The sequence below is a fragment of the Struthio camelus genome, chromosome Z (assembly GCF_040807025.1).
Source record: "Struthio camelus isolate bStrCam1 chromosome Z, bStrCam1.hap1, whole genome shotgun sequence".
NCBI lineage: Eukaryota > Metazoa > Chordata > Aves > Struthioniformes > Struthionidae > Struthio > Struthio camelus.
Window position 1 is genome coordinate 79189292 of NC_090982.1, and position 275847 is coordinate 79465138.

At 51.3% G+C, this 275847-nt stretch overlaps 18 protein-coding genes and 2 non-coding genes across 20 annotated transcripts; 4 read left to right on the top strand and 16 right to left on the bottom strand.

Annotated features, from left to right (window-relative positions):
- Nucleotides 1-899: 899 nt before the first annotated feature.
- On the top strand, nucleotides 900-113505 carry LOC138064673 (ubiquitin-associated protein 2-like). Its single transcript, XM_068928342.1, has 18 exons — nucleotides 900-1107; nucleotides 3341-3554; nucleotides 5041-5315; nucleotides 5841-6013; nucleotides 6970-7180; nucleotides 8419-8458; nucleotides 11376-11559; nucleotides 14049-14115; nucleotides 15443-15638; nucleotides 16917-17008; nucleotides 17898-17945; nucleotides 105506-105584; nucleotides 106999-107213; nucleotides 107952-108051; nucleotides 108135-108242; nucleotides 109763-109830; nucleotides 110932-111123; nucleotides 112303-113505. Exons 3-18 carry the CDS (start codon nucleotides 5208-5210, stop codon nucleotides 112396-112398), a joined length of 1977 nt encoding a protein of 658 aa, XP_068784443.1. The 5' UTR covers nucleotides 900-1107; nucleotides 3341-3554; nucleotides 5041-5207; the 3' UTR covers nucleotides 112399-113505.
- Nucleotides 1419-1502, top strand: LOC138064872 (small nucleolar RNA SNORD121A). Its single transcript, XR_011138129.1, has one exon. It is a non-coding gene; the product is annotated as a small nucleolar RNA SNORD121A (small nucleolar RNA).
- Nucleotides 5442-5527, top strand: LOC138064874 (small nucleolar RNA SNORD121A). The gene has a single exon (XR_011138131.1). It is a non-coding gene; the product is annotated as a small nucleolar RNA SNORD121A (small nucleolar RNA).
- Nucleotides 36162-37570, bottom strand: LOC138064791 (interferon-like). The gene has a single exon (XM_068928724.1). The coding sequence runs from the start codon at nucleotides 36838-36840 to the stop codon at nucleotides 36262-36264; it is 579 nt and encodes a 192-aa protein (XP_068784825.1). The 5' UTR covers nucleotides 36841-37570; the 3' UTR covers nucleotides 36162-36261.
- LOC138064495 (interferon-like) lies at nucleotides 48491-49865 on the bottom strand. Its single transcript, XM_068927354.1, has one exon. The coding sequence runs from the start codon at nucleotides 49143-49145 to the stop codon at nucleotides 48567-48569; it is 579 nt and encodes a 192-aa protein (XP_068783455.1). The 5' UTR covers nucleotides 49146-49865; the 3' UTR covers nucleotides 48491-48566.
- On the bottom strand, nucleotides 52580-53959 carry LOC138064503 (interferon-like). The gene has a single exon (XM_068927377.1). It carries the CDS (start codon nucleotides 53231-53233, stop codon nucleotides 52655-52657), a length of 579 nt encoding a protein of 192 aa, XP_068783478.1. The 5' UTR covers nucleotides 53234-53959; the 3' UTR covers nucleotides 52580-52654.
- On the bottom strand, nucleotides 56670-58068 carry LOC138064789 (interferon-like). The gene has a single exon (XM_068928719.1). It carries the CDS (start codon nucleotides 57340-57342, stop codon nucleotides 56764-56766), a length of 579 nt encoding a protein of 192 aa, XP_068784820.1. The 5' UTR covers nucleotides 57343-58068; the 3' UTR covers nucleotides 56670-56763.
- On the bottom strand, nucleotides 60791-62087 carry LOC138064788 (interferon-like). The gene has a single exon (XM_068928716.1). The coding sequence runs from the start codon at nucleotides 61457-61459 to the stop codon at nucleotides 60881-60883; it is 579 nt and encodes a 192-aa protein (XP_068784817.1). The 5' UTR covers nucleotides 61460-62087; the 3' UTR covers nucleotides 60791-60880.
- On the bottom strand, nucleotides 64904-66298 carry LOC138064786 (interferon-like). The gene has a single exon (XM_068928714.1). The coding sequence runs from the start codon at nucleotides 65576-65578 to the stop codon at nucleotides 65000-65002; it is 579 nt and encodes a 192-aa protein (XP_068784815.1). The 5' UTR covers nucleotides 65579-66298; the 3' UTR covers nucleotides 64904-64999.
- Nucleotides 69012-70308, bottom strand: LOC138064501 (interferon-like). Its single transcript, XM_068927376.1, has one exon. It carries the CDS (start codon nucleotides 69679-69681, stop codon nucleotides 69103-69105), a length of 579 nt encoding a protein of 192 aa, XP_068783477.1. The 5' UTR covers nucleotides 69682-70308; the 3' UTR covers nucleotides 69012-69102.
- LOC138064527 (interferon-like) lies at nucleotides 73122-74402 on the bottom strand. The gene has a single exon (XM_068927477.1). It carries the CDS (start codon nucleotides 73773-73775, stop codon nucleotides 73197-73199), a length of 579 nt encoding a protein of 192 aa, XP_068783578.1. The 5' UTR covers nucleotides 73776-74402; the 3' UTR covers nucleotides 73122-73196.
- On the bottom strand, nucleotides 77030-78511 carry LOC138064510 (interferon-like). Its single transcript, XM_068927393.1, has one exon. The coding sequence runs from the start codon at nucleotides 77882-77884 to the stop codon at nucleotides 77306-77308; it is 579 nt and encodes a 192-aa protein (XP_068783494.1). The 5' UTR covers nucleotides 77885-78511; the 3' UTR covers nucleotides 77030-77305.
- On the bottom strand, nucleotides 81319-82623 carry LOC138064493 (interferon-like). The gene has a single exon (XM_068927344.1). It carries the CDS (start codon nucleotides 81994-81996, stop codon nucleotides 81418-81420), a length of 579 nt encoding a protein of 192 aa, XP_068783445.1. The 5' UTR covers nucleotides 81997-82623; the 3' UTR covers nucleotides 81319-81417.
- LOC138064787 (interferon-like) lies at nucleotides 85435-86736 on the bottom strand. The gene has a single exon (XM_068928715.1). The coding sequence runs from the start codon at nucleotides 86106-86108 to the stop codon at nucleotides 85530-85532; it is 579 nt and encodes a 192-aa protein (XP_068784816.1). The 5' UTR covers nucleotides 86109-86736; the 3' UTR covers nucleotides 85435-85529.
- On the bottom strand, nucleotides 89556-90950 carry LOC138064475 (interferon-like). The gene has a single exon (XM_068927289.1). It carries the CDS (start codon nucleotides 90223-90225, stop codon nucleotides 89647-89649), a length of 579 nt encoding a protein of 192 aa, XP_068783390.1. The 5' UTR covers nucleotides 90226-90950; the 3' UTR covers nucleotides 89556-89646.
- On the bottom strand, nucleotides 92962-94934 carry LOC138064473 (interferon-like). Its single transcript, XM_068927286.1, has one exon. The coding sequence runs from the start codon at nucleotides 94343-94345 to the stop codon at nucleotides 93767-93769; it is 579 nt and encodes a 192-aa protein (XP_068783387.1). The 5' UTR covers nucleotides 94346-94934; the 3' UTR covers nucleotides 92962-93766.
- Nucleotides 97771-98451, bottom strand: LOC104151996 (interferon-like). Its single transcript, XM_068928560.1, has one exon. The coding sequence runs from the start codon at nucleotides 98445-98447 to the stop codon at nucleotides 97869-97871; it is 579 nt and encodes a 192-aa protein (XP_068784661.1). The 5' UTR covers nucleotides 98448-98451; the 3' UTR covers nucleotides 97771-97868.
- LOC138064740 (interferon-like) lies at nucleotides 101212-102772 on the bottom strand. Its single transcript, XM_068928559.1, has one exon. The coding sequence runs from the start codon at nucleotides 101950-101952 to the stop codon at nucleotides 101212-101214; it is 741 nt and encodes a 246-aa protein (XP_068784660.1). The 5' UTR covers nucleotides 101953-102772.
- A 5684-nt stretch (nucleotides 113506-119189) lies between the features above and the next one.
- On the bottom strand, nucleotides 119190-171083 carry LOC104151993 (ubiquitin-conjugating enzyme E2 R2). The gene is made up of 5 exons (XM_068928352.1): nucleotides 170858-171083; nucleotides 131213-131299; nucleotides 126275-126372; nucleotides 121646-121780; nucleotides 119190-120131 (listed from the first exon to the last, which is right to left on the bottom strand). Exons 1-5 carry the CDS (start codon nucleotides 171032-171034, stop codon nucleotides 119912-119914), a joined length of 717 nt encoding a protein of 238 aa, XP_068784453.1. The 5' UTR covers nucleotides 171035-171083; the 3' UTR covers nucleotides 119190-119911.
- Nucleotides 171084-198330: 27247 nt separating this feature from the next.
- On the top strand, nucleotides 198331-238190 carry LOC104152009 (nucleolar protein 6). Its single transcript, XM_068928288.1, has 26 exons — nucleotides 198331-198337; nucleotides 198481-198693; nucleotides 199308-199424; nucleotides 199713-199892; nucleotides 200533-200701; nucleotides 201521-201655; nucleotides 201799-201962; nucleotides 202336-202456; nucleotides 203328-203386; nucleotides 203569-203670; nucleotides 204759-204874; nucleotides 205320-205497; nucleotides 205928-206050; nucleotides 206629-206777; nucleotides 207580-207655; nucleotides 208926-209066; nucleotides 209382-209499; nucleotides 209722-209876; nucleotides 210139-210302; nucleotides 210782-210934; nucleotides 212347-212444; nucleotides 215794-215918; nucleotides 216084-216173; nucleotides 225210-225407; nucleotides 234682-234783; nucleotides 236056-238190. The coding sequence occupies exons 1-26, from the start codon at nucleotides 198332-198334 to the stop codon at nucleotides 236203-236205; spliced, it is 3402 nt and encodes a 1133-aa protein (XP_068784389.1). The 5' UTR covers nucleotide 198331; the 3' UTR covers nucleotides 236206-238190.
- The last annotated feature ends 37657 nt before the right edge of the window (nucleotides 238191-275847 follow it).

A 275847-nucleotide genomic window follows, 5' to 3' on the forward strand; every position in this document is an offset into this window, starting at 1 on the left:
GTTTATAAATTCAATATCTGCTTATTGGATTCCACCCCCCCCCCTTTCCTAAAAGAAACCTTTTGGATGTTTGCTTCAGTAGCTGATCAATATCTCTAGTACATTTTATCCATAGTAATAAAAGTGTTAAAAGCACCTCTTCAGCCCAAGCTTGCAGTGTATTTAGGATAAACATCAGTCAGAATTTTTTGAGTAATTTCTTTTATTATGTGAGCGCTTTGTTTTATCTTGGATAAACCTCTGCTAAACATATTGGGGGTAATAAGCCATGCTAAAAATATGAAAATAGATGTTTCTTATCCTGTTTAGGTATATGTGGAAGAGCAATTTCAGATGTATGCTTGTTATCTGAGATACTTAGCTTTTATTTCTGCTGCTCTTGCAGCTTCTGTGTGATCAGGCAATCACTGAATTGCATGTGTGACTTCATCTACTACCATCCTCATGCCCACCTTATGCAGGGGGTAGGCCTTTGATCCCTTACTCTTTGTAGAGGGGTTGTGTGATATACAGGGGATGTGAATTATTGATACATATAATGGGTTGGTAGGTAGAATTCACTGAAACATGACATCTCTTTTATCACTTGTCTCCAGTTACATGCTTATATTAATATAGATTACTTATATGATGCATGATGTGGTAGGAGTTGATAATATTTGAGGACAAGTGCAAAAAACACTTAGATTCTAATTGCAGTGGGAAGTCTCAGCTAGCAAAATTTCCCTTTCTAGTAGAAACCTCTGTTCCACCTCTTCATATAGAGAGTTCTTGTGTGGTAGGTAGAGAAGTAAGATTCACAAAGACTTTCTGCTTTTGTGGGTATGGTAGCTTCATCTGTGTGCTGTTAGTGCTTTCTTCCATTTCAACACGGCGTAGTCATATTTACTCTAGCTAAACTTTGCTTTTTATTGCAGCATTGATTTGGTAACACTACTTCAAAAGCCTGTGACTTCCACCCAAGAAACAGAAGGCAACTCATTTGAGGCTCCCCAGCAACAGACCTTTGGCCAAGCCCTAGTCTTCACAAATTCTCAGCACAGTACCCAGATAGCATCAGGAACTGGCAGCTCCAGTGCTGTAAACTCCTATTCTCCTCAGAGTCTGGTAAAATTGTCTTATGGTTTCTAAATGCTCTACATCTTGAAGAGTAAATGTTTCAGGTCGAACAGCTCTTTCAGTAATGGCTGTTTCATGAGATGTTTTGATGTTTGTAAAATTCAGGGTGCAGATGTTGAAGAAACTGGATTAGGAATAGCTTCACAAAAATGTAAAATATGTGACTTTTTTCTCGTTTTTGCTAGGTGCTTCTTTCCTGGTCTACATGAAGTACTTGTATTAATTTTTGAGTAGAGAACAGATGAGTTTAATGCATCCTGATTTGAGATGAAATTGTTTGTTTATAAAGTGAAGTTCTATGCCAGAAAACTATGATGTGGTATTTCCAAGCACATATCTGACTGTTGTTTGTGGAAAACTGACTATTTCTGAGTTTTCTGGAGTGAAGAAAAGTGGCTTCCCTTCTTTAGTAATTTTGAGGGTTTGAACTTGGACACTTGAAAAGCTTCTCAAAAAATGAATACAACTATTAGTAAATTTTAGGTTGGGAGGCCAAATCCACTAGCCCAATGGAGCAGTGCTGCTGTACCTCCATGACCCCAGATCCAACCAGTAACAAGGCTAAGAATATATTCCTGTACGAACACATGTATACAACACGTATATGCAGCTTGCCATACGTATCAACACAGACAGATGCACACCATCCGCAAACAGCACCAACAGCCTTGGTCTTTTCCCCTCTGGCTGATCAGGAAGAAGGTCTGTTAGGGGGACATAGGTATACCTATGTACACAGTGTGGATACCTACAGCAGCTGGGCTTAGATACTCAGCCCATCCAGTAGCTGGCCCTGGATCCCCAGCCTGCCCAGTTGCTGGCACCTGGACGTGTGAGCCCCCAAGGCCGGCAGCCACACTCAAATTGCTGGTACAGACCCCCTCCCTATCCCCATCCCCATGCACACGCGTGCACGCACACATGATGCACACACTAGACGCACACATGCAGATGGGTCTCAGTTGACCCCACAGTGTCTCTGGCAGTTGGCTGAGACTCCGCTGATCTCCCCAGTAGCCAGCTACCCCTGTGGCTTTGCCCTTAGAGAGACGTGCACACCCAAGCGGGTGTCCCAGTTGACCCCTAGATCCTGCGGTCTCCCTGGCAGTCACCTGGAACTCGTCTGATCCGTCTGTTAGCCAGCAACCCTGTGGTCTTGCCCTTAGAGAGAGGGAGGATGCCCCCCACCCCAGGTCAACTAGCCCATTTGTCTGGCTTGACGTTGTTAATGATTGCACATTCGCTTGCATACCCTCGTTCACCCCAGTCGCTGGCACCATAGACGCATGGGTCCTCTGACCCATGATCCCCCTCCAGCTGCTGGCACTTACTTCACTTACTTTGGTCTCTCCAGTTGCCGGCACCACAGACACGCGGGCCCTTACTACCTGTGGTCTGACTGCAGTTGCTGGCACTTAGACATGCTCCCCAGTGCACACGCATGCACACAGACTAGTGTGTCCCTCACTCAGGAAAATAGAAAGGAATTTCATAAGAAGATAGGACAAACTGCACTAATCAGGCACAGGACATGGCCAGACAAGTGTACAGCCGCCTCTTTACATGCAACGGGTCCTCTTTTTCCACTTATCCCCTTAGTTTCCGAGGTTTGTTCCTCTCCAAATAGCCTGGATGCCTCCTTTTCTCCCCTAAACATCCCATAATAAGTCTCGCACGATCCCCGAATGCTCTTCCCCTGCATCCTATAATGTGTAATACTGCCCTTAGGCAGTAACCCTTCTCATTCTGGAAGGTGCTCTGGAGAACTGCTCCTGTTGACTCATCTTGCAGGATTTCACACTTGGACAATAAGGCTGCTGCTCTCCTGAGACAGCTCTGGGAGGAGCCTGGACGGTTCCTCTAAGTAGGTGATTTGGGTTCCCCCACGTTCCATGGTGCTTCTTTGCTGCTTAGTGTGTGTGGAGCTGTGCTTTTTATCACATAAGGTAACAGTAAACACATGCTATTTTGAGATGCGAAGATTCAAGTAAGTCAGCATTATTCTAGGCACAGCGGTGGAAGTACACTTAGTGGATAGGCAGAGGATCTGGCCTTACACTGCAACAGCTGAATTTTTAGTTGTCATTTATTAGTAATCCAGGGCTGAAAAGGGTTGAACTGTTGCCAAATAGCAGCTGTAGGCCTTGATCATAAGGGTATGTTCAAATTATTTACTACATACTTATCTCTCCCCTTTTTTTGTGTGTGTGTGTTTTGCTAGTCTGCAGTTCTCTGTTCTGGCTTTGGAGAACTTGGATCTTCTAAATTGGCAAACTCTACTGGACCCCAAATCTTGGATCAGTTGAAATCTCCAGGTTTGGGTCAGTTTACCTCTCAACAAAACAATAGTAGCTCTACTACCACTACCACGACTACCACATCATCCTGGGATCTAAAGCCCCCCATTTCTCAATCCTCTGTCCTTAGTCAGTTTGGTAAGTGCTTTGACATAGTTTTCTCTCTCTCTCTGTCCTAGTCAATGAGATTTCTCAGCACAAACAACAGTTTAAAATGGACATGATGAATGGCTTTTTTTGTGAAATGTACTCATAATAATATGATTGGATAGGACATTTAAAGTTCCGCTTGTTTGCTGATAGAGGATGTTATGAATATATCACAAAATAAGTTTTAAGAGGCTTAAGCCTATCAACAGAAGCAGTGCATCTTGTTGAGCTTTCATGTAATGATTTCTTTGAATTAATTTACTTAAAATTTAAATGGAAATTTAATGTGGCTTTGCTTCTCAGCAAATCCTGAAAAATATTCGTTTTGGTCATTCTGTCTGTGCTGCTTTTAGCTGAGTATAAAAGTGTACTGTATTTTGTCTTTCTCTTTTTTCAATTTTTTTTTTTTTCTCCTAACCATTGCATGAATTTGCAATGAGTATTTTTCTTCATAGTGTGCATCCCATCCCGGTGTTTTTTCCTCATGTACAAGTCTACACCTGCTGAGAATGATGCAGATTATGTTTTTATCTTTTCATAACCATATGGATTTTTCATTTAATTGATTAAATTAGGATAAGTGGGTAAAAATGACAGGAACTTTTTTTTTGCAGCGTAGCTTGTAGCAGTGCTCTCACTGTCAGGAAAGATAGGTCTTGTATCTACCTTGTGTTTGTATGTGTCTGTGTATGTTTCTAAATAGATAAGCAGCCAATTTGGTAGTAGCTATAATCTTTTGCACCCAGTAATACTGCTAAAATGTTTATGTACATTTTAAGTCACTTTCTTATGCAGTTTACCAACTGAATATACCAATCTTGTACGTTGTGAGTGCTGTGGATCTCTTTATTAGCCACTGCTCTGAGCCATTGCCTGACTTTCAGTATCTGAAAACCGTGAAAGGGAACACTTGGAAAAAAAAACTACCCATGTCTAGTATGTCTCGACTTTCAGCCAGATTAGAATGATAGATGACTTCCTGCTTGTGCTGAAAATCTCCTTTTTAGGGTCAGGAAATCCTAATTCATGATACCTCTAAATTGCAACTCCAGACACTTTGAAAGTAACCACAATTTAGAGGAACAGTTAACTACAGTGAAAATTGCAGTATTTGACTAAAATAACCTGTGATGGTTTTTTGAGGCCTAATATGTGATAATACCTATTATGACAGTCACATAGTATCTGTTTTCATATTTTTAAAGAAAGATAAATAATAGTAGCTCAAAACTGTGTTTAATGTGAGGAAAGTCAGGTATTGGCTTTTATTACGGCAATGGTGGTGTTCAATGTGGAACTCGTGATGATATCTGAAAGAGATGGTATACACTATGGCTGTAAAATGTGTCAAGTGTGTCATAGCTGTAAACTGTGTCAAGCCCCCTCCCCCAAATTCTTAACATGAAGAGTAGAAGCCCGGAGAGGTGATTTTAATGCTTTAATTTTGATATTCCTTTTTCCAAATGCTGGCTAGACTTTAAATCCCAGCCTGAACCATCCCCAGTTCTGAGCCAGCTGACTCAACGACAGCAGCAGCAAACGCAGGCGGTCCCTGTTCCTCCTCCTGGGTTGGAGTCCTTCTCCTCCCAGGTAAAGCTCCGAGAGCCATCGCCAGTAGACACCTCTACAGCTGTAAGCAAAATGTTGCAGCTCCCCAGCATATCTATGGATAACCAGACAGTGACAGCCCATCAAACCCAGCAAAAACAGATGAAACCACAAAAGCGGAGGATAGCTCCAGCATCCAAGGTAGGTAATTCTGTGGGAGCTCGTCCTCTGTAAACACATAATGTGAGTTACTAGGGAAAAGGAGAGCAAGTGTGTGGTGTATTTCTTGTCTGTAAAGCAGGAAATTCAAAGCTGTATAGTCTTACAGTCCAAAATACAGTGATGTTGTCTTTCCCAAGCACATATCTGATTGCTCTGTGTGGAAAATGACTGTTCTGAGTGATTTTTTGGATTGACTTAGTGATATCTACAAGATGTATGTTGGATAAAGGGGGATGGACATGGATGATACCTTCGTATTACAGAATGGCATGGCTTGCTCTTTCAGCCCCAAATCAGGACATAGAATCAATAAATGAATTTCAGGTTACAAGAATATAGTTTATATGGTGTAAACTGGAGGGTTGTGGCAGATATAGTTAGCAGCAAATGTTGTTGTGATAATTGAATAAGCCTGTAGTTAAAGGAGGGGAAGTTGTTTGTTAGATATACCTTTAATATAGCTAGTGTATATGAAGGAATGGTGACTTTTTCTTTTTCTTTAAGATTCCTGCCTCTGCAGTGGAGATGCCTGGATCAGCTGATGTGACAGGGCTAAATGTTCAGTTTGGAGCTCTGGAGTTTGGGTCAGAGCCTGCCCTCCCAGAGTTTGGATCAACTTCAAGCAATGAGAATACCAGCCAGGCGACCAACAATAGCTTGTACTCGAAATCTGTAAAGTACGTGCACGTTCCCTTTGTGCATTCTTGCATGTCCTCTTTAAGGGTCAAGTTTATACCAAAAATGTGAAGGCAAAGTTACCATGTAACAGAACAGGGAAATATGATGAATTGTAAGGCTCTGTGTTTTCTGTGGGTCACAATTTGAAGCAGGGATCTCTCCTCTAATGGCAGTGAAAATCTCTTTGGATGCATTAGTTTGAAATGTAGATGAGATGCATGTAAATAACCATATAATAAGCTGCCCTTTATAGCATTACTTTCTCATATTTAATTGTCCTGTCTTTCAAATCTTTTTGAGGATTTAACTCCTCAGAGCCCTAATTCTTCTCCTTTTGATCCAGGAGAGATGAACGTTGTACGTTATATATCTGTGTCAGTAGACTGGCACCAGATTACAGATCTGAAGCTCCTATAGGATGATAAGAGAGTATGCGGAAGCTCTTACTTAAATGCTAAAATTACCAATGGTTTAAATACAACCATACTATAACACTTACTTCTTTATGCATTAAAAATTTTGCTTCAGTAAAAATACCGTACATTTTTTCAGAAATACTGTAAAAATGAACTTTTACGTTGACTTGTAGTTTGTAAATGATTTAAGCTGTTTAGAAAGCAATAGTCTTGTATATTTTTAGAGTATTTTTTCCTCTTTGAGTAGTTCATTCTTAGGCTGTCATTGTAGTGTTAGAATTCTATTATGAAAAGAGATTAGGTCTATCTCATCTCATACCAGACTTCTGTGGACCTAGTTGTTTAAAAAGAGTGGGATTATGATGTTTGATTCTCCCAAAGTAAAATTATAGGTTTTTCATGATTAGGTTTTCTAATATAAATAATGTGAATTGGAACCTATTTTGCATGGTTCTGAATAGCTGTATAGGAGCTGATGTTTTCATGAAGGTATCGACATGACATTTACCAAGATGATAAATAACTCTTACTTTTTTCAGTGATCCTTTGAATACCTCTTTGCCAATATCCAATACAGTACAGGAGTCCACCTACACCACCTCTGCCATCACCTCTTCCAGTCTGACCTGCTCATCCCAGAGCACTAGCCCAGTAACAGCAACAACCTCCTATGATCAGAGTTCTGTGCATAGTAGGATAGCATACCAAAGCTCCATGACTCCGTCTGAATCAACTCCTGTTGCAGTTACGGTGAGTGAATTTCAGAAATAAGACCTTGAGAAGAGTTTAATTATTCACGTTATCCACATTAGACTTGTATTACCCTGCTATTTTAATACTTTTAACCAAACCAAGTGGTATCTGTGATTCCCAAGCCATTCTGTTCTCTGTTCTTACTTTTCATGTAGCCATTTTCTTGCCATGCTGTATTTGGGATACAGTACCCTCTGATCTTATGAGCTTCAACATCTTAAAATTGCTGTCTGACCTTTCTTATTAGTAATACTTATCATTCGAGTTGAGTTCCCTTCCCTAAAGCATAGCTTTTAAGAAAGGAACTCTCTATATAAGTATTAGCCATGATATTTTGCCATATCTTGACAGTTTCTGTCCAAAGGTAATACCATTTATTAAGTTTATATGGCACCTAGCAAATGGATCCAAAACTGTTTGTGGCCCCTGCAGCAGCATTACTCTTTTGTTAGTTAGATTTAAGCGGCAGTGGGAATTAGTTTCATGTTTTATTTTAAAAAGCGTATGGGAGATCTAATCTAGGACGGAGAGGATCTCTCTCTGGAGGCGTTCAAAAGCACCTACTCCCTTCATATAGGGAATGTAGGTTTGTTTTAAGAGAACTTAATTTATTAAATGCTTAAGGAACTTGTGAGAATTTAAAGGGTTTTTTGTTTGTTTTTTTGTTTTTTTTTTTTTTTACATCTGGCCTTTGATATGTAATGGCTCAGTCACACTTGTCTTCTGCACTAGCTCGTATGTACTGGTGAGGATCAAGCGTAGACTATCCACTTCTGTACTCCAGCGTTATCCAAAAAACAACTGGTGCTTCTCAAGTCTTATCTTTCAATGGAAAAAAATGGCGTTTTGGCGTCTCTGTGTAACTTGGATAGTTAAAATTGTGAGTTGCATTAGATCAAAAGCACAACCATTTCCTATATGTTAACGCAATTCTCTTTCTTGCATATCAGTGTAAACCTGAAGTTTATGTTGTATACCGTACATGGGAAGGTCCCCTTCAGATGGGTGTAGTTTGGGCAGCGTATGGGGTTCTGTATGTTCAGGACACCTTGCACTTGAGACAACTTTAATATGTGGTTTTGTTAAAGGCAGTAACGAGTTAATTTCCTACCTTTATTGTCTTTAAGTTTAGAATGAACATAGAATTTTGCATGAAGCATGTTGTATGTGTGAATCACTCTGTAAATTTAACATACCTCTGTAAGGTGACTTATTCATTTCTCCTTTGTTTACAGAATGGGCACAGTGGTGTTCGAACACAGCCAACTCTTGACAGTAAGTTTTTAACAAAGCTCCGTTATACACAGGACCATTTTTCTGACCTTTCCTTACTACTTGGTATGCACACAATAGTAGCAGTGATACCTGGTTTAAGGTTTTATACAGTTCTCACTGTTTATCTTTGTCTGACCAATATGAGTTTGTTTTGTACTTGCAAAGAACGTACAGCTTGCTAATTGGCTAATACCGATATATGAAATTAGCCCTATTTTTATATAAATAAATATATATATATATGTGTATACACACACACACACACACACACACACACACACACACATATATATACACACACATATATATATATATATCTCGAAATGTGCAATCCTGGGCAGACTTAGAGTTTGAAACGCTGCCATCCCATCCCTCCCACCCCCCCCCCCCCCATTCTAATTCCTGTGCCCCAAGTTATTGTGTGTGTGTGTATATACATATTAAAATTGTTATATATATATTTTATATATAATATATATATATTTTTTAACCAATTTTTCCAGTTCCCGTTTGGGAAGCTGTGATTAGCCTTTAGTGGTAGTGAAGCAAAGCCACATACTTTTAAAGTATATCTTAGTGAGTGTAGTGCTGCTTATGCCCTGTTGCAACCCTGTGAGCAATACGGGTGACTGCTCTGCTCCCTCTGCTGGGTGGCTTGCCGTCTTGTGGTAGAGTAAAAATACTAGAGTGTTGTCTCCGATTTAGGCATTATTGTTTTCTTTGTACTGGCTTGTTTTTCGTGTGCTATTTTACTTGTACTGCCCTTATAGCTCTCTTCCTGGAGTTAAAATAATTAAAATACAATTTTTGCTCTTTTGGCCTTTATGTGCAGCTTTATGGAAGTTTTTAGGGCAGCAGCGTGAATTAATATCATTTGTAATTCCCACACTTCAACTTTAAGTCTGTCCTCCTCGTAAACATCTCCTCAGTTGTGTCAGTAGTGGGGTAGCTTTTTTTTTTTTATTATTTATACTTATAAACAGAAAGGACTTGAGTATTCAAACCGGTAAATGCTGTTTTTTCTTAGCACCAACTTGTGTTGAAGTTACCTCTTAAAAGAAATTGTAATATATAAGACAGTTTTTCAAATGGAAAACTTTCTTACCCTCAAGTACAGAATTAATGAACAAGGTGTTGAAATTCACTACAAGACTTACCTTTTTGCTATGGAAAAAAAAATTGCAAGAATTCCTAATATTTTTGTAGTTACTTTTTAAGAGCTTCATCACTGGTCCCTTTTTCTATGCCAGTTCTCTTTTGACTTTTGTTTTTTTTCTATGTTGCGAGCCTGTAAGCTGGAATCCCCTTTCTTCCATGTGTCTATTTCACACATCGAAACTATTTTGAAACCTTTCTCTTTTTTCTTACCATTTAAAAGTACTGATCTTTATCCTTCTGTATGTGCTGCTAATAGCTTAGTTAGTAATATTTTTCATCTCTCATCTTTGCTGCTGTTATTCTTTAATATCCAGATCTCATCCTCTCTAAAACTTAAGTCATTCAAAACATGACTGTTGCTGTTCTACTTCTGACCATCCTATTTCTCGCCTAGTGTGGTGGCTTTTTTTTTTTTGGTACATCTTATAAAGGCTCTTAATGAAGATGACGATTTGCTCCCCTCAGGAGGGGACATCTACTTTGACTTCAAGAAGTGAACCAATCAGCCCTGTTACAAATACATTGAGAGTTGTAAATGTCATTTATGTATTTATTTTTAAATTAATGTTGCCAGGAGGTATGGGGTAATACAGCTGCCTTCTTCATAACTATACTTTCATTTTTGACACTTTTTATTTCCTTCTCTGTTCTGTTACCCTCATGCCTATTACTAAGGCTGAGACCTCTTCGTTTCTTTTTGTGTAGCACCCAATCCAACAACCTGACTTGGGACTTGAGGGAGAAAACTCAAACAGTAATGTGAACAGTGATGCTTAACTTCCAAGCACATATTTGGCTTTTGGTGAGGATTTTAAGTTGACTACTTTTATCCTCACAAGCATAAAAGTTAATGGTTGAACCCTTGGGTAAGGATCTTTGGTAGGGACCATGAAAGCATGGTCCAGCAGAAGGCAAGGCTAAACTCACTTCTTGAGTTTTATTGGTGAGCGAGCGTCTTTAATTCTGTGCTCTTCAGAGGACAAAAGAAAATAGTGTAGGAACAGCAGGGAAATTATCCTGGGCAGTTGAGTGTTCCAGTGTCTTATTAAAAGATAGCGATCTTCTGGAAAGGTACGTTTATGGTAAATAGATTCTACTGTGTACAGGCCAAAAATGTGATTTTAATGTTAAGCATTGCTTGTTATCCAAGTCAAGTAAAGTAAGGCAGTATTTGACAACTCTTTGGCCATTAAAAGTACTTAATGCTGTATTTGATGTAGCCTTTTATTATAGCTTGTTTTATTCTACACTTCTGACTCAGTGCTCCAAACGGGTAAGTTGCATGTGCCCTTTGTGCTCCAGTGAACCAAATTTCAGACTTGAGAAGTGCTGTGTAAGCGGAAGAGAAGAAGCAGAGGTACAGGCAAAAGTGGATTTGTGCAGTGCCCTGAAGACTGCAAATAATTTTCCTTTGTGGAAGGGGACTGGAATCAAATGCAAGGAATTTAAAACGTGGATGGAATTGTTGGCAAAAGCTAGTAATCAACTAGTGAGAGGTGAAGTGCAGAAGACTCTAGTTTGCTACATATGTACCAGTGAAGATCATAAGTCTGTTGTAGGTGACAAGCTTAAAGAGAAAAATTGTTAGTTCTGTTGCCATCTGAATTTTCTTTAATAGCCAAGCTGCTTGATACTGTTGCTGATTATCAACCGTCAGGTTTTTGTAAACCAAGTGGAGAATACTATCTTCCTGAATCCAGCTTGGGATGTTATGTATCCTGGAATTCATCTCTGAATGCCTTTTTCTAACTTATTGCAGCTACTTCATCAGCTCCAACATCTAAGACAGAGCCCTCTCCCTCATTACCTTCTGGGGGTTCTCTGCCTAGCGTGGTGTCCACTACTGCTTCGCTTCTGCCTTCAGCATCGCAGCACTCGGCAACGTTGTCCAGCTTGCCTCAGTCCAGTGACTTGGCCAGCAGCTCACTTTCCCAGTTAAGCAGGTACAGTAGGAGTTGTGGTAAACTGAAAGGAGTTGATTTTTGGGGAAAGGGCAAATGTATGGGGGCTGTCAGACAGTAGGGTCCCCTTTTCTGTCATTAACTTAAATTAGGAGAGATATTTAAAGACACCAGGATATTTCGGGCTGTGAAGCGTAAGCCCTGGGCTGCCTCTTAATGATAGAGCAGCTGCTGCCCTCAAATTTTCATGGTGTATAAACAGCTTTCTGTTGCAAGGACCTCCTGCTTCAGTTTTATGCCAGTTAGTTAACTGATCCCCCAGTTTTTGTTGTTGTTTTTTTCCCTACTTTAACTGCAGTCCTGCTGTTTGTTAAGTACTTCAGATTTGAAATCGCTCCTTAAGAGTTTACTTCCTGGCTAATTGTAAGCATTGTAGTTTTATTCATGTTTATGTTTCTTAAAATTAAAAAAGTGAAATGCTTCCATAGGGACAACGTATGGATTTTTCTTTTTCTAAGACATTTCCTTAAGATACTTCCGAATATCAAATTGTTGCTCTTGGAAGTGCATTCAACACAGCTTAGCTCATTTGCATTATCTGTCTGTTTTTCAGTGCCTGTTACTTGAGCTCTGTCCTCAGGCATGTGACATTCTGAGGCTATCCTGGTCCGTTAAGTTTTTAACACTGACCTTTGTGCTATATTTGGGTGTAATCCCAGAAATGAATAGCGTATCACAGGTTTTCTCTGTTTCTTAGCTGGGGTATGATTGATCCCCTTTTATACCATGAATGTTTTCTGTTGAATGGAGTTGCAAATGTGTCAAATAATTCCATTCCCATTAGAAACGTCACTTCTCTGCATTTCCATTTTTTTGGAAAAGCTTTGTATGTTGGTAGAAATTTTGTTTGGAGGGTTGATGCTGTGGGGCAGATGCTGACTGTCATGAAAAGATGATGCCTGAATTCCAAGCTTGTCCGCCTATTGTGCTGGCAGCTCTTGTCTGAGTCTCTACTCCAGGTCAGAAAATGAATTAAGGCCTCTTAGAAGAGGATTGTGTGGATGAGGGAGTGTTTTAGAACTACCTGCTGGACTAAACCATTTCTTTCCTTGCTACCTGAAGTGGTGTCATCCTGATTCCTGCAGATGAGGATCAGTTTTAATTACTCAAAGTGAAATGAATCTGTGAAAGTGCCAAGATTTGCACTGGTCCCTCACCTTGAGCAGCTGTCAGAAGTGTCCGCCCTTAAATTAGGTCATATTGTTTAGTCTGAAGCTTTATTATAAGCACTGCTGTGTGTGTGGGTTTTTTTTATGGCTATTTCCATGGAAATTACTAAATATTTGTTGAATTCAAGATCTCTCTTGCTCCTGATTCACATGAGGAGGGGCTTGTTGAACACCAAACCATAGATATTATGAAGTGAACATGCAAATACATGAATGATTACAGTCCAGTTCTAAGTCATTGTGTGATGGCTGGCTTTATTCAATGTTCTTTTTTTATATTCCATATTGTACTATGACTGTTCTGTTCTTGACCTTGAAGGTAAGGTATAATTTTCGTCAACATAAATATTTAAGAATCAATTTCAGTCATCTTTCAAGGAGACATTTAGCAGTCTTTGGATTATAGATGAACGTTGGTGCTGCTGTTACTGCCTCAAGTTTACGGGCCTGCTCAGCTAGGGAAAAAGGTGGTGCTAAGACTAGATGTGCTTCCTAAAACCAAGTTGTCTGAGTATGTCTTTCCTCAGTGGGTTCCCTATTTTGACATCTTACGGTGTACGTATAAAACTGAACTGGTTGTTCTGATTCATGTTTTAAATGAGGGAATGGCTTTTGAGGGGTGTGGAGGTACTAACTGGGCTTGATTAAATTGCCAGATTCTGTAGTAGTCTAATTTTCCTGCTTTCACAGCTGATCTTTATTTGCTGTTTTTTAATCTTTGTCTTTGGAGAGAATGTTAGGGCTGTTGGCAGGCTTATGGGGCAAATGCCCTATAGTTTTAAATAGCTGAACAAATATTATGCAGATCAAATTGTCAGAAACACCATAGGGAATCAAACCAAAGCACTGCCTCACCTGGTACTGTCTCCAGTGGCAGCTGACAGTTGCTCAGGGAAAGAATGAGAAACAAGCTGTGCAGTGTGAACCTTCTTCTGGTGTACTCTTCCGGTTTTGTACAGTAAGTGTCTTGGAGTCTTTGCTATGTAATTCCTGAAGCAACTGTTGACTTTCTAAAAAATGCAGTAACTGATAAATAGGAATGAATAGTGTTTTAGATGTTTGTCACAACGTTTTTTGCAATGTTGTCAGAGTAGCATATGGCAGAACATACTCATTTCATGTTGTTATTAATGGTTTACTATGTACTTCTAATTTTTTTTTTTTTACTAAGTAGTAGGTAGTAAGAAATTAGTTAAAGGACTATATGGGCTATATATTGTCTATATAGCTATATATGTATTTAAGATATAAGCTGATTCTAGGATAAATTAATTGTATTAATTTTTCATAATTTCTTTCTAGCTCCCTTTCCAATCATCAGAGCAGCCTCTCCCCTGCCTCAGTGTTGTCTTCAAGCACATCACATGCAGTAAGTCCTGTTTGCGTTTCAACAGATGTTTGGCATGTAGTTAGTTTAGCTGATGGTTAATGTTCCCCCTCTCTTAATGTTTGTTGTGTCCCAGTACACCAAGAACTGAGACAAGAGCTTTATCTCAAGGGAGAAGGAGGACTGCCAGCCCTCTAGTGGCAAAAAGATTGTCTTTGCTACTTGTGATTTGTACTCCTTGGAGAATAACTATTACAGAGAGCTGCCTGTTGCACAGCTGCAGAGGAAATTTCCATTCTAGACAGAGGGAGGGAGTAAGGAAAAATTTCTTGTAATAAGCATATTAAAAATAATCTTTAAAATTGACTCTCTGAAACCGCTCCAAAATGTGGAGCGTTAGCCGTCTTCACTGAAGATGTTAGCTGGCGAACATCTGTAATGTAATGACGAACGCCTCTTAACAGATGATTTTGAAATTTACCATGGGACTGCTGTCACCTGTGTATTTCATGCATTTGAGATAACAAGACAAGAATAGGGTACTCTAGATGAGATTGCACAGATATTTATATAAATGAGATACACGCTGCCTGGTTGTTCTGTGATGGGATACCTCTGTACAGTCCTGGTTGAAGCGTGCAGATAAGTTACTGTGAGCATGGCTTTTCCTTATATCTGTATTTCAGTTTAATGCTCCATCCCTACTGAGTATAGATCTTGAAAATTCACTTATCCAAATGTCTGTCTTTCCTGTGGTCAGAGTTGTTTTGGCTCCTGTATGTTGATGATACTGCTGTTGCAAGTGTGATCAGCTTACAGTTAAGGCACAGTGTTGTCCTAGGTTCAATCCAGGAACTCCTTTATGCTCATGTTCCTGTAATATATCTGGTCTGTGTTTCAGTTCACTACATTGATCCTGTTATGAGGCATTGCAGTTTTAATCTTTTAATTTCTACAAATGTCCTGAGGAAATTGTGATAGTGGTGTTTTGTTTTCTTCCTGAAACAAATACTGTCCTTTGGAAGAACATAGGAGTTTATTTTAAATAACAAGTACTAGCTTAAAAGAATATGCAATCAAAAGGTAAGAAATAATGCAATAGAGGGACATTTGAGTTACTGTGATATAATTTTGTGATAGATATAGCTGTTTGAATTTAACTCTCAGAAATAGGTTTTTTTGAACATTTAAAGAGAAAAAATTGCAAGCATGCAACTTAGTTGCTTGCTTGGTATGTAGATAATGCATATAATATTGCACATTCTCTTGCATGTGCTGCTGTTATTTAAAAGGTTGGTTGTTTTTTCCCAGCATCTTCCACCGTGGTTTATTTGTTCTGTGATCCTCGTTCTTTTTGTCTCCTTTCTAGCACACTAGTGTTGAGAACACAACTTCGCTCCAGCCCTCAACAACCTTTTCAGCTGCTTCAACCTCAGCCACTAGCACCACCTCCTCGGTTGTCAGCATGGCAAGCAGTATGAACACTACAAACAGCCTTGGCCTGAGTGTTACCAGTGTGTCTATACCAGCTGCTACTACACGGGCAGCTCCCTTAGTGTCTTCAGGTTCGCAATATTAACAGATCACGTGGATAGGGGATTCCAATCTGCAGGGCTGTCAGTTGAGCATCTCACAAGCAGTAACTTTGCTAAGAAATCCAGGCTTGACTAGCATTTTCAGCATGCTTTATTTGCTGGCTTATAAAATAAAGTTGCCTACTTTTGTGCATTTGAAGTATTTGTTAGGGTGTTATGTACCGTTTATATAGCACAATCCGTCTCTAAAGAGCCTTATAAATAGACAGCAGAGCAACTCTGACTTTGTAAGTTTGAGACTAGTAGATTTGTCCAGTTTGTATTCTAGGTTGTCATCAGCTCTTGGTGTGAGTTCACATCACCTTTAATTTCAAGTCTTCTCTGTGACTTGAATTCATCTGGCAGTGTCAAAATACACTGCAGTGTCCTCATTATCATTGTCACGTCCTTAGTGCCACATTTACAGAAGTGGAAAAGGTATCTGATGTCTGGGTCAAGCCACAGCAAATACCACTTTTGAAAAGGATATCCACAGAGAAAGAAGGTGGTGAAGCTTCTTGCGCTGAACTGGAAACAATGCTAAATTTCCCTATTGTTTCTCTCATCAACTTAAACTGCTAAAAGAAAATCCTGTAGGGGAAAGTAAATGATATAAATATTAAGATCAAACTTATATGCACAAGGATTTCCTCTTTTCCCCTTCCCACATTTTGTAAATGAAGCATCTGATGACTGGCCAGACAAAGTGCACTGCTTCGTGGACGCAATTGAAACTGTCTTTATTTTCTTTGTTTTTCCTGGCTGCAATAAATCATCCGCAGAAAGTATGCTGACAACATTTAGTGCTTTCTAGTGCTGGGGACCAGGGAGGAATGTTTGCACAGAGCAGAAAATGAGAGCAGAGAGTTTGCTGTCGTAGATTGAGAACAGTATCTAAATTTTACCTTCAAGAGAGGACCAAGGAAAGGAGAAGTTCCTGTAATTCTTGTAATCCTCTCAGATGAAGTAAACTACAAAATCAGACTATTCTCTGATAGGACTGTTATGTTCAGTCTAAAGTAATCGGTGCTTTCACTTACTTCAGGTATGGTTAAACTCCTCAGGCTGTTTTGAGCGTTTTCATTAATTAGCACTAAATTCTTTTATGCGCCTCTGCTCTTTAGAAGCTATGATAAATCATGCAGCTGTCAGGGCCCATGAGCTCTGTTGTCTCAAGGCTGAAGCCTTTTTTTTCTTTCTTTTTTTTTTTCTTTCTTTTTCCCTCTTCCCTTAAAGGCTTCTTAAAGCGTCTATGTTTTGGTTCTACAGGCAAAGCTCCCCCAAACCTGCCCCAAGGTGTACCGCCGTTGTTGCATAACCAGTATATTGTGGGACCTGGAGGACTTCTACCTGCCTACCCAGTAAGCAATTTAATTGTACTTGTCCTCAATTACTTAACCCTTGCGGGAAGTAGGCCCTCCAGACCTGCTGCTCTCTGTGCCAAGGTGTTTATGTTGGCACATGTTGCATCTGGAATCTGTGTTCCAGGTGCTGAAGAGTATGTGTGCCATGCTCAGTGGGGGTTTACAGTTGACAGAAAATTTCAAAACAGACCTGATTTGGCTGCTGTTGAAGTTGAACGTATGTTTTGCTATGGTTTTCAACGGAATCAGATTTTAGGCCCTTTCAGTCAAATTAGAATCGTTCAGGTTTGTCTTACTGGAATAGATTTATTGTAGTAGTGCTTGAAACATGCTGTGTATCTTGTCTGTCTATTTTGAAATACTGCATGGTTTCTTGATGTCTGACCAGGTTCAATATCTTTTTATTCTCCTGTTTTCTGAATCAGAAGCTTTATTCTAATGTTTTTCTTTATGTATCACACTTAATGTGAGAGATAACTGTGGACTGCTTTGTGGCCTTCTTACTAAATCTTAAATCATTATGTTCTTGGAAGCACTGATTGCATTAGAGTGTTGTTGCATTGACTCCCAGATCTGAATGCCCTGTACGTTTTTCACTAGTTGGTGAATGACACATCTGTGAAAACAATATTGAAGACTGGACAGTTAAACGCTGTTCAAAGGACTGCTGTCACTGAAAAACGGAATTAGGGTGACAAGCCATTTTAAGCTTAGCTATACTAGCCTTAAAATGCTATATGCTGCACCATGATAGTACAATGTGACATACAGCTTTGCATCTTCAAAATAGGCTGGACCTAGATCAAGCTCAGTTTAAAGCCCCAAATTAGTCATTGTTAAAGAAAAGTGTTATAATGATGTTGTATTTTTATCTGTCTTTAAGCAGATTTATGGTTATGATGATCTCCAGATGCTTCAATCCAGGCTGCCAATGGTAAGTAAATGATTTGGCTTTTTCATTTTAAACAAGATATCTTCAGAGTTGGCCCTCTGTGCAGCACAAATTTGACAATGACTGTATATTCTGTTTGGCTGAATATCCACAGGGTTTCTCTAGGTGGTGTAAATTTAAGAAGAATGATTGTTGCCACCTGCATTTTTCCATCCTGCAAATTCTGTAAACAGAAGTAAAAACGCACTTTCCGCTGTTGAGTGGAGAAATTTTTATCTGGATTGTCGCAGCAATATGAAATCTTTTCAAACCTCTCTGAAATCTGAGTGTGGGCTCTTCCTCTTTGCAAGGAGTAGGGTTGAACAGCAAGGCCTAGTATGCAAATTGGCAGCCAGCAAGTGCATCTGACAGGTTTTGGAGATTACCTTTCCATATGCATCATGACAAAAATGCATCAGTAGATGAGCTACAGGGGAAGAGTGTACTAAGTTTTCTTCCTTGCCTGAATCCCGAATATGAATTGCATGTGAGAGAAGCTGAGCTCCTAAGTAGATTCAGAAAGAGTCTCAGCCTAGTTACCAGAAAGGTAAGGATTTTGTTTCCAGAAAACTGGAGTAAGGAACTTGGAAAGTTTGGTGGTGTATACCTGAGAAAAGTAGGAGGACTGTGCGTTGCCCTATGTTGACAGGGGCAGAAGTGGAACTATAAGGCGGCAATCTGGAGAGAGGTAGCACTGAATGGATGTTGCAGTCAAAGACTCAAGTCAGTAGCAGGTCATCCATGTGGAATCTGAAGGGCAGCCAAAGATTCAGAGTCAAATGGAATAGAGGGATGTCCCAGATAAAATCCTATCTCATCCTGGGGAAGAGGAGGAAAAAAGGATTGGGGGTGAGAGGGAAGAGAGAGCACATCTGTGAAGATTTTAACCTGCTGAGGCATAATTATTGGAAGAATTATCTACTAGAATGAATGGAATTGTCTTTCAGAGAGGTTGATAAGTAATAACATAGTGGTAGCTCTTCCGGGGCCAGGAGAGATGATGCAGCTTTCAGGGTGGACAGGCTTCTGAAGGCGGTGAACAGATAACTCCTGGTGGACATGGTGTGGTACCACAGCATAGCACCACAAGGGACAGATGGGTTCAGACAACTTAGGAGGGGAATGTTTTCTAGGGCATCCTGCATGACCCAGAGATGCAGAAGATTTGGGAAGTGTGCCACTGGCTAAAGGGTTTAAGGCTAGAGTGAGATGTGAAGTGTTGGAGTGTCCTTGGGAAGGCAGGTTTATGGTTACGTTGGTAGGAGATGAAGCGTATTCTGGCAGGGCTGCTCAGCTTTTATCAGGGTACGTTTTGCATCTGTTATTTGAATTCTGGGCAGGAGAGCTTTGTACCTCTAGCTGTCCCATGGGACCATGCCAGCAGATCATGCTACTTGGGTGGGGAAGTTTGATTCTAAGGGTGCAGGAGTTGGTAGTTATGGAGGTTATTTGCAGGTGATGACAATAAATGGAGTAAAAAACAAATGGGTAACTCTTAATCTGAATTTAATATGGCAAAGCACATAGGCAATTAACAAATTTATTTTTTCTAGCCGCTCAGGCCCAAGAGTTAAGAGTAAACAAGATAAAATGGAAGGATTCATATTTAAACACGTGTATGATATTCCTAAAACTTGCTAAGGAGATTTACTTTCTTGGAATATTAAATTCACTATAGTCAATTAATAAAATAATAAAAAGAAGAGCAGGTACATGGAAATGGTAGCCTGTAGTCTTATAATTGGCTTTACTTATTCTAAACTCTCTGGGAGCTCAAATTTGAATGATTGTGGAAAAATAATAAAGCAGCATTCAATGAAGCAGAGTATGCCATTCTTGATTTTATTTATCTACAGGATGCTAAATTGTACAAGCGTTCTAGTAGTGTTCCTTGACTCTTCCCTCTAAGATGCACCGTTATTGCTGCATCGTTATTGAGAAATACCAAGTCAGTCAGTCAGGCTGCAGTTATCATACATCAATGCTGAATCTTGCTGGAATTGAAAAATATTATAATAGTTTCTGAATTCAGATGTGATAGGCACCAAGTAGGAATTCTCTGTTTAACCTCGTCTGAAAGAGAGGAATTATTCTGTGGACTAAAAATCAAAGGACGAATAGGCAAAAATAATGATGTAGGTAAGGTTAAAACTCATCAAGTTAAAAGAAATGATCAAATTAGAAGAAATGATGTATCTCAGGTCAACTCTTAAAGTTAAAAGAAAAAGTTAAAATTAAAAATGTAGTTGATAACTGATAATGAATTAATGTTAAACTGAAATCTTTTTCTGATCCAAAGTGGAAACAGCTGTTGAAATGCATTTAAAAAGAAAAGAAAGTTGAGAAATACTGTTAATAGTGGACATAATTCAGAAGCTAGAAATCACAGAAAACAGCTGAAGAAAATAACAGGGCAAGCATTTACGGCCAGAAGAAGTAAAAACTGAGACTAAAAATGCAAGCGTTAGGTAATGATAAAAAGAGGAAATATTTCATGCAATGGGAAAAACCAAGCTGTGAAAGAAATAATGTTTTACTTCAGAAGAAGAAGCTTCATGTCTATATTACAAGATAAAAATGAAAAACTAGCCATTCTGTTTTTCTCGGTATATTTGGTAGATGATCTTAAATCGGGGTCCCGTATGACTGGGATGCAAAGACTTGGAAATAAGTGATGAAAAAGCATTACTGAAAACTTCTTGGGGGTGTCTTTTTTCCTAGCAAAAGTTCTGAAACCTGGAAAAGTTCCAGAGAGAGCAGATTACTCCATGTTGAAATAAAAGGAAAGACCTGGCTAAATGAAGACATGGCAACTTGATATCAGTTCCGGAAAAGTAATGGATGGCGGAAAAAATACATCAGAGTTAGATAAATTGAGACGAAATTATTAAAAACAAATAAGAGATTCCATGATGAATTAGGGAAATGAGAATATTGGTATTAAAGTTGGCATCCCCCCCCCCACCTACAACTTAAACGCATGGAAAAAATGTCTACCTTGATGAACATGTGGTAGGGAAACAGGAAACGGAAAGCAAACAGAACAAAGTACATACTTGGGTTAAGATTAAACAACACACAAACTACAAACGATAACAATTATGATGCGCCAATATTCCAAAAAAATATTAGGAGTAGATTCTTGGTTCTACACCAGACTTTTTCTCCACAAAACCAGAGAAGTGATGATATCTTTACTGAAAAGAGGAATATATGAAACATGTTAGGAAGAATTTGTTAGACAAGGGGATGAGCCTTGGACCATGGGGAAGGGTTGCCTCCTCAGCAAGTGGAGGTAGAAGAGGTAAAATGTGGGAGCAAAGATATGAGCTGTGGCCTGAGGTCTGCAGCCTGTGGAGTGTATGTGAGCACGAGGGGCTGGAGGTGTGAGAGCTGTGGCCTTTACTGTGCTGCAGTCAGGGTGGGTGGGTGCCTGGTGCCGCATTCCTTGGGGGAGGCTTAAAAGTTGGGTGTACCTCCTGCTTGGTACATCTTGGCATCTGGCTGGAGCTGTTGGCAGCCAGGAGCATGTTTATGATCACCTGCTTGGCCCCCACTCTTCTGTGGAGGTTGTTAGAAGGGTTTGTGCCAAGGAGGTGGTTGTAGGTTTTGCGCATTATTTACACTGAAAGAGGGCAGTTGAGGAGATGAAGTGGGAATCTGGGTGCTGTTGGTTTTAGATCCTGCCAGGAAGGAAAGGACTTCTGGAAATACAAAAGCAATGAAGAAGAGAGGCTGGTTGATGGGACAGTATACCTCCAAAGTGAATTTATGAAAGTTCAGGCAGGCCAAGTACAAGCTTTCTGTGTTCAGGAAGAGAATGTAATCATGTCTTTGTCAACATCTGGTGTTTCTCCTGCCTATATCTCACAAGAAGAATTGAGCTACCTGTGCTACGGTGTCTGTGGGAGACAGACTAGTTCCAGTCTGTGGGCTGTCTAATGTTCCAGGAGTGTGTGCCAGGAGCCCCCGGATGGTCTCTTGCAACGTGCAGCAGCTGGAGGAGGCGTGGCAGGCGGGCAGGCAGCATGGGTGAACGTGGGGCTGGTGCCCAAGGAAGAGGGGAGAGCGGCGAAGGTGGTGGGAGGGAGAGGAGAAGAGAGGGAGAGGCTGCTTGGGAGGGGGAATGGAGAGTCAGGGTGGGTGTGAAGGGCTGGAGTCGGGCAAGGCAGAGGTGAGGTGGGGCTGGAAGGAGAAAGGTTTCTGTAAGTCCCCGGGAGGCTAAGGAGAGTGTGGGCGAGTGTCTGCCTGGGTCCGGGGGGGTAGCGAGGAGGGATTGGGAAGAGGCTGAGGTACCGGGTGCCTGTTGTGTGCCAGTTGTTGTTGGTAAGGCTTGTCCTCGGGGCCTCGCAGGTGCGTGAGGCCGTTTGGAGAGCGTGTGGGAGCAAAGGTGTGTCCACGGTAGGAGAAGAAAGAGGGTAGGGGTCCCTTAAGGCCCGTGGGCATGCGGGAGTGCCTGTGAGCGCATGGGATGCGCCCGCGGGTGTTGCAGGAGGCGTTTTGGCGTTTTTGGGTAGCCGCTGTGCCTCGCTGTTGCAAGGTGCTGTGCATCAGGGGAGGTTGCTGCTGAGTGGCAAAAGGGCGGGGTCGCCACTGTGTTGGAGAAGGGCAAGAGGGAGGACGCAGGGAAGTGGAGGCCGGTGAGACTGAGGCCAGTGGCTGGGCTGTTTCTGGAGGAGGTTTGTCTGGGCAGGTGTTTCTGAAGAGCTGAGTGCCGTGGAGGTGAGCGGGAGGAGGGAGCCTGCGTTTTCCACGGGCAGATGCTGCGTGAGTGGGGTGGTAGCTGGGCATGAGGAGGTGAGTGGTGGGCGGTGTTGAGCAGGGTAGAGCAGTGGACGTTGCATGCGGCGATTTTTGGAAAGGCCTTTGTCAGAGGCTGGCCTCTTTTGGCTAGCGGCAGCTCGGCTCGGTGCGCTCTGCCTAGGTTAGGGCGGAGAGGGGTGTGACGAGAAGGGGAACGCGGCTCTCCGGAGAGCTGCGGTCAGGGGTGCAGCGTGCTGTTGGCAGGCAGTAACTGGTGGGGGGGCCGGGTGGGTGGGTGTTGGCGCCAGAGCTGTTTGATGCGTGCGTTGCCGCCGTGGTTGATGGGAAGACTGCGCTCCGAGGACAGTTGTGGCTGCCGGAGAGGTGTCGGAGTGGAGCGGTCATTGGGCCGGAGGGCAGGGCTGCTCCTGATGGGGGGGGGGTTGGGGGGGGGGGGGAGCGGACCTGGAGAGGCGGGAGAAGTAACCCGTGTGGCGGGAAGCTGCTGAAGTTGCAGAAGGGCCAGTGCAAGGTCTTGCGCGTGGGATGGCCTGAGCGGCTGCCCCCGTACAGAAGATGTCCGAGACTCGTCTGGACACGGTGGTGAGCTCCCCGATGTCCTGAAGAGCCGCCTGGAGGCGGGAGTTGGGCTCGGTGAGGCCTGGAGGTGGCTTCCAACTGGAACGATCGTGCTATGATTCTTTGAGGCCCACGACACCCAAGTTTTTACAAAAGGTCTTTATTTGCCTTGAATAAATAGGGGAATAAATAGAGCAATACAATTGTCATAATAAATAGAATAAGTTAAATAGGTGTATTTTGGGGGGTTGGGGGGTGGCGGGGGCAGCGTGAGGGCGTCGGCAAGTTGCTGGCAGCAGCTGGTTGCCTCGGAGAGAGAGGGGAGTCGGCAGTGCAGCAGGCGAGATGCGTTGGTGGGCACGAAGTAGTGGGGTGGCTCGCGTTGTCCCTGGGTCTGTGCGTGGGGTCTCTGCGTTCCCCGTTGGTGGGTGCCTTTGGGGAGCAGCCGTGGGTGTGGGGCGCGCAGGGGCACGTTGGTGCGTGGGGTGCCGAAGCGTGGCCGTTGCCACGGTCGTGGTGCTGCTGGGCTCTGCGTGGTGCTGGAGGAGGTGGCGGAGGTGGCTTGGTGCGGGTGTTGTGGGGGGAGGGGGGGCAGGCGAGGCGGGTGTTGTGGGAGTGAGGGTCCCTGGGTGAGGGTGCGGGTATTGGGTGAGGGGGGCGTGGATGCGCGGTTGCGGTGAGGAGGCGTTGTGGCTAATCTGCCAGGGTGCGGGTGAGGTTGTGGATGCGCTGGAAGGAGGCGCGAGCTTCGAGGCCGACTTTGTCCCAGGCGCAGGGGCTGTGGTGGTTTGTGCGGAGGAAGTCCTGGATGCGCCGGAAGTACCCGTTGATGGTGAGCCAGGCGTTGCGGGGCCCTTGGCTTTTGACATCCGCGTCGGCGCGAGGGAGGCATTGCTGGAGGAGTTGGATTTGGTCGTGGAGCTGGTTGAGGAGCTGTTGGTGGGCTTGGCTGTCCCAGTGCGCGGGGGTGTTTTCGTTGCTGAGAGTGGTGAAGAGGTGCTGGAGGACGCGGAGGATGGCGGCGGTGGCTTGTTGTGGGGACTGGATTGCCAGGAGGGTGTCGGGGAAGGGGAAAGGTGGGTCGTGTTGGGCGCAGGGCTGAGGCGGGCTGGGAGCCATGGCGTGGAGGAGCTGGAGGCTGTCCCAGTTGAAGGTGCTCTGTTGGGTGCGAAGGTTGGCGCATCTGAGGGCCGCGCTGAGAGCGGGCAGGAGGAGCAGGAGGACCGGGGTGCTGTGCCGCAGGCAGGGGTGTCGGGTTGCGGGCGCAGCCATGGTGGTGTGTCCGGTTGTCCGGTGGTGGTGCCGCCGTGCGGGAGGATCGTGAGCGTGGGTCGTGTTGGCGAGTGCTGTGCTTGCGGCTGTGCTGTGCGTCCGGCTTTATGTGGTGCCGCATCTTTCCCTTTGGCGTTTTCTAGTTGCGAAGAATTTCCTGCTCTCGTTTTCCGTTTTGGTTTGTGGCTGTGGTGGCTTTTGCGGTGTTTGTGGGAGTGCGCTTGTGGGTCTGTCGTGGTGGTGCTGTTGATGTTTTGGGGGCAGCCCGTTTGGGGGAGGCTGTGTGTTGTCTTGTTGTGTTTCCGTGGGGGATATGAAAGTGCCTGTGGCCGCGGCCTTTGGGGCAGCTGTGCTGAGGGTGTGTTTGAGGGTTTTCCTTTTGCCTTGCCGTTGTGGTCCCGTGCCCGCTTTGCGCGTTTGAATTTCTCCACCTCCCAAACTCGTGTTTTCCTGATGCCGCGTCCTGGTCTTGGTTGAGTTGCTTTTGCTTTGAGGATGCCTGTTGTTTTTGTTTTCCTGGGAGTGCGTCGGTGGTCTTGGTGCTCTGGAAGCGTTGTCGCGTGCTGTATTTTGGGAGAACGTTGGGAGGTGCGTGGTGCGGCCTGGTGCAGAGGACAGGTTGCGTTAGAGGAGGTGGCTCACGGCCTCGCGCGCTTGAGCTTTGAGCGTGTGCGTGGATGAAGATGCCACGGTCTCTGTGCTCCGTTTTGGTGTGCTTGAGTCCCACGACGGTTGCGGGTGGTGGTGGGGATGGGGAGGTGTGTGTGCGCGTGTGGTTTGTGCTGCTTGGGGAAGAATATGTGGCGTTGCCCCTTGTGCCTTTGCGTGTGGTGGTGCGTGTGTGTTGCCGAGTGAGCGGGGTCCGTGCAGAGGTGGAGAGGTGTGACGTGGTTGGGCTCACGGAGAGGTGGTAGGGCGGGCTGGCGGATTGGCGAGGGGTAGCGGAGGGCGGGAGGCTGCGAAGGCAGGATGGCGTGGTCCGGGGTGGAGGCGGGGTAGCGCTGTGTGTGAAGGAGAGTCTTGAATGGGTGGAGGTGTGGGCAGGTGGGGCAGGAGGGAGGATTTTGTGGGGTGAGGCTGAGAGGAGAGAAGAGAGGCGGTGGAGGAGCGGGTGCGTGCTGCAGGCGGGCTGCTGAAGGAGAGGGAGGGGCGGATGCTGTTGCGCGTGGGGAGGAGGAGAGAGCCGGCGAGTGAGAGGCGCTGGTCGTCCCGGTCGGCTTGGAGGAGCCGAGTAGGTGCCGGAAGGGCGATAGGGGTGCGCGCCAGGCGTCGTGGGGGTTGCTGGCACGTGTTGAGGAGAGTCTGGTCCTGGCGGTGACTGTTGAAGCGCCATGGGGAGCTAGTGTGTGGGAGCCTTCGGCCTGACTAGCGGCTGAAAGGGGTGTTGGCTGATGCAGAGGGGTGGGGAAGCGCCCTGGCAGGGCGCGGGGCCGCGGAGAGCTGTCTAATGTTCCAGGAGTGTGTGCCGGGAGCCCCCGGATGGTCTCTTGCAACGTGCGGCAGCTGGAGGAGGCGTGGCAGGCGGGCAGGCAGCATGGGTGAACGTGGGGCTGGTGCCCAAGGAAGAGGGGAGAGCGGCGAAGGTGGTGGGAGGGAGAGGAGAAGAGAGGAGAGGCTGCTTGGGAGGGGGAATGGAGAGCCAGGGTGGGTGTGAAGGGCTGGAGTCGGGCAAGGCAGAGGTGAGGTGGGGCTGGAAGGAGAAAGGTTTCTGTAAGTCCCCGGGAGGCTAAGGAGAGTGTGGGCGAGTGTCTGCCTGGGTCCGGGGGGGTAGCGAGGAGGGATTGGGAAGAGGCTGAGGTACCGGGTGCCTGTTGTGTGCCAGTTGTTGTTGGTAAGGCTTGTCCTCGGGGCCTCGCAGGTGCGTGAGGCCGTTTGGAGAGCGTGTGGGAGCAAAGGTGTGTCCACGGTAGGAGAAGAAAGAGGGTAGGGGTCCCTTAAGGCCCGTGGGCATGCGGGAGTGCCTGTGAGCGCATGGGATGCGCCCGCGGGTGTTGCAGGAGGCGTTTTGGCGTTTTTGGGTAGCCGCTGTGCCTCGCTGTTGCAAGGTGCTGTGCATCAGGGGAGGTTGCTGCTGAGTGGCAAAAGGGCGGGGTCGCCACTGTGTTGGAGAAGGGCAAGAGGGAGGACGCAGGGAAGTGGAGGCCGGTGAGACTGAGGCCAGTGGCTGGGCTGTTTCTGGAGGAGGTTTGTCTGGGCAGGTGTTTCTGAAGAGCTGAGTGCCGTGGAGGTGAGCGGGAGGAGGGAGCCTGCGTTTTCCACGGGCAGATGCTGCGTGAGTGGGGTGGTAGCTGGGCATGAGGAGGTGAGTGGTGGGCGGTGTTGAGCAGGGTAGAGCAGTGGACGTTGCACGCGGCGATTTTTGGAAAGGCCTTTGTCAGAGGCTGGCCTCTTTTGGCTAGCGGCAGCTCGGCTCGGTGCGCTCTGCCTAGGTTAGGGCAGAGAGGGGTGTGACGAGAAGGGGAACGCGGCTCTCCGGAGAGCTGCGGTCAGGGGTGCAGCGTGCTGTTGGCAGGCAGTAACTGGTGGGGGGGCCGGGTGGGGGGGTGGGTGGGTGTTGGCGCCAGAGCTGTTTGATGCGTGCGTTGCCGCCGTGGTTGATGGGAAGGCTGCGCTCCGAGGACAGTTGTGGCTGCCGGAGAGGTGTCGGAGTGGAGTGGTCATTGGGCCGGAGGGCAGGGCTGCTCCTGATGGGGGGGGGGTTGGGGGGGGGGGGGGAGCGGACCTGGAGAGGCGGGAGAAGTAACCCGTGTGGCGGGAAGCTGCTGAAGTTGCAGAAGGGCCAGCGCAAGGTCTTGCGCGTGGGATGGCCTGAGCGGCTGCCCCCGTACAGAAGATGTCCGAGACTCGTCTGGACACGGCGGTGAGCTCCCCGATGTTCTGAAGAGCCGCCTGGAGGCGGGAGTTGGGCTCGGTGAGGCCTGGAGGTGGCTTCCAACTGGAACGATCGCGCTATGATTCTTTGAGGCCCACGACACCCAAGTTTTTACAAAAGGTCTTTATTTGCCTTGAATAAATAGGGGAATAAATAGAGCAATACAATTGTCATAATAAATAGAATAAGTTAAATAAATAGGTGTATTTTGGGGGGTTGGGGGGTGGCGGGGGCAGCGTGAGGGCGTCGGCAAGTTGCTGGCAGCAGCTGGTTGCCTCGGAGAGAGAGGGGAGTCGGCAGTGCAGCAGGCGAGATGCGTTGGTGGGCACGAAGTAGTGGGGTGGCTCGCGTTGTCCCTGGGTCTGTGCGTGGGGTCTCTGCGTTCCCCGTTGGTGGGTGCCTTTGGGGAGCAGCCGTGGGTGTGGGGCGCGCAGGGGCACGTTGGTGCGTGGGGTGCCGAAGCGTGGCCGTTGCCACGGTCGTGGTGCTGCTGGGCTCTGCGTGGTGCTGGAGGAGGTGGCGGAGGTGGCTTGGTGCGGGTGTTGTGGGGGGAGGGGGGGCAGGCGAGGCGGGTGTTGTGGGAGTGAGGGTCCCTGGGTGAGGGTGCGGGTATTGGGTGAGGGGGGCGTGGATGCGCGGTTGCGGTGAGGAGGCGTTGTGGCTAATCTGCCAGGGTGCGGGTGAGGTTGTGGATGCGCTGGAAGGAGGCGCGAGCTTCGAGGCCGACTTTGTCCCAGGCGCAGGGGCTGTGGTGGTTTGTGCGGAGGAAGTCCTGGATGCGCCGGAAGTACCCGTTGATGGTGAGCCAGGCGTTGCGGGGCCCTTGGCTTTTGACATCCGCGTCGGCGCGAGGGAGGCATTGCTGGAGGAGTTGGATTTGGTCGTGGAGCTGGTTGAGGAGCTGTTGGTGGGCTTGGCTGTCCCAGTGCGCGGGGGTGTTTTCGTTGCTGAGAGTGGTGAAGAGGTGCTGGAGGACGCGGAGGATGGCGGCGGTGGCTTGTTGTGGGGACTGGATTGCCAGGAGGGTGTCGGGGAAGGGGAAAGGTGGGTCGTGTTGGGCGCAGGGCTGAGGCGGGCTGGGAGCCATGGCGTGGAGGAGCTGGAGGCTGTCCCAGTTGAAGGTGCTCTGTTGGGTGCGAAGGTTGGCGCATCTGAGGGCCGCGCTGAGAGCGGGCAGGAGGAGCAGGAGGACCGGGGTGCTGTGCCGCAGGCAGGGGTGTCGGGTTGCGGGCGCAGCCATGGTGGTGTGTCCGGTTGTCCGGTGGTGGTGCCGCCGTGCGGGAGGATCGTGAGCGTGGGTCGTGTTGGCGAGTGCTGTGCTTGCGGCTGTGCTGTGCGTCCGGCTTTATGTGGTGCCGCATCTTTCCCTTTGGCGTTTTCTAGTTGCGAAGAATTTCCTGCTCTCGTTTTCCGTTTTGGTTTGTGGCTGTGGTGGCTTTTGCGGTGTTTGTGGGAGTGCGCTTGTGGGTCTGTCGTGGTGGTGCTGTTGATGTTTTGGGGGCAGCCCGTTTGGGGGAGGCTGTGTGTTGTCTTGTTGTGTTTCCGTGGGGGATATGAAAGTGCCTGTGGCCGCGGCCTTTGGGGCAGCTGTGCTGAGGGTGTGTTTGAGGGTTTTCCTTTTGCCTTGCCGTTGTGGTCCCGTGCCCGCTTTGCGCGTTTGAATTTCTCCACCTCCCAAACTCGTGTTTTCCTGATGCCGCGTCCTGGTCTTGGTTGAGTTGCTTTTGCTTTGAGGATGCCTGTTGTTTTTGTTTTCCTGGGAGTGCGTCGGTGGTCTTGGTGCTCTGGAAGCGTTGTCGCGTGCTGTATTTTGGGAGAACGTTGGGAGGTGCGTGGTGCGGCCTGGTGCAGAGGACAGGTTGCGTTAGAGGAGGTGGCTCACGGCCTCGCGCGCTTGAGCTTTGAGCGTGTGCGTGGATGAAGATGCCACGGTCTCTGTGCTCCGTTTTGGTGTGCTTGAGTCCCACGACGGTTGCGGGTGGTGGTGGGGATGGGGAGGTGTGTGTGCGCGTGTGGTTTGTGCTGCTTGGGGAAGAATATGTGGCGTTGCCCCTTGTGCCTTTGCGTGTGGTGGTGCGTGTGTGTTGCCGAGTGAGCGGGGTCCGTGCAGAGGTGGAGAGGTGTGACGTGGTTGGGCTCACGGAGAGGTGGTAGGGCGGGCTGGCGGATTGGCGAGGGGTAGCGGAGGGCGGGAGGCTGCGAAGGCAGGATGGCGTGGTCCGGGGTGGAGGCGGGGTAGCGCTGTGTGTGAAGGAGAGTCTTGAATGGGTGGAGGTGTGGGCAGGTGGGGCAGGAGGGAGGATTTTGTGGGGTGAGGCTGAGAGGAGAGAAGAGAGGCGGTGGAGGAGCGGGTGCGTGCTGCAGGCGGGCTGCTGAAGGAGAGGGAGGGGCGGATGCTGTTGCGCGTGGGGAGGAGGAGAGAGCCGGCGAGTGAGAGGCGCTGGTCGTCCCGGTCGGCTTGGAGGAGCCGAGTAGGTGCCGGAAGGGCGATAGGGGTGCGCGCCAGGCGTCGTGGGGGTTGCTGGCACGTGTTGAGGAGAGTCTGGTCCTGGCGGTGACTGTTGAAGCGCCATGGGGAGCTAGTGTGTGGGAGCCTTCGGCCTGACTAGCGGCTGAAAGGGGTGTTGGCTGATGCAGAGGGGTGGGGAAGCGCCCTGGCAGGGCGCGGGGCCGCGGAGAGCTGTCTAATGTTCCAGGAGTGTGTGCCGGGAGCCCCCGGATGGTCTCTTGCAACGTGCAGCAGCTGGAGGAGGCGTGGCAGGCGGGCAGGCAGCATGGGTGAACGTGGGGCTGGTGCCCAAGGAAGAGGGGAGAGCGGCGAAGGTGGTGGGAGGGAGAGGAGAAGAGAGGAGAGGCTGCTTGGGAGGGGGAATGGAGAGCCAGGGTGGGTGTGAAGGGCTGGAGTCGGGCAAGGCAGAGGTGAGGTGGGGCTGGAAGGAGAAAGGTTTCTGTAAGTCCCCGGGAGGCTAAGGAGAGTGTGGGCGAGTGTCTGCCTGGGTCCGGGGGGGTAGCGAGGAGGGATTGGGAAGAGGCTGAGGTACCGGGTGCCTGTTGTGTGCCAGTTGTTGTTGGTAAGGCTTGTCCTCGGGGCCTCGCAGGTGCGTGAGGCCGTTTGGAGAGCGTGTGGGAGCAAAGGTGTGTCCACGGTAGGAGAAGAAAGAGGGTAGGGGTCCCTTAAGGCCCGTGGGCATGCGGGAGTGCCTGTGAGCGCATGGGATGCGCCCGCGGGTGTTGCAGGAGGCGTTTTGGCGTTTTTGGGTAGCCGCTGTGCCTCGCTGTTGCAAGGTGCTGTGCATCAGGGGAGGTTGCTGCTGAGTGGCAAAAGGGCGGGGTCGCCACTGTGTTGGAGAAGGGCAAGAGGGAGGACGCAGGGAAGTGGAGGCCGGTGAGACTGAGGCCAGTGGCTGGGCTGTTTCTGGAGGAGGTTTGTCTGGGCAGGTGTTTCTGAAGAGCTGAGTGCCGTGGAGGTGAGCGGGAGGAGGGAGCCTGCGTTTTCCACGGGCAGATGCTGCGTGAGTGGGGTGGTAGCTGGGCATGAGGAGGTGAGTGGTGGGCGGTGTTGAGCAGGGTAGAGCAGTGGACGTTGCACGCGGCGATTTTTGGAAAGGCCTTTGTCAGAGGCTGGCCTCTTTTGGCTAGCGGCAGCTCGGCTCGGTGCGCTCTGCCTAGGTTAGGGCAGAGAGGGGTGTGACGAGAAGGGGAACGCGGCTCTCCGGAGAGCTGCGGTCAGGGGTGCAGCGTGCTGTTGGCAGGCAGTAACTGGTGGGGGGGCCGGGTGGGGGGGTGGGTGGGTGTTGGCGCCAGAGCTGTTTGATGCGTGCGTTGCCGCCGTGGTTGATGGGAAGGCTGCGCTCCGAGGACAGTTGTGGCTGCCGGAGAGGTGTCGGAGTGGAGCGGTCATTGGGCCGGAGGGCAGGGCTGCTCCTGATGGGGGGGGGGGACGGACCTGGAGAGGCGGGAGAAGTAACCCGTGTGGCGGGAAGCTGCTGAAGTTGCAGAAGGGCCAGTGCAAGGTCTTGCGCGTGGGATGGCCTGAGCGGCTGCCCCCGTACAGAAGATGTCCGAGACTCGTCTGGACACGGCGGTGAGCTCCCCGATGTCCTGAAGAGCCGCCTGGAGGCGGGAGTTGGGCTCGGTGAGGCCTGGAGGTGGCTTCCAACTGGAACGATCGCGCTATGATTCTTTGAGGCCCACGACACCCAAGTTTTTACAAAAGGTCTTTATTTGCCTTGAATAAATAGGGGAATAAATAGAGCAATACAATTGTCATAATAAATAGAATAAGTTAAATAAATAGGTGTATTTTGGGGGGTTGGGGGGTGGCGGGGGCAGCGTGAGGGCGTCGGCAAGTTGCTGGCAGCAGCTGGTTGCCTCGGAGAGAGAGGGGAGTCGGCAGTGCAGCAGGCGAGATGCGTTGGTGGGCACGAAGTAGTGGGGTGGCTCGCGTTGTCCCTGGGTCTGTGCGTGGGGTCTCTGCGTTCCCCGTTGGTGGGTGCCTTTGGGGAGCAGCCGTGGGTGTGGGGCGCGCAGGGGCACGTTGGTGCGTGGGGTGCCGAAGCGTGGCCGTTGCCACGGTCGTGGTGCTGCTGGGCTCTGCGTGGTGCTGGAGGAGGTGGCGGAGGTGGCTTGGTGCGGGTGTTGTGGGGGGAGGGGGGGCAGGCGAGGCGGGTGTTGTGGGAGTGAGGGTCCCTGGGTGAGGGTGCGGGTATTGGGTGAGGGGGGCGTGGATGCGCGGTTGCGGTGAGGAGGCGTTGTGGCTAATCTGCCAGGGTGCGGGTGAGGTTGTGGATGCGCTGGAAGGAGGCGCGAGCTTCGAGGCCGACTTTGTCCCAGGCGCAGGGGCTGTGGTGGTTTGTGCGGAGGAAGTCCTGGATGCGCCGGAAGTACCCGTTGATGGTGAGCCAGGCGTTGCGGGGCCCTTGGCTTTTGACATCCGCGTCGGCGCGAGGGAGGCATTGCTGGAGGAGTTGGATTTGGTCGTGGAGCTGGTTGAGGAGCTGTTGGTGGGCTTGGCTGTCCCAGTGCGCGGGGGTGTTTTCGTTGCTGAGAGTGGTGAAGAGGTGCTGGAGGACGCGGAGGATGGCGGCGGTGGCTTGTTGTGGGGACTGGATTGCCAGGAGGGTGTCGGGGAAGGGGAAAGGTGGGTCGTGTTGGGCGCAGGGCTGAGGCGGGCTGGGAGCCATGGCGTGGAGGAGCTGGAGGCTGTCCCAGTTGAAGGTGCTCTGTTGGGTGCGAAGGTTGGCGCATCTGAGGGCCGCGCTGAGAGCGGGCAGGAGGAGCAGGAGGACCGGGGTGCTGTGCCGCAGGCAGGGGTGTCGGGTTGCGGGCGCAGCCATGGTGGTGTGTCCGGTTGTCCGGTGGTGGTGCCGCCGTGCGGGAGGATCGTGAGCGTGGGTCGTGTTGGCGAGTGCTGTGCTTGCGGCTGTGCTGTGCGTCCGGCTTTATGTGGTGCCGCATCTTTCCCTTTGGCGTTTTCTAGTTGCGAAGAATTTCCTGCTCTCGTTTTCCGTTTTGGTTTGTGGCTGTGGTGGCTTTTGCGGTGTTTGTGGGAGTGCGCTTGTGGGTCTGTCGTGGTGGTGCTGTTGATGTTTTGGGGGCAGCCCGTTTGGGGGAGGCTGTGTGTTGTCTTGTTGTGTTTCCGTGGGGGATATGAAAGTGCCTGTGGCCGCGGCCTTTGGGGCAGCTGTGCTGAGGGTGTGTTTGAGGGTTTTCCTTTTGCCTTGCCGTTGTGGTCCCGTGCCCGCTTTGCGCGTTTGAATTTCTCCACCTCCCAAACTCGTGTTTTCCTGATGCTGCGTCCTGGTCTTGGTTGAGTTGCTTTTGCTTTGAGGATGCCTGTTGTTTTTGTTTTCCTGGGAGTGCGTCGGTGGTCTTGGTGCTCTGGAAGCGTTGTCGCGTGCTGTATTTTGGGAGAATGTTGGGAGGTGCGTGGTGCGGCCTGGTGCAGAGGACAGGTTGCGTTAGAGGAGGTGGCTCACGGCCTCGCACGCTTGAGCTTTGAGCGTGTGCGTGGATGAAGATGCCACGGTCTCTGTGCTCCGTTTTGGTGTGCTTGAGTCCCACGACGGTTGCGGGTGGTGGTGGGGATGGGGAGGTGTGTGTGCGCGTGTGGTTTGTGCTGCTTGGGGAAGAATATGTGGCGTTGCCCCTTGTGCCTTTGCGTGTGGTGGTGCGTGTGTGTTGCCGAGTGAGCGGGGTCCGTGCAGAGGTGGAGAGGTGTGACGTGGTTGGGCTCACGGAGAGGTGGTAGGGCGGGCTGGCAGATTGGCGAGGGGTAGCGGAGGGCGGGAGGCTGCGAAGGCAGGATGGCGTGGTCCGGGGTGGAGGCGGGGTAGCGCTGTGTGTGAAGGAGAGTCTTGAATGGGTGGAGGTGTGGGCAGGTGGGGCAGGAGGGAGGATTTTGTGGGGTGAGGCTGAGAGGAGAGAAGAGAGGCGGTGGAGGAGCGGGTGCGTGCTGCAGGCGGGCTGCTGAAGGAGAGGGAGGGGCGGATGCTGTTGCGCGTGGGGAGGAGGAGAGAGCCGGCGAGTGAGAGGCGCTGGTCGTCCCGGTCGGCTTGGAGGAGCCGAGTAGGTGCCGGAAGGGCGATAGGGGTGCGCGCCAGGCGTCGTGGGGGTTGCTGGCACGTGTTGAGGAGAGTCTGGTCCTGGCGGTGACTGTTGAAGCGCCATGGGGAGCTAGTGTGTGGGAGCCTTCGGCCTGACTAGCGGCTGAAAGGGGTGTTGGCTGATGCAGAGGGGTGGGGAAGCGCCCTGGCAGGGCGCGGGGCCGCGGAGAGCTGTCTAATGTTCCAGGAGTGTGTGCCGGGAGCCCCCGGATGGTCTCTTGCAACGTGCGGCAGCTGGAGGAGGCGTGGCAGGCGGGCAGGCAGCATGGGTGAACGTGGGGCTGGTGCCCAAGGAAGAGGGGAGAGCGGCGAAGGTGGTGGGAGGGAGAGGAGAAGAGAGGAGAGGCTGCTTGGGAGGGGGAATGGAGAGCCAGGGTGGGTGTGAAGGGCTGGAGTCGGGCAAGGCAGAGGTGAGGTGGGGCTGGAAGGAGAAAGGTTTCTGTAAGTCCCCGGGAGGCTAAGGAGAGTGTGGGCGAGTGTCTGCCTGGGTCCGGGGGGGTAGCGAGGAGGGATTGGGAAGAGGCTGAGGTACCGGGTGCCTGTTGTGTGCCAGTTGTTGTTGGTAAGGCTTGTCCTCGGGGCCTCGCAGGTGCGTGAGGCCGTTTGGAGAGCGTGTGGGAGCAAAGGTGTGTCCACGGTAGGAGAAGAAAGAGGGTAGGGGTCCCTTAAGGCCCGTGGGCATGCGGGAGTGCCTGTGAGCGCATGGGATGCGCCCGCGGGTGTTGCAGGAGGCGTTTTGGCGTTTTTGGGTAGCCGCTGTGCCTCGCTGTTGCAAGGTGCTGTGCATCAGGGGAGGTTGCTGCTGAGTGGCAAAAGGGCGGGGTCGCCACTGTGTTGGAGAAGGGCAAGAGGGAGGACGCAGGGAAGTGGAGGCCGGTGAGACTGAGGCCAGTGGCTGGGCTGTTTCTGGAGGAGGTTTGTCTGGGCAGGTGTTTCTGAAGAGCTGAGTGCCGTGGAGGTGAGCGGGAGGAGGGAGCCTGCGTTTTCCACGGGCAGATGCTGCGTGAGTGGGGTGGTAGCTGGGCATGAGGAGGTGAGTGGTGGGCGGTGTTGAGCAGGGTAGAGCAGTGGACGTTGCACGCGGCGATTTTTGGAAAGGCCTTTGTCAGAGGCTGGCCTCTTTTGGCTAGCGGCAGCTCGGCTCGGTGCGCTCTGCCTAGGTTAGGGCAGAGAGGGGTGTGACGAGAAGGGGAACGCGGCTCTCCGGAGAGCTGCGGTCAGGGGTGCAGCGTGCTGTTGGCAGGCAGTAACTGGTGGGGGGGCCGGGTGGGGGGGTGGGTGGGTGTTGGCGCCAGAGCTGTTTGATGCGTGCGTTGCCGCCGTGGTTGATGGGAAGGCTGCGCTCCGAGGACAGTTGTGGCTGCCGGAGAGGTGTCGGAGTGGAGCGGTCATTGGGCCGGAGGGCAGGGCTGCTCCTGATGGGGGGGGGGGACGGACCTGGAGAGGCGGGAGAAGTAACCCGTGTGGCGGGAAGCTGCTGAAGTTGCAGAAGGGCCAGCGCAAGGTCTTGCGCGTGGGATGGCCTGAGCGGCTGCCCCCGTACAGAAGATGTCCGAGACTCGTCTGGACACGGCGGTGAGCTCCCCGATGTCCTGAAGAGCCGCCTGGAGGCGGGAGTTGGGCTCGGTGAGGCCTGGAGGTGGCTTCCAACTGGAACGATCGCGCTATGATTCTTTGAGGCCCACGACACCCAAGTTTTTACAAAAGGTCTTTATTTGCCTTGAATAAATAGGGGAATAAATAGAGCAATACAATTGTCATAATAAATAGAATAAGTTAAATAAATAGGTGTATTTTGGGGGGTTGGGGGGTGGCGGGGGCAGCGTGAGGGCGTCGGCAAGTTGCTGGCAGCAGCTGGTTGCCTCGGAGAGAGAGGGGAGTCGGCAGTGCAGCAGGCGAGATGCGTTGGTGGGCACGAAGTAGTGGGGTGGCTCGCGTTGTCCCTGGGTCTGTGCGTGGGGTCTCTGCGTTCCCCGTTGGTGGGTGCCTTTGGGGAGCAGCCGTGGGTGTGGGGCGCGCAGGGGCACGTTGGTGCGTGGGGTGCCGAAGCGTGGCCGTTGCCACGGTCGTGGTGCTGCTGGGCTCTGCGTGGTGCTGGAGGAGGTGGCGGAGGTGGCTTGGTGCGGGTGTTGTGGGGGGAGGGGGGGCAGGCGAGGCGGGTGTTGTGGGAGTGAGGGTCCCTGGGTGAGGGTGCGGGTATTGGGTGAGGGGGGCGTGGATGCGCGGTTGCGGTGAGGAGGCGTTGTGGCTAATCTGCCAGGGTGCGGGTGAGGTTGTGGATGCGCTGGAAGGAGGCGCGAGCTTCGAGGCCGACTTTGTCCCAGGCGCAGGGGCTGTGGTGGTTTGTGCGGAGGAAGTCCTGGATGCGCCGGAAGTACCCGTTGATGGTGAGCCAGGCGTTGCGGGGCCCTTGGCTTTTGACATCCGCGTCGGCGCGAGGGAGGCATTGCTGGAGGAGTTGGATTTGGTCGTGGAGCTGGTTGAGGAGCTGTTGGTGGGCTTGGCTGTCCCAGTGCGCGGGGGTGTTTTCGTTGCTGAGAGTGGTGAAGAGGTGCTGGAGGACGCGGAGGATGGCGGCGGTGGCTTGTTGTGGGGACTGGATTGCCAGGAGGGTGTCGGGGAAGGGGAAAGGTGGGTCGTGTTGGGCGCAGGGCTGAGGCGGGCTGGGAGCCATGGCGTGGAGGAGCTGGAGGCTGTCCCAGTTGAAGGTGCTCTGTTGGGTGCGAAGGTTGGCGCATCTGAGGGCCGCGCTGAGAGTGGGCAGGAGGAGCAGGAGGACCGGGGTGCTGTGCCGCAGGCAGGGGTGTCGGGTTGCGGGCGCAGCCATGGTGGTGTGTCCGGTTGTCCGGTGGTGGTGCCGCCGTGCGGGAGGATCGTGAGCGTGGGTCGTGTTGGCGAGTGCTGTGCTTGCGGCTGTGCTGTGCGTCCGGCTTTATGTGGTGCCGCATCTTTCCCTTTGGCGTTTTCTAGTTGCGAAGAATTTCCTGCTCTCGTTTTCCGTTTTGGTTTGTGGCTGTGGTGGCTTTTGCGGTGTTTGTGGGAGTGCGCTTGTGGGTCTGTCGTGGTGGTGCTGTTGATGTTTTGGGGGCAGCCCGTTTGGGGGAGGCTGTGTGTTGTCTTGTTGTGTTTCCGTGGGGGATATGAAAGTGCCTGTGGCCGCGGCCTTTGGGGCAGCTGTGCTGAGGGTGTGTTTGAGGGTTTTCCTTTTGCCTTGCCGTTGTGGTCCCGTGCCCGCTTTGCGCGTTTGAATTTCTCCACCTCCCAAACTCGTGTTTTCCTGATGCCGCGTCCTGGTCTTGGTTGAGTTGCTTTTGCTTTGAGGATGCCTGTTGTTTTTGTTTTCCTGGGAGTGCGTCGGTGGTCTTGGTGCTCTGGAAGCGTTGTCGCGTGCTGTATTTTGGGAGAACGTTGGGAGGTGCGTGGTGCGGCCTGGTGCAGAGGACAGGTTGCGTTAGAGGAGGTGGCTCACGGCCTCGCGCGCTTGAGCTTTGAGCGTGTGCGTGGATGAAGATGCCACGGTCTCTGTGCTCCGTTTTGGTGTGCTTGAGTCCCACGACGGTTGCGGGTGGTGGTGGGGATGGGGAGGTGTGTGTGCGCGTGTGGTTTGTGCTGCTTGGGGAAGAATATGTGGCGTTGCCCCTTGTGCCTTTGCGTGTGGTGGTGCGTGTGTGTTGCCGAGTGAGCGGGGTCCGTGCAGAGGTGGAGAGGTGTGACGTGGTTGGGCTCACGGAGAGGTGGTAGGGCGGGCTGGCGGATTGGCGAGGGGTAGCGGAGGGCGGGAGGCTGCGAAGGCAGGATGGCGTGGTCCGGGGTGGAGGCGGGGTAGCGCTGTGTGTGAAGGAGAGTCTTGAATGGGTGGAGGTGTGGGCAGGTGGGGCAGGAGGGAGGATTTTGTGGGGTGAGGCTGAGAGGAGAGAAGAGAGGCGGTGGAGGAGCGGGTGCGTGCTGCAGGCGGGCTGCTGAAGGAGAGGGAGGGGCGGATGCTGTTGCGCGTGGGGAGGAGGAGAGAGCCGGCGAGTGAGAGGCGCTGGTCGTCCCGGTCGGCTTGGAGGAGCCGAGTAGGTGCCGGAAGGGCGATAGGGGTGCGCGCCAGGCGTCGTGGGGGTTGCTGGCACGTGTTGAGGAGAGTCTGGTCCTGGCGGTGACTGTTGAAGCGCCATGGGGAGCTAGTGTGTGGGAGCCTTCGGCCTGACTAGCGGCTGAAAGGGGTGTTGGCTGATGCAGAGGGGTGGGGAAGCGCCCTGGCAGGGCGCGGGGCCGCGGAGAGCTGTCTAATGTTCCAGGAGTGTGTGCCGGGAGCCCCCGGATGGTCTCTTGCAACGTGCGGCAGCTGGAGGAGGCGTGGCAGGCGGGCAGGCAGCATGGGTGAACGTGGGGCTGGTGCCCAAGGAAGAGGGGAGAGCGGCGAAGGTGGTGGGAGGGAGAGGAGAAGAGAGGAGAGGCTGCTTGGGAGGGGGAATGGAGAGCCAGGGTGGGTGTGAAGGGCTGGAGTCGGGCAAGGCAGAGGTGAGGTGGGGCTGGAAGGAGAAAGGTTTCTGTAAGTCCCCGGGAGGCTAAGGAGAGTGTGGGCGAGTGTCTGCCTGGGTCCGGGGGGGTAGCGAGGAGGGATTGGGAAGAGGCTGAGGTACCGGGTGCCTGTTGTGTGCCAGTTGTTGTTGGTAAGGCTTGTCCTCGGGGCCTCGCAGGTGCGTGAGGCCGTTTGGAGAGCGTGTGGGAGCAAAGGTGTGTCCACGGTAGGAGAAGAAAGAGGGTAGGGGTCCCTTAAGGCCCGTGGGCATGCGGGAGTGCCTGTGAGCGCATGGGATGCGCCCGCGGGTGTTGCAGGAGGCGTTTTGGCGTTTTTGGGTAGCCGCTGTGCCTCGCTGTTGCAAGGTGCTGTGCATCAGGGGAGGTTGCTGCTGAGTGGCAAAAGGGCGGGGTCGCCACTGTGTTGGAGAAGGGCAAGAGGGAGGACGCAGGGAAGTGGAGGCCGGTGAGACTGAGGCCAGTGGCTGGGCTGTTTCTGGAGGAGGTTTGTCTGGGCAGGTGTTTCTGAAGAGCTGAGTGCCGTGGAGGTGAGCGGGAGGAGGGAGCCTGCGTTTTCCACGGGCAGATGCTGCGTGAGTGGGGTGGTAGCTGGGCATGAGGAGGTGAGTGGTGGGCGGTGTTGAGCAGGGTAGAGCAGTGGACGTTGCACGCGGCGATTTTTGGAAAGGCCTTTGTCAGAGGCTGGCCTCTTTTGGCTAGCGGCAGCTCGGCTCGGTGCGCTCTGCCTAGGTTAGGGCAGAGAGGGGTGTGACGAGAAGGGGAACGCGGCTCTCCGGAGAGCTGCGGTCAGGGGTGCAGCGTGCTGTTGGCAGGCAGTAACTGGTGGGGGGGCCGGGTGGGGGGGTGGGTGGGTGTTGGCGCCAGAGCTGTTTGATGCGTGCGTTGCCGCCGTGGTTGATGGGAAGGCTGCGCTCCGAGGACAGTTGTGGCTGCCGGAGAGGTGTCGGAGTGGAGCGGTCATTGGGCCGGAGGGCAGGGCTGCTCCTGATGGGGGGGGGGGACGGACCTGGAGAGGCGGGAGAAGTAACCCGTGTGGCGGGAAGCTGCTGAAGTTGCAGAAGGGCCAGCGCAAGGTCTTGCGCGTGGGATGGCCTGAGCGGCTGCCCCCGTACAGAAGATGTCCGAGACTCGTCTGGACACGGCGGTGAGCTCCCCGATGTCCTGAAGAGCCGCCTGGAGGCGGGAGTTGGGCTCGGTGAGGCCTGGAGGTGGCTTCCAACTGGAACGATCGCGCTATGATTCTTTGAGGCCCACGACACCCAAGTTTTTACAAAAGGTCTTTATTTGCCTTGAATAAATAGGGGAATAAATAGAGCAATACAATTGTCATAATAAATAGAATAAGTTAAATAAATAGGTGTATTTTGGGGGGTTGGGGGGTGGCGGGGGCAGCGTGAGGGCGTCGGCAAGTTGCTGGCAGCAGCTGGTTGCCTCGGAGAGAGAGGGGAGTCGGCAGTGCAGCAGGCGAGATGCGTTGGTGGGCACGAAGTAGTGGGGTGGCTCGCGTTGTCCCTGGGTCTGTGCGTGGGGTCTCTGCGTTCCCCGTTGGTGGGTGCCTTTGGGGAGCAGCCGTGGGTGTGGGGCGCGCAGGGGCACGTTGGTGCGTGGGGTGCCGAAGCGTGGCCGTTGCCACGGTCGTGGTGCTGCTGGGCTCTGCGTGGTGCTGGAGGAGGTGGCGGAGGTGGCTTGGTGCGGGTGTTGTGGGGGGAGGGGGGGCAGGCGAGGCGGGTGTTGTGGGAGTGAGGGTCCCTGGGTGAGGGTGCGGGTATTGGGTGAGGGGGGCGTGGATGCGCGGTTGCGGTGAGGAGGCGTTGTGGCTAATCTGCCAGGGTGCGGGTGAGGTTGTGGATGCGCTGGAAGGAGGCGCGAGCTTCGAGGCCGACTTTGTCCCAGGCGCAGGGGCTGTGGTGGTTTGTGCGGAGGAAGTCCTGGATGCGCCGGAAGTACCCGTTGATGGTGAGCCAGGCGTTGCGGGGCCCTTGGCTTTTGACATCCGCGTCGGCGCGAGGGAGGCATTGCTGGAGGAGTTGGATTTGGTCGTGGAGCTGGTTGAGGAGCTGTTGGTGGGCTTGGCTGTCCCAGTGCGCGGGGGTGTTTTCGTTGCTGAGAGTGGTGAAGAGGTGCTGGAGGACGCGGAGGATGGCGGCGGTGGCTTGTTGTGGGGACTGGATTGCCAGGAGGGTGTCGGGGAAGGGGAAAGGTGGGTCGTGTTGGGCGCAGGGCTGAGGCGGGCTGGGAGCCATGGCGTGGAGGAGCTGGAGGCTGTCCCAGTTGAAGGTGCTCTGTTGGGTGCGAAGGTTGGCGCATCTGAGGGCCGCGCTGAGAGTGGGCAGGAGGAGCAGGAGGACCGGGGTGCTGTGCCGCAGGCAGGGGTGTCGGGTTGCGGGCGCAGCCATGGTGGTGTGTCCGGTTGTCCGGTGGTGGTGCCGCCGTGCGGGAGGATCGTGAGCGTGGGTCGTGTTGGCGAGTGCTGTGCTTGCGGCTGTGCTGTGCGTCCGGCTTTATGTGGTGCCGCATCTTTCCCTTTGGCGTTTTCTAGTTGCGAAGAATTTCCTGCTCTCGTTTTCCGTTTTGGTTTGTGGCTGTGGTGGCTTTTGCGGTGTTTGTGGGAGTGCGCTTGTGGGTCTGTCGTGGTGGTGCTGTTGATGTTTTGGGGGCAGCCCGTTTGGGGGAGGCTGTGTGTTGTCTTGTTGTGTTTCCGTGGGGGATATGAAAGTGCCTGTGGCCGCGGCCTTTGGGGCAGCTGTGCTGAGGGTGTGTTTGAGGGTTTTCCTTTTGCCTTGCCGTTGTGGTCCCGTGCCCGCTTTGCGCGTTTGAATTTCTCCACCTCCCAAACTCGTGTTTTCCTGATGCCGCGTCCTGGTCTTGGTTGAGTTGCTTTTGCTTTGAGGATGCCTGTTGTTTTTGTTTTCCTGGGAGTGCGTCGGTGGTCTTGGTGCTCTGGAAGCGTTGTCGCGTGCTGTATTTTGGGAGAACGTTGGGAGGTGCGTGGTGCGGCCTGGTGCAGAGGACAGGTTGCGTTAGAGGAGGTGGCTCACGGCCTCGCGCGCTTGAGCTTTGAGCGTGTGCGTGGATGAAGATGCCACGGTCTCTGTGCTCCGTTTTGGTGTGCTTGAGTCCCACGACGGTTGCGGGTGGTGGTGGGGATGGGGAGGTGTGTGTGCGCGTGTGGTTTGTGCTGCTTGGGGAAGAATATGTGGCGTTGCCCCTTGTGCCTTTGCGTGTGGTGGTGCGTGTGTGTTGCCGAGTGAGCGGGGTCCGTGCAGAGGTGGAGAGGTGTGACGTGGTTGGGCTCACGGAGAGGTGGTAGGGCGGGCTGGCGGATTGGCGAGGGGTAGCGGAGGGCGGGAGGCTGCGAAGGCAGGATGGCGTGGTCCGGGGTGGAGGCGGGGTAGCGCTGTGTGTGAAGGAGAGTCTTGAATGGGTGGAGGTGTGGGCAGGTGGGGCAGGAGGGAGGATTTTGTGGGGTGAGGCTGAGAGGAGAGAAGAGAGGCGGTGGAGGAGCGGGTGCGTGCTGCAGGCGGGCTGCTGAAGGAGAGGGAGGGGCGGATGCTGTTGCGCGTGGGGAGGAGGAGAGAGCCGGCGAGTGAGAGGCGCTGGTCGTCCCGGTCGGCTTGGAGGAGCCGAGTAGGTGCCGGAAGGGCGATAGGGGTGCGCGCCAGGCGTCGTGGGGGTTGCTGGCACGTGTTGAGGAGAGTCTGGTCCTGGCGGTGACTGTTGAAGCGCCATGGGGAGCTAGTGTGTGGGAGCCTTCGGCCTGACTAGCGGCTGAAAGGGGTGTTGGCTGATGCAGAGGGGTGGGGAAGCGCCCTGGCAGGGCGCGGGGCCGCGGAGAGCTGTCTAATGTTCCAGGAGTGTGTGCCGGGAGCCCCCGGATGGTCTCTTGCAACGTGCGGCAGCTGGAGGAGGCGTGGCAGGCGGGCAGGCAGCATGGGTGAACGTGGGGCTGGTGCCCAAGGAAGAGGGGAGAGCGGCGAAGGTGGTGGGAGGGAGAGGAGAAGAGAGGAGAGGCTGCTTGGGAGGGGGAATGGAGAGCCAGGGTGGGTGTGAAGGGCTGGAGTCGGGCAAGGCAGAGGTGAGGTGGGGCTGGAAGGAGAAAGGTTTCTGTAAGTCCCCGGGAGGCTAAGGAGAGTGTGGGCGAGTGTCTGCCTGGGTCCGGGGGGGTAGCGAGGAGGGATTGGGAAGAGGCTGAGGTACCGGGTGCCTGTTGTGTGCCAGTTGTTGTTGGTAAGGCTTGTCCTCGGGGCCTCGCAGGTGCGTGAGGCCGTTTGGAGAGCGTGTGGGAGCAAAGGTGTGTCCACGGTAGGAGAAGAAAGAGGGTAGGGGTCCCTTAAGGCCCGTGGGCATGCGGGAGTGCCTGTGAGCGCATGGGATGCGCCCGCGGGTGTTGCAGGAGGCGTTTTGGCGTTTTTGGGTAGCCGCTGTGCCTCGCTGTTGCAAGGTGCTGTGCATCAGGGGAGGTTGCTGCTGAGTGGCAAAAGGGCGGGGTCGCCACTGTGTTGGAGAAGGGCAAGAGGGAGGACGCAGGGAAGTGGAGGCCGGTGAGACTGAGGCCAGTGGCTGGGCTGTTTCTGGAGGAGGTTTGTCTGGGCAGGTGTTTCTGAAGAGCTGAGTGCCGTGGAGGTGAGCGGGAGGAGGGAGCCTGCGTTTTCCACGGGCAGATGCTGCGTGAGTGGGGTGGTAGCTGGGCATGAGGAGGTGAGTGGTGGGCGGTGTTGAGCAGGGTAGAGCAGTGGACGTTGCACGCGGCGATTTTTGGAAAGGCCTTTGTCAGAGGCTGGCCTCTTTTGGCTAGCGGCAGCTCGGCTCGGTGCGCTCTGCCTAGGTTAGGGCAGAGAGGGGTGTGACGAGAAGGGGAACGCGGCTCTCCGGAGAGCTGCGGTCAGGGGTGCAGCGTGCTGTTGGCAGGCAGTAACTGGTGGGGGGGCCGGGTGGGGGGGTGGGTGGGTGTTGGCGCCAGAGCTGTTTGATGCGTGCGTTGCCGCCGTGGTTGATGGGAAGGCTGCGCTCCGAGGACAGTTGTGGCTGCCGGAGAGGTGTCGGAGTGGAGCGGTCATTGGGCCGGAGGGCAGGGCTGCTCCTGATGGGGGGGGGGGACGGACCTGGAGAGGCGGGAGAAGTAACCCGTGTGGCGGGAAGCTGCTGAAGTTGCAGAAGGGCCAGCGCAAGGTCTTGCGCGTGGGATGGCCTGAGCGGCTGCCCCCGTACAGAAGATGTCCGAGACTCGTCTGGACACGGCGGTGAGCTCCCCGATGTCCTGAAGAGCCGCCTGGAGGCGGGAGTTGGGCTCGGTGAGGCCTGGAGGTGGCTTCCAACTGGAACGATCGCGCTATGATTCTTTGAGGCCCACGACACCCAAGTTTTTACAAAAGGTCTTTATTTGCCTTGAATAAATAGGGGAATAAATAGAGCAATACAATTGTCATAATAAATAGAATAAGTTAAATAAATAGGTGTATTTTGGGGGGTTGGGGGGTGGCGGGGGCAGCGTGAGGGCGTCGGCAAGTTGCTGGCAGCAGCTGGTTGCCTCGGAGAGAGAGGGGAGTCGGCAGTGCAGCAGGCGAGATGCGTTGGTGGGCACGAAGTAGTGGGGTGGCTCGCGTTGTCCCTGGGTCTGTGCGTGGGGTCTCTGCGTTCCCCGTTGGTGGGTGCCTTTGGGGAGCAGCCGTGGGTGTGGGGCGCGCAGGGGCACGTTGGTGCGTGGGGTGCCGAAGCGTGGCCGTTGCCACGGTCGTGGTGCTGCTGGGCTCTGCGTGGTGCTGGAGGAGGTGGCGGAGGTGGCTTGGTGCGGGTGTTGTGGGGGGAGGGGGGGCAGGCGAGGCGGGTGTTGTGGGAGTGAGGGTCCCTGGGTGAGGGTGCGGGTATTGGGTGAGGGGGGCGTGGATGCGCGGTTGCGGTGAGGAGGCGTTGTGGCTAATCTGCCAGGGTGCGGGTGAGGTTGTGGATGCGCTGGAAGGAGGCGCGAGCTTCGAGGCCGACTTTGTCCCAGGCGCAGGGGCTGTGGTGGTTTGTGCGGAGGAAGTCCTGGATGCGCCGGAAGTACCCGTTGATGGTGAGCCAGGCGTTGCGGGGCCCTTGGCTTTTGACATCCGCGTCGGCGCGAGGGAGGCATTGCTGGAGGAGTTGGATTTGGTCGTGGAGCTGGTTGAGGAGCTGTTGGTGGGCTTGGCTGTCCCAGTGCGCGGGGGTGTTTTCGTTGCTGAGAGTGGTGAAGAGGTGCTGGAGGACGCGGAGGATGGCGGCGGTGGCTTGTTGTGGGGACTGGATTGCCAGGAGGGTGTCGGGGAAGGGGAAAGGTGGGTCGTGTTGGGCGCAGGGCTGAGGCGGGCTGGGAGCCATGGCGTGGAGGAGCTGGAGGCTGTCCCAGTTGAAGGTGCTCTGTTGGGTGCGAAGGTTGGCGCATCTGAGGGCCGCGCTGAGAGTGGGCAGGAGGAGCAGGAGGACCGGGGTGCTGTGCCGCAGGCAGGGGTGTCGGGTTGCGGGCGCAGCCATGGTGGTGTGTCCGGTTGTCCGGTGGTGGTGCCGCCGTGCGGGAGGATCGTGAGCGTGGGTCGTGTTGGCGAGTGCTGTGCTTGCGGCTGTGCTGTGCGTCCGGCTTTATGTGGTGCCGCATCTTTCCCTTTGGCGTTTTCTAGTTGCGAAGAATTTCCTGCTCTCGTTTTCCGTTTTGGTTTGTGGCTGTGGTGGCTTTTGCGGTGTTTGTGGGAGTGCGCTTGTGGGTCTGTCGTGGTGGTGCTGTTGATGTTTTGGGGGCAGCCCGTTTGGGGGAGGCTGTGTGTTGTCTTGTTGTGTTTCCGTGGGGGATATGAAAGTGCCTGTGGCCGCGGCCTTTGGGGCAGCTGTGCTGAGGGTGTGTTTGAGGGTTTTCCTTTTGCCTTGCCGTTGTGGTCCCGTGCCCGCTTTGCGCGTTTGAATTTCTCCACCTCCCAAACTCGTGTTTTCCTGATGCCGCGTCCTGGTCTTGGTTGAGTTGCTTTTGCTTTGAGGATGCCTGTTGTTTTTGTTTTCCTGGGAGTGCGTCGGTGGTCTTGGTGCTCTGGAAGCGTTGTCGCGTGCTGTATTTTGGGAGAACGTTGGGAGGTGCGTGGTGCGGCCTGGTGCAGAGGACAGGTTGCGTTAGAGGAGGTGGCTCACGGCCTCGCGCGCTTGAGCTTTGAGCGTGTGCGTGGATGAAGATGCCACGGTCTCTGTGCTCCGTTTTGGTGTGCTTGAGTCCCACGACGGTTGCGGGTGGTGGTGGGGATGGGGAGGTGTGTGTGCGCGTGTGGTTTGTGCTGCTTGGGGAAGAATATGTGGCGTTGCCCCTTGTGCCTTTGCGTGTGGTGGTGCGTGTGTGTTGCCGAGTGAGCGGGGTCCGTGCAGAGGTGGAGAGGTGTGACGTGGTTGGGCTCACGGAGAGGTGGTAGGGCGGGCTGGCGGATTGGCGAGGGGTAGCGGAGGGCGGGAGGCTGCGAAGGCAGGATGGCGTGGTCCGGGGTGGAGGCGGGGTAGCGCTGTGTGTGAAGGAGAGTCTTGAATGGGTGGAGGTGTGGGCAGGTGGGGCAGGAGGGAGGAGTTTGTGGGGTGAGGCTGAGAGGAGAGAAGAGAGGCGGTGGAGGAGCGGGTGCGTGCTGCAGGCGGGCTGCTGAAGGAGAGGGAGGGGCGGATGCTGTTGCGCGTGGGGAGGAGGAGAGAGCCGGCGAGTGAGAGGCGCTGGTCGTCCCGGTCAGCTTGGAGGAGCCGAGTAGGTGCCGGAAGGGCGATAGGGGTGCGCGCCAGGCGTCGTGGGGGTTGCTGGCACGTGTTGAGGAGAGTCTGGTCCTGGCGGTGACTGTTGAAGCGCCATGGGGAGCTAGTGTGTGGGAGCCTTCGGCCTGACTAGCGGCTGAAAGGGGTGTTGGCTGATGCAGAGGGGTGGGGAAGCGCCCTGGCAGGGCGCGGGGCCGCGGAGAGCTGTCTAATGTTCCAGGAGTGTGTGCCGGGAGCCCCCGGATGGTCTCTTGCAACGTGCGGCAGCTGGAGGAGGCGTGGCAGGCGGGCAGGCAGCATGGGTGAACGTGGGGCTGGTGCCCAAGGAAGAGGGGAGAGCGGCGAAGGTGGTGGGAGGGAGAGGAGAAGAGAGGAGAGGCTGCTTGGGAGGGGGAATGGAGAGCCAGGGTGGGTGTGAAGGGCTGGAGTCGGGCAAGGCAGAGGTGAGGTGGGGCTGGAAGGAGAAAGGTTTCTGTAAGTCCCCGGGAGGCTAAGGAGAGTGTGGGCGAGTGTCTGCCTGGGTCCGGGGGGGTAGCGAGGAGGGATTGGGAAGAGGCTGAGGTACCGGGTGCCTGTTGTGTGCCAGTTGTTGTTGGTAAGGCTTGTCCTCGGGGCCTCGCAGGTGCGTGAGGCCGTTTGGAGAGCGTGTGGGAGCAAAGGTGTGTCCACGGTAGGAGAAGAAAGAGGGTAGGGGTCCCTTAAGGCCCGTGGGCATGCGGGAGTGCCTGTGAGCGCATGGGATGCGCCCGCGGGTGTTGCAGGAGGCGTTTTGGCGTTTTTGGGTAGCCGCTGTGCCTCGCTGTTGCAAGGTGCTGTGCATCAGGGGAGGTTGCTGCTGAGTGGCAAAAGGGCGGGGTCGCCACTGTGTTGGAGAAGGGCAAGAGGGAGGACGCAGGGAAGTGGAGGCCGGTGAGACTGAGGCCAGTGGCTGGGCTGTTTCTGGAGGAGGTTTGTCTGGGCAGGTGTTTCTGAAGAGCTGAGTGCCGTGGAGGTGAGCGGGAGGAGGGAGCCTGCGTTTTCCACGGGCAGATGCTGCGTGAGTGGGGTGGTAGCTGGGTATGAGGAGGTGAGTGGTGGGCGGTGTTGAGCAGGGTAGAGCAGTGGACGTTGCACGCGGCGATTTTTGGAAAGGCCTTTGTCAGAGGCTGGCCTCTTTTGGCTAGCGGCAGCTCGGCTCGGTGCGCTCTGCCTAGGTTAGGGCGGAGAGGGGTGTGACGAGAAGGGGAACGCGGCTCTCCGGAGAGCTGCGGTCAGGGGTGCAGCGTGCTGTTGGCAGGCAGTAACTGGTGGGGGGGCCGGGTGGGGGGGTGGGTGGGTGTTGGCGCCAGAGCTGTTTGATGCGTGCGTTGCCGCCGTGGTTGATGGGAAGGCTGCGCTCCGAGGACAGTTGTGGCTGCCGGAGAGGTGTCGGAGTGGAGCGGTCATTGGGCCGGAGGGCAGGGCTGCTCCTGATGGGGGGGGGGTTGGGGGGGGGGGGACGGACGGACCTGGAGAGGCGGGAGAAGTAACCCGTGTGGCGGGAAGCTGCTGAAGTTGCAGAAGGGCCAGTGCAAGGTCTTGCGCGTGGGATGGCCTGAGCGGCTGCCCCCGTACAGAAGATGTCCGAGACTCGTCTGGACACGGCGGTGAGCTCCCCGATGTCCTGAAGAGCCGCCTGGAGGCGGGAGTTGGGCTCGGTGAGGCCTGGAGGTGGCTTCCAACTGGAACGATCGCGCTATGATTCTTTGAGGCCCACGACACCCAAGTTTTTACAAAAGGTCTTTATTTGCCTTGAATAAATAGGGGAATAAATAGAGCAATACAATTGTCATAATAAATAGAATAAGTTAAATAAATAGGTGTATTTTGGGGGGTTGGGGAGTGGCGGGGGCAGCGTGAGGGCGTCGGCAAGTTGCTGGCAGCAGCTGGTTGCCTCGGAGAGAGAGGGGAGTCGGCAGTGCAGCAGGCGAGATGCGTTGGTGGGCACGAAGTAGTGGGGTGGCTCGCGTTGTCCCTGGGTCTGTGCGTGGGGTCTCTGCGTTCCCCGTTGGTGGGTGCCTTTGGGGAGCAGCCGTGGGTGTGGGGCGCGCAGGGGCACGTTGGTGCGTGGGGTGCTGAAGCGTGGCCGTTGCCACGGTCGTGGTGCTGCTGGGCTCTGCGTGGTGCTGGAGGAGGTGGCGGAGGTGGCTTGGTGCGGGTGTTGTGGGGGGAGGGGGGGCAGGCGAGGCGGGTGTTGTGGGAGTGAGGGTCCCTGGGTGAGGGTGCGGGTATTGGGTGAGGGGGGCGTGGATGCGCGGTTGCGGTGAGGAGGCGTTGTGGCTAATCTGCCAGGGTGCGGGTGAGGTTGTGGATGCGCTGGAAGGAGGCGCGAGCTTCGAGGCCGACTTTGTCCCAGGCGCAGGGGCTGTGGTGGTTTGTGCGGAGGAAGTCCTGGATGCGCCGGAAGTACCCGTTGATGGTGAGCCAGGCGTTGCGGGGCCCTTGGCTTTTGACATCCGCGTCGGCGCGAGGGAGGCATTGCTGGAGGAGTTGGATTTGGTCGTGGAGCTGGTTGAGGAGCTGTTGGTGGGCTTGGCTGTCCCAGTGCGCGGGGGTGTTTTCGTTGCTGAGAGTGGTGAAGAGGTGCTGGAGGACGCGGAGGATGGCGGCGGTGGCTTGTTGTGGGGACTGGATTGCCAGGAGGGTGTCGGGGAAGGGGAAAGGTGGGTCGTGTTGGGCGCAGGGCTGAGGCGGGCTGGGAGCCATGGCGTGGAGGAGCTGGAGGCTGTCCCAGTTGAAGGTGCTCTGTTGGGTGCGAAGGTTGGCGCATCTGAGGGCCGCGCTGAGAGCGGGCAGGAGGAGCAGGAGGACCGGGGTGCTGTGCCGCAGGCAGGGGTGTCGGGTTGCGGGCGCAGCCATGGTGGTGTGTCCGGTTGTCCGGTGGTGGTGCCGCCGTGCGGGAGGATCGTGAGCGTGGGTCGTGTTGGCGAGTGCTGTGCTTGCGGCTGTGCTGTGCGTCCGGCTTTATGTGGTGCCGCATCTTTCCCTTTGGCGTTTTCTAGTTGCGAAGAATTTCCTGCTCTCGTTTTCCGTTTTGGTTTGTGGCTGTGGTGGCTTTTGCGGTGTTTGTGGGAGTGCGCTTGTGGGTCTGTCGTGGTGGTGCTGTTGATGTTTTGGGGGCAGCCCGTTTGGGGGAGGCTGTGTGTTGTCTTGTTGTGTTTCCGTGGGGGATATGAAAGTGCCTGTGGCCGCGGCCTTTGGGGCAGCTGTGCTGAGGGTGTGTTTGAGGGTTTTCCTTTTGCCTTGCCGTTGTGGTCCCGTGCCCGCTTTGCGCGTTTGAATTTCTCCACCTCCCAAACTCGTGTTTTCCTGATGCCGCGTCCTGGTCTTGGTTGAGTTGCTTTTGCTTTGAGGATGCCTGTTGTTTTTGTTTTCCTGGGAGTGCGTCGGTGGTCTTGGTGCTCTGGAAGCGTTGTCGCGTGCTGTATTTTGGGAGAACGTTGGGAGGTGCGTGGTGCGGCCTGGTGCAGAGGACAGGTTGCGTTAGAGGAGGTGGCTCACGGCCTCGCGCGCTTGAGCTTTGAGCGTGTGCGTGGATGAAGATGCCACGGTCTCTGTGCTCCGTTTTGGTGTGCTTGAGTCCCACGACGGTTGCGGGTGGTGGTGGGGATGGGGAGGTGTGTGTGCGCGTGTGGTTTGTGCTGCTTGGGGAAGAATATGTGGCGTTGCCCCTTGTGCCTTTGCGTGTGGTGGTGCGTGTGTGTTGCCGAGTGAGCGGGGTCCGTGCAGAGGTGGAGAGGTGTGACGTGGTTGGGCTCACGGAGAGGTGGTAGGGCGGGCTGGCGGATTGGCGAGGGGTAGCGGAGGGCGGGAGGCTGCGAAGGCAGGATGGCGTGGTCCGGGGTGGAGGCGGGGTAGCGCTGTGTGTGAAGGAGAGTCTTGAATGGGTGGAGGTGTGGGCAGGTGGGGCAGGAGGGAGGAGTTTGTGGGGTGAGGCTGAGAGGAGAGAAGAGAGGCGGTGGAGGAGCGGGTGCGTGCTGCAGGCGGGCTGCTGAAGGAGAGGGAGGGGCGGATGCTGTTGCGCGTGGGGAGGAGGAGAGAGCCGGCGAGTGAGAGGCGCTGGTCGTCCCGGTCGGCTTGGAGGAGCCGAGTAGGTGCCGGAAGGGCGATAGGGGTGCGCGCCAGGCGTCGTGGGGGTTGCTGGCACGTGTTGAGGAGAGTCTGGTCCTGGCGGTGACTGTTGAAGCGCCATGGGGAGCTAGTGTGTGGGAGCCTTCGGCCTGACTAGCGGCTGAAAGGGGTGTTGGCTGATGCAGAGGGGTGGGGAAGCGCCCTGGCAGGGCGCGGGGCCGCGGAGAGCTGTCTAATGTTCCAGGAGTGTGTGCTGGGAGCCCCCGGATGGTCTCTTGCAACGTGCGGCAGCTGGAGGAGGCGTGGCAGGCGGGCAGGCAGCATGGGTGAACGTGGGGCTGGTGCCCAAGGAAGAGGGGAGAGCGGCGAAGGTGGTGGGAGGGAGAGGAGAAGAGAGGAGAGGCTGCTTGGGAGGGGGAATGGAGAGCCAGGGTGGGTGTGAAGGGCTGGAGTCGGGCAAGGCAGAGGTGAGGTGGGGCTGGAAGGAGAAAGGTTTCTGTAAGTCCCCGGGAGGCTAAGGAGAGTGTGGGCGAGTGTCTGCCTGGGTCCGGGGGGGTAGCGAGGAGGGATTGGGAAGAGGCTGAGGTACCGGGTGCCTGTTGTGTGCCAGTTGTTGTTGGTAAGGCTTGTCCTCGGGGCCTCGCAGGTGCGTGAGGCCGTTTGGAGAGCGTGTGGGAGCAAAGGTGTGTCCACGGTAGGAGAAGAAAGAGGGTAGGGGTCCCTTAAGGCCCGTGGGCATGCGGGAGTGCCTGTGAGCGCATGGGATGCGCCCGCGGGTGTTGCAGGAGGCGTTTTGGCGTTTTTGGGTAGCCGCTGTGCCTCGCTGTTGCAAGGTGCTGTGCATCAGGGGAGGTTGCTGCTGAGTGGCAAAAGGGCGGCCTCGCCACTGTGTTGGAGAAGGGCAAGAGGGAGGACGCAGGGAAGTGGAGGCCGGTGAGGGTGAGACTGAGGCCAGTGGCTGGGCTGTTTCTGGAGGAGGTTTGTCTGGGCAGGTGTTTCTGAAGAGCTGAGTGCCGTGGAGGTGAGCGGGAGGAGGGAGCCTGCGTTTTCCACGGGCAGATGCTGCGTGAGTGGGGTGGTAGCTGGGCATGAGGAGGTGAGTGGTGGGCGGTGTTGAGCAGGGTAGAGCAGTGGACGTTGCACGCGGCGATTTTTGGAAAGGCCTTTGTCAGAGGCTGGCCTCTTTTGGCTAGCGGCAGCTCGGCTCGGTGCGCTCTGCCTAGGTTAGGGCAGAGAGGGGTGTGACGAGAAGGGGAACGCGGCTCTCCGGAGAGCTGCGGTCAGGGGTGCAGCGTGCTGTTGGCAGGCAGTAACTGGTGGGGGGGTGGGTGGGTGTTGGCGCCAGAGCTGTTTGATGCGTGCGTTGCCGCCGTGGTTGATGGGAAGGCTGCGCTCCGAGGACAGTTGTGGCTGCCGGAGAGGTGTCGGAGTGGAGTGGTCATTGGGCCGGAGGGCAGGGCTGCTCCTGATGGGGGGGGGGACGGACCTGGAGAGGCGGGAGAAGTAACCCGTGTGGCGGGAAGCTGCTGAAGTTGCAGAAGGGCCAGCGCAAGGTCTTGCGCGTGGGATGGCCTGAGCGGCTGCCCCCGTACAGAAGATGTCCGAGACTCGTCTGGACACGGCGGTGAGCTCCCCGATGTCCTGAAGAGCCGCCTGGAGGCGGGAGTTGGGCTCGGTGAGGCCTGGAGGTGGCTTCCAACTGGAACGATCGCGCTATGATTCTTTGAGGCCCACGACACCCAAGTTTTTACAAAAGGTCTTTATTTGCCTTGAATAAATAGGGGAATAAATAGAGCAATACAATTGTCATAATAAATAGAATAAGTTAAATAAATAGGTGTATTTTGGGGGGTTGGGGGGTGGCGGGGGCAGCGTGAGGGCGTCGGCAAGTTGCTGGCAGCAGCTGGTTGCCTCGGAGAGAGAGGGGAGTCGGCAGTGCAGCAGGCGAGATGCGTTGGTGGGCACGAAGTAGTGGGGTGGCTCGCGTTGTCCCTGGGTCTGTGCGTGGGGTCTCTGCGTTCCCCGTTGGTGGGTGCCTTTGGGGAGCAGCCGTGGGTGTGGGGCGCGCAGGGGCACGTTGGTGCATGGGGTGCCGAAGCGTGGCCGTTGCCACGGTCGTGGTGCTGCTGGGCTCTGCGTGGTGCTGGAGGAGGTGGCGGAGGTGGCTTGGTGCGGGTGTTGTGGGGGGAGGGGGGGCAGGCGAGGCGGGTGTTGTGGGAGTGAGGGTCCCTGGGTGAGGGTGCGGGTATTGGGTGAGGGGGGCGTGGATGCGCGGTTGCGGTGAGGAGGCGTTGTGGCTAATCTGCCAGGGTGCGGGTGAGGTTGTGGATGCGCTGGAAGGAGGCGCGAGCTTCGAGGCCGACTTTGTCCCAGGCGCAGGGGCTGTGGTGGTTTGTGCGGAGGAAGTCCTGGATGCGCCGGAAGTACCCGTTGATGGTGAGCCAGGCGTTGCGGGGCCCTTGGCTTTTGACATCCGCGTCGGCGCGAGGGAGGCATTGCTGGAGGAGTTGGATTTGGCCGTGGAGCTGGTTGAGGAGCTGTTGGTGGGCTTGGCTGTCCCAGTGCGCGGGGGTGTTTTCGTTGCTGAGAGTGGTGAAGAGGTGCTGGAGGACGCGGAGGATGGCGGCGGTGGCTTGTTGTGGGGACTGGATTGCCAGGAGGGTGTCGGGGAAGGGGAAAGGTGGGTCGTGTTGGGCGCAGGGCTGAGGCGGGCTGGGAGCCATGGCGTGGAGGAGCTGGAGGCTGTCCCAGTTGAAGGTGCTCTGTTGGGTGCGAAGGTTGGCGCATCTGAGGGCCGCGCTGAGAGCGGGCAGGAGGAGCAGGAGGACCGGGGTGCTGTGCCGCAGGCAGGGGTGTCGGGTTGCGGGCGCAGCCATGGTGGTGTGTCCGGTTGTCCGGTGGTGGTGCCGCCGTGCGGGAGGATCGTGAGCGTGGGTCGTGTTGGCGAGTGCTGTGCTTGCGGCTGTGCTGTGCGTCCGGCTTTATGTGGTGCCGCATCTTTCCCTTTGGCGTTTTCTAGTTGCGAAGAATTTCCTGCTCTCGTTTTCCGTTTTGGTTTGTGGCTGTGGTGGCTTTTGCGGTGTTTGTGGGAGTGCGCTTGTGGGTCTGTCGTGGTGGTGCTGTTGATGTTTTGGGGGCAGCCCGTTTGGGGGAGGCTGTGTGTTGTCTTGTTGTGTTTCCGTGGGGGATATGAAAGTGCCTGTGGCCGCGGCCTTTGGGGCAGCTGTGCTGAGGGTGTGTTTGAGGGTTTTCCTTTTGCCTTGCCGTTGTGGTCCCGTGCCCGCTTTGCGCGTTTGAATTTCTCCACCTCCCAAACTCGTGTTTTCCTGATGCCGCGTCCTGGTCTTGGTTGAGTTGCTTTTGCTTTGAGGATGCCTGTTGTTTTTGTTTTCCTGGGAGTGCGTCGGTGGTCTTGGTGCTCTGGAAGCGTTGTCGCGTGCTGTATTTTGGGAGAACGTTGGGAGGTGCGTGGTGCGGCCTGGTGCAGAGGACAGGTTGCGTTAGAGGAGGTGGCTCACGGCCTCGCGCGCTTGAGCTTTGAGCGTGTGCGTGGATGAAGATGCCACGGTCTCTGTGCTCCGTTTTGGTGTGCTTGAGTCCCACGACGGTTGCGGGTGGTGGTGGGGATGGGGAGGTGTGTGTGCGCGTGTGGTTTGTGCTGCTTGGGGAAGAATATGTGGCGTTGCCCCTTGTGCCTTTGCGTGTGGTGGTGCGTGTGTGTTGCCGAGTGAGCGGGGTCCGTGCAGAGGTGGAGAGGTGTGACGTGGTTGGGCTCACGGAGAGGTGGTAGGGCGGGCTGGCGGATTGGCGAGGGGTAGCGGAGGGCGGGAGGCTGCGAAGGCAGGATGGCGTGGTCCGGGGTGGAGGCGGGGTAGCGCTGTGTGTGAAGGAGAGTCTTGAATGGGTGGAGGTGTGGGCAGGTGGGGCAGGAGGGAGGAGTTTGTGGGGTGAGGCTGAGAGGAGAGAAGAGAGGCGGTGGAGGAGCGGGTGCGTGCTGCAGGCGGGCTGCTGAAGGAGAGGGAGGGGCGGATGCTGTTGCGCGTGGGGAGGAGGAGAGAGCCGGCGAGTGAGAGGCGCTGGTCGTCCCGGTCGGCTTGGAGGAGCCGAGTAGGTGCCGGAAGGGCGATAGGGGTGCGCGCCAGGCGTCGTGGGGGTTGCTGGCACGTGTTGAGGAGAGTCTGGTCCTGGCGGTGACTGTTGAAGCGCCATGGGGAGCTAGTGTGTGGGAGCCTTCGGCCTGACTAGCGGCTGAAAGGGGTGTTGGCTGATGCAGAGGGGTGGGGAAGCGCCCTGGCAGGGCGCGGGGCCGCGGAGAGCTGTCTAATGTTCCAGGAGTGTGTGCCGGGAGCCCCCGGATGGTCTCTTGCAACGTGCGGCAGCTGGAGGAGGCGTGGCAGGCGGGCAGGCAGCATGGGTGAACGTGGGGCTGGTGCCCAAGGAAGAGGGGAGAGCGGCGAAGGTGGTGGGAGGGAGAGGAGAGAGGAGAGGCTGCTTGGGAGGGGGAATGGAGAGCCAGGGTGGGTGTGAAGGGCTGGAGTCGGGCAAGGCAGAGGTGAGGTGGGGCTGGAAGGAGAAAGGTTTCTGTAAGTCCCCGGGAGGCTAAGGAGAGTGTGGGCGAGTGTCTGCCTGGGTCCGGGGGGGTAGCGAGGAGGGATTGGGAAGAGGCTGAGGTACCGGGTGCCTGTTGTGTGCCAGTTGTTGTTGGTAAGGCTTGTCCTCGGGGCCTCGCAGGTGCGTGAGGCCGTTTGGAGAGCGTGTGGGAGCAAAGGTGTGTCCACGGTAGGAGAAGAAAGAGGGTAGGGGTCCCTTAAGGCCCGTGGGCATGCGGGAGTGCCTGTGAGCGCATGGGATGCGCCCGCGGGTGTTGCAGGAGGCGTTTTGGCGTTTTTGGGTAGCCGCTGTGCCTCGCTGTTGCAAGGTGCTGTGCATCAGGGGAGGTTGCTGCTGAGTGGCAAAAGGGCGGCCTCGCCACTGTGTTGGAGAAGGGCAAGAGGGAGGACGCAGGGAAGTGGAGGCCGGTGAGGGTGAGACTGAGGCCAGTGGCTGGGCTGTTTCTGGAGGAGGTTTGTCTGGGCAGGTGTTTCTGAAGAGCTGAGTGCCGTGGAGGTGAGCGGGAGGAGGGAGCCTGCGTTTTCCACGGGCAGATGCTGCGTGAGTGGGGTGGTAGCTGGGCATGAGGAGGTGAGTGGTGGGCGGTGTTGAGCAGGGTAGAGCAGTGGACGTTGCACGCGGCGATTTTTGGAAAGGCCTTTGTCAGAGGCTGGCCTCTTTTGGCTAGCGGCAGCTCGGCTCGGTGCGCTCTGCCTAGGTTAGGGCGGAGAGGGGTGTGACGAGAAGGGGAACGCGGCTCTCCGGAGAGCTGCGGTCAGGGGTGCAGCGTGCTGTTGGCAGGCAGTAACTGGTGGGGGGGCCGGGTGGGTGGGTGGGTGGGTGTTGGCGCCAGAGCTGTTTGATGCGTGCGTTGCCGCCGTGGTTGATGGGAAGGCTGCGCTCCGAGGACAGTTGTGGCTGCCGGAGAGGTGTCGGAGTGGAGCGGTCATTGGGCCGGAGGGCAGGGCTGCTCCTGATGGGGGGGGGTTGGGGGGGGGGACGGACCTGGAGAGGCGGGAGAAGTAACCCGTGTGGCGGGAAGCTGCTGAAGTTGCAGAAGGGCCAGCGCAAGGTCTTGCGCGTGGGATGGCCTGAGCGGCTGCCCCCGTACAGAAGATGTCCGAGACTCGTCTGGACACGGCGGTGAGCTCCCCGATGTCCTGAAGAGCCGCCTGGAGGCGGGAGTTGGGCTCGGTGAGGCCTGGAGGTGGCTTCCAACTGGAACGATCGCGCTATGATTCTTTGAGGCCCACGACACCCAAGTTTTTACAAAAGGTCTTTATTTGCCTTGAATAAATAGGGGAATAAATAGAGCAATACAATTGTCATAATAAATAGAATAAGTTAAATAAATAGGTGTATTTTGGGGGGTTGGGGGGTGGCGGGGGCAGCGTGAGGGCGTCGGCAAGTTGCTGGCAGCAGCTGGTTGCCTCGGAGAGAGAGGGGAGTCGGCAGTGCAGCAGGCGAGATGCGTTGGTGGGCACGAAGTAGTGGGGTGGCTCGCGTTGTCCCTGGGTCTGTGCGTGGGGTCTCTGCGTTCCCCGTTGGTGGGTGCCTTTGGGGAGCAGCCGTGGGTGTGGGGCGCGCAGGGGCACGTTGGTGCGTGGGGTGCCGAAGCGTGGCCGTTGCCACGGTCGTGGTGCTGCTGGGCTCTGCGTGGTGCTGGAGGAGGTGGCGGAGGTGGCTTGGTGCGGGTGTTGTGGGGGGAGGGGGGGCAGGCGAGGCGGGTGTTGTGGGAGTGAGGGTCCCTGGGTGAGGGTGCGGGTATTGGGTGAGGGGGGCGTGGATGCGCGGTTGCGGTGAGGAGGCGTTGTGGCTAATCTGCCAGGGTGCGGGTGAGGTTGTGGATGCGCTGGAAGGAGGCGCGAGCTTCGAGGCCGACTTTGTCCCAGGCGCAGGGGCTGTGGTGGTTTGTGCGGAGGAAGTCCTGGATGCGCCGGAAGTACCCGTTGATGGTGAGCCAGGCGTTGCGGGGCCCTTGGCTTTTGACATCCGCGTCGGCGCGAGGGAGGCATTGCTGGAGGAGTTGGATTTGGCCGTGGAGCTGGTTGAGGAGCTGTTGGTGGGCTTGGCTGTCCCAGTGCGCGGGGGTGTTTTCGTTGCTGAGAGTGGTGAAGAGGTGCTGGAGGACGCGGAGGATGGCGGCGGTGGCTTGTTGTGGGGACTGGATTGCCAGGAGGGTGTCGGGGAAGGGGAAAGGTGGGTCGTGTTGGGCGCAGGGCTGAGGCGGGCTGGGAGCCATGGCGTGGAGGAGCTGGAGGCTGTCCCAGTTGAAGGTGCTCTGTTGGGTGCGAAGGTTGGCGCATCTGAGGGCCGCGCTGAGAGCGGGCAGGAGGAGCAGGAGGACCGGGGTGCTGTGCCGCAGGCAGGGGTGTCGGGTTGCGGGCGCAGCCATGGTGGTGTGTCCGGTTGTCCGGTGGTGGTGCCGCCGTGCGGGAGGATCGTGAGCGTGGGTCGTGTTGGCGAGTGCTGTGCTTGCGGCTGTGCTGTGCGTCCGGCTTTATGTGGTGCCGCATCTTTCCCTTTGGCGTTTTCTAGTTGCGAAGAATTTCCTGCTCTCGTTTTCCGTTTTGGTTTGTGGCTGTGGTGGCTTTTGCGGTGTTTGTGGGAGTGCGCTTGTGGGTCTGTCGTGGTGGTGCTGTTGATGTTTTGGGGGCAGCCCGTTTGGGGGAGGCTGTGTGTTGTCTTGTTGTGTTTCCGTGGGGGATATGAAAGTGCCTGTGGCCGCGGCCTTTGGGGCAGCTGTGCTGAGGGTGTGTTTGAGGGTTTTCCTTTTGCCTTGCCGTTGTGGTCCCGTGCCCGCTTTGCGCGTTTGAATTTCTCCACCTCCCAAACTCGTGTTTTCCTGATGCCGCGTCCTGGTCTTGGTTGAGTTGCTTTTGCTTTGAGGATGCCTGTTGTTTTTGTTTTCCTGGGAGTGCGTCGGTGGTCTTGGTGCTCTGGAAGCGTTGTCGCGTGCTGTATTTTGGGAGAACGTTGGGAGGTGCGTGGTGCGGCCTGGTGCAGAGGACAGGTTGCGTTAGAGGAGGTGGCTCACGGCCTCGCGCGCTTGAGCTTTGAGCGTGTGCGTGGATGAAGATGCCACGGTCTCTGTGCTCCGTTTTGGTGTGCTTGAGTCCCACGACGGTTGCGGGTGGTGGTGGGGATGGGGAGGTGTGTGTGCGCGTGTGGTTTGTGCTGCTTGGGGAAGAATATGTGGCGTTGCCCCTTGTGCCTTTGCGTGTGGTGGTGCGTGTGTGTTGCCGAGTGAGCGGGGTCCGTGCAGAGGTGGAGAGGTGTGACGTGGTTGGGCTCACGGAGAGGTGGTAGGGCGGGCTGGCGGATTGGCGAGGGGTAGCGGAGGGCGGGAGGCTGCGAAGGCAGGATGGCGTGGTCCGGGGTGGAGGCGGGGTAGCGCTGTGTGTGAAGGAGAGTCTTGAATGGGTGGAGGTGTGGGCAGGTGGGGCAGGAGGGAGGAGTTTGTGGGGTGAGGCTGAGAGGAGAGAAGAGAGGCGGTGGAGGAGCGGGTGCGTGCTGCAGGCGGGCTGCTGAAGGAGAGGGAGGGGCGGATGCTGTTGCGCGTGGGGAGGAGGAGAGAGCCGGCGAGTGAGAGGCGCTGGTCGTCCCGGTCGGCTTGGAGGAGCCGAGTAGGTGCCGGAAGGGCGATAGGGGTGCGCGCCAGGCGTCGTGGGGGTTGCTGGCACGTGTTGAGGAGAGTCTGGTCCTGGCGGTGACTGTTGAAGCGCCATGGGGAGCTAGTGTGTGGGAGCCTTCGGCCTGACTAGCGGCTGAGAGGGGTGTTGGCTGATGCAGAGGGGTGGGGAAGCGCCCTGGCAGGGCGCGGGGCCGCGGAGAGCTGTCTAATGTTCCAGGAGTGTGTGCCGGGAGCCCCCGGATGGTCTCTTGCAACGTGCGGCAGCTGGAGGAGGCGTGGCAGGCGGGCAGGCAGCATGGGTGAACGTGGGGCTGGTGCCCAAGGAAGAGGGGAGAGCGGCGAAGGTGGTGGGAGGGAGAGGAGAAGAGAGGAGAGGCTGCTTGGGAGGGGGAATGGAGAGCCAGGGTGGGTGTGAAGGGCTGGAGTCGGGCAAGGCAGAGGTGAGGTGGGGCTGGAAGGAGAAAGGTTTCTGTAAGTCCCCGGGAGGCTAAGGAGAGTGTGGGCGAGTGTCTGCCTGGGTCCGGGGGGGTAGCGAGGAGGGATTGGGAAGAGGCTGAGGTACCGGGTGCCTGTTGTGTGCCAGTTGTTGTTGGTAAGGCTTGTCCTCGGGGCCTCGCAGGTGCGTGAGGCCGTTTGGAGAGCGTGTGGGAGCAAAGGTGTGTCCACGGTAGGAGAAGAAAGAGGGTAGGGGTCCCTTAAGGCCCGTGGGCATGCGGGAGTGCCTGTGAGCGCATGGGATGCGCCCGCGGGTGTTGCAGGAGGCGTTTTGGCGTTTTTGGGTAGCCGCTGTGCCTCGCTGTTGCAAGGTGCTGTGCATCAGGGGAGGTTGCTGCTGAGTGGCAAAAGGGCGGCCTCGCCACTGTGTTGGAGAAGGGCAAGAGGGAGGACGCAGGGAAGTGGAGGCCGGTGAGGGTGAGACTGAGGCCAGTGGCTGGGCTGTTTCTGGAGGAGGTTTGTCTGGGCAGGTGTTTCTGAAGAGCTGAGTGCCGTGGAGGTGAGCGGGAGGAGGGAGCCTGCGTTTTCCACGGGCAGATGCTGCGTGAGTGGGGTGGTAGCTGGGCATGAGGAGGTGAGTGGTGGGCGGTGTTGAGCAGGGTAGAGCAGTGGACGTTGCACGCGGCGATTTTTGGAAAGGCCTTTGTCAGAGGCTGGCCTCTTTTGGCTAGCGGCAGCTCGGCTCGGTGCGCTCTGCCTAGGTTAGGGCGGAGAGGGGTGTGACGAGAAGGGGAACGCGGCTCTCCGGAGAGCTGCGGTCAGGGGTGCAGCGTGCTGTTGGCAGGCAGTAACTGGTGGGGGGGCCGGGTGGGTGGGTGGGTGGGTGTTGGCGCCAGAGCTGTTTGATGCGTGCATTGCCGCCGTGGTTGATGGGAAGGCTGCGCTCCGAGGACAGTTGTGGCTGCCGGAGAGGTGTCGGAGTGGAGCGGTCATTGGGCCGGAGGGCAGGGCTGCTCCTGATGGGGGGGGGGTTGGGGGGGGGGGGGGACGGACCTGGAGAGGCGGGAGAAGTAACCCGTGTGGCGGGAAGCTGCTGAAGTTGCAGAAGGGCCAGCGCAAGGTCTTGCGCGTGGGATGGCCTGAGCGGCTGCCCCCGTACAGAAGATGTCCGAGACTCGTCTGGACACGGCGGTGAGCTCCCCGATGTCCTGAAGAGCCGCCTGGAGGCGGGAGTTGGGCTCGGTGAGGCCTGGAGGTGGCTTCCAACTGGAACGATCGCGCTATGATTCTTTGAGGCCCACGACACCCAAGTTTTTACAAAAGGTCTTTATTTGCCTTGAATAAATAGGGGAATAAATAGAGCAATACAATTGTCATAATAAATAGAATAAGTTAAATAAATAGGTGTATTTTGGGGGGTTGGGGGGTGGCGGGGGCAGCGTGAGGGCGTCGGCAAGTTGCTGGCAGCAGCTGGTTGCCTCGGAGAGAGAGGGGAGTCGGCAGTGCAGCAGGCGAGATGCGTTGGTGGGCACGAAGTAGTGGGGTGGCTCGCGTTGTCCCTGGGTCTGTGCGTGGGGTCTCTGCGTTCCCCGTTGGTGGGTGCCTTTGGGGAGCAGCCGTGGGTGTGGGGCGCGCAGGGGCACGTTGGTGCGTGGGGTGCCGAAGCGTGGCCGTTGCCACGGTCGTGGTGCTGCTGGGCTCTGCGTGGTGCTGGAGGAGGTGGCAGAGGTGGCTTGGTGCGGGTGTTGTGGGGGGAGGGGGGGCAGGCGAGGCGGGTGTTGTGGGAGTGAGGGTCCCTGGGTGAGGGTGCGGGTATTGGGTGAGGGGGGCGTGGATGCGCGGTTGCGGTGAGGAGGCGTTGTGGCTAATCTGCCAGGGTGCGGGTGAGGTTGTGGATGCGCTGGAAGGAGGCGCGAGCTTCGAGGCCGACTTTGTCCCAGGCGCAGGGGCTGTGGTGGTTTGTGCGGAGGAAGTCCTGGATGCGCCGGAAGTACCCGTTGATGGTGAGCCAGGCGTTGCGGGGCCCTTGGCTTTTGACATCCGCGTCGGCGCGAGGGAGGCATTGCTGGAGGAGTTGGATTTGGTCGTGGAGCTGGTTGAGGAGCTGTTGGTGGGCTTGGCTGTCCCAGTGCGCGGGGGTGTTTTCGTTGCTGAGAGTGGTGAAGAGGTGCTGGAGGACGCGGAGGATGGCGGCGGTGGCTTGTTGTGGGGACTGGATTGCCAGGAGGGTGTCGGGGAAGGGGAAAGGTGGGTCGTGTTGGGCGCAGGGCTGAGGCGGGCTGGGAGCCATGGCGTGGAGGAGCTGGAGGCTGTCCCAGTTGAAGGTGCTCTGTTGGGTGCGAAGGTTGGCGCATCTGAGGGCCGCGCTGAGAGCGGGCAGGAGGAGCAGGAGGACCGGGGTGCTGTGCCGCAGGCAGGGGTGTCGGGTTGCGGGCGCAGCCATGGTGGTGTGTCCGGTTGTCCGGTGGTGGTGCCGCCGTGCGGGAGGATCGTGAGCGTGGGTCGTGTTGGCGAGTGCTGTGCTTGCGGCTGTGCTGTGCGTCCGGCTTTATGTGGTGCCGCATCTTTCCCTTTGGCGTTTTCTAGTTGCGAAGAATTTCCTGCTCTCGTTTTCCGTTTTGGTTTGTGGCTGTGGTGGCTTTTGCGGTGTTTGTGGGAGTGCGCTTGTGGGTCTGTCGTGGTGGTGCTGTTGATGTTTTGGGGGCAGCCCGTTTGGGGGAGGCTGTGTGTTGTCTTGTTGTGTTTCCGTGGGGGATATGAAAGTGCCTGTGGCCGCGGCCTTTGGGGCAGCTGTGCTGAGGGTGTGTTTGAGGGTTTTCCTTTTGCCTTGCCGTTGTGGTCCCGTGCCCGCTTTGCGCGTTTGAATTTCTCCACCTCCCAAACTCGTGTTTTCCTGATGCCGCGTCCTGGTCTTGGTTGAGTTGCTTTTGCTTTGAGGATGCCTGTTGTTTTTGTTTTCCTGGGAGTGCGTCGGTGGTCTTGGTGCTCTGGAAGCGTTGTCGCGTGCTGTATTTTGGGAGAACGTTGGGAGGTGCGTGGTGCGGCCTGGTGCAGAGGACAGGTTGCGTTAGAGGAGGTGGCTCACGGCCTCGCACGCTTGAGCTTTGAGCGTGTGCGTGGATGAAGATGCCACGGTCTCTGTGCTCCGTTTTGGTGTGCTTGAGTCCCACGACGGTTGCGGGTGGTGGTGGGGATGGGGAGGTGTGTGTGCGCGTGTGGTTTGTGCTGCTTGGGGAAGAATATGTGGCGTTGCCCCTTGTGCCTTTGCGTGTGGTGGTGCGTGTGTGTTGCCGAGTGAGCGGGGTCCGTGCAGAGGTGGAGAGGTGTGACGTGGTTGGGCTCACGGAGAGGTGGTAGGGCGGGCTGGCGGATTGGCGAGGGGTAGCGGAGGGCGGGAGGCTGCGAAGGCAGGATGGCGTGGTCCGGGGTGGAGGCGGGGTAGCACTGTGTGTGAAGGAGAGTCTTGAATGGGTGGAGGTGTGGGCAGGTGGGGCAGGAGGGAGGAGTTTGTGGGGTGAGGCTGAGAGGAGAGAAGAGAGGCGGTGGAGGAGCGGGTGCGTGCTGCAGGCGGGCTGCTGAAGGAGAGGGAGGGGCGGATGCTGTTGCGCGTGGGGAGGAGGAGAGAGCCGGCGAGTGAGAGGCGCTGGTCGTCCCGGTCGGCTTGGAGGAGCCGAGTAGGTGCCGGAAGGGCGATAGGGGTGCGCGCCAGGCGTCGTGGGGGTTGCTGGCACGTGTTGAGGAGAGTCTGGTCCTGGCGGTGACTGTTGAAGCGCCATGGGGAGCTAGTGTGTGGGAGCCTTCGGCCTGACTAGCGGCTGAAAGGGGTGTTGGCTGATGCAGAGGGGTGGGGAAGCGCCCTGGCAGGGCGCGGGGCCGCGGAGAGCTGTCTAATGTTCCAGGAGTGTGTGCCGGGAGCCCCCGGATGGTCTCTTGCAACGTGCGGCAGCTGGAGGAGGCGTGGCAGGCGGGCAGGCAGCATGGGTGAACGTGGGGCTGGTGCCCAAGGAAGAGGGGAGAGCGGCGAAGGTGGTGGGAGGGAGAGGAGAAGAGAGGAGAGGCTGCTTGGGAGGGGGAATGGAGAGCCAGGGTGGGTGTGAAGGGCTGGAGTCGGGCAAGGCAGAGGTGAGGTGGGGCTGGAAGGAGAAAGGTTTCTGTAAGTCCCCGGGAGGCTAAGGAGAGTGTGGGCGAGTGTCTGCCTGGGTCCGGGGGGGTAGCGAGGAGGGATTGGGAAGAGGCTGAGGTACCGGGTGCCTGTTGTGTGCCAGTTGTTGTTGGTAAGGCTTGTCCTCGGGGCCTCGCAGGTGCGTGAGGCCGTTTGGAGAGCGTGTGGGAGCAAAGGTGTGTCCACGGTAGGAGAAGAAAGAGGGTAGGGGTCCCTTAAGGCCCGTGGGCATGCGGGAGTGCCTGTGAGCGCATGGGATGCGCCCGCGGGTGTTGCAGGAGGCGTTTTGGCGTTTTTGGGTAGCCGCTGTGCCTCGCTGTTGCAAGGTGCTGTGCATCAGGGGAGGTTGCTGCTGAGTGGCAAAAGGGCGGCCTCGCCACTGTGTTGGAGAAGGGCAAGAGGGAGGACGCAGGGAAGTGGAGGCCGGTGAGGGTGAGACTGAGGCCAGTGGCTGGGCTGTTTCTGGAGGAGGTTTGTCTGGGCAGGTGTTTCTGAAGAGCTGAGTGCCGTGGAGGTGAGCGGGAGGAGGGAGCCTGCGTTTTCCACGGGCAGATGCTGCGTGAGTGGGGTGGTAGCTGGGCATGAGGAGGTGAGTGGTGGGCGGTGTTGAGCAGGGTAGAGCAGTGGACGTTGCACGCGGCGATTTTTGGAAAGGCCTTTGTCAGAGGCTGGCCTCTTTTGGCTAGCGGCAGCTCGGCTCGGTGCGCTCTGCCTAGGTTAGGGCGGAGAGGGGTGTGACGAGAAGGGGAACGCGGCTCTCCGGAGAGCTGCAGTCAGGGGTGCAGCGTGCTGTTGGCAGGCAGTAACTGGTGGGGGGGCCGGGTGGGGGGGTGGGTGGGTGTTGGCCCCAGAGCTGTTTGATGCGTGCATTGCCGCCGTGGTTGATGGGAAGGCTGCGCTCCGAGGACAGTTGTGGCTGCCGGAGAGGTGTCGGAGTGGAGCGGTCATTGGGCCGGAGGGCAGGGCTGCTCCTGATGGGGGGGGGGTTGGGGGGGGGGGGGGGGACGGACCTGGAGAGGCGGGAGAAGTAACCCGTGTGGCGGGAAGCTGCTGAAGTTGCAGAAGGGCCAGCGCAAGGTCTTGCGCGTGGGATGGCCTGAGCGGCTGCCCCCGTACAGAAGATGTCCGAGACTCGTCTGGACACGGCGGTGAGCTCCCCGATGTCCTGAAGAGCCGCCTGGAGGCGGGAGTTGGGCTCGGTGAGGCCTGGAGGTGGCTTCCAACTGGAACGATCGCGCTATGATTCTTTGAGGCCCACGACACCCAAGTTTTTACAAAAGGTCTTTATTTGCCTTGAATAAATAGGGGAATAAATAGAGCAATACAATTGTCATAATAAATAGAATAAGTTAAATAAATAGGTGTATTTTGGGGGGTTGGGGAGTGGCGGGGGCAGCGTGAGGGCGTCGGCAAGTTGCTGGCAGCAGCTGGTTGCCTCGGAGAGAGAGGGGAGTCGGCAGTGCAGCAGGCGAGATGCGTTGGTGGGCACGAAGTAGTGGGGTGGCTCGCGTTGTCCCTGGGTCTGTGCGTGGGGTCTCTGCGTTCCCCGTTGGTGGGTGCCTTTGGGGAGCAGCCGTGGGTGTGGGGCGCGCAGGGGCACGTTGGTGCGTGGGGTGCCGAAGCGTGGCCGTTGCCACGGTCGTGGTGCTGCTGGGCTCTGCGTGGTGCTGGAGGAGGTGGCGGAGGTGGCTTGGTGCGGGTGTTGTGGGGGGAGGGGGGGCAGGCGAGGCGGGTGTTGTGGGAGTGAGGGTCCCTGGGTGAGGGTGCGGGTATTGGGTGAGGGGGGCGTGGATGCGCGGTTGCGGTGAGGAGGCGTTGTGGCTAATCTGCCAGGGTGCGGGTGAGGTTGTGGATGCGCTGGAAGGAGGCGCGAGCTTCGAGGCCGACTTTGTCCCAGGCGCAGGGGCTGTGGTGGTTTGTGCGGAGGAAGTCCTGGATGCGCCGGAAGTACCCGTTGATGGTGAGCCAGGCGTTGCGGGGCCCTTGGCTTTTGACATCCGCGTCGGCGCGAGGGAGGCATTGCTGGAGGAGTTGGATTTGGTCGTGGAGCTGGTTGAGGAGCTGTTGGTGGGCTTGGCTGTCCCAGTGCGCGGGGGTGTTTTCGTTGCTGAGAGTGGTGAAGAGGTGCTGGAGGACGCGGAGGATGGCGGCGGTGGCTTGTTGTGGGGACTGGATTGCCAGGAGGGTGTCGGGGAAGGGGAAAGGTGGGTCGTGTTGGGCGCAGGGCTGAGGCGGGCTGGGAGCCATGGCGTGGAGGAGCTGGAGGCTGTCCCAGTTGAAGGTGCTCTGTTGGGTGCGAAGGTTGGCGCATCTGAGGGCCGCGCTGAGAGCGGGCAGGAGGAGCAGGAGGACCGGGGTGCTGTGCCGCAGGCAGGGGTGTCGGGTTGCGGGCGCAGCCATGGTGGTGTGTCCGGTTGTCCGGTGGTGGTGCCGCCGTGCGGGAGGATCGTGAGCGTGGGTCGTGTTGGCGAGTGCTGTGCTTGCGGCTGTGCTGTGCGTCCGGCTTTATGTGGTGCCGCATCTTTCCCTTTGGCGTTTTCTAGTTGCGAAGAATTTCCTGCTCTCGTTTTCCGTTTTGGTTTGTGGCTGTGGTGGCTTTTGCGGTGTTTGTGGGAGTGCGCTTGTGGGTCTGTCGTGGTGGTGCTGTTGATGTTTTGGGGGCAGCCCGTTTGGGGGAGGCTGTGTGTTGTCTTGTTGTGTTTCCGTGGGGGATATGAAAGTGCCTGTGGCCGCGGCCTTTGGGGCAGCTGTGCTGAGGGTGTGTTTGAGGGTTTTCCTTTTGCCTTGCCGTTGTGGTCCCGTGCCCGCTTTGCGCGTTTGAATTTCTCCACCTCCCAAACTCGTGTTTTCCTGATGCCGCGTCCTGGTCTTGGTTGAGTTGCTTTTGCTTTGAGGATGCCTGTTGTTTTTGTTTTCCTGGGAGTGCGTCGGTGGTCTTGGTGCTCTGGAAGCGTTGTCGCGTGCTGTATTTTGGGAGAACGTTGGGAGGTGCGTGGTGCGGCCTGGTGCAGAGGACAGGTTGCGTTAGAGGAGGTGGCTCACGGCCTCGCGCGCTTGAGCTTTGAGCGTGTGCGTGGATGAAGATGCCACGGTCTCTGTGCTCCGTTTTGGTGTGCTTGAGTCCCACGACGGTTGCGGGTGGTGGTGGGGATGGGGAGGTGTGTGTGCGCGTGTGGTTTGTGCTGCTTGGGGAAGAATATGTGGCGTTGCCCCTTGTGCCTTTGCGTGTGGTGGTGCGTGTGTGTTGCCGAGTGAGCGGGGTCCGTGCAGAGGTGGAGAGGTGTGACGTGGTTGGGCTCACGGAGAGGTGGTAGGGCGGGCTGGCGGATTGGCGAGGGGTAGCGGAGGGCGGGAGGCTGCGAAGGCAGGATGGCGTGGTCCGGGGTGGAGGCGGGGTAGCGCTGTGTGTGAAGGAGAGTCTTGAATGGGTGGAGGTGTGGGCAGGTGGGGCAGGAGGGAGGAGTTTGTGGGGTGAGGCTGAGAGGAGAGAAGAGAGGCGGTGGAGGAGCGGGTGCGTGCTGCAGGCGGGCTGCTGAAGGAGAGGGAGGGGCGGATGCTGTTGCGCGTGGGGAGGAGGAGAGAGCCGGCGAGTGAGAGGCGCTGGTCGTCCCGGTCGGCTTGGAGGAGCCGAGTAGGTGCCGGAAGGGCGATAGGGGTGCGCGCCAGGCGTCGTGGGGGTTGCCGGCACGTGTTGAGGAGAGTCTGGTCCTGGCGGTGACTGTTGAAGCGCCATGGGGAGCTAGTGTGTGGGAGCCTTCGGCCTGACTAGCGGCTGAAAGGGGTGTTGGCTGATGCAGAGGGGTGGGGAAGCGCCCTGGCAGGGCGCGGGGCCGCGGAGAGCTGTCTAATGTTCCAGGAGTGTGTGCCGGGAGCCCCCGGATGGTCTCTTGCAACGTGCGGCAGCTGGAGGAGGCGTGGCAGGCGGGCAGGCAGCATGGGTGAACGTGGGGCTGGTGCCCAAGGAAGAGGGGAGAGCGGCGAAGGTGGTGGGAGGGAGAGGAGAAGAGAGGAGAGGCTGCTTGGGAGGGGGAATGGAGAGCCAGGGTGGGTGTGAAGGGCTGGAGTCGGGCAAGGCAGAGGTGAGGTGGGGCTGGAAGGAGAAAGGTTTCTGTAAGTCCCCGGGAGGCTAAGGAGAGTGTGGGCGAGTGTCTGCCTGGGTCCGGGGGGGTAGCGAGGAGGGATTGGGAAGAGGCTGAGGTACCGGGTGCCTGTTGTGTGCCAGTTGTTGTTGGTAAGGCTTGTCCTCGGGGCCTCGCAGGTGCGTGAGGCCGTTTGGAGAGCGTGTGGGAGCAAAGGTGTGTCCACGGTAGGAGAAGAAAGAGGGTAGGGGTCCCTTAAGGCCCGTGGGCATGCGGGAGTGCCTGTGAGCGCATGGGATGCGCCCGCGGGTGTTGCAGGAGGCGTTTTGGCGTTTTTGGGTAGCCGCTGTGCCTCGCTGTTGCAAGGTGCTGTGCATCAGGGGAGGTTGCTGCTGAGTGGCAAAAGGGCGGCCTCGCCACTGTGTTGGAGAAGGGCAAGAGGGAGGACGCAGGGAAGTGGAGGCCGGTGAGGGTGAGACTGAGGCCAGTGGCTGGGCTGTTTCTGGAGGAGGTTTGTCTGGGCAGGTGTTTCTGAAGAGCTGAGTGCCGTGGAGGTGAGCGGGAGGAGGGAGCCTGCGTTTTCCACGGGCAGATGCTGCGTGAGTGGGGTGGTAGCTGGGCATGAGGAGGTGAGTGGTGGGCGGTGTTGAGCAGGGTAGAGCAGTGGACGTTGCACGCGGCGATTTTTGGAAAGGCCTTTGTCAGAGGCTGGCCTCTTTTGGCTAGCAGCAGCTCGGCTCGGTGCGCTCTGCCTAGGTTAGGGCGGAGAGGGGTGTGACGAGAAGGGGAACGCGGCTCTCCGGAGAGCTGCAGTCAGGGGTGCAGCGTGCTGTTGGCAGGCAGTAACTGGTGGGGGGGCCGGGTGGGGGGGTGGGTGGGTGTTGGCGCCAGAGCTGTTTGATGCGTGCATTGCCGCCGTGGTTGATGGGAAGGCTGCGCTCCGAGGACAGTTGTGGCTGCCGGAGAGGTGTCGGAGTGGAGCGGTCATTGGGCCGGAGGGCAGGGCTGCTCCTGATGGGGGGGGGGGACGGACCTGGAGAGGCGGGAGAAGTAACCCGTGTGGCGGGAAGCTGCTGAAGTTGCAGAAGGGCCAGCGCAAGGTCTTGCGCGTGGGATGGCCTGAGCGGCTGCCCCCGTACAGAAGATGTCCGAGACTCGTCTGGACACGGCGGTGAGCTCCCCGATGTCCTGAAGAGCCGCCTGGAGGCGGGAGTTGGGCTCGGTGAGGCCTGGAGGTGGCTTCCAACTGGAACGATCGCGCTATGATTCTTTGAGGCCCACGACACCCAAGTTTTTACAAAAGGTCTTTATTTGCCTTGAATAAATAGGGGAATAAATAGAGCAATACAATTGTCATAATAAATAGAATAAGTTAAATAAATAGGTGTATTTTGGGGGGGTTGGGGAGTGGCGGGGGCAGCGTGAGGGCGTCGGCAAGTTGCTGGCAGCAGCTGGTTGCCTCGGAGAGAGAGGGGAGTCGGCAGTGCAGCAGGCGAGATGCGTTGGTGGGCACGAAGTAGTGGGGTGGCTCGCGTTGTCCCTGGGTCTGTGCGTGGGGTCTCTGCGTTCCCCGTTGGTGGGTGCCTTTGGGGAGCAGCCGTGGGTGTGGGGCGCGCAGGGGCACGTTGGTGCGTGGGGTGCCGAAGCGTGGCCGTTGCCACGGTCGTGGTGCTGCTGGGCTCTGCGTGGTGCTGGAGGAGGTGGCGGAGGTGGCTTGGTGCGGGTGTTGTGGGGGGAGGGGGGGCAGGCGAGGCGGGTGTTGTGGGAGTGAGGGTCCCTGGGTGAGGGTGCGGGTATTGGGTGAGGGGGGCGTGGATGCGCGGTTGCGGTGAGGAGGCGTTGTGGCTAATCTGCCAGGGTGCGGGTGAGGTTGTGGATGCGCTGGAAGGAGGCGCGAGCTTCGAGGCCGACTTTGTCCCAGGCGCAGGGGCTGTGGTGGTTTGTGCGGAGGAAGTCCTGGATGCGCCGGAAGTACCCGTTGATGGTGAGCCAGACGTTGCGGGGCCCTTGGCTTTTGACATCCGCGTCGGCGCGAGGGAGGCATTGCTGGAGGAGTTGGATTTGGTCGTGGAGCTGGTTGAGGAGCTGTTGGTGGGCTTGGCTGTCCCAGTGCGCGGGGGTGTTTTCGTTGCTGAGAGTGGTGAAGAGGTGCTGGAGGACGCGGAGGATGGCGGCGGTGGCTTGTTGTGGGGACTGGATTGCCAGGAGGGTGTCGGGGAAGGGGAAAGGTGGGTCGTGTTGGGCGCAGGGCTGAGGCGGGCTGGGAGCCATGGCGTGGAGGAGCTGGAGGCTGTCCCAGTTGAAGGTGCTCTGTTGGGTGCGAAGGTTGGCGCATCTGAGGGCCGCGCTGAGAGCGGGCAGGAGGAGCAGGAGGACCGGGGTGCTGTGCCGCAGGCAGGGGTGTCGGGTTGCGGGCGCAGCCATGGTGGTGTGTCCGGTTGTCCGGTGGTGGTGCCGCCGTGCGGGAGGATCGTGAGCGTGGGTCGTGTTGGCGAGTGCTGTGCTTGCGGCTGTGCTGTGCGTCCGGCTTTATGTGGTGCCGCATCTTTCCCTTTGGCATTTTCTAGTTGCGAAGAATTTCCTGCTCTCGTTTTCCGTTTTGGTTTGTGGCTGTGGTGGCTTTTGCGGTGTTTGTGGGAGTGCGCTTGTGGGTCTGTCGTGGTGGTGCTGTTGATGTTTTGGGGGCAGCCCGTTTGGGGGAGGCTGTGTGTTGTCTTGTTGTGTTTCCGTGGGGGATATGAAAGTGCCTGTGGCCGCAGCCTTTGGGGCAGCTGTGCTGAGGGTGTGTTTGAGGGTTTTCCTTTTGCCTTGCCGTTGTGGTCCCGTGCCCGCTTTGCGCGTTTGAATTTCTCCACCTCCCAAACTCGTGTTTTCCTGATGCCGCGTCCTGGTCTTGGTTGAGTTGCTTTTGCTTTGAGGATGCCTGTTGTTTTTGTTTTCCTGGGAGTGCGTCGGTGGTCTTGGTGCTCTGGAAGCGTTGTCGCGTGCTGTATTTTGGGAGAACGTTGGGAGGTGCGTGGTGCGGCCTGGTGCAGAGGACAGGTTGCGTTAGAGGAGGTGGCTCACGGCCTCGCGCGCTTGAGCTTTGAGCGTGTGCGTGGATGAAGATGCCACGGTCTCTGTGCTCCGTTTTGGTGTGCTTGAGTCCCACGACGGTTGCGGGTGGTGGTGGGGATGGGGAGGTGTGTGTGCGCGTGTGGTTTGTGCTGCTTGGGGAAGAATATGTGGCGTTGCCCCTTGTGCCTTTGCGTGTGGTGGTGCGTGTGTGTTGCCGAGTGAGCGGGGTCCGTGCAGAGGTGGAGAGGTGTGACGTGGTTGGGCTCACGGAGAGGTGGTAGGGCGGGCTGGCGGATTGGCGAGGGGTAGCGGAGGGCGGGAGGCTGCGAAGGCAGGATGGCGTGGTCCGGGGTGGAGGCGGGGTAGCGCTGTGTGTGAAGGAGAGTCTTGAATGGGTGGAGGTGTGGGCAGGTGGGGCAGGAGGGAGGAGTTTGTGGGGTGAGGCTGAGAGGAGAGAAGAGAGGCGGTGGAGGAGCGGGTGCGTGCTGCAGGCGGGCTGCTGAAGGAGAGGGAGGGGCGGATGCTGTTGCGCGTGGGGAGGAGGAGAGAGCCGGCGAGTGAGAGGCGCTGGTCGTCCCGGTCGGCTTGGAGGAGCCGAGTAGGTGCCGGAAGGGCGATAGGGGTGCGCGCCAGGCGTCGTGGGGGTTGCTGGCACGTGTTGAGGAGAGTCTGGTCCTGGCGGTGACTGTTGAAGCGCCATGGGGAGCTAGTGTGTGGGAGCCTTCGGCCTGACTAGCGGCTGAAAGGGGTGTTGGCTGATGCAGAGGGGTGGGGAAGCGCCCTGGCAGGGCGCGGGGCCGCGGAGAGCTGTCTAATGTTCCAGGAGTGTGTGCCGGGAGTCCCCGGATGGTCTCTTGCAACGTGCGGCAGCTGGAGGAGGCGTGGCAGGCGGGCAGGCAGCATGGGTGAACGTGGGGCTGGTGCCCAAGGAAGAGGGGAGAGCGGCGAAGGTGGTGGGAGGGAGAGGAGAAGAGAGGAGAGGCTGCTTGGGAGGGGGAATGGAGAGCCAGGGTGGGTGTGAAGGGCTGGAGTCGGGCAAGGCAGAGGTGAGGTGGGGCTGGAAGGAGAAAGGTTTCTGTAAGTCCCCGGGAGGCTAAGGAGAGTGTGGGCGAGTGTCTGCCTGGGTCCGGGGGGGTAGCGAGGAGGGATTGGGAAGAGGCTGAGGTACCGGGTGCCTGTTGTGTGCCAGTTGTTGTTGGTAAGGCTTGTCCTCGGGGCCTCGCAGGTGCGTGAGGCCGTTTGGAGAGCGTGTGGGAGCAAAGGTGTGTCCACGGTAGGAGAAGAAAGAGGGTAGGGGTCCCTTAAGGCCCGTGGGCATGCGGGAGTGCCTGTGAGCGCATGGGATGCGCCCGCGGGTGTTGCAGGAGGCGTTTTGGCGTTTTTGGGTAGCCGCTGTGCCTCGCTGTTGCAAGGTGCTGTGCATCAGGGGAGGTTGCTGCTGAGTGGCAAAAGGGCGGCCTCGCCACTGTGTTGGAGAAGGGCAAGAGGGAGGACGCAGGGAAGTGGAGGCCGGTGAGACTGAGGCCAGTGGCTGGGCTGTTTCTGGAGGAGGTTTGTCTGGGCAGGTGTTTCTGAAGAGCTGAGTGCCGTGGAGGTGAGCAGGAGGAGGGAGCCTGCGTTTTCCACGGGCAGATGCTGCGTGAGTGGGGTGGTAGCTGGGCATGAGGAGGTGAGTGGTGGGCGGTGTTGAGCAGGGTAGAGCAGTGGACGTTGCACGCGGCGATTTTTGGAAAGGCCTTTGTCAGAGGCTGGCCTCTTTTGGCTAGCGGCAGCTCGGCTCGGTGCGCTCTGCCTAGGTTAGGGCGGAGAGGGGTGTGACGAGAAGGGGAACGCGGCTCTCCGGAGAGCTGCGGTCAGGGGTGCAGCGTGCTGTTGGCAGGCAGTAACTGGTGGGGGGGCCGGGTGGGGGGGTGGGTGGGTGTTGGCGCCAGAGCTGTTTGATGCGTGCGTTGCCGCCGTGGTTGATGGGAAGGCTGCGCTCCGAGGACAGTTGTGGCTGCCGGAGAGGTGTCGGAGTGGAGCGGTCATTGGGCCGGAGGGCAGGGCTGCTCCTGATGGGGGGGGGGTTGGGGGGGGGGGGGGGGGACGGACCTGGAGAGGCGGGAGAAGTAACCCGTGTGGCGGGAAGCTGCTGAAGTTGCAGAAGGGCCAGCGCAAGGTCTTGCGCGTGGGATGGCCTGAGCGGCTGCCCCCGTACAGAAGATGTCCGAGACTCGTCTGGACACGGCGGTGAGCTCCCCGATGTCCTGAAGAGCCGCCTGGAGGCGGGAGTTGGGCTCGGTGAGGCCTGGAGGTGGCTTCCAACTGGAACGATCGCGCTATGATTCTTTGAGGCCCACGACACCCAAGTTTTTACAAAAGGTCTTTATTTGCCTTGAATAAATAGGGGAATAAATAGAGCAATACAATTGTCATAATAAATAGAATAAGTTAAATAAATAGGTGTATTTTGGGGGGTTGGGGGGTGGCGGGGGCAGCGTGAGGGCGTCGGCAAGTTGCTGGCAGCAGCTGGTTGCCTCGGAGAGAGAGGGGAGTCGGCAGTGCAGCAGGCGAGATGCGTTGGTGGGCACGAAGTAGTGGGGTGGCTCGCGTTGTCCCTGGGTCTGTGCATGGGGTCTCTGCGTTCCCCGTTGGTGGGTGCCTTTGGGGAGCAGCCGTGGGTGTGGGGCGCGCAGGGGCACGTTGGTGCGTGGGGTGCCGAAGCGTGGCCGTTGCCACGGTCGTGGTGCTGGAGGAGGTGGCGGAGGTGGCTTGGTGCGGGTGTTGTGGGGGGAGGGGGGGCAGGCGAGGCGGGTGTTGTGGGAGTGAGGGTCCCTGGGTGAGGGTGCGGGTATTGGGTGAGGGGGGCGTGGATGCGCGGTTGCGGTGAGGAGGCGTTGTGGCTAATCTGCCAGGGTGCGGGTGAGGTTGTGGATGCGCTGGAAGGAGGCGCGAGCTTCGAGGCCGACTTTGTCCCAGGCGCAGGGGCTGTGGTGGTTTGTGCGGAGGAAGTCCTGGATGCGCCGGAAGTACCCGTTGATGGTGAGCCAGGCGTTGCGGGGCCCTTGGCTTTTGACATCCGCGTCGGCGCGAGGGAGGCATTGCTGGAGGAGTTGGATTTGGCCGTGGAGCTGGTTGAGGAGCTGTTGGTGGGCTTGGCTGTCCCAGTGCGCGGGGGTGTTTTCGTTGCTGAGAGTGGTGAAGAGGTGCTGGAGGACGCGGAGGATGGCGGCGGTGGCTTGTTGTGGGGACTGGATTGCCAGGAGGGTGTCGGGGAAGGGGAAAGGTGGGTCGTGTTGGGTGCAGGGCTGAGGCGGGCTGGGAGCCATGGCGTGGAGGAGCTGGAGGCTGTCCCAGTTGAAGGTGCTCTGTTGGGTGCGAAGGTTGGCGCATCTGAGGGCCGCGCTGAGAGTGGGCAGGAGGAGCAGGAGGACCGGGGTGCTGTGCCGCAGGCAGGGGTGTCGGGTTGCGGGCGCAGCCATGGTGGTGTGTCCGGTTGTCCGGTGGTGGTGCCGCCGTGCGGGAGGATCGTGAGCGTGGGTCGTGTTGGCGAGTGCTGTGCTTGCGGCTGTGCTGTGCGTCCGGCTTTATGTGGTGCCGCATCTTTCCCTTTGGCGTTTTCTAGTTGCGAAGAATTTCCTGCTCTCGTTTTCCGTTTTGGTTTGTGGCTGTGGTGGCTTTTGCGGTGTTTGTGGGAGTGCGCTTGTGGGTCTGTCGTGGTGGTGCTGTTGATGTTTTGGGGGCAGCCCGTTTGGGGGAGGCTGTGTGTTGTCTTGTTGTGTTTCCGTGGGGGATATGAAAGTGCCTGTGGCCGCAGCCTTTGGGGCAGCTGTGCTGAGGGTGTGTTTGAGGGTTTTCCTTTTGCCTTGCCGTTGTGGTCCCGTGCCCGCTTTGCGCGTTTGAATTTCTCCACCTCCCAAACTCGTGTTTTCCTGATGCCGCGTCCTGGTCTTGGTTGAGTTGCTTTTGCTTTGAGGATGCCTGTTGTTTTTGTTTTCCTGGGAGTGCGTCGGTGGTCTTGGTGCTCTGGAAGCGTTGTCGCGTGCTGTATTTTGGGAGAACGTTGGGAGGTGCGTGGTGCGGCCTGGTGCAGAGGACAGGTTGCGTTAGAGGAGGTGGCTCACGGCCTCGCGCGCTTGAGCTTTGAGCGTGTGCGTGGATGAAGATGCCACGGTCTCTGTGCTCCGTTTTGGTGTGCTTGAGTCCCACGACGGTTGCGGGTGGTGGTGGGGATGGGGAGGTGTGTGTGCGCGTGTGGTTTGTGCTGCTTGGGGAAGAATATGTGGCGTTGCCCCTTGTGCCTTTGCGTGTGGTGGTGCGTGTGTGTTGCCGAGTGAGCGGGGTCCGTGCAGAGGTGGAGAGGTGTGACGTGGTTGGGCTCACGGAGAGGTGGTAGGGCGGGCTGGCGGATTGGCGAGGGGTAGCGGAGGGCGGGAGGCTGCGAAGGCAGGATGGCGTGGTCCGGGGTGGAGGCGGGGTAGCGCTGTGTGTGAAGGAGAGTCTTGAATGGGTGGAGGTGTGGGCAGGTGGGGCAGGAGGGAGGAGTTTGTGGGGTGAGGCTGAGAGGAGAGAAGAGAGGCGGTGGAGGAGCGGGTGCGTGCTGCAGGCGGGCTGCTGAAGGAGAGGGAGGGGCGGATGCTGTTGCGCGTGGGGAGGAGGAGAGAGCCGGCGAGTGAGAGGCGCTGGTCGTCCCGGTCGGCTTGGAGGAGCCGAGTAGGTGCCGGAAGGGCGATAGGGGTGCGCGCCAGGCGTCGTGGGGGTTGCTGGCACGTGTTGAGGAGAGTCTGGTCCTGGCGGTGACTGTTGAAGCGCCATGGGGAGCTAGTGTGTGGGAGCCTTCGGCCTGACTAGCGGCTGAAAGGGGTGTTGGCTGATGCAGAGGGGTGGGGAAGCGCCCTGGCAGGGCGCGGGGCCGCGGAGAGCTGTCTAATGTTCCAGGAGTGTGTGCCGGGAGCCCCCGGATGGTCTCTTGCAACGTGCGGCAGCTGGAGGAGGCGTGGCAGGCGGGCAGGCAGCATGGGTGAACGTGGGGCTGGTGCCCAAGGAAGAGGGGAGAGCGGCGAAGGTGGTGGGAGGGAGAGGAGAGAGGAGAGGCTGCTTGGGAGGGGGAATGGAGAGCCAGGGTGGGTGTGAAGGGCTGGAGTCGGGCAAGGCAGAGGTGAGGTGGGGCTGGAAGGAGAAAGGTTTCTGTAAGTCCCCGGGAGGCTAAGGAGAGTGTGGGCGAGTGTCTGCCTGGGTCCGGGGGGGTAGCGAGGAGGGATTGGGAAGAGGCTGAGGTACCGGGTGCCTGTTGTGTGCCAGTTGTTGTTGGTAAGGCTTGTCCTCGGGGCCTCGCAGGTGCGTGAGGCCGTTTGGAGAGCGTGTGGGAGCAAAGGTGTGTCCACGGTAGGAGAAGAAAGAGGGTAGGGGTCCCTTAAGGCCCGTGGGCATGCGGGAGTGCCTGTGAGCGCATGGGATGCGCCCGCGGGTGTTGCAGGAGGCGTTTTGGCGTTTTTGGGTAGCCGCTGTGCCTCGCTGTTGCAAGGTGCTGTGCATCAGGGGAGGTTGCTGCTGAGTGGCAAAAGGGCGGCCTCGCCACTGTGTTGGAGAAGGGCAAGAGGGAGGACGCAGGGAAGTGGAGGCCGGTGAGGGTGAGACTGAGGCCAGTGGCTGGGCTGTTTCTGGAGGAGGTTTGTCTGGGCAGGTGTTTCTGAAGAGCTGAGTGCCGTGGAGGTGAGCGGGAGGAGGGAGCCTGCGTTTTCCACGGGCAGATGCTGCGTGAGTGGGGTGGTAGCTGGGCATGAGGAGGTGAGTGGTGGGCGGTGTTGAGCAGGGTAGAGCAGTGGACGTTGCACGCGGCGATTTTTGGAAAGGCCTTTGTCAGAGGCTGGCCTCTTTTGGCTAGCGGCAGCTCGGCTCGGTGCGCTCTGCCTAGGTTAGGGCGGAGAGGGGTGTGACGAGAAGGGGAACGCGGCTCTCCGGAGAGCTGCGGTCAGGGGTGCAGCGTGCTGTTGGCAGGCAGTAACTGGTGGGGGGGCCGGGTGGGGGGGTGGGTGGGTGTTGGCGCCAGAGCTGTTTGATGCGTGCGTTGCCGCCGTGGTTGATGGGAAGGCTGCGCTCCGAGGACAGTTGTGGCTGCCGGAGAGGTGTCGGAGTGGAGTGGTCATTGGGCCGGAGGGCAGGGCTGCTCCTGATGGGGGGGGGTTGGGGGGGGGGACGGACCTGGAGAGGCGGGAGAAGTAACCCGTGTGGCGGGAAGCTGCTGAAGTTGCAGAAGGGCCAGCGCAAGGTCTTGCGCGTGGGATGGCCTGAGCGGCTGCCCCCGTACAGAAGATGTCCGAGACTCGTCTGGACACGGCGGTGAGCTCCCCGATGTCCTGAAGAGCCGCCTGGAGGCGGGAGTTGGGCTCGGTGAGGCCTGGAGGTGGCTTCCAACTGGAACGATCGCGCTATGATTCTTTGAGGCCCACGACACCCAAGTTTTTACAAAAGGTCTTTATTTGCCTTGAATAAATAGGGGAATAAATAGAGCAATACAATTGTCATAATAAATAGAATAAGTTAAATAAATAGGTGTATTTTGGGGGGTTGGGGGGTGGCGGGGGCAGCGTGAGGGCGTCGGCAAGTTGCTGGCAGCAGCTGGTTGCCTCGGAGAGAGAGGGGAGTCGGCAGTGCAGCAGGCGAGATGCGTTGGTGGGCACGAAGTAGTGGGGTGGCTCGCGTTGTCCCTGGGTCTGTGCATGGGGTCTCTGCGTTCCCCGTTGGTGGGTGCCTTTGGGGAGCAGCCGTGGGTGTGGGGCGCGCAGGGGCACGTTGGTGCGTGGGGTGCCGAAGCGTGGCCGTTGCCACGGTCGTGGTGCTGCTGGGCTCTGCGTGGTGCTGGAGGAGGTGGCGGAGGTGGCTTGGTGCGGGTGTTGTGGGGGGAGGGGGGGCAGGCGAGGCGGGTGTTGTGGGAGTGAGGGTCCCTGGGTGAGGGTGCGGGTATTGGGTGAGGGGGGCGTGGATGCGCGGTTGCGGTGAGGAGGCGTTGTGGCTAATCTGCCAGGGTGCGGGTGAGGTTGTGGATGCGCTGGAAGGAGGCGCGAGCTTCGAGGCCGACTTTGTCCCAGGCGCAGGGGCTGTGGTGGTTTGTGCGGAGGAAGTCCTGGATGCGCCGGAAGTACCCGTTGATGGTGAGCCAGGCGTTGCGGGGCCCTTGGCTTTTGACATCCGCGTCGGCGCGAGGGAGGCATTGCTGGAGGAGTTGGATTTGGTCGTGGAGCTGGTTGAGGAGCTGTTGGTGGGCTTGGCTGTCCCAGTGCGCGGGGGTGTTTTCGTTGCTGAGAGTGGTGAAGAGGTGCTGGAGGACGTGGAGGATGGCGGCGGTGGCTTGTTGTGGGGACTGGATTGCCAGGAGGGTGTCGGGGAAGGGGAAAGGTGGGTCGTGTTGGGTGCAGGGCTGAGGCGGGCTGGGAGCCATGGCGTGGAGGAGCTGGAGGCTGTCCCAGTTGAAGGTGCTCTGTTGGGTGCGAAGGTTGGCGCATCTGAGGGCCGCGCTGAGAGTGGGCAGGAGGAGCAGGAGGACCGGGGTGCTGTGCCGCAGGCAGGGGTGTCGGGTTGCGGGCGCAGCCATGGTGGTGTGTCCGGTTGTCCGGTGGTGGTGCCGCCGTGCGGGAGGATCGTGAGCGTGGGTCGTGTTGGCGAGTGCTGTGCTTGCGGCTGTGCTGTGCGTCCGGCTTTATGTGGTGCCGCATCTTTCCCTTTGGCGTTTTCTAGTTGCGAAGAATTTCCTGCTCTCGTTTTCCGTTTTGGTTTGTGGCTGTGGTGGCTTTTGCGGTGTTTGTGGGAGTGCGCTTGTGGGTCTGTCGTGGTGGTGCTGTTGATGTTTTGGGGGCAGCCCGTTTGGGGGAGGCTGTGTGTTGTCTTGTTGTGTTTCCGTGGGGGATATGAAAGTGCCTGTGGCCGCAGCCTTTGGGGCAGCTGTGCTGAGGGTGTGTTTGAGGGTTTTCCTTTTGCCTTGCCGTTGTGGTCCCGTGCCCGCTTTGCGCGTTTGAATTTCTCCACCTCCCAAACTCGTGTTTTCCTGATGCCGCGTCCTGGTCTTGGTTGAGTTGCTTTTGCTTTGAGGATGCCTGTTGTTTTTGTTTTCCTGGGAGTGCGTCGGTGGTCTTGGTGCTCTGGAAGCGTTGTCGCGTGCTGTATTTTGGGAGAACGTTGGGAGGTGCGTGGTGCGGCCTGGTGCAGAGGACAGGTTGCGTTAGAGGAGGTGGCTCACGGCCTCGCGCGCTTGAGCTTTGAGCGTGTGCGTGGATGAAGATGCCACGGTCTCTGTGCTCCGTTTTGGTGTGCTTGAGTCCCACGACGGTTGCGGGTGGTGGTGGGGATGGGGAGGTGTGTGTGCGCGTGTGGTTTGTGCTGCTTGGGGAAGAATATGTGGCGTTGCCCCTTGTGCCTTTGCGTGTGGTGGTGCGTGTGTGTTGCCGAGTGAGCGGGGTCCGTGCAGAGGTGGAGAGGTGTGACGTGGTTGGGCTCACGGAGAGGTGGTAGGGCGGGCTGGCGGATTGGCGAGGGGTAGCGGAGGGCGGGAGGCTGCGAAGGCAGGATGGCGTGGTCCGGGGTGGAGGCGGGGTAGCGCTGTGTGTGAAGGAGAGTCTTGAATGGGTGGAGGTGTGGGCAGGTGGGGCAGGAGGGAGGAGTTTGTGGGGTGAGGCTGAGAGGAGAGAAGAGAGGCGGTGGAGGAGCGGGTGCGTGCTGCAGGCGGGCTGCTGAAGGAGAGGGAGGGGCGGATGCTGTTGCGCGTGGGGAGGAGGAGAGAGCCGGCGAGTGAGAGGCGCTGGTCGTCCCGGTCGGCTTGGAGGAGCCGAGTAGGTGCCGGAAGGGCGATAGGGGTGCGCGCCAGGCGTCGTGGGGGTTGCTGGCACGTGTTGAGGAGAGTCTGGTCCTGGCGGTGACTGTTGAAGCGCCATGGGGAGCTAGTGTGTGGGAGCCTTCGGCCTGACTAGCGGCTGAAAGGGGTGTTGGCTGATGCAGAGGGGTGGGGAAGCGCCCTGGCAGGGCGCGGGGCCGCGGAGAGCTGTCTAATGTTCCAGGAGTGTGTGCCGGGAGCCCCCGGATGGTCTCTTGCAACGTGCGGCAGCTGGAGGAGGCGTGGCAGGCGGGCAGGCAGCATGGGTGAACGTGGGGCTGGTGCCCAAGGAAGAGGGGAGAGCGGCGAAGGTGGTGGGAGGGAGAGGAGAAGAGAGGAGAGGCTGCTTGGGAGGGGGAATGGAGAGCCAGGGTGGGTGTGAAGGGCTGGAGTCGGGCAAGGCAGAGGTGAGGTGGGGCTGGAAGGAGAAAGGTTTCTGTAAGTCCCCGGGAGGCTAAGGAGAGTGTGGGCGAGTGTCTGCCTGGGTCCGGGGGGGTAGCGAGGAGGGATTGGGAAGAGGCTGAGGTACCGGGTGCCTGTTGTGTGCCAGTTGTTGTTGGTAAGGCTTGTCCTCGGGGCCTCGCAGGTGCGTGAGGCCGTTTGGAGAGCGTGTGGGAGCAAAGGTGTGTCCACGGTAGGAGAAGAAAGAGGGTAGGGGTCCCTTAAGGCCCGTGGGCATGCGGGAGTGCCTGTGAGCGCATGGGATGCGCCCGCGGGTGTTGCAGGAGGCGTTTTGGCGTTTTTGGGTAGCCGCTGTGCCTCGCTGTTGCAAGGTGCTGTGCATCAGGGGAGGTTGCTGCTGAGTGGCAAAAGGGCGGCCTCGCCACTGTGTTGGAGAAGGGCAAGAGGGAGGACGCAGGGAAGTGGAGGCCGGTGAGGGTGAGACTGAGGCCAGTGGCTGGGCTGTTTCTGGAGGAGGTTTGTCTGGGCAGGTGTTTCTGAAGAGCTGAGTGCCGTGGAGGTGAGCGGGAGGAGGGAGCCTGCGTTTTCCACGGGCAGATGCTGCGTGAGTGGGGTGGTAGCTGGGCATGAGGAGGTGAGTGGTGGGCGGTGTTGAGCAGGGTAGAGCAGTGGACGTTGCACGCGGCGATTTTTGGAAAGGCCTTTGTCAGAGGCTGGCCTCTTTTGGCTAGCGGCAGCTCGGCTCGGTGCGCTCTGCCTAGGTTAGGGCGGAGAGGGGTGTGACGAGAAGGGGAATGCGGCTCTCCGGAGAGCTGCGGTCAGGGGTGCAGCGTGCTGTTGGCAGGCAGTAACTGGTGGGGGGGCCGGGTGGGGGGGTGGGTGGGTGTTGGCCCCAGAGCTGTTTGATGCGTGCGTTGCCGCCGTGGTTGATGGGAAGGCTGCGCTCCGAGGACAGTTGTGGCTGCCGGAGAGGTGTCGGAGTGGAGCGGTCATTGGGCCGGAGGGCAGGGCTGCTCCTGATGGGGGGGGGTTGGGGGGGGGGACGGACCTGGAGAGGCGGGAGAAGTAACCCGTGTGGCGGGAAGCTGCTGAAGTTGCAGAAGGGCCAGCGCAAGGTCTTGCGCGTGGGATGGCCTGAGCGGCTGCCCCCGTACAGAAGATGTCCGAGACTCGTCTGGACACGGCGGTGAGCTCCCCGATGTCCTGAAGAGCCGCCTGGAGGCGGGAGTTGGGCTCGGTGAGGCCTGGAGGTGGCTTCCAACTGGAACGATCGCGCTATGATTCTTTGAGGCCCACGACACCCAAGTTTTTACAAAAGGTCTTTATTTGCCTTGAATAAATAGGGGAATAAATAGAGCAATACAATTGTCATAATAAATAGAATAAGTTAAATAAATAGGTGTATTTTGGGGGGTTGGGGAGTGGCGGGGGCAGCGTGAGGGCGTCGGCAAGTTGCTGGCAGCAGCTGGTTGCCTCGGAGAGAGAGGGGAGTCGGCAGTGCAGCAGGCGAGATGCGTTGGTGGGCACGAAGTAGTGGGGTGGCTCGCGTTGTCCCTGGGTCTGTGCGTGGGGTCTCTGCGTTCCCCGTTGGTGGGTGCCTTTGGGGAGCAGCCGTGGGTGTGGGGCGCGCAGGGGCACGTTGGTGCGTGGGGTGCCGAAGCGTGGCCGTTGCCACGGTCGTGGTGCTGCTGGGCTCTGCGTGGTGCTGGAGGAGGTGGCGGAGGTGGCTTGGTGCGGGTGTTGTGGGGGGAGGGGGGGCAGGCGAGGCGGGTGTTGTGGGAGTGAGGGTCCCTGGGTGAGGGTGCGGGTATTGGGTGAGGGGGGCGTGGATGCGCGGTTGCGGTGAGGAGGCGTTGTGGCTAATCTGCCAGGGTGCGGGTGAGGTTGTGGATGCGCTGGAAGGAGGCGCGAGCTTCGAGGCCGACTTTGTCCCAGGCGCAGGGGCTGTGGTGGTTTGTGCGGAGGAAGTCCTGGATGCGCCGGAAGTACCCGTTGATGGTGAGCCAGGCGTTGCGGGGCCCTTGGCTTTTGACATCCGCGTCGGCGCGAGGGAGGCATTGCTGGAGGAGTTGGATTTGGTCGTGGAGCTGGTTGAGGAGCTGTTGGTGGGCTTGGCTGTCCCAGTGCGCGGGGGTGTTTTCGTTGCTGAGAGTGGTGAAGAGGTGCTGGAGGACGCGGAGGATGGCGGCGGTGGCTTGTTGTGGGGACTGGATTGCCAGGAGGGTGTCGGGGAAGGGGAAAGGTGGGTCGTGTTGGGTGCAGGGCTGAGGCGGGCTGGGAGCCATGGCGTGGAGGAGCTGGAGGCTGTCCCAGTTGAAGGTGCTCTGTTGGGTGCGAAGGTTGGCGCATCTGAGGGCCGCGCTGAGAGTGGGCAGGAGGAGCAGGAGGACCGGGGTGCTGTGCCGCAGGCAGGGGTGTCGGGTTGCGGGCGCAGCCATGGTGGTGTGTCCGGTTGTCCGGTGGTGGTGCCGCCGTGCGGGAGGATCGTGAGCGTGGGTCGTGTTGGCGAGTGCTGTGCTTGCGGCTGTGCTGTGCGTCCGGCTTTATGTGGTGCCGCATCTTTCCCTTTGGCGTTTTCTAGTTGCGAAGAATTTCCTGCTCTCGTTTTCCGTTTTGGTTTGTGGCTGTGGTGGCTTTTGCGGTGTTTGTGGGAGTGCGCTTGTGGGTCTGTCGTGGTGGTGCTGTTGATGTTTTGGGGGCAGCCCGTTTGGGGGAGGCTGTGTGTTGTCTTGTTGTGTTTCCGTGGGGGATATGAAAGTGCCTGTGGCCGCAGCCTTTGGGGCAGCTGTGCTGAGGGTGTGTTTGAGGGTTTTCCTTTTGCCTTGCCGTTGTGGTCCCGTGCCCGCTTTGCGCGTTTGAATTTCTCCACCTCCCAAACTCGTGTTTTCCTGATGCCGCGTCCTGGTCTTGGTTGAGTTGCTTTTGCTTTGAGGATGCCTGTTGTTTTTGTTTTCCTGGGAGTGCGTCGGTGGTCTTGGTGCTCTGGAAGCGTTGTCGCGTGCTGTATTTTGGGAGAACGTTGGGAGGTGCGTGGTGCGGCCTGGTGCAGAGGACAGGTTGCGTTAGAGGAGGTGGCTCACGGCCTCGCGCGCTTGAGCTTTGAGCGTGTGCGTGGATGAAGATGCCACGGTCTCTGTGCTCCGTTTTGGTGTGCTTGAGTCCCACGACGGTTGCGGGTGGTGGTGGGGATGGGGAGGTGTGTGTGCGCGTGTGGTTTGTGCTGCTTGGGGAAGAATATGTGGCGTTGCCCCTTGTGCCTTTGTGTGTGGTGGTGCGTGTGTGTTGCCGAGTGAGCGGGGTCCGTGCAGAGGTGGAGAGGTGTGACGTGGTTGGGCTCACGGAGAGGTGGTAGGGCGGGCTGGCGGATTGGCGAGGGGTAGCGGAGGGCGGGAGGCTGCGAAGGCAGGATGGCGTGGTCCGGGGTGGAGGCGGGGTAGCGCTGTGTGTGAAGGAGAGTCTTGAATGGGTGGAGGTGTGGGCAGGTGGGGCAGGAGGGAGGAGTTTGTGGGGTGAGGCTGAGAGGAGAGAAGAGAGGCGGTGGAGGAGCGGGTGCGTGCTGCAGGCGGGCTGCTGAAGGAGAGGGAGGGGCGGATGCTGTTGCGCGTGGGGAGGAGGAGAGAGCCGGCGAGTGAGAGGCGCTGGTCGTCCCGGTCGGCTTGGAGGAGCCGAGTAGGTGCCGGAAGGGCGATAGGGGTGCGCGCCAGGCGTCGTGGGGGTTGCTGGCACGTGTTGAGGAGAGTCTGGTCCTGGCGGTGACTGTTGAAGCGCCATGGGGAGCTAGTGTGTGGGAGCCTTCGGCCTGACTAGCGGCTGAAAGGGGTGTTGGCTGATGCAGAGGGGTGGGGAAGCGCCCTGGCAGGGCGCGGGGCCGCGGAGAGCTGTCTAATGTTCCAGGAGTGTGTGCCGGGAGCCCCCGGATGGTCTCTTGCAACGTGCGGCAGCTGGAGGAGGCGTGGCAGGCGGGCAGGCAGCATGGGTGAACGTGGGGCTGGTGCCCAAGGAAGAGGGGAGAGCGGCGAAGGTGGTGGGAGGGAGAGGAGAAGAGAGGAGAGGCTGCTTGGGAGGGGGAATGGAGAGCCAGGGTGGGTGTGAAGGGCTGGAGTCGGGCAAGGCAGAGGTGAGGTGGGGCTGGAAGGAGAAAGGTTTCTGTAAGTCCCCGGGAGGCTAAGGAGAGTGTGGGCGAGTGTCTGCCTGGGTCCGGGGGGGTAGCGAGGAGGGATTGGGAAGAGGCTGAGGTACCGGGTGCCTGTTGTGTGCCAGTTGTTGTTGGTAAGGCTTGTCCTCGGGGCCTCGCAGGTGCGTGAGGCCGTTTGGAGAGCGTGTGGGAGCAAAGGTGTGTCCACGGTAGGAGAAGAAAGAGGGTAGGGGTCCCTTAAGGCCCGTGGGCATGCGGGAGTGCCTGTGAGCGCATGGGATGCGCCCGCGGGTGTTGCAGGAGGCGTTTTGGCGTTTTTGGGTAGCCGCTGTGCCTCGCTGTTGCAAGGTGCTGTGCATCAGGGGAGGTTGCTGCTGAGTGGCAAAAGGGCGGCCTCGCCACTGTGTTGGAGAAGGGCAAGAGGGAGGACGCAGGGAAGTGGAGGCCGGTGAGGGTGAGACTGAGGCCAGTGGCTGGGCTGTTTCTGGAGGAGGTTTGTCTGGGCAGGTGTTTCTGAAGAGCTGAGTGCCGTGGAGGTGAGCGGGAGGAGGGAGCCTGCGTTTTCCATGGGCAGATGCTGCGTGAGTGGGGTGGTAGCTGGGCATGAGGAGGTGAGTGGTGGGCGGTGTTGAGCAGGGTAGAGCAGTGGACGTTGCACGCGGCGATTTTTGGAAAGGCCTTTGTCAGAGGCTGGCCTCTTTTGGCTAGCGGCAGCTCGGCTCGGTGCGCTCTGCCTAGGTTAGGGCGGAGAGGGGTGTGACGAGAAGGGGAACGCGGCTCTCCGGAGAGCTGCGGTCAGGGGTGCAGCGTGCTGTTGGCAGGCAGTAACTGGTGGGGGGGCCGGGTGGGGGGGTGGGTGGGTGTTGGCGCCAGAGCTGTTTGATGCGTGCGTTGCCGCCGTGGTTGATGGGAAGGCTGCGCTCCGAGGACAGTTGTGGCTGCCGGAGAGGTGTCGGAGTGGAGCGGTCATTGGGCCGGAGGGCAGGGCTGCTCCTGATGGGGGGGGGTTGGGGGGGGGGACGGACCTGGAGAGGCGGGAGAAGTAACCCGTGTGGCGGGAAGCTGCTGAAGTTGCAGAAGGGCCAGCGCAAGGTCTTGCGCGTGGGATGGCCTGAGCGGCTGCCCCCGTACAGAAGATGTCCGAGACTCGTCTGGACACGGCGGTGAGCTCCCCGATGTCCTGAAGAGCCGCCTGGAGGCGGGAGTTGGGCTCGGTGAGGCCTGGAGGTGGCTTCCAACTGGAACGATCGCGCTATGATTCTTTGAGGCCCACGACACCCAAGTTTTTACAAAAGGTCTTTATTTGCCTTGAATAAATAGGGGAATAAATAGAGCAATACAATTGTCATAATAAATAGAATAAGTTAAATAAATAGGTGTATTTTGGGGGGTTGGGGAGTGGCGGGGGCAGCGTGAGGGCGTCGGCAAGTTGCTGGCAGCAGCTGGTTGCCTCGGAGAGAGAGGGGAGTCGGCAGTGCAGCAGGCGAGATGCGTTGGTGGGCACGAAGTAGTGGGGTGGCTCGCGTTGTCCCTGGGTCTGTGCGTGGGGTCTCTGCGTTCCCCGTTGGTGGGTGCCTTTGGGGAGCAGCCGTGGGTGTGGGGCGCGCAGGGGCACGTTGGTGCGTGGGGTGCCGAAGCGTGGCCGTTGCCACGGTCGTGGTGCTGCTGGGCTCTGCGTGGTGCTGGAGGAGGTGGCGGAGGTGGCTTGGTGCGGGTGTTGTGGGGGGAGGGGGGGCAGGCGAGGCGGGTGTTGTGGGAGTGAGGGTCCCTGGGTGAGGGTGCGGGTATTGGGTGAGGGGGGCGTGGATGCGCGGTTGCGGTGAGGAGGCGTTGTGGCTAATCTGCCAGGGTGCGGGTGAGGTTGTGGATGCGCTGGAAGGAGGCGCGAGCTTCGAGGCCGACTTTGTCCCAGGCGCAGGGGCTGTGGTGGTTTGTGCGGAGGAAGTCCTGGATGCGCCGGAAGTACCCGTTGATGGTGAGCCAGGCGTTGCGGGGCCCTTGGCTTTTGACATCCGCGTCGGCGCGAGGGAGGCATTGCTGGAGGAGTTGGATTTGGTCGTGGAGCTGGTTGAGGAGCTGTTGGTGGGCTTGGCTGTCCCAGTGCGCGGGGGTGTTTTCGTTGCTGAGAGTGGTGAAGAGGTGCTGGAGGACGCGGAGGATGGCGGCGGTGGCTTGTTGTGGGGACTGGATTGCCAGGAGGGTGTCGGGGAAGGGGAAAGGTGGGTCGTGTTGGGTGCAGGGCTGAGGCGGGCTGGGAGCCATGGCGTGGAGGAGCTGGAGGCTGTCCCAGTTGAAGGTGCTCTGTTGGGTGCGAAGGTTGGCGCATCTGAGGGCCGCGCTGAGAGCGGGCAGGAGGAGCAGGAGGACCGGGGTGCTGTGCCGCAGGCAGGGGTGTCGGGTTGCGGGCGCAGCCATGGTGGTGTGTCCGGTTGTCCGGTGGTGGTGCCGCCGTGCGGGAGGATCGTGAGCGTGGGTCGTGTTGGCGAGTGCTGTGCTTGCGGCTGTGCTGTGCGTCCGGCTTTATGTGGTGCCGCATCTTTCCCTTTGGCGTTTTCTAGTTGCGAAGAATTTCCTGCTCTCGTTTTCCGTTTTGGTTTGTGGCTGTGGTGGCTTTTGCGGTGTTTGTGGGAGTGCGCTTGTGGGTCTGTCGTGGTGGTGCTGTTGATGTTTTGGGGGCAGCCCGTTTGGGGGAGGCTGTGTGTTGTCTTGTTGTGTTTCCGTGGGGGATATGAAAGTGCCTGTGGCCGCGGCCTTTGGGGCAGCTGTGCTGAGGGTGTGTTTGAGGGTTTTCCTTTTGCCTTGCCGTTGTGGTCCCGTGCCCGCTTTGCGCGTTTGAATTTCTCCACCTCCCAAACTCGTGTTTTCCTGATGCCGCGTCCTGGTCTTGGTTGAGTTGCTTTTGCTTTGAGGATGCCTGTTGTTTTTGTTTTCCTGGGAGTGCGTCGGTGGTCTTGGTGCTCTGGAAGCGTTGTCGCGTGCTGTATTTTGGGAGAACGTTGGGAGGTGCGTGGTGCGGCCTGGTGCAGAGGACAGGTTGCGTTAGAGGAGGTGGCTCACGGCCTCACGCGCTTGAGCTTTGAGCGTGTGCGTGGATGAAGATGCCACGGTCTCTGTGCTCCGTTTTGGTGTGCTTGAGTCCCACGACGGTTGCGGGTGGTGGTGGGGATGGGGAGGTGTGTGTGCGCGTGTGGTTTGTGCTGCTTGGGGAAGAATATGTGGCGTTGCCCCTTGTGCCTTTGCGTGTGGTGGTGCGTGTGTGTTGCCGAGTGAGCGGGGTCCGTGCAGAGGTGGAGAGGTGTGACGTGGTTGGGCTCACGGAGAGGTGGTAGGGCGGGCTGGCGGATTGGCGAGGGGTAGCGGAGGGCGGGAGGCTGCGAAGGCAGGATGGCGTGGTCCGGGGTGGAGGCGGGGTAGCGCTGTGTGTGAAGGAGAGTCTTGAATGGGTGGAGGTGTGGGCAGGTGGGGCAGGAGGGAGGAGTTTGTGGGGTGAGGCTGAGAGGAGAGAAGAGAGGCGGTGGAGGAGCGGGTGCGTGCTGCAGGCGGGCTGCTGAAGGAGAGGGAGGGGCGGATGCTGTTGCGCGTGGGGAGGAGGAGAGAGCCGGCGAGTGAGAGGCGCTGGTCGTCCCGGTCGGCTTGGAGGAGCCGAGTAGGTGCCGGAAGGGCGATAGGGGTGCGCGCCAGGCGTCGTGGGGGTTGCTGGCACGTGTTGAGGAGAGTCTGGTCCTGGCGGTGACTGTTGAAGCGCCATGGGGAGCTAGTGTGTGGGAGCCTTCGGCCTGACTAGCGGCTGAAAGGGGTGTTGGCTGATGCAGAGGGGTGGGGAAGCGCCCTGGCAGGGCGCGGGGCCGCGGAGAGCTGTCTAATGTTCCAGGAGTGTGTGCCGGGAGCCCCCGGATGGTCTCTTGCAACGTGCGGCAGCTGGAGGAGGCGTGGCAGGCGGGCAGGCAGCATGGGTGAACGTGGGGCTGGTGCCCAAGGAAGAGGGGAGAGCGGCGAAGGTGGTGGGAGGGAGAGGAGAGAGGAGAGGCTGCTTGGGAGGGGGAATGGAGAGCCAGGGTGGGTGTGAAGGGCTGGAGTCGGGCAAGGCAGAGGTGAGGTGGGGCTGGAAGGAGAAAGGTTTCTGTAAGTCCCCGGGAGGCTAAGGAGAGTGTGGGCGAGTGTCTGCCTGGGTCCGGGGGGGTAGCGAGGAGGGATTGGGAAGAGGCTGAGGTACCGGGTGCCTGTTGTGTGCCAGTTGTTGTTGGTAAGGCTTGTCCTCGGGGCCTCGCAGGTGCGTGAGGCCGTTTGGAGAGCGTGTGGGAGCAAAGGTGTGTCCACGGTAGGAGAAGAAAGAGGGTAGGGGTCCCTTAAGGCCCGTGGGCATGCGGGAGTGCCTGTGAGCGCATGGGATGCGCCCGCGGGTGTTGCAGGAGGCGTTTTGGCGTTTTTGGGTAGCCGCTGTGCCTCGCTGTTGCAAGGTGCTGTGCATCAGGGGAGGTTGCTGCTGAGTGGCAAAAGGGCGGCCTCGCCACTGTGTTGGAGAAGGGCAAGAGGGAGGACGCAGGGAAGTGGAGGCCGGTGAGGGTGAGACTGAGGCCAGTGGCTGGGCTGTTTCTGGAGGAGGTTTGTCTGGGCAGGTGTTTCTGAAGAGCTGAGTGCCGTGGAGGTGAGCGGGAGGAGGGAGCCTGCGTTTTCCACGGGCAGATGCTGCGTGAGTGGGGTGGTAGCTGGGCATGAGGAGGTGAGTGGTGGGCGGTGTTGAGCAGGGTAGAGCAGTGGACGTTGCACGCGGCGATTTTTGGAAAGGCCTTTGTCAGAGGCTGGCCTCTTTTGGCTAGCGGCAGCTCGGCTCGGTGCGCTCTGCCTAGGTTAGGGCGGAGAGGGGTGTGACGAGAAGGGGAACGCGGCTCTCCGGAGAGCTGCGGTCAGGGGTGCAGCGTGCTGTTGGCAGGCAGTAACTGGTGGGGGGGCCGGGTGGGGGGGTGGGTGGGTGTTGGCGCCAGAGCTGTTTGATGCGTGCATTGCCGCCGTGGTTGATGGGAAGGCTGCGCTCCGAGGACAGTTGTGGCTGCCGGAGAGGTGTCGGAGTGGAGCGGTCATTGGGCCGGAGGGCAGGGCTGCTCCTGATGGGGGGGGGGTTGGGGGGGGGGGGGACGGACGGACCTGGAGAGGCGGGAGAAGTAACCCGTGTGGCGGGAAGCTGCTGAAGTTGCAGAAGGGCCAGCGCAAGGTCTTGCGCGTGGGATGGCCTGAGCGGCTGCCCCCGTACAGAAGATGTCCGAGACTCGTCTGGACACGGCGGTGAGCTCCCCGATGTCCTGAAGAGCCGCCTGGAGGCGGGAGTTGGGCTCGGTGAGGCCTGGAGGTGGCTTCCAACTGGAACGATCGCGCTATGATTCTTTGAGGCCCACGACACCCAAGTTTTTACAAAAGGTCTTTATTTGCCTTGAATAAATAGGGGAATAAATAGAGCAATACAATTGTCATAATAAATAGAATAAGTTAAATAAATAGGTGTATTTTGGGGGGTTGGGGAGTGGCGGGGGCAGCGTGAGGGCGTCGGCAAGTTGCTGGCAGCAGCTGGTTGCCTCGGAGAGAGAGGGGAGTCGGCAGTGCAGCAGGCGAGATGCGTTGGTGGGCACGAAGTAGTGGGGTGGCTCGCGTTGTCCCTGGGTCTGTGCGTGGGGTCTCTGCGTTCCCCGTTGGTGGGTGCCTTTGGGGAGCAGCCGTGGGTGTGGGGCGCGCAGGGGCACGTTGGTGCGTGGGGTGCCGAAGCGTGGCCGTTGCCACGGTCGTGGTGCTGCTGGGCTCTGCGTGGTGCTGGAGGAGGTGGCGGAGGTGGCTTGGTGCGGGTGTTGTGGGGGGAGGGGGGGCAGGCGAGGCGGGTGTTGTGGGAGTGAGGGTCCCTGGGTGAGGGTGCGGGTATTGGGTGAGGGGGGCGTGGATGCGCGGTTGCGGTGAGGAGGCGTTGTGGCTAATCTGCCAGGGTGCGGGTGAGGTTGTGGATGCGCTGGAAGGAGGCGCGAGCTTCGAGGCCGACTTTGTCCCAGGCGCAGGGGCTGTGGTGGTTTGTGCGGAGGAAGTCCTGGATGCGCCGGAAGTACCCGTTGATGGTGAGCCAGACGTTGCGGGGCCCTTGGCTTTTGACATCCGCGTCGGCACGAGGGAGGCATTGCTGGAGGAGTTGGATTTGGTCGTGGAGCTGGTTGAGGAGCTGTTGGTGGGCTTGGCTGTCCCAGTGCGCGGGGGTGTTTTCGTTGCTGAGAGTGGTGAAGAGGTGCTGGAGGACGCGGAGGATGGCGGCGGTGGCTTGTTGTGGGGACTGGATTGCCAGGAGGGTGTCGGGGAAGGGGAAAGGTGGGTCGTGTTGGGCGCAGGGCTGAGGCGGGCTGGGAGCCATGGCGTGGAGGAGCTGGAGGCTGTCCCAGTTGAAGGTGCTCTGTTGGGTGCGAAGGTTGGCGCATCTGAGGGCCGCGCTGAGAGCGGGCAGGAGGAGCAGGAGGACCGGGGTGCTGTGCCGCAGGCAGGGGTGTCGGGTTGCGGGCGCAGCCATGGTGGTGTGTCCGGTTGTCCGGTGGTGGTGCCGCCGTGCGGGAGGATCGTGAGCGTGGGTCGTGTTGGCGAGTGCTGTGCTTGCGGCTGTGCTGTGCGTCCGGCTTTATGTGGTGCCGCATCTTTCCCTTTGGCGTTTTCTAGTTGCGAAGAATTTCCTGCTCTCGTTTTCCGTTTTGGTTTGTGGCTGTGGTGGCTTTTGCGGTGTTTGTGGGAGTGCGCTTGTGGGTCTGTCGTGGTGGTGCTGTTGATGTTTTGGGGGCAGCCCGTTTGGGGGAGGCTGTGTGTTGTCTTGTTGTGTTTCCGTGGGGGATATGAAAGTGCCTGTGGCCGCGGCCTTTGGGGCAGCTGTGCTGAGGGTGTGTTTGAGGGTTTTCCTTTTGCCTTGCCGTTGTGGTCCCGTGCCCGCTTTGCGCGTTTGAATTTCTCCACCTCCCAAACTCGTGTTTTCCTGATGCCGCGTCCTGGTCTTGGTTGAGTTGCTTTTGCTTTGAGGATGCCTGTTGTTTTTGTTTTCCTGGGAGTGCGTCGGTGGTCTTGGTGCTCTGGAAGCGTTGTCGCGTGCTGTATTTTGGGAGAACGTTGGGAGGTGCGTGGTGCGGCCTGGTGCAGAGGACAGGTTGCGTTAGAGGAGGTGGCTCACGGCCTCGCGCGCTTGAGCTTTGAGCGTGTGCGTGGATGAAGATGCCACGGTCTCTGTGCTCCGTTTTGGTGTGCTTGAGTCCCACGACGGTTGCGGGTGGTGGTGGGGATGGGGAGGTGTGTGTGCGCGTGTGGTTTGTGCTGCTTGGGGAAGAATATGTGGCGTTGCCCCTTGTGCCTTTGCGTGTGGTGGTGCGTGTGTGTTGCCGAGTGAGCGGGGTCCGTGCAGAGGTGGAGAGGTGTGACGTGGTTGGGCTCACGGAGAGGTGGTAGGGCGGGCTGGCGGATTGGCGAGGGGTAGCGGAGGGCGGGAGGCTGCGAAGGCAGGATGGCGTGGTCCGGGGTGGAGGCGGGGTAGCGCTGTGTGTGAAGGAGAGTCTTGAATGGGTGGAGGTGTGGGCAGGTGGGGCAGGAGGGAGGAGTTTGTGGGGTGAGGCTGAGAGGAGAGAAGAGAGGCGGTGGAGGAGCGGGTGCGTGCTGCAGGCGGGCTGCTGAAGGAGAGGGAGGGGCGGATGCTGTTGCGCGTGGGGAGGAGGAGAGAGCCGGCGAGTGAGAGGCGCTGGTCGTCCCGGTCGGCTTGGAGGAGCCGAGTAGGTGCCGGAAGGGCGATAGGGGTGCGCGCCAGGCGTCGTGGGGGTTGCTGGCACGTGTTGAGGAGAGTCTGGTCCTGGCGGTGACTGTTGAAGCGCCATGGGGAGCTAGTGTGTGGGAGCCTTCGGCCTGACTAGCGGCTGAAAGGGGTGTTGGCTGATGCAGAGGGGTGGGGAAGCGCCCTGGCAGGGCGCGGGGCCGCGGAGAGCTGTCTAATGTTCCAGGAGTGTGTGCCGGGAGCCCCCGGATGGTCTCTTGCAACGTGCGGCAGCTGGAGGAGGCGTGGCAGGCGGGCAGGCAGCATGGGTGAACGTGGGGCTGGTGCCCAAGGAAGAGGGGAGAGCGGCGAAGGTGGTGGGAGGGAGAGGAGAAGAGAGGAGAGGCTGCTTGGGAGGGGGAATGGAGAGCCAGGGTGGGTGTGAAGGGCTGGAGTCGGGCAAGGCAGAGGTGAGGTGGGGCTGGAAGGAGAAAGGTTTCTGTAAGTCCCCGGGAGGCTAAGGAGAGTGTGGGCGAGTGTCTGCCTGGGTCCGGGGGGGTAGCGAGGAGGGATTGGGAAGAGGCTGAGGTACCGGGTGCCTGTTGTGTGCCAGTTGTTGTTGGTAAGGCTTGTCCTCGGGGCCTCGCAGGTGCGTGAGGCCGTTTGGAGAGCGTGTGGGAGCAAAGGTGTGTCCACGGTAGGAGAAGAAAGAGGGTAGGGGTCCCTTAAGGCCCGTGGGCATGCGGGAGTGCCTGTGAGCGCATGGGATGCGCCCGCGGGTGTTGCAGGAGGCGTTTTGGCGTTTTTGGGTAGCCGCTGTGCCTCGCTGTTGCAAGGTGCTGTGCATCAGGGGAGGTTGCTGCTGAGTGGCAAAAGGGCGGCCTCGCCACTGTGTTGGAGAAGGGCAAGAGGGAGGACGCAGGGAAGTGGAGGCCGGTGAGGGTGAGACTGAGGCCAGTGGCTGGGCTGTTTCTGGAGGAGGTTTGTCTGGGCAGGTGTTTCTGAAGAGCTGAGTGCCGTGGAGGTGAGCGGGAGGAGGGAGCCTGCGTTTTCCACGGGCAGATGCTGCGTGAGTGGGGTGGTAGCTGGGCATGAGGAGGTGAGTGGTGGGCGGTGTTGAGCAGGGTAGAGCAGTGGACGTTGCACGCGGCGATTTTTGGAAAGGCCTTTGTCAGAGGCTGGCCTCTTTTGGCTAGCGGCAGCTCGGCTCGGTGCGCTCTGCCTAGGTTAGGGCGGAGAGGGGTGTGACGAGAAGGGGAACGCGGCTCTCCGGAGAGCTGCGGTCAGGGGTGCAGCGTGCTGTTGGCAGGCAGTAACTGGTGGGGGGGCCGGGTGGGTGGGTGGGTGGGTGTTGGCGCCAGAGCTGTTTGATGCGTGCGTTGCCGCCGTGGTTGATGGGAAGGCTGCGCTCCGAGGACAGTTGTGGCTGCCGGAGAGGTGTCGGAGTGGAGCGGTCATTGGGCCGGAGGGCAGGGCTGCTCCTGATGGGGGGGGGGGTTGGGGGGGGGGGGACGGACGGACCTGGAGAGGCGGGAGAAGTAACCCGTGTGGCGGGAAGCTGCTGAAGTTGCAGAAGGGCCAGCGCAAGGTCTTGCGCGTGGGATGGCCTGAGCGGCTGCCCCCGTACAGAAGATGTCCGAGACTCGTCTGGACACGGCGGTGAGCTCCCCGATGTCCTGAAGAGCCGCCTGGAGGCGGGAGTTGGGCTCGGTGAGGCCTGGAGGTGGCTTCCAACTGGAACGATCGCGCTATGATTCTTTGAGGCCCACGACACCCAAGTTTTTACAAAAGGTCTTTATTTGCCTTGAATAAATAGGGGAATAAATAGAGCAATACAATTGTCATAATAAATAGAATAAGTTAAATAAATAGGTGTATTTTGGGGGGTTGGGGGGTGGCGGGGGCAGCGTGAGGGCGTCGGCAAGTTGCTGGCAGCAGCTGGTTGCCTCGGAGAGAGAGGGGAGTCGGCAGTGCAGCAGGCGAGATGCGTTGGTGGGCACGAAGTAGTGGGGTGGCTCGCGTTGTCCCTGGGTCTGTGCGTGGGGTCTCTGCGTTCCCCGTTGGTGGGTGCCTTTGGGGAGCAGCCGTGGGTGTGGGGCGCGCAGGGGCACGTTGGTGCGTGGGGTGCCGAAGCGTGGCCGTTGCCACGGTCGTGGTGCTGCTGGGCTCTGCGTGGTGCTGGAGGAGGTGGCGGAGGTGGCTTGGTGCGGGTGTTGTGGGGGGAGGGGGGGCAGGCGAGGCGGGTGTTGTGGGAGTGAGGGTCCCTGGGTGAGGGTGCGGGTATTGGGTGAGGGGGGCGTGGATGCGCGGTTGCGGTGAGGAGGCGTTGTGGCTAATCTGCCAGGGTGCGGGTGAGGTTGTGGATGCGCTGGAAGGAGGCGCGAGCTTCGAGGCCGACTTTGTCCCAGGCGCAGGGGCTGTGGTGGTTTGTGCGGAGGAAGTCCTGGATGCGCCGGAAGTACCCGTTGATGGTGAGCCAGGCGTTGCGGGGCCCTTGGCTTTTGACATCCGCGTCGGCGCGAGGGAGGCATTGCTGGAGGAGTTGGATTTGGTCGTGGAGCTGGTTGAGGAGCTGTTGGTGGGCTTGGCTGTCCCAGTGCGCGGGGGTGTTTTCGTTGCTGAGAGTGGTGAAGAGGTGCTGGAGGACGCGGAGGATGGCGGCGGTGGCTTGTTGTGGGGACTGGATTGCCAGGAGGGTGTCGGGGAAGGGGAAAGGTGGGTCGTGTTGGGCGCAGGGCTGAGGCGGGCTGGGAGCCATGGCGTGGAGGAGCTGGAGGCTGTCCCAGTTGAAGGTGCTCTGTTGGGTGCGAAGGTTGGCGCATCTGAGGGCCGCGCTGAGAGCGGGCAGGAGGAGCAGGAGGACCGGGGTGCTGTGCTGCAGGCAGGGGTGTCGGGTTGCGGGCGCAGCCATGGTGGTGTGTCCGGTTGTCCGGTGGTGGTGCCGCCGTGCGGGAGGATCGTGAGCGTGGGTCGTGTTGGCGAGTGCTGTGCTTGCGGCTGTGCTGTGCGTCCGGCTTTATGTGGTGCCGCATCTTTCCCTTTGGCGTTTTCTAGTTGCGAAGAATTTCCTGCTCTCGTTTTCCGTTTTGGTTTGTGGCTGTGGTGGCTTTTGCGGTGTTTGTGGGAGTGCGCTTGTGGGTCTGTCGTGGTGGTGCTGTTGATGTTTTGGGGGCAGCCCGTTTGGGGGAGGCTGTGTGTTGTCTTGTTGTGTTTCCGTGGGGGATATGAAAGTGCCTGTGGCCGCGGCCTTTGGGGCAGCTGTGCTGAGGGTGTGTTTGAGGGTTTTCCTTTTGCCTTGCCGTTGTGGTCCCGTGCCCGCTTTGCGCGTTTGAATTTCTCCACCTCCCAAACTCGTGTTTTCCTGATGCCGCGTCCTGGTCTTGGTTGAGTTGCTTTTGCTTTGAGGATGCCTGTTGTTTTTGTTTTCCTGGGAGTGCGTCGGTGGTCTTGGTGCTCTGGAAGCGTTGTCGCGTGCTGTATTTTGGGAGAATGTTGGGAGGTGCGTGGTGCGGCCTGGTGCAGAGGACAGGTTGCGTTAGAGGAGGTGGCTCACGGCCTCGCACGCTTGAGCTTTGAGCGTGTGCGTGGATGAAGATGCCACGGTCTCTGTGCTCTGTTTTGGTGTGCTTGAGTCCCACGACGGTTGCGGGTGGTGGTGGGGATGGGGAGGTGTGTGTGCGCGTGTGGTTTGTGCTGCTTGGGGAAGAATATGTGGCGTTGCCCCTTGTGCCTTTGCGTGTGGTGGTGCGTGTGTGTTGCCGAGTGAGCGGGGTCCGTGCAGAGGTGGAGAGGTGTGACGTGGTTGGGCTCACGGAGAGGTGGTAGGGCGGGCTGGCGGATTGGCGAGGGGTAGCGGAGGGCGGGAGGCTGCGAAGGCAGGATGGCGTGGTCCGGGGTGGAGGCGGGGTAGCGCTGTGTGTGAAGGAGAGTCTTGAATGGGTGGAGGTGTGGGCAGGTGGGGCAGGAGGGAGGAGTTTGTGGGGTGAGGCTGAGAGGAGAGAAGAGAGGCGGTGGAGGAGCGGGTGCGTGCTGCAGGCGGGCTGCTGAAGGAGAGGGAGGGGCGGATGCTGTTGCGCGTGGGGAGGAGGAGAGAGCCGGCGAGTGAGAGGCGCTGGTCGTCCCGGTCAGCTTGGAGGAGCCGAGTAGGTGCCGGAAGGGCGATAGGGGTGCGCGCCAGGCGTCGTGGGGGTTGCTGGCACGTGTTGAGGAGAGTCTGGTCCTGGCGGTGACTGTTGAAGCGCCATGGGGAGCTAGTGTGTGGGAGCCTTCGGCCTGACTAGCGGCTGAAAGGGGTGTTGGCTGATGCAGAGGGGTGGGGAAGCGCCCTGGCAGGGCGCGGGGCCGCGGAGAGCTGTCTAATGTTCCAGGAGTGTGTGCCGGGAGCCCCCGGATGGTCTCTTGCAACGTGCGGCAGCTGGAGGAGGCGTGGCAGGCGGGCAGGCAGCATGGGTGAACGTGGGGCTGGTGCCCAAGGAAGAGGGGAGAGCGGCGAAGGTGGTGGGAGGGAGAGGAGAAGAGAGGAGAGGCTGCTTGGGAGGGGGAATGGAGAGCCAGGGTGGGTGTGAAGGGCTGGAGTCGGGCAAGGCAGAGGTGAGGTGGGGCTGGAAGGAGAAAGGTTTCTGTAAGTCCCCGGGAGGCTAAGGAGAGTGTGGGCGAGTGTCTGCCTGGGTCCGGGGGGGTAGCGAGGAGGGATTGGGAAGAGGCTGAGGTACCGGGTGCCTGTTGTGTGCCAGTTGTTGTTGGTAAGGCTTGTCCTCAGGGCCTCGCAGGTGCGTGAGGCCGTTTGGAGAGCGTGTGGGAGCAAAGGTGTGTCCACGGTAGGAGAAGAAAGAGGGTAGGGGTCCCTTAAGGCCCGTGGGCATGCGGGAGTGCCTGTGAGCGCATGGGATGCGCCCGCGGGTGTTGCAGGAGGCGTTTTGGCGTTTTTGGGTAGCCGCTGTGCCTCGCTGTTGCAAGGTGCTGTGCATCAGGGGAGGTTGCTGCTGAGTGGCAAAAGGGCGGCCTCGCCACTGTGTTGGAGAAGGGCAAGAGGGAGGACGCAGGGAAGTGGAGGCCGGTGAGGGTGAGACTGAGGCCAGTGGCTGGGCTGTTTCTGGAGGAGGTTTGTCTGGGCAGGTGTTTCTGAAGAGCTGAGTGCCGTGGAGGTGAGCGGGAGGAGGGAGCCTGCGTTTTCCACGGGCAGATGCTGCGTGAGTGGGGTGGTAGCTGGGCATGAGGAGGTGAGTGGTGGGCGGTGTTGAGCAGGGTAGAGCAGTGGACGTTGCACGCGGCGATTTTTGGAAAGGCCTTTGTCAGAGGCTGGCCTCTTTTGGCTAGCGGCAGCTCGGCTCGGTGCGCTCTGCCTAGGTTAGGGCAGAGAGGGGTGTGACGAGAAGGGGAACGCGGCTCTCCGGAGAGCTGCGGTCAGGGGTGCAGCGTGCTGTTGGCAGGCAGTAACTGGTGGGGGGGCCGGGTGGGTGGGTGGGTGGGTGTTGGCGCCAGAGCTGTTTGATGCGTGCATTGCCGCCGTGGTTGATGGGAAGGCTGCGCTCCGAGGACAGTTGTGGCTGCCGGAGAGGTGTCGGAGTGGAGCGGTCATTGGGCCGGAGGGCAGGGCTGCTCCTGATGGGGGGGGGGGACGGACCTGGAGAGGCGGGAGAAGTAACCCGTGTGGCGGGAAGCTGCTGAAGTTGCAGAAGGGCCAGCGCAAGGTCTTGCGCGTGGGATGGCCTGAGCGGCTGCCCCCGTACAGAAGATGTCCGAGACTCGTCTGGACACGGCGGTGAGCTCCCCGATGTCCTGAAGAGCCGCCTGGAGGCGGGAGTTGGGCTCGGTGAGGCCTGGAGGTGGCTTCCAACTGGAACGATCGCGCTATGATTCTTTGAGGCCCACGACACCCAAGTTTTTACAAAAGGTCTTTATTTGCCTTGAATAAATAGGGGAATAAATAGAGCAATACAATTGTCATAATAAATAGAATAAGTTAAATAAATAGGTGTATTTTGGGGGGTTGGGGGGTGGCGGGGGCAGCGTGAGGGCGTCGGCAAGTTGCTGGCAGCAGCTGGTTGCCTCGGAGAGAGAGGGGAGTCGGCAGTGCAGCAGGCGAGATGCGTTGGTGGGCACGAAGTAGTGGGGTGGCTCGCGTTGTCCCTGGGTCTGTGCGTGGGGTCTCTGCGTTCCCCGTTGGTGGGTGCCTTTGGGGAGCAGCCGTGGGTGTGGGGCGCGCAGGGGCACGTTGGTGCGTGGGGTGCCGAAGCGTGGCCGTTGCCACGGTCGTGGTGCTGCTGGGCTCTGCGTGGTGCTGGAGGAGGTGGCGGAGGTGGCTTGGTGCGGGTGTTGTGGGGGGAGGGGGGGCAGGCGAGGCGGGTGTTGTGGGAGTGAGGGTCCCTGGGTGAGGGTGCGGGTATTGGGTGAGGGGGGCGTGGATGCGCGGTTGCGGTGAGGAGGCGTTGTGGCTAATCTGCCAGGGTGCGGGTGAGGTTGTGGATGCGCTGGAAGGAGGCGCGAGCTTCGAGGCCGACTTTGTCCCAGGCGCAGGGGCTGTGGTGGTTTGTGCGGAGGAAGTCCTGGATGCGCCGGAAGTACCCGTTGATGGTGAGCCAGGCGTTGCGGGGCCCTTGGCTTTTGACATCCGCGTCGGCGCGAGGGAGGCATTGCTGGAGGAGTTGGATTTGGTCGTGGAGCTGGTTGAGGAGCTGTTGGTGGGCTTGGCTGTCCCAGTGCGCGGGGGTGTTTTCGTTGCTGAGAGTGGTGAAGAGGTGCTGGAGGACGCGGAGGATGGCGGCGGTGGCTTGTTGTGGGGACTGGATTGCCAGGAGGGTGTCGGGGAAGGGGAAAGGTGGGTCGTGTTGGGCGCAGGGCTGAGGCGGGCTGGGAGCCATGGCGTGGAGGAGCTGGAGGCTGTCCCAGTTGAAGGTGCTCTGTTGGGTGCGAAGGTTGGCGCATCTGAGGGCCGCGCTGAGAGCGGGCAGGAGGAGCAGGAGGACCGGGGTGCTGTGCCGCAGGCAGGGGTGTCGGGTTGCGGGCGCAGCCATGGTGGTGTGTCCGGTTGTCCGGTGGTGGTGCCGCCGTGCGGGAGGATCGTGAGCGTGGGTCGTGTTGGCGAGTGCTGTGCTTGCGGCTGTGCTGTGCGTCCGGCTTTATGTGGTGCCGCATCTTTCCCTTTGGCGTTTTCTAGTTGCAAAGAATTTCCTGCTCTCGTTTTCAGTTTTGGTTTGTGGCTTTTGCGGTGTTTGTGGGAGTGCGCTTGTGGGTCTGCTGTGGGGCATTAGAAGGCCGTGGTGGTGCTTGTGTGGTGCTGTTGATGTTTTGGGGGCAGCCCGTTTGGGGGAGGCTGTGTGTTGTCTTGTTGTGTTTCCGTGGGGGATATGAAAGTGCCTGTGGCCGCGGCCTTTGGGGCAGCTGTGCTGAGGGTGTGTTTGAGGGTTTTCCTTTTGCCTTGCCGTTGTGGTCCCGTGCCCGCTTTGCGCGTTTGAATTTCTCCATCTCCCAAACTCTTGTTTTCTTGATGCCGTGTCGTCGCCTGGTGCAGAGGACAGGTTGTGTTAGTGGAGGTGGCTCATGGCCTAGTGCAGTTGAGCTTTTCGTATCTCCAGTGCTAGACATTCCTACAGCCTTTTCAATCCCTCTTCCCATCCCATATCACCCTTTGTATAAAAATAATAATTTTTTTTGTATCTTTTTTGAATTCCCGGTGTTCTGAATTGTATTTTTAACTCTCATCCTTTTCGTTTTCATTTCAGTGTTTTCTTTGTTCTTGCCTGAGGTGCTTGAAGAGAGCAGTATGGTCCCACTTGCCAGGGCTTCTAGGATATTTTTGGTTACAAGGGATCTCACAAGATCTCTGATGTGACCTGGCAGTTGAGTGTGCTTCAGAGGGGTCTTGCTATGTACCTGAATGTATTTGGTGCCGTATATTTCCTTCCTTCCTTTCCAGCTGCATGTAATATCCCGTTTTACATATATATTTTAGCAGTTTCCTTGTTGTGATGGAAGTGCATCCCTGTTGTGGCCCTGGCACTGAGCAGGGAGCACGGTGGCCTTCCACCATGCTGTGTTTGACATGCAGGTGGGGAGTCAGAGCAGGCTTAAATTTGGGTTTGTCCTGCCCTTGCTTCATTGGGGAGGGAAAAACACCTCAGGCAGAGGTTTTTGGGGTGGTGGCACTGGTGTTTAGGGGGTGATGGGGCAGCTGGTGCATTGGCAGCACTCTTAGCATAGAATGCTATAGCTTGCTGATCTGTGCTTGCTGGGTTGGGTAGGCCCTCATCACATGCTAGGGTGACTGCATTTGGGGGATCTTGCTTGTTACTAGCTGAGGATGTGTTTGGATGAAGAAAGACTGCGTTAACGTGATCTATGCTGCGAGGCAGGTCCCCAGTTGGCCCCGTAACCGCTGGTGTGTGAGCTCCAGCCTGACCAGGAGAGGTCCGGACAGGCCATGGGGAATGTAGATATCCAGGAACTATTTGGTGCCCACCTACTCCTTTGTTTGGTGTTTTGGGGCTTATTTGGGGCAACTGGTAGCATCAAGGTGCCACTGCTTGTCTAAACCACTGCAGGCCTTGATGGGTCCCCTCCTTGCTTCTTGGAGGTGAGCCTTGTCCATGCTGTGGTGTTGCTGAAAGACTTGGCTGGCCACAAGAGGTTTGGTTATGATGAAGTGGTTCTTCTGGTGTGTGCAGTGTAATTGGAGGTGGGTCTGGTGCATTGTGTCTGGGAGAGGGTTGGGAACGGAGCGGGAGTGTAGTGGGAGATGAAGAGAGCTTGGGACAGGCTGTGTTGAGGTTGCAAGCTGTGGATGCCCTGTGGTGGTTCTTGGGAAGGGGTAGCAGTTGTGAAGGAGAGGAGGCTATGGCAGTAAAGCCTTGAGCTGTGTGACCTGCGTTGAGTGGCGTGCACAATATGTGAGCAGAGCGGGCTTGAGGCATGAGAGCCATTTGCCTCAGCAGTCCCCAGATTGATTTGTGTTGTGATCCCTGTTGTGGGACAGGTGTCCTGTTGACTGCGTGGGTGTGGGCCCCCTTGAGCGGCTAGCTTCCGTGGGAGAGACCTGTGGGCTTAGTGGGACATGGTGAATGGTAGGGGTGAGGGTGAAGTTCCCAGCCATCTCCTTGGCTTTTAATAATGGGCTGGTGACTGTTTTGGGGGGGGGTTGCAGTATCAGGGTCTTGTCCTTGATCAAACAGCCATGCCCCTTGGTGTAATTTTCCTACCTGCTTCTTGAAGGCTGGTCTTTGCCTGCCCTCCCTGCTTGGTGCCTAGGTCTTGCTGTGAGGTTGTGCTCAATGGGTTTTCAGGTCCTCCACTCGTTCCAGCCCAGAGGGCTGTTGGTCAAGGAGAGAGGCTTGCATAGAGCAGGCTGCAGGAGGGATGATCGTTCCTGCCTGCATTCATGGGTCTTGCCTTTCCCCATGTAATTTATTCACGATGACCACCTTTTATTTTTAGAAAAGGTCTTTATTTCCGTAGAAAGAATAAATAAATAAATAAATAAATAAAGTTCTGTAATAAATAGTCATCGGAATCTGAGACTCTTCAGCAGTTGCCGTTGGGACCTTCCTCTTTATCAGAGGAGATCACAGTCCAGAAGGAGTGTAGAATGCCATGGGTAATAAATACTGCCCCTTTTTCCCATAGATTTCCTGTTATCCCTTGATCTGAAAAACGTCTGTTTATTCCTGTAGCTTCCTTTGCGTAGAAGTTGGGGCCATGGGGAGCGCAGGGTGTGGTATGGGTGCGTGAGTTGTGCCGCAGCCTGGCTCCCGCATGGTTGCGGTGCTGTTGGGCTCAGCACTGTCATGCCCGTTTCCCAGGTTGCATGGAGCCATGGCTGGAAGAGGGCTCAGTGGTGCTGATAAAGCCCTGCCTTTGCTGTAGATGCCTCCTGTGGCTTGGTGGCTTCTGGCTTTCATTCAGGATAGACTTTGGACGAGGATGGGTTTGGAGGGAGGGAGCTGACCGGCTTTCCATTCTCCGTGTAAGCTTGTCGATGCATTGGAAGCAGGCACGAGCTTCGAGGCCGACTTTGTCCCAGGCGCAGGGGCTGTGGTGGTTTGTGCGGAGGAAGTCCTGGATGTGCCGGAAGTACCTGTTGATGGTGAGCCAGGCGTTGCGGGGCCCTTGGCTTTTGACATCCGCGCCGGCGCGAGGGAGGCATTGCTGGAGGAGTTGGATTTGGCCGTGGAGCTGGTTGAGGAGCTGTTGGTGGGCTTGGCTGTCCCAGTGCGCGGGGGTGTTTTCGTTGCTGAGAGTGGTGAAGAGGTGCTGGAGGACGCGGAGGATGGCGGCGGTGGCTTGTTGTGGGGACTGGATTGCCAGGAGGGTGTCGGGGAAGGGGAAAGGTGGGTCGTGTTGGGTGCAGGGCTGAGGCGGGCTGGGAGCCATGGCGTGGAGGAGCTGGAGGCTGTCCCAGTTGAAGGTGCTCTGTTGGGTGCGAAGGTTGGCGCATCTGAGGGCCGCGCTGAGAGCGGGCAGGAGGAGCAGGAGGACCGGGGTGCTGTGCCGCAGGCAGGGGTGTCGGGTTGCGGGCGCAGCCATGGTGGTGTGTCCGGTTGTCCGGTGGTGGTGCCGCCGTGCGGGAGGATCGTGAGCGTGGGTCGTGTTGGCGAGTGCTGTGCTTGCGGCTGTGCTGTGCGTCCGGCTTTATGTGGTGCCGCATCTTTCTCTTCATCATCCTGTAGATGGAGAGAATTTCCCTGTTTCCATTTTCATTTTTACTTTCCCTTTATTTGTTTTTTTTTTTGGGGGGGGGGGTTCATTATGGTTTCTGTGGTGCTTGAAGTGTTTCCACATGATGTCCATGCTACAGAGGAGGGAGAGCATTGTTCTTTTCTGGTGCTGGGAGAAGACCCTCTTCGGGGAGGTTGTCTGTTGTCTTGTTGTGTTTCCGTGGGGCATGTGAAAGTGCCTGTGGCCGCGGCCTTTAGGACAGCTGTACTGGGGAAGTGTTTAGGCATTCCCCTTTCCTTTCTATTGTCAACAACCTTACCTGTTTTTTGTTCTCAAGATTCCCTGCCTCCCAAAATCCATTTTTCTTATTTAATGCTCTGCTGTTATTTCTATTTGTGTATTTGTATTTTTTAATGTATGCTTTACAGTGTTTTATTTACTTTTTATTGCCTTCTTTTGAAGTTTTCAAACAGTTTTTCCTCTATAGCACCTTTAGGTTTGCTAGTGTAGCATAGTTTTTACTTTTCAGAATATTTTGCAAAGCAGTGAATTTTTTGTTTCCGGTTACTTTTCGGCAGTGTGTGAAGTTTGCAAATAAGTGATTAAAGGTTGTGAAGGAGTTTTCATCAAATATTTTTATGATTTATTATACTTTCTGTATTTTATTTTCAGAGTGTTTTTTCAATTTGTTTTAGAAGCCTGACTCTGTTAGGTGTGTAGGAGGGAGGGTGTGGTGGGAAGGTTTTTGTTTGATGTTAGCATTCTGTTTGATGTTCTTGGCCTGTGCCTTACATCTCGAAAGTGAAAGTGATCCTCTCTGCCGGCAGGGGTGGGAAGCAGAGCTGATGACACAGTGTGAATGTGGTTTTTCCCTAACCCTTTGGGTTTTTCTTTTTTAATTAAACCCAATTTCTTAATGCTTATATTGATTCTGTGAATTCTGTTTGTGTTCAATGTGTGATCTCTTCTGTCATTCCTGTGGGTTAGAGTTCTTATAAACGTCTGGAGGACTCTGGCCGTAGTTGATGTGTATGTAACCTATTGAGCCAGTTGATGAAGCTTAAATCGATTACATTAGTGGGGTTTTTTTTTTTGTTTGGTTTGGTTTTTTTGTCCTTAGTTCATCCATGTGCCCTCTGGAGGGCCAAGAAGTCTCTCTGCTGTTTAAAGAAAAAAGTATTTTTTCTGATGCTTTCTTATGAGCAGGCTTGAGGTTTGAAGATAATTGGCCTGCACTCAGATTTTCTCAAGACTTTCAGGGGTGTATGTTCCTGTGTGTGTGGCTGGTGGTAGGGATAGGTGGTATTGATGAAGCTTCCTCTCCCCCCCCCCAAAGGGCAAGGAGAATAATTGGATTCCTTAGACCCTGTTCTCATATCCATCAGGTCCTGTTGAGATCTCTTCTCCAAATCTGCTTTTGCATTTTTTTCCTCAGAAGAAGAGAGAGCACTACTTTGTTCTGACAAGATTTTTGATAGAGAATTTGGCTGTGTTTTGTGAAAAATGATTCATCCCAGACTTGATACCTCCCTTAACAACAGCATCTTATAAGGGCCACTGCTGCTGGGGGGATTCCTCCTGCTGGGCCCCTGAGCAATCCCCCCCCCCCCGCCAGAGCACCAGCATCCTGGAGGTCTCCCAGTCCCAGGGCAACAGATGCAGCTGCTACTCTCCCAGTCGCAGGTTCACAGAATCACAGAATGGCCAAGGTTGGAAGGGACCTCTGGAGATCATCTAGTCCAACCCCCCTGCTCAAGCAGGGTCTTCTAGAGCACATTGCACAGGATCGCGTCCAGGCGGGTTTTGAATATCTCTAGGGAAGGAGACTCCACTACCTCTCTGGGCAACCTGCTCCAGGTTCAGCTGGGAGCGAGGCTGAGCATGTGACCCTGGGCCCCCCTCCCCACGTCCCCGACTCACCGGCAGCCTGAAGTCTGCCAACATATTATATCCCTGCCCCAGGCTCGCCTGGTCAGGGACAATATGACCACCCCTGCCGCTGGCACATGGGCACTGTGACCCACAGTCCAGCTCCTGCTGCCAGCCCCGGGACCCGCACTCCACACGCTCTGACCCCCAGCAGAAGGGAAGGGTGTATCAGGTTACAGAAAGTATCTGCAATATTAAATCTGTACCAGATTTTTTCATGTTTGGTTATGGAGGATTATGTGTAGAAAAGAAGATAGTGATATTTAGAAATGCCAGTGAGGTGGAAGGTGTTGTTAACTGAGAGAAAAGCATTTGAAGTGCCAGGGAATTTGCGGAGGTGCGTGTGAAGAACAGTATTTTTCCAGCATTGGAGAATGTGTGGAAATGGGTATATTAGTTGTTAATCCATCAAGGGTTAATGCTTTAGAAATGGTGAGGGATAAGTGATGAATGTTAGGAGGAAAACAGCTTAGGAGAGTACCAGCTCCACATGTGGGCTGTTTTTTTGGTGAAGGCGAGAGCTTTTTCATGCAATCAAAGGGAAGAGCAGACTTTTTTTTTTCCCTCCCTCCAAATTGAAGACAAAATGCTGGCTTTTTTTTGCTGGCATGTGCTGTCATCTTAAAGTGTAGACTTTCTAGGGCGAGGACTGCCCTACATTTCTGTAGGGTACCTAGAACAATGATCTAAAGGGCTCCTGTAACATAGTATAAAACAAACTTTCAATCTCAGCTGGTAACTCTTTTCTGTAGTTTCCTTTAATTAAGTTCATACTGTTTCTCTGGCTCACATTTTTACTTTTTGAAAGCAAAGCATGTTACAAGACTAAAACCTTTAGACTAATCTGCATTTTGTTTATGGATCTGGCCTGAGCTCAAGTCTTTGGCCCAGCGAACCTGATGTTCTACTGCTGTTCTGGGCACAATCTCACTGGAAGATGATAACTCAAAGCTGAGGGTTAGAAAAGAAAACCTTTTGGTTGCTGTGTTTGAGCTGAGGTGGATGGTTGGCCAGGAGTGCATCTCCTCTATGTGTTCTAGCTGAAGCCATTCTGACTTTTCAGCTGTGGAGAGGAAGAAGTATTCGCAGCCATGGAGACCATGCGGTGTTGAGAAGCTGCTCTTATCTCTGCTCAGTTGACAGTGGCCACCTCTTGGTCTGAGCTGGTGTGCAAAAGAGGATTTATTCTTGCTCGTCAGGCTCTAAACATCCTTTCCTCTAGATGGGTCAGCAGATTAAAGCAGAAGCTTGGACTTGGCTCATAAATTTACTATTAAATGATGCTATATTTGCAGTTGATGTTAAAAGTGTCACTAAAACAAGGTTTTTTGGAAGTTAGGGATCCAGCTGTGCTGTAAACTATAAGGTCAGCTTCTGCCCAAGCCTCCTTTATTTCTTGCTTTTTCAATTTTTTATGCATGTAACAGTTGTAAGAACTGCCTAATTCTGTTATGAAGTTAACCATTAATAAATGATGTTGCCTCTCTCTAAGGATTACTATGGAATTACATTCCCTGCTCCTGCAACCTTAACAGGCAGAGATGGGAGCCTTGCTAACAATCCGTACTCAGGTGAGTGCTGTTTTGAGAAGAGGATGACAACTTAGATGTAGGTCATCATGCTGCTGCTGAAAGAACAATCATTTTTCCCCTCTGCAAGCAGTTTAACCCACCAGTCCAAATTAGTCAAACAGAAATGAACATCTCTCTTTCAACGCTGACATTGATTTTTCTCTGCAGTTTTGGTCAATAATTTGTATGTGATGACTCCTGGGATAAAGCTGGATAATCTTTGAGAACAAGTGCAAAATTATTGTAAGGGTTAATGAAAGTATCATCTAATGCCTTTCTCAAGCATGTACAAATATTCCATGCTTTTTTTGAAATTGAGCTATCTTTCTTTCCTTTTTTTGCCCCTAGAATAGACCATTTCAGACCTTAATTAGCAGCTTCTCCTACTCTGCTATTTTAGCATTTCTGTATTTCCATCAGGAGCTGAGTCTAGCAGGCTTTTCCCGCTCCATCCCTGAGTCTGATGAACTTAATTTCCAAAAGCATGTGGTCTAAGAACCCCTTCCTCATCTTGGCCCTTGTTCTTCAATTGTCAATCTGTATAGATGACTTTAATTCCATCCAAGATTTTCATCCTGTGGTTTTCTCCTGCTGCTATCAGCTTACAACTTAAAATTGTAGCCATAGGTGGTGGTGTTCCTATAATGCAGCTATTAAAATTTGTCATGCTTATTGGCAGCTAACAAAAGGAATACTAGGTAGGAATGAGACAGATGTGATACGTCACCTCCCTAAAAAGAGTGAATATGCTACTTTGTAGGCTGCCAAAAAAGCAAGTGTGTTGTAGTGTTTTGCTTGGTTACTCACCTCTCTTAGGAGGCTGCTTTTGGGTTAATAACCAAATTTCCCTTCCTACTTCTTCAATAAGGTGGCCCACGATGCAAGCCTTGCTTTCCTGGCCTCCAGCTACTGTCTCCAGACCTTTGGTGGTGTGAGGAATCAGACATCTAATTACTCATGCTTGACAAATAAACAGATATTGACAAAAATATGCCCGTCATTGCCTGTAAATCCTAACTTGCTCTCCGCCCATGAAGCTTAACTAATCAGGTTAATCTTTAGGAGGGCCATGCTTTAACCCAGCAACCATTTGCTCTTTGGCTATTTACCATGGTTGTGCTTTTAGCATGCTTTATTGCAATGGTCTAACAGTGATGAATCTTCTCAGACTGTGAGAGATAGGTACGTATTGTTGGCTCAACTTTATCAAGGGATTAAGCAAGGCACAGAGTTCTCTGCCAAGAATAAGCAATGTCCCTGTGGCTGTCAGGAATAGAGACCAGGAGAGTTCTTCCATGAAAATCTGTAGCCTTTCAAGTATAGGACACTATCTCTTTTGCAGTTGTTAATTGTATTCAGAAGATCCTTTTGAAGTGGCTTTTATAGCTTTTCTGGTCGGTTATTTCTTTTGCAGGTGATGTAACAAAGTTTGGCCGTGGGGATTCTGCCTCCCCTGCTCCTGCTACCACATTAGCCCAGCCACAGCAGAACCAGACGCAGACTCACCATACGACTCAGCAGCCCTTCCTCAACCCTACCCTGCCCCCAGGGTACAGCTATACTGGGTTACCTTATTATGCTGGTGTGCCAGGCGTACCCAGTGCATTCCAGTATGGGCCAACCATGTTTGTAAGTATGATAGCCGAAACCATAGTCCTCTCTTCATGCCTGTCTGGTTTTGCTGTGTCCAGCCCTGACCTTCTAAGTCTTCCCCATTCTGCAAGGAATTTCCAATGAAGTTGTTGTGCAAGCCAGAGAAAATAATCACGGTTTCTTCCCCAAGAAAAGAGGAAATCTAAAAGACTAAAGCATACCCCTAAGCCCTCTAAGGCATAGGGCAGCACTGGGAGTCTTTGGAGGGAGAAGGTTATCTGGGAGGAGGTGATGCTCAAGGCAGAAGGGTAGATGAGTCTATTTTAGGGCCCTGTAGGATTGTGTTTTATGAAATGGCCTCAGGCAGGACCTTCCAGGTTGGTATTTTGTTTGATTCTGGATGGTGAGCACTGTGGTTGGTCCTATTCTGGTTTCTGGGTGAGAACTTGCTACTTACTGTTGATTTTTATACATGTATAAAAGAAATACACAACCTGTTTTGAGACATGGTTGCGATCAAAGCAAAGGCTGTGTGGCGCAGAACAGGGGCGGCTCTAGCAGGAAATCTGTGGCTTGCAAAAAACCGCTACAGGAAGTTATGACTGGAAGGGAGAGTGCCACCTCCTATGTGCAGCGTGGTAGATCCCAGAGCTGCTCCAATTTTTACATCTCCCGTGTGAGTGAGATGCCTTCCCCACTAGATGGCAGAGGGAGCTTGCCTTTCCTGTGCCGTTTCCCAGTTAAGAATGCCTTTTGTTCCCCTTCTTTGTCCAGGTACCTCCAGCATCTGCAAAGCAGCATGGAGTCAATCTGAACACTGCTTCAACTCCTTTCCAGCAGGCGAGTGGCTATGGACAGCATGGTTATGGAGCAGGTATGCTTCTCTCCGTGCTGTTCACTTGAGCATCCGCAGAGCTGCTTGCACACTGTAACACATTGTCTTGTACACACCGGCAGGCTATGATGACTTAACGCAGGGAACGGCAGCTGGAGATTACAGTAAAGGAGGCTACAGTGGGTCATCTCAAGCACAAAACAAATCTGCTGGCACTGGACCTGGGAAAGGTAACACATGAGACTTGAGGGTGTTCTGAGTGGGATTTAGTAGGGCAGACTCCCAGCATTGCCAGTCCTGTGCAGTCAACACAGCAGCCAGCTCTAAACAGGGTCAAAATCCAAGCTGTTTCTCCATCTCCCGTATACAAAATGCTTTTTTAATGCCCCAGATGTTCCTTCTAAGCCTAATGGCTGAACTTTGCCTAAGGATTGTGTGGCTGACATGCAGCTCTGTTCACAGTTGCACATGGGAGAAAATGGTGAACTGTTTCCTCTGCCAAAGTTTGAATTTGGTGAATAATAGTGGTCCTGCAGCAGTGCCTTGTCACTGAACCCTGAGCAGTTGAATACTGCTGCTGAAATGGTCCTTTGCCAAATAATGACTGGATTTTGAGTTCATTATTAGGCACCTGAGTTAGCTGTGTGTTAGGAGTGAGCAGGGCAGTTCACATGTCTCTAAACTGTTGTTTCAGCTGCTGTCTGTACACTCCATAGCTCGTTGCATTGTTTCATGCCTGGAAATGTTTTCTTTGTAACTGTAAAGGCTAAAGAATTTATACAGCTTACATGAAGGCTTTATTCTGCACATGCTGGTTAGACCTGAGAAATGTATAGTGAACTGCTTAGCACTAACTAGTTCGTCTCTGGGCTTAAGCAAATACCAAGCATTTGCTGTGCATTTGAAACACCAGCTGCACTGGACACTACTGAAGTCTTCAACCAAGAGTTGCTCAAACTGTGGCCTGCAAAGAGGAGCAATCTTCTGGGAAGGGTACAATCTTAGAGCAGTACAGACCCACCAAATCCAGTCCCTGATTCATTAGCCAAAGGAACCACTGCTTTTATTCTGATCCAATTGAAATGACTAGAGCTGGTCTTTATAAGACCAGGAGTGAGTGGCCAGCTTGAGAGCTGCCTTGCTGATAAGTGATGCTTTCTGAGCGTATTGTGGCACGAGCTGATCCAGGTGGAAGCCGGCCTCAATCTGTAATATAATTTAATTCTCTAGGGGTGGAGGAGCATTGCAGACCCCCCCCCCCCTTCTGCATGATGTGAAAGTACAAGAGCACAAATGTGTGGCAGATGCTGAATCTCATTGCTCAGCGCACTACTGGAAAGGTCTTGAATGCTGTAATAGAGCCAAATGCCTCTCTAATCCTAGGGGAAAAGCTGGCTTTTCTTGAGCTAAATGAGTGTTCTGTGCAGCCAGCTGCTGCCCAGTGAAGTGCATTTGAATCCAAGCTGTAATCTGTGTGTATTGGACATGGATGACTTATCCCAGTGGGCTGGTTTCCTGCTTTGCATCAAGAGTGAGGAATTGAGCCCTTTTCTCTGTTCCTGTGTGGGGTGCTGTAGGTCTGAGAGCACAGAAAACCCAGCAGTTGCAGCCCAGTAGAGCATGTGGTGCAGTGGCCAAGGATGAAGGTGCATCCGCTGAGGCCTCCGGAGGTGTCAAGAGCAAAGCAAGCACAGGGTTCGAGTTGGGTGGTGTTTGGCTTTCTCATTGTTGGTGGCTTTTTGTTTTCCAGGTGTTTCTGTGACCTCAAGTAACACAGGTGTGCCTGATATCAGTGGCTCAGTCTATAACAAGACTCAGGTGAGGAACGCTGGACCCTCCTCCCCCTGGCCTTAGGCTAGGCCGATGGCTCCCTGCTTACTGGCAACTCAGCAGGACTTTGCCTAAGGCAGATAGGGGCAAATCCCAGGCCTGTTCATCCTGCGGGCAGCAGACTTTGGTATTTCTTCTAGTTACTCTATTTGGTTTTAGGGAGACTTCTCACCCTCCATCCCACCCCTCTTTCCACATCAACTCATGATGGAGGCTGCTAGCATAGACACAGAGCTTTCTGTGCTATCACCTCATGTGTACTGTGTCCAAATCAAATATGATGGCACCAGCCTTTTTAGACAGAATAGCCCAGAGAGCAGGTGAGTTAAGAGACCGTTTGCTTTTCTCCAGAGAGACCAAGTAGGAATGCCCACCACTGATACCTGTAGGTCTATATGACAGATACCACAACCAGCCTGCTCCACCTGGGGCCTTATGAGAGTCTTGTGGCTACTGGCTGTGCATGTAGTTTCCCAGGGAATGCAGAGAGCGCTTTGACAAGCTGTGGCGTGCAGTGGGGTTAGATCCGACTGCCGTTTTCCTCCGTTTTGGAGGACAGACTCTTTGCACCCTTTGTAGTGGGAATCGAGCCCCATGTGGTGTCTGGCTGTGATCCATGCCTGTGAGTAGGATACCAGCTCTCAGATACACTGCTTAGCACTAGGTGTGAAGCTTTGGCCAACAGGAACAAAGTTCTTACTGGAATTTCTTCTTGTGTTCTTGTTGGGCAGCCGTGACTTGGTCGAATAATTCCACTCTTGAGTCCCCACAATGTGCGAAGGACTGATTTCAGGCGACTATATCCTCCCATATCACACTAAGTAAAAAGAGGCTAGGGGAAAAAAGGGACATAGCTGTGGAAATGAAATTTAAAAAAAAAAATACAGGCATTAAAGCAGCAATAAAGGTGAGAACAGGAACTGAAACTAATCTGCTGAAGTGCTCGCAGGTATTCGATCTGACTTGGCTTGCTCACAGGGTTGATGAAAGGTTCAAGTGATCTGTGTTCAGGCCACTCTTGTTCTTGTCTGGTCACCGTGGGGCTGCTAACACAAGTCTCTAATGACCTCCCCGTTGCCTCCTATGCAGACGTTTGACAAGCAGGGATTCCACGCTGGCACACCGCCTCCTTTCAGCCTGCCATCTGCTCTTGGATCTACTGGGCCCCTGAACCCTGGTGCTGCCCCGGGTTATGCTCCAGCCCCTTTTCTCCATATCCTGCCTGCGCATCAGCAGCCTCACTCCCAGATGCTGCATCACCATCTTCAGCAAGATGGGCAGGTGAGTCGGCCCCTTGGGCCTTTACAAAGTGCCTGAATGCAGATTGCTCCCACGCACCTCCACGTCTGCTTTTCTGGCTTTGCTCATTGGGAAAGCGCCTTGATAATGATTGCAGACTACATGCCATTCACCAGCTTGGGAGTGTGTGTGGGGAGTGAGCCCTGCTGTGAAGAGGCCCTTCTGACTTAGGGCACAGAATGGAGATGTCCAGTGGGGTGGGAAGCTGAGGAGGCCGCCGCCATTCCCTGGCCAGGGCAGGGAGATCAGAGATTCAAACGTTTGCACTGTAATTCTGGAAAAAAAGAAGCATCCCCTGGCAGATTGCATGTCAACTCCTATTTCCGATTTGGTTTCACTAAGCATTGCACTTCCCTTCCTCTCTATAAATATTCCCTGAAAAACATAGCGTTCTGCTTTAGAGTCCAGGAACAAGAAATGACTTCTGAACGTTTGACATCCTTGCCTGGTGTGTTGTCTTCATTCACCTTGAGAAAGCTCTTTGCCAGTCCCCAATCCTACTGTTCTCCTTCCTTATGTTCCTGTGCCTCTGACAGCATTTTACAGTACAGGCTGTTGTGCAGAAATTGTCTTCTGAAAGAGAGGAAATTGTGTGGGGGTTTTTTTGATTTTTTTTGTTTTTTGTTTTTTTCCTGAAAATAGCATAGTTACCACCCAAGTCTCTATCATCTCCACAGCATTACCACTCTGGCAGTCAGCCATCTCCCTCTGCAGTAAAAATGGTGGCAAAATCCATTTGGGAATTTCTAGTCTGGAGTAGGGGCTCTGCAGTGGTTGTAGGCTCTCTGCAGTGGTCAACTTCTCTCACTAATCCTTTACACCTTCTTCCCTGTGCTGGGGGATGGCTGCCTCCTTTTTCACCAGCCAACTGGAGCTGCCTGACTCGCCCCAGATAGGGGGGGTGGGATGACGCTTCCCTGTTGTCCTGTGTCGTGTCTTCATGGCCATTTTTCTTGGACCGTGAGACCTGGCGTTGTTGAGGAGAAGCAGAAATCACCCCAAGATGGGGTGTCAGTGTCTTTGAAGGTGTCAGGGCTGCTTCGGAGTCCCTGGTGGAGGCAGATCTTCTGCTGGTGACATGCTGAATGTGGCGTGCTCCTGGGAGTGCTGATACTGCGGGTCCCACAAAGGATGAATGTTTACATCCTTTTTAATTTCTAGGGTGGATCTGGCCAGCGCAATCAACCCAGCACCATGCAGCAAAAGTCTCAGGCTACCAAAACCGCCTATGGCACTTCTCCATACTGGACAAACTAAATCCGAAACCGGGGAGGGGGGAGAGAATGAAAGGAGAGGAGGAGGAGAAAAGAAAAAAAAAGAAAAGCCGAAACCCATTCCTGGAACTATTAGGAGAAGAAGTAACTGCTCAGCCAAACGTCTGTGCGGGGAGAACTGCAGCCAGCCAGCCATCCTCTGTGTGACTCGCCCGCTTCCTCTTTGAGTTGCTGTTGTATGTAATATATTTATGTATGTATTTGTAAATGTAATAGAGCCTAAATGTGGTTTTCTGCATCTTGCAGCCTGTTTTATTTTCTTTGTAGGGAAACTAATTATTCATTTCCCATCGGCACCAGGGCATCTTTCCTTGTTTTTTAAGCTCTATGGGCTTTATAACTCTGTCAAAGACAAACTGCGCCATTTTTATTGGAGCTGGAGCCCATTTATTTAATGCAGTTCTGAATTCAGGCAAATAAGAAGGCCTGGCCCCCAAAAAAGAAGAATCAAGATGCGTCCTTTTGGTTTGATTTCTGCCTCCATCCCCCAATATAGCTGTTACTCTAAAAAAAAAAAAAAGAAAAAAGAAAAAAAGAAAAAAGAAAAAAAGGAAAAAAAGAAAAAAAAAAGGAAAAAAAAGTGTTTTGTGGGCCTTCCCCTTTCTTTTGTCTCCCCCCTCCCTCCTGCTGTGGAAGATGAACTCATGGGCAGTTTGGTCACTGTGGCCCTGAGCTGCAGCCTCACCTTTTTATTTTTTAATTTTTAAAGAAAAAGACAGGGTGTTTTTTTTCTTTCTTTTTTTTTTGCTTTTCTTTTTTTTTTCTTTTTTTTTTTTTCTTTTCTAGCAGGAGACTTTGGATGGCTCAGTGTATCCTGGAACCTTCTTTGCATCGTTAGAGGCAAAAACTATGTAGCGGTTTCTTAAATAAAAGTATAAGCTGTGTCTTGTACCTCTTTTTGCCCCAAGCCACCCTGCCCAGGATAGCCAGAGCTACCGGATGGAAACTTCACCTGTCCCTCCCCCCTTTTTTTAAAACAAAGACTATGGAGGCATCTCCTGGTCCTTTTTGTCCTGCACCAGTGCGGTGAATGTTTTAGGAGTTTCATTTCTTTTTAGCCCTTACTCCACCTAATAAAGATCTGAGCGTATCGCTGGTGTTTGTCTGCATTTTCAAAGGCTCCAGGAGCAGTTTTGCTTTTTACAGCCTGTCCCTTTGCCCCCCCCACTCCTGGAACAAAAGCAGTAAAGCTCAACGGCTCCCTTCCAGGAGGGTAAAATCAGTAGTTGGGCCTGCAAAGGCCATGGAATAAGGTGACAAAGGTGAGTGCGCTTTGGTGCTGAGAGCTCGGTGGCTGTGGGCCTGGTGGAGGTCAGTGTATGCCCCCCGCCCCGTGGTTGTGTGCAGAGGGGATGGGGTCCTGCTGTGACAGGCTGTGTCGGGGGGACAACCTGACTCTTGCTGCCTAACGTTGCCTCTGTCCCTGTACTCTGTCCTAGCCCCTGCAAGAGCAGCCAGCAGAGTTGAGGAGGGAGCACAGCAACAGCACAAACCATCCTTGCCTTGCCGCTGAGGCAGCACTGCTGCTATGTGCGAGCACCAAGAGGAAGGTCAGTAGTGAGAACAACTGAGGGACGGCTCCTGCCCCAGGCTTGTACTGCTGAGGCTGTAGCTCTTCATCACAGCAGAGGACATGGGCAAACCTGAAGCTGTATTTGGCCAAGCAGCAGAGAGAGAGAGGTGAGGAGCTAATCAGCTCACAGCCCAGCACTGCCCCTGTGGGCAGGCCCAGAGCAGCTGGGGAAGCCTCTTCAGCACTGACTGCAGGATGCTGTCCTTGCCTAGCAGCTCTTGCCTGATCCTACAGGGCTTACAGTGATGACACCTTGTTTACCTGCACTCAGAGCTGCTGTCTTACAGTTTTTATGACTGCCCATGTTGAAATGGTATGCTTTCAAAAAAAAAAAAAAAACCTTAACACTCCACGAAAGCCGTCTTTGCTTTAGACGCTAATTGATAAAAGCAGCACTGCTATCCCACAGGAGGAGTAGGTCAATCCTTGGCCATGCCTGCAGTATCATAGTGGACCCATCATGGCAGTGCCATGATGAGCTTTCGTGCCACCAATGTTGCTACAGGGCAGGAACCATCTTGTCCATATAGCACCTTGAGAAGAGTTGTTTAGCAGGGCATGAACAGCCACAGCTGTGCTAACTCCCAGCCTCAAGAGGGTTGGGGGGGGGGGGGGGTGTCTGTCTTACCAGCTTACCCTGCATCCCAGGGTGCTTTTGAGTGTCTTAGGGAGGAACACAGCAAAAAGCATCTCTAATAGGTAACAGCAGCGTGAGTTACAGTGAGCCAAGCTCAAGCATGGCAGTGAGGGATGAGCTCCTAGGCTCTGTTAACGTAGCAAGTAACACACATGCAAGTTAGTGTCAGTGCTCTGCACCACCACCCCCTTTTTTTTTTTTACAGTTGTTGCAGAGCAACTGCGAGGCATGCCTGGCTCCCTGGCAGTGAAACAGTGTGGTCCAGTGCTGTCTCATGGGTGCCAGCTGCAAAATCTGCCCTTGTCATTAGCTGTGAAAAGGCTTTGCTTGAACCACTGCATGTGTACAGGACTTCCAAGCCTGAAATCAGCAGCTCTGGGTGGAGGAGGTGGGCGGTGCTGAAGACTATAGTCTTCCTCTTCCACAACCCATACCAAAGCAAGGGCAACTCAAGGCCTGCTGTGGGCTGCACCTTGTGCTCCCACATGTACTGGGGGCTGCCCCAACACCTACCTCCAGGCAGCAGCATTTTTTGCTTCAAGCAGCAAGTGGTCATCAACTACCACCACTGCATGTTGGTTAACGCAAGGTCTTGGAGCCAGTTCTACAGTGCTATGGCTCCCTACATCCCCATCTCCTCCCTTCCTTTACTGGCCTGACTAAACAGGATGTTGTCTATTTTTCTTACCCTGGCTGCTACAGTAGGTTTCTTTTGCAGCAGTTTCCTCTCTATAGCTGCTGTTGCTGAAGGCACTGAGCATGTTTTCATGTTAGAGCCAGTGCTTCAGAGCTGCACTCAGGGGAAAATAAATAAATGGCGGAAGACTTGCGCAGTGTAAGCAGAAAGTGCACTCATTTGCTCCAGAACCATTGGTGCAGGTGGCGTTCATCCCATCTTTCCCCCCCACACTTCAAGCTGAATGAAAAAAGGTACTGGCTCAAGATATCTGAGCATGTGAGTACTGCAGGTCCCCAGGCAGTTACAAGACCCTCTTTGCCAAATTGAGACTTTATCCTCTCTGTCCCCTTTCTCTGCTCTAGCAAGTGAGTTCTCAAAGAATTTTTTTTTCCCCTGAACTGCAGTAGCTTTTCCTACAGCATGCCATCAAGCATGACAGCTCAGGCCAGTGAATGTGTTTAACGCAGCAGCAGCTGCATTGCTAATTTTGCCAAGTGCATGCTTATATACAATAGTCCTTCTTCCCCCTAATTTTAGACCAACTGCAGCATTCACTCACTGCAGAACCTTCTTCCCCCCCCCCCCCCCCCCCACTATCCAGCTTACAGAGAAGAGCATGGGAGCAGGAGGAAGATTTTCTTGTAGTGTTAAAGATATGGCCTAGATTTATCCTACAGCAGACTTCCATGCAAGCTCAAAGACCACCCCCCCCCCTGCCCCAGGCCTTCAGCACTGCCCTTTAAGGGCACATTTGGCTTACAAAAAGCCCTCCCCCTACCCCAGCAACTTGTCTAACCCCATCCTGTGCTTAGGGCCTGCTCTGCCCTGTCTTATGGCAAAGCACAGTCCCCCTCTCGGCTGCAGGTTGGCCCTGAGTCCTGCTTCAAGTTACCAGTTGTTCAAGAACGTTGTGAAACAGGTCAAATCTCTCACACACTTATGCCTCCCTTAAGGCTTGTGAAAACTCTACAGCACAGCAAGGTCCTCAGGGCATTTTTGCAGACATACTTTAAGTCAGTTTGTTCTTTATTCTAGTGGAGTACAAGGCCACTTTAGAAAAACCAGCTTTATTTTCCCCAAACCTTTTGCATAGTTAAATATGCATAACTCTAGTAATGCTGAGACCAATATGCAGAACTTATTTCTAAATAGCTGTTATTTAAAGCTTAGAATAACTCATGCAAATAAAACAGCTCAATTAACAGGGCAGTAACAATACAGGGCTATTTTCATTTCACATTTTTTTTATTAGTAGACAGATGTGCAGAAAAGACAAAAATAACTACTGAAGGGGAAGACAACACAAAAAATGCATCAATTAATTTTTTCTGGTAAATTATACTGAAGAAAAAAAAGGGAAAACATCTGGGATTTCAGCTAAGAAAACTACTAAGAAATCTAGTGTACCCTGCTGGTTTCAGAATGGTTGAAAACTGCATTTGAATAGGGTTGTAGTTGCAAATGTAAACGCTAATATTGGTTGAGACAGGAGAAAGGGGCTAAGAAAACCCAAATACACAGATTAAGTAAACATTTTTTCCTCAATATCTCTTAAATATTAAGCTTCAAAAAAAAAAAAACCCTCATACTTCAGTTTGTATCTCAAAAAAAGGAAACCAGCAAGTCAACAAGCAATGACACTGCAAGGGACAGTGGGGAAGAGAAATTAGTCTGGTTAATGTAAGAGCTCTCAAAATAGGGGGGTTTTTTTGTTTATGTTTTTTGTTTTGTTTTTGCCTTAAAAAAGGGGGGGGGGGGGACAGAAGAGTCATGATAATGCATCTTACAACACCAAGCTTGAAAATACAAGTCACTGGAGAGTATACAGTGAAGACGGTCAAAAGTACAAGGGAAATCCTGAAAGATGCAGTATCCTCGTTTCAAGCCAAGTCAACAGCACAGTCAGTGTTGCAATACTCTGCTTATTCGCTTCCCCCCCCCCCAAAAAAAAAAAAAAAGCTGTAGGTTGGGTTCCCTGCAAGACGCAAGCTGCCCAAGAGGAGGCAGGCATTACTATCCTAAGACCAGTCCTGCAGCAAGGAGTCCCAGGGCTAGGCCTAGGTCTTGCTGTCTGATCATGTCCCACACAGTCCTGCTTGCTGAAGCTGGCACTCCCCGTGCGGGGCTGGATTGGAGCAGCTAGCCTGGCAGGGCTCACGCTGTCCCCACACAGGTAACTAGCTACACTTGAGCCCCAGCTGCTGGCACCAAAAAAGGTGCTTTAGAGGCCAAGTCACTCCCTCCTGGAAGGATGAGGAGGGCAAGCAAAGCCACATGGGCCTTGTGAAAGCCACCCATGCCAGCCAGTTCAGGAGAGGTCCCGCTACCTCCAAAGGTAACATGCAAGCAGGAGGGCAGACCATCTCAGGGAGCGCTAAGGGACAAGACACCAGCACTTCGGCTGCTTTTATTCCACATGGTACAGCAGGACATATTTTACAGGAACGCCCTGGGGCGAGAAGGAGCAGGGCCCACCTGGGAGGCAGCCCGAACCTTTCACCTGGCACCTGTTGCCAATACAGCAAGCCCCAGCCCCAGTAACACTGCTAGCACATCTGCCTTGCTCACTTCAGCAAATGGCTCTAAACACTACAAAAAGCACTGCCAACCCCTCCCCTCCCCCCAGCCAAGGGTCTGCTGTCCCCTCCTCTCCCTCAAGGCAGGGAGCAGAGCCAAGAGCTTGCATACTCACAGCCAACTCATGGCCCCACAGACACTTCTGCCTGTTTTGTGGGCCAACAGGCAGAACCGCTGCACTGAGAGTGGCCAGGAGACCCCCCCATCACACAAAGTTCGCTCCCACCAAAGCACTGCTTTGGAGACCACAGCTGGTGACGTACCATTGAAAACCCTGAGATAAGAAGGGAGGCAGAGCCAAACGCTTGAGCCAGTAGCTCTTACCAGGGTAACTTCTTCTGTACCTCTGGGAGTGGAGGGGCTCACCCAGGCAGGGACAAGCACCTAGGATCCGACTCATTCCTCTAACTAAGAGATCCTAGAAGTGCCAGGGCTCGGCACGCTAAGGCAAGACTGGCTGCTGATCAAGGTATCATCCTAAAGGTGAATTCAGGCCACTGCACCACAGCCAAATGAGCACATTGCAAAGGGTTTAGGGTGCTGAGGGACTGAGTAATCAGGTTCTGCAGAAAAGAGCATGCAGGAACCCCCTTCCTCAAGGGGGAAGGGGGACTGTAAGAAAGATTTGCTAGGAGCTCCCAGGAACATGCAGGAGGCCAAGCTCCATGCGCTGGCTGAAGCGCACTGCTAAATACCCTGTCAAACCCTACCCCTGGCCTCCTCCAGCCTTAGATTTTCACATCCCTTTCACCTGTAGGGTTGCGGGACCTCCTTGCCCAGCACCCAGCCAGTGCACAGCAGGAGAGCGCAGCACACACCTCTGCCCCATGCCACAGACTGACCACAGCGCCTGCAGCAGGGAGAGCAGCCTGGTGTCCCCAGCTCTGGGGTAGGCACCTGTCACAGGCAGCTTTGACTCCTGCCTTCCTCCCAGAGCCCACAGGCAGCGCAGCTAGAGCAAGGCTGTTTGCCACCTCACGACCTACGTGCACAGCAGAAAAGGCTCAGGTGGGCACTGGAGTTGAGCTGCAGGAAGCAAGGCCTGCTAGCAAGCATTGGAGCAGGAGACTAGAGCATCTATCCGTCTCTCCCAATTCCAAAGACAAGGTCAGGATGAACGCTGGCCAAAACAGCCTGCTGTCACCTCTGGGGAGGCCCTCTTGGCAGCCAGGAAGCACGTCTGTCTCCTCCCTCCAGAGGGGCAGCTGGCAGCACATCTCAGCAGCACTGCAAAACTGAACAGTACTTTATCCAACCCCAACCTAGTCTGAAAAAAATAAGATCAAATAAATAGCAACCCAGGGCTCAGTTGTACAGATGTGAAGTGTTAAGTGTTTATTTTAGGGTTCATATCACAAGCCTTTTCCAGAGACAAAGCTGATTGTGCCCTCTGAGGCTCCAGGGGCCAGCTATTTCCTAACTTGAGCAGGCTGAAAAGGAATACTGTACCTTTCAGTAACATCCCATCAAGCTCAACACACAGTAGCTTTACACTCTCCGCCCCACACCTTAAAAAGGAAAAGCCACCACCACAAGGCTAAACGAATGTACACACGCTATTATTGTAAATGGAGCAGCTAAACCTTGGCAATTTGCTTTGTGTGGATTTTTTTCTTCCCAGTAAATGCAGCGCTTGAGCTCCCAAAAACCCAGCTTCCAATGGGTTTGTTCCAGCTTTAAATACATTAAACATCTCAATGCAAGACTGTATTTAATTCAAAAATCTAAACGCGAGCAAACCTGTTTCGCTGTGAGCGTTTCGTAGAGAAGTGAAAAGGGGAGTTTCTTTTTTAAAAAGAAATCATAATACAGTGATGAAAGGGTTAAGAATGCAAGAATTCAGACATTCTGTGGAGGGTCTCTAAGAGGTCCATAAAAAAGGAGCAAACAGATCCATACAACAGGAGACAGCAGGAGACAAAAGTTTGTTGATCCCCCCCCCACACTTTTTTGCTGGACTGCTGCTAGGTTACCGCTGCTCCCTTCTGGCCTGAGTCGGCAGGGCAGTACAGGGGCATAGAGGGAGCAGGTCACGACTCCTCATTGCCAGAATCATCATCATCGTAACAGTCGGCATCTTCCTCCTCCTCATCTTCGTCGTCAATGTCGTCATCATACAAGTCGTCGTAAAGCAAATCTGAACTGTTGTCATTGGAAGGCACTTTAGTTTTGATGCAGTACTCTGCCAGCGTAGTGGGGACCTTCACGCCATCCTTCTCTGCCTCGGCTTTAGTAGCCAAAACCTGTTTCCTGTGGGAAGGAGGACAGAGCAACATGACTGGAACTGCGTGCCAGCTGCAGCACAACTCGACTATCTCAACTCTCTGTACGCACAGCTATCCCTCAGCACCCCCAACCAAACACTCCTGGCAGCTCAGAGTCAGGACAGTTATTTCAACTGCTGCTAATGCTTGGCTGAAGCATCACAAATGGTACTATAAACAGATTCATTTCCCATAGCCCTGGGTTTGGAAGTACTCCAAGTTTGTTTTCAACATGCACTCTTTTTACAACACAAAAATCACTTATTCTGCAGAGTTCTGTGTTAGACACCTGCCAGAGCTCAGAGCAAGTTTCATTACTTTAGCTGCCCTGCCACAGAAGGGATGTTCAGGGGTTTCCCAAGATGACTTATTTGAGATGGCTTTGGAGATGCTATCCAACAGCCTTCTCCACCACTGATGCCTCTACCCCAATATGCTCAGAATGGAGCTTTCCAGGAGCATTTGGCACCTCTCTGCTCCCCTGTAGAGCTCACAGCTGCACCCCAGGACACAGCTGTAACCTGACACTGTTTGGGGGCTGGCAGGATACAAGAGTTTCCTGTTGCCTCAGGACAGAGGCTCTAGCTAGTGCCTCCAGGCAGCACCTGGGTTATGAACTGCTACTCACCAGTGCTCTTTCCCAGCAGGAGAGGAGCAGGTGGCAGCCTGTCCCTTCACCCACCTCCTGCCTGCTCTTCAGGAACAGTCTGCAATACTGTGATTATGCAATAAATCCAGTGCCACTGAAGCCAACGCAGCTTGAGGGACTAAGATAATCTCCCAATAACGCTCCTTGCACAGCTCAGGCCAGCAACTGACAATGCTGCTTAGCTCCAGCAACAGGTATTCTGCAGGCCCAACAGCTGAACCAATGCAGATGTGGTCTTCTGCCAGGCAAGTGTGACAGAAATCACACTGCGGTAAGGGCTGCCCATTTGCAGTTCCACAGCCACACTGGCTAAAGTCTATGTTGCCTTCCAACAGCACCTGATAAACCAACTTTTGAGGAAAGGACAGTCAAGACCGAACAGTGCTTCAAGCTAATCAAACCCAGCTTCACAATGCTTGCTAAATCCTGCTGATATTCCTTCAAATTGGAGGGACAAGTTTATGATTCATGAGTGCATTAAGCACAGAATTAGTGGGATGCAGTCAGTTTGAATCACATCCCCAACAATGCCAGCAGTGCTCGAAGGCAAGTAGTGACTTCAACTAGGATTTACTAGCAGCCAGGAGATTTTGCAGAGCATCATGCCAGATTAGTGTGAAGAAAAGACCAAGTTGAAGACAGATCACCCTTGCCCTTCTGTTCTAGAAGCCTGCACCACTTCAGTACTGAAAGCCCTACAGACCAGAAACCAGGGCTTGGAATAACAGCGCAAAGTTTAATTTCCAGAGAAACAACCACCGTGAGAATTCGGTTTCAGCAAATTCTGCAGGTAGCCTGTTTTACAGAATTCAAAGCAGGGGACTAGCAGCACCACACATGACAAAGCTTACCTAATGATTTCAGCATACTCCTTGTCTTTTCCTTTACTGTCCCTCCATTTCCTGAACATGACTGATGCATCCACATTGGCAGGAGAGAACGTGTTGGGCTCATTAAGCAAAGAGATTACACTCAGTAAGATAGTCCTGGAAAAGGTAACCACAATAGCAGAGTTAGAGCTCAGGATTCATGGATTCTGGGCACCCATGAATCCTTTAGGTGATACATCAGAAATTTGTTTAAGGCCAAAACTTAAGCTAAGGATAACTGAACCAATAGCTGAAATGAGAGCAGATATATATGCTGATGGCCTGGTGCTTAAGTTCATAGGGAAGGTGATATGATACAAACTGTCAAGGATCTAATTTGACTACAGACAAAATAGCAATGAACTTCAGAGCACATCAGAAAGCTCTTTCCCTCTGGATGAGCTAAAAGATTTGTGTTGTCATAGCACCTCTGCAGACCCAACTGAAGGATACTTTTGGGTTGGAAGTGCTTTTGCACAGATTAAGAACCACATTTCAGAAAGTCATTCAGCTGCCATGCCCAACTGTTCCCATCTAGACCAAACTGCAGTGGCCATTCCTTTGCTGTCTGACCCAAAAGATCCAATTCTAGCTAGCTAGAAGAGAGGAGAGAGGGAGAAACAAGAGGGTGGAAAGGGAGCACAAAGCCAAGTGTACTCTTGCACTTGGCCCATCACTTCTATCCACGTTTGAGATGGGGGTGGCAGGCAGAGCACAGATGAGTCCAGAATCCAACTTGTCCATGCTGCCTGTGGATGGTACAGGGTTGGGAATGTGCTTGGTGAGCCTGCTCCTCATGACTCTCAGCTTCCCGGCAGAAAGCTGGGGTGTTTGCCCATCCCAGCAGAGCAAAGGGGACCACTAGGACCCAAGGCACTCAAATCAGGCTGCACCACCTTCTCTGCCCAATTGTGCATTAGCAGGCTGGTGCTGCAGCTAGGTATCAGCTCTCCTCAGACCTTAGCCTGTGCACCTCTTGGGACACTGCAGCAGCATGTGAACATGGCAACAGGAAGACAATACAAATGTTTTTCAATACCCAGGCAAACCACCAAGGGCCCAGCAGAATTTGGCTGCTGGTACTCAGCAAAACTAGCATAAGCCAGTCACATAACCCCCAGCAAACAGACAACTTTCCTGGATTTCTAGCAACAGCATGGAACTAGCTGAACCTGCTTTTCCTACAGCCCTCTGCGTTTCAGAGCTTCTGCCTTTTGGTGCTAACATGTTGCCATGAGAGGCACAAGCACAAAAACTCAACAGCAGGCCACACTTGGCAGCTCTGCACACCCAGTCACTTGGCTGTAGCCAGCAGGACAACAGCTTTATAAGCCTGAGGCTGTCCCACTGGCAAAAGCTTCAGAATTTAAATGGAAGGAAAGGACACAAATAACAGGTCTTGAAATACAACAGTACATAGAAACTGCCCTGCAGAACTTGATTATTAAAAGAGACTACAGTCAATTGTACTTACACTGATTGAGAAATGCATTCAAAACAGTATGTGCTAAGTAAATCTAACAACTACCTGGGATACAATTCCAGGAAATGCTTGGTCACTTGGATGGTTAGTTTCTTGAAAAATTTTCAAACTAAATACTTATGTCTGGCCAGACTGTTCAGCACAGCTATCAGGACAGTCTTCTAGAGTTTATTTTCCAAACGTTGTAATTCAGTAGGAAAGGAGAATGATAGCTCTGGAAAAAGCTGTCTAGTCAGACTGGAACGATGGGCAGAAGAAAGATTCTCTTTCACTTCATCCATCTCAAGGATTTATTTAAAATACTACCAGAGCAAATAAGCTATAAAGCCAGCCTGTTAGGTCCAGTAGTATTACAGCAGTTTCACTGTAGAGCAGGGACAGCTTAAGGAAGGCCCAGGGCAGGAGTTAGTATCAAGGTTTAGCATCTACTCCACCACGCTTCCATCAGTGGAGAGAAGACAAGCCTATTTCCACTTGGGTACCCCAAAGTCAGTGCAAAGCCACTTGAATAGGTCACCAAGGTAATCGGCTATCAGAGGTGAGGCTCTCTGCACTGCTCATTCACGGAAACGATTTGATGCGTTAATCAAGACTGTTGATATCCCAAGAACTGGGCATCGCACTCCGATTCAAACCTTGCTTTTGTGAGTGGGTAGATAAGGTACTCCAGCACAGAGGAATCCTAGTACATGGTATCCAACAGGACCCAAACCACAGAAGAGCTTGACTGAAAACATCTTCAGCACTGGACACTAACTGCACTGACAGGAGACAAACTGACCTATGCAATATTCCTGGGGATGTTTCTCACAGGCTAGATATATGCAAGTTGTCTGGATAAAGAGTGGGGATTTCAAGTCTCCCTTCTGTTTTCTTACCTTCGTCCCTCCCCAGTTACCCTGTCAGCTATACCCTATCAATAGTCATGCCATTTTGCTTTAAAGGTTTACAGTTCTGCTGTCTTCATCAGAACTAGTCACTCGAGATCCCTTTAGCATCAGTGAAGAGAAACCAGCAGGTTCAAGGAATCAGGCCTGACCAGTGCCCGTTTCTCTCCATATATCAACAGAAGGGCATGACAAGCTCAGATGGATGAATTTCATCCAAACCAAAACAGACATTTAGGAAGACTGAAGTTTGGGGGCTCCCTAACAATGCAGCCTTGTTGAAAAGGATTCTGTTCCAGCTTTAATCCACACTGTGGCTTCTTACAGCCATCTCCAGACATAGGTGTAGATTTGGCATAGCACATTTTTACTCTCCAAAGTGAAAGGACTTGGCTTGGACTACATTGATAGAGATATTTGATCTGGGCAGCACTCTGCAACCAGTTCAATACATTATGGCAGCCAAAAGCCAACAAAAACGGGCATGCTCAGGAAGCAAAGTGACAGTGAGTAAGTTCAGTGGGCTAACAGTTAAGTACAATTTTTATCTGTGCCTGCTGATATATCCGAGGAACGTTTTTTTCCCACAGAAATGTCACTCTTAAGCCTAAAACATTCCATGAGAGTAAGCGTCAAAGAATGTACCAAAGTGAGGAGAAGCAGGAATAGGAGAATTAGCAAGATGAGAAATTTCATGTCCAGCTTTCCGGGCTCTATATAACGAGCTACTCAAAGCGTTTACGTGATCTAAACAATCAGTACCATAAGCTGCTTCGTAACTGTGAATGCAAGCTTGCCAGCTAGTCCTAACAACCAAAGCAGATTATGTCAAATCTAAGAAAACCAGTTTAATAGCCACGTGAGCAGTGGAACAGGTAAACACAGCTCAGCAATATAAAGTTTAAAACTGAATTTAAGGGTTTTTTTTTGTTGTTTTTTTTTAAAACCTGGACTAGAACTTTTCAGAGGCTGCTTCATACTTGCTGTACTTGAGACAGATTGAACGGAAAATGACGACCTTTAACTTTTAAGTGTAAGATTCCCTACTCTTCAGAACTTCATGCAACAAAGACACATCATTTCTTGAACCTTCTTAACCTTGAAGTAGTACACTCCAGGAGGGAATATCAGTTGTTATAATTTGCTGACTGTTACCTTTGCTACTTTCCTGCCACATTAGTTCTAGTTCAGCACTTTGTAGTGTTCGTTACAATCCTATTCCAAGGGTCAAGAATCCAATAAATCCCCTTTGCTAGAGCTCTGCTTTGACAAAGGCTCTTTTCAATTGAGCGTTATCAAACCAAATTAGATAAAAGCAGAATCAAACTGTCAGACAACCCTTTTCAGATAGCTGCATTCCCTCTTATGAGCTGAGATTCCTAGCTTGATTTACCAATTAAAAACGGGGGTTTAGAGTTGGGGACTACCATCTAGAAAATCATTCTGAAAAGAAGTAGAATTCTCATGTGATAACCTAAAAATCTGAAGTAGACGCAATCATTTTAACCTTATCTGGATAAGGAATCTGAGTTAGAACAGGGCAAAGCTTTGCTCCAACCTTCCCCCTCCCCCCCCACTATGTCACTATTCCTGCTGCACACATCAGTGATTTGCTATTTGACACTACTTTTATCGGTCATTTATTAGAGGTGTTTTGCAAAGGAAATGAAAATCATAGTTGAGATGTTTTAAAGAAATATGTTAGTCTTGAATGCCTTTGGTACCTTGTGATTCCTTCAGTTTTTGGCAGTGAAAGAAAACTACCTAGCTGTTCAGGACACCATACTGTAGAGAAGGAAATGGGGACAAGTATTAGAAGGCAAACATTGTGTAGGATTAGGTAAAAAGTTATTCTTACTGGGCCTGAAAACTCAAAGACATTCTTTCCCATCTCTTATCATATCTTATCTGATCATATCTTAGAGGAGTCTGGTTAACTTAAGTGTAAGATAACATGGACTGGAAAAGACTAGAACATTTGAGATAATTTGCTTTAAGAATATGAAAAATTGCAAACAGGACAGAAGTCTGCTTTGTTAGCCCAGCCTCAGGACACAGCACTGTAGCATCTAAAGAGGCAACTGGGGAAGTCTGGCTTCTACCCGACTCAAGCCCTAAAGCCCCTAAAGTCTTAAATTCCCTTCCAAGTCTTTTTTCCAACACAGGGTTTAGTCTAGGAAGGAGAGAGAGATGACTGGCCTTTGAGGCAACTGTTGCGCATCACCTTTTCCACGCTTTTACCTGACATTTTGGGTAGGGTTCCACCTCTCAGATGGCAGCTCTCCACTTTGTGGGTCATCTACAGGTGGGTGAAGAATTGAAATACATACATCTCCGTTCTGCAAGACAAAAATAAAAGCTGAACACAGGCTTGCTTGAGGTAAGGTCTGATGACTGACTTCCACCACTTTGGCTATGTTCTGAGCAACTAAAACTGTGTGCATATGGAAGCCCCCCAAATACCAGTAAAAATATGGAAGAGCTGGAACAGCTCTCAGTTCGTCCTAGGTCTGTTGTGTCTATAGGCTCAAGAGCCTCCTCTTCCTAAAAGCAGGATTGGTCTGCAAAGGGGTACAAAACAATTAGAGGTCAACAGGTTTAAATAATGTGGCAAAGGGAAAAAGAACCCAAAACAAAAAATACCACAAACCAAACACACACACTTTGCATACAGCTAAATTGGTCTCTAGATTACAAGTGTTACACAGTGATAAAAGTAAAGTTAGCTGTAGCTACATGAGACCTAAATTAGGGTTAAATTCCTTCTCCCCCCACCCCCAGCAGTAACTGAGTTAGCTACAGGAATCTTTAAATCCAAGGGTTTAGCACTCTACACTAGCCCAGCTATCAAAGCAATACTTCTCCTGGGACATAAGAAGGTTTGAACAGATGGTGAGGGGCAGGCTTAAGCCGCTCCCCTCCTTAGGCACAGTTGTTTGAAATATCAGGTGAAAAAGCAGGAGATGCTCTGAGGGTTTCTCTAAAAAATCCATTCCAGCATGCAAGAGGAAGAATATTTTGGCACCATATGGAAGCCATACAGCCACATAATCCTCAATCTGTGTCTTACTTAACAGTGTTATGGCCTGAATATAGATTTAAAGCTTCATAATGCCTACCATTTATAAACACTTCAAGCAGCCTGTAACACCAATTTTCTATCAGTAACAGCACTCTAGGATGCTATTACTACGTAGGAGTACTGTAGCAGTATTCCTCATGGCCAATATCTTCCATTGAAGCTGACTCCAATGGTTCCCAGGGTACCAATACCTTACTGCAGGATGGAGTGAAGGTGCAGATGGGGCCCAAGGCCATCTAACAGATCTTGGCCTCACCAAGCCCTGCTGGCTTGCTTCCTCTTGCAGTCAGCTACTCAAATTACTCACAAGGACATGCAGTCCTATACCATCAGGTGACAGCCTCAGCTGATGGGTAACTTTCATGCTGTCCCCTGTCACCCTGATCTAAGATAAAAGCTGATTATAGGAACAAGGGAGACTTCAGATCAGTTTTGTTCAACACTACGAACCGGCAACACCCCAAGCACAAAGTCTTAGATATGTCCTGAGCACCCTCCAACACTGCTCTACCCACAGAAGTTGGGGTTCAAAGCAGTGCTGCTCACAGTAGCATTATCCGTGCCTTTGAGCCTGAGCCAGTGATCACAGCTACAGATAGCAACAACTCACCTGAAGAGCCTCACCGTGATTAACAGTAACATTTGTTTTTATAGTCAGCTGAGATCCTGCTTCAATGTTGGAGGCTTGTGATCAGTATCTAGAATTCAGCTGCTTGCTAACCCTGCCAGCTATGCTAATCTAGCAAGTCTTTGTCATTCTGAAGCAGCTTTTTGTCTAACTTTGTCAATTTGTCATAACTATGAACACCAAAGTAGCACCTGGAGCTGCTGAATACCCAAGCATACATCTACCTTGCTGGAACAGTTTTAAAAAACAGAATGCTTTCCTTCTGAGGTCCTAAAAAGTCTTGTCCAATCTGTCTTTATTAATATCACTTCAAGGTAAAATTAAGCTTACCAATGTGAAATTCTGTTTATGGACTATTCTGGTTTTATTCCTAATTGCCGTTAGTTTACGGTTTCTTCTCTAGATATCTCCTGGGAGAATACAGCACTGCTGACCATAAGAAAGCACCCTAACGCTGGGGGGAAGTTCCTCATACGATCAGGTAAGCATTCAGAATGTGGGCCAACATATTTTGCCATATGAAACACAAGAGAAACAAAGCAGTAAACAGTTTTTCTCTTGAAATAACGTTAGGTGCTTTGGAATTCAAATAGGGCAGCACTGCACGACAGCTTGGAAGAGCAAAAGTGCCACGGGACCTGGAGAGATCAACATGGGTTTTTATGCATCAGTGTAATCAAGGGGACAGCCATCCTCTGCATATTTTTGAAAGACATAAACAAGGAGGATGGTATACTCATCTGCAGGAGGAACAAACAAAGCAGGCGAAATACACTTCTGTTAGGACAAAACTGGAAGGCCTTGTTACCTTATTAAAAATAAAACCTAGTATTAAACGCAGTTTGACCAAAATTGAACTGATGGCCTGAGTAAACTGGAGATACAGAAAACACACAAGTTACTCAAGTCTTATTGCTTAGAAGTAGAATGTCAGCCTTAACCTCTCCTTCTGGTCTCACCAGCAGATTCTGCAAACTGCTACCTTCTTTCATCTTCATTATACTGAGAGGTTCCCCTCCCCCACCCCCAACAAACCCTCAAACCTCAAGCCCTTTGCTGATTTATTCTCAGTTTCATTTGCAGTCATCCCAGTGCCCCCCATCTTCATTGCTTGGGCATTGTTTCCAAAAGAGCCTGCAAGCTGCTTCAGATTCCCTCAGCTCCAAGAAATACCCCAGCTCTCAGCTTTGTAGTTTTTGTTCATGGCAGTATTTGAAGAGTCACTCCAAAATATACCCATCAAGTTTCGGGTTAGTTTCCCCTCCTACCTTCAGTTGTTTCTGGAGCCAATTTTTTGCCTTTCCCACCAGTACCGGGAAAGGCCCTTTCCAAGATTCAGTTTTTGTACATACTGTTTTGGTAACATAACCATTTCCCACTCACCTCCTACATGAGAATTTCTGGATTCAGAAACAGCATCTACAGTATGGAGCTGCAATAATCTGCAGGTCTCAAAGTTTTCTTTATTTATAAATCAAACTCCCATGTAGCTGAAACAGAAACATCATCCTTGACTATACATTAGATTCTGTGTCAAGTCCAAGACTGAAGTCAGAGAAGATGGTCAGACAACTGATTTCAGGATGACCCCTGGGCATAACACAATCCTCCTGAGCATCCAGGAATTAAAGCAGATTACTATCCTGTTTTCTAGTGAAGTTTGGAGAAGCTTTTGGCAATTTATGCCTAAATCAGAGCAAGCTCAGATTTAAAAAAAAGAAAAAAAAATCAAGTTTTTACTGTCACACCTGAAGTACGCTCATTCCAGGTTGGACATTTAGCAGCAGCAGCAAATTGTTAGAAAAGAACCTTCCAAGCCCAAGGCTTCATCCAAAGCCACTGATTGTAGTGAGGAAAAGTGACATTCCTATTTTGAACTAGAGCTAAAGGAAGTGTTCTGAATCTCTTACGTGATAAGATGACATAGGTGTACCAACAAAAACATTTTTAAATGCCTTCAGCCCTCATAAGAAACTACTCAACTAGCAGCTCTGACAAGCTGACGCTTGTTTGGAACATCCAAGTATTCAGTGTCGATTTGACTGGCTGCCGCTAAAAGCTTAACTCAAGCTTGATCCAAAAATGGGCCTTCAACTTCCAAATATAGCTCTATTAAATTTGGTAATTTTGAATTTTTAGTACTGAGATTAGAAACAATACTGTATCCAGATAATGAAAGACGTTCTGACAACATCTCTGCACCAGCACTACTAGACCCTGTCTTGAGCTGCTGCTCAACATGGGCTCTTCAACATAACAGCTCAATTCAACCAGGCTCCAGGACAAACTGTAAAGGCCACTTGATATGTGAAAACCTAGCAAGGAGTATAACTTGGTCTATTCACACTGCGCAACACATGGTAAAGATCCCTGAGAAAACACCAGATAAAATCAGTCTCAGAAACAGAACAGCCTCACAGATATGTGGTTGCCCAAGCAATGGCACAGGCTAGCCTGAGCACTGCAGCACTTGCACAGCTGGGCCAGCATCAGGTCCTAAGCTAATGCACCAGAGCACTGCGCTATACCAAGACGTACCAGCACGCTCCTGCTTTAAAACAGATGTCCTCATCGCAGCACGTCCCCAGCACTCAGCTCTATCTTGACCTTATCCCAAATCTCTCCAAACAGCCTGTACTAGGCATGCTTTCAGGCTGGGGAATGTTGCTTTCTAAAGAGCATTTATATAAAATCATTCTCCTCTAGGGAGCTGCTGCCTACGTGCACTGTGATCCAATCATAGACCTACAGCACACAGCATTACATCCTCCAAACACACCCCAAACATGCACTTAACTAAGGGTCACTCTAAATTGGCTAATAAACATTAAATCCAGAGGTATCTGTCCACCCTTTCTGAAGGGTGGCCAGGGTGAGCATGACTTCTCCAGGAGATGGGGGACCACAAAGAGTGAAAGGCTCTCAGGGGCAGAAGAGGGAAATATGAGGAAGCGTGACTCTAGCCTAGCTCAGACTTCTTACTGGGAGTGCCCTGGGTCCCCAAATCCTTTTGTTTGTAGATCAATTGCTGTAAGAAACAGTTTCAAATTCCTGATATTTTTTGTTTCCATTACCCAAGTTATTTGCAGAATAAGTTCAAATGAAAGCATACTTGAATACTATGTATAGTTACTAATTGCCAAACTATCGCAGCAGGATAAGACCCCCCACTACAAGAACTCTCCCAATTGCCAAGCCACGGCACAGTGCTTCAGCTGGGACTGCCTGCTGTGCCTGCAGGTATGAGAAAGGCTCCATCCCTCCCAGAAAAAACAGCACTTCCTCCAAAGTTTAGATTTGACTGCTCAACCATGAAGCTGACATTTAACATAAACAACTAGCCATTTTGGTCATGGCTAGAGATATTTAATACCTTCAATACCCTAAATTTTTATAATTAGAACACATTCTCGCCTGAAGAGAAATTCATTAGTTTGAAGGAAAACAACAACAAAAAAAGAAATCTTACCTCATAAATGTTGGGATGCCACATTTTGGTCAGGAATCTGAAGGTAGGTGGTGAATAGGGATAGTCAATAGGAAATTTAATGTGAGCCTGCAAAAAGTAGAATTATTTTAGTCACTGTGAAACAGAATGAAGAGAAAACAACAGGCTACCTTTAGAGTGAAAAGTCAGAAAAAATAATTTCAATTAAGGCAATTAAGTAGTTTGTTTCACTCTATAGATTTTTTTTTTTTTTTTAAATTAACAAAAGCACTAACTGAACAACAACAAAATCTTGACCCCAGGACTGACCTGGGCTGGCAATGCTCAGAAAACCATCTGAAAGGTATTTATCATGTTCCAATTCAAGCAGCACTATCCATTAACTGTTTTTCAACACTAAAAATAAATTTAAAAAGCTGGTACTTAAAATACAATTGTTCCTTGCTGGGTTCAGAAGTAGGCTAAAAACATGTGCTGAGGTTAAAAGGCTTGTTTTATGCATGCTAGTGCAAAGACTTTAAATCACTTTGTGTGTATGAGTGGGTGTGGGTGTGCGCGCGCATGGTGGGGGGTTAAACACTTGCTCAATTGAAACTCAAGGGTTTTTGCCTTTTTCGTGTGAAAGTTTAAACTGATGCAGCTACCTGGATTCCTAATATTAGGTTTCTTGCCACAACAAACATTTAACAAGTCTGAATATTGTTTGTGTATGTTTAATAAGCCTCTGTACCCTGATGAACCAAATACTGACGGGCTCTGACGGCAAACATGACCTTCCAGCACCTGTGCGGTCAGCACTCAGCTGTGGGGCAAAATTCTGAGCCGAGTCAGTTGTGCAAAGACTGCAGAGACCCCAGCAGTGGGTATGAACCTTCCTGTGCTACCCTGGGATTCAGGACACTCCAAAAGCCAGACAGCAGGAAGAGTGGCTGAATCTGAAATGATTAAGGGCCAGAGACTCAGGAGAAGCAGGGGGACTCGCACTCTGTTTTCTGCGCTCTGAAGCAGAAGTCCTCCCCTTGGCACTGGTTCAACGTGCCAAGAGTCCCAACCACCACGCCAAGGGGTATTCTCCACTGAAGCATCTTCTGCCCACTGTACTACAGCTGCGCTCATGTGCAATAGGGAATGCAAAACAAATCCAGAAAGAGCAAGTCACACACAGTAAGCGTAGAGCCACTGGTCACCCCCTTCAACTCGAAAAGGCACACCACAGTCCCCGTTCAACAGGGCATCCAACTATGGGACGTTTTAATCGGAAATCTCAGATACGTAAGCAGGCAGGCAAACAAACAGGCTTACTGACCTACTAAGTACCTAGCTACAGTTTCACTTACAGATTAGCACACACCTTGGCATCGTAACCTAAAATTTAAGTGCCAGGTAGCCCAGCACAGAAGGTCTTCTGTTCAACTTGAAGGAAAGCTCAGTAGCCGATATGTCTACAGTTCTTCACATATCTACTTGTACTTATGCCTGTACACGAGTATGCCACAGAAGTGTGGCAGCATCAAGTCCTTACACCATGGTAATTTGCCATGGCACATTCACAACCAAGAGATTCATGACCGGCTTAAAACAATCTTAGCCCACAGTTTAAGGTCAGCTACACAAATGGCATTGCTCCAAAGTAAATGCCTGCTATCACCAGACAACTACAAGAAAAAGCAGCTGCTGCAGCAAGGAAGCACCTTGGCTCTGGAACAGAGTGAAGATTTACCAAGGGTAGGGCAAACTTACGTCAGCACAAATGCCTGCATCGCGTAGCTGCAAACTTCTTTTGGACCACTGGGATTTTCCCAAGAAAGCCCATTCTTGAGCTTACATGCTTAAGTTTCATCAGATCTGAGGCATAACACAGCCCAAGGATCGAGATTAAAAATGTAAGAGACAACAAAACTCAGGATTTAGCTAGCTACAAGATTTCTTGGCAGAACCTATATGCGTGTCTTCATCTATACACAGGCTTCGTTTCTAGGTTGCTCTAAAGAATAATATTGCCAGCAGAGTATCAGTGTTCCTATGTTTAAATCTCACATACGTGGTCAAAGGGATGAGGCAACAGGTCTCATTCCTTTCAGTAATCCTCTGCTCTCAAACCTGTCTAACCCTCATGGCGTTACCCCAAGACAGCCACAGCACAAAGGTGAGCTTGGAGCACCATTTACAGTCTCTATACTCCCCCCACTAGCACCAAGCACGAGTCATGCAGAAATTGTACACCCTAAAGACCACCTCAAACCTCTCAACCCTGCTTTGCAGCCACAACTCTGCAGCAGAAAAAGGCTATTTGACTGAGAATTAAACAAAGCTGGCATTTTGCCATGTAAAGGCTACCTCTGGAGCTTTCGCGCCAGAAAATGCAACCGGAAAGAAATTAGAGAAATCTTTTCTTCTCATGTGGAGGCATCTGAGATCCAAACTTGCCTGTAATCAGTTGCATGTCTAGAAGAATCACAAGGACACATTATTTGTGAATGGGCTACTTTCAGCTAGCCTGTACATATGCTTAGCACATTGAGATGCTATACTGAAGCATAAAGCAAAACGAAGCAGCTTCTGTACAAGGCCTGACTTCAGAGCCACAAGCCACAGAATTAGGAAATCCCAGATCAGAAGCAGGGAGTTTTTACAAGCACTTTCAGGTCTCCATGTTGAGATCATTCAGAACTTGAAAAATGAAACCAAATACTTTTTCCCAGGCATTACATTATTCAAGTTTCTGAATGGGTTAAGAAAGTCAAGAGTTTCAGAGTCAAGCTGCAAGACAGATTAAGATACGTTAACAGCCATAATTAGAAGTCAGGATTCCCACCCCACTAAAAGTCCAATTCTAAAAAAATAACATTAAGTGACCAAAATATAAGCCTGGATTAGGCAATCAGCTTATTGCTGAAAATAAAGCAGGAGCTCACAGGAAGGCTTTCCCCCTACAATTTCCCTAATCTAAGGCAAAGCAACCACTTGAACTGCTTATTATTTCTGCTAAGGTTCAGCCAGGCAATCCCATGTACTAGAAAGTGGCATAGTTTTAGGGTAGCTTGTTGTTAGCCTGGTTAGAGCCAGACAAATGAATTTAGGGATGCAAGTCAAAAACCTACTGCCTGCAAGCACCCAACCATTACTGTATTTACAGTATGTTTGATTCCTCTAGTTTATGTTGAGCCAAACAGAAAGAGTCTTATTTCAGTGCCCTGATTTTAGCTGCCTTCTCACCATAGTGCTTTTTGGCAGTGTAGCATGTACTCTGTGCAGAAGCAGCAATTATCAGTACATTCCTCCTTGTCCACTTTAGGACTAGCCATACCTTTAGTCTCTAGAAAGGAACTCCCCTGATACTTTGCTCAACAGAGCAGATTTACAAAGGGCTGGATCCTCTGCTAGTGTTTACTACTATGAACAAACAGCTTCAATCTCTAAATTACTGACACCACAGTACGTATTAGGAATATTGATAACATCATGGCCATTTCATGGCTGACTACTTCCTATTTTATTGCCTTGGTCCCTGACACTATCATTAGTGATTGCACTTGAAATGTGTTTTTTCCTCATAGTTTCCACATACCTCTATAGTCAGATAAGACAAAGCCATAGTGAAAACTACATACACACTAGAAAAAAAAAAGAAAATCTTACTAGACACCATATTATATGACTAAAATCTAAAAAAGTAAGCCTAATGTTTCTACCAACTGCTGAATTAAGTCCCAGTAGCCAGTCACAACAACTACTACCGTGACTTTGAGTTTCTAGAATTATTACCATGTACTTGAATCAGCATATATATGTGTGTATGTTTATATATATATATATTTATTTATAAAAATCATAGTCTTCTCAGTAGGCAATACTAACACAAGTGGTATTCCTTTCTAACCTCAGCTGTCTAGAAATTCAGTATTTATTCCAGCCTACCTTCAGACACATCTGTAGCCTGATGGGAAATAGGCCTTTGACACCAATTTATTCTACTTTTTCCTCACTCTGACAAAGTCTAGATGCCTAGTTTTTAGGCAGCTAAGTTAGAAGTGTTGAATCCAACCAATCTGCCCATTGCAGAAAGGCAAGGCAGGGGGAGAAGGAGAGAAGGCGGTACGCACATTTCCTGGAAAGCTACCAGCATTACAACTGACCTGATTTTGGGATATCAGGATCAGCTTTTGCAGTTGCCAATGGAAACTGCAGATGCTTGGCAGATGCTGACATTGCCATTTAAAGAACATTTTTATAAAAAAAGCCACAAGCATAACACAAACACACAGCACCAATGAAACTAACCACCCTTTGAAAAACTATTTAAGTTCAGATACAAAGGCAGGGTTTGCACTTATAAAATATTCTGTGGTGTTCTGTAATCATCTTCTACAGCCAAATCACAGACAAGCACCTCCCAACTTGGTATCACCAAGGTCTCCATGCACTCTGCAAATGCTTCAACTCTTACGTGGGCAAACAGCATAAGGCCTCCTTATTTTTCTTTGCAACATGCATAACCAGGCTCCTCGCTGTGCACATCATCACTTTCTGCAGCTGCATTCCTAATGAATGTCTCCTGCCAACATGTTGCTAACTACACCGTACATTTAGCATACAAGAAAGCCAACAAGAATAGCTACAGACCACCACAGGATTAAGTGTTAAAAATCTAATCCCACAAAATGCCCCTTATTGCTTCTAGCACATCATGCATTTATACAATTCATCTAATGGATTTTCTTCTTCCACGTTAAGCCCGGATTACTGAATGCAGCATTAAATACTATGCCAGAAAACACATTTAGCAGAGGTCAGTAGTAAGTATAACACCCTGTTTTGCACATCAACAGGGTTTAAAGCATCTTGATACTGTTCCGCTTCAGAACCTGTAAAGCAGCATTAAAGCCAGCCACATTAAATTGTCAGTTATTTGACAAAGTGAAAATGAGTGTAGGATTAATGTTGCCACTCCAGATATTATGACTCAGCACCTGAGCAATTTCTTGCAGTAGAGCTGAGCACCACCTGGTAATTTAGTCTCAGCTTTAGCTTCATTACCCAGAAACACCATATCAACATTAAAAAGCACAGGGAATATCAGTAAAAGAGATGAAAGGTGTCGTTCTGAGTTAGAAGATGAGTGACCAGCTGAATTAAGTGTTGTAAATCCTGAAAACTCCCTTGTTGCTGCAGATGGCCATATTAACAGCAGCAAATACCTTATATTCTGTATTACCTAAACTGTTTCATAAGCCATTTAAACCACCAAGATCCAAACATGAAAACTGAAGTAGATCTCAAAAAGGATATTATGCCCCCCCAAAAAAGGGAAGAAAGCCACAAGTCAGTAGACAGAAGATGACTCAAGAAGTGAGGTTAACTTACAAAATCAGAAACTGGTTTGAGAGGCAGAGGAGTCCATTTTTGTACATATCCTGCATACGCTTCCTAGTTTAGTTACCTGGGGAAGGCATTACTGAGAGCTATTATTGTCAATGGATGACTACTTGAATATTAGCCTTTTGCTGCTTAGATCTGACAGAAGAAGGACAAACAGGAGTGAAGAAAAAATTACTACAGCCCCATTGTTAAGCTGGTTTACATCCAAGCTCCTGGGATCCCATACATTCACACTCCTCTTGCCTGCGCCATCTCTCAAGGGATCAGAGTAAATGAAATTGCTCTAAACAAATGGAGTTAGTCACATAAGCAGTTCCTGGAAACTGAACCATTTTCTTCTTTAAAAAAAAAAAGAAAAAACCCACACAACACACTTAACGTCAGAAAGTCTTTCATATCCTAGAAGTTCAGTCTAGAGATTTTAGCCTTTATGATGGTAACTGTTTGTGACAGCCGTTACTCATTTAGAGACTGAGTTAGCCTACACAAGTCAGCTGTACTTAGGATCTTAAGCAGTTTAGCAGTTAGACAATATATTCCCTTCTTGCAGTGAGTTTTACTGCAGGGACAGACCGTGGTATTGCCCAGCTAATTACGCCATTCAGTCTGAACCACGAGATAGCCACTTTGGCTCTAGTTAAAAAGCGCTCATTGTCAGAGCTCTTGAGCTAGAGAACATCCAGCTTCAGATAGAGCAGCTGTTAGTGTTCTCATTTTGATAGCTTGCTGGGGAGCCCTTCAAGAAGCCAGGGACAGGCTCAAAGCAGAATATTAAGTTTCCCTTGGCAACAGGCCACCTGCACGCTTGGGAAGCTATTGCCCTCCCTGGCCGCAGCACTGAGCGCTGCCTCCCGGGCACAGGGACAGCAGGTGCCCATCTCCACCTGCACACAAGACAGCTGCAGCACCCATGCTTTGGTGCAGAGGTTTTTCCTAACACAGCAATATGTCCCAGGCTAGTCATGGCAAAGTGAGGGTCTGTTTCCAGATTGAGATGGAGTTGCCAACTCTTTGCTGTAAACCCCAGTCTAACAGTAAGCTATTCATATGCAGAAGGCCAAGGTCACATGGTCACAGCAGACACTGTTGCAGCAGTTTGAAAAATTACTCCAAAACCATTGATCACTGCCCCCAGAGTTCAACCAAATGGGGAGAATACAGGGGCCCTCACCTACATTAGCGTAAGGACAGCCAGGTTCACTTCCATTACTTTTATTGTCAACTTGACTTTATACAGTGCTACAAAAACACTATCATTACAGCAGCTGCAGGAGAGGTAGCATCCAGCAAAGGAATTTAAGAGTTGAACATGGTGGCATCCTGAGCCATTCTGTTCATTTTTACTCAGTTTCTGCATTTTTCTGCCATCTCATCACAGAAAAGGCAACTACCAGCAACCACGTATGACAAAAATCAAACAGAGCTACTTAGTCCTCTTATGCAGGCCAAGCTGCTAGCCCAACAGCTTTGCTAAACCTCAAGCCATCAGAGCTGAACGCTAAAGCAATTCCAGAGTCTCATATGAAAAAGCTGATGTCATACTCAGGCTTCTATATTTTCCTAGAAATGTCCATGCTAAAGTATTATTAGTTTCTGCCTCTAATTCAGCCTGAACTCCAGGATCAGACTGGACCTTAAGAGTAGAAATACGTAATGAAATGATCAGAGTTTTTGACAAACCACAAAGATTTTTGTGATCACCGATTGCCTCAAGTGGAGCTTGGGCTCCTGGGTTAGGTGATTTCTGATTGCCCACAGGCTCGGTGTTTGAGAGAGAGCTGTGTGGCTTGAAATCAGGTTTGTGAGTTTGTGTTCTGCAGAAGTCAGGCTATAGTCTGTGCGTATGAAACGCATACACAGGAACAGCTGAATCAATTTTTATTTGCATCTATACAGACATACTGACTTCCAAATTCAGGCAGAATAGGAAGAATAACGCCCAGTGTGTGAGACTGAAGTCTCTCTATAGTGCTTAATCTTTCCCAAATACTTGGAGTAAGTTTTAGGTACAGCATCACCAAGTTTTACATCTCCTCTCAGGTCTCTGCTTTAAAGGAGAGCCTGGCACTTGAAATACAGCAAGATATTGGTACCTGACCTGGTAAAGCTCAGCAATGCTAGTGCAGCTGTTCTAAAAGAGATGTTGTGTGTACATTTCAGAAAAAATACTTCTCCAGCTCTTTCTATTTGCAAAATTGATATGGCTTTGCCAGAGCAGAGGCAGGAGTCTTAGAGATTGCTTATTCAAAGTATCATACTACATTACCGGCATCTCTGGCAGCACGTGTGGAAGCTCTCCAGTTAAGTGCGTGCGCTTGACATTCATGGTATCTGCCTCTCCACTTGCCAGGCTTCAGAGTCCAGAAGATTGTGTCATTTATTAGGAACTGCATTAGCCTGTGACATATTAAACATCCTGTTGAATCTCAGGAACATGCTTTGAGCTTTTATGATCTGGGTAAGTAAATTAGTTTCTTTACACAGACTCACCACCACAGGGATGCCTATGGAATCGTTGAACAGGAGACTGTATGATATCATTTTTCAAACTCATTCTTATACTTTTTTCTATAGTTTACTTCTCCCAAATTCAAATCACCACCAGCAAAATATAGGCAAGTTTCACAGAATTTTGTATTGGGCTGAACAGTTTTGATGAACTTGACTTTGATAGTATGCATATTCACTAAAATGCAGTAGATTGCTTTAGTCTTGAATAAAATAGGCCATATAGTTTATATCTGCTCAGTGAAAAGATGTCCAAACTAGCTTGATACAGAACCACCCTTCCTTCAGCCTGTTTAACTATTTTTAGGCAATTCTTTAAACAAAACACCAGCCTAACCATTCACGAGTCAGTCAATGACTAATTGCCTTGATTTTCTTCATATGCAATCCAGGCTCTATGCAAGAGCAAAGCTTTCCTCAAGGGACAGCCAATCACATGTTCTGCTAAAAAACACAGGGCCAGTCTCGATGCAGTCACCTCTTTCATAAGCAGCAAGGGGAAAGAAGTATTTATAGCATAGTAAGTGTAAACCAAAGCACTGCGCTGCAGTGTTACACAACTCGGCATTTCTCATCCGGGCAGGCAGCAGTTCTTCCGACGAGACTTCTCAAGCTAGCATAGCAGATTTAGTTTAAACGAAAGGTAGATGCTGTCATTCAGTTTCTAGAAACCTAGGAACTGCAGTCTCCAACTCTGTGCTGAATGTCGCACCAAGCCAACTAAGCACTGACGCAGCCATGCTGCTTATTCATCAGCCACTCGCTGCCGGCTCCCGTTCGGAGCTGGCCACAGGCTGCAAGTCCAGGCAAAGGCAGTTAACGCTTACTTGGCAGCGGTAATCAAGTCTGCTGTGCCGTCTCGCTTGCTACCCAAAGAGCTAAACACAGCCACGCTCTCCCCTAGGGAGGAGACGCAACCAGGATCACATTAGTCTAGATGTATAATACTACACTGTTACAACTGCGTTATGCCCCAGCCCTAGCACATAACCTGACTGCAAAGTCTGCCTCTATAACGTTGTATGAGCCAGGGATGTCAGATATACCTATGCAGACTGCCTTCCTGCCCAGTGCCTCCTAGTTCACTGCAGGAACTAGTACCGCTACATAAGCTTTTACTAGAGAGAAGCTTCTACTTGAGACATAAAAGTGTATTTTCTTATTATTACATAATGGTGTGCCAGTCAGTTCGATTACTATAGGCTGCTTCAAACAAAGTTTTAATTGGAGTTTAAGCTAAAATAAGTATGTTAGCTGATACATCTCCACCCTGGCTCCTCAGGTTATTGTTTCTACAGTGAGGTGAGTTTTTTTGTTTGCTTTTTTGCTAGTGAGGAGTCACATTCAAGAAGCATTCAGCATTGTGTCATTCTTTACCTCTTTTCACCCCATCATGTGCTTTAGACAATTTGGAGCTCTAAGCATGACTATCAGTGTAGCTTTATTCACAAGAGGCAATGACTCAGTTCCCAGCAAACTGCACTGCAAGGGATAAGATGAACCTCAGCTCAGATTTACTTTTTCCAAAGCCAATTTAACATTATTAAAGTGTTACAGCCTCAATGTGAGCTTTGACCTTACTATGGAAAGGGAGAGCAGCTGGCATTCGATATGCAAGTTTTTAATTTATTTCAAAACATGAACATCTACAGTCAAAACCAAAATACTACAGGGGCAGATCACTGAAGGCTGCATAGTGTCAAGCTGCCACATTTCACAGCACACAGCATACTAACCTCACAATACAGGTAAAGGCGGCAGCAGCAGCTAGCCAGAATTTGTCACAGCATCGGCTCCTGCAAATCTACACTCACCACCTTATAAAGCAAGGGAAGACTACTTCATACACAGAACGTCTCCTTTAACAAAAGGGGATCATTAGACAGTACCAATGTTGTAACTACACGGACAAGAAATTCAACTGCTCTGGCCTTTGGTGGCTCCAAAACACTACTGGTTTTTGAATTACAGCTCTGGTTGCTCTGCACTAGGCACTGTTCAGTGTGGGTGTAAGGAAACGGGTACTGAAGAACACATCACTTGCAGTCCCTAGCTTCTGCAGATCACCAAGTCACCTCCCTGCTATAAAAACCAGTCATGCTCCATTTAAAAGCTAATTACAAGAAGGTCAGACAAAAAACAAAACAAAAAACCACACACACACTATGTGCAAAAAGGTTGTTCTAGACCATCATTTAAATGGGGATGCTAAAGATACAGAACAAACCACCCCCCCCCCCTTACTCCACAAAAAACAAAACATATCTTTTAGGCCACAAGGATACACAAGAGAAAGTACAACACTGAAGCAAGTGAAAGCTAGCATTGATACTACTACCTATGTTCCAGCAAGTTGCCATGTAAATGACTAAAATGACATTTAGATAAAGCTAGTATTCTCAATGTGCTCAAATATCTCTTGAAAGCTGAAAAAGCCAGCAAAAGTATGTAAAGCAGATGAATCAATCTGCAGTGCAGCATAGAGACTTAAGGTGTCCTTTATACTTCTGATAGAAGCAGAGCAGGTACAACAGAGCTGAGCTCTGTAGAAGCACGAACATCCCTGGAACACAAGCATGTATCCAGGTCAGCTGTGAACACCTGCATTGAATTTGAAGACAAACCTAGTAAGAGTAGCAGTTAAGAAGAACCACTTCAGCATATTGCAGGTCAAGAGGATTTCAAGGTCAAAACAGAAAGTTTTGATTGGATAGATTTAAGGTGAGAATCCAGGCAAGAGATCTGGCTGTTTGGATGGAGAAAGAGAGATCTTGTAAGAAAGAGAGGAAAGTCGTAAAACTGCACAGAATTGACCCTTAAATAGCTCTAACATTATGCAGCTTTGCCTATCAGTACTAAGAAAGGAACAGGGGAAGATTAAGACATGCTGAGAGAGGAAAAACAAAAAAAGATACACCTATTATACTTGATTTTGAAGTGGCAGATCTGACTGCATAAGAGAAACCTGAGTGACAGAGAAGAGATTGCCCAGAAGTGGCATATCAGCAAAGAGGAGGGAAGGTCTGCTGTAGCCAGAGAGTCTACTCTCAGTGAGAACTGGAGTGTGGATTCAAAAAAAGCCTCCAAACAAGGTATTTTTTTTTTTGGGGGGGGGGGGGGGGGGAGAGAAGCAATCAAAGATAAGCAAAACGTTTAAATAGCAGAGGCAGATTCACAACAATAAAGCAAGAGATCCTCTTGCTTTATCCTCTCTCTGGCAAGAGATCCTACAACTGATGTTATGGACATCTGTCAGGCATCACCTGTTCCTAAAGGGGAGAGGGGGGGAAACCTAGAAAGCTTAAAGACAGAGGGCACTCTCTACTGTGAGATACTCCTTTCTATTTGGACCTTTCTGGTATTCATCTTCTGGTGATTTTTGGAGAATTTCGTTTCAATTCCATCCTTCCCTTTTAAGGTCTTAGTTAGCATTCTTAGTCCTTAAAAGACTAGAGAAACAGATAATGGAAAAAAATAACTTTCCAGCTGGTTGTGCTGTGCATGACAGGAGCCAGAGAGCACTTCCCAGTTCGGAAGCCTCCACAGAAACAAGTCATGTTGCTTTTCTGCATAGGCTCCACATTTACATATATATAAAAATCTCCAGTTATACCTCCACATCTGGAAAAAACTAAGACCTGAGCACAGGACTTATTGGCTCACATACAAAATAAATTGAAGCTATCAGAACCCAAGAACAGTAGAGAACAGAACAGAATATTCAGATTTATTGGTATGCTAGCCACAGTCACATGCTTGTCCTCTTTTCAGTGCATAAGACTCATTTTTAAAAAAACGATTGTCTTAATTGCTTTAGGCTGATCAAAGCCTGCAACTCAGATACACACAAGTTACAACGCAGCACAAGTCATGGGAGACCTACCCCAGACATAAAGGGCAAGTGTCTGAAGCCTAAAGGAATCTGCACTGGTAAACAGAGCCTTATCTAGGCTGAGGAGAGATCCGTTGATGTTAGAAGGAAGTGACTTATACACATTCAACATTATAGACATTTTCATGCTAGCTTTTTTCCAGTTTATAGCAAGCAATACTATAAGGTTCTATTCAGCATCGCTTTGAAAGTACATCAATAGTTACTGATCACTAACTTCTTCAAATGGGTGATTTATATTCAACCATACCATCAAGAGGATGACCGATTATGTTTTATTAAAACTTAATTCATTGCTTGTAAAGAGGTGCTAAACAGATTCAGGCATCTGCATGGTATTTAAAGCAGTAGATGCTTCCTCATACAAAAACATATCCAAAGCATGACTTGGAGGAGCCTCTAGTGGTGATAAAGCAGATGTGATTATGAATCAGATATTCAAGTATAAGCTAACAATCTTGCTGGTATTCACACCAGCCTACAGATGCATTACTTCTAATCAAGTTACTGCCGATCAGCATCTGAAAGCTCCAAACACATACTTAGTACCAACCAGGATCTGTTAAATGGTGCAAGGAGTTTTATGTTGCCTTGAATCAGTAAGGAAACGAACCAACTTGCTTGTTTTGCTCTTTGGATTCTAAAGAGTACTTGGTTTTTAATCTGAATAAAGATTTTCGAAACTTTCCTAGGACATGGAACAGTGTTCATACCCGATTTATCTCCCAAGGTACATATTGATAGCTAGACCACTGTTTTTAATTAAATATCACCTGTGTACACAAAGCAAGATTGTTTTAGATTCGCACTTCAGAAATAAGTCCGTTGAACACTTTTTACGCAGACATTAAAGCAGTATGTTCCATATGTATCGACACTGTACAGTGTAATCGCTACTAGAAAAGGACTTTTCCAGAGCAGGAACTTTGTTTGACAGTATCAACTGGAAGCAGTCGTGTTTGGACTCCATTTGGCAAGGTTGAGAACAGCTCTCATCAACTATGCAGTTTCCCACATCTTGTGACCCAAGTATGAATAAGCCATAGCGACGTGCATATAGCAGAAAAATGGAAAGCTAACTTCATCGCTGGGGAAAGCCCTGAAACATTAAGCCTTTTGATAAGCACTAATACTGATGTAACACTTTCCTTGGCCTAGCACGAAAAGTCCAAGAACGTTTGCAAGTCTGCTTGCATCCACTCACACACCACCCGTGTGCTAGTAAAAACCATTAAAGAGTATGAAGGCTGAACTCTCTTGCTGGACTATCTGGCATTAAGGAGTGAACAAGGCTTTTGTCTAGAGTGAAAAAGGTTCAGATGCTGAAAAGGTTAATGCTATTTCAGCACTCCACAACAAGAACTGCAAACTAAGTTCAGTCAGTACTTTTGAGAGCTTTGGTTACTAGCAGCTGAAAGATTTGTCTGACAAGAAACTATAGGTCTCCATCTTCTTATGGCTGCATTTCATAAAGAGACTAACAAGTTTCTCAAAAATTGAAAAGTAATTCAGCTTCTTAATTCCGTTAATGATTCAAAATACTGCCAAAATTATACAGCTATACACAGACTAACTGAAAAGCCATCTACATACCATCAGTACGTTTATAGTAATTGCCACTTGACAGGGTTTGCTTTAGAAGACCTGGATATAACATTAAAAAAAAAAAAAGTATAGCCCTCAAGGCATTCTCTGGCTAATAAATAATATATAAAAAGCTAAGCATCATCATATATTATTTAAATTATAAATATAATAAACCATGCTGCTGTGCTAGATCTCTGGATGAAAATTATACTGCAAATTGACTGGAAGTCAAATGCGATTTCCCCCGCACACTTCCCCAGGAGCCTACAAAGCTGTATTTTTAGCTAGCTACAGTTCTGTTCCTGTATGAAATTTATTCCCTGAAAGATCAAGGTTACCTAGTTGCTACTGTGGAGCAAGCACACAACTTCATTTAGAGCTTTGTATGGCATAGCAGTTTGGGGAGGAAGATCAGTAGTCTATTTACTGGGAAAGGAGAATCCTGCAAGGCAATCAACACAAGTCAAATGTTTTCCTATGGATGCTCTAGTCTGTGCTTTTCGTTTGCATTTCTGTACAGGAGCAGCCATGCGCTAGAAAATTTAGTCTGAGAAATGCCTTATGTTATACATATGTCTTTGGTTTAAAAAAATATCTCGTCATGCAAGTGGCAATTATAGAACCTAGTCAGCTTACAAAAGTGTCTTAGATCTATGCACGCTGTCATATCACAAGCGGTTTCAAGTTAACAAGTGGTGGAAGTACCTGCTTTACGGCAGTAGTAGCACGGGGGACAGCTGCACAGACTGATTCCAGGTTCCTTTCCAAAAAAGGAAGTCACCCTTGTCCCCATTCCGGGGGACTCAGCATCCTTCACTATAATCACCACTCAGCCCCTCCTATCCCACCTGGTCCCAGTTTTCATAGCTTCTAAGAAAAAGTGAGTTTTCAGTAGAGCAAAATGGATTCCATGGGAGATAGGGGACAGCAGTAGCAGTAACCTTCTTGCACCCTGAAGGTAGTCCGAGAGGTCAAATATCAGATCCAAAAGCCCCATTTACTGCACCAAAAAGGGATATGGCATTTCACAGATCAACACAATTCGCCTCCACATCCATCCCACCCTCAGCTGGCCCAGTGAAACAACGAAGGATTATGCAGCCCCCAGAAACAGCCCCTACCAATGCCTATTAGGTGCACCAAGCCAGGGTTCATGGTGATCAGTGCCAAATGCAACTATATGGGCACGACAAAAGGAGCAGCTGCACTGATCGCAGCCACAGCAAACTCATTTTCTGTGCAGGGCACATGATTAGCTCAACCAAGCAGCTCTGCTACCTCTAAAGACTGCTGCACATCTGACCCTTAAAATTACTCCCCCTTCCTGCTTACTCAGCAGTATATTGATTTATATCCAAGATTGTTAGTTCTGTTACTATACAGAATATCTTGCAGTATGCTCAAAAGTGTTTGACTTTTTAGCTGTTCCATTAAAAGCAGAAGTTTGCACCACTCAAAGCTTAAGGTCAAAAAGTTTGCTTTTTTATTTTTATTTTTTAATGCCAAACACCTTGAACTTAAACAACTCTATCATAGTCTTTAAAGGACAAAGCGGCTCAACAAAACAGCACGTATTAATGCCAGCCTCTTTTCCTATGTACCAAACCCATGGACAGGTAACATCACCTACATCCATTTTAATGCCCACACAGCCATTGCTATCTTGAGCACTTGATTTTTGTAATGGAATGTATCCATTTCTTTAAAAAAAAACACAAACCACAAACACCACACAATACCCCCCCCCAACCCTCTTGGAAGTATTTAAGTGAAAGATGCAATACCCCATCTGATTTTTTTTTTTTTTTAAAAAAAAACACCACCCTTTAGTGCACCTAAACACACCCAGAGGCAAAGCTTATACTTTAACATGAATGCCTCCTTACTACAAAGAGTCTTTGCAATATTAGATGAGCTGCTTTCTCCTGCATGGCAATAACGAAGGAATCATACAGAGATAAGAGAACCCCTTTCAGCTCCCACTTCCCATCAACCCATTACTAGTCGTGACCCTTACCCTAGCAGGGACTGCCTTCAGATCTTTAGAAGGCAGAATTACCTTTGGTTTCAGCACCAATTAGGTCAGCAGAAGTTGGGCTTTCTAAAGCCTGCCAGAGAGCAGAATAGCTCATTCATCACTTTCATGTGAATTTAGGGGAACCAAAGTCATTACTATCACAGTATGTAGCAGAATATACATATTATATATGGCATTAGTTATCTATGCTTTTGTTTCAAAAATCAGATTCAGAACCCTCAAAAAAAAGAGTATACAGACAAGGATTTCCCCCTCCTGAACAGGGCACGTGCCTTCTGCTATGGATTCCTTGATGCTTAATCTCATGTCTTGGCCGCGCTGTTGCCAAAAGACTTCAAAGTGAATAGCCCATTATTAGTACTAACGTTACTAGTATTAACTAACTTTAAATATACCTGTTCAAGCCAAACTATGTTTTGGTAGTAGGGTAATGACTTAGTCCTTTTAATAGTCTACAATCCAAGATACCCAAAACAGTTTCAAACTAGCATGCTATGCTCTGAAATTTGGATAAGGTAGTTTCTAATTACCACTACAAGTAGCAAGAGATTTCCTACAAATTCCTGTCCAGCAAGTCGCAGAAACTATGCAAGTTTTTTTTCTGAAGGCTATAGTTCATTAGTTCAGTATTCACTATGTGAAAAGAGATGTTCCTAAAAAAAAAAAAAAGGAGCCACCACACACATGCCCCCCCCCCTCCCCACTACCTTTCTTTAGGGGACCCTTTTGACAATCTCATCATTTAAAGCTCTCAGGTAAAAACTTGCTAAGAGTTCAACATCTAATATTAAAGTAAGAACTATATATAACTCACTTCAACATACAAAAAAAACCCAATGACTCATTTTAAATAAGATGCAACATTTATACAATATACAGCACTGGCAGGAATCCTTAACCTTCCTAACTAAGTCCCAAGATGCCATTGAGTAGTGACATGAATAGACAGACGATCAGTATCTACCATAGGGACTAAAATAGGTGACAAAGACATTTGCCTTTGACTGCTTTACCAATTTTCAGCTCAGTGTCCTACAAAATAAGTTACTTCATATTGATTTTATTAATGCTTTCCAAATAATACACACTTTAAGCAAGCCTGCAAAGTCAGTCAGTCAGACAACACCAACAAGCTAGTCAATGAGTCCAACAGCAAGAGGGGAACAACATGTAATCCCTGGCTTCTGCTCCGGTATCCCAGGAAACCGGCTGCAGCTGCTTGGTTCAAGTTGTGTACTATGGCAAAAACGTCTGCAATTCAGCTCTAAGAACTAGCATTTCTTCAGTCACTAAATAATGATTATAAAGCAGACCAGCAGCTCCTCAAACATAGCAGCTCTCCCCTAGAATCTGGGGTATGACTTGCACGTTCGAAAAGCATGGTATGCCTATGAAGTCAGGGCACTCCCATCTCAAAAATGTCTCAGCTAGGTCATCAGCTGAACTGCAGCAGACACTTTACATGGGATTTGCAGAGACAGCAGTATGAAAGCTAGCTCACTCGCACAGAACAGCCTAAAGAAATAGGAGAGCATACAGAGTCAGGATATCACAAGCTAAGTGGTCACTTAGTTCCTCTCCTTGGAAGTCCCCCAGCAACTCCTGGGTTTAACTCAAGACTACCTAAGAACTTCATTAGACACATTTAGCTCTTCCCCTAAATGTAAGCAACAAGCTTCAACTGGAAAATTTTCTACCTTATTTTCTACCACACTATTATTTTATTCATAACTTCAATGTCCTAAGAGCTCTAACTCCAGCAACAAAAGAAATATGAAGCATCTTAAATTATTAGTTTTGTATAAACCTCATCACTACCACTTTTGATTGGATTTCCTTTGGACCTTACGCCTTCCTCCCACTGAAGTATTAGCTTCTATAATAGTCTAAAACTCAAACTAATTTCAGGCACTTTGTGTGCACCACTTTAGTCTGAAGTGTTCACCAGTCTGTATCGGAAAGGCCCAGAGAAAACATCAAACTGACTATACATACCTCAAAACTTAGCATTTGTACTTTCAGATTCTCCTTAGCAGAAGAAAGTTTAAATATGGTTTTCTGAACCAAATGTAAATATTATTTTCAATGTATTGCACTATTCAGGTAGTATTTATCAAATTTACAATGCAAAAGTAAAAGCTGTGAGGGAAAACCCAGATTTATAAGGTTATTGAGGTGTTTAGTAGATTATCTTTGTGCTAAAGAGATCAGAACTACTAAATTTCTACTAAATTGAAGTATTCTCAATCAAAAACCGCTCCACAGAGATCCCATATACGCCTTAGATGTCTGCCTTTGGTGGAAAAGGCTAGCACTGGTGACACGTCAGCAGCACATGCTGATGAGAAGCTGAAAGTAATTGTGCGTACAAGTGCTAAGACCCGTTCCCAATCCTTTACAAGAGGTGACCAAACCATTTGTAAAGCCCTGTTTCTTTTGTTGTTCTGCTCTACCCCACCAAAATGCATAATTAGTGTAAAATTAGCTGCCTCACGTTTTAATACAAAAAACAGGCAGTAAGAAGGACAAGATAGTGGACTGAGCAGACATAAGCAATTGTGATTCATGGCATAGATTAGTATTAGGACATGACAACAAATTAAAATATGACCATCTGATTTAGATATCAACTGCTCAAAAGTAAATGCGTATTAGAGCCAAAAAAAGATTTGGAGACTTTCAAGCTTGTTTTCTGTACAGTCAGCTTCACTGTTCTGCAGAACTAAGAGCCTGTCAACAGCAAGGAAGCATTTTGAAGTAAGAGAAAATGTTACAGTGAACCCATTAAAGATCTGAGGAAGCTCATGGGGGAGTGGACTGTGAACACAGATGGAAACTCATTTTAAAAGGATACTGAAGACGTGGCTCTGGCTTCTTAGTAGAAGAGATAAACTTCACTTTTAAGAAGGTATTGGGAAAAGCAGCGCTCTTGTAAGCTTCATTATTAAAAGTTGTCTAGGAGAAATGATGGCAGAACATCTCCACACTCCTATCTGCTAAAAACATTTTCACCTAACTTAGTTCAGTAGAGCTTTGAAAACCTGAATTTCTGTATATACTTCCCCCCGTTAATGAAGAAGCCCTACTTCCCGAGCTATCGTTGAAGAACGCCATAGATAACCTCAGTACCAAACTTGTTCACTACAGACACAATCTCTGTAGAGGTGGAGAGAAGCTAGAGTAGCAACTATCATGATGTTCACATTTACAGTTATGCTTGGGTAAAAACAGCTGCAGCATACTAACTGCAGAGAAAACCAGCAAAGCACAGGAAGCTACAATACCAAAACAATGAGAGTTTATGTAGATTTGTTGACTTTAAACAAGTGAGGACCAACAGGTAGCCTAGAAGCAGCTGGATACTAACCATGACAGCTTAGGATACCAATCCAGCAGTTATCACCACATTCAGTTTGTGTTGTCACCCTAGGACGCAAGTAGCAACCAGAAATACTATGCCAAACCAGTTATTAAAGGCTGGGTGAATAATGGCATAGTGTGGGGAGCACACAATGTTACAGGCACTTGAACCGGCCCAAAACAGAAGCGCATGAACTGTTGCTTCCTATTCCTGACATTGAATTGAGTTCTGATAACTCATCAGTATTACAATTTAGGAAAAAATCTTAGTGTTCAAAGACAATAAACCCTAAAAAAAAAAAAAAGAATTCAATGCTCACTAGCCATCACCCATGCTGCAGTTTCACAGTCAATAAACCAACAAACCAGCACACTCACAGAAAGAGGCTCTTCCTCCCACCCCCTTGTTTCCTCAGGCTGGCACGTGCATTTGTGTAGCCACCTGACAAGAAGGCCAGAAAGCCCCTTGGTTTTAATCTTATTGGATTTTTTAAGCACACGTGACTACCTATGCCTTTATTTCTGTAGTTGCACCAAGCATCAAGAGTTCAGGCATGAGAAACGTAGACTAAGTGGTCACTTAGTACTTTTGGCAAGTGTGAGACTACATACACACACATACTAGGAGGGGAGGGGGAGAAGAGAGTAAGATACACACAAGAGCTGTCCCTGCATGCTACTGAAATCTTGCACAGATGCCCTTTTTCCAGTAGGAAATCATAACAATTCCTCATACTGTAAATACTTAAAAATGCATTTAAGTGTTAACTGATAGACTGAAAGCTCTAAACTTGCATGCATACATGCCACCATTTCTTTTCTGCTCGGGGGGGGGGGGGGGGGGGGAATACCATAGCTATGGGTTTTTCTTCTTCTTCCATCCCAGTACACAAGTAATACATTGGCAGCTGTAGTGCAAGGGGAAGCTGGGGGCAGGGGGAGAATAATCTAAGCAAGAGATTATAGACCTAGTTGCTTGTTTAGTGATAAAGACAGCCAAACCAGCAATTTTGACCAGACTTAATAATCACCTGATCTACAACATGCATTTTAAAATTACAGCTTCAACAGCAGCACATGTACCCCTAAAGAGTATGTCATTAACATCCCATGTTTAACTTTTGAAAAAAATTGAAGAAACAAGTACTCACTAGAAACCAGCTCTTACATAGCCTAGTTTCAGGAAAAAACAACTTATTGCCAGCCTTCAGAGAATGTTGGTCTTTCAAAAGAGCTCCAATTTGCTTATATTTGCTAACAAGTCATACAGTAACCATTATTTTTGCAGTTCATTAATAGTCACACAGCTTTTATTGCACTGTCGGCTGGGTTAACTTTACAGATTGCAAGCACTATTCTAGCACCTATCAAATCAAGGCCTCATCATACTGGATATTATACAAACAGTAAAAACTTGTCTTGCCCTTAAGTTACACCAACAGCACTGTCTTTTGCTGCTTGAGGAAGTCAAGTTAGAAAATGTTTCTTTACTCTCTTATTATGCAGAGATGATTAGCCTTATTTGAGTACCAGATTGTTTATTGTCTGTTTAAATACTTGAGTTACACTGCAGTATTTTCAATTGGCCTTTTCCAAACAGAGTATTATTCAAAGTAAGTGTCAATGTGTGAAAGCAGGAAGACAGATGCTTAAACATCAACACAGGACCGCTAGTTACAAAGCGGACTCCAGATCCTGTGTCTTGCAGGGTTTTTTTGTTTGCTTTTTTTTAAAGTCAGTTTGGGTTTTGTTCTAGAAAAAAAAATTATCTTACTGGATTAAGGCTAGAGAGAGGAGTTTGTCAGTGTTGATAAATCTTACTAGTGCTTGTGCTACCGCACCTCAGCAGCTTTCTGTAGTGGTCAGTGCGTTCAGTCTGCAGAAAGGATAGCACCTCTTGAACGCTGCTCCTGTTTTTGCAATATACCTTTAGTCATGGCGTGAGCGGGACTAAGTTGCCAGGGTCCTGGTGATGACCCTTAAACTGTAAGGTCAGGTGCAGCTTAGTTTTCTTTGGAAGGAAAAACTACATTCTCCTGCTGCCAAGAGGGCTCTCACGCTAAAGGCAAATACACTGGCAGCTCTGCTGCAGATCCAATGTATTTTATAGTTTCAAAATATTTTGAAACAAGTATCTGGATGACAGTTACATAATTAACTACTGTTTAGCATAGCTCAGTGGAGCCGGGTCATCTTTTCAAGGCAAAAAGCCTGCAGAGAGAAAGATCGAACACTGGCTGCTTACAGCCCACAGCATCAGCAAGAGGGACAGTATTTCAGGTTCAGTCTGCATCTTCCTCACAGGGGAAGACCAAGTAGTCAGATGTTGGGGAAGTGACCTCTGGAGTATCCAAGCAATGACATATGCAGCGTGAGCTCCTTCATGTATGCTGGACAGCTGCCCAGTCTTTCAGTGTAGTATGTCTTCAGACAACAGATTTCTTATTGCACTTAGGACAGTTTTACCACATGCACCTAGCAGGATTAAAATACTGTCAGTCTCCTATCAGGAAGACAAAATAATTTTTCTAAGCATATCCAAAGAAGGGTAACCTATATTGTCAGCTAAGCTGTACGTGCTGCACACTTTGCATCCATTGTACAATTACTTCTGCATCAGGCATTGCAGGCTATGTAGTAGTATTTTGTGTTCCTGCTCTAATCTGCAAAACAAACATACAAGGCAGCATATCTAATTATATCACAGGCAGCACATAGCTCATTTGCTTTTTATCTGTGAACAGTTAGCTTTAAATACAGCCAGTGCAATATCAGATTAGTGATCATGGAAGTCTGCATCACCAGTTTGTTATCCTTACAGTTCAGTAGCTTAACACAAAAAGCCACAACAACAAGATCTTTAATTCACAAATTAAACACTGACTAATCTGACATTCTTGTACATGTTATCATAGGACATTAAAGTTGCTTCCAGTGTGAAATGACTTCTTTAAAGTCACAGCTTCATCCTGTTTGCTGATTACAGCAAACTAACAAGGAAAAGGAACCAACTGAGGCTACATCCCTACCCCACACACATCTTTTTGGAGGACACTTCTGTTAAGTCCAGAAGTGTAAGCCTGTAAAAAGGATTTCGCACTCTCCAAAAGAGGACATTAATAAATGTTTCCAACAGCTCATCCTACAATTTTCCTGGACACAGCCAGAACAGAAATGACACCGAGCAGTGCAGAGGTAAGCACTTGTGAATTACATCTCTGGAACCAGAGACCTGCTGGCCTAGGAACCCATGCTGGGAAATCCCATGTCTAAACAGGTTTCCCTGTATATCCCTTTTCCTTAAGGCTTGGTAAACTGCCTAACAGAAGTGACGAAGAAGGAAATGTCTTAAAGTGTCCTGAACTTCAGCACTGAACTCAAGGTTACAACTAGGTATTTGTAGGAGGCTGACTCGGAGTCTGAGATCTTGCACATGACCACCTCTACCACATATTTGGTTCAAATGATTGGCCTGCTTCCTCAGGAAGGGAAGAAAAAAAAAAGAAAGGTGGCTAAATTGGGATACTTTATTCAGTCAGCTAGCACTAGGGCATTTGGCCTAGTGGCACTTACAACTTCCATCTTTCACCTTCTGGGTGGCTTTAAGTACAGCCTTCTTCACCTTTCCTGCTGGCACCCTGCCACTGAATAGAAGGAAACACAAAAGTCCAAGCCAGAAGACAAAAGGAGTCTGGCTGAGGTTGGAGAAAGCTATTTCCCTGCCAGGAGCTCACACATTTCACATTGCAGAGTGAGCTGATAAGCAGGAACAATCCTTCCTTCCAGCTGAGCACCCCAGACCAAAGGCATGTTCCTTCAGTGCCTGCTGGGTTTTGGCCCTATCCCACTACGCGGCCAAGAGCGCGGAAGAAATTTTAACAAGGGGAAGGGGAATGAAGGATTCCCCTAAGTAGACTAAAAGCTTGATGACTATGTTACTCACTCAGAAAACAGAAGATACGGGCTTAGTCTCTTTAAGATGAGGGGGGAATTGAACCCACACACAGTTTCTTGCATGAGATATCACAGAGGCCTGAGGAGGGTATAGCTGTCCCCAGACAAGAGGTGATAGAACCCCTCCGAGATCCCCTACAGAGCTAGGCTAGTCTGAGTACTTAAGAGTATAAAAACTACTTTTCAATGCTGGAGTTATTTACACCTCAAGCACCTCTGCAATTTTAGTTCTTTACCCTACTTTATCACAGTTCTAGAGCACTATGTGTTAAGTTACAAAATACAAAGTAGTTCCCACTATGCTTATTGCAACATTTTAAACATAAGAAACAATACAGAGTTCTTAGAGTAAAACTTTGACCTGGAAGAGCCAAACTTGCCTCGCATACAAATGCATTTGAGAGAAGAGGACCAGGAATCAAGAACAAAGGGAGATATTCCCCAAATTCCAGCAAAACTAGACATTGTCCAGCTGACACACCCAGAAAGTCTGAACACCAGCTATCACTCACTCTTTATCATAATCACTTGTAAAAAGAAGTTAAAATGAAAGTCAGAACAGAATCCAGCAACATAGCTCCCAAAATTGCACAAAAGGAAGCCTCCTACAGGCTGCTCCACAGTAGTAAGAGTGCTTGATAACATCCTTCCTAGAAGCCTGCCATGTCAAGTGGGAACACAACAGAACAGCTTTGGCAACAAACCAAAAGCTGGATCTGAGCTCAGGACTGGCAATCAGGCTGACGCGAGCATAATCTGGACAGGCTATCACACAACATTCAGCAGCATGTTACCAACGTGAGGCTCAACAAGTCATCACAAAAAAAAGTCAAGGTTTGTTCAACAGGTTAAACAATACATAAGCCACCTATAAAAATTATTGCTAAGCAACATTTAGGTCAACAGTTTAGCAGGATTCAAAAGGGATTAGACATTGTATGGATAATAAGAACATCCACAATTACATTAGCTAGGATAAAACAGTTTATTAAAGGATTAAAGCAACATCAAGCCTTGTGGCATGAGTCAGCCACACTGTAGTTTCTACCATACCATACTAAGCAAAATATCCAGAAAGAACATCCACTGTTCTAGCAACTGCTAGCTAAACTATACTAAGGATCAGCCTACCTAAACAAATAGACACACCTCCAAACCAAAATTCTCTTGCTTAGCTCCAACCTTCTCTAATGAGGTTGTTCAATGTATATTGCATTTATTCTGGAATAAGAGCAAAACTCAGGCCAAACTTTACCTGATTTATATTCATGAATACTTGCAACACAGTGAACTGAAATTAAGAGGAGCATTCAAGGCATGCAAGTTTATATACTGACTCATCCTCAAAGTCAGATCACAGTGAAACCCTCAGACCATCACAATGAAACACCTAAGTAAGCAATTCTCTACCAAGTTCAGTAGCCAACGAGTATTTGAAGCTAGAGAAACCAAAGATCTCTTTAGAAATATAGCGTTTGCCTTACCCTGCATATGGCCTGTCTTAAAACAGACCAGAGAATCAAAATCCTTCCTCATACAAAAGAAAGGTTTGTCTCCTGCAGAAAGACTACTCACTCACTTTGGAAAAGCTGAAACACTCCAGTCTAATACTATGGACTCCAAGCTTTCAGCACAGTGCAAGTCTGATGGAATAATTGAAGACATGCCGAAACCAAATATTTTTAGCAGCATGCCTTTCCTTACATCTACAAAAAGCAGCTTAATATGCTGTTAGCCCCATGAAATGGCAAAGGAATTCTGACAAAGGAGCTATAATTACCAAGTTATCTCCAGCTGAAGTGTCAGCTACCATATGCTCTTTTCAGAAAATCCAGACTACCCATGTGCATAGTTTATCAGGCTCCCTATATCAAGCTCCATTTTGACAAGAAGGTGGTTTTGATTGTACCAGGCTTTTTTGGTGCTTTTAGTTGTTGAAATAAAGAAAATAGACAGAAAAAAGAATAGGAAATCCAAACAGTAGAGCAACTTATTCTTAATATATAATTTAAAGAGTTCACATCAGTTATGCAGGTTTCACCCCTTATTCCCTCACACTTATTTAGCTATTTTGCCCTTGATCGCAAATCTTTGAAAAGTGCACCTATCCATTTTCAGAAGTGACTTTTGAAACTTAGTTTAATTGTAGTGTCAGATGAAGTCTGAGTCCTTAAAAAGCCTGAAGTCCTATATCTGATATTAGCACTTTTTCAATGCAAGAACACCATGAAGAATCAGGGCAAGATGCAAGAGTTAAGTGAAAAGCTTATGAGCCAGAAGGGGAAACAAACTTAAGCAGGTATTCATGCTGCCGCTCCTTCTGCGAAAGTTACTTACAAATACAAAAATCCTACCTTGATTATCTGCATGATGCCAGGGACTGGAATTTTACATTAACATTTCAGTATTGCAGAAGATGATGTCATTTACCAAGGATAACTTCCCTCTCACATTTGGCAAGGACTCAGAAATCCAATCAACTATTAATTGTAACACACTGGCTTACATTGCTAGTAGAGAAAGTTTAAAAGTTTTAGCCTCATTTCTTCGACATAGTCAAAGCAGGATTAACTGGTCAAGTGTGGAAGTTTTGAATGAATTAACTGGAACTCCAACAGGATCTTCATCACAGGAAGTTCAGAACCTACCCAGAACCTCAAAACACTATGAGAAGAGGCAGGTAGCCTCTAAACACATTGGTTTATAAAAAAAATATATATTTTTTTTATATAAAACTTACACATACAGTGACCATTACTATTTCAGCAGAATAGGATTCTTCCAGTTAAACTTGACCCTGTCATCAACTTTCACCACTTACTGCCCTTTGCACCAAGAAGTAAACTTAAAAGTCCCCACTTCCATGTCGCAGAATCACAGAATGGTTGAGGTTGGAAGGGACCTCTGGAGATCATCTAGTCCAACCACCCTGCTCAAGCAGGGTCACCTAGAGCACACTGCCAGGATTGTGTCCAGATGGCTTCTGAATATCTCCAGGGAAGGAGACTCCACAACGTCTCTGGGCAACCTGTTCCAGTGCTCAGTCATCTGCACAGTGCGGAAGTTTTTCCTCAAATTCAGATAGAGCTTCCTGTGTTTCAGTTTGTGCCTGTTGCCTCTTGTCACTGGGCACCACAGAGAAGAGTCTGGACCCTCTTGACACTCTCCCTTCAGATACTTATACACCTTGGCCAGATTTTCCCCCCCCACCCTGATCAAAGCTTATGACAGCTTTGGACACTGCTTTTCACAAGTTAGTATGCAAAGACAAGACCACAAAAAAACTATTAAATGAGAGGCAGAAAAACGTATGCTTAGTCTTCTATGACTTCTCTTAGCACCTGGTGTTCCGTTTAAGATTCAGTGCGTGTAGAAATACCTGTCATAGCTGGCACTTACAAATATGCTTGTGGCAGCAGGAAACAATTGGCTCATACTCTGCTTGTTTTATTCAGTCAGGCTTTCTCTGGGGTTTGTTTTTTGTGCCAGTGTAAGAGAGAATTAAGTGTTCCATAAGGAAAGAAAGAGATAAGAAAACTCACCCAATTTACCATACAAAAATGCAAAACAGCATGCACAATCATGAATCACAAAACACATGGTAAAATGTCTCAGTTTCTCACTACAATAAGCACTGAGGGCCTAAAACAATCCCTGTCTAGTTGTCAGTGATTCAGCTCTGACAAAATACCATTCTCATTTCTATCTCTGCTTGCATATAAGGTTTATTTTGCACCAATTTTTGCTGTAATAGTTGCATGACTACATTGAACAGTAGGGCTGCAATACGAAGCACTCCAAGAGTGTAAGAATTCACACTGCATTCATCTCTCACTATTACAGAAATGTATGTACACAGAGTGTTTTCTCCCCGGGGATCCTTCTTCATTCAGGAAGACGGTACCCAGGCAAGCTATGACTCCATGAGGACCACCATCAGGGTTACATCACCCAAGGATCCCACCGCTGAAAACAGCAACTTTTGGTTATAGTCAAATTTCTGCTCTGCACAACTCTCAGGCTGCTCATTGCTCCTAGTTCTTCTGTCAACCACTACCATTTCCCAATTTGAACATTTGCTACTTATTTTCCTAGAGATATTTAAGAGACTGCAGTTGCCAAGACAACTGCAGTATCAACACCAGCACCTCAGCTCATCTATCTTGGGCTTCCCTTCAGTTCACCATGATTTCTAGGAAGTCAGCTGTCACAAAAAGAGTCATTTTGAAATTGGGTTAAAAAGAGAAAAAAAAAAAAAGCCCACCCTTTTAGTAGCCTTCAAGGTCTTCTGTCCCAAGAATCTCAAGTTCCCTTAATAGGTTGCTTCTTTCTTCTGTAGAAATAGATGATTAATTAGACCCTCAAGAGTGATATTTCCTGTAAAGCTGGAAATCTGATAACTTTGAAATTCCAGGGCACTGAGGTGATGAAGATACAATCTCAGAGCTACACATCTTAAACCAAGTTTATGCATGCCTACGCTCCAGGTTTCAATAATTTACTGAAGTCTCATTCTATTTTGTTTTCTGTTACCAAGAGAAGCAGCAAGTGACTCAGTATTTGTTCAAATATGTGTCAAACTCAACTAGGCCTTTGATGCACACCTATATCTATATTTAATACCAGAACTTCCACAAAGGAATAAGTGAATAGTCTCCAGTTACATGCAAATATTAACTAAGTGAGGCCTGAGCAGTCACACCATCAGCCTTTCTTCCCTTGGCAACCTGATGGACAGCTCAGCTAAGCTTTGCAAGGAACTAAGGCCTCAAAATATAATCTCAGTTTCTACAAGTGTCACAAAAGCAAACAGGCAAATTGGAAACAAGGCTCCACATAGCCTAACCCCTCATACTTCACCCTAGTCTAACACAGAAAACGCAGATTGTTACTATCCCAACCAGAGCAAGACCTCTGATCAGAATTTTATAAGATGTAAAGACGAGATAAGCCAAACAAAACAGAAACAGTAGGAGCCAGGTTGTGTTAAGTTCGGCTGACCAGCACCTTTGTACAATCAGCATTTGAAACAATACAAAAGCAGTTTCCCAGATCTATGTTTTTGTCTACATGACTGCCACTGCTGTGACAGATTTACAGCTGTAACTGTACTAGCTTTGAATCAGTTAGCGTGGATACCGGTAGCAGTCTAACCATGGCAACATGGGATTAAGCATGGGCTGCAAAACCAGCTCATAAGCTGGGTCAATTCACAACTGGTGTTGAATATCAGGCTGCTGGTACTAGACCACTACTGTGCTTGAGACAGTTTGAATATGCAGTTGCTGCAATGCAGACATACTTAAACACTCTAAAAGAATGATCTCAGTTTAGTACTGTGAGCCTTGGTTATTTGCCACGGTTGATACAGTGTTAATGGAGAAAGCACTGTGTGTTCCTTTCATTGTACCTATTAATACAAGGTTAACACAATTAGAACAGGAAAAGACTTTATATTCTGACTGAAACTCAAATTCTACCTTGCAATCACATTAAGCTATGACCAAACGTTATTTTGGCAATTATGTATAACACAACAGCATTTATTAATACATTTATAATTAAACTGAAGAAGTCTTAGCATTTAGAAACCCTGGCTTTCCTTATAAAAGGAAAGGTACCTGCAGGTCATTTGTGCTGTAGTTTTCTATTTAAAGTGCTTGCTAAGTGTAGAATTTGGCTTTCTGCCCACGTGTTTTAAGCTCAGTGTTGTGGCATAGCCTGGGTAATTGCACTTAGGGTGACAAGCATAACGGACCTCGAAGGCATGTCAATAATATACCTTAAACCTCGGCTTAACTTAGTAGGATCAAATCTGGCTCTGCAAATGCACTGGTCCCACAAAGCCACGCAGGAGGAGGCTGTTTACCTGGCCATGCTACAGAACTGCCAAGCCATTTCACTCTTTGACACTTGACACTCAAATCCTGCATGCTACTTTCACAGTGTATAGAGGCTTTATTTGGAATCTAATCTTCTCTCCTGTGCTTTGAAGACCTAGGGTGGCTGTAGTAGTACAAGAGAACTGGAACAGTTAGGACCACACAAGTAAGAAATCCCAGAGGTGGGAGACAAAAAAGCCTGGTAGTTCTGAAATCACTGCCGACCCCTCTGACATTTCAAACTTGAAGAGGCAGCCAAGGCATAGCTTTGCCTCCTCCAACAATCAGAAGTTTACCCAGATTATCTCCCGGTATACTGTTTCTGAGAATTATTTGTGAAGCCTGCATAGCAGAAGTCTCCCCCAGCAAGCCTACGTACCCAGGCCATGACTTGATGGCTTTCTCTTCAACACTAGGAATGTCCCCCTCCTCCCCCAGGTTAAGTTACACAACCCCAGCTTTATTTTTGCTCTTACAGAATTGCTACAGCTGCCTCACGAACAAAGTCTGTGCAGAGGAGTGACTTGTCAGTACATCAGGATCTGTGCTGGGGATCTTCAGGAAACCACTCAATCTTTAACCAGGAATAAGTAGAAATTCTTATTCTAAAAAACTCTTTGCTTTCCAGCTTAAGCATCCAGAAAGCTATTTACTTGACAATTTCCTCAACTACTCCAAATTTAAATAATGCGCTTGTAAACATACAAGTTGAATTTGTTTTGGAAGAAAGCTTTCTCATGTGCTATCTATAAAAAGCAAAAAGCTTTCTACCTACAGATTAAGTCAAGTATGCGATTATACAATATGCCCATTTTATTTTAAAAAATGTTAAATTTATCTAGGATCATGCACACAAACCCATTACAGATAAGAGACTTTCAGTCCATATCTTACGCACTAAATTATACTGCCTCCTATTCTGGTCAAAGGACATTTTTGGCCCTACTCTAGACCTAATCAAAGCTGTAAAAAAAAGAAAAAAACAACCCATATTTCTACATTTCTTTTCCAACCCTAGCTACGTGTCCTTCAGATAAGGACCTCTTACAGTTGTCAACAGATCTAAAACAATGCATTGTACTGACCGTTTTCATTCTGCCTGTGTAGTAAGGACAGACTATTCTCGATGAGTGCCATGCTTCACCCACACAAAGGGCCTAATAGATGATGAATTCTGGATTGTGCATCCCTTTCACGCAGTCTAACATCAGACTAGCTATTCACATTTGGAGTAAGGGCGACACAGCAATAATTAATAGCTTTACTAAACACAGCTCAACAATACAGGTACTGAAGAAAGCTCGTTGGCTGTTACGTAGCAGAAGACAAAGGTTAGCTGACCATAACAGCATCCAATAACAGACACAAACTTAACAGCTTCTTCTTGGAAGGAAGCAGTTAATTTGCCATAACCCTTTTAGTCCATCTGGACATGGTCTAGCTATTAATCTGCAAACCAAGGACTAAATTAATCATGCCAACCAATCATTAGTAGTTGGCTTTAGGTTCAGCCTAGTTTTTCTTATCCTCAGTTTTACTGCATTACCACAGCCGCACAACCGATGTATCATATAAGAGTAGCCTAACAAGACTAAAGTTCTTTCTAAGCATAAGGATTCTCCTGCCCAGTGCTATCACTGCACTCTTCTGCCATTAAAAAAAAAAAAAAATTCAAGTGTATCATCACAGGGGGTTTTGGAAGCAGGGGGGAAAGGGGGGAGATGTTTTAAAGAGATTTATAATAGAACTTAGATTTCAGCAATGCAAAGCCATTTACACAGTTTGTTTCCTGGAACAGACTTGGTATCTTTCTCCTTTCTAGATTACATAAACTATTCATATACGCTTACCTAAACCAAAGATGGGGGAAGGGGGTAAGCCTTATTTACAACTCCAGCTACGAATTAGTGCTAGGCAAAACAGCTAGGTGATCATGACAAGTTTATGCATGCCAGAGTTAACGATATAATGCAACTGATGCAGCTTCTAACAGCTGAAGTGTTTTTGTCCAATAACCTCCATTCAGAGCTTTGGTAGATTTACCAAAGTAGAACGCACAGGTTCCACTTAAGACCACCAGTGAGTTTGCTTTTAAAATAAACGTAGAAACTAGCCACCTTAGTAGTCTTGGTTAAGAGTACATGGGACAAAGATACTTGACTGTCCTCTTGGAAATGGTGAAAGCCACCCATGTTCTCAGCAAGGGTGAGATCTACAGAGGGAAGATGAAACAGACCATGGCAGAGACCCCAGGAGTTGGACCAGAACCTCTAATTAGGTCACAAACGGTAGCCTTAAGTCTTCCCTCAACCACGCCCTGAAGTGCGGTCAACCCCATACAGGAAAAGAGATGAAGGAAGAGGAAGTCACACCTGAGACTGGCTTAGAAACCCAGAAGACTCAGGGATAGATTAAGAGGCCTGGCAGAATCACAGGTGACAGGATTTTGTACCTGACCATACCTAGAGCCCCCCCCTCCATGCCCCTGCCATTGCACGAGTCTGACATATTAACAGCAGTGACCCCAAGGTACGTAGCACTACCTACTTAGACAGCAGGGGACAGTTTAGGGATTGTGCAAGTGCCAAAAGAGGGCTAAAGAAATCCCTGCGTGATGTTCCACTGCATCCCCATTAGATCCGCAAATACATATGCCCTACTTCAGGATGGCTACTCACAACTAACCCCACTGTGGCCTGACCCATCATTTTAGCCACATGCCTACAACCGTGAGGAGGCAACTCCTGGGCTGGAGGTAGGCAGTACTTACCTGCAGCAGCCAGGCTAGCTGGGGTCTCCATGGAAGTTTCCATTAAGAAGTATTACTTTTTGCAGCTTTTGTGGACTGCCAACATTCTACTTAATTCTCTCTTGTGGGCCAAATACGATTCCCTAGTTGAAGAGCTCAAGCATAAGCTATCAGTCATGTTAGAGGAATGAACCAAAATGAACATCCTTATAACCAGTAGGCATAGAACGAGCATGCTACTTGGACAAATCATCACTAACTTTCTTCTAAGTTGAGCATTAAGTGGGCTGCTTTTAATCAGTGAAATCTGAGTATCATCTATAACAGCACTAAAAGCCTGGACCTTCAGGAACATCTGAAGAAAGCGGCCAAGACCAGCAATCTTTTGATCCCATCCCTCCTTAGCCTCTTCAGCCAACACAGCTACTACCTCTTTGCAATTGGGGAATAGTCATAGATGATGTGGGTTCTCAAGACAGACTGAATTATGCTATTTTTGCCATTTATAGAGAAGCTCCAGAGGGATACACCATAACGATTCTGCCTAGACTGGCATTTACCTCCTGAAGAGTCTGCCCATAATCCTCTGAGAGTCAAAACAGACCTCAGTATAAATAAGTTCTCAAAAACTATCCAGCCTGCTTCAAAATGTAAAAGGCCAAACGCTCATTTCAGTCCATCCTACCTAAGCAGCTGCCCATGGTAGTGCTGCTATTGCCATATTTCAGGCCAAAGGCAGCCAAGCTTCTTCCACATAAATGAAAGACTCAACAGCTGGGGAGGGGGGGTTATATTTCAGAGAAAGAAAGCATATTAGTCAAATTTTGAAGCATGCTAGCCTTCAGGTTTCTGGCAGAAACTGAGAAATGGAAATCATTCCATATGTTGGACTCAATTTTAATATTTATATGCTTAAATGGAGATCATACAGCAATGTAAGCTCTAAATTCTCTTACCAAAGACCAGTGAACTTTTAAATGAAGTGACAACAGCTTCTCTATACAAAATTGTTTAAACGTGATTGTGGTTGTCTCAAGAAATAGCTACTTGACACTTCAGAGAATTACACAAGAGAAGAAATATTTCTATCATTCATTGAATTTTGAACACTCAGTGCTTGACGAGAGTTGAGCCTCAACACCTTTTAAATTCTTTACGGAGACATACAACTTGAAGAGTCATATGGCTATCACAATTATGTCCCTACTGCTACAATCTTAAGTTTTGTTTCCCATAGTAAAAGTCCTTTACTTTAAGTTCTAAATAACTTGCATAATTTTAAGAGAACAAAATAGGCAGATGGGAATATCATAGCATACTTTGATTAACTAAGGCACAGCAAGACTTCTCTGTTAACGAGAAATACAGCGAGATATCTGAAAGCGTTATCCACTTAAGACAGCCTCTGCTCATTCTCCTTGTTCTCTGGGCAGTATCCTCAATTTAAAGAAAAAAGCCCCAGGGGAGATTTCTTTAAAAAAAAAAATCAAGCAAACATTCCATAATATCCTATGTGTGGCCCAATTCAGTAGCTTTACTATTTTTCCTCTCAATTGCAGGCCACTTTAGACAAATGCTTATTCATTTTAATTATTTCAGAAAGCATGGAGATAGGCTATCTATTTACTCTGCTATAGGCTAGTCTTGGCTGCTGGTAGTTCAGGGGAAGGTATAGAATGCCAAAGTTAAATTACTGTTAATCTGGTCTGGTGACACTATTCATTCTCAATAAGTAGCTACTACAAAAGCTTAGTAAGATTAATTACAACTCCTTTAACTCATATCACTGAATAACAAGTTAATGTTTTGTAAATAAAGTACTGGAACTCTGGAAACATCGCACTGATTTTGCACACGTGCGTGCGGTCATGCACAGCCCAAAATTACAAGAGATCTTCCTATATTACAATATTCACATAACCTCTACTTCATTCACAATGCAGTCCACTTGTAACTCGGTTACATTCCAGTTCAGCACAAGTCCCTCCACTATTTAGCCCGTATTATTCATTAACGAATGGTACTAATTCATATCTGATCATAGCCATAAAACAACATAATGTGTTTATAGAAACTTAACTCTGGATATTTCTGATGACAAAGCGTTTGGGGGTGGAGGGGTTTGTGTGTGTGGCAGGGGGAGGTTTTCTACCTTCAGGATGTAAAATATGAATCAGGCAGTGGACTTAATGTGCTATTAAAGAAACAAAATACCCAGTGTGAAACTGTTGCTACATAAAATAGTGCTACATTAGAAGCAGGTCTGAGCTTTTATGGAAAGCTACAGATACGTCCTGCCCTCAGTTAAACCCTGGCCTAATGACATTAGAACACTGGAGCTCTTTAAAAATACAAAATTAAAAAACTACTAAAAAACAAAAACCCTACCCTTCCAACACTACAGAGTAAAAAGTTTCCACTAATCCCCAAAACACTGACCAACTCTAAGATATCATCTACATGCTTTAAAAGTCACCATCACTGGAATAGACCAGCAAGAACTTTCAAGAGACCACAGAATTACCTGCACACATTTTCCAAGGAGGGGAAAAAAAAACAAAAAACAAAACCAAAAAACCCCCCACACCCCTCTATCTTACACTTTACCTCATCCAAGGATCATCTGGTGCAAACTCACGGAAATAGAGCCAAAAAAAATGGAACAATTATGCAAGTCAATACTGTTCAATCTTTCCAAATGAAAAGGTTTTCTTTTTTTTATTCTAATAGCAGAAGTGGGCTGTGCTACAGCTCTTCCCTTTTCACAGGACAGGACCCATTACACATGAGCTTGTATTTCCAGGCAGTATCAGATCTGAAAAAAAATCATTATCTGCCCTTCACAGCATACACATTATCCCTACCCGGATCAGAGGAGCCCTATGGAAAGAACTAGGAGCTGGCCACCATCATTACCTTGCCTGTTTCTTCCCAAGAAAAGGCAGCTGTCCAGAAGAGGTGATAGCCTGGATGAGTTGTCTGGAGGGTTCTGCATGGCCCACAAATGCAAGCATCCAAAATTTACACGTAACAGCAAAGCAAAAGTCAATCAGGTGCTCCTTGGGTTTGAGAGTTACAAGCCATAACTATGCTTAATATCAGTGAACTAACACCAGAATAACTTTCCTCCCTCCCTGACTGCAGATGGCTTAGCTGTTCTTTGACTTTGAAGAGTTCTCATGGAGAGCGGGCTATCTCCAGACCCTGAAGTGAGCAATTCCAGACTTCATTAACGTGAAGCTCCATATCCCTTTGTTGCCTCAAACCTCCGCATATTAGTATCAAAGATACCTAAAGGCAACAAAAATTGAAAGTTAAGTACATTCAGGGAAAAACTCTGTAGGATCTTATAAGTCAGAGGCTTGTAGACTTAGTCTTGTGCAAAGCATACAACAATTTTTCCTTGGCATTAAGTAATATCTTGTGAAGTTAGATGTTTTACCAGTTACCTAATCCTAAGTGCCTAAGGATTTTCTATTTGCTTAATTTTAAGCTTTCTGGGAAGTAGCCTGCAATTCCAGACTTTTTAACGTGGTGCTCGTTCCCGACACCAGTCAATCATCAGAAAGTTTTATACTGATTTCCTGCTTTCAGAGAAGTATTTCCATAAATTGCTAATTGCTCCAAATTCAAAACAAATCACTTGGAAGAAGCTGAGATCCAACAACACAGAATTCTAAATGGCACATGGTTAATGAGTTACAAAAAGCAAGGAAAACAATGCCTATGACAAGTATTTAGTCCCCAAATTACTCAAGACAATCAAGCATAATGCTTGTTTTTCCACTCCAACTTATGTGTCAAGACTTGCTCCTTCAAGTAGGAAGAATACCTAATGAAATAAATTGCGTTAAGAAAAGAACTATCAAATAGCAACTCTAATACCACAGTTATTTTCACTTGTTCTCTTTCATGTTAGGTGTACTCACTTTCATCTACCTAACCTAAATCACCTATGAAGGGGCTTTTAATATTGACTCTTTGCTCTACATTAAACATGTTTCTTGACACAGCACACTTGGTTCAAACTGTACTTCTGGGCAGTGCTATGTGATTAACAATGAAGTTTCTATTTGTGTAATTTTTCACTTGTACCCTTCTGGAAAAGTTTACACCCCAGCATAAGCAGAATACTATTCAACTATGAAACGAGAAGAATTTCCTTTTTCAAACAATCAAAAGCTGTGATGCTAAGGTGCAATTGTAGCAAATACATAAAGCTTTGAGTAAGCCATCAACAAGTATATTCTAGTAATTCTGCTAGTATCTTGAGACCATCAATTGATTAAGGCACCGAGCAGAGGTTTATCAGTCTCCAGGCTTTGAAGACCCAAACATGAAGCTGTCAGACACAGGATTTCAAGGCAGACTATCCATAGATCAAAGGTCAACTGAGATGGTGAAAGCTTCAGCATACATTATCCTCAGCCACTGAGGTCTCTCACTACCAGCACCCATCATCAACAGATTATAGCTTAACAGGCTGTGTTGCGTTGATCCACACTTAAACATCCGGTGCCAAAGTTGAAGGTGAAAGAGTTCTCCAGCCGCATAGCAAAGAACCGTCTCAGCTGCAGCGAAGATGCCTAAAGAGTAAAGGGAGTATGGATGAAACTGCTTACAAGTAGTCCTGCAGACTGCAGCAGAATCCAGTCCTCTACATCTCAGGCACTATCAGCAAAGCTAAAAGAACATATTCCCACAGTTTCCAGAGTAATTCAGAGGAGTCTCATCTTAAGATCTGTTTTATCAGACTGTCATTCCCATCTGACCACAGAAAACAGCAACCGGCACCATCTATGGCCAAGACAGGAAATAACTTTATTCTGAGAAAAATCTTCCCTTTCTCATCCAAAAACCTTCAATAACTGGACCAGCTGTGAATAAATCAACACCTTAGACACACTAGTTCTCCCCACCTTTCTCCCTTAGGCAAATTCAGAATGAGCCAAGGAGCAAAAACCAAGTTTGCTTAATACAATCAAATATACCTGAAGCCCAACACAGCATTTCACGGCCAGAACACAGGGAGAAGCTTTAGTTGTACTGATGGATGACCCCCTGCTGACAGCTACTGATGGACAGATACTTGCTGTTATCTTCTGACCTACATGAAGGATTTAACATCGCTGACCTTTTGTCTTGCCAGCAAGGAACAAAAAGTGACCAGTACATGAAGTAGCTTAGGTGGTAATCCAAAAAATTAAGTAAATGGTTATCCAAAACTTTATTTCTAGTCCTATTCAAAAATGGGATTTATGACTATATAATCACAAGATATTGTGACAGAAATTGACAAAGACGACAGCTATGCAAGTACATCTGGATTTGTGATATAACCTTGCAGATGTGTACCTTCAGCTAATTGTATAAGGGGGGCTTGTAGTACAGGAGTGCTCTTATCGCTTACCAATGCTCCTCTGCGTGAAACTGCTTCTGAATGATTCTGCCATTTCTATTTAGCTAGAAGGTCCTACACTATGAAGTACCACAGCACATCTTAGCACGCTATCTCAGTTGATAAAAACCTGGAGTTGTTTAAATACTACTCTTAAAGTTTTAAAAGGTCTCCGATTTTACTAAAGCCTGCACTAAGGTACTGATAATCTGCCATTTGAGCAAACATTAAGTAGTACACACTTTCTGTTTAAATTTATCAAATGGTAAAGTTACTGGATTGGCAACTGAAATCAGAATCTGCTGAAATGTTAGACCAGCTTTTAATAGCGGTAGCTCGGTAGCTCCTTTCAAAAGCGTGCAAAGAGAACCCTTCGCTCATTTCAGCTTATTTAGCTAGTTCAGCAATCCATAGAGAAGGTCACATTTCTCCAAGAATAAACAAGGTGCAAAAATCTGATGTTCCCGGCCCCGAAAACTTCACAAACCCAAACCAAGAGTTTTCTTCCCAATCAATCATTGCTAACCCTTTCTTTAATAAAGTTACTTTAAATGCATGTTTTCCCCTCTGAACATTTACATTTAAGCTTAAATAAAAGATGATGAACCTTCCTTCTTGTTCCCACCCTCAAACCACACCTCAAGTAAACGGGGGGGAAGAAGGGGGGGGGGGGGGGAAGCTAACTCCAGTGCCCCAAAGCTGAAAAACTTATAGCCTATAACTGCTCATTTCTAATCCTACTTATCTAATCTCAGGAAAGTAAAACATAAAACATGATGAAGATAGACTATTTAAATCAGTAAGCTGAGAAACCTCAGAAAAATAAATCAGATGCTGATTTTAAACTAAAGTGTCCACCTTGAAAATACTATGAACACATCACAGAAGTAACCTCACAAAATAAAAGTTCTAGGTATCAATCTTATCCCTATATCATTCAATAAACCAAGTCTAACATATCTAAAGGTTGGCCTAGAGGCCCAGTACAACAACACAAAAAAGTCAAAAGCTTCACTCCTCAGGACAACAGGATTCTGTCTCCCCAGGGACCAAGTTAGGTCTAAAACTGCTTTTTTGGTAGCTGAGAACTTAGGATGAATACCAAAAACTACCTAAACAAGAACTCCACACATGGATCCTCCTTAAAAAAAAGATTAGGGAAAAACTATATACAACAGGCTTCAGCCACACTGCTTGAAGAGAATCACCCGACTACAGTTGGGATGAAGACAGTAAGAGAACTTAAAGAGTCTCCCATTCTCAAAATAAACATCACATAGCATTTGTAGAGGCTCATCAGTGCTAGTCTTCACCTGTTAGAAGGTTTTAGAGGAAAAGCATTGCAGTAAAGGACAACATCAAATGGCAAAACATATCATAGCTACAATACTGAAATAAGCCAACACTGACAATCTTGCCGAAAACTACCCTTGTTAAACACGCATCCTCAGATTATTTCACCCATCTTCCTTAGCTTTCTTTCCAAGATCAATTCCAAATGTAGGAACCAGACAGTTCCTAAACAAGACAACAATATTTTGATCCATCTTGATTTGTTTGAAAATTGATGAGTAATCTAAGTGCCGGAAGAGTTAGCCAAGCCATTCTGATGTAAAAATGACCCAGTTCCCAATCCAAGACTAGGGCTACTTCCTGAATAATAATAATGGAGGTGAGTCTAAGAATATACGTATCACACCTACATGAGTAAGCCAGCCAACTCATTACAAAAAGAAAGGCTTGTGCCAAAACCTTCCCTTCCTTCAAAACAACGAGGCCAAACTGAACGTGACTCAGATCTATTATTTCCCAAGCTACAGGTTATTTTGGTTTTGTGGAATAGAGTGCTTAAACCTTGACCCAGAGAGGCCAAGTGGCACTGAAGATGCATGTTAACCAAGCAAATAGATCACCCCAAAATTTTTTCCCCCTCCAGTTTGACAGGAGCCAAAGGGCACTAACTGACATAAAGCGGAACACACAGGAGCCATTACTGAAACAATCACTCCAGGGAGATGCAAGTTGAAGGCAACAATGTTTTTGCCAGAGGCCAAGCAGACATTGCAAAGTTCAAAGGGGTATGCCCAATACAATATATCTTCTGCAGGCACCAATGTTTTCATTGGTTCTAGAAGCAGCCTGCACTTCTTTCTCCACCAGCTGTTTTGAGAATTTCAGTCTTTTCTGCCTTTAGTTCCTTTCTGGGAGGGCAGTGCCAGATTTCTTGCTTACAGTGTTTACAAGAGGGGAAATAACAGCCACAAAAGTTTTTTTGGACCAACAGGAAGACCGAGAGAGGAATTGAAAGCGTTCATCTACCTTCACCAGTTAAGCATTTCTCTAGCCCCTTGACGACTGTCCTCTAAATCTAGCAGAGAAGGCAAAAATCATAACAAAACAGTACTGAAGTACCATGAAGTTCGTGGGGGCGGGGGGGGGGGGGAAGAATCACAGTAGGGAGAGCCTTTCCCCCCGAATTAGTCGCCTGACACAGGATGCTCCTGAAGGAAAGGCAGGAAGAGGCCGGGACGCCCCATACTTTGGGATAAAGACACGCAGACCACAGCCCGAAGGACAGCTTGGGAGCGGAAGGAAAGAGTTCACCCCTTACCACAAAACACCTATCCCCTCCTCCCCTCCAGAAGGGAAACAAAACTGAGGCTTTGACGCAGCTGCCTGCCCCCAGACCCCTTCCCGGGGCCAGGCCGGTCCCTCACGCCGAGGCGAGGCCTCCCCCGGAGCTGCCGCCCCCCTGGGGGCTGCGTGCGGCCCGGTCACCGCCGAGCGAGGCCCCTCCGCGCACGGGAGGCCTCGGCTTTCTCTATTTCATTTTTTGGGGCCGCGGCCGAGGCCACGGAGCCCCCGTTTACCCCCCTCCCCCCGAGGCCTTGCCCGGGCCGGCGGCGGGGGCGGCCCTACCTTGAAGTATCCGCCCTCGTAGAGGGTGTTGGGGGGCCCGAAGATCGCCACCTCCCAGTTGTAGAGGTCGGACTCGTCGACCAGGGTGATGCGGAAGCCCTCCACCGGCTCCTCCTGCAGCGACTTCAGCTCCAGCATCAGCGCCTTCTGCGAGCTGCTCATCTGCTGCTGGGCCATGGCGCGGCGCGGCCCCGCCGGCCTGGCCCGGCCCGGCCCGGCCCCCCGCCGGCCGCCCGCCCGCCCTGCCGCTACCCCTGCGCCCGCCGCCGCCCCCGCTGCCGCCTTCCTCCTGTCGCCGCCGCGCCGCCTCCGCCTCCTCCTCCTCCTCCTCGCGGGCCCCCCGCCCCTCCCCGCGCCGCGCCGCGCCGCACCACCGCCGCCGCCACTTCCTTTTGTGACGGCGCCCGCTCGCCGCTGACCTCAGCGCGCCGCTCCGCACCTCCTCCCCCCGCCCCGCCCCTCCGCGCCGGCCACGCCCCCGCCCCGCTTAGGGGAGGGGTGGGCAGAGGGGCGCCCCGCCCCGCCCCGCCCCGCCCGCGGGAGGAGGAGGAGGAGGGAAGGGGACGCGGGGCGGGGCGGGCGCGCGGCGTCACGCCCGTTCGCGGCGCGGCCGCCTCCCCCCCCTCCCCCACCCCGCCCCTACCGGCGCTCTTAAAGCGACAGGTTCCCCCTCCCCTTTTTGTGTGTGTGTGTCCGTGTCCGTCCGTCCCCTCCCGCCTCCCCGCTGCCGCCGGCTCCTCGGCACGGCTGCCCCTTGCCAGCCCTTCTCCCGGGCTGCACCCGCCCGGCCCCCACCCCATGGGAGGGGGGGAGCGGCAAGCCGGAGCCCCCAACCCGCTCCCCGCCGGCGGCGGCCGGTTGCCCCTCGGTGGGTCTCGGCGCCGTGGGAGGCCGGGCCGGGCGCGGTTCGGGCTGGCGGGTGCCCGGCTGAGCTGTCCTGTTGCCCAGGCTTGTGGCGTTGTTTCGGGGTAACGAACAGCGTTTTCGGTCGCCTGCGTAGGAGAGCGGTGGCTTTCCCCCTAAAAGCTGCCTTGGGCCCAGAGAAAAGCTGCTGGAAAGCGAGCAAACGGCTGGAAAAAACAGCGAGCAGGGGGCAAGGAGGTGTTTCTTCTCTTCACCTTCCCCGTGTCCCCCCACGATAAACCTCAAGATTAGCCGGTGCCCGACTCTTAAATTTACAGACTTCTGCTGCTGGGAGTGGTGGGTCCGTGGCTGCCAAAGGCCACTGAACGGGCGCTAAACTCCTTCCTCCTCCCGCCCAGTGAGCCAGAAAGGGCAGAGCAAGACGGGCTGAGGGAGCCGAAGACGCGCCTGACGTGGACTTGCAAGGACTCGAGTACCTCCAAACGCTACCGGCCCTGTCCTCAGCAGTTAACGATCGTCACAGATTTCGGAAAGGGACCTCCACGGCAGCACCGGGTCCCGCCTGCCCCCGGCGTACAAACCCAGCCGGCCGGGTGGGAGACGGCGCAGGCCGCAGGAAGGCCCAGGACGGGGGCGCGGGGACGGCTGCGGCGCTGAGGAGCCTCCGTTCGCGGCGGGGCTGCTGCCGTCACGGGGACCCTGACGTGCCCCCGGCTCTCGGCCCGCGCATCCCGCCGCCGCCCCGCGGCTCGCAGCGCCGGCGGCCACCTGCTCCGCTGGGTCTTTCTCTAAAGCGTGGCCTTTGTCTGACCCAAATCCCTTAGCGAGCCGACAACAGAATCTAAACAAACAATCTTAAAATAGAAGCGGACAATTAATCCGTTAGAGAGCTGCACTATTTTCACATCGCTCCGCAGATGTGCAAGGCGCGACAGGCAGAAAACGCGGTTTAGTTCATGCCTCCCGTTCCCCAGTGGAGGAAGGATAACGCTCCAGAGGCGACGAGGCACCTCGTCTTCCCACGCGCACGTGGGAGAGAGGCACCTCGTCCTCCCATGCGCATGTGGGACCGTGTACGCGATAAAGACCTCAGACAGTGCTCGCAAGCTCATGCTCTTTAGCAAGTCTTTAACGAATTAAATAACAAAGTGATTATCCAGAAGGGGGATAAACAGTAAAACGCTACTGCAGATGGTACAAATCTGGGTCTCACTTCTGGAAATGTTAATGCACACACCTGCCTTTTAGCATATGGGACCACTCAGCTGCTTAAAACGAACCAGGCACAGACATATTTGCAGGCTGGGAGTCTTACCTCAGCCGAGACAAGAGAAATAATGATGAGGTAATTCAGCACTGACAGGGAAAAGTTTATGCATGTTAAATACAGAGTTAATGTGGTTCTAACAGGAATAACTTAAATGACGAATATGCTATGATGAGTTCTCAATTACTTGCAATTTCTCCCAAAATGTCAGACTTATTTGAAGGAAATCTCGGTTGTCTCTGTGCTGATGGTCAAATAAAAATTGTGGATGAATAATGGAATAATATGAGAAACACATAATGCCTTAATATAAATAAACGGTTTGGGCTTACAAGGAGTCACACACAGAATCACACAGAATGGTTTAGGTTGGAAGGGACCTCTGGAGATCATCTAGTCCAACCCCCCTGCTCAAGCAGGTCATCTAGAGCACACTACACAGGATCACGTCCAGAAAGGTTTTGAATATCTCCAGGGAAGGAGACTCCACCACCTCTCTGGGCAACCTGTTCCAGTGCTCTGTCACCCTCACAGTGAAGAAGTTTTTCCTCAGGTTCAGATGGAACTTCCTGTGGTTCAGTTTCTGCCCGTTGCCTCTTGTCCTGTTGCTGGGCACCACGGAGAAGAGGCTGGCCTCATCCTCTTGACACCCCTCCCTTCAGATACTTGTACACGTTGATGAGATCGCCTCTCAGTCTTCTCTCCTCCAGGCTGAACAGGCCCAGCTCTCGCAGTCTTTCTTCATAGGAGAGATGCTCCAGTCTCCTAATCATCTTTGTATGGTCCTGGCTAGCATATCTCCGGGAGCCCGGGGATGAAACAGTAAAAAAAGTCGAGATGCTGCTGGATAGAAAGAGATGTAGGAGTATTTAGTTTAGAGAAGAGAGTAATTGAAAAGGACAAAGTAGGTAAAGACAGCAAGAACAAGGGGGCAGTCAACAGGGTTTATCAAAAAAGTAGCAATTGATAAAGGGAAACACTTATTAGACTGAGGAACTCATGGCTGCAGGGTGTTATTCTGTCCAAGAGATCGGACAGAATTCTCTGCAAAATTCAAAGAAAGACAGGTTGTTTATTGAGATAGTAGCAAGAGTATAAGTTACAATAGTTAAAAAGGAATGCGATTCACAGGGCACCTCATATCTGAGATATCTTCATCCACTTCTGCTAGGCGTTTCTTTCACGCTTCTGTCCATGGCAGGGCTTATTCCACCTTGCAGAGGTCCACAGCCCTTGGACAAACAGACTGTAGAAGCTGTGTCCAACTGTCCTATCAGTTCCTACATCCCAATATTGCTTTTGCCCCGTCACCACTCACTGCTTACCCATCCCAACTATAGTCCCATGGGAGCACGGTAACCATTAGACCTGTCTTCTACCTTCTACACCTGTCTTCTGCCCTCTCCGGAGCCATGGACTCCTTCCCAAGCACGTGGGACTGATAGCAGGGGCCTCCCTGCCCTGGTACGGGTACAGGGGGTTTGTGCAGTGTGAGAGAAACGTGACTGTGAAGACCTGGGAGCCGCTTGGGGCTTTGGCGTGTGGAGGGGGGTGCGTGGGGGTGGCCTGGCACCCGTCAGGGCTGCTGTGCGGGCAGCCTGTGCTACAGACGAACGTTGAAGTCTCTATCTTCTACTTGGCAGCTACAGCTCATTCTCTAGACTGTCGCCTAGGGAGGAGGGGAGGAAGCAGCGCGTTTTCCCCATTCCCCAGCTGTTACCAGGACAAATTGCTGTCAGCCTTGTGGCAATCTTCTCTTCCCCACCTCCCTGCCACTGCTTCAGCCTCTTCAACTCTCCCCAAAGTGGCCTCCCATCACCTCCTCCAAAGATGTTCCAGAGCTGGCACTGGTGGCTGGCTCCAGGGCCTGTGACTTTCTCGAGGCTGTAAAATAGTCCGGGGTTTGATAGCTTGACATGTCAGGGGCACAGACCATCACAGAATCCCATCTCACTGTGGAAATGGTCCGTGCAGGGACTGGCACAGGTTTTCTTGTGAGCTGGGTGAGCCCTTGTTTGGCTTTGCTCAGGCAGCTGCCCTGAGGAGCTGGGAGTGGACAGTAAATTCAAGCAATGGCTTGTATGGTTTGATTGGTGGCTCATCTTAACGCCTGTTATTACTATTTCCTACAAACTGCGGCCAGCACAGCAGCTCCGGTGTCCAGCACCAGCTGCCTTCTCCCAGCCACCCACCCACTGCACCTTCCAGCCCACGGCAGGCTGCAGGGATGTGGAACTGGGGCCAGACGTATGCTGCAGCTGGAAAGAGAGCCGTAATCATCAGATCCACCATGAACTATCTGGGGGTGAGCTACTAGAGCAGCTGCAGCAGGGTCATCTGGAGGAATGTCCCTTACATTTCCCCAGCTTGCCTGCTAAAGCTGCAAGAAGACCTGCATTCCCATACACGTGCCTCTTTGCAGGCACAGGTTAACTGGCTGCACTTACGCCTCACTGTATGAAAACACCCTGCAGTTAGTTCAGATTTACAGAAAGCTGTTTAATTCTGCTCTCATATCTTCAGCTTCTGAGTTGGAGGTCAGGATCACAAACACGTGCTGTCGGTGTGGTTTGTTGTCGCTGTGGTTTAACGGCTGTGTTTGTCAGAGGAGCTCTCCAGAGGATGGGCCATACCGTGCTGGGAAGGTAGGGTATCTTTTCTGATATGAGCTCAGTCCTGTATTCTTCCTTACACCTTAAATTGACAGGCATAATATTTTAACAATAAGGGATCAGATTGATTGGCAGGACGCCTGGGGTGCGAGCTCTGAGTTCTGCCTTTGGTCCCAAGCTTCCCAGGTGGCAGATACTCCTGTCACTGCTGGGTTTGGCTGCCCCTCTCAGTGCCTCAACATCTGGATCCCATCTGGAAGGGATCCAGACACACCGCTGTTAGCGGGGTTCGGAGAAAGAGAAAGCGCTTGACCTCTGCCTGCCATGTCCCATCTGGCCCAGTGACGGGGGGTCAGAAATGAGTTTCTGGCTTCATCCCAGTTCTTCCCAGCAGCATGCCAACAGCATGCTTCATTACCGTTCCCAGCTGCCCAAACCTCACCAGCCCTGTTCAAACCTCCAGCCCCACCTTCCCCACCTAACCTGCACCTCCTGAATGCCCAGGTCTAATGTCCTGGCCACCATCATTTTCAAATGCCCCAACCTCAACTCCTGTTTCCAGCTGCATCTCCAAGTGCCCTGTTTACATTCCCTACGAGTCTAATGAAGAACTGACCCAGAAGGCCAAGCTGTTTCCTTCCCTGTTGATGTTATGCAGCAATGACCTGCTGGCTTTGTTCAGTTAGTGCGTTGTCCCAGCTCTCCTGGGAAACGTGTCTTTGCCCAGGCCTGAAGGAAAACGCTGGGTTGATTTAACTGGCTGGAGCCTAGCCCTTTCTGGATCGCGCTGTCCCAATTTCTATGGTAATCAAAACACCTTTCCTTGCAGCCAGCCTCAAATGCAGGCATTGTCTGAACTAGCCTAATGCTGGGAAAGATGGGAGAAGCAAAGTTTGTAGACTTTGTCAAGACTTATCTCTGCCTGTTGCCTGTCTCGAATGTTAATGAAAGAGGTAATCATGCAAGGCAGAAAGTAAAGAAAGCCCTGTTGTATTCAACAGGGCAGGCTGAAAATTTTCCATCAGGCCCGCTTTTAGAGAGAATATAGGTCTTTTTCCCCCCAACTTTTTTTTTTCTCCCACAAAAGTATCTGCTCTCCACAGAAAATAGAAACTCTCAAAGAAAGAGAGTGCTTCAAAGCTATTCTGCCTGAAGCAGCCCCCCCAAGCTGCAGTCTGCATTTCTGCCCTGTGCTCCTGGGGAGGCCCAGCTGCTCTGCCTGGTGTCCCCTTCCCTTAGCCCAGGCTGCCCTGAGGCTGGCATCACTTTTTGATTTATTATATGGCATTTCCCCCTCCAAACAGCTCCAGTATTAGCAAGGAAACTGTGAAGCCTTTTTCCCCCTCCTTCTTTGGCTGTCGGGGGCACCTGCTGTCATGGATGGTCATTGCGTGCCTGCAAGTGGAGACCCTCCGTGAGGTGTCCTCTGCCAGAAACGATATGGTTGTTCTCTCTTCATCTTGACTTTTTTGCCTGAAGGAATAGTTTGCTCTTTGCTCTTGGAAAATAAGAAATATGGTCTGATGTATAAAACATGGCTCCAGGAAGGAGAAATCTTTCCAGAAGAGGAAAATGCTACGCGTGCTGTTAGTCCAACTCCCAGAAACGGAACTTGTCACTATAAACTGGACTTTGAATGCCACCGGCACCTTATGTAAATCTGAGATGAAGACTTGTCTTCAAGTCCTTTTGGCTTTGTTCTCATCATCTATTTTTAATATATCTCTTCCTTTTCTCTTTCCTCCTTCCTGAGAGTAACGTTCATGAAAGATGACAAACTGCGAGTTAACTCCTCTGCTTAGCAACAGAAGAGATCTGGGCACGGGAGCTTTGAAAATGCAAATCCTGTTATCAGTGTCACGTTGAAGGGTTCCTGCCCCATGAACTGGCAGAGAGAGGGGAGAGGAGGTGGGATAACCAGACGGGTCCCATTCAGGCTATTCAGTTCTTGGGGCAGAACGGTCTTATATGATATTCTTCAGAGCATTATCCAGTGTATTTCTTGAGTGACTCGAAGGATGAGACATCTGCCCCATCCTCTAGGAAACCAGACTAACCTAGGCTAAAAGATGACACCATCTCCTCTCCTGCTGCCTCTTCTCTGCTCCTCTGCTCTGGCAAGGTATCAGCAGGGATCCTGGTGACTCTTGCCTGTGCCAAACCTTGACTTTAACACCATCTCTCTCTCCCCGGCATGTCAGATGGATGCTCCCGTGATGGGGGAGGTCAGGCAGGAGGTGGGAGCTCTGCTCAGCTCCCCTACGAAATGCTGACAGCCTTTCCAGGAGCCCTGTGTAACTCAAACCTGGAACAGCTTTTTCTGCGGCTGTACAGGGTAACACAGAAAACAGACCAGGACATCCTGAGGTCCGTGTCATCCACCCTCCTGCTCCAAGGCAGGATTAACTTGTCTTAAGCAACCCCAGATGTATTTTTGTTACCAGTTCTTTCATACGTGTCCAACATACTCTTCCAAACTGCCCGTACTGGAGATTTGCTTGCTTTCAGGGCAACGCATCTCTGGCTCAGCTCACCTCTCTGTTGGAGAGCTTTCCTTATTGTTGCTTTTAGGTGTCTCCACCCCAAATTGTTTCCCGCTGCAGTACCACACGCTGCCCGTGTGGCGAGAAAGAACGTTCATATTCTGGGACTTTGCGGACTGGTTTTGCAGTTAAGGAGAAATCAGTGACAGCAGAGTCTGGGGATTTCTTTTTTTATTTACACTAGATACCTCGTTCCCAGACCAGAGGGCAGACTAACACCACTGCAATGGATTTCCGCCCTGGCACTAATGCCCCATGGCCAAGGAAGGTTTTCTCCAAGAGCTCCGCCGATGTTTAGTTTGGGAAATGAAAACGTAATTCTCTGCTCTTCTGCCCAAATGAGCAACACAGCATTACTGCAAGGACTGATCACTCACCTCCCAAGAGAGCAGGCATAAAAGAGTCCTCCTTGTCATAATGCTTGTATTGGATGCTTGTATTGGCATCCACATAGGTTACTTGAGGTTATTTGAGGACCAGAACATATAAGTACTCAGGGCAAGCGACTGTGAATCTTTAGAGAATATGGGTCTATCCGCAGTTCACCCTTAGCCTCTGTTTCCCCTAAAAATGAGACAAGCAGATCCTCAGGCAGAACTCATCACAGAGATTAAAAGATGCTTCTGAGAGTCAGTCGGCAGCATCTGGGTTAACAGGAGGCTCAGGCATCAAAGTAGCCACCAGTAGAGAAATGCAAAATTTGTAAGATTCAGAACAATGTAGGCAAAGCTGAAGAAAAAAATGAAGGGGAAAAAAAGGTTTAGTTTATTTTGACTTGCCCTTTTTCCTGCTGGTTTAAATTTGAATGGAATAAAGTTATTCCTCCCTCCCCTCCTTTAAATTCTAGTTTGCTCTTTTAAAATGGATGAAGTCCATCACAGGGGTTTGATAAAAGAGTGCCATGAAAATGCCTGCTGCTGCTCTCATTCAGCTGATGAATAAATTATAAGTGCATTACAATGCTATTTCAGCTGTGATTCCAGGGCTCGGGGAGGGTGATAACTGTGACCTTATGTCTGTCAGACAGTAGTTTGCATTTCCAAAGAGTTTGCGTAGCCCACTGCTCAGGTCATCTTACACCTTCTGTTCTGGGCTCAGTGCACAGAAAAATATGAGCACCAGCCGAAGCCGATGTCCCTAGCACTTCACCTTCACCTCTGCTGCAGAGTTAGTTCTGCAGGACCGTCTTGCCCTCGGGAGCAGGGGACCAGCAGGCAGGACTCCTGGCTGTCCCTGTTCCTGGGGATGAGCAGCCAGGGTTAGGCAGGAGCCCACACGCCAGCTGCCTGCTGCATTCCTAGATCTATCAGATCCCAGTTTTGCCTTCAGACCAGCAACACTCCCATTGCTGGTGTGAGAGCATGGCAATGCACCCGTGTAAAAAGGTCTTGAAAGGCTGTGTGGGGAAAAGTGTGCATGCGTGGGAAATTGCTGAGAGGTATGGGCAGGCTCAACTATCCATGAGGGAAACTGCACATCAGGGTCCACCCCTGGCATTCTCTTCTTTTAATGACCCCAGGAGTTTCTTTGAAGAGCTCAAGGCCTCTGCCTGGGGATTTAAGCTTTGCCAGCTGGAGAGCTCTAACCAGAGGGCAGCTGCAGAAGCTAGAGGTGAGAGGGAGGGTTAGGAAGGCGTGGAGAAAAAGGAGAAAGACATGAGAGGGATAAGGCATGAATCGAGGATAAATGTTCCCCTTGATCTCCCGTCAGAGCATCCTCACGTGAGCAGGGACTCCCACTGAGCGAAGCTGAGCCGGCCGCCTCGGGGCAGAGGGCACATTTCTTCCTTAAACATCCCCTACCTGTCTGTACCTTTGCTGGCTGGACTCCAGATACTGCTAGCAATCAAATAGGGAGCCATCTCATTGCAATGCCATTTGAGCTGAAGATGCGTGGCTCAAATCCCGCACAGGGCTTTATGTAATAGAAGGAAGAGTTACCATTAGGAAATAAAAGACGCTCAAAGTGAGTCAGTGGAGTTGGGCCTTGTTGTGCCATGGCTGAATCTGGCCTTTTCATGACAGCTCCCACAACAAATACAAACAGATTCAGGGGAAGGAAACCAAACTGCAGCGTAAGCGCCAAGGCCCAGGTGCAGACAGCTGGCTTGGGTGGCCAAATGGCAGAGAGACTTGCTTGGACAGGCTTGCAGGTCAGAGTGAGAAGGTCTAGAGATGGGATGGGGCAGGAGATGTTCTTCTAGAGATCCCATCTCCAGCTTCCTAATAATAAGATGTTCTTCTAAAAAATGTTTGCAGGGCTCACGTAATGAATGCAATGTCTCTCTTGTCCATATGCACGGAGTAGGCTATGAGCCTGAATCACCATGAGGGTAATTAATGCAAATTCTCCAGACAGGCGAACAAGTCTGCAGAAGCCTTGCTGCCTGCCCCAAGTGCACTGTACAGCACAATCATCTTCACCTTGGGGCTTGCGGTCCCTTGGAAATCTGGGGAGAGCTTCTAATGGATCTGGGAAGAATCAACCGAAAAAACCCACTAGCCTGACCTCAGAAGACCTAAACCCTCCAGCCAAGGGCCTGTAGTGCCACTGGGAAAAAATACTGGGCTCGTGCTTTAAAAGGTTGAAGACCACTGCTGAAGAATGGCCAGAGAGTTAGACTTTGATGATGCTCCCAGGCTCTAGCTTTCATGCCCATATCTGTGCTGACTGCTTGTTTCCTGGGGTTTCCTCTTCAGTAGCCTCAGCGCCTGCAGGTCTTTCCGGAGCTGTCATTGTCCCTGTGGGAGAATGGTCAACTGGTGCTCAGGTGTCATCCTGGAGAAGATAGGCTGGCAGAGGGCTGGGAGCCTCAGCACCAGTGGGCAGGGAGGAGGACTCAGGAGGCAATAGCTGGAGGCTGAACATCTGCTCCTTGTCTCACCAGCTCCCCTGCACCCCGTGTCCCCCCAGCCACCTCCTCGCTTGTTCTCCTGGCTCCATTGGCTCCTGGGGCTGTTGTCAGGCCTGGGGAAACCCCAGTTATGCCCCTCACCCATTTTTGTGGTCCTGGCTACAGGCCTTAGCCCTGCGAGAGGGTCCCTGGGGAAGGCCGTGGACTGGGCAGAGGGATGGGATGGGAAGTGCCCCACTGATGGTGTGCCTCTGTGCTTTGCTGTGCCTCCACCTCAGCCCTCGTCTACAGTTGGTCTCGGGGGCAGGTAAGTCTCCTCCAGACTTGTTCGCTTGCTGGGAGGTTGCCATCAATTACCCTTAGGCAGTTCTCCATCCATTGGGCAGGGAGAGTGTGGAGGGAGCCAGCCCCGGGTGGCACGCATATGATTTGATGCACGGCAGGGCTGGTCCCCTGTGCAGAGCTGGCCCCCTTTTATAGGTGGGGAAGGCTCTGACGCTGCTGAAACCATCAGCAGAGAGGCAGGCTGAGGATTTTATCTCAGATGGGTTTGTTTTGTGTTTGTGTTTATGTCTCCAGGGTCTTTTATCCCAAGAGGCTGGAATGGAAGTTTTACAATGCACATTTAGAAGTGGGTGAACAGGGAAGTTTCCTCTCGAGTGACTGCTGTGTCCCTGGCGTTGCGGCTGTGTGACGTGGCCAACATCTGGCAGACCTTCCTGGACCACTGCTGCCTACAGCAGCAAGGCTGGCACAGTGCCGGGGCTCTCCCCTTTTTTGCTGGAGGTAGATGAAGCTTAAAAGTAGCTTAGTACTGACTCTGTCTTGCTCAAAGTTTAAGGTGGAGGTTTAAGAGCCAGCCCAAGCCTTCACGTTGGGACTCTTGTTTCTGCAGTCCAGCTACCTTGAACTGAAGTACTCTTGTTCCTGTTTCTGATACAGGTTGGGGCACAGGTGAGAGAGGCCAGTGCATTCATGTGCGCTCCAGGGGAGAGGTTTAGCTGGGTGAGCTGGCTGGAGCCCAGGCTGGTCTGGTTTATGCTGCCCGTATCTCTGAGATAATCAAAGGACCTTTCCTTGCTCTTGCTCTGGGGAAAAAAAAAACAAAACCAAAACCCCACTGAATGTACTTGCTGGCTGATGGGAAGGATCAAAAAAGGCGTTTCAGGTATTTCTCTCTTCCTCTTGTATAAGAGCGAGGGGAGAGTAGGGCAAAGAGAGGAAAATCCTGCTGCGCGGCGGTAGGTGTCCAGCAAAAACAGCATCTGCGCCACACCAGTCCGACGCAGGCTGGTAGCTGGGGCCAGCACGAAGCACTCTCGAGAGGCCCTTTGCTTGCTCCACCTCCTCAGGTTCAACCTCACGCTGCCTGAAATCAGCTCCTTCGGTAGGGAAAACTCACCGAGCGGAGGCTGCAAAATGGGAACCACAGAGTAACAAGCGCCTCACAGTTAGCGAATCCCTCCGTTTGCAAAGAAGCCAAAGGCCTCAAAATACTGCAAAAGCTGTGCTACTCTGATGAAGGCTTTTCTCCATCTTGAGTGTGCTCATTATCCAATTTTAATAAATTTCTCTCTCTTTTTTTTTTTTTGTTCTCCTAAGTGCAATGCTGCTAAGCAGAGCCAGGGCACTCAGATCTTTCCCTTGGCAGCAGAACACGTGCTTCCAAGTTCAGCTGCAGAAATGCAGAGTTTTTCCCTAGAGTGAGACATATATTCATTTACCTCGTCAGCTACGAGTGACAGAAATTAGAGGGGAAGGGAGGGTTTAGGAACATCATGCCTAGCTTGTCCTCTAACCAGTATAAAGTTCTTCCTTCTAGACTCGTCTCCAGTCCAGCTTGACTTGAATACAGGACATTTTTCTGCTTTTGTTTTCATATATGTGAAAATATTGTCCCATTCATTCTCCTGTTTGCTTCAGCTGCCCTACCCTACTTTTTGTTTACACTTATCAAAATAATTTCCTTCATATTTATGTGAAATATATATGCTTCTTTAACATCTACTCCCTGTCTGAAAATTCATGAAAGCTGTCAAAGGAGCTGATGAAAGAACAGGATGAAAATACCTTGCTGTTACTCTTAATATTCTCATGATTAATAAGTAATAAAAACATTAGAGTAGTATTTCATCAGGGCCTCTCAGGACACAGGAAATAGAAATATATGTAACCTGGTGGTACTTCTGGCAGTTCTCTTCCTCGGTGGCATTTCCAAAGGCTTGGCAAAGCAGGATAAAACAAGATACTTCTATGTATTCACTGGAATTGCTGCTGTGTTCCTTGGGCATCAGGCTGGCCACGTGGCCAGCGGCATGTTACTGAGCGTGGAGGTGCCCACAGAGTTGCTCACGCAGACGTCACAGGAGACATTTTGCGTATGTAGAGAGGGATGGCAATACTTTGTAAAGCCCTTGTTGACAGCCATGTGAGAAGGGTATCCTTTTTATTCTCAGTTGTTGGACAATAATATAAGGGCAATGGAGGACCTGAAGACTTGGAGACTGTTTTGGGGGGAATGGACTTATCTCTTCTAAATGCAGACATGACAGCAACCCAAAAGAAGAAAAGATGCTACCGTCTGGCAGGATGACTCCGAATCCAGCTCCTGCCAATGCTTTAACCATCCAGCACTCAGGTCATCACAGTCACAAAGGCCAGGAAGTTATTGCACATGTTGTACCCCACTCACCCCTTCCGATCCTGACTCTGCAGCACACGGGTGGGCGGCCCAGGCTGGGCTGTACCTGCTCAGGGTATGTACTACTTGCTCTAAATATTATCTTTTTTGGTCTCACTTTCCTGCGTCACAGAAACGAAAAGGGAGATTTGGAAATTCTTACAACCTGGTCACGGGCTGGTTTCCTTTTGCCCTTTGCCCTCGCCTTATCTCACGGCCTTCAGGCTCGGTTTCTCTGCTCAAGAGCCAGCTACGGGTGCTCTATCGGTGCTCTGCACCGAGTGATTTCCCCCCATTGCCCTATCTCTGGGTGCCTGCCTGAGGGCCTTCAGCTGGACATTATCTCCTTTCACCACCTGCTGGGTGCTGCCACCCCCTGCACCTGCTTTGCATGGCAACACGGAGAGATCACCTCTCCGGCTGGCTTGCATTGCACTCCCCAGGTCTGATGGCTGGATGCAGCTTTGGGTTTTTGCTAGCGCAAATGAGGGCGGAGTACAGCCCTGCTCTCTCTCGTCATCAGACCCCACAGCATCTCTCTTTGCTCTTCTAATTCTTCACCCTTTATTGAGCCTGTCCATCTCTCTATCCATGCGGCCCGTTCACTTGGGAAAGCTTCCTCTGGTCTGGGCATCATGCCTTCTTTTCGCCCTTTTTGAAGGTTTTTCTTCAAAACCCATTTTCTTCACTGTCTGCTGGTGCTCAGCAATATCTCTGCCTCCCTCACCTTCCTCCCCAGATGCCTGCTTCCGGAGAACTGTGTCCCCCACCTCGTGTGTGAGCTTGTAGGGCTGAGCTCCAGGGCGAGAATCGTGCTGGTGACTAACAGAATTATCATGACTGATACGGTATTTCAGTATCGGGCAATCAAGAGCACTCTATTGCCTGAGGTTGCCAGATCCTGGCTCCTCTTAACAGCAGAGAGAAGCATTTGCAATGTCAAATGGGACAGTCGCAGCCAGCCCTGAAACAATTATCTTCCTTTTCCTGAGTATAAAAATGGTCCTTCTAGCTCAGTATCCTCTCTTCAAGAAAGGACCTGACCTCCAACAATTTTTCATGACTCAGACTCCCTAAGTCAGGGTGCCTTCTTATTTAATAGTTCTTAATAGATTTTTCTTCCGTGAATCTGTTTAGTTATTTTTGAACTGAGGTAAATTTTAAGTGTTTGCAACATTCAGTGGCAAGCAGCTGCCCAGTCTAATTGCCTATTGGGTACCGAATCATTTCCTTTGGTTTGTTTTGATCTTGCCACCTGCTAGTTCACCTGATGCTTTCATGCTCTTGTTGGAGGACACGATGACCGGCCATTTTCTGTCCAGCTGCTTTCTGCCTCTTGTGACTTTACAGGTCTACACCATAGCCCTTCCCATATGTACCTTTTTGGGGCAGAAGAGTTCCAGACTACATGTCTGTTCCTTGTATGGATGCAGATAGGTCATGGTGTTATGCTGGCCTGAAGATATTTTCTATCCCTTTTATAATAAGCACCACATAAGCACCAATAAATACCACTCTCGGGTGTGCTCCCCTCCCCCCTGATTGTTTAAAAGATAAATCAAAGGAAAATGGTCCACAGGGAGACGTCTACTCTCCTCCCAAATACCTTCAGATTGTCCTGTGCCTATATTTTCTCCCTTGGGTGCTGCTGTTGTCCTAATCCCGACTACAAAATCAGCTGTCTGGGGAACCTATCTGCTTGTTTTCTTGTATGCCAGGCACACGTGAGGCAAAGGGATCATCAAATGGTAATAAAATGTAAATAGTGGCACGTGCTGCCCTGGGGACCATAGGACCTTAGTGGGGCATTACAACATGACTGACTACCTGTGTCTCTGAGGTGTCATTCAAGCAAGTAACTCAACAGGGTGGGATGAGGATTTGAGAAGACCCTCTATACCCTTCCTCTCTGGAATAAAACTAAGGTGTAGTAACTAGCATGCTTCAGGAAAAAATTAAAAAATTAAAGACCCGAAACCTCAAACAGGTACAAGGAAGGCCTTCTGTTTGTGAGTCAGTAAACTGCGTCTGAGCAGGATGGACGAGTCATCCAGCTGGGAATTTCAAGCATGCCTGTCACCACTAGATGTAGGAATCTGGGATTTTCAGATCCACCTGAATGTTAGATATCGCAAAACCAGGTATCTGAGTCAAGCTGATCACCCTCAGCTCACTTTGCAACCTTTGGTGCCTTCAGGAGGCCACTCATGTCTGACCCCTATGTTCACGTGAGTCATCTCTGGGTACAAGAAAGTTGGGGAGTGTTAACCATTGTTCCACCTCCTGATGCGGATGGGCCTTCTGAAATCAGTGGTTCATCTCAGACACCTTGGGGTCTGCCAAGGCCAGCGAGGCTGACATGGGACAGGGCCTGTTCTTGCAGTGAGGTCTCCCTTCAGTATGCCTTTTAACTGGTTCCCATTTGCTGAGATTCCCTATAGTGGTGCCTAGTTTTTATTTTGGTGGAAGGACCCTTGTGTAGACCCCAAAATGTGAGGAGTGCAAGGCTGAAGCCATCTCTGACCTCAGCAGACGGAACCTCTTGCTCATGGAGCAATCTTGCAGGGGTCTCCCACCTTGAAGCCAGGATGCTCCTCTCCATACTTCCAGCCCCAGAGCAAGGCTGTGGGGTAAGACCATAAACCTGGGACTAATCTGCATGGAGAAGGAGGCTGAGGAGAGCAGCCTCAATACCCGTGCTGATAAGGCGATAAATGATGCTGTGCCATCGGCTCAGCAGGCGTGCAGTGGAGATTTTTGCAAGAAGCTCCTGAAGCAGCAGAGCTTATGAAGCCTCAGTTCTGATAGCACTGTCTCTTGTGGAGGAGCCTCTGGTGTCTAGTAACGTGGTTCCACCCCACAGTCTTTCTCTCAGTGGAGGTGTTGGCTTCAGTCCTTCTCCACTTCCCAGCTGAGCTGCCTAGTTCCACAAAACATGTCTGAAACACCTACATCTGGGGATGAAGCTGCCCCAGTGGGTTCCAAGTCATGAGTGAGGAAACAGAAAACCCAGCTGCATGACCTCCATTTCCCTCGTGGGAAGTGAGGGCAAAATGGAGAACTGTAAGGGAGTTTCCTGAATGCCTGCGTTAGCTCTGACTCAGCTTTCCTGTGTCACTGCTCTGCCTCAGTTTCCCAGGTGAAGAACGAGAAGGACGGACCATGCATCACTCAGTGGGGGCATGGGGGGAGCCTGTGCCAAAGACAAAAAGAGCTGGCGCTGTTAAGTCTGAGCCAATTATGCCTGCACATTTCAATTAATCAAGTAATTATCATCATCTCAGCTGACATTTTCCCACGGTCCCCAGCTGATTCTCTCTCCCTCCTTTTCAGACGGCACATGCTCGCCCTCCTCCCCAGCAGCTGCCACGTTTCGGAGGTGCTGCCTCCGGAGCCACGAGCTCCGGTGTCCCGCGGGGCACAATGGGCTGGAGAGACGTCACGCAGACCGCGGTCGTGCTGGTGCCGCTGGCGTGGAGGCTGCCAGCGGGAGCGAGGCCGGCCTCCCCTCGCCTCCTCCAGGAGGGCTGCAAAGGCAGGAGAACTGCAGCCAGTTTGGCTCGTTGCACAAGCAGCGAACACAGCAGCCTTCCCCTGCATCGCCTTCGCGTTTTGGGGACAGGAGGTGAGGCGGAGAGCAGGAGGCTGGCGAGCCAGGCCTTCCCGGCATTGCAAAAACCCAGCCCCACGCAGTTTGCATTTGGCTGGAAAGGAGGGAGGGGAAGCGCAAGGATGCTTGCTTTGCCCGGCGACTTGGCGCACGGTGGTTTAAGCCATGAATAAATAAATGCCACATTTGCATGTTCCTGACTCTCTCCGCTACATCAAGGCTCAGGAGCTGCCCTGGAGACTGGAAAGAGAGGGAAATTTTTTTGTTTGTTTGTTTTTTTTGGAAAACAGAGGAATATTTGGCTGCAGGGAGATGCCGAGGGCTATTTCGGTGGGCTCACCATCCAGACACGGTGAACAAACCGTCGATGATAAAACCCCACACTGCTGCAAGAGGAAAGGGGTCAGAGCTTTACAGGCCCTTCCCCTTCCTCAGTTTCTCGGATTTTTGGAGGCTGCAGGTTATTTCTTAAAATAAAAATGAAGGAAAGGGCTTCTCCTCCTTGTTGCTATGTGTAAAACCCACAGCAACAGCAGGGAAATCAGACAAATTTGCTCTCTAGCCTGCCACAAAAAAACAAACCGGGAGCAACAGTAAAATAAAAACAATGACACAAAACAATCTATGCAAAAAGCAAATTGGTTATTTAAAAGGAGGCAGAACACTGCTAGCACATTACGAAATGTATGAACTTTCCATTAGTTCTCTCCGAGTAATTCAGGTCATCTCAGTTTTGAGATAAAGCGGACAGAGCCGCTGACTTTGGACAGTCCAAATCAGTCTCTCCCTCTCTGCCCCTGACCTAGATATACGGATTCTTTTAGTCTTCTTCAAATGTCTGACCTTTTAGGCTCTCCTGCATAAGCAGGAGCTCAGTACTCCGCCAAAGTGCAGCCCACCAAGGGAGGCTCAGGGTGTTGTACGACCCCATGAATCCAGGAGCTGGACATTTCCTCAAGCCCTTCAGCTGGTGATATTGCTTGCAGGGGTTTCCAAAGCCGATGCTTCGGCTAAGTGCAGAAAGATAAGGCTTAAAGAACCAGGTTATCGTCTGTCCAAGCAACAGATTATGACTGAGGCTCTTATTCGCTTATTCTAACAGGTGCCATGCTGCATTGCCTGGCCCGTCCCTGAACGCCGAGACCATGTGGCCAAGAGATGAGCCATTTTAATGAGCCCGGAATGAACTTTTTTCCTCTGCTAGGCACAAGCACGGGATAAATGTTGTGAAATACAGCGGGAGAGCAGCATCCCAGCCATCATTATGGGGCGCTGGGTCCTTCTCAGCCTCCCCGTTCACCCTGTCACTGGAGGGGGGGACTCAGACTCCCAGTGGCTAAGTGACTGGGTCAAGGTCTCGTGGGAAATCTGTGCCAGAGCTGAGGGCTGGGCTTCAGCTCTATCTGGACGTTTTGTCTTTCTGTGACTGCCATGAACGTGCGGGTGCCTTGCTGAATTGTGAGGCAAAGCCCTCAGGGCTTCTGTTCAAAGATTCAACATCTGTAAGTATTTTCTTTACCTTTTTTTTTTTTACCTGGATGAAGTGACCCACTTTTTGGCCGTTGTGAAGACTGTTTGCCAGCTATGCTTTAATACAATATGGCCATACCTGGGATGGAGAATAAAACATTATGGGAGTGTTTTTTACCCTCATTTTATTTAGGTCTTCCCTCTGTACCCAATTGTTTTTGTCTGGGAGTTATGTATGCTTCTATCATGCAGGTATTTAATACTTTACAATCCAAAGCACTTGGAAGTACTTTAGCAACCAAAGAGAGTAACTGTCCAATCTACATGGAAATGCAGCTTTTTCTGAGGGCCACGAGGAGGATGGGGTGATGGGCTGCTCCTCCTCCATACCTAGCCCTGCACTGCCCGAGAGCATTTCCGTGGCAGCAGCAGGAGCCTGGAAAGGTCTTGGGGTGGGAAAAGGAGGTGTGGGGGGGAGTGGTGCAGCTGCAGCAGTGTGGAGGCAGTGCCAGCCGCATGGATGCTGTGCATCGCTGGGGTCCACAGGATGGCCTGACCTGCTTGGCAACCCCATCACTCCTCTGCCCACTTCCCGGCAAAGCTGCACCCGGTGCCCCGATGCATCCTCGGGTGGAAGCGGTTGGGAGCGAGGGTGGGTGTGTGCATGCACTCACGCACGTTGGCCCTGGGCTCTGCGGTCCTGGAGTGCGTGTCGCACGTGGCAGCAGTTTGAGCTGCACGCATGTTTCCGTCTCGGGCTCTCACATCCCCATCGGAGCGGCGGTGGCACAGCCCGTGCGCCGCTCACTGGGCTGGCAGCCAGGCAGCCTCTCCTTCCCCACGGGGGAGACGGTGGCAAGGAGGTTTCTGAGCTGCAGGAGAAACGCTGCGGTGGGTTGGGGTTTGGCGGCGCTTGGTTTTTTGGAAGCTCCCCTTGAACTGATGTTCTTGGGGAGAGGCAAGGCGGCCGCAGCTGGCAGCTGGGCTTGGAGCAGCTGCCCTCGCTCCTGGTGCAGCCAGTGCTCTGGGCAACCCTGCGCCTTGCCCATGTCCCCGCCGTCTCCTCTGCTAACTAAACAGGTTCAAAGGTCCAAGGCTGCCGGTGGGAGGTTGCCAAAGGCTTCGTGCTGGCTGCTTGAGCTGCTGCTGGCCTGGTATCTAGCGCTGTGTTTGCAAAGGGCTTTGGCAGAGCTGGACCAGGCTCTGGCCTGGGTGTAAACCTGGAGCCACACTTAGATGCACAAGGGCTCCCTCGAGCCCCGTTCATGCCCCAACCCACTCGGCTTTGCAAGGGGCTGGCAGGAGGGCAGCCCTGGCTTGCTGCCACCTGAGTTTTGTCACGTTTATTTACCCGCCCACTAGTGGCGTGGTGCCACCTTGGCTGTGGCAGTGAGTAAAGCTGGGCACTTCCCAGCGGAGCGGGAGCAGAGAAATGATTTGCCTCAGCTCTGAGCTGCCCTTGCAGCCCCAGACCTTGCCAGGAAAGCCCAATGAAGAAGCAGAATTGGGCCCCCTCTCAAAATACTCGGAAACACCATCCACAAATCACTGCCAGGCCTTTCATTTTGCATAGCATAAAAGGATGGGGGGAAACAGAGTGGATAATAACAGTCCTCTTTCCCTTCTGCAAATTCCCTTTGCTAGGACCAGAGATCGCTGGCAGCGGTTCAGCACTGCTGCTGGCCCTCCTTGCACTCCCGGGAGAAAAGCAGGGCATCGCGGTTCTGGTGCTGCGTGAGGGTCTGCTCTGCCAGCATGGATGAACCAAGTGTGAAATGAATGGCAACAAAAGCAGCGCACTGGGGAGGGGAGGAAATTCAGCTCCAGCCCGTCGGTCCCACCAGCCTGTAAATATGGGGCGTGGGGAAAGTGGTAGGAAACAAAATGAAACAGCTACATGCAGGAGGGTTGAATTACCCTTGAATTGCAGAAGATGGATCTCAGAAACAAATGCCATTTCCTGGAGGGGTGGGTGAAAGTGGCTGCAGTGGCTGCAACACCCAGTGACACTTGGATCCTGCAGTGAACTTGGGGCTTGTCTCACCCTTCCATATACCTCCATTTCTCATTTGTCTCTCTTTCAGAGACATGAAGAGGGACCTGTGTGCACAGAAGCTGCCTCCTCTTCATATAACCAGCCTGACAAAAGCTATGCTCTCTCCTCACAGCCCTCACCAACATCGGTTCTCTCAGTGATTTGCAAATCTGATGACCCTCAGCACGAAGAGGGAGCCCAGGGCTGCAGGCAGGCTGCAGTGCCACGCTGCAGGAGAGCCATGCCGTGGGACCGAACCTGCTGCCATCCCTGCTTTCTGGCACGGGGCGGCTTGCAGCCCGTCTGTCCCTGCCGGGGCTCTGCTAGAACCACGGGTGCCTCTGTGTCCCTCCGGCCCCTGTGCCATGGGCTGCTCATCCTCCCCCAGTTGTGGAGTCCCATGCAACGATTTCCCAGGTGTGTGGAGATCTGCAGGTGGAAAAAACCAGCAGTGGTGCTGTGCAGCTGAGGGATGCAAGGACAGCAGGGCAGCAGGGTTTGTAGGGGCGGGCAATAGCTTTTACCAGACCAAATGGATTAGGTGATAAAACAGAAAATTTCCAGGCTCAGACCTTTTGTATCGAGGTGACAGGAGGCAGCAACCCCCAAACTCAGTCCAGGCAAGAGGCACTGCTGGATCCTTCGTTGTAGCAGATCTCCACAGGTCTCCATCCTCAGCTGTGCCACCGTGGGGGGGCTGGTGCTGTGAGTGGGGTGGTGAGGGGACCCAGAACGGACCAGCCCTGGTCTCTGCAGCTGTGCTGCCGCCTCTGAGGAGATGGCATGTTGGCAGGGTGACAGGGACAAGCACCCGGGGCTGAGGTCTGGCAAGTTCCTAAAGCCCCTATATAGTGAAACCGTGGCCTTAGGTTAATGTAGATCTGTTAACTGCCTGGCTTGGGGGACGCGGTAATTGGCACCTGAAAAGCAGAGTGCTGTTAGCAGGATGCAGCTCAGGCCCTGCAGCACAGAGAGGGGAAAGGGTCTTGAGCACCAGCCGGGAGTGGTCAGAAGGAAGAAAAACAATGGGATGCAAAAGCAATGACCCCTCTGAGTCCCTGAGTCTTTTGTATCAGACTGAGTTTGAAGTGCAGTTCCCAGGCTTATGTTTTGCAAGTATTTTGTGGGTCTAGAGAATAGGAGTGGGAAGCCAGGGCTGGAGACATTATTTCATAGAAGATGTTTCTGTTACCAACTGGCTGAGCGGGGCTGTGTGACAGGAGGCTGTGTGCACCTGCGTAGTTTCTACGTGAGCACTAGTTGCCTGGAGCAATGGGATCTGGGTCCCGGTGGCTGAGAAGAGGTGTGCGTGGGGGCTGTTGCTGTTGCCCTGGGAAGGATTCTGGGGTTGGTTGTCTGTGGACACTTGCGTCATGTTCTGGGATTTGGGGTTAATTGTGTAGGACACAGCGTCAGGTGTTTGGGTAGCTTGGCCAAAGATGGGATCTATGAGACAGCACCCTGGGGACTGTGTATCATGGATTCTTTAGTGTAATTTAAATATTTTCATGGAAGTATTTGTGTGGTTTGGGGGGAATTTTTGTCATTTGTAAGATGCGATTGTCGTATATTGACTACAGTGTCTGCATAGCTGATGTTGATGTAGGATTTCCCCAGGGATGGTGTGACGGAGGGGCAGACGGCATGACAGCGAGGAGGGATACCAGTTCCCTGTCCGTTGGTGTGTCTCTGTACGGCACAAGCTCAGGGACGTCATGCCAGGTGGTTCAAGAAGATGTTGGCATGCTGAGTTTGGCGATACTGTGAGGATGAAGTGGATGAGTTTCCTGAGAGATGTAGTCTGGATCCAAGCGTTGGTCCTGTCCAAAGCTTTCGCGTGAAGGACTGCGTGTGAATGGGATGGTCACACCCGTGGTAGCAAAGAGGAGGCTGATAGGGAAAATGGCTTATCCTGTATAACTTGTGGGGAGGATGTCATGGTTCAGACTTACATTTCAAGAGGCAGAGGGACTGGGAATGGTTTCTGTGAGTCTTGATAAGCCTTTACTGAAGGTATTATGGTTGGAGAGGAAGGGTATGTCAGGATTTCCCTGCCTGCAGATCCTGAGGAGCATGTAAAAAGCCTCAGGACTGGAGAATCGGGAACAGTAATCACGTTAGGGAAATGAAGTCTCCCTTGGGTGCCTTGTAAGTCCCTAGAGTGAGGTAGTTGACTGAGAGCACCCGAAGCCATCTGCGCAGCTGAGGATTTTCATCACTTCTCCCCGATTGGTCACTGGTGGCCAGACCTTGGACCTGTCTAGCTTTTCTTTCTGTGAGAAAGAAATAGGAGGCTGTGGCAGTTGTGCTTACTGGTTATTGCAGCGTTGACTCTTTCCCTGAGAAGAGCCCAGATGATCGTCTGCAGTGCGACCACTGGATGTCGTTTGGGGGACGTCGTTTTGTCTGGGAGCTGGTGAGAAACCACCTAGGAATGGCTTTGCCTCAGCTGTAAAAAACGCATTCTTTGAGGTGGCGTCAGAGACAGGATTCCTCTAATTCCCCGGAGGTTTCTGTGTGGTCGGGCTGCTTCTCCAGGCAGAAGCACGAGCCTTGCGGAGGGCAGGTGGCCCAGGCCGGGGATGTTTGGGTGAGGTGTAATAGTGGATAGCCCAGCGCTGTCTTTGGGAGGGCCAAACATGGGGTGTGGAATAGTATAAACTACTTTTTTATTAGTACTATCCGTCTTTTAAGACAGCATATAATTAATGATTTAGTGGGTGCCAAAACACTTTATTAAATGAGCAGTTATGGGAAACACATCATTTGCCCTTCCCAGCGCGCGCCTGCTCCCGCCGGGGCTGGCAGCAGCCAGGGCGCGGGGTGGCCCGGGGCAGGCCCTGGGCAGAGCTGGCATCTGCCCAGCCCGGCTGGGCGAGTGCACGCCTGCCCGTAGGGGTGTGTGCATGCGGGTGTGCATGTGTGCATTTGTGAGTACGCCTGTATGTATGTGTATGTTTGTGCGTGTGCGTGTTCATGGGTGTGTGTATGTATGTGTTCATGTGCATGTATAGGTGTGTGTATGCGCGCGTATAGTTATGTGCACATGTGAGTATAGGTATGTATTTGTGTGTGCATATGTGTAGATGTGTGCATGCAGGTATATTTTTGCATGTGTGTGTGGGTATGTGTATATATGCGTGCACATGTATGTGGGTGCACGTGCTGATGTATATGTGTGCATTTCCGTGTGTGTGTGTGTGTGTATGGGTAAATGTATACACATGAGTGGGTATATGTATGCATGTGTGTGTACATGGATGTCCGTGTGTATGCGTGTATGTGCATGCATATGTGTGCAGACGTGCGTGCATGTGCGTATATGTGTGTGCCTGTGCCACCTTATGGGGGCCGCGCACGCCGCTGGCTGTGCCGTGGGAGCGCCGGGAGCGATGTGCTGCGAGCCAGCGGCGGCGGCCTGGGAGGCCGGCGGGCTCCAGGCGCTGCCCTTGCTCAGCCCGTGCCGGGCCGGCCCCGAACCCATCCTCCGCCGTGGCCGCGCTGTTCCCATGCTGGGGCCGTTGGGGGAAGCAGGCAAAATGCTGATGGGGCCCTCCTAGCCCCAAACTAGTTTTACCGGCCTTTCTAAAAATCCTGAGCAGGGTTGTAATTACACTCGCGCAACTCAGCGGGGAGCCCGGCATTGCACATGTGCCTGCACCCCGGAAGCGGGTTTCGGGAGCAGGGACGGGGCGAGATGACCCTGGGGACTGAGGAGAGGAGCTCAGCCGGTGCCTGGGCACGGCCCGTTCGGGACGCGGGAGGGAAAACTGGCCGGGAGTTAACCGTCTGTGCTAACTGGAAGTCATCTTTTTCAAGTCATCTCGGCATCCGAGGCAGCGCGGGGAGAAGGTGCTTCCCTTGCAAAGCAGGAGCCGTCCCCTCTGTGGGAGCCCGGTCCTGGCGCCTCCGTGCCTTGCCAACGCGCTGCCCTGAGCAACCGCGCTGAGTGACGTCCGAGCGCTGAGCCGAGTCCCCAGCGAGGCTTCGCTCCCACTCCTGCTGCCGCAGCACCGCCGGCTCCGCAGGCGGGGAAACTGAGGCACGGGACACTGCCCACCGTTAGCGATGCTGCAAAGCTGCCCAAGCAGCCAAAAGCGGCCGGAAGGAGATCTGAAACTCTGGATTTTGTCAGGGAGCGAGTGGTAGGAAACTCTGCTGGTATTCAGAAAAATTAGCCCTTCAAAATACGTTGAGCCGGAGAGCTGAAATGTCCCATGTCGCCTTTGTGCACAGCTCGGCTGCCCTGCCGTCCTCAGACTGATCTTTTGCCCTTTCTATTTCTCTTTTTCCCCTCTTAGACCTTATTCTCAATGCAGTTTGGGGATGGGACAGGCGGCAAGGGGCATCCAGGGGTAGCCTGCGGACCGAGAGTTAAATTCGGCACCGCGCATTCAACATAAAGGGAAACGCCGCCCATGTCCAAGGGAGGTTTGCACAGCAACAGAAACAGGGACCGCAGCCTGGGTTTAGCAGTGAGGGCCCGGGTCAACAGATGGCTTCAGCAGCCTAAATGCCACTGAAAATTGGCCGTGAAACCCCAGGCCCCGGCTGTGCGGTGGGCAGTTAAATGTCCACTCGTGCTTCGCGGCATCAGGGATCTGCGGGAAGTGAGGTACGGCGGCGCTGCGGTGGGTTCGGCTGTGAGCGCTCCTCCCGTGCACCAGCCGTCGTCGCACTCGGCATCAGGGAGAAAATGTGCTGCGAATCTTCCCGCCTGCGGTCTCTCTTCCTCCCTCCTTCTCTTTTCTTCCTTTTCATGAGTTTGCCTCTCCTCTCCTTGCTCCGTTTGCTAGAATGAGCTATGTTAAACAGCTGATGTTAACGCTGAGGTCTCTCTAAAGTCAACACCATCACCGGATTAAGAGGGGCTGGGAAATTCTCCCATTTCATTTACGGTTTCAGGCTTGTCAGCAGGCTCGAGCAGACATTGTTGTATGAACATACACTCATTCGTATACAGGAATCAGTGCTTATGTGAACTGTATGTAAAAACTGATATTTATTAAGCCGGCCATATGATTATAAACAAGCCGGATTTGGCCAAGTTGCCCTGTGTTAGACATACAGCTCAGCCCGACTCACTCGCTCTCTGAACTCTTACACTTATTCTTAATACAGCAGCGGTAGATAGTTGGTCTTCCACCCTCTCTCACGAAACGCCTACACACTTGCTCTGTCAGATATCCTACTTAAAGCATTCTCACAATTCAGGATAAAACCTTAACTGATGGTTGCAGGCGTTCAGGGAGAAGAATTTGCATCTGATCTGAAGATGATAAACTTCCAAGCTGGGATTGCCACCCCCAGAACAGAGTCGTCCTAACGAGGGATGGTGCCACTGGAGTTGCAACATCCCTATTTGACAGCGATGCCAGGCAAGGCACAGAGAAATGAATTAAACTGTCTGTGGTTATCCAAACAGTAGCTGAAGAGCTGGAGGCAGAACTAAAATGATCTGAGTCCCAAATCTGTGGCCTTTCACTGGGGGACACACATAAGACGGGCTTTCGTATACCCCAACAACCCAAATCTAGTTCGATCTGGGGTTTGGAATTTTTTTCTGTAAAAGCACCATTTTTTAGGGAATATTTCTCCCGCTCCAGTAATCCGCCTGTGCGCTGCAGCCAGGTCAGCCCGGCTCCCGCTGCCTGTTGCAGCCCCAATGGGAGTTTGCCAGGTCAAGGCAGGCTACTGCAGTTTTTGCCTTGTGCTCTCTGCAGGTTGCGTAGGGGATGTCCGCACCAATTAATCACGAAACGCCGGACGCCGGTCCTGCAGAGCGCAGGCAGGTCGTGCTGCCCAGCATCAAACTGGCAGCGCTGCCTACAGCCCGGCTAGTTTGGTAAATCTATTTTCTAAGCGTGGGAAATAATTCTGTGCCGTCACTGTATTTTAAAATCTTCAGGTGTACTTTGTAGAATAACCCAGGTTGTTCAAAACTCCTCGCACCGGGAGAGGCGTGCAGCTCCAGCGCTGAAGCGGCTGAGCCCGTGCGGCTGCGAGCGGGCTGGCCGTGCAGCCTCCCCCCGAAGCAGGGCACCGCTGTCGGCCCCACTTCACAGAGGGAGAGGCGAGATGATCTTCCCGCCGTCCGACGTGGCCGAGCAGCGGAGGAAGGCCGGGCCGCGTGAATCTTGACGTGGTTTTGAACGGGGGTTGCTCAGGTCAAACTGTTACGGTGGCTTCTGCTCCAGATTACTGGAAAGAGCCAGTTCTCCAGACCCGGTTCAGCTGTTTCCTAGAATAATGTGTATTGTGCAAACGGCAGCTCATTTTGCCAGATGTTTATGTACATTTGACAGCTGGTGACTTTGGCACCATCTTCTCCAAGCCCAGCTGACGGCCTTGTTATCCACCTAACGCCTAGACCCAAATGGCCCCAAATTTTCCCGTTGATCATAGCAAGAAGTCATACTGGATCAAAAATCTGAGTCAGGTATGTTTATTACACCCTGATGTTCATTTTCCCCTGAAAATCCGCCTCCCCAGTTATTTTAAGGTCCCTTTTGTTTCTTGTGAACGGGCTGTGAAATATTTTGGGCGGTTTACGTCAGGGTCTCCCGGAGGAAGCGCAGATGCAGCCAGGACCAGTGGCTCAGACCAGCCCCAGGCGGAGAGGGGCAGGTAGCCTGGGGAAGCCGGTCCGCGGGGCCAACGCGCGGCCGGGCCCGGAGCGTTAAACCAAACCACGCTGGGCTCCCTCCGGCATGGCGTTTTGGGGGGCGGGAGTGTCGGCTTGTTAAATCCAGGAGTGAAAGGTTGCTCATTTGGGCTATTCCCCTTTTACCTCAGCACCGTGGGACTCTGGGTTTGGGGGACACTGGGGCTGTGGGGGATCCTGGGGCTGGCGGGCACTGGGACTGGGGGGATACTGCGGCTGGAGGACACTGGGACTGGGGGACACTGGGACTGCAGGGCACTGGGGGCTGGGGGCACTGGGGCTGGGGGGCATTGGGACTAGGGGGACACTGGGGCTGGGGGATACTGGAACCGGGGCCAGTGGGAGTGGGGGGACACTGGGGCTGTGGGTACTGGGACTAGGGATGCTGGGATAGTGGGACTGGGGGACACTGGGCCTATGGGTCCTGGGCCTGGGGGGCAGTGGGACTGGAGGACATTGGGGCTGGGAAACACTGGGGCAGTGGATACTGGGACTGGGGGTACTGGGCTGGTGGACAGTGGGGCTGTGGGCACTGGGACTGGGGGGCAGTGACATCCCACCCCGACCCGGGAGTCACCCCACAGCTTGGGGTGGGGGGGAAGCAGTTGCCGTAAATCAACCGTTGCACCACCGCCCCCCCCACGCTTTCCGGCACTTCGTGCCGCAAAGCAAGGCAGCCAGCCTCGCTCCTCTCTCAAGCAAGCTTGGCTGGGGTGAGGGCGGGCCGGGGAGGCGGGGCGGAGCCCGCGCGACCAATTGGAGACCGAAAGCTGGCGGGTGCAGCCAATGGAGAGCGGCGCGCCGCTGCCAGCAGGGTTAGCGGCGCCCCACGCGGTGCGGGGTTGGTTACCCACGTGTGCGCGGCAGCGGCGACCATGGCGGTGAGGCAGCGGCGGGCGGGACCGGACCGGACCGGACCGGACCGGACCGGACCGGGGAGGGGGGCGGCGGCACCGCTGGCGCGGCAGGGCCCAGCTCTCCCACCTTCCCCGAAGGTGGCGAACGCGGTGTCTGTGCCTTGCAGGGCGCGGGCGGCCCGGAGGGAGCCGAGGCGGCGGCCGGGGGGCAGCGCAGCGCGGGCGGCCCGGGCCGGGGCAGGAAGCGGCCTACGGCAGCCGGGCTCCTGCAGCCGGCGAAGCTGAGCCGCGCCGAGCTCTACAAGCCGCCGACGAGCGAGGAGCTGCAGCAGCTCAAGGAGACCGAGGACCTCTTCCACTCCAGCCTCCTCCGCCTGCAGGTCAGCCGGGCCGCCCCGGGGCTGGGTAGCATCGTCGAGGGCGTCTGGCCCCTGCCTGTCGCCAGCGCCGGTTTCCGGGTGGGAAGGGGAGGGTTTGGGTTCCGTCCTGTGAACGCGAGCTGCCGCGGTTGGGTGGGAGGTCAGGCCGGTGGCTAAATAGCTCCTTCCACTTGTGCCTGCGAGGGGCGGTTTTGACCTCCTGACTGTTTGCTTGCTGGTTTTGGTGGCGAGGTCTCTAGGGCCCGGTTGCTGATGTGAGCCCTGCAAGGTGTTTTCCTGTGGCTGGTGCCCTGTCATTTGAAAAAGCTTTCTGAGGGCAAGGCCTGCGTGAATCCCGCCAGTTCTGTCCTAGCTGGGCCTCACGTAGGAGCCAGCAAGATAGAGTTTGTTCCCGGTTCGGTGCTCCTCAGGGGATGGCAGCAGCTGTGTTATCCCTCTGCCTGTGGGCCAGCAGAACTGCTAGCTCTGAGCAGAGTTTATGGAGGGGCTCAGGTCTTGCCTAGCTTGCTGGCCTCTTCACCAGGCTCATGCGTGGTGCTGGAGGGCAAGGGAAAGGGCAGGAGCGGTTTCCAACATTGCAGCTGCTTTTCGCAGTCTCCCCTTTCTCCCTGTAGATTGAAGAGCTTCTGAAGGAGGTGACACTGAAGGAGACAAAGAAGAAGAGGATTGATGCCTTCCTCCATGAAATCAATACCCTGTTGAGCTCCATCCCGGAGACCTCAGAAACTGATGTATGTCCCAGAAGGGTGCAGGAGGTGGCAAGGCCTCTGTGTGGAGCAAGCTCTGCTGATGACAAGCTGTTTCTGTGCAGGCTGAACTCCCTGTGGAATATCTTCCTTAGGAACTGGAAAAATAATAGCTTGATTTGAGTTGTGTGGGGAGAGGGATGCTCCATCTCTAACCCCAGGTCCACGCTCCTGCCAGCTCAAAGGAGCGTTGTATGGGAAGAGGGGTCTTGGTCTCCCTGTGGCTGCTGTTGATGATGCTAAGAGCTTTTCATGTGTCCTGTCTGTTCCCAGCTCACCGACCAGGCCTGGCTCCCCAAAGGCGTGAAGGTCCCATTCCTGCAGGTGCCGTTCAATGTGAAGGGGAGGTTCCGGTTTCTGCCCCCAGCCGAGCTGAAGGTGGTGGGCAGCTACCTGCTGGGCACCTGCATTAAGCCAGAGATCAATGTGGATGTGGCGGTGACCATGCCGCGGGTGAGTGTGGCCCTACCTGCTCCTGAGTAGCCTGCGGCCTGGCTGAGCCCCATCCTCTCTTATCCTCTGCGCCCACTGTCCCGGTTGCTCGATTCCCAAGCAAGGCCGCAGCATCTGGATGCGCAGCGTGACAGCCCCTACAAGGAGCTAGGGAGCACAGTCTCCCCGCTTGCTAGATCAGACCTTTCTGCTGCTTTGATTTCAGTTTCTTGTGAGGGTCTTCATTCTCTTTGAACTGAACGTTTTCCATGATGCCAGGATGCTGCCCGACTTCATATCCCTTTGCACAATCTGCCCCTGCTCCCAGGCCTGTGTTGAAGGGCGAGTGATGTTCATAGGCTGTTATCCCTGCAGAGCTCCCTCCTCCTGCTGTCCAGACTTGCTGAGCCTGATGCATAATGGGGTTTGAGATAAAGTATCATAGAGGATAAAGTCCTATTTGGCTGAATAGCTCTATGTCCTGTGATTGTAGCACCTGATGAGCGCTTTGGGCTGGCTCATTGCTCCTTGGGGCTGTCTTGCTGGGAGTAGCTGCATGTCTGAAATTGGGATATTTGTGGGGTCGGAGAGAGCTGAAGGTGGTGCAGTGCCTCAGACTGAACTGGGCTCATCAAGAGCTCCACCTTTCCCTTCTGCCCAGGAAATCTTCCAGGACAAAGACAACCTGAACCAGCGCTACCACCGGAAGAGAGCTCTGTACCTCGCTCACATTGCCCATCACTTCTCCAAGGAGAAGCTCTTTGGCAGCGTGACGTTTGCCTACATGAATAGCAACCATCTCAAGCCCATCCTGCTCTTGAGGCCGCAAGGTAGCACCTGAACCTTGCTCTGGTAGGGGGCTGTGAGTTGGCATCTTCTGTCTTAGCTGGAGAGTGGGGGGGGCAGGTCTCGTACTGTGTAACGGGCCCTTTGGCTAGGGAAAGGGGTCAGTTTAGAGCTGTTGTTGCAGTTGGTGATAAATTTTGAAGCTTCAGTGCTTCTGTTTTTCCTGCCGTTCCACATGCAATCCTATCCTCGTGCTGCTTCTCCCTCCTCTGGCTCCTCATCCCCCTCTGCAGCTCTGCTGGGCTCCCCAGCCGTTGCTGGCTGGTCTGGCTTATGGGTATTTCACGGAGTAAAGCAGACCCTACGAAAATGCTGCTGTGTTTAAGCACTACCCCTCCTCTCTGTTTTCCCAGTCCCTGCTCCCTGCTGTCCTCTTGCCTTCCTAAGGCAGCTGTGCACTGGCTGGCTCTTCCCCGCAACAGTGCGGGACATGTGAACTGCCGGGTGCTGCTTATTGTTTCCGCAGAGCAGAGGTGGTGGCACGTTTGGGTCCAAGATAGGCAGTGAGGTGAGGATGGGTGGGAGGGTGCAGGGTGAGGGTGCTGGGGGGAGCAAATGGGCACCTGGCTGGCCAGTGGGAATGGAGGAAGACAGGACTGGGGACAGGAGCAGTGTGAACTCTGGGTTATTATCAGTTCTGGGATGTGATCAATCTCTGCTCTGAGATGATTTGTACCACTGCTGAGCTTAGCTGGGAAGGAGCATTTCCCTTTCTCCGAGATGAGAATGCTTCCTGTCTTCTCAAGTAGTCTCTGGGTCTTTGATATTTCTTCTTCCTGCGCTTCTATACCTGGTGCTTCCAGGCAAAGATGAGAAGCTGGTTACTGTCCGACTCCATGCCTGTCCTGCCGCGGGTTTCTTCAAGCCAAGCCGCTTCTATCCTAGCAAGAACAATGTTCGGACAGCCTGGTTCATGGAACAGAGCACCTCCAAAGAAGGTAGGACTGGGGCTGGGAGAACGCAAGGCTGCGCGGCTCAGCCGAAGCCTGCACCTTGTGCAGGGAGCTGGGTTCTGTGAGGCTGTTTTTTGTGAATTGGAGGTTTGTGGTGGGGTCCAACATGTTGTCATATCCCCATACAGGAGCCCTGGAGCCCCCAACCCCTCACTACAACAACTCCATCCTCTGTGACACGGTGCTGCTGAGCCACCTGCATTTCTTGTCCAGTGTGGCCACTGACTTCCCGGGCATGAAGGACGGGCTGGCCCTTCTCAAAGTTTGGCTGCACCAGCGGCAGCTCAGCAAGGTATGCTCTGTGCTGGGGGACGAGGCAGGCTCTGCTCATGTGGCTAATCTGGCCTTGGTCTGTTCGCCTCCCTTCTTATAGGTGGAAAGGTGATGGTTTGGCTCTTGTGGGTTATGTGGTTGGCTTGGGATTCTGATTTGAGCTGAGTTAGGTTTCAAGGAGTTCCATCTTACCCCGTGGACTGTAATGGGTCTGGACACTTGTGCTTCTTTGAGATCCCAGGAGTGATGCAGTGTTTTGGGAACTCATCCGTTTCCGGCTCTGGGGCCGCCCTGCTGGCGATGACTGGCCAGGAACAGCTGTGTGGGGTGAGCACTGGGGCTTGTGGTGCCTCGCTGAGTTCACCCTGACTCAACTGTCTCTGGTTTTGCAGGGTTTAGGCTGTTTCAATGGCTTCTTGGCCTCTATGCTGGTTGCCTATCTGCTGACGAAACGCAAGATTGTTAAGATGATGAGTGGGTACCAGGTGCTGAGGAACATCCTGCAGTTCCTGGGTGAGTTTCCAGAGGTGTCTGTGGGCAGGGAGAGGCTGATGTCAGCAGTATCTCTGCACGAAGCTGGTCCTTAACCTCTGCAGGCAGGGGTCTGTGAGTGGGGAGCTGGAGGACCAGCCGGGGCTGCCCTCGTAGGATCACCTTGTGCAGCTATGAGCCAGCTGACAAGAGCTCTATCCTACCTCTGAAAAGGGAGAATAGGAAAGTTACCAGACAGGGTAATTTCCAGGGGCAGAAAGGGAAGTTATTTTGGCATTGTTTCTCTGCTGGCGCCAAGAATGGGCCCAGCTGTCCTGAGTAGAGTATCCCTCCCTGGTGAGAGATGAAATCTCCCTTCTTTCTCGGTATCAAAACAAAAAATTGTTGCGATACTATGAAATATATTCAGAAGGACTCTAGGGGAAGCTGGGACCCTTTCCCTCCCCTGCCAGCCCTACTCGCTTCCTACTGATTTGCTCTTTTCAGCACGTGGCAGTGGGTAAAGCCTGTCCCCTGGGGTTGATTCACTGTTGGAGTCTTTGGTGCCTAGGGCTGCTGGACCACTGCCTTCTTCCCCATCCCTCAGTGTGGGACACGTGGGCTCAGCTCTTGGCCGGAATGGGGTGAAGGGAAAAGGAATCATGGCTTTTCTCCCCTTAATGGTGGAGTGGAGAGGGTCCATGGATGGGAAAGGACAGGAGGAGATGAGGCAGCAGAGTGGGGATGGATGGAGTGGCTTGGTGCGAGATGGGTAGGCCACAGCACAGGGTACAGGCCAGCATCATGTTTTACCATTGTTTAGTGTTGTCAGACTGCCACGTGGCAGTACCACCCTCACCAGTGGGGAAGATGTGGATGACAGCGTGACTTGTTCCTTCCTCTCTGTCCACAGCCACCACAGACCTGAGTGTGACGGGGATAAGCCTAGCGAAGGAGACGGATGCCTCTCTGGTAAGCAACCATCTGAGGAGGGCTTGTGCCCGTGTTTCACTGTCAGCTGTGCTGCTGGTGCTGTGGGGCTGCCCAGTCAGGGATGTGTCCTGGGGCCTGGTCATTGTTTTAGGGACTTGGGGTGGTGGTGTCTTGGCGTCTGTGCTGCGCTGTGGCGCTAAGGACCGCGTTTACTCTTGCAGCCTTCTCTGGCCGACTTCCACCAGGCTTTTGAAGTAGTTTTTGTGGATCCCTCTGGGCTGGTGAACCTCTGCGCTGATATGACTGCTAGCAAATACCACCAGGTACTGGCAAACTGTGAAGGCATCCTAAGATGCTGTTTTAGGATCCAGGACCAAAGAGCGCGCTCTCCTTTCCTATACTCACTTGCAATACAAGGCTCTTTTGCTAACAAACTGCTGGTTTCTGTTAAGGAGCTGCTGAGTCCCATGGCCTGGGGCGGCTGTATGTCCGTGGTGTGGATGATGCAGTCCTGCCCTGTCAGCTGGCTTCTGAAGCTGACTTTACAGAGGTTACGCACTAGCCTTCTGTCGTGTGTACCGAGTTCTTGGGACAAAGGAAATGTCCTTGTGTGTTCTTTTATTATTATTATTATTATTGTTATTATTTTCTTTTAAAAAAAAAAAACCTTATTCAATTCTTATGTTAATAATAGAAAGCCTCATGCCAGAAAACAACCTCGTCAGCTGTGTGTCAGCACCCTGAGGGGACAGCGGGGCTGCAGGGGCAAGAGGGGAGGGAAGGTGATGAGGCGCACTACTGCCTAATGTGCTTCCGTCACTGAAGTGAGCCAAGGCAAGCGGAGGGTGGTTAGACGTTTCAGAGAAGGATGTTGGATGTGGGGAGGCAGTTCAGTGCTGCTTTTTTAAGCCTTTAACGAACACCCCCAGCTCTGAAGCTTAGAAGGGAATTTTAAGATTTGGATTTAGTGCCACCTTACCTTTCCTGCTTGTAAGATGGAGGGAAGCTGTTTTCTTCTACGTAGGCATCTCTGGGTGAAGCCAAACAGCTGCTTAACATTGACATTCCTGGCAGGAAATTCCTGGTAGGAATGTCAGGGAGGGTATAGAGGGGCCATATAGCTGGCAGCAAGCACCGTTGATCGCTCCACTCCATGCTGAGGATGGAGGCTGCCTAGGATTGGTGTCTGCTGGTGACCATGGAGCTGGGGTGGCCATGGTTGACTGAGGACTGTTGGTGACTGATGCTGGAAGGATTTGCTTTCCACTTCTAGAGCCACATGAGCTCTAGAGGACCCTGCTTGAGCAGGGAGGTTGGACTAGATGATCTCCAGAGGTCCCTTCCAACCTAAACCATTCTGTGATTCTTCCCTCCTGTTCATGCCTTTGGTCTGTGTTGTCTCCTTGTCCAGGTCCAGTTTGAAGCCAAGTGTTCCATGGAAATTTTGGACGATAGTACTGTGGATGGCTTCCAGGTGCTGCTCATGACTGCAAAGCCTATGCTTAGAGCCTTTGACCACGTCTTCCAGTGAGTGTCCTTGTGCCGGTGGGGTGATGCTGAGTGAGTCTGTTCAGAAAGGAGTGGGCTGCTTCTAGTTTTGGACCAGGGTGGATATGGGATGTGCCTGGTGGGAAATGGCCCCGATAGCTCTGCGATAGACACTGGTGCTTCTTGCATTTGGCCCTTCCACTTTTATTGCCTGGACACTCTCTCAGGAGGAGGTGGGCTTCTGCCAGTGCTTTGGTCTGCAAGGAGTGATGACCGTCCCAAGAGCCAGGATTTCCCATGGTACATCCTGAGAGAGGTGGGGATCCTGTCCTCACAGTGGTGTAATGCGGTGCTTCTTCTCATAGCCGTCATCCTGGGCCAGGGAGTCTCTGCTCCTCACTTTATCCATCCTCCAGCATCTTTCTCAGGAGAGATATGGTGGAGGATGCGGAGGGGAGCCTGACTGGCTACTCTCCTTCTTTAGCCTGAAGCATGTCTCCAAGCTGCAAAGTGCCTGCAAGAAGATGCAGCTGCTGAATGAGCTGATGGATCGAGGCGGGAACTACCTGGCCGCAGCCCTTCCGTTCGTTGTGTCGCTGCTGTCCCGTGGGCTGGCTGGGAGAGCAGTGCTGGTGGCTCACTCCTTGCCCCAGACCCCTGAGGTAACACAACTGGGCAAAGACTCTGCTTGATGTCGCGTTCCCCGCTGTGCTTGGGAGCTTGGGCATTCCTTGCAGCACTGCTGGGTGCAGGGAGGGGATCTTTGATCACTGCAGGATGGAAGGGGTCTGTCATCTGCATGGGGAGGACATACAGGACCTGAGGCCAGGGGACTTTGACTGGGGTGCTGGGTGCAGCCAGGAAGACTTAGTTTGGGCAGAAGTCCCTGCCCAGCACTGGGGCAGAGTGAAGACAACTGGCTTTCTCGTCAGGAAGACCTATTAAAAGAGGACTTCCCTGTCTCTGCCCATCTGGGCTCTTGAGAGTATGTCCTGCGCTGAAGGAGGTTTATCTAGTGGTCCGATATCCCAACAGATGCCACTCCAGCACAGTCATCTCTCCTTGTGCTTCATATTTCCTGTTTTTGCTCAGTGGTCCGTTGAAGCTGACCCCCCAAAACACAAAGACGTTGGGCCCCTGGCGTTTGGACTCCTGCTTGTCCCAGAGTTTGCTGCCAGTACGTTGGAGAAGGGACCGCAGGCCGATCGCCCTGAGGTAAGGAGAGCCTTCCTTGTCCAGGGGAGGGTGGTGGTGGTGGTTCGGGGGAAATTTATGCAGCTTGGCAATACCTGTCGGTGTCCTGCCATGCTTGATGCTGGGTGCCTGCCGTGGACAAAACTGTTCAGGGCTAAGGAACAGCAGCAGTGTGAGCAAGTGGCAGCGAGGGGACTGCTGAATGGCTCCTCGTGTCTTTGAGACATCTTGGTGAGGTGAGGGGAGTTAGAGGAAGGCCTCCAGGAGTGGGGAGGCCTCTTGGTCTGGCTGGGGAGATGGTTGGCCAAGCAAGCATAAGTAGGAGGGGAGGGAGATGTGATGGAAGCAGTGGGAGACACCCCCCCCCCCCCCCCCCATATCCAAGCTTCTCATTGCTCCACCCGAGAAAGGTTCGGTGGGGCTGAGCCTGCATTCCTCTCCTGTTAACAGCCAGGCAGAAACTGGGCTGGGGAGCTGGAGTGGAGCAGGCACTGCGCTATGGCTGCAGATGGCTGTAGGAGTGACTGTCAGTCACAGGAGCGCTTCAGCTGGCCTGAGCTGTCACCTAGGGCCCTGGCACCACCGATATCTCTCTGCAGGCCCAGGACTTCCGGACCTTCTGGGGGGAGAAGTCCGAGCTGAGGCGGTTCCAGGACGGCACCATCTGTGAGGCAGTGGTGTGGGAGGCAAACACCGTGTGCCAGAAACGCCTCATTCCTGAGCAGATCGTCAGGCACCTCCTGTGGCTGTAAGTAGCTCTGAATAGAGCTAAATGGCAGCTGTGGCTGGGAGACCTACAGTTATGTGGGATCACTGCTGCTCTCCATGGCTTGTGCCGCATCTGTGGTGCCCGTGAGGTAAACCTGTTGTCAGATCCAGGTCTTGGGGGACTTTGTGGGCTGTTCCAGCTTTGTGAAGCGAGGAAGTCATTTCAGCTTTGTGGTCCGGATGCTCCTTGCCGCTTCCCAAGAGAATGTGGCAAGGGCAACCACGTGACATTGTAGCTTGCACTTGTGGTACTGCTAACAGCAAGGAGGCAGCGTGGTTCTGCCTTTACAGATGGATGTTGAGACACTCCTCATTGGCAGAGCTGAGAAGAAAAGCCATCTGGACTATACGGGATGTTTTATGAAATCCTATGAGACGCTGTAGTGGTTCACAAGGTTGGGTCTACCTAGAGCACTGGAAAACCTCCCTGTAGCAGTTGAGACCTACTGCCAAAAATGCAACCCTGTTGCAAAGAATAAGAGGGTTGCTTGGGCCTTTTTTATCCCTACTTGAGGAGAGTTTCTGGGAAGAATGGCTGTACGTGGGCAGCTTTAGCTTTGAATCCTGTGAAGCTGCATGAGTTGCTGTGTTGCTTTGGGTGGGTGGTCTGGGCACAGGAGGAATGTGCAAAGATCCTGACGTTCTCCACACCATGACTTTCCCATCGAGGAAGGCCTTCCTCGGGCTTGAACTGGCCCTTGCCTGTGGGTGCCGCAAGCAGTGTCAGGATGGTTGGGGTGATGTGTCCTAGCTCTAATGCTCTCTTGTCTTCCTTCACGTAGCCACGCAGACATTCCTGAATCCTCCATCTGTTACATGGGAGCGCTGCTGGAGTCTGTGATCAAGACTGGGCAAGAGGTACAGTTGCTTCCCCAATTCCAGATTTCTCTGTAGGTTTCTCAGGGAAGGGAGGTCTGGGAAGAGCTATGGGGAAGTAATTTTAGATTTGTGGTCCTGAGGCTCATAGCTGGTTCCCAAGAAGGGTTAGGAAAGTACTTGTCTGCAAACACTGAGGCAGCCAGTGCAGTGCTTTCCTTGGATCTGCTGAGCTTTTGTGGTACGCCAAAGCAGGGTGTCACACTTGAGACAGGATGCTAGTTTCTACTGCTTGTGATGTGGTGAGGTAGCATAACTTGCTGTGCATGCTAGCCTGCAGTGAGCAGAGCTGGTAAATCCCGTTGTCAGGGGGATGCTTTTTTTGGATACTGAGGAGCGTTTAGGAATCTAATCTCCACCAGTCCTTGAGGAACAGAGGAGAAACTTGCTCTTGTAGGCAGGGGTATCTGACCACACTCCTCCAGTGACTGTTGCTTCTGTACAAACAGCCCAGGGAAGCCTTCAGTGGTCAAGGGACTGAGAGAAGATGGACTCTAGAGTTGGGAAGCCTCTTACGGATTAGAGTTTGTTGTTCACAGCACACCCTGCAGAGGGTGCTGCTGCTCTGCTGTAGAATCCAGGCTGGTTGGATGTACGTAGCTTGATTCAGCTGCATCCGAGCAGTCAGTGCCTGCTTTTATTCCTCATTCAGGCTTTTCTACTGTGCTTTCAGGGTCGGGGGAGCAGCAGGACAGCAGAAATTCTCCTTTCTGTGCATCTTAAATGCCCTCCCCAGGGCTCCCGAGATGCTCTGGATGTTTCCTCACCTTCCTTACTGTTTTTGCTATGCTTTGCAGCTTTACCACGGCTAAGGATGTAGTTTGAGCAGTTTCCTGTTAACTGCTGCCTCTGGTGGTATCGGTATGCAGAAGGGAGGCAGTAGCAGAGCTCTTGATCTCTTTCCCCCCTCCAAGTCACTCTTAACTTCTCCCTTTATAGGGAAGAGCAGTACAGCTCTTCGTGTTGCCATAGTGTTTTTACAGGAATTCATTTCACTTGCCACTTGATAAGCAGCCACTGGAATGCCTATGGCTGCTGGGTAGCTGCAAACAGATTTGCTCTTGGCTTCCCTTTCTCCTATATCTCCCCATATTGCTGAGCGTGCTTGCAAAAAGCTGCTCTCTGGGGTGGCAGTGTTGGCCTCTTGGTGCTTGGTTGCCTCTCCAGGCAGAGAGGGAGGCAAGATCAGTGCCTGTGCTGATCTTCCCAGGGGTGAGAGATACAAACTGATAGACTCTCTGGATGTCTACAGGCCTCAGGGACCGGTGAGGAGGCCATGGTCAGCGTTGTCTGCTCGTATGATGACTTGAGCCGCAAGCTCTGGAACCTGGAAGGGCTGCCGCTGACGGTGACGGCTGTGCAGGGCGTCCACCCGGCCCTCCGGTACACAGATGTGAGTGCCCCTGGGTGCAGCCTGCATGCTGTGCATCCAGCAAGGAGCTGAGGGAGGCCCTGGCTCTGGCCCTGCTGAGTTTCAGGGTGAAGGGGGACACAGAATTAGTCTGTGCCTTTGTGGCTGTTGAGAGGTCTTGCAGTGATGTGGTACCTCTTTGATGCTGTCCCATCTCTGGGGCTGTCTGCGCAAAGGCTGCTCAAGCCCTCTGTGTCAGGGGGCTTTGCTGAGGTGGGAGGTTTGGGGGAAAGGGGTGTGCTTTGCTGTGTGGGTTCTGCTCCCTGCTCTAAGCCCCTTGCTGATGCTCTATTCCAGGTCTTCCCTCCTATTCCCGTGAAGCCAATTTATTCCTTCCATACCAGAATCAGGAACAAAGACTTGCTGCTTCCTTCGGAGGACAAGCCCTGCCCAGCCTATATATCCCCTTTGAAAGGTAAGTGGGGAAAGATGCGTGCAGGAGACGATTCACTAGAAGGGAACAGAGGGAGAAGGCAACACTGACTCAGTTACGGCTCTGTTCGTGTGTCACGGGTGGGACTAGAGCCCTGGCTCCCCCTGCTCTTGCGTTGTAACCTCTAGTCCCTGCTACCCCCCCCCCCCAACACCTTGTTTCTCTGTGGGGTTCACTGGCCTCCATTTGTCCCTTTGCCCTCAGTCGTGTGCCACATGGAAGGCAGTGGCCGGTGGCCACAGGACAAAGAAGCCATCAAGCGAATCAAGGCAGCTTTCCACCTCCAGCTGGCTGAGCTGCTCCAGCAGCAGCACCATTTGATCTGCAGGCCTGCGGTCACGCACACAGATGTGTACAAGGTAGGGGAGCGGTGAGGGCCTTCTCTGTACTTGCAGAGTGATAGTGCCTTGTTACTGAAGATGCAGGCAGGGGTAGTTACGGAGGTGGTCGTTGTCAGTACTGGATAAGAGCAGAATTTGGGTTCTGGACCCAGTAATCGGCGTGGGAATGTTTTGCGCTGAGGCCAGGATAGTGCTGTGCCTGTGGCCTGGGGTGCAGCGTAGCATGGCAGCCTGCATGTGTTGCTGCCAAGCCTGACTTCACCTTTTGCCCCCGTCTCAGGATGGCTATGTTTTCCGTCTCCAAGTGGCCTACCATCGAGAGCCCCTAATCTTGAAGGAAGTGGTCACTCCAGAAGGGATGCTGAAGTACCAGGACACAGAGGAGTCTCAGCAGCTGGAACTGGAGACACTGCATCTGCCCTATCTAACCAGCTCCCTTCATGGGTAGGCAAGGCAGAGCGTTTGGGATGCCAGGGTGCAGGATGTGTCCTGTGGCTGGGAGCTGACGTGAAGGTGCCTTTGGATGATGGAGGGCGATGGTGCAGAGAAGAGTTCACCGTGGGAAGGGAAGAGGTCCCTCAGCCCTCCGTGTGAGCCAGGAAGACTACTTCTCTCTGAGGGATGAGGTGGGGGAGTGAATGTGGTTAGGGGAGAGAGCAGGTTGTCCCACTTGTCAGATCAGAGCTCACTGGTACAGGGACACAAGTACCTACCAGCAGCGCAGTTACAGGGGAGCACGTGGCAGCATTGCACCTTTGTTCTCCCAAAAATGCAACACCTACAAAGAGCCCTGTGCTTGTGATGTGGAACACATCTCTGGCAGACGTTTGTTTCTCTTCTCTGTTGAATGCCAGAAAGGCGGTTTGGGTCCTGGGATGTCTCAGCTGACCAGTCGTGGATGCTTTTCTTCCTCCTCCACGCAGGCTCCAGCAGCAGCACCCTGCCTTTGGCAGCACCTGTCGGCTGGCCAAGCGCTGGGTCAGTGCCCAGCTCCTGAGCGACCACATCTCCGAGGAGTGTGTGGATCTCCTTGTGGTGTATCTTTTCCTCCACCCGGCCCCCTTCACCCCACCCAGGTGAGGATGGGGAGCCCAAGCTGGCTGGTTGGGGATTAACTGACTTTTTGCCTACTCAGCATGCAGATAGGATGAAGGATTGAGGAGGGATGCTGCCAGGGCAGGAGGTGTTGGGGAGGGCTGGTCCATACACTGGCGTGCAAAAGTGAATGAGAGGACCCTGTAGTCCCAGAAGGTTGTCCAAGCTCTGGTGGGCGCAGCCGTCTGGAGAAAGCAGAGGTCATTGGTGCTGCTGGGCTGCATCTCCTCCCTGCCGTGTTGGAGTGAGAGTGGGGCAAAGCAGCAGGCAGCCAGCTGCAGCGGCAGCTGTGTGCTCACCTGATAAGGATGGGAGCAAGTGTCTTCGTGGCCTCTTGAGTACGGGCAGTGTCTCTGTGACACTGCCACAATGCAGTGGCCTAGGATGTCTCTTTCCAGATGTTGTGTACGCACGGGTCTGGTCTTCCTCTGCTGTGGGGCAGGATCAACTACTAGAGGGGGTCTTGTGCCTTCCTGAGAACTAATGGGACTCCTTGGCCTGTGGGGGACAGCTGGGAAAAGCAGGGATGACAGATGCATGATGGTTAGCAGCATATTGGGACTCCTGGGTTCCCTGGGAGCGATATTACGGTGGTGCTGGCTGCTGCAGCCTCCGTTTATCCTGGAAAAGACTCCCGAGGGAAGGGCAGAAGGCCAGCCATTGAAAGCTAAATGGAGCAGAGTGTTGGTAAATATCTCCTTGGGGCCAATTGCTTGCTGCCTCTGGCAGGTGGACTGGATATGGCCCAGAGGGAGCGAAATGAAGTTAAAGGCTATGTTTATGTTCTGTGTAGAGCCCAAAGGTTAGTCTGTCCTGCACTCGGGATCCGGTTTCCTTCCCAGAAATAACAGTAGTAACTGTCCACTGCCTGAAAAGCTTTCCTGTCACCTGAAATACCCTCCCAGCAGGAGCCCCGTTTTCCCAGCTGTCTTATTTTGCAAGCGTGTTGTGTTACAGGGAAACAGAGGTGCAGCGAGAGCTTGGGCTGGCATCCCTTGTGGTCCTGTTTGGAGAGCGACACTGGAGATGGGAGCAGTCCTGTTTCTGGTTCTCCCTTGCTCTACCCCCAGACAGCAGGCTATCTGGATGGGGTTGCTGCAGGAGACAGGGGAGCTGCAGGAGGTGGGGGAGCGTTTCAAGCGCTTGGGACTTTTTTTTTCTTTCTTTAACCTGGGGAAGAAGGAACAAGGGGAAAGGATTTCCCTGTGTGCTCAGGGACCGAGAGAAGGCAAAATGCCTTGTACTCCTTCTGGATTTCCCTCTCACCTCAGGCATCTCTTCTGGGGCTGCACGTGGCCTGGTTGTTGCTGAGCTTACACAAACTCCTGTTTCTGCCATGGTGATTGGCTAGGGCAGCGAATGGCCGCATTAACCTGTTTTCTCTCATCTGAAGCTCTCCTCAGGTCGGGTTTTTACGCTTCCTCAACCTCCTGGCAACCTTTGACTGGAAAAACAGCCCTCTCATTGTCAACCTGAATGCAGGCCTCACAGGTGAGCTGGCAGCACGCAGGCTCTCCCAGGTGGCCCTGGCCACAGCTGCGGGAGAGCCATGGCACGAAGGTCTTGGGCCCTTCTGGGTCAGTGTGTGGCTCTAGCGGTCTTATGGGGGAATGTCACAGCTTCAGCCTGAGGCAAGGGGATTTTTCACGCCCTTAGTCTTCTCCTACCGTGTTTAACTTGGCTTCAAGGTTTGTTTGGTTGTGGGTTTTTTTGTTTTGTTTTGTTTTTTCTCCTACCTCCCTTTGAAGAGGTGGTCTTGGTGACAGTTCTCTGTTGCTTTGCGGTGTTGCTGAAATCTCTTGTGAGCGTGGGTAGTGTTGGACGACACAGTGTCTTTGAAGCCCTCTGCTCCTTTGTAGCCAGCCTTTTAGCTTGAGGCTTTGCCCTGGCTCTTCCTGGCCCACGCCTTTGCTTCTGTCTTGTAGCGTTGTCCTTCTTAGAGGTGCTATGATTTTCTTGCATGAGAAGGTCCTCCTTGAACTCACAAGCACAGTGCAGTCTCAGGGTACTAGCATGCGATTAAGGCTGCTGTGCAAACTGCCTTAGGAAGATGCAACCTGGGTGTGAGCTGGGCAAGACCCAAAGGGACGTGAGGCGATGGCCCTTTGCAGAGCTCGATTGGCATGGTCTCGTGCTGGGGCCTCTGTCCAGCAGCGGGGAAGCCTTGCTCCTGCTCCACATCAGCTGTGTTGGTGATTGTGTTGTGAGAGCAATCACTTTCAGCTGCTGATGGAGGTGGTATGGGACGGTGCCAAGCCTCCCTACCCCATGTCTGCTTTGAGAGCCTTGCTGAGCAGCTTGAGGCACAGGCAGTAGCTGCTAATCCCTGTTTTAGAAATCTACAAGGGAGAAAAGTGTTCAGTCGTCCAGGTGCTCAGAGGCATGGGGGAGGCTTTGAAGTTTTTTATCTTGTGAGCTCTCTGGATTTCCTGGTGACTGTGTCTCTGGTTTCCAAAGCAACATATTGGCACATCCAAGCAGACCTGTGATCCTAGGCTGTTCCTTTTATGTCTTGTGTGTCAATCGTTTTGGATAACTGGTGTTTTACAGCTTTTCATAGGGGTCAGAAAAGACCATGGCTTGTTCACTACACTGTGGACATGTCTCAGCTCTGGTGGGGGGAGTAGCAACACCTGAACTTTTAAAGCTGATCTATGAGAAAAGTAAAAGCTGCTTGTGAGTGGTGTGGGCAACACTGGAGGGAGCAGCTGTTCCCATGGGTTTCAGTACTCACTCAACTCTTTTTTGAGAAGGAGAATTGTTTTTTTGGAAACTGATATGTTTCTACCCTTTAGCTTTTTTTTTTTTTTAATGAAAAAATATGAAGAGTTTTTCACCAAAAATTCATTTTATTTTTCTTAAAAACGAATCAAAAATTGAACTCTCATTAGCTCATAACATGACTAGTTCCTAGCCTGTGTCAGTCCCAGTGACTGTGCCTTGAACTGCATCTGGGGCTACATAAGATTGGCTCTGTGGGGTTAGAGCAAAGATCCATCTAGCCCTGCATCCTGTCTCAGAATTTCCCATAGGCAGATGCTGAGGAAGAGCGCAACAACAGAGCAAGCGTATAGCGCTGCTCCTGCCAGTTCTCTCCCAGCCTCCAGCTACTTGCAGCTTGGAGACTTCCTGAGCCGGATGTAGCTTTTGTGAATTTAGTAACTAGCTCCCGAGGGATTTTTCTCTCTGTCATCAGCTTTCCATTTGAGCTGCACAAGGTGGCTCCGGCATCTTCTCCCAGTAGCCTTTGGTGCTGCTCCACAGCAGCAGCGTTCCAGAGGTTGGAGGGGAGGTGGTCATGGTGGCCAAAGTTTATACTGGCATTTCCTTCTCTGCTGCAAAGGTTTATCTTCAAGGGGTAGGCAAATGCTACCCGATGCCTGCCCATCAAAGCCAGCAGTCAGGCTCAGCCCCTGTGTGAGCTGGCTCCGCACAGCTGCAGCGGAACAGCAGTGCCAAGGAAGTGCTCTGGCCAAAGCTGGGTGGGAAAGCACAAAAGCTGGTTGTACTGCTGGGCTTGCCACCTCTAAACCTTTTTTGGCTGGTAGCCATCCTTATAGCGTGACCTGGCTTTGTGCATAGTGGGACTGATTGTCCCACAACCTCTGGCCTAGCCTGTCTCAGGCTGGCATCTTTTGCAAGCCAGCAGCTGGCTGAGAGCTGGAGAGATACAGGCATCCTTCCTCTGGGTGTGAAAAAGGAGCTATATCCTGCCTCTGGTCTAAAGTATGCTTCGGGATTGCAGACTCTGTTTTGTATGTTGTGGGGTTCAGGAGATGCAGATTGTTTGCCTGTGCTCTGTTGGCCTCCCTTATTGAGGGGATTAGAAGGGGATGGGGTATGAAGAGGGACAGTCTTGTTTTTTTTTTTTTTTTTTGATTGCACATTTTTCTTTGAGGGATTCATCGTGTGTTTTTTGTCTCGTAGAGATAAAAGAGGAAATACCTAGGCTGGGCTTGCAAGGAACAAGGCTTGTTGCAAACACTCCTGGATAACTATTAAGTGAGGCAGCTTATTTGTGTCATTAGAATCTATCCAGTAATGTGGTCACAGGAAAAGATAGTTTCTTGGGGAATCCCTCTTTTCATCTTACTAGTTGTGCCTCTGGGAAAATGGCTGTAACTTCGACCCCCTCCCTCCCCCGCCCTGGAACCACCACCTTCATGCATTGGTGTTATGGGCTTGTTCTGGTTTATGAGGCTGTGTCTCCAAGCCCAGGCAGGGGAGTTTGACCACTTTGGGACAGAGGTGGCTGGTTGGTGCTGGTGTGCTGCAGGGGCTGTGGCAGAGGTTTGTATTTCCAAACTGCTCTTACCCTGAGATGCGTGCTTCCCACGGGGTTTACGTTGCTACTGTTTGTCACGTTGTCTCACCCCCTATCAACTCTGCTTGCTGTTTAGCAAGACTGATTTGTCAGATGAAAAAACACCTGTGCCCAGAGGTTGTGGTACTGTGAATGGCTCTTTGCGACCAGGCTCCCAAGCCTTGTTTTTCCCCATGCAGGTGAACGGGAATAAGGAATTGATGTGCCAGGGTCTGAGGGCTGCTGAGTGTCAAATGCAGACTCTGCTGCCTCGTGGTACCTGGTGGGTGCATCGTGACCAGGAAGCCAGGGGTGGGCTCTGATGGTTAGTTTTCAGCAGTTGCTGCCTCTTCACTCTGCCTCCCCTGTTGGTGCTTTGAGCTTGGATAAGGGAGGCGAGAAATATGGCTAGAGGATCAGAGGGTGTGGGGAAAAGGGTGGGAAAGTACAAACGCTGATTATATTGCCCTTTCTTGGGCTGTGTTATGTGGGTGTAGAGGGGACGGAGCATCTGATCCATCTGCCTGCCCTCTCCAGGTGCTGACTGTGTGGAGATCAAGAACAAGTTTTTGGCTGCTCGCTCTCGCCTCCCCATTATGTTCATTGCCACACCCAAAGACAGGTGGACCTCAATGTGGACCAAAGAGCGACCCTCAGCGCAGGTGAGCTGGGGCTTTCCCTCCTTGCCCTGCTGTGGCTGCCAGATTGGGGCAGTTCAATGGTCCCAGTGCTGCATTGAGCTTCACTGGCCCTGTAGTGATGCCCCTGCTCCGTCCCTCTCTCTGCAAAGCCCCACGTTTTACCCTCTAGCTCTCTTCCCTCCTCAGATCCTGCAGCGCCTTCTCGTACTGGCCTCAGAGTCCCTCCGGTCCCTGGAGGAGCAGCTCATGAACCCACTCAGCAGCCAGGACATGAAGGTAATCCTTTTGGGTAGCTGGGCAAGGGTTTTTGGGCTCTGCCCAAACGAGCTGCGGGTAGGAGCTGAACAGTGGGCAATCTAGTCATCCTGATGCAGGATGGAGGCTGCCCCATCAAGTCCTGCCTCCATGTGCAGGTGTGTCTGCATGACCTGAGCTCCCAAGCTGCTAGCCAGTTGCCATGTAAATCCTGTCTCTCCCTACCCCCTGACACGTGTATTTGTCCACAGGACAGATGGATTTCTGTCTTGGGATTTGGTGCATCAGTGCTTGACTAGCACTCTGTGCTGGATGCTTAATTTCTGCACTTTGTCTGTCTTATGATGTGGATTCTTCTAGCTGTGGCTCTGTAGCCTATCTTCTACAGGCAAGGCCAGTGGCCCTGCTACATACTGGGACTGGGATGCTCGTTTCAGAGTGCCAGTCTCCTCCATAAAACGCAGATCCTAAGACACCTTTCTCCTACTTTCAGGTCTACTTATATAGACCACATATGACTTCTGGTGGCAATATTTGTCTTCGTGTGTTTGCACAGCATCTAGCAATGTGAAGGCACTTGATTTTTCTTGGGGCCGCCCTGGAGTGCGGCTGAGTTCCAGGACTGGCAGCTCTGAGCTGTGAAGGGCTGCCGTGCCAAGCGCTGCTTATGTTGGCAGCAGCATCCCATGTTCAAGGGTGGCAGGCGTTGGCCGAGAACTGTGAAGGGTTTAGATTGTTTTACCTCTTCTCCCAGATGCTGGCGCTGTTGCAATTGGCCTTTTCCTTAGAGGGGTAGGGGAATTATATGAAGGAGGTAGATTTAAATGGGTAGAAGAAGGAGAGCCTCATGTGTAAGTCAGTAGCAGAGCTCAGTGCTGCAACCTGCTCTCTTCTCAGTGCTGTTTTCTGATGATGATGCTGTGCGTTTGGGTACTTTGAAGTCTTTTATATCGAACCTCATATAATTCAGGAGATGTGGGAGTGTTTTGGCATGAAGGGATGAAGGCAGAAGAGCAGGGGCCTGTCCTCATGGCGCAGATTGTCTTTGCTCTCAAGAAATGTGCTTCTTTCTTATGATAAGGCTGTATGGAGCTGGCTGCTTTCAAATCCGAGGGTTGTTCTTGGATCAGTATCTTGTCAGTCTGCTGTAGCTCTTGGCTGGTATGGAGGGAGATATGCTCCTGGTCACTGCATACTGAGTTTCTGTCCTGCTACATCTGCTCCTCCTGTCAGGAGTCTATTGTGGGATTGAGGAAGAGGAAGATGATAACAGACAGAATAGCCGGTAAGTACTCTTCCTTTCTGCGTCATGGCCAGAGCAAAGTCCAGGTTGAAAAGGATCCAGGATGTTGTGTTAAAGGATGATTAGGGAGATGAGACTGCGATCTCTTCAGCACTTGGCTGAACAAGAGGTAAGAGAAAGTAGTCATTAGGTAGTACAGGATGAAGGGATGGCTGTAGGGATTTCCTGGACCAGGGACAGACTCTAGATGATTCACGGAGGAGAGGCCCCTAAAAATTTTAGAAATGATGCCGTAACACTGTCTGCACTCATGCCCAGCCAGAGACTTGTTCCCTGCTTGGATACAGTCTGTTGGGTTAGTTAGTCAAGTCATCTTCTTCCTCCTCACTCCAATTGTGCTGTGACTGGTAAGTCAGCCACCTGGGCTGCGTGCTGTTCAGAAATTACAGCTCAGAAAGCAGCTGCTCTGTGAAAGTGTCCCAGAGAAGGTGTGTTCCCATCCGGTGACTAAACAGTTTTCTGAGAGGCCTTTTGGGAAGCAGTGTTGGTAGGAATCACCGGTCTCAGCTGTCTTGCACATGAATCTGCAGCTGGGAAGCTGGATGGAGATGAGATCTCTTTGTGCTCCTGTGTGGTAGAGAGGGGAGGCCTTGGGATGCCATCTGTTTGGTCTGTGGCAGACAGCCCCTACCTGGGCTGCCATGCAGCAGCTCTCATGCGTTTGCTCATCCCATGCCTGTGCTGCCCTTTTGAATGGAAAGGGGAGAACTATGTCTGGCTGCAGATGGGGTCTGCAGAGATGCAGTTCAATAAGCAGAGGTGGGGTTTAGCCAATCAACAGGATTTCAGGTTTTACACTTCAGCTTAGAAAATACTACCTCTGTAATTGTTGCACCCACAGGCCATGCTCAAAACAAGCTCTCCCAGCAGCCTAGTTCCCTGCTGAGAGCAGTATTTCAACCGTCTAGACACTGCTTATCTTCAAGTTCAGTGCTGCGGGCATGGTCCCTGCTCAGGGTGATTCAGTGCGGCAGCAGGGTAGTTGATGCTGTAGTGGAAAGAGGACCGATGAAGAGAGGAGCAGCAAAGGTGATGGAGCAAGTAATATGGGCAGCATGCTGGGATAGGAGAGTGAGCTTGGGAACAGCTTCTTGCCTGGGTGCCTGAGCCAATGGCGTGTTGTAAAGCTGCAGTAGAAGCGTGTGCACAGCGTTTGTGAGACTGAGTGATATCTAGCCCTCCTCAGCTCCCCATGGCACTGCCAGGCTATGGTACGCTCCTTCCAAAAGCAGGTGCTTAAAATGATCGGATGAATCTCCTCTGACTTTAAAGGGCAGCTGGCAGGGCTAGCTCCTATGCAGACCTCTATGTGGTTGGCATTAGCTGGGGAGAGCCCTCGTCACAACTGGGGAGACTGCAGGAGGGTGAGAGAAGTCTGGAAAGCATCATCTGGGAGGGAAGGCTGAAGGGAGTGAGGCTAGCTGGGCTAGACCTGAGAGAAAAGATGGACTAGCATTCTTCAAATAGCTTAAAAAAAAAAAAAAAGGTGGGGAGAGCGGTTCTGCAAAGAGGAAGGAAAGCCATTTCTTTGTTCACTTGGGACAGAAAGCAATGAGTTTGCAGAGGAAGAGTGGTTTAGGAAGCTGGTCTCGAGCCCAGTCCTGGAAGTGTTGAGGAGCCCGAGAAGGCTATGGAGCCTCTGTTGCAGGAGGTGTGACTGTCATGTCCCAGCTGCGTTTGATGCAGACCTCTCAGTTTGGGCCATTGGTGGATTGTGTGGCTTCTCCAGGTCCCGCCCACCACCATCACATGCAGCTCTCTCCTGGACAGGAGCCTGAGCTCTGGGTTTGGCTAGAAAGTGCCCTGTCTTGGAGATCTGGCACAGAAAGCCTGGGTAAGCTGGAGTTTGAGCCTGGATACAAGGCCCTCGAGAGAGGTCAGAGTTGATGCTGTAGGGAACAGGTTACAGCCGTGATGTTTTCCACAGTGCCTGAGAGAGGAAATTGCAGGGAGGGGCTTGTTTATTTATAGGCTTATTTTCACCCCTATGCTGCTTTCTCTGTGTCCCCTGGAATTGGCATTACAGCTAATTATGATCTGTTGGCTGCCCTTGCCTTTACCCGGAATATATTTACAGGCTCTGGGTGTCCATTTTAATCATGTTGCCTGTTCCCAGAGCCAGGGTGGGAGCCTGAGCCCCTTGGGGGGAAGCCTTGCTAGTAGCTTCACGTTCCTTGAATTATTATTAGTGAAAGGAAATGAACCTGCCGGCTCCTGATGCCTTTTAAACGATGGGTTTATCTACAGCAGTCCTTGTATTACGGAAAATGTGGGTGAGGAATGTTAATGAAGGGAGAAGGGAGGGGTTTAGGCCTATCTGGTAAAAGATCGTTATCTGATGTAGTGCTTCCGATTTGGTAATGATTACGATGAGGCCACTGATGACTGCAGCCCATGTCCAGCTGTAACTACTGTCCGGTTTGGGCTTCAGGCTTTTTTTTTTCTGTGTAAGATGTTGGCTGCGTGTCCTGAACGCCCGTATGTGTAGGGACCTGCTCTTGGCTGAGGCTGAGCATTACAGTTCCCAAGGAAATTGGGAGGTGCTCAGGGAAAAGGAGATCTTGTGGAGGCTTGGAGATGGGTTTTGAGTGGTTTGGGGTCAGTTCCTGGCTTTGCCGTGGACTCCTGATGTGACCGTGGGAAAATCACTTAAACATGCTAAGAAACGTGGCTGGCACTCTGTTCTCCAAACTGTTGCTCTGACTTGGCATTTTGGGTGGGAGACGTTTTGTCCCTAGGTGTGGAAGGTGTATTGACAGCCCCGTGCTTTGCAGCTGAGGGTTGACAAATATCTTGTTTCTCAAGACGGCGGTATTGCTGCAGCCAAATGAAACCTGAGGAATCATCTTTTTGAATCTAAGTTTAGCCAGGGCTGTAATGAGCTACTGCAAAGCTGTAAGGGTCTCTCTCAACCAGTTGAGCATCTGTGGGCTCTCCAAGGAGTCTCCCTGAAGCAGCAGCTTTAGATTTTTGCTGCTTGTGTGTTAGCTGTCTAACTGGGATGCTCCATCTGCGTCTGTGCCCTGGACCTTCCAAAACGTGCAAGGGAGGGAAACGAGGCTGCTTCTTGGGGAACGTAAGTGCAACCTATTTGTAGTTCAGCACTGCCTTCCTTGGTGGTATATTTTTAACAGAAGACAGCCTGGAAGTTGGCATGAGGTCGCAGGTAGTCCTTGCTGGCTAGTGGGAGGAATGTCCATCTCAGAGGACCTGTCAGACTCACTGTCTGTTCTGTGTCTGTGAAACACACAGCTGCCATAGTTGGTTTGCATTTGGTTGCAGTTCATAGCAAAGACTCTGCAACTCTCCCTGCTCTGCTTCCTCACCTCTTCTTCCATGTACAAAGCATGGTCAGTTTTGATCCCAGAAATCAGCCTGAGCGTTGACTGGGACTTAGAATAACGTGGTCAGCCTTGTGAATGTCCATCCTCAGCAGCGCTTGGCAGTGTCATCCCTTTGGCCTCTGCACTGCATGCTTGGGTGAGGAACTTTGCAGTCAGCTCTTGGCCGTGGTCCTGGCTAGTGGATGAGGACCTGTGCTCTCCAGAGCATAGGGTGACAACTGCATTGGTTGGGTATGGAGAGCTCCCCTTTCCCTTGGCTAGGGTCCTCACACCTGGTTCTCAACGTTTCTTGACGCTTCCCCTCATTGCAATGAGTGTAAAGCTGCCCAGAACTACTTCTCATGCCTCCTCTGCCTCCTTGGCAATGGTTTCTTCCTTCTTGCTCTTTTTACGAACTGCTTGGCTGGGAGGAGAAGTGATCTGCAAGCTGGCTGTGGGCAATGAATTGAGTGGCAAAACCCACAAAACTTCCTCCTTCCTTCACCCCTCAGCTTGGCTGTAGGAAAGAAAGCCTCAGGAAGCGCAGGCGCCTCTGGGAGACTATCTTGTATGAGTTATCCCACCTTCTTCTCCATCCTGGCTGCAGCTATGTTTTTATTCTGTGTCTTAAAACTTAGTCTTTGACGAGCTGGTATATGGAATAGCTCTGGCCATGCTTCCTCCAGGTGTGGGACCTCCCCAGGGTGGGAGGGCAGCTGCATTGCAGGTGGGTCAGATGGGACCTGGGATGTCAGTGTTGTGCTCTAACAGACTGTGCTGGGCTTGCAAAAGAACAGGTAGGACACAGAAACTCTCAGCTCACATCTGTTTTATCACCACTGGGATAAAAGGTCTGTTCTTGAGCCCAGGGCTGGGCCAGGCAGCAGCTGAGCTGTCCTGAGCTTTTTCCGTTAATGCTTTTGGCCAGGGAGATGGCAGGCAGCTGTCTAGTTGGTTAAACTGCTGAGGATAAACAAAATGCAGCTCCTCTTCTTGTGAGTCAGAGATTCCGTTGTCAGTGGAGGGATATGTGGTTCCTTCAGCTCCTTTGCAGATGCTCTGTGGCTGCTGGGTCTTTTTCTGTGCTAGAAAAGGAGTCCTGGGTTGAGGGGCTGTGCTGAGCAGAGTTCCTGGGCATAGCCTGTGAAGCTATGCATTTGTCATCAAAACACAAAGAAGGCCATGGTCTTCCCATGATGACTACTGGTATGTGTTCAGTAGGATTCTAGCTGTAGCGATGCATAGTTGCCCTCAGATGAAGAGCAGTGATGGTGGAAGTGTGAAGGCTGGTGTCCCAGGACAGCTGTGCACCGAAAGTTAAGGACAGACTACCTCGCTTCTGGGAAACTTGACTCTGACTTGCAGCTTGGCATGAAATGTTGTCAGTTAGGGCAAATTTATTTGCCTTAAGGCACTCTGTATTCTATGTTTTCTCATGCCCTGAGAAAACCAGGAGAAACATAACCATGATGTTTCTGTGCTGAATCAGTCATGTGTCTATGGCCAGAGCAGATGGCACCTCTGAGAGACTATCTTGTCCGACTTATGCAAATCTGGCTTGTGTGCTCTTGTCCAAACCTGGGGTGGTGGAGATATTGGTAGGACACTAACATGCAATGCTAGGAAGCCATTGTTTTGGTTTGAGGAGAGCAACAAGGCTATATATGTATTTTAACCCTCACTGCTTTCTCTGTGATTTTTTGGTTCACCTGAATCATCCACTGCTCAAAGGGACCTGGGAGATTTAGACCTGCACATTTGCCAAGTAAGGGGAGATATGTCTAAATCCTTTGCATTTAATGGAAAATAAGCTTGGAGGGGAGCTTGTGTTGGAGGTGCGAGTAGTAACTTCTGTGGTTGAAGCTGAGGGGACTTGAAAAGCCAAACAGTGGTTAGGTATGAAAGATTCACCTTTTAGGTGCTTAGGGATCTATGCTTGGGCAATGAAAACACATTTGCTTCACGTTTGTACTGAACATGTAGCTTATTGACTTTGCTTTTGGTTCTGATGCGTTTGGACTGGAAGTACTAGTCCAGGATGAGATCTACTTGGGAAGGGTGCGGTTTCCATTACAGGGCTGTAAAGGGGGTTTTGCTTTGATCTCACTGTTTTGTTGTGAATGCTCTGGGGCCAGCTGGAAAGAGCAGGTTTCCTCAAATAGTCCTTACTTAGTGAGTTTTGTTGAGTGAGTTAGAGTAAAGTGGTGCTGCCTTCTAGGTGACTTTCCCCGATGAAGCATTGTTCACTTGGAGATTGGGAACTGGCTTTGGAAACGGTTTTAGAGGAACACTTCCCTGGTGCAGACCAGCCCCAGCTACCCAGCACTTGTCAGACACGTCCGGGTAACGTCTGGGTTCACCATATTAAGAAAAACAAACTCCAAAGGTAGGCAGAGGTGTCACTGCAGCCTCTGATTAGATACAAACCTGTTTGAGTGGTAACTTTGCTGAATTTGGTTCAGGCTGGAGGTACTTTGTGCCAAGACTGACCTGAATTGCTCCAGGATTTGAGCTTTGGGAAGGATGTTTATGCAACCAAAAGTGTTGCAGCACCTTGGGTTGGCTTGGGTGATGGTGGTAGCGATAGAGTATACTTCTATGTCAGCTCTGAGCCCTGGTGCGTGGAAAAGGAGGGCTTGGCTGTACTGATGAGAAATACCTATTTGTCGCAGTTACAACAGGACCCCAGGTCCAAAACTCCAGCTGCTAGGTGAGCTGGGAGACTTTTGCTAGTGAAATGAGTTGTTGCTTGTCCATACTGTCTTCCCAGCCTCTTACTTTAGCCTCCTAATTCTTCCTTCCCTCCTCCTTTCCCATTGGCCATTGCAGCAGGATCCTTTCTCATCCCAAGTGTGTCCCTCCGGCTCGTACCACTGTCTTCTCAGGACTGTGACGTCCCTCAGGGATAAACACAGGGCACTGTTTCCAGGGCTGTTAATCTGTTTGTAAGCAAAGGATAGGGCTGGGAGGAGAGAAAAGCCTTCCAAATGCAACTTGGAGATGCCTCTTCTCGCTATGTGTCTAAAGGGACACGCCAAGGGGAGCTCCAGGTTTTGGTTGTCCTTTCATTTGGGTTGCGGAGGGATGTGCGTATTTTCACATGGATGCAGAAGTGGGACTGTGAGCTCCATTCCTTTGCTCCCGAGGGGATGGAATAAGCCATGAATTTTTCCAGCCTGGTGGGAAAAGGACTGTGTGGACCAGAGTGGAGTCTTGGTGCTGATTGCTGCTGTTCTTGAAATGTTTTCCCCAGCTTGGCTATTAACCAGCTCTGTCAGCTGGATTTCTTGCCAACGCTTTGCTGGGTGGTGTCCGATAGCTCTGTTCATATCCCCATGTCATTTATTCTGCAGAAACATACACACAGTTTTGAGTTTTCCATTTTAATACAGCTGTATTCAGAGTGCCAGATCCTGCTTGTCCAAATATTTATGTGTGTGAGATTGGTCTCCTCCATTAACAGGGCATGTTCTCGCCCTCTGTTTGCTTGATGGAAGATGCTGTTGTCCTTTGGGGTGATGGCTGTTTGACATATGGGGCTGTCCCATTGTTACACAGATCGCTGTGTTCCCCATGATGCAGTTTGGCTCCTGTTAGCTTCTATACTTTCCTTTTTTTGTTCTGGGACTCTGCTCCATTCTATGTTTATCCTGCCGTCTGTCACTCTCTTGACTACCCACACCACCATCTTGCGCTCGGAAGAACTTTCTGTGGTCAGAGCTGGAGGGGACAACCTCGTCGACTCTGTTTCTCCAGTGACTGTTCCCTAGGCCTGGAGAATTCAGATTCCTGTCCCGAGTTCCTGGGTGATACATGATATACAATGGGTAGGCAATGGTTAGGGTGTTTCCCCCCCCCCCCCCCCCCAAGTCAGGAAACATAAATGAGGTAAATGTAGCCCTTCTGGCTCGATGCCTGATGTGGCTCAGGAGCAGTTCCCTTTTTCAAAGGGTTTAAGTTTGCTAGAAGGTTGGGTTGCAGCAGTGACGTGTGTCCTTATTGGTGCACTTTGCTCTTCCAGAGAACGTATAGCTTATCCACAAGGGGATGGCCAAAGGGAGAACCACATTGCTCTAGACAATGTTCTGGTTATAACACTTGTGTGGGGTGCAGGGAAATGAGGGTCCCATCCTATTTTGATGGGAGTGGAGCACATGTGTGACCAGGATGTGTCTCAGCCCAAAGTAAATGGGGTGGCCAGACAGGACTTCAGCACCCAGTGACTCCACCACAGAGGTATTTTTCCTGGAGACATTTTGTCAAACTTCTCACAGCCTCTCACCAAAACTTTGGCTTTCATTCGCTGTTTTCTAAGGTAGCAGGGGGGATGGCAGGGAATAAAATGCAAATAATGACTTGGGAAATCTCTCCTAGCTTTCCTGCTCTCCTGTATCCTATATTGCAATTAGCACTGGTGTTTTCTCCCTGCAGATGGTCTTCCGCCCTCCTTTGGATTTCTATGATGTCCTAATCCACCTGAACCCAACCCAGATTCCTCGGCATCTGGAGAGCGTGGACCGGCCAGTAAAGTCATTTTCCCGCGGAGTGGTGAAGAACAGTGCTGGAGTGAAGATCCTCTTCCCAGTGGTGGATTATGACCCTGTACAGTGCTACCTCCAAGAGCTGAGAGTAAGCATGGCCATCTGGGGATGTGGTAGGGAGCTGCCTGCCTTAGTGTTAGTGATGTTTCGTTTTGCAGGTCATTAATTTCCTGCCACTGAAGGACCTGGATGATGACATCTTTACCTATTTTGCATGTAATGGTCATTCTTTAGGCAAGCGTACATCTGAAATCACTTTTTCAGCAGAAAATATAGTGAATGCACTGCCCATTCCATGAAATGGGAGTGTTGCTGATGTGAGAATTGACCTGAAGTACAAAGTTCCTGGGACGTCTTCTGCAGAATATGACATTTCGGTGCAAAACTATCTCTAGTGTCGTTTCTCTCCATTCAGTTGATTATTCCTGGCGTCTTACACCTACTGGGGTGGATGCTGGAGGAAACGAATCGTGCAGTGTGTTCTAGATGACCCTGCTTGAGCAGAGGGGTTGGACTAGATGATCTCCAGAGGTCCCTTCCAACCTCGACCGTTCTGTGATTCTGTGGACTAGCTCCCATTCGGGACTGTTCATGGTGTGCTGGAGAGAGATGCTCTGAGGAATGAGAACGTCTCATGGTCATACCTGTATTTTATGGGATGGTGTATGAGGCAGTGACTGCCACGGGTGTCCATGGCATGGTCCCAACGGGGCTCCTGCTGTAAGGATCAACAGATAGGCCAGGGGTTGAATGAACCATAGAAGCTGAATATTGATCCCAGAATGGTCTCTCCAAGGCTGGTTACATGCATGATGGTTGGGGAGGTTGTCATTATGCTGCTGGTATGAGTAAGTGGAGAACATCGGTATCAAAAGTCAGCAATGCATTGCTCTTCCATCAGGTGACCATGGCAAAGTGTTGGCAAACTGGGGGGTGATAAGTAGAATGCTGGGTGGCAGTGGTGGTCCACACTGGTGGGTTTGGACAGCCAGTACTTTGCAGGTGTGCAGTCTGGGCCTCTTTGGCCCTTCTGAGTTATGCATACCATAGCTGAGTAAATATTAATGTGTAGAGCGGTGGGGCTGTGACACCCTTCTCCTTTCGAAAACTGGGTTGATTTTCAAGTGCTGTCATCTTCTGCCTGCAGAGTGGTGTGAACACTGTCAGAACACAGAAATTGTAGACGAGTTCTGATGACAAGGGTGTTGTGGAGGTCTCTGGTCCTGGTCTCCACTCAGGGCAGAACCAACTTTGATGTTAGAGCAGGTTGCACAAAAACCAATCCAGTTGAGTGCTGAGTATTTCCAAGGATGGAGATTTCCCTCTTCTCTGAGCCCCTGCCCCGGTATTGGAACACCCTCACTGTGATTTTTTTTTTTTCCTGTTATCTAACTAGAATGTCCTTTGTTCCAGCATGTGTTAGTTCCTCAGATCCCTTGCGGCAGCTGGACTGTGCTTGTGGCGGCTTGTTTAAAGGCGGAGCCAGAGCTGTTAGTTGTGGAGGCTTTAGTTGCGCTTCTGCAGCTCCTGGCAGGCCCTGACAGCCCTCCTGGGCAGCATGGCTATTCAGTTGGCTTTCTTCTTGCCCTTCTCCCAATTAACACACTCCAGAGGATTTTATCCGTCTTCCTTTGTGCTTCTCTTGCCTGAAGATTTGGTATCAGCTGCTCTTCAAGCCGAGTAGTCGCTTGCAGTGGGGAAGGAAATACACTTGCAGAAGAAAACCAGTTTTTTGGGCAGCACTCCTGGGCTATGAGTGAAACTTTTTGCTCTGCGGGATTCAGTGTTTGCTGATCCTCAAGTTGGCCAGAGGTGAACGGTGCTGTCCTTGCCCCACCCTGCACAGCTCAATAGAGAGCATTCTCTATTGCTACTGCCAGCCTCAGCAGTGGTGGCAGCTGCAAGAAGGAACAGTGAAAAGGGCAGGATCTTGCCTTCAGGTCCAAGGAAAGAACTGCAGAGGTACCTGAATTAAAACCCCAGTTCAGCCTGGAAGATGCTAGGCCCCTGCAGTTCAAGCTCCCCTTTTGCCCTAACCCAGATAGCTTAGGAGGTGGCCGAAGAAAACTTGCAAGGGTTTTTAATACAGGTGATAACAGACTTGGAGTATAGTTGGTCTAGCTTACAAATTACAGCTAGCCCTGAATCCGTTATACCGTCCTCCCAGTGAAGTTAAGCATGAGCCAGCAGTGTGCCCTTGTGGCCAAGAAGGCCAATGGTATCCTGGGGTGCATTAGGCAGAGTGTTGCCAGCAGGTGGAGGGAGGTGATCCTGCCCCTCTCCTCAGCCCTGGTGAGGCCTCACCTGGAGTCCTGTGTCCAGTTCTGGGCTCCCCGGTACAAGAGAGACATGGCACTCCTGGAGAGAGTCCAGCGGAGGGCTACCAAGATGATTAGAGGGCTGGAGCACCTCTCCTAGGAAGAAAGGCTGCAAGAGCTGGGCCTGTTCAGCCTGGAGAAGAGAAGATTGAGAGGGGATCTCATCAATGTGTACAAGTATCTGAAGGGGCAGTGTCAAGAGGATGAGGCCAGCCTCTTCTCCGTGGTGCCCAGCAACAGGACAAGAGGCAATGGGCAGAAACTGAACCACAGGAAGTTCCATCTGAACCTGAGAAAAAACCTCTTCACTGTGAGGGTGACTGAGCATTGGAACAGGTTGCCCAGAGAGGTGGTGGAGTCTCCTTCGCTGGAGATACTCAAAACCCGTCTGGATGTGATCCTGGGCAATATGCTCTAGAGGACCCTGCTTGAGCAGGGAGGTTGGACTAGATGATCTCCAGAGGTCCCTTCCAACCTAAACGATTCTGTGATTCTGTGATTCTTCCAAGGTTTCCTCACCATGGGCGCAGGGGCAGAGCTCTGTTAAATACGAGGCTTCTTGGCAGCCAGGTTGTGTGCTGATCTCTGCCTAGACCTTAGGAATCAGCTTTGGGTTCAGCAGAGCTGTCAGACTTAGCAAGATGCAAGTTCAGCCCTTCTGTCATCCGCACCAGGTTGGGACAGCCTGTGGGGGGGAAGTGAGACATGGATGCCTTCAAGGGCTCTTTGAGGAAGAATATTGATATCCTACCCAGATTTCCTTGCAAATAGCAGTGCCTTTCTATCTTGGAGCCAGGGAGGATGTGGAGGAGAGGGGAAAGGAGGTCCCCATTGCAGGGTGGGTGTCTGCTGCCCTGAAGAAGGAAGGTGATTGGCAAGCTGGAGGTATTGGGAACATGTTGCAGAGACCATTGGGAGATCTCTTGAGCTCCAGGTTATGCAAAAGGGAGGAGGAGAAATACCCTGCACAATACTTTAAAAAGGGAACAGGAAGCAAAGTGATCAGGAACAGTTTATTTCACTGTGCATCTTTTCTGGTGTCTGGATCTGAGGAGGAATATCAAGACGGGCCTCTCTCTTTTGTTCTTTAAATGATTAGGGTTTGACCTGCCCCCGTGAAATCTTAATGAAGAGTCATAGAGCTGGGTAGGAAATGGAGCTTCTTAAGCCTAAAATACCTTGCCATGCTGCACTGGAAGGGAGGATTAGAGCTGAATGGAGTCTTTTAGCAGCTGCCAAGGCACTGGAGACGTTTGTGTGCATGGAGCCAGGACCGCTGCCTCTCCAGAGAGGTCAGGGTGCTCATAAAGACCTGGCAGGAGGCTAACCTCTTACTCAAAGAGGAGCTTGAGAGTACTGGAAGAGCCAATGGGGAAAGCAGTCTCCTTGGAAGCTGTTGACAGACTTGCCTCAAATCTAGCCATAAACTGGAGCACCTGATTTGCAACTCCCTGATGAGTTTCCTGATTATAACACTTTTTTTATATTTCCAGTCGACTTTGTATCCTGAAAGAGATGTGTCAGCAAATGGGTCCAGAGGCACAAGGTGTGGAGGGGACTTCCCTGGAAAGCAGTTTTAATTATCTTTTAAGCAATTATGACATCCAAACTCTGTGAATTTTTACTGCCCATTTAATACAGGTAATAACAGACTTGGAGTATAGTTGGTCTAGCTTACAAATTACAGCTAGCCCTGAATCCGTTATACCATCCTCTCAGTGAAGAAACAGACAGGAGCAAAGCTTACCTTTTTTTTTGGAAGCGGTGAAGTGTTCCTAAAGGAGGAGTGTGTGTTTGGTCTCCCCTGTTCTTTGGCCATGGGGAGCTCTGAAGGGAACAGAGCAGGGGCTGGTCATGGGTTCCTCAGAAGAGGAAGCTGTGGGATAGAGAGCCTGAAATCTGCCTTGACAGTGCTGGCTGGGGGGTTTCCCTCCTGTTGAAGGGTCTGAGATAGGTATGACTGTTCCCTTTTGGTCATCGTGTAAGAGGTATCTTGCAGTACCGGTTCATTTTGCTCTCTTAGCTTCCAGGTCAGTTGCAGGCTGATCTGAAGGGGTTGATGAATATCTCTCTCTGAGCAAACTGGTTGCTTCCCCTGGAAAGGTCACAGAGCATATTAACTAAGCTGAAAGGGACAGGGAGTAGAGTCTTCCCCAGCGCCTTGGCCCCATGACTGGGAGACCTACTTTGTCCTGTCTAACCTGATTGCACCCAAAGGGTTCTCTGTTCTCGAAGCAAAGGGCTGAGCAAAGCAGAAGCTGTCTGGAGCCAAGGGATTGATACATGCTTTCCACAAAGAGCCTAATCAGAGGAGAAAATGAAAGGGGGGAAAGTGTTAGGCCCTGACTGCTTTAATTTTTCCTGCTGCAAGTAGATGTACTGCAGAAGCCAGTCTGGTCGAGTGGCTTTGGTGCCTGAGAGGCTCTGGGTAAAGATGAAAGGCTGGTCATGGGGTTCAGACCGTGAGCTCTTAAATTCCAGAACAAATCTGATAGAAAAGGTCTGTTCTGAGAGTTAGTCCAAATGAGAAGGCTTTGCAGACAGATGCTTTTGAGGGAAAGCAGGTGCCGGACTTCCTACGGAGAGGGCTTCCCTGGAACCTCAGACCTTAACCAAACTTCCTAGCGTGTACAGTGGTGAGCATCACAGCAAGCAAAGCCTGGATTGGGTTCTGATTGGGATTCTCCAGTGAGACTAAATTAAGTTTTTAAAGAACTCGGCCAAGCCTTCCTCTGAATCTCTCTCGTGACTCTGCTGGCTCATTTCCTTTCCTTAAGCCTTTGCCGCACTCGCTGTTGTTCCTTGAGTGCTGCAGAACCTGGGTGCCTCATCTGTAGTTCTGTGCTGTTTGCTAGGGACGTGGTATGTGAAGGATCACTTATCCTAGCTGTTATTCCAAGGTAGTTTGGGTATCCTTTGGAGTTCAAGGGAAGATCTTTCTGCCTGCGTCGAGCAAGTCTCGTGGATGAACTTGTGCTCATCTGCGTGCATTCACGAGCTCACAAAGCTAGAAGATTGGCCTCCTCCAAAAAGTCCAGACTGTTCTCTCATGCAGGGAAAGTCAAATTCAGCTGTCTGAGCCCTCTCAGTCTGCATGTCTACATGACGCTGTTACAAGACAATGTTTCTTATCCGATCTTGTTCTCACTGGGTCCCTGGATATGCAGTGCTCTCTTTCACTGGTATTTAGCTGACTCCGGTTGTGTGCGTCTGTTGAAGAGGTCATGGCAAAGGAGCTGCCCACCTTCCTGGTACAGGGGAGATTTTTCTGTGTGGATGAACGAGTCAATATTTTTTTTTTTTACTTTACTGTGAACATCCTTTTCACTAGTGTAATGGCTTGCATTTCTTGTTCCCTCATGCAAGACTTATCTGGGAGATTTACAGCCCTCTTCCTTCTTCTCTCCACACTATAGGAATGCATATCTTGCTACTGCATGTTAAGAAAGAATTAATAGTTGGTATTAAATGTTCTCAGTCTTGTAAAACATACAAGCTGTGGTTATGGAAGAAAAGACTGGTGGAGTCTTTTCAGGTCAGACTGCTCCCTTCCTGTTTTGACTGACAGGCCTGACTCCTGCTATGGCATCTTTCTGACAAGCAAACTCAAGAAGATCTGTAGGCTTTCCTAGTACAGAAAGGAAACCTTCCTGTCTGGATCTATGCCTTTGGAGGGGCAGAAGTAGCAGGAAATTCCCTGCTCTTACAGCTGCAGAGTGACTGTGTGACTCTTAAGATAGTGCCCTTGGGTCGGGGGTAGTTGCACATGTTTGGATATGCACGTGGGCGTGCGTGTACATATCAAGGCATGCAGCCCCTTGCGCTCCTTGGGTGAGCTCAAAGGCGCTTGTTGATTGTGTTCTGTGTGGTAATGCCTTCCAACAGGTCTGCTTTGAATTTCTCCCATAGGAAGTCGTCAAAGCTTTTTGCACTGGGTAAGCTGAGGGATTGGTGGGAAAGGCATATTTTTCTAATGCAGCCAGGAGAGCATTGGTGGGTGGCTTTTTTTTTTTTGCCTTTTTTTTTTTTTTCCTTCCCATATATCTTTGCTGCTGCTGGGAACCCCCAGAAGGAGGATGCACGTGCTGCTCTGGTGAGATACTAGGAAGTGGAACAGCTTGAGTGGTTTGCAATATCTTTTAACAGGTGAATCTCAAATCCAACACCCATGTTCCTTTTCTCTTTTGAAAATCCTCTGATACAGAAGCAATCCTGGGCTGGTTTTTCTCAGCAGTACTGCTTGCTCTGTCTGTCATGTAACCTGTGAGCATCAGGGCCAGGTTTGCGGTAGTATGGCAAGGACTGTAAAGTGTTAACAACGAACTTAGTTGTTTGTGAAAGTAAGTAGCTGTAGTTATTTTAATAGAGTTTTATACTGGCAGATCCCTCATGAGAGCACTTAAGATGTTCTAAGCACTGAGCAAATGTTGATTGAAACATTTACCACTTGAACTGCCATAGCACCAGGAAGAGTTGCTAGGTGTATTTCAGGTACAGAGACCTCCCATGCCCCAGACAGCTCCTGTTCTTCCAACAGATATGATGCAAGGAGCCCCAACTGCAGGTGTAAGTAGGAGCAGTGAGAAAATGGGCGGGTGAACGGTTAGGGGGAGGGAAAAACAACCCAAACCACAGTAATGTAGTTGCTTAACTAACAAGCGCTTATCTCATTGCAAAATTCATGCTTTAGCCCAAAATGCTTAATACAGTAATCCCATTTTAGATCAGGGTATTGTTTTACTCAGCCACCTTTCTCCATCCCTCTGGGCCTACCAGGCTTTCTTTGGGCCTGTAGGACTGAACATGACAAAAAACACAGGGCAGCTTGAGACAGGATTAGGGGTTCAAATGTACTCCCCACCTTTTCTCCCTTTTCTTTTAAACTTTCTCTTGAGGGAGGTGTTTGCAGGCCCAGGCAAGCCCGTTGACACTGGGCATAGAGAACGGGATGTGGAAAGGGAGGCGAACTGTGTTTGCTTTTGCTCTCCAAGCCTCTGCACAAACAGAAGTGTGGTGACTAATATATCAGTCCCTTTTAATGCTGCAGTTTCCCAGGAGATGAATGTGCATCTTTGCAGCTCAGAGTAGCTGGCCTGAAGCTGTCACGTGGATGGTGCTGGGAACAGTGCAAGTACAGAAGCATACCCTTTGCTGGATTTTTAAACTGGATGCCATCCTTTTAACATCTGCTCTCTGCTCCCTGTTTTCTAGTTAAAAGGTGCTGGGTATTGGGTGGAACAGCAGATTTTTTGGGGAAATGAGCTGAGTCTGTGAGGGCTGCTTTCCTGCAAATGCTCCTGGCTCCTCTCCCGCAAGATGTGCTTGTAAACATATCTTTCTTGTAGGGAGCATCATGTTGCCCTGGAGACTTCACCCCATAAATAATGGGGTATTTTCAGGTTCTCCCATGCTCTGGTCCCCTTTGAGAGTGATCGTTCCCCTTTGATTCAGGAAGTTGTGTGTTGGTGGTCAGCCTGCCCTGTGCTTTGCTCCTCACTGAATTTTCCCTGCCTCGTGTTTGGCAAAAGGAGGAATTTTCTGTGTTGACAGAACTCTGAGCATTGCTGGTTGGTCTCAGCTAAGAAAGACCAGGGCAGGTTGCCTCTTCCTCACTGTATTTTTAGACAGGTGTTTCCAAGCCAGTTTGAGATAATGTTCTGACAGCCTGGCCCCTATGAAGATCCCGTGGAGTGGGGTGAGCTGGCAGGTCTCAGCACCTTCCCAGCTTGCTGGCCTGATCATGTTGCCTTCTATGAAACATCAAGTTCAGACTCATAAATCTGGCTCCGAAGGTTACAAACAACAACACCCCTCCCTACTTACTGGCTCTTACTGGTGCTTAAAATGCCACCTCACCGATTTGGATGGCTGGTAATACCAAACCAATCCACCTTTTCCTCCTACTGCTACCTCTTACTATTGCCAGGCCAGGCCAGGCCTTGCCCACAAAAGACCGTTTCTAAATAGCTTGCCTAGGATGCTAATTTTCCTCTGTGCCCTCATGACAACCTCATGATACAGTATTGCCAATAGAGAATTGATTCTCTTTTTAAGAGTGTGGCAGAGGTGCAGCTGGGGAAACAAAGGCAATGCAATCACCATACTGCTGTTGGCCATCAGGACAAGGATGAAAAGGGACTGGGGGGGACTGTATCCTTGCAGTAGGTCACTCCAAAGTTAGTGAGGCTGTGTGTGGAAACTTGTCCTGCACTGATGCTGGGGGTATTTGCTGCCCTGGGCTGTCAGTTTGGTTCAGTAAGCATGTGCTGTGTGTCGTGTTAACCTTGACCATGATCAACAGATATGAGGCAGCAGCTTCTTAGCTGTCTTGGTCAGCTGCATCTGGGATGCCTGCTTGCAGGTGCCAGCCCCGTTGGGCGCTGATGCTTCGGTCCAAGCTGTCGGGTTTGAAGTTGCTCACATGCAGCGTTGTTTACTTCTGCATTGCTCATCCCCTGCCTCCTCGCAGGGCTGGGAATCCAGCTCATGTCTGCTTGGACAAAACTCGACTGTGGGCTTTAGTCATCTCTTTTTGCAAGCTCTCTTTTGGAGCTCTCCTGCCTGGCAGCTGCCAAAGGAGGCTCCTCACTGACAACAGCTGCTGAAACACTGGGCCGGGGAGAGCAGATTCCTGGAGAACCTCCACTATCGTTTCATCGATTTATACCACATAGGGCTCTAGGGGGTCCAACTTCCTAGACCTGGATGCCGACTTCTGTATGCTCTTGCAGGCCTGTGGAAGATAGTGGCTCACGTTTCTGCTCTCTGGGACAGCGAGAGGTAGTGAGCAATTAGGCCTGCATACAGAACTTGGTGGCTTTTCATTGCCTCCATCAAGGCTGGTGGACAAGAGACAGTAGAAAGCACCTGGGACTTGTCCATGGGCTGCCAATTGTTGCTTGTTGCGAATCCACTGGAAGCGCAGTTGCAGCTTTGGTCCTGCTTTGTGTGGAGCTATTGTGTGTCACGGTGTGAGGGTACATAATCAGATAAGAGATTTGGATCTGGGATGTTTCATGTGATGCCTGTTTTTGTTCTCTCCAGGATGCCTTCAGTGATCTCGCCTTGTTCTTCTATGACAAGCATGGTGGGGAAGTGATTGCAGTTTTGTGGAAACCTTTGAGCTTTCAGCCTCAGCCTTTTAAGGTGAGTTCTTGACTGCTTTAAGCCTCTGTTGCCTTTAGTACCCTGACTGGTTAGAAGGTTGTTTTCTGCATTGCAATTGCTTTATTTGACTCATCAACCCAAAAGCTCTTTGAGAAATTGAGCTAATACTTCTGCCCCTGTCTCAGAGGGGGTGAAACTGAGGCAAGGCTATGGCCATGGTTTCCTCAGATCTGTTCCTCATCAGCAGATCTGAAAAGAGAACTTGTATCCCTAGATGAGCCCGAGCACCTGATTGCTAGGTCAAAACAGAGCTTCCTCTTTCAGGTGCTCTTCTCTGGTCCCCTTCTGGGAGATGGGGGATACATTGTTTGCCAAAGATGATTGATGTGTGTAGCAGGCTGTCCCTGCTTCTTGTGATCTAGGTGTGTCTTACCCAGAAATACCCAACCTATAAGAAGCTGGGGTGGCAGCCCCAGGTTTGTAGCACCCAAGTTCTGTTGATATATAAGATATTTTCCAGCTGCAGTGTGTGGGTTGGTGAACCCTAGAGGGTGGTTAAGGTAGTTCTAAGACATGCCGGAGTGATTCATGCTGCTTTCTATGAAGGGAAGACGCAAAGAAACTGGTGACTCATGGCTCAGAGTTGGCAGTCCAGGCTGTCCTGCTGTCAGTCTCCCTCTGGGTGATTTATCTCTCCTGTCTTCATGGCCAGAGGCATTGGCCAATTCAGCCTGGCTGCTGTTGTGAAACCTGGTTATTCACAGCAGTGAAACAAGAGGAGCAGATGTTTGGATCTGAGCTGAGTTTGGCCTGCTTCAACGTGAGGTTTTTTTACCCTCATGGAACCAAGGATCTTTCTCATCTCGAGGTCTTCACACCTGACAACAGATCAGAACCTAAGTGGCTCTTGCACACGATTACTTTGGGATATGTGGCCTTTTGGACACCTTGTACGCTCTGCTTAGCGGGCTCCTCCATGCACCCATGGCTGCCAGCGTGCTGTTCTCCAGTTTCTACCATGCCCCTGTATGAGGCAATTGTGTTTCTCTTCTTCCCTTACACTCCCTGGACTGTGGCTGCAATGTAAGCCATGTAAAGAGCCAGAAGGAGCACTCTTGTAGCATTGTATTAGTTCTGATAATGATAGATGAGGATGATAAGTGAAGCTGAAAAAATCAAGTGTAGTACTGTGAGGGGGTTGAATGTGTTGAGGCAGGAGAGCGGTTACTTCTCTTACTTGAAGCTTGCAAAGATTGCAAAGCAGCTCTGAGCACAAGTGTTTCCGTTTCACAACTTGTGTGCGTCCTACAGGTCTCCAGCATGAAAGGAAGGATGGTGACGACTCTGAACAATGAGCTGGTCTGCGTCCCCAACGTGGAGGCGATTCTGGAGGACTTTGAAGTTTTGGGAGAGGGTCTGGTCAAAAGAGTGGAAACTCGTACTGAGAAATGGACCATCTAAGGCCGCTGAGAGGTTTCAGAGGGACCTGTTCGGAAGCAGAGCATGTTTTCACTCCAGAAGTCTTCCTTTTTACAAATTGGTCCTAGGAAAGGCTTTAGTGTGTGTTTTTTTTTTTTTTTTTTTTTTTATCCCCAAACTGTACATCTTGCTCTATTTATCTTTATATGCCTTGTTCAGAGGAGTGCAGTTATTCTTGAGAAGGGACCTATTATTGTTTTTAAGACTACAAATGCCTCTTTTATTTTGGAGCAAGTTATAAAGATGGGATGAAGCGTTTGAAAGTTCTCCTGTTTCTCACAGGAAAGAAAGTTGTGCTCATGTGAAAATGTTAAGCCCTGAAAGTTCTGGCTGGGGTGGGTGTTGAGAAGGCTCTTTTCTGGTTAAATAGAGAGATCGTGCCCACTGTTGTTACTCTCATGGCCTGCAAAACCAAAGAGATACCGTCCACAAATGACCACACTTTTTTCCTTGTATTTAGCACTGGTCAGACCACATTAGCACTTTGTCCAGTTCTGGGCTCCCCAGATACAGACATACTGGCGCAAATCCAGCGCAGGGCCACAACAGTGATTAAGAGCTTGGAGCATCTGACATATGAGGAGAAGCTGAGTCTGCTCGGATTTTTTAGCCTGGAAGAGGGAAGGCCCAGGGACGATCTTACCAATGTGTATAAATACCTGACTAGGGAGAGTAAAGAAGTTGGAGCTGGACTCTTCTCAGTGGTACCCAATGGCAGGATGTGAGGCACAAATTGAAATACAGGAAATTCCAGTTAAAGAAAAAGCCTTTTTACTGTGGTGATGACCAAACACTGGAACAGAGCGCACAGAGAGGTTGTGGAGTCTCCATCCTTGGAGATGTTCAAAACCTGACTGAACATGGTCCTGGGCAGCCTGCTGTACGTGACATTGCTTTGAACAGGGGGCTGGACCAGATGATCTCTGCAAGTCCCTTCCAACGTCAGATAGTCTGTGATTCTATGATATTTGTCTTATCTGAAATGAGTGTGGGGACTCTTACTGGGGAAAGAGAGAGAAATGTGAAGGAGTGAATGCGATAGTCCCATCTCATGCGTTTGAGTGAGGAAGAACACCTTTTTTAACAGCAAAATGCAAATGAATCATGTGCAATAGAGGAAACAGATTTGATGACAACAGATATCACTGAAACCAAAAATAGGTAGAGCTTGGTTGGCAAGGCAAGTAGATATTTAGGCCATTTAATAACCGTAGACAGTTGTTGCTTGGTAAAGGAGTGTTCTGGATAGGATGTTAAATCTGTTGCTTCAAGACCTACTGGTCTCATGGTCACTCTGCTTTTCTGCCAAGGGTAGTGACTGGATTCAGCAAACTTGTTGCCTCTTTCTGCCAGAGAACGCGAAGGGAGATCTGCACCTCGTTCGTGGCCACTAACGGGGCAGTGAGGTGCTTGGCCATGAGCCTGCACAGAAACTCTTGCATGCTTACACATGTGAAGTGCCTTGTGCTGGGTGCTCCTTTGCTGCTGAAGTGACTGAACAAATCATTTCTGTTCGTTCTCCCCTCGTGCTCCTGGATGTGTTTGGAAAGGCTGAGGGAGGTTCCCAGCAAAAGGGAAGGCAGGAGCCTGGGAGTGCTCTAGTTTGCCAAAATCTCTCCGTTTGGGCTAAATCGTCTGTTGTTTCTGTGAATATTAAAACATTGGGAATTGCAGTGTTTGGAAGGAAAACTGCAGTGGTGACTCTGCTGAGCACTGAGTTTACAGCTTGCCAGCTCTTACCCATCAGGAAATGTGCAGTGTCCGAGCTCTGTTTTGCTGAGGGGTGACCTGCCTTGTGTTTGATGCAGGGCAAGAGCTTGATTGTGGGCTGGAGCTGCTGCCAAAGTATTTAGCCTTGTGCTTCTACATGGCTGGAGACCCCGGTGACATTACGGGGCAAGGAATAGGGGACATCTTACTGCTGGTGGGCAGTCAGCTCCATAGTGACACCAGGGAACAGCTGACCCTGTCTTGTGGCAAGGGTGTCCCCCCCCCCCCCCCCCCCAAACCAGGCACACAGAGAAGCAAGGAACATATAGTGCTAGCTGTCCTCCACCCGGCAGGATCAGGGCTTGCAGGGCTGCACAGGCCCAGGACAAGAGGTATCTTATAAAGCAGGGCTGAGCCAGCTCTCAGTGTTATGTCTTGTCAATGGGGATTAACTTATATAAAGGCTCAGCCAGGTGGAATGAAGGGCAACCGAATCCCATGCTCCCTCCCATGCCAACTTGGGGCTGCAGAAAGGTAATGCTCCTTCTGAGGCCAGGGGAGAGCTTGCAGGTGGTGGTGGGAGGACTTTGGCCTGATCTCTTCTTCCCCTGATGGTCCTGTCCCAAGGACCTTTGCTTCCCCCTTCACCCTTCAAAATAGACCCCCTCCATGCCCCTCCCTTGTAGGGGAGATGTAGGGCAACAGTATCTCCCTACACATTACCTTTGTCCATATACGTGTGCCTGCACCTTTTCCTTCAGTTTTGTGGGGCAGCTGGTGCCTGCGGAGCTGGCTAAGGGATAGTGAGGCATTGGGGAACCATATGCCTTTTGTTGGCTCAGGCAGCCACGGGGCCAGTGGCCTCTGCCATGTTGTTGCTTGCCCTTGGTGAATGGCACAATGGCCAGCACAGAGCAGGTCTCCTGACCTCCATCTCTGCAGCTCCTACCCCAGCCCCTTTTGACCCAGTCGAAAGCACTTCTTCCAGTGAGTAATACAGCTCCTATCTGTGACGGTGATGTTTTTCATTGGTAATTGCAATTTGTTTAGTACAAGCGATTTACCGCAGCCCTTTACAAAGAAGCAATAAGATACTTTCCCTGCCCTGAAGCATTTGTGGTTGGAGACAGATGTGATGAGACATGGAGGGCGTGAGTGATGGCTGGGGCAGGGAGTGAGCTGGGAGTGTTTTGTGGGGAACGTGGGGTCCGGGAGGAAGGGATGGGGGACATGTCACAGTGACGGATCCAGATGTGAATGACCTCTAAAGTGGGGGGGAGCTTGTTCCTGTCTTCCAAAGCATGAGGATTAACCTGGCCTCCGTATGCAGGGATAGTCCCAGTGCAGCCCCCTTTGTTGTAATTCCTCCTTGTGGGGCTCCACGGGATTTTGGTCGCGTCAGGGATGGGCAGCGTGGCCCTGTGGTGTGGCCACCTACTGGGGTCTTGGGCTTGCTCCGTGCCGAGGGACGCTTCATGTGCCGCCCAGCAGCGAGTCCTGGGTGTGAGGCTGCTGCAGGGAGGAGGTGAGCCCCCGCTCACCCTGCCGGTGGTGGGTCGCGGTGGCTGGCTCGTGCTGAGGCAGGGCGAGCAGGAGCAGCGCTGCTGCCTCTGGGTGCTCCTCCACTGCCATGGCTCGGCAGGTTTGCTGGGCTCCTTCCCTAGGTTTTTCCCCTGCTATGGAGATGCGTCTTGGCTCAGTCCCAGACAGAAGTGTGCAAAAGTGTGTTTTATGCTCTCCGCTTGCAGACTTGGGCCAATGCCACCAGCATCCTTCCCTCAGGCAGGATGCTCTCCCTGATGCTGGGACCGCACTGGGGAAAGGTCTAAGTCCTTTTCACAATTTATGCTCCCTGACTTGATTACACTGCCCTTTCCCCCGGGGCCGGGGCTAGGGCCAAAAATAGAAATTTCACTGTGTGGCTGAGTTTGGCCCAGCACTACTCCGCTTTTTGCTATGTGTGTGAGAAAAGCACTGTAAAAGTGCCTTATAACCATGATCAAGCAGTGTTGAGAGATGTCTCCATTTATCTTTCCTCTTCAGCTGGCTACAGCAGGGCTCACAGTTGTGGGGGAGCTGCTGGCAGGGTTGGGAACGGGGCCAGGGCTCTGGTCTTGCTCCTTCCCTCTTTTCACAAGGAGCTAAAGTTGCCTCAGGGCTCTGCAGGCTGGGAAAAGGGGAAGAACAGCATATAACGAAGTCTGTTCCTGGGCATGAAAATATTTTAACGTTCCTGCTGCTGCATCCAAACAATCCAGTTAAAAGCTGCCAAAAGGGCTTTTCTCCAAGCCCTTTGCTGGCACCCAAGATAAACTATCAGGCAGAAACACACTTCTTCGAGGCCCTCCTACACCTCCGCATGCGGCAGCCTGGCTGCTGGGGCAGCTAAGGGGAAATGGGAGTCCCCAGAGTGGCTGTTCTCTCTGTGGCCAGTGAAGAAGAGCCCTTCTCGAGCCAAGGGATTTCTCCCGTGAAGCAGGTGCCCCTGGAAATTAGTGGGTGGCCAGGCTGCATGGGTTCAGCATGGGTGAAAATTTATTAGGTGGGGTGAGAGAAGGAAAGAATGGAGAAAAATCGCTGCTCAGCAGCAAGCAGACTGAAACCACAAGCCCCTTTTTGGGGATGCAGGGTGGTAAACTGAGGCACACGGAGCAGCTGGCCACTGCTTTGAGCTTGCAGCTCCTGGCAGCACTCTGTTATCGCAGGTACAGGACGAGCCAGCTCCCCTCTGCCTGCCAAACCAGCCCAGCTCCTCTAGCCTTCGAGGCAAAAGAGGTGCTGGCCACTCTCCCAGCCCTGAGCATGATCTCTCCAGTGCAGCCGCCATCCGGCCTGGGCTCAGCCATGTCCTGCAGAGGTGGCTTGCTCGTGCTAAGGGTCACGCTAACGTTCGGGCTGGAACAAGCTTGAAACCTGGTAGCGAAACTTGGCCGAAGGACTCGTGTGACTTGAGTTTCATCTGAAACCACAAGAATGGTGGTAGGTTTCTGTGTAAAGCTCAGCTACTTCCTTTTGGCTTGTGCCAGCATTTCCAGTCACCCTTTATTTATTATTATTTTCTCTTCCGGAATTTTGGCTGAGCTGCAAGAACTGATAGGCCTCATTCAGGCAGTAATTTACACCTGAACTGGTCCCCCTGGGACAAATGGGTCTCAGCACAAGCTAGGGTAGACCTTGGCTGTACCCGTACATATGCCTGCAGCCTGTGGGCTCCCTTGGGCAGCAGATATGAAACTGGGCAAGGGTGCTCCTCTCTTAGAAAGAAACTAAGCAACGTCCGTGCAGAGCTGTCAGAGAGAGCAAAGGCAAGTCCACCACCAGAGCAGCAATTCAGGGCTCCTGAGCAGACTAAACTGTTTTGCTTGCTCTTGAATTGCTGGGTTTTGAGCAGCCCTGCTGATGACTTTCAGGCCCAGCTCTTCTGCTGGGAATCCCCCAGCAGCCCTCCACCCTTGTTTGCCTTGCTCAGCGTGCATAGCAAGCGTGTTACAACACTGATGCAAGGGGAGCCAGGGTCTGTTTGTAGCTCAGCCTCATCAAGATATCACGAAAACATGAATCCAGGCCACGTGCCTCACCAATAAAAATAGCTAATCTGGGAGTGGAAGTGATGGATGAAGAGGTAACACTAAGAGAGGAGAGCAGAACTTGCATTGCCCTCTGCTTTGCCCATGCTGCCTTCAGGCTCCTCTTACAATGTTGCTCATCTCTGGTTAAACCCTTGGACTTCAGGCCCTGTTAGGACACGCTGACTCTGCAAAACCTTTTGAAAAGTTCAGACTGCAAAGCCCATGCTTAAGCTGTGCCCGTGCAACTTGTGGGTGCTGGTGGGTGTCTACCGGGCTGGCAAAGCAGCTGGGAGGGCTGGGCACCAGCAGTTATTGCTGTTCTTCTGGTGGACCATGTAGTTACTGTCCAGTGGACATTGCAGCTGCTAATGCCGACTGCGGTCAGAGCAGGGTTGCTGTAGCTGGGCCTCTGTATCCCATGGGCCCACAGACACTCTTGTCATGGGCACTGCTTCAGCACTCTGTCACATAGCCTGAGAGACCTGGAGGGGGCTGGGAGGGCAGAGAAGGGTTTAAACTTGAAATGAGTTTCCTAGGAATGAGAAAACTTGCTCTGCACCTCAAGGAGGTCTGTTAGCACTGATGGTGGCTCTGTGAGCTCCTGCAGAGCAGGGCAGTGCAGAGCTCCTGCTTCCCAGTGGGGCAAAGGAGCCTGGGACCCAAGAGACAGCCCTGCTCATACTGTCTCTGGCAGCAGCACAAGGGACATGGGAGGGCTTGACAGGTAGATTTGGGGTTAGTCTTTCAAGTGGGAGTGCGGCAGTAGTATGGAAAGATGCTGTTTCCATTTCTGAACTCTGTCACTTTCCAGGATTTCAGCAGTAACATGTCCAAGGAGCAGCCTCCCAGCAGGTGGATGGATGGTGCTACCCAGGGCTTTCCTTTGTGCCCCATGAACGCTGGTTATATGCTCTGATATGGGTCATCTGGCATCCTTGGGTGGCCCCACTCCTGAGCTGGACATTGACTTAGACAGCGGAGCTGCTCCCATTGAGCAAATGGAGGTAGTGCTGGTACCTCTAAACACCTAAGCTGGATCCTAGTCCCGCAGGGAGGTTTGCACGGACCTCAGTAAAGTTAGAATCTCAATGGGGTATTGTTGAATGTCATACAGGACGTGTTGCTGGCAGCCGCATATGCCACCAGCCATGCCCTGGTCTTTGCTCCTCTTGGACTGAACTTTGTCTCATGCAGTCCCTGGGGGCTGTGTGTCTGTGGGAGATGCTCCCCTGGTGTGAAGTGGCAATGCCAAACTGTCCTCTGCATTCAGCATTTGGGGAACACATTCCTCTCTTAAAGTAGAGATATTTCACTATGGAGCTCTGTTTGCTCCTGCGCTCTCTCTGGCTCAGGGACTCCTCCCCCCACCCCCCATTCAGAGTGGAGCAGCTTCAACAAAAAGCATGGAGAGGCCCCCTTTCCTCCCCACTCTAACCTTCTCTCTCTGTAACCCCCTCTCTGGCTTTACCTTTGCTCCTAGGGTTCAGCCCACTGAGCTCCAAAGTCTCATGGCCCAGCTCTGACCCAGCCAAGCTGCATAACCTTGGCCAGAGTGCTGGGGAAACTGCCATGTTCTGAGACAGGCAGAACAGGCCTGGAGCAGAGCTGTTCAAGGTAAGCAAAGTAGAACTGCAGACAGAGGTAGGCTTGTTGAGGCAGGCCAACATGGAAAGGTGTAAAATCCTAATGGAAAAATAACAGGGAGTCAGAATTTGCTGGAAGACAGCAGTGCAGCACCATCAAGGGGCCGTTCCAGAGGGGTGTGGAGGCTGACCCTATCCTGCCCATCTGACGATACCTGGCCAGGAAAGGCTCTTTGGGCATCTTATTGGGATGATGAGCAGACTAACGCTCAGCCTAGGAGCTCGTTAAGTCCTAGGATCTTCTGTGTGTGTTGGCCAACAAATATTTCTTTACGCTTTTAAGGCCAAGCCTCTCCACCGGGCATGCTTGATTTGTCCAGGTCTCCTTTAAGCAATCTGAGCATAAGCACACCATCCCTCTGCTCTTCTGCTCTTCCCCCGCACTGAGCATCTTGTAGATCCTGGGGACTAATCCTGGGGGTATGGGACTTTGTGTGGGACTGAGTGGACATACCCCAACGTGCTTCAGATAACAATACTGGCTCTGGATGCTGTACTCCAGCATTAGCAGACAATTCTGCCTGAGCTAGCACGTATCTGCTTCCTAACACCATGCTCCCGCAGGCAGAGCTTGTGTGGGGGCATCTCTGTCCGACATTGCACTGGGTGACAGAGCCTTTCAACGAAGATCTATAGTCATTCTGAAAAAAGATGCCCTCCACCAGGCAAGACAGGCAGGCTTGGGGCAGGAATTGCTGAGTGTGGAGCTCTTTGGTCTGGGTGATGCCAGATGTTGGCCTTGATAATCATAATGGTCCATCTGCCTTGCAGATCTCTGGATGACAGTGTTTGATCCACAGGGGTCAGTGCCAGTAAGGCCAGGAATGAGATGTAGCTCTGTGTCCTGGCCTGGACAAAGGAATCCCACCCTAGAGCAGGTTTTCCTGCTCATGCCTTACATTGTCCACACCACTGCTTCATCGTCTTGCTTCATTACTTCCCCTGGAGTGATCCTAAAGCAATACTCCATGAAGTGGAAGTGAGGCATTAGACTACCCTTTCCATTGCGTGCTCTCCCTGCCTCAGCACTTCCTACGAGGGAGTTCAAGTGGCTTCCCATGGCTCAGCTTCCCCAGAGTAAAAAAGAGTAGGTGAGACTAATTTTGAGAGGAGTTACGGTGCTTTGAGAGCCCTGATTCCTTAGTGAGATTGTTATTTTCCCACTGTTATGGTTTTCGTTGCCAGACACAGAGCCCTTATGTGGTGTGAACCCCAACAGATGCTCCCAAGGTCACTTTTGGGTGAGATGAAGCACCAGAACCATACGCTAGTCCTGCAGCTGGGCTCGTTCTGCTAGGCAGAGCTTGTCACAGGGATTCAGCTCCCCCTTCCATATGCGAGAATGTGGCAGGAGCAAAATGCAGCCTCCCCCACAATGCACACACTTTTTGCTCAAACACTCCCTGACATGCTGGACTAACAAGGACAACAGATCTCTAGCTGTTGACACTGTTACTCTCTCTAATTTGAGAATTCCCCATGGCCCATGAGAGAACTAGGCTTTGCAAGATGAAGTGATAAATAGCAGTGCTCACACCCAAGTATGCAGAAAGCGTTTTTGGCCAGGGGCATATGCAGGTTATGAGTAGGCTCAGGCCGTGGAAGAGGATCTCTATCAGTTCCTGTCTGCACCTTGCAAAACTCCCTCAATGATGAGAGTAGTGTTTGCGCTTCACCTGGTGAGGTGCTTTCTTTCTCAAGTTGTTTGATTTATTTATTTATTCCCTACTTTTATCACTGTTGCCAATTAGAGAAGGATCCAGTCCCACATGCAGAGAGAGGAGCATGCACTGCAACGGTCAAAGGTGCAAGAGTGCCTGGTTTACCTGAGAAAGGGGAGGTGAATGCTCCCATGTTACCTCCACGATCTGTCTACTCTGCCCGTAGCTGCCCGTGTCTGATGCTTCTGAGAAGATGTCAGCTTCCCTTGCCTTGTAAAACTTCATTAGCCTTGACCAAAGGGGCTGTAGAGAGGAAGAGAAGGAGCTGGGCAGCAAGAGGCTTCCTAAAGCTCTAGCAGTATATTGGCAATAGATGAAGAAAGGTAAAAAGTTGAAAAAGAAGACAAGGAAGAGACCTTCTTTCTCCACTGCCGCATAAACTGCTCCCCCTGCCCTCTGTGCCATGCTGAGGTTCCCCACCTGCCCATCAATGTCCCGTCATTCTCTAGGAGGAGCAGCAAGAGTGATGGTGTAAGAAAATTGTTCCCCTGCCTGGCTTGGCGTCATGTGGCAGAGCATGCCAGGCTTGCTCAGCAGCGGTCCTTGTCTTGGCTCCGTGGTAAGTGTTGCTGCTTCTGCTCTGTTCAGGACCAGACATGCAACCTTTTTTGTTTTGCAAAGAGTCTCCACCAGGCAATAAACCCCCTATAAGGCACTGTTTCTCAGCACCAGGAGTGGCATTAAAAACCAGAGGTCTCTTGGCTGAGTTGAACCAGGGAGCCAAGTTCTTGCCTGGTGCAAATACCCAGGGGTCCCTCCCTTCATATGGTGTGGACCATATGGATTTACACTGTGCCTGACACCTGGCATGTAAATCATCGCTCTAAAAATGCCTTAACATTTGTGGTAGGTAATAATTTGATGGAAACATACTGACAAACCTTTTATTATGGCAAGAAGTATACAATGATGTCCATATAATTAAGTCAGGCAGTAACTGTTAATGTGAATGTCATTGTTACATATCTCTCTCCGCCAGCCCTGCAAATATACATATATCTATATCTATATATCAGCTTTCATGGCTGTTCCTTAGCCAGGTGCTGGATCCCAGAAGCAAGGGCAGGAAGGAACAGGTTCTCTATTCTGATAGAGCTTGGGGAGAGGTAGACACCACTGCTCGCCTCTGAGGAGGCAGCACTGCTCCCATGCAGAGGGCAATCTCAGCCTTGCAACACATGGCTGTTTCTGCTTTCTGCAAATCTCCCCTGACATTAATGCATAGCTTTAGTCACTGTGCAGTAGTAGGCAGATCTGTTTTTCATTTCCTTACATGATCCAAGCACGGTGATTCTGTGTCTCACAGTCTTCTGCCTTGTGAGCCTCCCTGCACAGCAGTGCCATCATCACTATTTTCAGACTGAGGCATGGCGAGCTTGTGGGAGGCTCACCTGGGATGCCTGGGGCTGGGATAGCCACTGGGCAGGGTCTAACCCCAGCTGCCCTTCCCACCCAGGAAACATAGTGATAAGCACCATGGCCCTCTATACAGCACACAGGAGAGGAATTCACAGAATCCAGCAGAGTGAGCACAGCCATGTTTGAGCCAGACACCCATCATTTCCATCCTCCTCAGTTCCCAGCAGAGAGAGCACATAGTTTCCCCATGGTCTGGCTTTGCTGCTGCTCTCTCTGAGTTAGCTTACTTTCCTTCCTTTCTTGCTTTCCTATTTCCTTTTTTAACTTTCTGTCCCAAGCTGTGGATGTAAGCGACCGAGGTTCAAATCTGTCTCCTACCTGCAGGGATCTGAACCCAAGCCTCTCTCATGAAGGCTTGAGCAGACTCGAGAGGGCAGCAAGGGGAAGGAATGTCACCAGCTCTCCTGCTGAAGGCCTTCTGCCATGCCCTTACCGATGGGGGTAACTTGGTCTTTCTCTTTCAACCAGTGAATTATTTCACACAAAATGGAAGAGCTTTCAAAAGGCGAGACATGGAAATCTCACCTGTGGCCTTCTGACATGCAGGGTGGCTGTAAGCAAAGGGTCAGATAGCCTCAGTTTGGGTCTGTTTTCTTCAGGGAAAGAAGGGATTTGAGCCTAGATTCTCCTGATGGTCAGATAGAGACCCTCACTCTCTGACCACTAGGTGAAGGATGTTAACACTGAGTCCTCTGCATTATAATTGAGGCTTGATGAGGCCATGGGAGATGAACTGATGGACCAGGGCTTCCCCAGGAACCAGTCTTGTTTGTTGGCTGTGTTGAAACTGGCTTAGGCGTTACTTGGCCAACCTACACACCTTTAGTCATTTCCATTGCTTGTATGATGACTGGTTTGACCCTGAGAATTTGCAGTGCTCTCCTCTGAACTTCAGTTTTGGTGCAAAGCGTATTCACAGTCATCATTTCCCTGAACTGGGAAAGCCCGGTACAGGGAAAGCTGATGTTGGTCCGGAGTTGCCCACCACTGCGGTCAGTGTGGGACATCTCTGCAGCCACAGGGCCACACCCTCCTCTGTGCCTTCGGGCAGTCACAGCGATGGAGAGACCTGCAAGGCATGAGCTTGTGTATCAGTTGGTGAATCTTAGTTACTTCAATGTCACTAAAGCTTGCCAGGACCAACCTGAGACCATTTTGCCAGTTTCTGTTGTCTTTTATTTGACTTTGATGGGAGCTTTGTGTTAGTAAGAGCTTCAAAGCCCAATCTTAATAAGAATAGCATGATCCTGTGATTATCTCCTCTTGCGCAGGTACCAGTGTTAAGTCTGTTTGCGCTGGTAATTAGTGGTGATCTGAATGCATGGTTTGTGTGAGACATAGGTGTGGGTGGCAAATAAGACTTCTTGGGGAAAGCGTGAGTAGAGGTGGCTGTTTAATACTGTTTCACACAAAGGGAGGATTTAATGCGAATATTTCTTGGGCCATATTCCCCTGGTCACGCCTCAGAACCAGTTCGCTAACCGGCCGAACAGGAGGCAAAGCCAGAGGGGGAGTCCTACAAGCTGGCATCTTGTTTCTTCCCAGGGAATTTTACTTCAAATATAAAAGGCTGTAGCCTTCTGCCAGGTGTGTGGCTAGTCATCGTCAGAAATTGAGCACCTTGTGCAAGAACTCTCTCGCTATTGCAATTACACACACCTCCTCCCCTTACCACCTTGGTGGCACAGGATTGCTTTCCATCTAGCAACTCAGCTAATTAACCTTGGCATAGAAAAGCCTTTGCGTGCTGAACAATCCCTAGACAAAAAAGAAACCATTTTTTGGGAGTAAAGGAGGATGGCAGGAAAGGAGTAGCTATGCACAGCCCATGCCCCCGCAAAACCCAATGGCTGTAGCAGCAGCCACTGAGTTCAAGTGGGTGCCAACTGTATGAATTTCTCTAGTTCCACAGGAAGGCTTTGGCACGTGGATGTGTCTGGGGCACCTCCACTCCTGAGGACCTGTTAGACCAGACTCATAGAGACCTTGGCTGTAAAAAGGTCTCCTGTGTTCCTTTCCCGTTCACATCACTCAGTGGGGGATGCCAGTCGAGGAGGAAAGTCAGGCTCCCTGCTCTGTCTTTGCGCACCCCACATGCCGTATCATGCCTGTGTCTAACTTCTTGACTCATTTATTTCTACAGAAGATACCAGTAGGAACTCCCTCTCAGGCTCGTCAGGATTAGTTACAGAGACTCAGCAAACAGCTCTGACCTCTGTTCTGGGTACCTTCCCGCCCCTCACAGTATCACTGTGATTTTATAGCGCTGGGCAAGGTTTCTGGGCTTTTTACCCCCAAATCTGCTGCCAGCTGCCAGCAGTGCTGAGACCTACTGGAGAGATAGAACACTCCTCCGCCTGGTTTTGGCCCCATCTGTGTGTTCTCATGCTGAGAGAGCTGTTGCTTCTGGGTCTGAAGGGAAATGTGCCGGTACACAAAATCCCAGCTTCACTTACAGTCTTTCTCCTAGGAAGCGCTATTGGAAATCAGCTGCCTCCAAGGCACAGAAAGCTCTTGTGGAGATGTCTCTGCACCATATTGGCTGTTTCCTGAATCCACATCTCACTTTTCAGAACACCACCTTCCATTTTAAAACCCAGCCCAACAGCAAAAACAACCCTCAGAAAGGGTACTTCTCTTCTCCTTATAGCTTTCAGTCTCCCTGCTGGTACAAGAACCTTCTCCTCTGCAGATCTGACATACTGGACCAAGCAGTTCCCAGTATTTCTTTGCCTCTGGGCCTTTCCATGGTACTTCAAAGCACAGCTGAAACCTCACTGTTTATTGTCAGTGTATCTCCTCTATAGATTTATTGCTTTTCCTTTGTAACGTACACTATTATCACTAAAAACAAAACAATAAGAAATTAATTTCACTGAGATTCCTGCTGATTTGATCTGATCCTTCTAGGCACTGTGGAAACTTTTGCAGACATTTCCTGCCCTGAAGTGCTTGCAAGCTCAAGATCGCTTCCAAGTCCTGCTAAAGCTGACTGAAAGAGTAATGCTAAAATCACATGCAGCTTTAGGGATCTACAAGAATGAGATATTTCAAGAGAAAGAACAGGTCCAACCTGCCATCCCTATGGTGGACTGATCTAATCTAATTTAATGGGGCTCTTTGGCTTTAAAAATCAATGAATCTCAAATTCTTTTTCTGGGAAATCTGAATATTGGCCCACAGAACTGTGACTTTTGGCCTCTGTTGTATGTCTTGGGGGCATCTCCAACACCAGTCTCAGCAGAGCATTCTCACTTCATTTTGGTTTCCACCTTCTGGTATGAAACTTGCTTTATTACTGTCAGAATTAAAAGGTTCCTCACTGTTATTTCCTGCTGATTTGAAATCATTTTCTGGATGGAAAACCATGCCTTTTAAATGAAACATTCACGAGAAGTTTCTTGTTTCTCCCTATAAAGATAGGTTATGCTGGTGACTGGATACTCTTTGCCTCTGGGCTACCTAATTAGTGCCAGACAAGGTCACTGGCAACGTGGTAGTGATTATAGGACTGTTTTCTGTGGGACACCTAACCTTCTCTCCAGTGCGAGTATCCTGCAGACAGGCTCAGAGCCAAAAGGTAGGATTTGGTTGAGAGTGGAGTCCGGCTACTCTTCTGGGGCCAGCTCGGGAATGGTGGCACACCCGGTGGGCCTGTTTGTTATCTGTGTGCCACAACCTGTTTAAGGGAAGAAGAACATCAGCTTGCAGCTGGCCATTTCCATAACTCTCCTTTGTTCCTTAGCCAAGATCCCTGACAGGTTGAATGCTATTTTCTTCTCCTCAAACTCCATCTAGGCAGCAGGGAAATGAACCCAGTTGAAGAGGCGCGTTGCTGGCAACGTGTTTGTTGACCTGCACTAATGCAGCCATGGGCAGACAGCCCTTTCTTCTCTCCTCTTCTCATCCACTTCCATGGTAGGAAACAGAGAAGCCATCCTGAAATCCTCCTCTGTCTGTCCCTTCCTTGCACCTTCTCAGATTAACTTTTTTTGGTGTAACAGAGTTAAGTGTTAGTTGATTGGGCCATGACCTGAGCTTTATATAATGCATTGTGCAATGCAGTTTATGTAATCAGGTGTTTGTTGCGTAATGTATTTGCAGGGCATTCTCCGAATCAAGAACTAGGCCTGACTCCTCTTATATAGGGGAAGGCTAAGCAGAAGGGCACAGATGGGGTTGCACCAAGGGCAGTGCCATTTCTGGGCTGCTCGGTGCTTCGAAGAGGGTGGAGTTAGAGGGCCAGGACACTCCACAAGCAAATCCACGTAGCTATGGATTTGAAGGCTGTTGGTACACATACATCTTCAAAAAGTTTTCCCCAAGATTGGCAAATCTCTTCAAAGAAATGGAGGAGGTCAGGTCAGGAGAGGTTAGCCACACTGCCATTGCAGCTGCTGTACTCTCCATCCTCCCTAAAAAGAAAGGAGGACAGGACTTGGGTTCATCCTTTTGAGGGCCAGGTCTAAAGTAGGCTCAGTTGCCCCTATATTAGGCCCTCCACTGCTTACAGAAGGAGCCTCAGAAGTGTGCTTTACTCTCTGATGCCTCAGTGAGGTGTTTAGGGTTAGCCCTCACCATTTTCTCTCTAAGCGGGCTGCACCGTTGTAGAAGTGGGTCAGCAATGTGAGGCAAGTGAATGAGGATGTGATTCAGGCTGTGAATTGAGGATATGACCTCTGCAGAATGCGATTAAATTCCAGTTCCTCCTGGCAGGTATAAACTGAATGCACAAATCGTATCTGCTCTTCACGTTGCCCACTGAGGTGGTTAATCCATGAATGGGGCCTCATCCTTGCCTGAGGAGTGAAAGAATCCGCACCCAGGCTGCAGCGGAACAGCTAATGGGCTGGAAACAGCTAACAAATGCAGATGCCAAATGGAAAAAAATAGCTGTAGGGCCCTTGGGGTCCTCTCATGAAACATGTTGTCATCAGCACTGCTGAGCCCTTGCACAGCCAGTGCACAAGTTGTCCCGGGCTGGAAGAGCGGGTAGTCAAACAGGGTAGTGTAGCATCCCAGAGGCTTCCTGGTACTCCCATTGGTATTCTCCAGCCTTCCTCCTCTCCTGTTAAACAAGAAATCAGGCCCTTCTTGCTATCATTGCCTGGGAAGCGTTGAAAAAATGGCCTTAGCATGGCAAAGCCTGAAGCTTGTATAGCCCCGTGAGGTGGGACGGCCCCATTCTTCTCATTGAGCACCAGGGCTGTCATAATATTCTTTCATGCTACAGAAGCTGTTGTGGGGAAAGTTGGGTGGGTTTTCATTTTCTTTTGTACAACATTCTTTTAAATCAAAAGTGTTTCACAATGGTAGGAGGGAGGAGAACCTGACACCTAGCTGTGTGCGAGCTGGGAGGCCAGCAGCATTGTCAGACCAGTGAACGATGTTTTCCATGGCAACTGAGGTGGGGAAGGCTGTAGGGCTGTTGAATGATAAAGCACTCACTCCATAGTTGAGGTCTAATTAGTAGAGGAGATTCTAGTGATTAGGAGAACCTGATACAAAGCAAGGAAGATATCAAGCACATTGATGGACCTTTGCTTAGGTTTATTCTATAACCTGAATGAGCTGAGAAGCTTGATGCAAGACAAAATATTCTTCAGTGTGAAGAGACAACAGAGAGGGACGTTTCACGAGATGGGCTTTACCAGATCTGAGGTGGCTTGGCCTACCCTCACCATATCTTCAGGAGGTACAGTGGAAAGGGTCCCCAGGTTGATGAGGAAAGCTCCAGTCTCACCAGAGAGTGTGGTATGCACAAGACCCCCTACATGAGATGATTCAGAGTCAGTGTGTTCAGTCAAACGTCTCCAACTCTAATTCTTTTGTTAAAGCTAGAAAATTTCCTGGAAATTCCCCTTCATTCTCCTGTTTCTTGCTAATATTTTATTTGAAATGTCAGTTTTTTGGTGAAGCCTATATGAAAGGCCAGGATGACTCATGCTTTTCACAATCACTGTGAGCGTTCTTGGGAGACATCATCATTTGTTTTTTTCCACCTTACCTGCGAAGCTGCCAAGACCTAGGGCCTCGGGAGGCTATTCAAGCCCCACCTTAATGGGAGCTCATGGGGTTGCTACCTTTTACAGGTAAAATGTGAAGCAAAAATGAATATTGCGTCAAGATCAGATTTTTGCAGTGAATGTTGCCATGAGGCAGGTTGTGCTGGGTAACTACTCAGGCATTAGGAAAACTACACTTTTCCTTTTTGTTTCTGGGAATGCCTGTGCAAACTTCCCTGTTCCCCTGAGATAACCTGTGATGCACAACTCCAACATCACAAACATATGCTCGTTTTCATAGGTTGTTAGGAGACATTTGCTGTTTGTGTTGCCATCTTCTAGACTGCTGGCAAAAATCAGGAGATGTTGGGAGAATTTTCCATTAGGAAACAGAGATTTAATTAAAAAATAACTGATGTGACTCACTGCAGATGGAACGGAGGTTGTCAGTGCGTTGCCTGCTGTGGTGGTAGGTCTCTCTGCAGAATGGTTGAACTAAACAGTGTTTTGAATAATTCAAATGATTTTTTTTTTCCCCTTGCAGTTGTCATTAGCTGACTTTCAGCTGCTAGTGCTAGAGGAGAGACCATTGTACAGTTGCCATGACCAGCCTCGTTAACTCTTTGATTAACTTTTTCTTTAGCTCTGACTGGAGAAAAGGAACCCAGTTCAAGGAGGATGGTGCATGGTTCAGTACGGAGGCAGGGATAGTCCTCTGTGCAAACAGGGGAGAGGCAGACAAACAGTCGGGTAGACTGCAGCTGTATAGAAAAGGCTTTGCAGGTGGTTATAGTAATAATCAGCTGACTGTATATTAACAGTGTCATGCTGTAGCAAAAAAAAAAAGGAAAGTTAAACATCCCTGGGATGTATAAACAGCAGCATTGTTTGTAGGACACTTGAAATAATAATCCCAACAATCTGTTAGTGCAACAATACCTACGCTGCAGTACTATGACCAGCTCTGGGCACTGCCCTTCAGGAAAGATATATACCAGTGGGAGAGAGTCCAGAGAAATGTAACAGAAGTGATCGGCGGGTGAGGAAACATGACACGTGGAGAAGGACCGAGGAGACTGAGGTTGTTTAGTCTAGAGCAGTGATTTTTCAGTCTGTCTGTGGTCTTCTGGTCTATTTTGAAAGGATCTGGGAGAGATGACTGAGAAAAGCAGGTTTCTATATGCTGTAGAGCTGTCTACAGATATAATAGCTCTAAAAAACTCTGCACTTTCATGAGAGCTTGTCCAGCATCCAACACCAAAGTGAGAGATAGCAAATCACTGCTATCGCACAGAGGAGACTGAAAGGAGCCCGTTGCCAGTTTTTAAATGCATAAAATACTGTTGTAGGGAGGAAAAGAAGAAACTGTTCTTACCAGTGGAGGAGCAGGAAGTCAGAAGAGTCAGTTTTAGCAGTGGAGGTGTAGGTAACAAAGTCTTGTGAATAGCAGGATCACTAAGTGCTGGAATGTATCATCTGGGCGGGATTAAGATCCCCAGCATGGGAAGCTCAAAGAATAGGTTAGACAAACATCTCCCTGTAACCATAAAAATGGAGCTGTCCCTTTCTTGGCTTTCTCAGGGTCACCTTCCATCCCAATTCTCTATGACTCTGTAACTAACTAACGTTCATTTATGGCCTCTGCTATTTAATATACTCCTAAATGCTCTTGAGAGGGGAGTGAGCAATAATCAAATTGTCACCTAACTGCTCACTTCCTTTTCCAGATCAGTAAAAGTATACGGAGCAACATTAAGCCACTAATCCAGCCCCAAGCGTTGGTAAATTGCTAGGCAGACCTCCCCAAGTCTATTTTTCTACAATTCTAAGTCACAAGACTGTCATGACAACTCCAAGAATTAAAATACAGTGGCATCAGATAACTTTTTTTCCACAACATTTGATTTGCAGCTATGAAAACCACAGTCTCAGAAATTTCCTTGGAGAAAGCTAGGGCTATAAATAAAAGTTAGCTTAGATTCTCAGAAAGCAACCTGCCAACAGAAGCCAAGGCTGGGAGAAAAAACGCTAAACGTTTCAGAAAGCTTCATAAAGTCAGGAGGGGTATCAGAACTGCTTTTGAGGCTAAATTTTCAGTCTTTTGCTGACAATTGAATGTTTCTGAACGTTATCCACCTCTCCTCTGATCTGTGCTGTCTTGAATTTTACAGCAGTGAGGCAAAAGGTAATTCCAGGAACAGCAGGCTGAAACCTTGGCGGGGTTATTACCACTATTGCTAGACAAAGATCTGAAGCCCCTGAAAACATTTGATGGGGCTTGAGAAGCAAAAGCTGCACTTATTCACGGCAACATCTTTATTTGTCATTGAGTAGAGATGTTTGAAAGTCAGCAAAAGTCTTTTCATATGCATAGCTTTGTTAGGGAGGCAGTGCTTCTTACAGAGCATCTTACCAGGAGGTAGGAGAGAGAGGCTGGAAGAGCTGATGGACCTGGAAGGTGGTTTGAGGATGAAGTACTTAATGAGGATGAGATCAGGTGAAGTGAGACACATTTGCATTTTGCATGGGTGGATTCAGAAGGACCTCCGTAATTGCAGTGCAAGGGCAGGGGTGTTCTTTTTTGCTATTTTTATTCCATTCTGGTTACAATCACTGCAGCTCATTTGAGGTTTTTAAAAGCTTACTGCCTCCCAAATTCTTAGCCTTTGAGTCTAAAAGGCTTAGATAGGTCTAGGCACAGCTTGGAATTGGGGCAGTCATTTTGTCTCCAGCATTAGCTCCTGAATTAGCCTTACAGCACTGGTCCAAGTGAATCTCACCTCAGTGCAGACACCACCAGAAGCACATATGTGTGCAACAGATTCTCGTTTAATACTGGTGTGTGGAGAGCGGGTTTCTACTCCAGAGGGTTTTCTAGATATCTTTGTCCCAGACTTGTGGTGCAACATGATCAAAAGTGAAGTTATTCAGTAGGGTTATTTATTGTTAAAGTAGGCAGAAAGCAAACTGTTTCATGTTAGCTGCAATTTCTTTGGAGTGACTCTCTGCAGAAAGGCCTTGCAGGGATCAAAGCTCTGAGCGGGCTCATCCTTTTGCCCAAATTAGTAGAAGTCCTGCTGCAAGGGATCATCAGTAACTAAGATAGTTGACAGACAGCAGTACCATTTCCTTATTGGTGAATCGTTATGGGCGTATCAAGGATAAACTCTTTAGATTCAGCTGACAAACATGAGTGATATTAATCAGACCTATGAAATTAATGAAATCCTCTAAGCCTATTATTCAGAAGAAGTCATCTGAAGACTTGTCCTGAGATAGCAAATCTCACTAACTAATTAAAGCACAATCAAATCCCACTGGTTGTCTTTGTTATTCAAGTTTTACTTGTGTTTTTTCTCCAGGAATACAAGTCTCAGGCAATCAGGAGATTAGCAGAAATATACTGAAGTAGCCAGAATATTTTGAAAAAACATTAACATCATTGAAGGTGTCAGTTTGATTCGTCGACAGTAGTTTAAAAGCTTTGCCCCACCTGCAGTGCAGAAGTCTCTGATTTTGCTGAAAGTTTGCTGAGTCTGACTGTTGTGCTATGTGGTAACTGCTTTTATTTTCTGTTATTCCTCCTGGCCGTGCTGTTTGCAGAGAGGGTGTGATGAGTTTTGGGGGGTGAAGAGAGACACATTTACGTGTTTAGTTCTCTAGGCTTTTTATGATCCCTTTTTTCCACAGTACCACAGAAGAAAAGAAAGCACAATTCTTTTATACCTATCTGGATTTGAAATGAGCTCTTGTGTTGTCCTCTGTGTCCTTACAATGACTCACTGTCCTTGTGGGATGAATTTATTGAAAGTTTCAGCTCATGGCTTTGTGGTCTGTTTCCTTCTTACAAAAACAATTTCTGTTTCCCTTTTTCTTGAGTAGAGAAATTCTCTACTGAATAGATTTCAATTTGATGAGGTGTCATTCTAGTATTTTTAGGATCTTAAAGGAGTAAAAATTTTATCCCAGGTAAAATGGAAGAACTTTACTATTTATATAGAAGTCTCCCATCATGCACATTGTCTTTTTAAATGAAATTAATTCTTGAAGAAAGTCCTGACAATTATTTTTAACAATCCCACGATTTTTTTCTTTTTAATAACCTTTAGATCTTTCTGAATTTTCTAAGAATGTTGTTTAAGTGCTGCCAGATAAGTAATTTCCCGATTCATATAAATATTCTATATTCAGGTGATGATCATTCTAACAATTGTTTTCCTAGGGCGTTTGCCACACACCACACAAACCCTTCTACATTTACAAGCAGTAAAGAGGTAATTACCGGAAGGTTTGTATGAAGGTGAAAAAAAGCCTGCACTAAATGTCTTCAAAGAATCTTAACATCACAAACAGCTAACGAATAACCAAGATTTGTTAGAGTCTTGAATCATAAAGACATAACAAACATCTGTGGAAAACTGCTCAGCCATCTATAGTTTTGAGATGTTTTGGAGTTATAAAGTGCCTCTAGAAGAACATACTTTGCACATAAAATCTTCAGTGTCTTTTGCTCACACTTAAACTAGAGTCTTTCTCAGGGAGAACATGGGCTTGTGTTTTGCTGACATAGCTAATGTCTCTAATAACACCCTTCTAAATCTTTGCTTCCGGTCAACAAGCCATATAATATTTCTTGCATAATAGGATCTGATTGAAAAACATAAATATCTTACAAAGTTTTCTTTGCTCATGTAAATGTTGTGTCTGTATTAAATCTGATGTCTTGTATATGTAGGAGTTGCCTTCTTATAAGAAGATATTGATTGTTTCCTTACCTTTTGGACTCAAAGGTCCCTGGCTTTATCTCCTATCATGAAAAGCAGATTTATAAATTGCATGTGAAAGTTATTTTATGACTTGCGACATAGTCCAGGTGAATGTCTTAATCTTTTGTTTTATGTCTAAATTATTACACATTCCAGCACCACATCTCAGCAGTGAGGTGGCAATTAACTGAGAGCTTCCTAAACCCCATTGCAAGCCACACACGATCATCTGGGTTTCCTCGTCTGCCCCGGTATAAAGTAGCTTGTATTCCTAGTCATTTCCAAACTCTAAAATACCCTGCCAAATTACAGCTGCTGGGATTTTAGCCTAGTTGGTTTGCCTGAAGATCTCCTGGGAGCTCTGCCTCTCCTCTGCAGGGGTAGATGAGAGGAGCTGCACACTTCTCCCAGCAGCACCCAGGTTCTGCACACATCTCCGAGAGGTTTTCCTGGGCAGCAAGGCAGAGTCCCAGGAATGGCTGCCAGGGCCAGTGCTAGGAAACAGCTTGAGCTGAGGCAAGGGCAGGTCTCAGCAGTGGGGAGTGACAGGTCCCAGCATAGCCTGGTGTCATGGAGGTGCATGGTTTTGGAGAGCCATATGCTGGGTGGTGAGCCACACATGTCCAGGTGAACCTGGAGTCGAGGCGCTATGACTGCCTTGGGATGGCTGAGCAGTGGAGGAGGGCTGTCAGCATGAGGAAAGGAGCTAGGAAGGCTTTTCTTTACACAGCTTGCTGTGGATGTCAGAGCTAGCTGCACTGTGTACTGCCCTTGTGTGGGATGGGCAGAAGGAGGTTGGACTCAGCATGGAGAACAGCAAAAGAGTTGGGGTTGCCCATGGTTAGCTCACTATTTGAGAGAAATATCATCTCCTTGTTATCCTCGCCCTCCAGTTTCAGGCAGCCACGCTAGCTGGGTGGGTAGGGCTGAGTTTTCTCCTCCGGGTTAATGACGAGAACTGTCTACTTTTGGACAACAGGGAGGAAAAAGGGTTCAAACTCAGGAACAGGGAGCTGTGAAGATGGTAGTGAAGAATGTCCCACACACACTGCCTGCAAACTTGGGGAGGACTGTGGATAGTTGGGAGGAAAAGGACCCTTCCACCTCATGAGCAGGGGCACAGCCAACTGAGCTGTTTTGTGCTGAGTGGCCTGCTCTAGCTGAAAGGTTTTGATGTGTGAAAGAGAAGACCCTTCCCTGAAGGGTCTGTCTTCCCTGCTCTGCTCTGGCAATGAGGGGCAAGGGGGAGCAGCTTTGGTGCAAGGTACATAACACAAATGGAGAAGGGGGAGGCTCATGTGGCTCAAGTAGGGGTCAGATGACCCTAGTAGACTTGGCCCTAAATGTCAGCATGAACCTGTTCCTTGGGTACTCATCTACACTTTGGGTAGGGGGTAGGTCTCCTTCCTGAACCCCTTCAGATTGTTGCAGCGGCAGCCTGACCTTACTGATGAGCAGCCCTGGCCTGGAGAGACATCCTTCAGCCCCACGAAGAGGCAAATCATCGTTCCCACTGATTCCAGTTTAAGATATATCTCTGGGAGGTTTAGCAAGCAGCGCCCAGCCTGCTGTACTGGCTGCCTGTGTTACGCAGCCACTGCTCCAGAAAAGCAGGTATCCACCTCGGATGAGGCACATACCCATCTGCAAGAACTTGTTGCGGACCGAGGGAACTCCATCAAGTTTCAATAACCGGTGCAGGAGTACGGTGTGCCTGAGACTCGTCTCAGCTGCATCCCAAGCATGGGTTTGGCACTGCAACTCGCACATACTAGGAGCCCACCGCAGTCACGAGGCTGGCCTGAGGACCCCAATACTGCTGGGGGCTCAGGGCAGGTAGGATCGCTCTCTTTGCGGGGACAGCGGGGACAGAGAGACAGCAAACCTGAGGGACCTGTTTCAGTGGCCTCTATGTGGGGATCCTTGCCCGATGGTCCTGGCTCATTCCTCTCAAGCCCAAACACAGAGACATACCCTGGGGGAAGGAGCAACATGCAAAAAAAAAAAAAAATCTCTAGAAAAGGAAAAAATGACTTCCCTTTCTCCCAACTGTGCTGCCGGTGAATAATGCTCTTGCATAATGTCTTGGTTGGGTCCCTTTGGTGCAAGGTGGCTAAGGACAGAGCGGTGCGATGCCAGGGAGGGGATGGGTGCATGGAGGCAGTGCTGGGGTGGGCAGGGGGCACCCTGCGAGAGTGGCCCCCTCTTCCTCGCTGAATTGCTTGTGGCATGTCACCTGGGGGATTAGTCAGGTAATTGGACAAGGTGTGATAGTGACTCCTTTCTTCTTCCCTTCACTCTGTTCCTTCATGCTTGTGGGCTATCCCTCAGCCCTGTCGAGGGCCCCCAGATGGACGCCAGCTCCTGAATGTGTGTGTTTCTCCAGTTCGCGACCAGCACCTTGTGCCTTGGGTTTGTACCAGCCAAGTACTAGGAGAAAGGTCTGTGCCTTAAACAGATCCTGACCAGTGGAAACCATGATGCCAGACAGTAGAACTCTGATTTTCATGAATTTCCTCTGATTTATTAAGGTCCTTATATCCTATCTCAGCCTGTTCTCCAAAGCCCTCCTAGACTCACTTTTGAGCAGCCTCTTTTCTTGCCTGTGAGTCAGTAAAAATACAGACCAAAAGAGGACCTATGGCTGGTACCTCTGAGACTTCATTTGAGACGTTCCCAAGTTTGACCGTGCTCTCTGCATAGAACATCTTTCTGAGTGCAGATTTTTTGACTAGAGCTGCAGCTGAGCTCTGTTGCTTTTACATAAGGAGTTCATGCAGGACGGAGCCAAGAGCGGTAGCTCATCTCCTGACTCCTCCCAGACCACTAGGTAATTTGCCGGGAAACGGGATTGATTTAACGTGGTTTCTTCTCAACAAATCCATCTTGGCTGCCCCTATCACCTCATTACGTTCCCAGAGCTTACGAACGGGTTGTTTAATAGAGCGCCTGGTGATCTTTCTGGGTACGGAAGGTGGCTTGACTGAGCTGGGATTGTCTGCATCCTCCTGGGTCTGCTTTTTAAAGAGAGATATTGTGTTTACCCTTCATCAGCCCTATGGGAATGCCAAGAGATCTCAGAGATAACTACTAATGGGTCTGAAGCTTCCCCAGCTGCTTCCTTAAGTATCCCTGGTTTATCAGGCTCTGCCCATAGGGCTTCAGCCCTTGTTTTTCCTATTTGGGACTCTTCTCCCACCACTTATTAGCACTTTCTGGTTTTGGTAGCTCATTCCAGTTAAACTTTTCCTAAAGCCTAAAGCACGGCACTGGATGTACCACAATATCACAAGGTATTTGTCCTCTTTGCTTGTAAATAGTGACCTATGCTTCTTCATCTTCCACTCACTTCTAATGTATTTCTGCAGCCTATAGAGACCTTAATATACATTTTCTGCCCCTTTTCAGGTACTGCAACCTAGCTGAGTTTATCCTGGGCCTGCCTGGGCTTTTCCTCTGCATTTATCCTTGTTTGTTTGACAGCATTTCCGTTTGCTGTACAGTTCCTTTCTGATTCCCAGGTCACTAACCAGCGTCTGATGCAGTCCCTGTAATCTCTTACTGTACTTCCTATCTTTCCTGTGCATCAGGGCAGTTTGCCTTTGTGTGTTGAATTAATGGCGTGTTCATAGGGTTGCAAGAGAATTAAGTTAACGCATCATAAGAAATTGTTACCTGTCAGCTGAAACATAGTAACTGACTCTGTCCTTGTGTTTGAGCCTGCCCTGATTGTGAAATTAAATGAGTTAGTTTAAACACCTCCATGGCTGGGTTAAGCAAACACGTTTTTATCCTCATTTGCAATAGCCAATCCTCATTTCCATATAGTCAATTATCACATCAGCTTGTTGGCGGTAATGCCTTCTGATGCACTAACTGCTCTCTGTGATGATGTGAACACATCCATAATGTCTTTTGGTAGCACATAGGTTCTCTTGCACTTGCTTTATTGATTTAGTTTTTTTTTTTTTTTTTACCCTAAGGGAAATTCCCCACGTATACGGACTGCTACTTTGTGGAAACCTATTACCCATGTTTGAAATCCTCTCTTTGGAGCCCTCTGTCCTTATTCTGCTACTGCTGCACAAGATCCAACAGTACGGGTGTCCTGAGACAGCTTGTAAAGGACGGCTCAATCTGAGCTGACGCATCTATGGGGAAAAACAAAGGCTACCTTATCTTTTCTGCTGTCACCTCCTCCAATCTGCTGAACATGCAGAAGAGTTTCTACTGGACACCTTAAAAGCATTTTTCAGTCCTGTCCCTTTTGATACAAAGAGCATTTTCCAATGTAAAGATGCTGGCCAGAGCCAGTAGAAATCCCATAGAGGAAGAAGTTAGGGAATCCGATAGATGATAGGAGGTGAGGAGGAAGTGACCTCATCTGGGCAAGGCAAGGCAGATATTTCTTTTCTTCTCCTTTCCTTTTCTTGCCCTCTATTGACCTTACATCTTTCACTGTGTCAGAAGTCCCAACTACAGCAGAGATCCATGTCACAAGTAGTTCAGATATTTGCGTGCTCCTAACCTTCCAAGAGTTTAGAAAAATCTGAGGGTGCAATTAGCTAAAATATGGCTACATCTGGTCTGCCCTAGTAAGCAGATCTGGGCTGGGGAACGTTGAGACATTAAAAATAGGTTCATTATTGTGACTGAATCTGTAGCACTGGCAAGACCTTGTTTCTGGAGTGATCCCCTTGCAAGGGTGGTTAGGGGGCTCAGCTTCTCTAGAATGAAGTGAGGTCAGACATTTGGCAAATGTAGAGATGGAGAAGGAGACAGATGCAACAGGCAGTATGAGAGCATGTAAATAGTGAGTACAGGAGCCAGGACAAATGAGACAATAGATGCAGACAGGGTGGAGCCGCTCAGATGGAAATCTACCTCCTCTTAGCTCAAGAAGCCTAAACAGGAAGATGCTGTGACTAATCATTTATCTATTTTTGCTTCTTGTTGGACAGTGAGAGACAGATTGTAAGTCTGCAATTTACTTTTTGACTCTGCATTCTTTGAGGGACCAGGCAAATTCCTGCTTTAATGATCCCTACCATAATCTCAGGATCCACACCTTGGAGTTGTAGTGTCTATGGCCACCAGTATGTCTACTCTCAAGACCTTTAGGCAGAAGAGGCAGAAGAGAATCAGACTCTAGACCTAGAATAAGGCACAACACCTACCTTTCAACCCATTTATTTCTGCTTAGCATCGTTTATTCCTGTTTATACTAAAGCCATTAAAGCTCTTAGCCCAGGTTTTATGATTGAGCTAGTGTTGTAACATGACCATGACCTAGATATGTTCAGAGCTAGAAAACAGATCTTGTAGGAGGCTTTAAGAGTAAGTTATTAAGACCTGGCTTACCTATCAAAAATGGTTAAAAGCACTCAGCATGAAGGTAAGAAGTTGAATTTTCAGAGGAACACAACTCAGTAAATGTGGGACCCTTTTGGAGGTCTAGGCCCAGACGTGGTTAGCAAGGCCTTAAAAACTGATTTTTTGAGGTATTTTGAAAATATGTGGTTCCCAGAGCACAAAAGGGCTGGGAACAAAAAGGGCTGTAGCTGTCTAAAATAAAATATTTAAGCAACCAGGACATCTTTAGTTTTGTCTGTTCTCTCTGAATGTTTGAGTACATCGTGTTTGAGATGTACGGTGGGATCATGACAGTGCAAGAGACTCAGCAGCACCTCAACAGGGCTATGCAAAGATGGAGGTTTGATGGCTGCAAAGCAATAAAGAAGAAGTTCGCTCATAAAAGTGATGTTGCAAACAAGAGCAAAGAGTGTTCCTGAAGCCACCACAGCAACCAGTAGAATAGGGAGCTAAACATCTGTGATGTTCAGGCTGCAAAAACTAACTCTACCATAGCCAGGAGATCAATGGCACTGCAGACCAATTTGTGAAGAAGAGAGGGGGCACAATGGAAGTGCACAAAAGGCATGAATGTGATGGTTCAGGTGTCAGACAAAAGGCATTTGAGTGCCCGACTCTCTGACTAGCTTTGGGCAAATACTTCAACTCCTCTGAACTTTCATCTGCAATAAAAGGAGACTTTCCCATCAGTCTGGGACCTTCCAGACTGATCATATCTCACAGGCACCCTGAGGGTTAAATGGCTTTCCTTAGGCTAGACCTCATTATGAGAGGTGGCACTAGAATCAGGAGCTAGATCCCAACACCAAGATTTGAGAGGAGACATCATTATATCTCTAGCAGAGGACAGTGGTGATTTCCTGGTGGAAGCTGTGTGCTTTCTATACATCTCTCCTGGGGAGTCCTGCAGGGGTCACAAAGCAAGGGACAAAACAGTACATCTGATGGGCATGTTGGCTTTGGGTGTCCTCCATGGCTAAGGGTGGATGAGACAGAGGATTGCTCAGAGGCAGAGCACTGCACTGAAAGTGGCATTACTGTCTCCAGACCACAACACATGGGCTCGGGGTAATCCTCTGGCCTTATTCTCTAGCCAGTAGTGGTGGGAGATCTTTGGATCACTGCACTGTTTAGACTAGGCCTGATTGCTTTTGGGGTCTGGAGAGAAGAGAGACTCTTCAGCTTTGAGGGCCACATGAGCCCCTATCCAGAAGCCCGTGACTTAGGTCTTGCTGATACCTCTCCACGTGAAGAACTCTGTTGGCTGTTGAAAACGACTTCTGCATGCTCCTTGGCACCAGTTCGACATCGGTTTCATGGCACATCAGCTGCCCCCCATCTTTCACCTTATCAAGTAACATCACCTTGGATAACTCCCTTGGACTAGTACATTGCAATCACTTGTATTAACTAACAACCCTTCAAAGCAAATGGGCCTGGAATTGTGGATCCTGCATTTAAAGATTAAAAACATTTCTGCTTTCCTAAGGACCTTCTTTGGGAAGTTTACCCTGTCTCCCCTTGTGTATTTCCCTGGATGTGTGAGTAGGAGAGCTGTTCAGGCCGTGGGCACACCTGGGTCTGAACTGACCCGCAGAGGAAGTCACTGCAGTTCAGAGGCACCTGGTGCTCAGCACCGTGGTTAGGCAGGAGCCACAGCCACAGGGTTCCTGGTGGCTCTTTCATGCCCTCACAGGTACATGTCACTGTAAACACTAGGCTGCACTTTCAGGTTTTAAGGCAGGCTGGAAGGCCTAAGGGATTAGGTAGGTCCTCTGAGGTCAGATAGCAACTTGGAGGCCCCTGCAAAATGCTTGAACACCTTTGTACTGTGAGGTGCTTCTTCATCCATGACATGGATTTCCCAAACCCAACCTGTACTTTCCTCCATCAGCCTCTAGCATCAGCCCCACCCTCTCTCCAAAGCTTTAGCATTCCCACCGCTTTCTGCTCCTTCCCTTCCCAGCGCTCCTTGCAAAGCACAACTCCTTTCATTCTAGCAATCTGAGCCCTTCATACCTCCTCTGAGTCCTCACTAAACTGCACCAAGCTCAATGCCCCTCATCTCTCTCCAGGGTCCTCCCTAAATGTGCCTACCAGAGTTTGCCCAGATTTGTCTCTTTGTCAGTAAAGGCCCTTTTGCCTTCATTTTGCCTTTGATCCCTTTTGCCCCATCAACACTACCAGCCTTAAACATCCATTCATCAGAGCATACACCCACATCGTCCTTATTTGTGGAATACCCACCCTGCTTTAGTCCACAGACCACTAGCTAGTTCAAAGTCTAACTCTAAACTCATTTCTATCATCCTGCAAGTATTTGTCATTTCATACTAATAACAAAATACTCAGTTCAGTTTCCTCTCCATCTGTCCGCCTATTGAGCTCTCCACTCCTAGATGTTTTTCTCTCTTTTTCTCCTGCCCCTCATCTATGATTTATTGTCTTTGAATATGAGGTTTTCAAGAGTACCATGAAGGTAGCCTATGTTTACAATACCTTTATAGTCATGCGTGGCAATTTATTACAGCCTAGACTATTTCTGGGGGCTACGGTCTTTCTCTCATGGACGTGTTTTCAAACATATGAATTGTTACTGGGCATTCATTTTCCTGACTAACACTTCAGCAAGAGGGGTGTTTGCTCGTCTCCATGGACTTTCAGGATGCAGGGCTTTGACATGAGTGAGGCCTAGTACGGCCTTGGCCCTGCTGTGTGAGGAGCCTTTGCACATGCACACGCATACATATACACGTGTGTGTCTGTCACCGTGCAGGATTAACTGGACTCTACATCTCTATCATTTTCAATCATCTTCCCTTTCTGCGTCATGGCTGAGGTAGATAAACAGTTGGTATTGCTATTGGCTTCATGATAATAAGTAAATACTAATTAATATTTTGCAATCTTATAACTCCTTGAATTGGAAGATCTGAAAGCACTTAATTAACATTAATTAGTCATCATCACATAGCCCACATGAGATAGATAAGGTTTTATTGTGCAGAAAGGGAAACTGAGGCAGAATGGGATTCCAGGATCAGGCAGGCTGAACACCTGGCAGATGGGTTTGCAGTGCCTAGGCATCTCTTAAATCCTGCTGCAGCCCCATTTTGAAGCCATCAGAGGCAGAACAAGGGTTAAAATCTGAAAGGTAAAATCCTGGCCCCTGTGGAGACCAGGGAAAAGCTCCCATGCAATCAACTGAAGCTGCAATTGTACCCAGCTTGCTCCCATCCCGCTGTACCATGGCAATACATGCCATCACTGTACAGCCTTATTCAGTGCTCTTCCTGCTTTAGCTGCTGTTTGGTACTTTGCAAATCACTAAGACCCCAGTCCAACAGGTAAGGTAGGCATATAACAGCCAAAATACCAGGGTGGATCTGGGCCTTGGCTGGATCTGGCTCAACATCTTAGAGCTGATTTTTCAGTTGTCTAGAGATAACATTTGCCAAATGACCTGCGAGCCAAAGTTCTTCTTGCCAAAGTGCGTAACGGCCAGCTGAAGGACCAGATACACATCAGAGTATTTGTATAAGGGAAGATGTGTCTAGACATCGTACGGGATTTACAAACTGACACCAATGTCTTATGTCCGGGGCTTGATTCAATTCCCTAAATGTAGGTGTGGTCTCTAGAGCCATTCGAGATGCCCTAGGTGTCCTGCCAGATCTCTGGCTGCTGTTTGGAGAAAAATGGCTCTCCTACAGGTCCCGTGTCAGATCTGCCAATTGGCTTGGGTACCCCAGGCCATCTCAGAGACATCTAGTTTTGGATAACTGAGTTGTTCCTTAGGTGTCCAGCTTAACGGCCAGTGTTGCCAGTGCTTGTCTGACATGATTCAGAACATTTAAGGAGTCTATCCTCTAGGGTCAGTGCCCTATCTCAAACACTGAGGACGGTGGCATGAATGCCCTCCGAAGGGTCTCTGAGGTTCTCTGGGTGAAGAGTCTAAGCACTTCTTTGGGTCTAGCTCCTGTCTGGGTTTTTAGCTTTCCAGTGAAACACTGCTTTGTTTCTGGGCCCCAGTCATTTAGGAGCTTTGGAAAAGGTCTCTCTCTGCCTGCTGATGCTACATCTGTGCATGAGGAACAGGGCCACAGCAGGCCCTCCAGTTCCCTCCAGTTCTCCTCTCCCCCCATTGTACTTAAATCCCATTGTGCTGTGTCTCCCCTCCCATAGCAGTCTCACTATGGTGTTAGCACCACTGACATCAGTTATCACTGGGAGGATTTACACCAAGCCAGGTATCAGTCCTCCAAGCTTGTCAGTCTAGGTCCTGGTTTCCTTGAATGCCAACTAATTGGAAGTCATTACTTGCTTGCATGTACATCTTTCCCAATAAGAGGAGGTCTGCATGCAGATGGTGTAATAAGGTCAGGGACAGCTGAGTGCCCCCACATGTTGTAGATGAGCGTTCACAGGAACCGGGTGGATCTGCTTTCCTCTCTGGAAACTCCTGTACATCTTGATGAGCTCTGCCAGAGACAGGCATATGCCAGGGAATCTGACTGCTATGGGCAGGCACTGTCTTCTTCTCCAAGGGTTAACCTTGCTGTCCCATGATTTACCTGATTGTTCTCCCCCAAGAGAGTTGAACCAATAGCTTGAAGAATGTCAGTGTGAGCTGGGCTCGAACATACAGCACTAAGTCCTCTGAAAAAACAAGCCCGGGACACATCAAACGGGGGACCCACAATATTGTATTCTATGCCCAACTGAAGAGGGGTTAATACCTCCCTCTGGCTCTTGCAGCCCAAGGGGTGAAGAGACCTGAATGAATGACTCCAGTTGGAGGGTGGTGACCTCCCTGGGAAAGACAAGGTCATCTTGGGCCTTTGGAGCGTGGTTGAGCTCTGTGGAGACATGTAAGGAGCAGTGAGAGGAAAACAGAAGAATCAAGAGCCACCCATCAGCTGAGCATCATCCACCTCACACCCTAAATGAGGAAAACATGTTGTTGGAAACTGTATCTTCTTGTGTAAACTCAACGGGCACACATCAAGGCCATGTGGGCGAACTTCAGGCTGACTCTTCTTAATGTAGGGCTGGACTTTGAAGACTTAATAAGCTTCTTTTAATGAATGTTCCTAGAGTAATTTGTTGTGGTTTTTAAAAAAAGAAAAACAATAGATAAAAATTCAGTGCTTACCTGGTCCTAATGACTCATGCACCCTCCCCCCACAACTCGAGTGAAGGAACCCCAAGATGATCATTCGTTGGAAGGCCTTGGTCTTGTTATGAAGTGAGGTTGAAACATGTTTTACCTAACGTTTTGAGTATTTGCTGACAGCAGAGCATGGGTCTCTTGGGGTTCAGCAGCAGAGCATGTTATGGTTTGATGCATGTTCATTCCCCCAGATCTTTTTCCTTTTCAGCCCATCTCCTCCTCTAATTCCCGTTTTTTTTCTCTCCTCCATGTCTCCCTGCCCAACTCAAGGCTCTCAGCCCCCTGAGCCCTAGTTAATGTCTGTTCCTCTCTCCTCCTCCTCCTTGCAGAGGCTCCCACCTCTCCCTTTCTTATACTCAGAGCTTTTGTCTGCTGAGTCTCAGCTCCCTGCTCCTTGCTTAAAATGCCTTTCCACACAGTTTGCTGGGCCAAGTCCCTCTTTGGGCCCCCTTATCAGCTGCATGCACATCTTCACCTGCCCCTTGTCGCAAATGCTGCCTCTCCAACTCCATCTCTCCCCAGATCCCTCCTGCCCTCCCTCCCTTCTTTTCTAGTCCTACAGCCTCTACTGGCTGTCAGTCCCTGTTGTCCGGTCCAGCCACTCCTGGGTCTCACCACTTTCTCATCTGTCTAGGTTTCTCTCCAAGGACCCATGAGCTGCTCTCTCTAAGGAAGACTCTCCCCAGCATTATCCTGCCATGTCCCAACTCTCATCCCTTTTCTTTCTCCCTCCTTGCCTGGTCTTCCCCTTTAACTCTCAGAGTTTCTCTTCGTCTTCCTAGTCTCATCATCACTAGCGTCCTTTCCCAGTGTACCCTCTCATATGAGACACCTTCCTCCTAGACACCAACAGAGATTTCATGGAGAAGAGCACAGAAAAGTGAGTTTTTTCAGTCCCTGGACTTCATGTCTGGTGCCTACCTTGTGCCATGTAGCCTTCAGGAACCACCTTGCACCTAAGGGAACAGATCTATTTTCTCTGTGGGAATGGTGTGTGGGTGGCTTTGTCCTCCCTAGGAGCTGTGGATATTTTCAGAAAAGAGGTGGATGAATTTCAAAGTTCCAGGGGGAGTCATGTCAGCAAAGATCTACCAACTCTCCTCTGAGGACACCTGACCTGTAACTGGACTGTGCTGGGGGAGGATTTTCATCAGTGGGCAAAAGCACTTACCTACATCTCTGCTTCACAATCATATTTCAAGTCCCAAATCCAAGGCAGGGGGATCAGGCCATTTACAAGCATGTTTTTAGCACAGGCAGAAGCATAGATTTGTTACTAGCCTTGTTCTGGATGTGGCTGGAATTATCTTGGCAAACAGAGGTGTATATACATGTGTGAGGCAGATGAACAAGGTAGAAAATGTTCAGTTACCAACAGTGAATGTTTGACAACGCTATAGGCAAGACGTGGAGCAGAGTAAAGGGCTATGCTGGCGGCCGTGCTGTTAATACAGAGTGGAAGCGATTGTGTGGGCAGATGTTTGGGCCTCAGATGCAAAAATACCCCGGATCCCTTTTCCCAGACAGTGCTTACTCTGCAACAGGTCCCTCTGCTGCCCTGTGGCAGCCAGGCTACCTCTGATGATGGCACATGAGCACCTGGTGCATCCCACTGCCACCCTGGCGGCACTGACACAGCTCACCTCCTGCAGCCCCAGGTAGGACATCCACCCCTCCCCTGCTTTGTGCTGGGCGTTGCTCACTCCTGCCCTGTGTTGTGCATTGGTTGTGTCTTGTGGAGCATGTGTGGGTGTGTTTGTGTGACTGCGCCTGGTAGATGTGGGTTGTCTTGCCATATTTGATGGCAGACGCCTGGTGTGAAGTCGGGGAAAGGAGGATGAATGGAAGATGACTGTAGGAGCCTGAAACATGGAATAAGTAGAAAAATCAGCTAGACCTGCTGGGGCAGTTGAAATTCTTGTTTGGGGCTTGGATGGGTGTTTAAAAACATTTCTCTTCCTATTGTGGGAGTGAGGAAGTGTCTCTCATTTCAAAGCATTGCCTTGCAAATATGCCCTGTCCTTCAAGGAGGGCAACCTGGGGGTGTCCTTGCCCCGTGCTCAGGCACGGCATGTCCTGCAACTTGGGAGGCTGCTCTGTGCAATCCATCTCCACAGTCAGCAAGAGATGACTCGCCCCGGGCTCTGCGGTTATATAAGGGAGGGGAGGCAGGTTTTCCACTCATAAAGGTATTGCACAATTAATTATTCTGGCTTGGCTCCGGATCCCTGGAGCTCAAGGATGCCACACAACATGACAGCAAAAGAGAAGGAGCAGCTCCACTGAGCCTCAGGCTAGCAAATCACTTCTGCTTGCATCTCTCTCTTGCCACTGAAGTGTATATTCCTTTCAGAGGGAGGCATGATGGAGCACGCTCTGGAGCAACAGCACCCATAGTGAAAATGGAGAGTTAGAAAAATCCTCTGGCTGCTTGCACTTGCTTCCTCACTCTCCATCAGGAGACACCTCTGGTTTCAGCAAGGCACCTCTCCGTGGAGCCCACTCGTTTGCTTGCCTGCAGCTCTTCTCCCACAGTGCTAGCCAGCTTTGCTCTGAAGAAAGGCAAACCCCTGTGCCTGGGCTTCCATTTGAACTTGTCTGGCTCAAAGCTAAAAAGCATTTGGTTTGACGTGCCTTTCTGTTGGAAATTAAAGACCTTGTATTTTCTCTTGACAGTGATATTTGTACCCTGTAATCAAGCTGCCTCTCCATCTTCTCTCTGAAAGGCTGAACATGTTGAACTCTCTGAGTTTCTTCCTGCAAAGGGTATTTACTTCAGCCCTCAGGTGTTTTTACTGGCTCTTTCTCCACCATCTTCAACTTTTCAACATCCTTGTAGAAAATACGAACCCCAGACTCCACAGCTCTGCACCCAACCCAGCCTGTCAAAGTCAGGTGCAGATACTCCTGTATCAATTGGGTTGATCTGCCGTCATGTAAGATTCTCTTCTCCTCCTCTCTGAAATATCCAGCAAACCTCCAACTCGTAGATGTCTACTACATAAATAATGCTGGCAAGAAGCTCAGACATTGCAGCGATGGCTTTCTTGCTGCCATGGCCTTTCAAGAGCTGGTCCAGGTGGCCAGACAGGCTGGGCTCTGTACATGCAGCCTCGCCCTTGAAATTACATGCCAATGGCTTTTGTAGTCCTGAAGGGGGGAATTAGGACTGGGATACTGGAAGAACCTGAACACTATTATATGTGGAAATCCTGGCACTAAGCATATCGGATGCGCTTACAGACCTCTGGGCAGGGGTCTTTCAACTCTATTGCAGCTAAGGTCTGTAGACAGGGAAACTCGGCTTTGGTATACACATAATGTCTCTATTTTCCTGCATCTTCCTTCTCATAAAAGGAAGCAGCTACCTGAAGTGTAATCCTACCACTGACAAGGGCTCTTCTGTATGCTAGGGTAGAGCTTGAAAATAACTTAAGCCAGCTGGAGTGCGGCTCAGAGGTGAACACTGCAGAGCACAAACAGGGTCCAGATTATCTGCTGATGAAAACTGAAGACGCTCCAGTTTACACATGTGGAGGATTTAGTCCAGTGTTTCTTCTTATATAAGTTAACCATAATCTTAAGGTGTTAGTTGTTTTGGAGCACATCCATTGAATGATGCATCGTCCTAGGAACGGCACAGGGGGGAAGTTGCCTGTTTATCAAATGGCAAAAAGAATAGTGATGAAAAAAAGAGCAGCGACCCGAGTTCAACAGCCTCAGTGGCTGGAGGCAATAATGACAGATATGATCACTTACTGTGGAGGTTCAGGAGCTGGTTCAGAGTTTCATGGCCCAGAGTCATCCTCAGGGCACTGCACATTCCAGAAACATCTCCGCGGCACCTTACAGTAAATGGGAACAAGCAGAAAATGATCAGTGCTAGTGTCAAGAGAGCAGCTTGCTTCCCCAGCTTCTGCTGAAATTCCATTTCACTGAGTAAAAATTAATTCCCTTCTAGATACGGGCTCTCAGGAAGACTTACCAGCACCTGGCCCCGTTTCCCAGGCTGCCATCAGCAGGACTTGCTCTGGTCCAACTTGGAGTAACCCACCCGATGGTTTAGCCTGAGTGTACGTCTGCATTTTCCTCCTGGGACACTGCCGGCATCAAGGCAGGGTGCTTCCTCTAGGACATGGCCCCCCCCTTGTGTGCATGGGGCATGAGGAATACTGCTGCTTTTCATGCTCCTCACACACACCTCTGCTCTCCTGCAGGTGCAAGAGCTTCCTATACAGAATAATAGCCTCCAGTTCAAATTTCTTGTGATTTCTTTGGCAGCAGCTGGAACCAATTCTTTATGGCATATCCTTCAGGGAAACCTCCCACAAACTACTGGCACATCTTATTCCTTCACCACGGTCCACACTGGGGTATCTTACTGGGTTTCCTCTGCCCATCCACCCTTTCCTTGCTTCCTCCCAACTGCAGCAGGACAGGAAGAGGGATGAATGAGTGGTGCGGCAGCCGTGCCAACCCCACTCCCTCCATCTGCACATCATCATTTCTGCCAGCTGAGTGTATTCATTGTGGGAGGGGTGGGAGAGCATATGTGGAGCTGGGGCTGGTGCTTTTTTGTAGCGATTTTGCAAGGCTGAACGGATGCCCCAGCTGGGTTCATGCAACAGGTACTCCCCAAGCCACGAGCGAGATGAGTGTAAGTGATCTTATCTCACTGTGCAGTAACAGGTATACAAGTTGCTGACTCCTGTTGCCCAACTCAGATCTGATTCAGGTCTCTGTGGGCTTCGTGGAAGGTGTGCCAGCAGGAAGAGGTGGGTTTGATGTCTGAGTGGCGGGCTCCAAGAACTGAGGGAGACACAAGACCCTATGCCTCCTACTAGTAGGGGCTGGGAGAGTTTCATACCCTGTGCCTGGAGTTTAAGAATGGGTACATCTTTGTGTAGGCTAACAGGTAAAGCAAGAGAGATGCTGCCTGTCCCTGGAGGATGGAAAGCTACTGCATGGGAAGCCCTGGCCACCCATGACAGACTTTCAATGGTAGATTTTTCTGGGAAGTGACTTCCAAAGCAGGTTGTGTGGCCAGATACCAGCTCCCACCAGTGCTGTAGAGGGGGTGTTGTGGTACTTTGGCAGCATTGCCTGCCTTCTACCACCCCCCAAAACACATAGTGCAGCAAAGCACGAGTGATGGAGAGACCTGGGGCAGCTGCCAGCCCAGTCTTTGAACTACCTGACTTGTTGTTGGTATTGTCACCTTGTTGTTGCTTCATTTCCAACCTGGAAGTGAACAGGATTTGGAGCAGCTGGAACTCCACTTTTGGGATTTACAGGGAGCATTGGAGCTGGGAGCTATAGAGCTGCCAGGATGTCAGGAGCTGTCCCCTGTGCCTCCCAGGATGGAGAGATGAAGCCGCTCCATGGGCAGAGGGAGAAGATCCCCTCTCCATCCCTTCAACACACTCTGTGTTTGTCTCCACCTGCAAGGTGCTGCTTTCCTGGTGCTCTGTTTGTCCTGCCCTCGCCAGCATGGCTTGGAGTCTCCCTGCCTCTGCAGCGAGCAAGGGGGTTTCTGACCCCAGGAAGGGGCAATTGGAGCCGGGAGCTGCTGGCAAACCCACCTGCCGGTTGCAAAAGCACCAGTGACTCATAAGAAAGTGTCTGCTGGTGGGTCTTGGCAGCAGCAGGATGGGATAGGAATGTTTCCGATCCCCCTGTCCTGCCTGCCCTCCGCGCTGAGGGGAGGAGTGGGGCTTCTGTGGCCTCTGGGCTAGCTGCTCTGCACACCCTGCTGTCCCCTCAAAAGTCTGCCTTTCAGCCAGGGCTTTTGGCATACCCTGATCTCTAAACTGGGATTACTGGAGTGGTGTGTGTTTAGGGGTCCAGGGAAGGCAGGCCTACTTGGGATCCCAGGAGCTGGGGAGGGGACTCGGCTCAGAGGACCCCGAGGACCTCCGCCTTTACAAGCTGCCTTGATTTGACAAGGGGTTTCTAAAGACAAAATCCACCTTCACCTTGGGTCATGAAGCAAACTAGGACTTGGGTTTGCTGTGTCCACACAAGGAAACTAACAGATGTATTTCTGGGCACAAAATTAGCCACATTTCACTGCTTCTAGTTTAGGATTGAAATTCTGAATATCTACTAAATTCTGTTTTGGTCTTTATGTTTCTTGTCTCTTTTCAGGGCTTTCCATGTGTAAAGTCCTGTTTTCACTCTGTCGGAGCAGGCCAAGAAAAAGAGGTCAGGACATTCTTCTAAGGAAATGTTGGCTCTTCACTCTTGGGACATTCCAGGTAAGCTGCAGAGTCAGTCTAGCCCCAAAATATTTCCATGCAAGAGCAGGGACAGAGAGACAGCGGCTTTCATCAGAACAGCGTTCAAGCTATTTGCTTTTCCTCACCCATAGGTCTGAGCCTTTGCTGAAGCCTCTAGATCCGGTTTAAAAAGCTATGGTCCCAAACCACTTCATGTCCCATGCCTGCTAAAGTCTATCTGTATGGGAACTGTCACAAAAAGGACATTTTCCCTTTCTCTGGGAGAGGGACTCCCCTGGTGAAGTGAGAGGTGGGTGCTTATGTCTCTTCAGACTTTGGCAGTTGCATCCACTGAACAGCTCAGCCCTGCTGTTTACAGCCCTGTTATGTCCACAGCCACAGGTGTTCTCCTGAGGTGGCTTGTCCATGCCAAATACCTGTTCATTATGGAATCTCAGAAATGCCCATTACAATGCAGTTCCTTAATGCCTGTTTGCTTAAGGATGATGTTCTGTACGTAAGCTCCCTCAGGGGTGGGGGGGAGGCCAGGATGGAAATTCCCCCAAGATTCAGGCTCAGACAAAATCAGCTGTAGGACTGAATGTCCCAAAGAGCATGGCAGGCTGTTCTCACTTGTGACAAATATAGGTAAGCACACTTTGCATTTATAGAAGTGGATTTAGGGAGCGTCCTGGTGAACCATTGGTGGTTAAAGCCCTTAGACAGCCCTAAAGCCATAATTCACTTACCACATGAGGGCAGGCAAGACTTGGGGGTATAGAATTGGGCCAGGGTACAGAGAATGGGGGAAAAAAGTTACTACTTCAGGAAAACCCTATGAGTCCTGTTTGGAAGTTATCCTGTTTTAGGTTTAACCCTCTGTTACTTTCTGCCCTTGCATCTCCCATGGGAAAAGAAAATATCTACAGAACATCCATGCTTTTATGGTTTCTAATCTCCAGCCTAAAGTTATCTGTGGCTGGTTTATCCCTATTTGCCCTTGTGCAAACACAAACAGTTCTTTTCCTTTCTGTTATACTTACTGACAGCCTTATGTCCCCTCTTGGCCTTGGGCTTGCTGCATTTCCTTACTTGAGCACTTTTAGCCCATACTGGAGCGGAGGGACTCTACTCACCTCCTTGTCCTTCCCATATTTCTTTGCACCTCTTCCACTTCTGTTGTGTCTTCCTTGAGCATGGATGACTTGAACTGCATGTGGTACTGTAAAAAGATCCCCCACTGCAAACTGTGGAAAGGTATTAAGGCTTATCTGTTCCTATTGGGAATACTTCACCCCATCTGTGGTACAGATACCTTTGCTTTTTTGCAGGTTTGCAGCTCCTCAGAGCAGCTCCCCACCCCTCCTGGGTGGGGTTACACTGACTATGTGTTGCTGTCTCCATCTTGGGCTTGTTGTTTTAGGCTTCCTTTATAGTCCACGAAGAGAAACAGACACTTCTAAAGTGAGTACACAGAGTAGACATCTAAAATGACATCTAGATGCATTGTGTTCTTGAAGTGATTGCTTCTCTCCCTGGGGACATAGGTGCTGCGACATAGGTGCTCTGTGCCGAGACTACCTGTGGTTAGGTGGGAGAGTTGGCACACTCCCTGCTCCTGGAGACATCCTCAACTGGTAGGAAAAGTTCTTGTCATTGCTCCTGACTCACACCTTGGGCTAGCTGAGTCTCATCCCATTTCAGTGTCTTCTGGCTTCAGAGTCTTTGAACTCTCCTGCTGTGGTGCTCTATAACAGCAGTGTCTCCAAACCATGTCTGGCTCTGCAGCTCTCAGTGGAATGACTGTCTACACAGAGTAGTTTATGGGAAAAGCTCCTGCCAAACACCCTGTTTCAAGAGGTTTGTTCCTAATAGTTCTCCTTTCAGATGTGTTATTAGAAAGATTTCTTCAGGAGTAATTGTTGTTTTTCCAGTGTACAGTAGTTATACTGGTATGCAATTGTGCATACTGGAAAATGGCATCTTTGCAAGATTGATACATGAGGGACAGGGTTCATCCCAGTAAA

Coding starts and splice junctions, on each gene's coding strand:
- LOC138064673 (XM_068928342.1), top strand. CDS start 5,208: ATGTTGCAGCTCCCCAGCATATCTATGGATAACCAGACAGTGACAGCC. Junction 14,116..15,442: donor CTTCAAGCACATCACATGCA/GTAAGTCCTGTT, acceptor TCTCCTTTCTAG/CACACTAGTGTTGAGAACAC. Junction 108,243..109,762: donor TGGCACTGGACCTGGGAAAG/GTAACACATGAG, acceptor TTTGTTTTCCAG/GTGTTTCTGTGACCTCAAGT.
- LOC138064791 (XM_068928724.1), bottom strand. CDS start 36,840: ATGGCTGCGCCCGCAACCCGACACCCCTGCCTGCGGCACAGCACCCCG.
- LOC138064495 (XM_068927354.1), bottom strand. CDS start 49,145: ATGGCTGCGCCCGCAACCCGACACCCCTGCCTGCGGCACAGCACCCCG.
- LOC138064503 (XM_068927377.1), bottom strand. CDS start 53,233: ATGGCTGCGCCCGCAACCCGACACCCCTGCCTGCGGCACAGCACCCCG.
- LOC138064789 (XM_068928719.1), bottom strand. CDS start 57,342: ATGGCTGCGCCCGCAACCCGACACCCCTGCCTGCGGCACAGCACCCCG.
- LOC138064788 (XM_068928716.1), bottom strand. CDS start 61,459: ATGGCTGCGCCCGCAACCCGACACCCCTGCCTGCGGCACAGCACCCCG.
- LOC138064786 (XM_068928714.1), bottom strand. CDS start 65,578: ATGGCTGCGCCCGCAACCCGACACCCCTGCCTGCGGCACAGCACCCCG.
- LOC138064501 (XM_068927376.1), bottom strand. CDS start 69,681: ATGGCTGCGCCCGCAACCCGACACCCCTGCCTGCGGCACAGCACCCCG.
- LOC138064527 (XM_068927477.1), bottom strand. CDS start 73,775: ATGGCTGCGCCCGCAACCCGACACCCCTGCCTGCGGCACAGCACCCCG.
- LOC138064510 (XM_068927393.1), bottom strand. CDS start 77,884: ATGGCTGCGCCCGCAACCCGACACCCCTGCCTGCGGCACAGCACCCCG.
- LOC138064493 (XM_068927344.1), bottom strand. CDS start 81,996: ATGGCTGCGCCCGCAACCCGACACCCCTGCCTGCGGCACAGCACCCCG.
- LOC138064787 (XM_068928715.1), bottom strand. CDS start 86,108: ATGGCTGCGCCCGCAACCCGACACCCCTGCCTGCGGCACAGCACCCCG.
- LOC138064475 (XM_068927289.1), bottom strand. CDS start 90,225: ATGGCTGCGCCCGCAACCCGACACCCCTGCCTGCGGCACAGCACCCCG.
- LOC138064473 (XM_068927286.1), bottom strand. CDS start 94,345: ATGGCTGCGCCCGCAACCCGACACCCCTGCCTGCAGCACAGCACCCCG.
- LOC104151996 (XM_068928560.1), bottom strand. CDS start 98,447: ATGGCTGCGCCCGCAACCCGACACCCCTGCCTGCGGCACAGCACCCCG.
- LOC138064740 (XM_068928559.1), bottom strand. CDS start 101,952: ATGGCTGCGCCCGCAACCCGACACCCCTGCCTGCGGCACAGCACCCCG.
- LOC104151993 (XM_068928352.1), bottom strand. CDS start 171,034: ATGGCCCAGCAGCAGATGAGCAGCTCGCAGAAGGCGCTGATGCTGGAG. Junction 131,300..170,857: donor ACGAGGGCGGATACTTCAAG/GTAGGGCCGCCC, acceptor TACTTTTTGCAG/GCTCACATTAAATTTCCTAT. Junction 121,781..126,274: donor AACCCTACCCAAAATGTCAG/GTAAAAGCGTGG, acceptor TACCTTTTCCAG/GACTATCTTACTGAGTGTAA.
- LOC104152009 (XM_068928288.1), top strand. Junction 203,387..203,568: donor AGGAGACGGATGCCTCTCTG/GTAAGCAACCAT, acceptor TTACTCTTGCAG/CCTTCTCTGGCCGACTTCCA. Junction 207,656..208,925: donor TGATCAAGACTGGGCAAGAG/GTACAGTTGCTT, acceptor GGATGTCTACAG/GCCTCAGGGACCGGTGAGGA.